A 288,358-nucleotide genomic window follows, 5' to 3' on the forward strand; every position below is an offset into this window, starting at 1 on the left:
CCCATGTAACTTTAGACCAGCATATCCTTCAGTGAGCGCGCTTTCCTGTAGGTTATTTGTGGTTGTACAGTTATAGAGGGGCCTATGACATGGTCATTCCTCAATAAGTGCCAAGGTTTTGGGATAGTTTCGCGCACTGCCCCTGCCTCCACATCAAATGTGGTAATCATACTAATGCTGTTACTGGAATTTCTTCTCTGTGGTCTTTTTACCAATACGGTTGGTCTTTCCTTGGCTGATGTTTTCTCTCTGGCAGTGACCAGAACTTTCTCAGGATAGCCCCTCGCCCTGAATCTGTTCATCAGTTCATCAGTGGCACTTACTGGAAGTACCTGGTGGGCTAGTTGGCCCCCAGGGGCCCTCAGGATTGAAAGGGAATTAATTCCTCAACTTTAAACGCGCCACTGGGTGTGTTTGCACACATGCCACCTCAGGCCCCACCTCCTCCCTTCACCACTGTGCAAACGCGCCCGTGGTGCATTTTAAGTTGAGGGGTAAAGTCCCCTTCAATCCTGAGGGCCCCTGGGGGCCAACTAGCCTACCAGGTACCTCCAGTAAGCGCCACAGAGTTACGTTGCAGAGAGGTGTAAAAAGGGACATGGCCTGAACCACCTCTCTACAACACAGCGCAGTGGCACTTACTAGAAGCTCCTGGTGGGCTAGTTGGCCCCCAGGGGCTCTCAGGATTGAAAGGGAATTAATTCCCCAACTTTAAACGCGCCACAGGATGTGTTTGCACACATGTCACCTCAGGCCCCGCCCCCTCCGTTCACCACTGTGCAAACGTGCCCCGGGGGGCATTTTAAGTTGGGAGATTAAGTTCCCTTGAATCCTGAGGTTCCCTGGGGCCCAACTAGCCCACGAGGTACCTCCAGTAAGCGCCACAGAGCTGGGTTGCAGAGAGGTGTAAAAAGGGCATGGCCTCTGAACACCTCTCTGCAACGCAGCTCACTGGCGCATACTGGAAGTACCTGGTGGGCTAAATGGCCCCCAGAGACCCTCAGTATTCAAGGGGAATTAATTCCCCATCTTACAATGTGCTAGGGGGCGGGTTTGCACAGTGGTGAAGGGAGAAGGTGAGGCCTGAGGTGACATGTGTGCAAACATGCCCTGTGGCACATTTTAAGTTGGGAAATGTATTCCTCTTCAATCCTGAGGGTCCCTTGGGGTCAACTAGCCCACCAGGTACCTCCAGTAAGCGCCACTGTGCTGCATTGCAGAGAGGTGGAGCAGGCCACGCCCCTTTTTACACCACTCTGCAACGCAGCTCTGTGGCACTTACTGGAGGTACGTGGTGGGCTAATTGGACCCCATAGACCCTCCAGATTGAAGAGGAATTAGTTGTTCAACTTAAAACATGCCACAGGGCGTGTTTGCACACATGTCACCTCAGGTCCTGCCCCCCCTTTGCCACTGTGCAAACGCGCCCCGTGGCACGTTTTAAGTTGGGGGATTAAGTCCCCTTGAATCCTGAGGGTCCCTTGGGTCCTACTAGCCCACCAGGTACCTCCAGTTAGCCCCACAGAGCTGCGTTGCAGAGAGGTGTAAAAAGGGGTGTGGTATGGACAACCTCTCTGCAACGCAGCCCTGTGGCACTTACTGGAGGTACCTGATGGGCGAGTTGGACCCCAGGGATGCCCAGTATTGAAGGGGAATTATTTACACAACTTAAAATGCACCACAGGGCACGTTTGCAGAGTGTTGCTGGGAGGGTTGGGACCTCCGGCACGATCGCAAGTTGTTTTTTAAAGATTTTTTGGGGAAGGGGGGCTGTGTGGCCCCCCTTATTTTTACTGTTTTTGGGCCCTGGGGACCCCATCCCCCAGGGCCTGACCCCCATTAAAAAAAATGTATATATATTAACGGGAAGGGGGCCACGTGAGCCCCTCTCCCCTGGCCAATTCGGGGCCCCGGGAATCCCATCCCACGGGGCCTTTGAGTACTTTTTTTTTATTATTATTTTTTGGGAGGGAGGGGGTGTGGCCCCCCTCCCAGGCCACTTCTGGCACGGGGAACCCATCCCCCGGGGCTGGGCCAGTGTTTAAAAAATATATCTATATATATTTGGAGGGGGGCTGCGTGGCCCCCCTCCTCAGGCCATTTATGGCCCGGGGACCACATCCCCCGGGATCGACATTTGCATATTTTTTTTTTATTTATTATTTGGGAGGGGGCTGCATGTCCCCCCTCCCTGGCCACTTCTGGCCCTGGGGACCCTATCCCCCCGGCCTGGCCTCTCAGGGAGCCCCAATGCCCTCACAGTCCCAGTCGGCTCCCCGCCTCCTGCGGGAGCTGAAATTGCTTTTCCACAGGGGAGCTGCTAAGATGCAGCTTCCCATGTGGAAAAGCAGTCTGATTTGAATTTTGGAAGAGAGTGCAGGTTTCCTACTCTTTCTTCCAAAATCCAAACCACAGTTTGCTATGACAGGCCGGGAGTCATGAGGCTCCCGCCCTGCCATAGCAAACTGCAAAGTCCTGGGGGTGGGCACCCCGGGACACTGCAGGAGCTGGCCCTGGTGAGTGGCAGTCTTCAGGGACATCACAGCTTCCAGTGGGGGGGCTGCACGGCTCCCTCCCAACATCTGACCAGCCCTGTGGAAGTGGTGGTCCCCGGGGGTCGAAGTTCCGTTACGGACCCTCATATTTAAATATTAGTGCCCTGGGGAGGTGGCGGTCCCCGGAGCATGTGGAGGGCTCGAGCCACTGCCCCACAGGTATATATATATTTTTTAAAAGAAGCACCACTTTTTCTTGAATTTCTCAGGAACTACTGAACGAATTTACACCATTTAACAAAAAGAGTTTTCGGGAGTATTTCGACTCTCAGTGGGTTCTCTCAGAAACGAACTACACATCCCAGCACGCATGAAGGAGAAAGCACTAAGCAACGCCCACTGGGGGCGGTTATAATATAAGCATGCCTAATTGAGAGCTTCCTGCAAAGCCATTTGATAAGCCGCCCATGAGGTAGAGGTTAATAGTTAGAAACGCGTTGGGCACCAGACTTTTAACCACATCCATGCGGCCACGATTTCCTGCCGTGCTGGGCCCTAATGAAAACGGGCGTGATCATGACGGAACGGTTCCGTCATCAGCACAGCCCGACCGATGCTCATGACGGAACCATTCCGTCATCAGCATCGAAAGGGTTAAAGAACCAGAATGATCCTGTTGGTTTGCCGAGTTACAAATTAACCGGATGGTTTTAAAACAGCTGTGTGTGCGTCCAGAAATGCTTTGGGATGTTTGGGGTTAAAATACTTTTATGGGCTGCTCTTTCCGCGCTTGACTGCACCATCCCATTTTAAGTTGGGAGATTAAGTTCCCTTGAATCCTGAGGGTCCCTGGGGCCCAACTAGCCCACGAGGTACCTCCAGTGAGCGCCACAGAGCTGGGTTGCAGAGAGGTGTAAAAAGGGCATGGCCTCTGAACACCTCTCTGCAACGCAGCTCACTGGCGCATACTGGAAGCACCTGGTGGGCTAAATGGCCCCCAGAGACCCTCAGTATTCAAGGGGAATTAATTCCCCATCTTACAATGTGCTAGGGGGCGGGTTTGCACAGTGGTGAAGGGAGAAGGTGAGGCCTGAGGTGACATGTGTGCAAACATGCCCTGTGGCACATTTTAAGTTGGGAAATGTATTCCTCTTCAATCCTGAGGGTCCCTTGGGGTCAACTAGCCCACCAGGTACCTCCAGTAAGCGCCACTGTGCTGCGTTGCAGAGAGATGGAGCAGGCCACGCCCCTTTTTACACCACTCTGCAACGCAGCTCTGTGGCACTTACTGGAGGTACGTGGTGGGCTAATTGGACCCCATAGACCCTCCAGATTGAAGAGGAATTAGTTGTTCAACTTAAAACATGCCACAGGGCGTGTTTGCACACATGTCACCTCAGGTCCTGCCCCCCCTTTGCCACTGTGCAAACGCGCCCCGTGGCACGTTTTAAGTTGGGGGATTAAGTCCCCTTGAATCCTGAGGGTCCCTTGGGTCCTACTAGCCCACCAGGTACCTCCAGTTAGCCCCACAGAGCTGCGTTGCAGAGAGGTGTAAAAAGGGGTGTGGTATGGACAACCTCTCTGCAACGCAGCCCTGTGGCACTTACTGGAGGTACCTGATGGGCGAGTTGGACCCCAGGGATGCCCAGTATTGAAGGGGAATTATTTACACAACTTAAAATGCACCACAGGGCACGTTTGCAGAGTGTTGCTGGGAGGGTTGGGACCTCCGGCACGATCGCAAGTTGTTTTTTAAAGATTTTTTGGGGAAGGGGGGCTGTGTGGCCCCCCTTATTTTTACTGTTTTAGGGCCCTGGGGACCCCATCCCCCAGGGCCTGACCCCCATTAAAAAAAATGTATATATATTAACGGGAAGGGGGCCACGTGAGCCCCTCTCCCGTGGCCAATTCGGGGCCCCGGGAATCCCATCCCACGGGGCCTTTGAGTACTTTTTTTTTTATTATTATTTTTTGGGAGGGAGGGTGTGTGGCCCCCCTCCCAGGCCACTTCTGGCACGGGGAACCCATCCCCCGGGGCATGGCCAGTGTTTAAAAAAATATATCTATATATATTTGGAGGGGGGCTGCGTGGCCCCCCTCCTCAGGCCATTTATGGCCCGAGGACCACATCCCCCGGGATCGACATTTGCATATTTATTTTTTTATTTATTATTTGGGAGGGGGCTGCATGTCCCCCCTCCCTGGCCACTTCTGGCCCTGGGGACCCCATCCCCCCGGCCTGGCCTCTCAGGGAGCCCCAATACCCCCACAGTCCCAGTCGGCTCCCTGCCTCCTGCGGGAGCTGAAATTGCTTTTCCACAGGGGAGCTGCTAAGATGCAGCTTCCCATGTGGAAAAGCAGTCTGATTTGAATTTTGGAAGTGAGTGCAGGTTTCCTACTCTTTCTTCCAAAATCCAAACCACAGTTTGCTATGACAGGCCGGGAGTCATGAGGCTCCCGCCCTGCCATAGCAAACTGCAGAGTCCTGGGGGTGAGCACCCCGGGACACTGCAGGAGCTGGCCCTGGTGAGTGGCAGTCTTCAGGGACATCACAGCTTCCAGTGGGGGGGCTGCGCGGCTCCCTCCCAACATCTGACCAGCCCTGTGGAAGTGGTGGTCCCCGGGGGTCGAAGTTCCGTTACGGACCCTCATATTTAAATATTAGTGCCCTGGGGAGGTGGCGATCCCCGGGGCATGTAGAGGGCTCGAGCCACTGCCCCACAGGTATATATATTTTTTTTAAAAGAAGCACCACTTTTTCTTGAATTTCTCAGGAACTACTGAACGAATTTACACCATTTAACAAAAAGAGTTTTCGGGAGTATTTCGACTCTCAGTGGGTTCTCTCAGAAACGGACTACACATCCCAGCACGCATGAAGGAGAAAGCACTAAGCAACGCCCACTGGGGGCGGTTATAATATAAGCATGCCTAATTGAGAGCTTCCTGCAAAGCCATTTGATAAGCCGCCCATGAGGTAGAGGTTAATAGCTAGAAACGCGTTGGGCACCAGACTTTTAACCACATCCATGCGGCCACGATTTCCTGCCGTGCTGGGCCCTAATGAAAACGGGCGTGATCATGACGGAACGGTTCCGTCATCAGCACAGCCCGACCGATGCTCATGACGGAACCATTCCGTCATCAGCATCGAAAGGGTTAAAGAACCGGAATGATCCTGTTGGTTTGCCGAGTTACAAATTAACCGGATGGTTTTAAAACAGCTGTGTGTGCGTCCAGAAATGCTTTGGGATGTTTGGGGTTAAAATACTTTTATGGGCTGCTCTTTCCGCGCTTGACTGCACCATCCCACAACCAAATGAGAGGCTGCATGCTGGGAACTATTCTGCACTCGATATGCAGCACAGCTCCTCTGGTAAAAAGGAACCAAAGTTTCATCTGGATTCCTATTCAGGAATTGAAAATAGATGCAAAGGATGCCTGCAGAACCCACTGAGGGTCGAAATACTCTAAAAAACGGACTACACATCCCAGCATACACAAAGGAGAAAGCACTAAGAAACTCCCACTGGGGGTGGTTATAATATAAGCATGCCTAATTGAGAGCTTTCTGCAAAGACATTCATTAAGCCGCCCATGAGGAAGAGGTTAATACCTCGAAACGCGTCGGGCACCAGACTTTTAAAGTTCCAGAATGATCCTGTTGGTTTGCCGGGTTAAAATTAAACCGGGATGGTTTTGCAACAGCTGTGTGTGCACCCAGAAATGCTTAGGGGCGTTTGGGGTTGAAATACTTTTACGCGGCTGCCCTTGCAGCACTGGACTGCACCATCCACCAACCAAAGGAGAGGCTGCATGGTGGGAATTATTCCGCACTCGATATGCAGCACAGCTGCTGTGGCATAAAGAAACCAAAGTTTCATCTGGATTTCTATTCAGGAATTGAAAATAGCTGCAAAGAATGCCTGCAGAACCCACTGAGGGTCGAAATACTCTCAAAAACGGACTACACATCCCAGCATGCACAAAGGAGAAAGCACTAAGCAACACCCACTGGGGGCTGTTATAATATAAGCATGCCTAATTGAGAGCTTTCTGCAAAGACATTCATTAAGCCACTCAAGAGGAAGAGGTTAATACCTCGAAATGTGTCGGGCACCAGACTTTTAAAGAACCGAAATGGTCCTGTTGGTTTGCCGAGTTACAAATAAACCGGATGGTTTTACAACAGCTGTGTGTGCGTCCAGAAATGCTTTGGTGTTGAAATTGGAGGTGGCTGGACATTTCCGTTCCGCCCACGGAATGTGTGAATATTTGCCCCTTTGCGGAAGGCGGAAAAATGGGGCAAATTTCCGCACACTCGGGGCGGAACGGAAATGTCCGCCCACCGCCCGCCCGCCTCCCGCCCGCAATGTTAAAAAGATTAAAGCTGAAATAAGAGTTAAAACCTTATCACGGGAACATCTCTTCCTGTCTATCGTGCCTTCTACTTTGAAACTGCGGTCTTCTCCAAAGGGAGTGAACCATATCCATTATCTCCCAGTGTTTTATGCTCTCCAGTGAGGTTAGATGAGAACTTTATGTCCATCTTTAGACTATACAGAGAATGGAATTCAAGAATCATCTAACCTCACTGGAGAGGCATAAAACACTGGGAGATAATAGATATGGTTCACTCCCTTTGGAGAAGACCGGCTACAAGCATTGGAAACAGTAATCCAACTCACGAAGGAGTTGGGAGAACCTAAAATTAAAATGATGAACCTAATATCTTAGATGGACAAAAATATCATCATACGCTTCATGGAGATGTATACCTGCTCACTATAGAGCAAGAGAAAAGGACATAACTTTCGAATAGGTTGTAAACAGACCAGGGAACTAAATAATTTTAAAATTAATTTTACACTTTTCACATGTAATCACAATGAGCACTTAACACAGAAAAAACATACATATGAAAGAATATGTATAAAACAGAAAACTCACATAAGTCACAAACCACAATTACCACAATGCACTTGTGTTAAAAATAAAGGAAGTGACTCTATGAAGAAAATAAAAGAAGTCTGTTTGTTGTAGCTCATAATCCCGTGATCAAGCCTCTTGAGGAGGTGAAACGCGTTGGGCGAAGACAAGCGTCTAAATAAAGTCGCTGATACTGGAAAACCACTCGAGTGTGTGCATTCTTATCATTTTCTAATCGTGGGATTGGTAGTGTTGACAATAAATTATCGGCGGGGCTCTGCCGAGAAATAATTGCACCACGCCTAAGGTGGAGCGCCAGCTTCAATTGAGCCAAAACTCCTGTTGAGATATATATATATATATATATATATATATATATATATATATATATATATATATATATATATATATATATATACACGTGAGCAAGGGAAAACTTGAGAGTGAAGATTGCCTATGAATACTGCTGAATAAAAAAGCTACCTTGAGACATATGGTGTTCATGGTTTACTGCCGCTGGATGGTGACAGTATTACGAGTTGATATATATATATATATTGTGATCAAGAGGAATTCTCCTCGAAACGCGTCGAGTGGAGCCAAAATAAAGAGCTCATAATTCTGCACAAGTTGGCCCGGACATTCCGTTTTTCTAAACCGATTCTTGGATGAAGATTGATATATATAAATATAAAAATCACTGCTCTCATTTGGCAGTAATCATCCAGCACTCCTTGGGGCAATTTTTCACTCGATTTTTATTTTATTTTCGTGACAGCATCTACACGTTTCGGCAGCATCACGCTGCCTTGTTCACAATGCAAAATCGTCATTTTCACCCATTCAAATATCTTTTCGCAAATAGTCAACATTGACAAAGGACAAACCTTCATTGGCACAACAGAGTTTGTCACATCACTACTACTGCGCCATCTTTAAGCATGTTACAACATAAACTACCCCTCAACATTTTGTTGTTCGTTTTCACAATTTCAACCATGCTAGTGCATAATCAAAGTTTCAATTCATATATCAAGCAGTAAAATGTATTACTTGCTTTTTACTTCAATTCTTGATTATACATTAGTATTTCAACATGTCATACGGCTGCCCACCTTAATGTACATAATTTTCCCACAATTTATGACAAACATTCCTCTGATAAAGTGCTAATGCTGAACTCCATCATTCACGTTTTACACTATTGAAAGTGCTAGTGCTTCAATAATTATACAGTACCATCATTCCAAAAAGTGCTAGCGCTTTTAGTATATAAAAAAGAGTTCCTTTTCCCTGCTATCTATATATCCTTCTACAGAACTAGACTAATTTTAAGTGCAAATGCTTCAATATATTTAAAAAATCATATACTTAATGATACACTATTGAACAATGAGTAGCAGTTACAATATGTTTTTCCTTTTTCCTCTCAACTCATGTGTGCACGTCAAGTACTCAAAGCATGGTAATGTATATTAATAAATATAAAGTTCTACATCTAAAGTGCTTAAAATCAAAGTGTCAATTTCCTTCATTCCTCTTCCTCTACTATACAAACATCAAAAGAAAGTGGTCCTTGAATGAGCAAACTCCACAGCTTTCTCTCAGTATAGGCAAGTATATAAATCTTCATCCACATTTAACCCAAGAGGTGCCATGCTATTGAACTCCAATATATAATATGTCTCCAATCTACAGAGTTCCTTCTCCCTATTCCCCCTTATCTTCTTTTTGGGATTTCAGCTATACAACTGTACTGCATGAATATAGGGTTGCATTGATGATGCATTTCAAAATGCCTAGCAATCGGATATGTCCTATCTTGGTTGATAATTGCTCTCCAATGTTGAAGAATTATTTTATACTCAGGTAAGTTGGTGCTCCCTATATAGATTTTTCCACAAGGACATTTCAACATATAGATCACAAAACTAGATCTACATGTTAAAAAACCTTTGACTACAATGGTTTTATTAACAGATGCCTTAAAATGTGCAAGATTGATTCCATGCTGACACACTTTACATTTAAAACACTTTCTACAACCCATTTTCTGTTGAAGCCATGTGGGAGCTCCCCCCTCGTCTCTTGATATTCACCCTAGACAATCGGACCTTTTAAGGTCTTGGACTTTCTATACATTATTTCAGGATGTTTCTTAACCTTAGGTCAGAGTACTGGATTAGCTTTAATAAGATGCCAATGTTTATTTAAAATAGACCTCACATCCTTATGTTTTGTATTAAAAGTTGTAATAAACCGATCAGTTTTCAGACACCCCCGTTGTTTCTTTTTTTGTTGGGTTCTGGATGGCTCAAACAGTCCCTTCTGTCTTTCCAAATTCCTGGCCTTCGTTTCGGCTCCACATATGATTGTTGGTGGATAGCCCCACTGAATAACAAGGCTGGTCATTTCATGTTCTACGCTATGGTATTCCTCTAAATTGCTGCAGGCTCTCAGTGCCCTGTAGAACTCAACAAAAGGTATACTGATGAGTGGTTCAGGGTCGGAGTTCCCCGCATGCAGAATAGTATTGCCCGTCGTTGTCTTCTGGAAGATAATTGTTTCTAGTTTCCCTTCCACCGGTTTTATTTTAATATACAGGAAATCTACTCAGGTTTTGCTGTGATGTCCCACAAATTTCAAATTAAGATTATTTGAGTTAAGGTCCCTGATGAATAATTCTATATCAGTTTCTGTACCCTGCCACAGTACAAAAACGTCATCTATGAACCTCACCCATAGTAGAACATTCTCAGACCAGTATTCCAGTGACGACCCACCAAGCACATATATATATTACTTTGAAACACTGGATATATATATATATATATATATATATATATATATATATATATATATATATATATATATATATATATATATATATATATATATATATATATATATATATATATATATATATATATATATATACCACGTGACTCCTCCTCGAATATCTCGGCGTCTCAGACCCAGCACAGCCTCGCACGCCAGCAAACAAAGGGAGACGGACCACGATGAATCAGCATCAGTAAGTTTATTCGATGCACAGAGAGCAGCTACGCATTTCTGGCAAGTTATGCCCTTGATCACGCTGCTATATATATATATACATATGTGTCTGTCTGTCAGTGTTACACAATTGCATTAATTAAAAGTATATTATTGTCAAATAAACTTATTTTATATATATATTTAACCTTTAACATTTAAATAAAATTGTAAAAATCATTTACATTAAGCAAAACTTGTATCACTTGTACTAAATATGAATTACAGATAAAATGTTAATGAGGGTGGAATTCTTTGTGTTAAATAATTAAGGTTTATCAAATAAACTAATATATTTACATTATTTAATAAAACACTGATTTTGAATAGTTAATGTGCTGTAACATGCGATTTTACTTGTTTTAGATCTGAAATAATTATTTTAGATTATTTTACTATTATATATTAGATTAAAATAGATTAAAATATTTGTAATATGTTTTAATAAGTGTAATATATGTGGAAAAGATACTAGTAGTAATTTTACACTCATAACTTCAGTCTTAGATGCCTGCACCACAAGAACTGAGGGGGTGGAGATATGCAAGTCTATACTTGGGAGTAAATCTACACTTGGAAATGGATCATGGCAAAAAAGTGTATACTTACAGCTGGTGTGGAAGTAAATAGACATGCATTTATACTTTTCAATATGCCACAGTGTCGGTAAAATGTCTCTTCCAAATTAAAGTGTGGGAGGAGACAACTCTGTCATGAGTTTGCTCCAGCGGTGCGCCGCTGTCTGTCTCTGAAGTGTGGAGTGGGTGTGTATCTTTTGCGCTCATGCCTTTGCTCTATGTTGAAATGTGGCGGGGGCTGAGGTGAGAGTGCGAAGTGAGAGCGGGTAAACGGAATCAGCAGTTGATGGCTGTTGGAGGAATTGCTGGTCCTCCTTACACTTTTACATACATATAAATGTTACTTTTTAGTGCTATGACTTCTCAGTGGCAATGAGTGGGCAGACTCAGGTAGACTGGCAGATCAGATATATCAATGTGTAGGCTTTTGGCGATTGCACATTTGACTTACAGTTGGTGTTTGCGGTGAGGAGTCCTGGGCAGAAGCACGGTGATGCGCACAACTTAAGAGATCAGCAAACTAATGTTTTGCCGAATGGACTGCCTGCATACACCCGGAAGTGCAGATTGATTAATAGGAGGACCGAAGTGTATATCATGCAGATGTGTGATGTAAGTGGTGATCGAGAAGCTCCATTTAGTGAAGTGGATGTAAATGTTAAGTCTGTCAAAATGATGGTGGACTCAGGAGCCAGGTATGCTTTAGTGTGAGAGGATTAAACACAATTGTATCACGATGAGAAAATAATACTGCCTGATGTAAGACTGGTAGCGTGTGGTGGAAGAAAAATTGAAGTAATTGGTTGCTTTGAAGCTGATGCAGTTTTACTCAGTCTGAGGTATATGTAGTCAAAAATGATGGATGCTTGCATGGTTTGCTACAGCAAACGGAGTTGGGGATTATTTTAGATCCCGATTATTCTGATCAAGTAATGAGTGTTAAAGCTAGTATAAGTGAAGACAAACTAGAAGTGTGAAAAATCAGGCATTCCAAAGTGTTTTGTAACAAGCTCAGTTTGTTCAAAACTTCAAACATAGGATAAAATTGTGCAAGGATGCCAAGCCATTTCTTCACAAGGTGTGTCCTGTACCATTATCTTTGAGGGAGGAGTTGATGATGAAACTGGAAAGGGTATGTGTCATAGGAATGATGGAGTCCATTGAGGCACCGTTCAATACTAATCTGTCAACAATCATAATGACTGATTGAGTAATTATGGTTTAGGCTCTGTGTTGATGCAAAGTGATAATGGCAGAAATGTGATTGTGGTCTATGCATCTCGAACATTAAAGCAGATTGAGCAGAATTATTCTGTTATAGAAAATGAGGCACTGGATTGTTATTGGGGCAGTTCACATTTCAGGTAGTATGCGTGAGGAAGCATGATTGCATTGAGAACAGATCACAAGTTATTGGTGGTTGTGTTTACAACAAAAGGGGCAGGAAGAGCTACTTCCTGCATTGCTCGATGGTTATAGAGGATATTAGAATACAACTTTGACGTGGTGTATGTGCCGGTATCAGACATTCCATGGCAGATTGCTTATCTCGTTTACCTCTGCCTTAAGAAAGTCTGCGTTAATGGTTAGAAGAGTATATGGTTGCTATTGTGGCCAAATTTGCAGCTTTGAGGATGTCCAATTAAAGTTGGTAATATGTAACTAGGACTAATCGAGTTTTGGAAAGAGTGATGCAGTATGTGAATAAGGGTGACTGACCACAAGGAATCTGGAGGATGAGTTTAAACCTTCAGAAGCTGTTATGGATGAGTTATATATTCATGATGGAATTTTAAGGCAAGGTGATACATTGATAATTCCTTCAAAACTTAAGGAATAGTTTTTGGCTTTGTCTCTTGATGGGCACATTGGGATGAGTATGGTCAAAAGAGGAATTTTGGTGACCATGGCTGGACCGAGGTGCGGAGGGCATGTGTGACCATGTGTGGGTTGTGCCTGGTGTGATAGGGCGCAAAGAGTGATGTTGCATCCTCCCCAAACTATTGACAAGGGTAAGGGGCCCTGGGAAAAGTTGCCTTGGATATTATGGGGCCTTTTGCTACGTTAGGCCCAGGAACTATGTTAGCATTGGTGGGCATTGATTTGTTTTCACGTTGATCAGAAATTGTGTTTTGTAATGGACAATAAATTAGGGTAGTCCATTCTTTGTAAATTCAATGTTGTATTTATTTAAATAGTATCCAGAAGAGAGTCCCACCAGGAGCAGTCTGTGCTCTGCTCAGCCCATTCAGCAACTGATCCAATCATACCAACATTCTAACATTCCACATTCTACACATCACACATCCTGGCTGAGCAGCATACTACATCTTCTCCCTTCTTTGTAATGAGAAGGGAGAACTAAAAGAGGTACAATAAGTTACAAGCAAAATTTAAAATGAAAATATCTTGAAGGGATGGAAAGATGAATACATTTTCAAACAAGTAATGAGATGATGATAAATATCAAAACATGTAAACGAGTAGATGCTAATTTTTAAACATGTAAATGAGCGAATGAGCATGAATTAAGAAATAATCCAACCCTTCTCCCCACTTTTACGGAGACAACAGATGTGATTAAGATGCAACTTGTAAAGGGAAGAGTGATGTAAAGATAAACAAGAAGAGAAATTAAATGTGTGCAACAATGGTGGTGCAACATGAAAAAATGAAGAATAGACATAATAATCACCATGAGGGCACTGGCCAGAACAGTGTGGAGGTAGCGAGCTGAAACGGAAATGAGAAAGAACAGTTAGTGCAGGAGAGAAAAAGAAAAGCACTTAAGATGTGAGAGGGAGGTGTGTCAAGTACACCTAGGTGGATTTTGGAAAAGTAAATCCACAAGACAGTAGTAATCACATCTACACAATCTAAAATGGCTGCACGCCGACGTAAGAGATGCCGGGTGGCTCTTGGCATCAGCGTGCTTTTAAGTATTCCACAAGTGGTTGAAAGGCTGACTCACGTCATAGAGGAAGATGATGACGGGAAGGCACGGGACACAGGTGAGGCTGCATGCGCTCGGTGTGAAGCTCGAGCGTAGTTTGAAATTGGTAGGGCGGTTTAACTGCCATGTAAAGAAGGCAAGTAAAGAAGGCATATTAAAATAAACAAATAAATAAATAAAATGAAATAAAATGTCACAGCTACGTGCCGGACCACGATGGGTGCAACAGTACACAAAAGGGCACTCTGGCAATCTCTGGGAAGAGGGTGGGCTCACCTGCGGTGCCGTTCATCTTGGAACTGTTCCCTACCTTTTAGTCCAATGCTAAAGTTGTGCACTTTTATGCTGTCAGCAATGTGGAAAATGTTCTTAGGCTGTTGACAATGCAGTATATGAAGCTTTACATTTTTTGAATTAAGGAGACAGGACGGCTGACACATCTTGAGTTCAGGGCGATCTGTGTCGCAGGAACTGGAATGAAGACAGGTGCTGGCATGCAGGCAGATGCAGTAGGCAGAGAATAGAAGGATCTGCAGATAGTAAATGGCACAAATGATGTTGAAGGCAACCGTGATAGGTCACTGATGGGGCTCATGGTGCCATAAGAGTTGAGCTGCTGCTTCTGAATTGTAGAATCTTGAGGTAGCTTGGAAGTTGACACGCAGGGCCTTTCCAAATCATCGCCAATGCAATGGACAATAAATGAGGGTAGTCCATTCTTTGTAAATTCAATGTTGTATTTAATTAAGTAGTATCCAGAAGAGAGCCCCACCAGGAGCAGTCTGTGCTCTGCTCAGCCCATTCAGCAACTGATCCAATCATACCAACATTCTAACATTGCACATTCTACACATCACACATCCTGGCTGAGCAGCATACTACATGTTTGTAAACAATGTTGAGGGCAAAAATATTATTGAGGTTTTTGAGAACGTTTTTGATACGGAAGGTGTTCCAATGGAAATTGTCACTGATAATGGGGTTCAAGTGGTGTCAAAGAAGATGTCTTTTTTGCAAAAACATAATTTACGTCACACAAGGATGACAGTATATCATCCTCAGGGAAATGCTGAGGTGGAGAGATGGAACAAGGTGTTGAAGGAAGGTTTACATTGAGCACTAGGTGAGGGTGGTGATTGGAGAAGGGTAGTGAAGGGACTGGTGTAGGCTTACAGAACTACACATAACAGTGTCACTTGTGAGACACTGTACAAATTAATGATCAGACAGGAGTTTTCTTTTACATTAAGACCAGGATGGATGCAGAAATTGAAGAGTGGAAAAGTTGAAAGTGGAGGACTGAGTGTGAAGTTCAAATCATCTGTTGTGCAGAGTTTGCAGGTAGGAGACTGGGTTAGGATCAAGTTAGGACATTTTGAGAGGATGGGGCTGTCACAGTTTTTGATCCTTTGCAAGTACAGTGAATTGGGAGATTTGCTGCTGAAATTTCCGACGGTCATGTGTGGAATTTGACAACAATTGTGAAATTTCATAATTGTCTCTCGAACCCTTGAAGTGTTAAAGGGTGAAACAAAAATGAACATGAGATGATTCTTGGAAAAGGAGCAGCCATGGAATCTTCTGGGCAATGCAATAGAATGCTTGCAAATGAAAGGATGATTAGGAGAGTGAAAAAAAGTCCAGCATAGAGGAAGGCTCATAATCAGTAAACTAAATTGATACAGTTATGGTCTTGTTGATTGACCAACATTTAGCTGGGGTATCCATTGTTCCAGGTATGTTTGGTCTTCTTTGCTTTTTTTCTTTTGATAAAGGGGACAGATATGTTGTATCCACGCTCTTGCCTCGTGCTCTATGTAGAATATGGTTGGTGATGAGGCGAGAACGCATTGTGAGAGTGGGGACATGGAGTCAGCAGTCGATGGCTGTTGTTGGAAAAGGTGCCATTCCTCCCTATTCTTTTACTTATAAATAAATCTTACTTTTTAGCACTACAACGTCTCAGGGTGTCTCCCAGATCACTGTGTGAGAAAGTAAGTTCTGATTAATCAGTGTGAGATGAATGAATAAACAAAGAGAGAGTACAGTGCAAGGGCCTCTTCCAGATTACTCTGTGGGAGGAGGAAAGCATGTCCCTGGCCTAACTGTACAGAAGAGGGGTCACTGATTTCGATGTTGAGGCAAAGTGATTGTCTCTGATTTCCCTGTGGAGATGAGAGGTTCGTCTTCGATTTCACTACAGGGGTGTCTCTCTGATTACACCCCACTACTAAGGGATCTGTCACTGATTTCACTACGGAAATGAGGGCTCATTGCTATGATTTCACAAGATGATGGGTCTCCATCTGAATTTACTGTAGGAGTCCATCTTGTCATTCGTTGCATTCTGTAGCACAAGGATCTGTCCTTGATCTCTCTCCAGATTGGGGAGCCTGCTTCTGGTTTCAAGATGGAGATAAGAGGATTGCTTCTGATGTCACTATGAATAAGAAGGGGCCTGCTTCTAATTTCATCACAAGGGTTTGTCCTTTCCCTGGTTATGCACATTAGCTGAGGGCGTGCCTTTGCTTTCACTATGGAAATATGTTGGGTCCCCCCGGAATGCATACTGAATGAGGGTGTCTGCTTTTGGTTTCAATATGGAGATTGTGGCTGCGTCTGCCTATGTACAAGAGGTGAGTCGTGGGTTACTAGAGGGCTCTATTCTTTAACTACTTACACTCAGCAGCTGCAGGTTCTGTCCTTGACTTCACTATGAAGATAAAGATTATGCCTCGGATTTCCCTGTGAAGATTTAAGGGGCCTTCTATGATTTGACTTCAGAGGTTGTCCCTGATTTTGCGAACTGAATAGTCCATTCCTGACTATGGATACGAGGGCAGTCTGTCTCTAATTACATCACATGAGTCTGTTCTGGCACTAATTACACTCTAAAGCTCCTGTTTGTCTCTGATTTCAGTATGGAGATGAGGAGTGTGCCCTTGCAAACATTAAGGAGACGAGGGTCTGACACTGACTTTATTATGGATGTAAAGGGTGTACTTCTGGTTTCACTATAGAGGTGAGGGTTTTAACTTAGATTTACCTATGTATACTAGTGGCACAGGAATCATGTTTGGAGTGGGGGTGCAGCAATCAATGTTGTAGCGCTGAATTTATAGGGATTAGTATAAATCCAAGCATCAAGCAGAGAACAAGTATAGCAAATGAGCCTCACCTGTTTGGCAAGAGAGTGGAAGGGTATGCTATATAGCTGGTGGTGCATTTTGGAGCACACTATTGCATATATAATACACTAGCAGCCCGCCCCAGCATTGCCTGGGGCAGAAGGGGGCTGGGGGCAGCATTTCAGGCTTGCATGCACTCCCGCCCCGGCCCCCGCCCGCCACAACATTGTCTGTGTCCCGGACAATGTTGTGGCAGGCGGGGGCCGGGGCGGGAGTGCACGCAAGCCTGAAATGCTGCCCCCAGAGCCTGAGCCTTACCTCAGCCGCATTTGTTCAGGGCCAACCTCCCGCACTGGCTCTCTCCCGCCCCGACATTTCCCGTGTCCCAGAGCCTTACCTGAGCCGCCGCTCCTCCCCGCGCTCTTCACTTCACCGCCGCCCCTCCTCGTCATGACACACCTGAGCTGCCGCTCCTCCCCACGCTCCTCACTTCACTGCCGCTCCTTCTCGTCATCACGTACGTTGCAGCCAACGCTACATCGCGGCCAGCGCAGCGTCGCGGCCGGCGCTACTTTCAGGGCACTACTTTTTTTTTTAAGTTATATTTTTTAATTTACGTTTTTTTTACATTTTCTATAGCCTATGTCCATCTGCACACCCTGAGGATTACAACAATGTATTGGGTGTGTGGATTGGTACTGTGGTTCCTGAGTTTACCTTGCCAAAAGTTTTGTGTTCTCTCTTTATAATAGTAGTATAGATAATCATGGTGTGGTAGAGCGCTGGTATTTACAGACAGGACATTGTCCATTGAAATGGTCACTAAAAACTTTATAACATACTAATTCATCAAGTGGGGTTCTTGTTAAAATCTCAATCAGATCCATAATTCTAAAAATATTATATTTTATATAAATACGTTTTAAAAATCGGGAGCGTGCATCAACGATACTGCTATTTGGACAGACAAATAGGACATGTACCAAATCTTGGATTCCTCCGTTATACAAATCACATTGGCCGGTTTTCATAAAGATTCTGCCCCAATGTTTTGTTACATCTTTTAATGGTAGTGTCCTCAACCTTAGCATCAGGATGCAATACCAAACCTTGTGTTCCAGTGTGAAACTCAAATATTTTGGGATCTCTTTATACTCCACCCTAGCTAAAGCGAGCGTGTAATACGATAACTGTTGACAATAAAGTTTATCCACTTTGTAGCTCAACCTCAGAGTAGATTTTTCAAAAAGAACTTCAAGAGTTCCAGGGACCCACTTTGTAAAAGGTTCTCAAAGCATTGAAAGTGCTCCAAAGAGATCTCTAAATTTCGTATAAAAGTGTACACTCTTCGACCGGCCTTAAAAGTTTCTTGACATAAAATTGCCCTTAATGTAGTATCAGGTGCATGTAGAATATTGTAAACCCATCTGACACTGTTTGCCATAGCTCTTGCGTATGCCCTCACTACCCCTAATTCCAATCGGCCTGAATGGGAGTGGCCTGGCTTTTAGTTGTTAGTATGCGCATGAGTTTTTCCTCCTTAAGATTCAAAACCCCCCAAATATTTATAGGAATACATTCTAGACCAACTGTTAGGATGGGGTAATCTTTGTCAATAAACTTCAAGGACAGCTAATAAATGTCACTTCCCAGCAGAGAAATACATTTTTTTTATAACACTAACTTGGGAGACTGTTTTTAGTTCAGTCTGCTGAAAGTGCGAAGCAGTACCAGTGGACTGAGAGAAAACTCTCCCTAAATAGATGTAAGTAGATGCTATTTCTACTATTCCTCCTAGTTTCCAGGTAAAAGGTATAGCTTTTTTTCCTACCCCTAAATGGTACTATTTTTGTTTTTGAAATATTTATTCTTAAAAAAATGTCTTTCAGTATATTTAAAAAGAGCCTCCATACTACGCTGTAGCCCATTTGGGGTTAAATCAAATGAAACCACGTCATCGGCATACATTAAAAAGCTGGATTTTTTTGTGTTGCTAATTGAGGTGGGAAATATTTACCTCCTGGAAACAGTCTGGTAAATGGCTAATGAATAGTGAAAAGAGGCGGGGGCAAGTAAACATCCTTGCTTGAGGCCGTTTTGCATAGAAATCTCTTGAGTTAAGCCCTGATCTCCTCCCATTTGTACCTTACACCATGTGTGCTTTTCCAACATGTGATATATTTTGAAATATTTGTACAGTTCACTTATAGCAATTTATATTTTCTTTGTGTTGAAAAAAATGACATTCTGCAGCCTTTTCTTTCACACCAGAAAGAGTGTCACCATTGACGTCAACTAACTGAAGTGCCACAGGTAGCAGAAGTGACATCACCCGACCTTTGACCTCCACTTTCAGTCACACACATACTTACACATGCACACACATTCAGACAAATACACTTGCTCACAAATAAACCCACTCTAACCTGCACGCACGCACACAACATATATTTAAAATCATGTTTTACTTACCTGAGCTGCCATGGAAGGGCAAATTCCAGCTTATTGTACTCCATTTTTATTACACTATTAGTGAATAATATATTTTATTTAATCACTATTAGTCTAATAAAATATTTCTGGAAAATAAAGAGAGTGGAGTCCCACCTGCCCCTGTGCACCTGGCACTGGATTTACCACCTCTGAAATCAGGGGTTCCAAAGGTAGTGCTAGGGGTAGCAAACGGCAAGCCAGGTGTCACAGCTATAACCCCTGACGACCCCTAAATGATGTCCATGGCTGTCACATAGTTTATTTTACAAAATCCTCACTCTACAGTCAGAGAAAGAAAATAATCACCAATATCCCTGTTAAGGGATTAACTAGCAATTTTTCAAAATACATAGTCTGACATTTGACCTCTGTCTCAGCATGCACTGCAAATGTGACACGATAAAAATTAAATTTACATGCATTTTTGAAACTCCGGCATAGCTATTTTGGATGTACAACACACCGCTATTTCCAGCGCCCGTTATCAATGGAGGGTACATTTCTGTTTGGCCGGCCCTGGGGTCGGTAGGGTGCTGTCACTGGTTATAGTTTGTAGCTGAGCAATCTGTTACTGTATTCACCAGGGAGATGCAGGGTGTGCTGCTGATTTCATCTGGGGGGGGGTCACTGATTTCATTGGGGACATGTGCGGTCATTCCCAGAATACATTTTGAAGACGAGGGGTCTCTGATAGGGTTGTGGATATGAGAAGATACATGTCTACTTTTACAACAGCCGGGTGTCCTCAGCGTCCGACTGATATAGAAAATAAAAGTGGCCCCATTAAGGAATTAGAAAGCTAAACCAGTGGTCAATGTTTGTAAATTGAGGAAGTTTTGAACTTGCAAAGTTTGCGTGTGCTTATGGAATACTGCATAAATGTAAGCTTGGTGTATGCAACGTTTCTGGTAAGTATCAGGAAAATCAGCAGTAAAAACCCGCCCAGCGACCCATAAAGCAGACCCACCAACAGGCAAAAAACGCCATCCACACACTGACCTGTCAGACAAGCTCTTCCGTCACTGCTGTCGTGATCCTGAGGTGAGGGGCGCTAGGCCCTCATGACGCAGCAAGCACACAATGAGGCAGACACCGACACAGTGGTAACAGATGGGTGAATGGGCCCCAGAGCACGAGCGCTCGGCCCCTTTATTGGCCAGTGTCACATGACCTGTGACGCCTGGTGGTGGGTGGGTGTTAGGTGTGCAGTTACAGAAAGAACTGAGACACTAGACCGTGTCTTACGTTACTACATCCCTCCCAACCTTAGTTAAGCAAATTACCCTAACTAGAGTTCAACCTGCGGGGAAAACATAACAGTTCAAACAAAACTTATGATTTACACGACGATTCCCACGTGGTGGTCTTTACTGCTGGTTCAGTTGATTGCTGGCAATGTCTTTTCTTTTGCCTTGGCAGACTTGCAGCTTGTAAGTGGGCTTTACAGTCTCTCTCGCTCTGTTTCACATCCTGTGAACGTGCAGAAGTATAACTATACATTGAGTCCCAAGTGTGTTACTTTTCGCTGGACCGTCCTGTTCAAAGTGCTTGGTTGAAACTGGTGTCTGTTCCTGACTGGACTTTCAGCTGCAGGTTATCCCTCTCACGGATACCCCTCTCTCGTGGGTGTCCCCTCTCACTGGACGACCCGGAGGCCTTTCTGCCAGGTTTCCACTGGACCGGTGTGCATGCCGCCTTGCCTCTTCAAACATGTTGAAGGTCGTCGCTACGGGTCATCTTCTCCGTGTCCGAGTTCCACCTGAAAGGGTGCTGTTGGCACTGGTTCAGTCGTGTGCGACCTTCGGTCTTCCAGGATCTTCAGCGTGAGCTTCAACAGTCCGTCTCTCGTGTGGGACCCGCTGCCACCGGTGTCCCTGAGGCCTCTGCCCCTGGATTTCCGCGGCCCTTTCGTCCGTTCCATCCCAGAGGTGGGTGTTGCCAACAGACTGGCGTGCTCTCTTCTGTCCTTCCATGGATGACTGTCGAGTTCGCATGTGGACGCTTCCTTCCAGTGGTGTTACTTGTAACTTGGTCGTGCGTGTGGACTGTTGTGCACCTCTCACGTTCTCCTCGGTGTTTCCCCTTTTGAGTGTCGTGGTGTCTTGGTTCACACTCCTCTTAATTATCGTCCATTCTCTTTGTCGTCCTGTCGTCGTGCTTCTGACCTCTTTTCCTTTTCTTCTCTTCGGTGGTGGCAAACGTGCCACTCAGACCTCTTCTCCTTTCTCCTTCTTTGGTGACGTCATGCCACTCAGACTTCTTCTCCTTTCTCCATTTTCTTCGCAACGCGGTCTGGTCACCTTGCTGTTACATCTTCCTAACCAGACTTCTCCAGGCAGCGTGCACTCCACCTGCTTCCATCCGGTCCTGTCCTGGTTCACGGACACTGTCTTCTCTCGTCAGTCTGTGACTGGACCGGGCGTTGCGATCTTCTCTCTCTCTTTAGATGTTACATGTTGAATTGTGGTTGTCGAAGTTCGTTAGTCGCTGATCGTGGACTGTGTCTTGGTGTTTGAACTTCTTGGACCTCTGGCCGGTCCACTCTGCCGATACTGGCAGGTTGCTTTCGGTCGTCCTGTCGGACTTTGCGCTACAACAGTTCCTGGGGGACCCGTTGTGGGTCAGCACTTGATGGGCGAGCATCCTGCGGATCGGCCCCTGGGAGGCGCCATGGATCTGTCGCGCGTCGGCACTTGATGGGCGATCATTCGCGAAGATTGTTCTGCGCGATGGCGCTGCATGCATTCTTCTTTCTGCTTGCGGTGGCTGTGCGTCGCCACGTGGCGCGTTGTTTGCGCACTTACTGTTCAGGGTTCTGGGACGCCTGTTGCAGGACGTTGGGTACTTGCTGCTTTGGCTGTCGTCAGGTACTTGATGCTTTGGACCGTTGGCGGGAGTAGTTGATGCTGCGATGAGCGCCTGTGGCCACCAGGCGTCGCTGCTCTCTCCGTCCTTTGATCGCGGCAGTCGTTTCCCCGGACGTTCTTCTGGTGCTTGGCAGTCGTTTCCTCCAGACGTCAGGGCTTGCATGCTTTGTGAGGCATTGGTGCCTTTTTCCCACGTCGCGTTGGAAGCGGCAGCCGCCGACTCCTTGCTGGTGTGAGTGGGTGTCATTTGCGCTGTTGCGCAGTTACTTGTTGCGTGAGGTTGGATGCTTGCTTGCTGCGGGAGTTTAGATGCTTTCCTTGGGGGCGCTACTCAGTCTGATGCCCCTTGATGCTGTTGACTGAGCTTGCGTTGTGCAATGCTTGTTTTGGTTCTTGTGGATGTAGGTGCGCTTTGACTTTGGCCACTGGGTGGCAGTGTTCACTGTGTCAGCAGCCTGCCTTGCTTGATACCTTCTTCGCTGATTGAGCACTCTATTGTCTGTGCTCTCTCGGTGCACAGGGGGGCTAGAGCTGCTGGTAGCAGGGAGCTGGGTGAGTCTCTTTTATTTTCATATCAGTCTTTGCTCACAGGGTGGGGCACATAGGAGTGCCCGTGCATGCAAGTAAGGCACTGTTATTCTGGATCATGTGGTCAATGCTCACATGCTTGCTGTGTGTGAGAGGTGAGGTGCTGCTCCGTGGCTGTGCACAGGGTAGTAGTCTTTAAAGTTTTCCTTTCTGCGTGGCACAGTTTATGGTTGGCGGCGCTGGCCGCTCACAGGCACTTTATTTTTTTTTTTTGTGTTTATGGGGCCCACGAGGTGGAGGCTCATCTGATCGGCGGCGGCGCTGGCCGCGTGTATGCGCTTCCTTCGTTCCACTCTCCGCCCGCTGCAGCCTCGGCAGTCCTCGCGGGGGGGGGGGGGGGTTGATGCTTCCTCAGGCTGGGAGCGCGTCGCTCCGGTCACACTTCCTTGGGCGGGGAGTGCTCGAGGCAGGCCGCGGGTAGGCTCCGCCGGCTCTGCCCCTTCAATGCTGACTAGGCTCCGGTCTCCCGCCGCAGCAGCTCCACATTCCACACGCTGCGCGGCGGAGACCTGTCACGGACATCGCAGGCCGCGGGTAGGCTCCGTTGGCTCTGCAGTTCTTATCCACTCGGGGGTGCCGTCGGCAGGCCGCGGGTGGGCTCCGCTGGCGCTGCAGAGTCTTTCTTCGGTGGGGATGTCACCGGCAGGCCGCGGGTGGGCTCCGCTTGGTCTTGATCACGTCGCGAGGGGGGTCGGGAGGCGGTTAGCTACTCCGCTCCCTCCCCCTCGTTGTTGACGGGTGTTGCGGGTCCGGCCGCGCTTCCTCACGCAGCCATTAGTCTCTGTGCCCCTCCGCTTCTAGGCACATACGCGGCGGGGGCGGGGGACGACTCGGGCAGGCCGCGGGTAGGCTCCGCTGGCGCTGCTTATTGATCACCACAGTTTATGGCGGGCACTTCGCCCGTGGGGCTCACCTTCGGCCGGCGGGCCAGATGCTCCATCGCGGTCGCGGCTGGTGGGCTCCGCTCGGCCCGTGTACCTCTCCGATGGGGGTTTTCAGCCTCGCGGCCGTCGCAGGTGGGCTCTGGGCGGTCCGCAGTTACTTGGTGGCGGTCGACGCGGGTAGGCTCCGGTCGGCTTGCTGTGGGGCGCCGACGTGCCTACCGGCTTCACGGCGCGTCGCGCCTCACCACAGGGGATGCTCTCTATTTATCCCACGCAGGGGGAGCAGCTTACGATGTGCTCATGAGGTGCGTGGTCGGCTCCCGGTCACCTCCTCGGTCTTGTCGGCCCGGGGCTTGGCTCACGCCCCGCGGGCCTCACGGAAGGCAGGCGCCGATCCTGTGGGAGGGGAAGGGGGGGGGGGCGCGACGTCGCCTCACAGCTCTCTCCTCTTCCCCCACGATGGTTTCAATTAGCTGTGGCACGCTGGGCACAGCTCCGCCTCGTCGCCATTGTCGTGATCCTGAGGTGAGGGGCGCTAGGCCCTCATGACGCAGCAAGCACACAATGAGGCAGACACCGACACAGTGGTAACAGATGGGTGAATGGGCCCCAGAGCACGAGCGCTCGGCCCCTTTATTGGCCAGTGTCACATGACCTGTGACGCCTGGTGGTGGGTGGGTGTTAGGTGTGCAGTTACAGAAAGAACTGAGACACTAGACCCTGTCTTACGTTACTACAACTGCCTGATGGGCAATCAGGCCGGCCCGACCCTGGGAGTCCTGTCACTCACAGCAGAAAATAAGTGCCTGTCTCTGATTTCATTAGAGAAAGAAGGACGTCTGTCTCTCCTCCCACTACAAGAGTCTCACCTGCAAATCAATGCACTCCACGAGTTTCTTTAGTGGGATGTGGGGTGTACCCCTGATTGCACTCTGGACTAGGGCCCTGACTACAAATTGCCGGGATTTCACGGGCTTTGCTGCTTGGACCGTCTGCCCCTGCGGAAACCCTGCCCCATTTCCCTGACGAGCTTCTGTGGAAGCAGCCGCAATGCATTAGTTTACTTCAGAGGCTTCTCTCCCTATTTGTGGCTAACGATGTTACGGCTGCTTCCCCACTCCGTGCCCGGCGCTCCCAGTCCCGTCCTTTACCTCGTTTTCCCAGTTCTAACCGGTTCCGACTATGACAGCTTAATTTGCTCTGATGGATGGGCCCATCAAACGGCTGATGAAATCCGCTCTCCTCCTGTTTTCTGGCAACGCACATGGTGCGCGGGAGCGAGGAGGGTTTGCACAGCTTCCGACGGGGCACCGCAACACTTTTGAAAGAGAAAAAAAGTTTAATAAAATCTAAGTGACTCCTTCCATTATCTGTCAGCTTGACTTATTCCTCGGGCCTTGGTCCGCGCAGCGGTGCTGAAACATTACTCGCTTCCTTGGAAGTTCCATCGTTCCCTCGTGGTGCAGAGCCATCACGACTTTGCAAGAATCGCACGACGGGGGCACCGTCCAAGAGGAAAGGACTCGGGGACTCTCAGCTGTTGACTCGGGGACGCAATAGGTTAATGCTAACCGGAACTCTAGATGGCACAGTTTACTGTTTATTTGGTATTTTTCAGACGTCCTATGGAGCTGGCAGGCTCCTTATAGTGCACCAAGTTATAAAGTAGAGAGGAGGGAAATGGAGTTTAATGAAAGTCAGGAGTGATGCATTTGCCATGTTTAAGTTTCCTTCAGTCACACGCTGCATTAAAGTTCCAGATCCGGAATTTTTGGTGGAAGGTATTAGTCGGGATTACAGCCTCAGAGGGCTGTGCCTGACGTGTGGAAACCCTTGTGCGCTTCTTCGATATCCTTGTAGGGGGTCGTTTGTCTCACAGTACGATCACATCTGTACATGTTAAGTGGAACAGATTTACGGGCTGCGTATTAGATTTCACCAACTGGAGGGGTATTACCGGCAGGGTGGGGGGGGGGGGGGGGGGCGAGCGTTGGTAGTAGGGCTAATTATTGAGAGGACTACTACTTCTAAAAAAATAAATCATAACTTTTCTTGCGATGCCTGTATTCAGAATACATGGCTATCGATGGGCCTGAAAAAACCCAAGCGTGTCTTCCCTAGGAAACGGCCCAGAGACAGATCATCGTAACACTTCACTGAGACTTTGTATGGCTGCGACATATTCACACATCGCCTTTGCATCCTGGTACTTGTCGTCAAGCATTTAGTGAAAGGTAAAGTAACACATAGATTAATCCGAAGTATACACAGGAGTCGAATAAACCACTGAGTACTGAGAGCCACTAGTCAGATGCTGCAATTCCAAAGTGCCACACTGTATCATTCAATCCTTCTAAATTAAGAACAAGCATTTACAATGCAATGGTTTTGCCTTTGTTAAAGTTAGAGCTATTGGCATTGCTCTTGACATTATTTTTATTTATGTTTTTTTTTAACATAAATAAATGGCATTGTCATTTACAATGCCACTAGCTTTATCTCTCGCAAATGACACACACAAACACACACACAGAGCCCACCCACACAGAGCCCCCCACACACACAGCCACACAGAGCCCCCTACACACACAGCCACACAAAGCCCCCCACACACACAGCCACACAAAGCTTCCTACACACACAGCCACACAAAGCTTCCCACACACACAGCCACACAGAGCCCTCCACACACACCCACACAGCACAAGCAGGCAACAGGGGCACACGGAGGCACAAGCAGGCAACAGGGGCACACGGAGGCACAAGCAGGCAACAGGGGCACACGGAGGCACAAGCAGGCAACAGGGGCACGCGGAGGCACAAGCAGGCAACAGGGGCACGCGGAGGCACAAGCAGGCAACAGGGGCACACGGAGGCACAAGCAGGCAACAGGGGCACACGGAGGCACAAGCAGGCAACAGGGGCACACGGAGGCACAAGGGGCACGCGGAGGCACAAGCAGGCAACAGGGGCACACGGAAGCACAAGCAGGCAACAGGGGCACACGGAGGCACAAGCAGGCAACAGGGGCACACGGAGGCACAAGCAGGCAACAGGGGCACGAAAACGGAGGCTCAAGCAGGCAACAGGGGCACACAGAGGCACAAGCAGGCAACAGGGGCACACAGAGGCACAAGCAGGCAACAGGGGCACACGAAATTCCAATGGCAGCAGAATATCGTTTTATGTAAAGAGTGTGTGCGAGGACTTGGCACGGGGAGTTGTTGCGGGAGCTGGTTATTAAAGAGCAGGACTGAAGATGTTCTAATGTAAATGAGGTGGGACAGACGGCCGGAGACACGGACAGCGGGAGGGGGGGGGGGGTGCGGAAAGGAACGGGAACACGGACATTATGGAGCTGGGGGGCCAGTGTCGAGTCTCGGCGTCGACAACATAATCTGTTAGGATAGTAAAGAGGCCATTGTGCAGGGGAGAGAGAATCATGAATCTTAACACTGCCCTTCTACTACTCAATATTCAGACGCCTGGTATGTGCAGGTGATATACACTACATGGTCATACAACTGTACTGTAGAAAATTAAATTCCAAGATAATCTGAAACAATGTAACCTATTGTTGATAGATCTACTGTCAAAAACTTGACCTCAGTTACTTGTGCATGATAACTGCAAAAATCTCCTGGAATCTTTGACAAAAGAACATGAGAGAGTATTTGTGTAGTGCCAAAAGGTGAGTGGTAGCCATGTGAAGATATCATGCTAACCAACTCACACACCAGCGTATCCTCTAGATAATTTGTTACCCCATGTCATCATCACCCAAGATTCGAAATGCAAGTCTTCAAAAGTAAATGCACAGCAAAAAGTGCATGGAAGACACACAAATTACTTCCATACATTTTGGAACTGTCTTGATCACAACCAATGACTTGAACTCACTCATGCAGCTATAACAGGAAAAGGAACTCAGCACATTCTACTAGCTTCTCTAATAAGCACAAAGGCAACTGACGCTGCTGTAAATTATTTTATGTACCCAAGTTAACACTGGCAAACCTATTTCTACCACACTGTAAGTGGAGCAGCCTTTTATAATGTAACAATACTGCTGCAGCCTTTATAATGGCTAACAACTTAGACAGCATTGCAAGTCCAAACAACAGCATTTTGTCTACAAAAATGTATCTTTGTACCAAAGGGTGAAAATGTTCTTTCATTTCTGTGTTTCTAACTACAGCCTTTCATTCCAATTTATTCTGCGAGGTTATTTTAAATTATGCAGATTTGTAAAGCGCGCTGTTACCCGGGAGGGTATCTTGTCACTGAGCAGGTGCGATTCTAACCACACCTAGGGCCTAGTGGCACTACTCAAAAAGTCAGATCTTCAGCTTCTTGCGGAATTCAAGAAATGAGGAGGAGGCTCTTAGGTGTATCTGCGGATCGTTCCATGCTTTTGGGGCGATGTAGGAGAAGGCTCAACCGCCGGATCTGGTTTTCTGTATGAGTGAATTTGTGCAAGTAGGGCGAGCAGAGGTTTCTGTAGGGTTTGTGAAAGCAGATGCGATTGGTGAGGTATGCTGGGCCAGTGTTATGTAGTGTCTTGAAAGTGTGGATGAGGAGGCCTAGCCTGTAGTAAGTCAGCTGTTTTACTAAGAGGTCTAAATCATCAAAATCTGGCCTTCCAGCAGACAGGCCCACAAATAAAGATATTTACGGCTCATGCAGGATTGTATCTGCTGAGTGTGCCCGTGGATTAGGACTAGGTGGTATTCTAATACAATTGTTTATTTTTTCGTTGGCAGTAACAAAAGTAAAATTGGAAACAAAAATGCACCCAACTTGCTTGTTCATAAAATTAATATCCTGTAGTGGGATTGAAGCAACCCAGGCAGCTTTTGGTGACCCCTCCTGTGTCTGTACTGCACACACAGCAGCATTGTCTGGAAGATTTTGGAGCAATGCTCCAATTTTGCATTATTCCCATTTATACTGAATGCACCAGTAATGGCCTGAGCTGAATGTTCTTTGGTGTGTAGTAATGGCAGGGGTTTGGACCAAGTCAAATTTGTCTACAAGACACAGTTTCTATAGCTAAAAAAGTCGCACTCTGAAGTGATATATGATCCATACTCCACCACCAAATAGGAAGGGGGATTTGTGAGGAGATCAATCACATTTTAAATTCCTATCTTTTTCTCTTACACCCCGAACGGACTGGGAAAAAACTGTGAAACAAATGTTTCATGTTAGGACGTTTATATGCCAATAACTTGAAATCGGGTATGGCTACCCATAATACAGTTTTTTAAGAAAGATATCTCCTTATTTTAGTAAAGTGTGTCAATTTTAACCAATTTGACAACTGCACATCTATATTGTATATCATGCTTATAGGTTAGCTGCTTTCATAACAAAGTTGAATGTAATGGCCAGTTGGATCTGCCCATGCAGTCCTTTCATTTCTTGTCTGCCCTATATTGGCAGAACCGTTGTATCATCTGGTTTTACAATGGTCTACTCACTTGCTGTTTGACCAGGGGAAAGCATCTAACATAAGAGCACGTTATAAAAAAAACAAGGTTAAATCGCTGCATGGGTGCTCTACTCATGTTCTGCATTAGGTGTTCACTGCATTCTTTTCTTTAAAAAAAAAAAGAAGAAGAGGTAAGAACTGCCTTATCAAGAAACTGAACTGAATTGATTTAAAACCAACTGAAGAGCAGAGACCAAGGTAGATAAATGGTGATAAAGTAGGACGGTAGTACTGCTTTTTTAACAGTAAAAATGATTGGGGCTATTACATTTGTTGCATATCACGTTTAGAGAGAGATGCGTGTCCATCTGGTAAGTGATTCACTAATCTAAACATTACAAACCCTCATTTGTAAATTAAAAATGTATTCAGTTGCAGCAAGACACTAATAGTCCTAATTTGAACGAAATGTATTCAGCTAATCATCTTGTTTAAGAAACATAATTCAAATACAAAACAATTACCAACTTGCGTATCGTGATATGACAAGGGATTTTTGGAGAAGGAACATGCTAACAAATTATAATTGCAGATCAGATATGTTTCGAAAACACACACCTATAGCTATTTATGTCCATTCCTTATTCCGAGCACTTGCACTTTTTCAGGTTAGTACGAACAGTACTACTCTTAAACTCGTGTGCTTTCCAATATGTAGTATTCTGTAACGTATGTGGCAAAATATAATTTATTTACGTGCACCATGCATAAATCATGCAGCCATGTGGACCAAGTAATTAACGTGTAAAGAAAGATAATGCATTGGCATTTGTATGTTTTATTTTAGTGAATGTCAAGTGTGTACGCTTGAGAGATGAAGCGTTACAACTGAGGCTACCGTTTGTAAACGGTAAAAGATTTCACCTGCATGACGAAATCCAACACTCCCCCTCCTGGACATGAAATTAGAGCCCGCCCTGCGGAAATAAAGGTCTGCTCGTGCCAAGCCCCCTCGGGAAGAGATTACTACTGTTTGCCGATCTTATCTAACTTTTTCCCCGTGAAATCACTGCAGGAATATTAAACTCTGCAGTGGAACGTCAACACGGCCCAGATAACGCGCGTCGCGTTAAAACACCTGTTACCACACATCTGAAAACGCAGAAAGAAAACGGCGAGTGCATTTATAGAAAAGCATAGCCAAATTCTGTACTACTAAACGTCCGTCATACACTGCCAGGATTACTAAAATTATTTTTCAAAGAGATGAATGTGTATGCAAGGCTCTGTGTGGAGATATGTTCATATTTTGCTAAGTATCTTCAGCAAATTTTATATAACTTCATATAATGATAAAGTGCGGCGGTTGCTGCAGACGCGAGCAGTTGCCTGTTAGTCCAAGTCGTCGACTTCCAGAATTCCAATGTATGCATGAAAATTGAAAAGTCGCCCTCCCCGGCGCGGCCCTGGCCCTTTTATATACCACCCAACAACTCGTCTGGCCGGATCCGGCGATTGCCAGGGACGCCGAGGCTGTGCCGAAAGCCTGTGGCTCTTTAGTTGTAGCAACGCTCGCCTCCCTCTGCCCTCACCACCCTCGAGTATTCTGTCATCCCCGCCCCTTAGCACACCAAGGACTGGGCCGAGGGGCTGCGGGCGCACGCCGGAGTCGGACGCGCCGGTGAGCCAACAATGGGCAGTAGTATCGTTTATAGACAGCAAGTGGGTAACGGCTGCGACGCCCGCTCTCCACCGGAGAGCCTCCCGGTGTGTGGGAGCGAAGAATCAAGGCACCCGCCTCTCACGGGACATGTTCACCTCACCGTCTTCACTGAATTGACTAAATGTCTCTGTCTGCGCCGTCTTTTAGCCTTCGGTGCTTCAGCCCAGAAAGGCGTTGAAAGGACCTTCCTGAGGGAAGAAACCGAGAAGGTCAGGAAGACGGGTGCCGGCTCAATGCCGGACCAGATTCGGGGGCGTTCTCGGCTTTTGGCTGACGTAGCGTGACGTCGCCAAAAGCCAAAAATTCTCGGGAACGCCCCCGAATCTGGTCCGAGATTGAAGGACGGAGCCCTCTCCCAATGGCTAGCCTCCATTTATGGAGCTAGCCAATGAGAGGAGAGGGCGTATTCCCGACCCCACACACACACATCAAAAGGTTTTTTGGCGCATGCGTACTGAAGTACGCATCGCCAGTCAATACCTAAAAAGGGCATCACAGATTAGGGCAACGTCAACTCCCACGATGTACACTGCAGAGGTTGGCGAGCCTTGCTAAGTTACAAAGCCAGATTCGAACCAGGTGCCTAGAATTGCTCCAACCTCATGTGCCATGAATTAAAGACAAACAATTAATAATTGATGTACCTTTCCACAAATCCATCCCATTTTGAGTATTTATTCCCCAGTTTTTATCTTTCCCCCAGTCCCTCACACATTTACACTTTAATTGTACACTTTTTGAATTTTAAGGCAACTTTATCATATTTTTACACAATGTTTGTGGCATGATTTACAGTTCAAGCATTTTCAGTGCTCGGCTCAATGCAAGGGCTCCTAGACCCATTCCAAACCCTTGGCTAGGCTGTGGCTCAGCTTTCCCTGGCTGTTTGTTGATTCTATCACTTCTAGTACACTGTCGCAGTGATACAAGGAAGTGTCAGCAAGTATGAGGAAATAGGATTTTTCCAGCCAGGTTCACTCCCACTTAGTGCCCTGATTTTGATTACTAGGCACTGGTGTAATGGTGCTGAAATACCCTGGACCCTGCTAATCAGGACTCTGTGTGTGCGCTCTTACCCTTAAAATAGTCATATTTAATTGGCTTATACCAAATTGGCATATCTAAATTACTTGTAAGTCCCTAATATATGGAATCAGGGGTACCCAGGGCCTGTAAAATAGAGTGTCCCTTCAGGGATTGGAGCACTTGTGCCACCCTGAGTGGGACAAGGTAAACCATGGCTCCCAATCTGCCACTGCACCCTGGAAGGGCAGTTTTGAACCTCTAACTCAACTTTGCTATTTAAGGCAGCCCAGGCAGGATGTTGTATATCAGATGGTTGAAGACGTACTTTTATATGTTTCAGTAGTAAAAAGCCCAAATTGTCTTTTTTCATGAGGAAGTAGTCTACTCGTAAGTACAGTTACAGGCTCACATCTCAGTCCAGCTAACTTCTGAATGGGACTACCAAAGTTGGTACTGTAAAATATCAATCAAAATGATTGCATTAAACCCAATTTAATGGTGGAATTGAATTTATTGTCACTGGTGAGCAAAGAGCAACTTTAGAAGTTGCCACTTTAGTTGGCCAAGGTATCCAGTGCCCGTTTAGGTTGCTAGTAAGGACTATCCTCACAGACAGCCTCATGCCCCAAGAAAGGTAACAATATAGGCCTTCTGCTGGAGTTGTCACCTTCTCCTGGCAGTAAGCCACACAGGATGTTGGCCCAAAAGGCGAGCTTCAAAGAAGAAGCTGCAGTTGATGAGCAAATTTTGAAGCACATGTGGGAGGAGCTGATATTTTGTTAGGGTACACAGGTTGGGAGAAGGGACATAGAGAGAAAGTCAGTTATCAAATCACTTTTTCTACAGGCATGTAGCCAACAGGTAGTCACACCCTAGTGATGGGCTACTGAGCTACAGAGATTGAGAGTGAGGCTCTGCCTTCTTGAGAGTGAGCAGAATAGGGAATTGGGATAGCAAGATGACTTACCCAAGATTTTCTTGAAAACATTTCTAAGTGCCCGATTAATTGACTTTGTCAATGCTTGTTCACAGTTAAGTAAACCGTGTTGATTTACTCTACCTTGTAAATTCAGTTTTTTCAGTCACCTTTGGTGGATCGTTTTTGTTTTGGTGTCTAAAAATACAGTCTATTTTTACAAATTGGGGTTGGATTTCTTGAGTATCTTGTGTATTTCTTCTTCAATTGTTTTAGTGCTGCTTAACTGCTTTACAGTTGTTTTTTTTGTGTAAGCCTGACTGCTCAGAGCCACAGCTACCCAGATTGTAGCTAAGGATTTGACAAACAAAACCTAGTGGTCCTAAAGAGGTTGGTAAGTGTATTACACAGTGAGGTCTCACAACCATACCATATAATACACCTCATTTCCTCACAGCAAGCAACACAATAAATAATGTCATTATGATTAAAGGCAAGCCAAATAAATATAGACATTAAATAAAATTAGGTTGGATCTGCCTTATTTTTAGTTTACTGTTTGATTGGATCATGACAAACACATGCCTACGTTTTAGAAGATCGATGGAGCCTCCCATTACACACGATGTTCAGGAGGCAGTTCCAAAAGAGTATGGGGACTTCTCATTGTTTTTTGGCAGAATGGGCTGATATCAGCAAATCCGAAATTTCTAAGGACAGAGATCTATTGATATAAGTTGATGTGAGTCAAATACAGTTCCTGACAGCTTGGACTGTTTTGCCAATTCTGATTAGTTAACTTTAGCAATCAGAATGGGAATCTACACTTAGACATTACTGACTCGCCGAGGGCAGCCCTTTAAGTAACTACCTTGCACTAATTTCTGTACACCATTGCCATCAGGGACTATTCAATTTCTGATGTCATGGAATGGACAATAATTTTGTGGGTGGCTGTGTTCTCTACAAGACAATAAGGACTCAGAGATTCAAAGAAAGGGGTTACCCGCAGGGGGTACCCCACAGAGCCATCAAAAGGGGGAATCCTGTCTCTTCAATAACACGCCAGTTCAGACAGGGAACCTTACTCCCAGCATGATATTCACCTTTGATAACAGTGCCAAACAGGTGAGAACACTCTTAACTAAGAAATGGGATATACTTTGCTGTGATCCCATCATTGGTCAAGAATTTGGCAGCAGGCCAAGCCTTACATTCTGCAGGCCAAGGTCTCTTGGGATACCTTTGGAATACATTTGTTTACAGTGAAATCACTTTGACCAGGGAAGTTACAGAACACAACCTACAGGGCTTCTTTCCATGTGGACAGTGGAAGGTTTATAGAAACAGTTGCATTAGAAAAGAGTACACCATTGCCAACGGTGGTACACACATTTTAAGCAAGTTCTAATCTGCAGTTCCCAACATGTCAATTATGTTCTGGACGGCCCATGCATGCTCCAGTACATTGGTAGTATGATTTTTACAGTAAAAAAAAGAGTACTGGAAAATCTTATGTCCATAGACCTTAAAATCCGGTGGCCAGACACTTTCAGTAGTACTGATGTGATCGCAATAAGATGATTTTTATGCTAATAAACAGATTACACCCAATTTCAGAGTGGGTAATCGCACACTCAGAATGAGAAAAAAAGAGTCTTGACTCATTACTGAGCTCGAAAACTTAAGTCCTGGAGGTCTGAATAAGGACTAGGAAATCAGGTCCTCATTTATGAAAAGTGTTGCATCACTTTGTTAAAACAGTGAATCAGCACTTATCAGTGCGCCCTCCTTGCGACACCATGGATGCACCGTGTTTACTGTATGGCTCTCTATGTCGCAAGGATTGACAGATACACCAGGAATCCTGATGTATTTGTCAGCGCAAAAATGCCACATTGCTGGAGTGTGCCTAGAAACAGACATAACTCCAGCAATGTAAAAGACACACTATTGATGGACGGAATGCAGAACAAATCAAAACATTCAACCCCCAGTCAAGAGATCTGGGTTAAATCCATCATTCCTTTGCTCACCATGCCAGCCCAGTTTAGACCTGATCATATGCAAATCAGTCTTGAACCTGTGCCACAGGGGAACAGTCCAGCCCAAACTGCCAAGCCTGGTCCTCCCTGGACCGGAAACAAGCATCCTAGGACCAGTTTTGGGGTTTCACCCCTCTTCAGCCAGGATAGCTTGATTGTAGTGGCACAGTGAGTTCAGGACCCATGTCTGGGCATACCTGTCGCACTTAGGGCGAGAAAGCAAAAGACACACAATTGATGGACGGAATGCAGAACAAATCAAAACATTCACCCCCAGTCAAGAGATCAGGGTTAAACCCATCATTCTTTTGCTCCCCATGTCACCCCAGTTTAGACCTGGCCATATGCAAATCAGTCTCGACCCTGTGCCTCATGGGAACAGTCCAGCCCGAACTGCCAAGCCAGGTCTTCCCTGGATTGGAAACAAGCATCCTAGGACCGGTTTCAGGGTTTCACCCCTCTTCAGCCAGGATAGCTTGATTCAAGCGGCACAGTGTGTGTCTTTTGATAACTCCAGCAATGTGTCTTTTCACATGGGACTGGCCCCATGTGAAAAGGTCTGCGTCACCCCGTATGCCTACTTCAAGCAGGTGTAAGGATTTGATGCAGTGATGCTGTAGAAGTGTCGCAGTGAAATGGCATTGATAATGTAGCGCAGCGCAGCGCACGGGTTTACAAAGTGATACATCTGTCTAGATGTATCACTATGTAACTATGGTGCAGAGTGGCGCATTTTGTACACCGCTACAGCGTCACAAAAAGGGACTCAACTGTGCCGTTCAGGCCGCATAAATAAGGCCATCAGTATACACCTACACAATGACTAATTTTGCTTTGGTCCTCTGCATGTTATTACTCGCCATGGTTTGCAATATATACATGTGACTTCTGCCTCTCTTTGTGCGGATGTATTTACATTCATTTAATCTGTTTCATCATGTGTGTGTTTTTAAAGGAGAAAAGGAAATGGTACTCCCGGACATGGCGACCAACAGCATTTATGGGTCCCCCTACCCTTTTCTTCATTACACATCATGTTGTTGCTACACTGCAGATATCTTTTTTAACCCCTTGCGCACTGCGATAATTCTCCAGCTGTGCACGAGAATTAATGAGCGGGCGGGGTTTGGACGGCCCCCAGGCCATCCTCCGCACATGCTCACCGTGAAGTGTGATGGCCAGGGGCCGTTCTAAGCAACGAAGGGGTTAAACTTTATTTGGTTTAGTTTATGTTTTGCACACTGGGTGCCATCAGTTGGTAGCATCATATTATATTAGTAGCTGCCCTTGCCTAGACCTGGGAATGCTTATTTACAGAGTATGCATGAAATGTATCATCACATGTAGACTATACTATGCACTGTTTTTACGATATTGCAAGGTTGTCTCTATTATGTTTGATGCTTTTGTACCCAACAATGCATTGAGAGTTGTTTTGACTACATACTTAGCCTACTTGGGCTTGATATATTCATACTGTGCACAAGTGACGTACACTGCATTGCACTTGAACATTTCATGTCCACTGCCCACTTTCTGCATGACTACTTGATCATTTGAGCATGCAGTATTGAGTTTTCTTTGTCCCTCTTTTGAGTAATTGACACATGCACCGTGTTATATGTGGACCTTATCATGCATTGTTTTTGTACTCTATTTTACTATATTGCAATGTCTTCACTATGTTCCGATATAGTGTGAGTTGAAATGATTACATTACCCACTTGGGCTTGACAGTCACTTTGTGCACAGTCACGAACAGAACATCACATTTTAATATCTTCTGTCCACTGCCCACTGGAGTATGTCCATCTGATCACTTGCGCACTTATTATTGTGATTGTCCACCTTTCCCTCTTTGGAGCTGTCGATCCTGCATGGGCACTGCTAAATCCTTGTCTGCATGTTCGATCAGTCAGATCCCAGACTGTGGCATTATCTGGCATGTAGCAGCTTATTTCATGAAGGGCATAGCTTACTGTACTCACACCTTGGATTCACCTAGACACAATAAGTCGTGATTTGTGTGACACTCTTTTCCACACTCCGGGACTCGTATACCCAGAAATCATCTCGTCGGCTGGCATATATCGGGAGACAGGCCTTTTGGGCACCAGCTCTATGAGCTAGCAGGGTAGTGAGGTGACAAAGCCATATTTATACACACAGCAGTTGCTAATGCGTTACCACTGGGATGCACTCACCGGTTCCTTTTCACCCATGACAGAGGTGGATTACTCAGGGTATTTTGTCATGGCTTACTCATCACACCGACATGCTGCTTTATTTCATTCTCACTTTACTTTATGGTTGCCACTTACACTTAGCTGTTTTTCATATTTTTTTTTATAATTCTTACTTGGCATTGTTTCTGCCCTAGAATGTTTGTACATTTGTTGTTCATATACATTTTGTATATGATTGCTCCTTTCCAAGATGGCATCTCTTTTTCACACACATTGGTCTACAGCAGGTTTAAGTTTGTTTTCCAAGTTTTAGCTACTTATACACCGAGTTTTGCTATACTCTGTGCATTTGAACAAAGTTATGCCAGTGGCCAAAAGGTCTCTTGTTGCAGTAAAGCCTAACCACGCAAACCTGAGTGAGCTCTTTTTATTCTTCCCTCGTCATTGAATATGCCAGATGCTCGACCGGCCTGTAACGCTCCACCCCTCATGGGCTATCGGTCCCGGATCCAGAACGATGTTCATATCCATCCATCCATCCATCCATCCATCCATCCATCCATCCATCCATCCATCCATCCATCCATCCATCCATCCATCCATCCATCCATCCATCCATCCATCCATCCATCCATCCATCCATCCATCCATCCATCCATCCATCCATCCATCTTTCTGTCTACCTATCTATCTATCTATGCAACCCCACGCGCAGCGATCTAATAAGTTTCATCAGGATGGCAACAGTGATACGGCTAGGATTGACCAGTAATTATCCGCATATATTTTCTGCAACCCGGGCAATGTTCAGCGATGCTGAATGATAGAATGCAGCGGAAATAGTTTTTCGAGGGACCGCATCAGACACGAGACCAGACTTTGAGAGGATGGTTCACCAAACTGGAAAGAGCCTATGAGAAAGAGATAAGAAAATGGTGGGAGGCCACCTCTTTACAGCATTACCCGGACATGCATAGGATACCAAGAGGACTCAGAATATATATAGTCTAACCGTATGAAAATCCGGACCTAAATCTACTCAAAGGCTGGGCAGAATTCACCACCGCCTCAGAAAGAGGTGGAAATACTAATTAAATACGCAAATAGTGACAGAACTAAGCTCCTGGAGGAAATCAGTAGTATTGAAGAAAATATATCAGCAGATACTGATAAGGAACACATCGAAAACCTGAGATCACGGATGAAGACCCTGCTAATTGCATATAAGAATGACATCAAACGAAGAAAACAAAACAAATTTGCAGGTGATCAGCGAGATTATGAAACAGGCAGTCCTGACTGTTGCCAAGAAATATGATGCCCCCGCTTGGCCCTGCAGGAAACCAGGGGCCTTATTTATGAAGGACTTGCGCCGCCGGTGCGTCACTTTTTCCCATGTTACAAGTGACGCACCGGGGGCGCAAGTCCTTCATAAATAAGGTCCCAGGAATTCAAAAACAACTACTACCAGGGACTCCTCGGAGTCAGAAGTGGATACAGATCTGTCCGAAACCATAACTTCAAGAAGAGAAGGAGGTGCAACTTCCAGCAAGGAGCAGAATTTCCCCCAGGAATACCAGCTAATCAAAGAATTGTGGAAGAAATTCTCTCAAAGAACACGTCCGCCAAAACCAGAAAGCAGCAAACCCGGTGGTGAGGCAAAAACAGGAAATCAATGGCAACAACAAGAAGTAAATACTAACCGTCTATCCATTGTCAATCTTTCAAACAGACTTCTTACTACTACTGAAACACAATTATTACAAAAAGTGCTTACGTTCTGTCCCACGACAGAATGGTTCTACGCACAGACCAGAATTGATCTTTACCAGCTCATTCGTTAACTAAAATTAAGAAAAATACACATGCAACATCCTAAACAGAGGAGGGAAGGGGACATTTCATCAGCAGCCCCCACCAACATCCACACTGGCCATGATCTTGAGACATTACAAATCCAGCATTAATTACAGGGCTCCTCAATAGAAGCAGAGGATGTTAGCAGGGACCCTATACCCCAGCTTCTGTAGCACATGGGCATCCAACAAAGGAAATGAAAGAACAAATTCAAACCGAGTTCTAAATTTATCCCGAAAACTCAATTTGATGCCATAGACTGTTTACATGAGACCCTGATACAGGACCTGGATAGATTGAGAACAGCCATCAACCCAGCAACAAGAAGGAAATACAATCTCTCCAAAGAACAATGGAATGCTGATAGAGCACTCAACTGTTGGTCATCAAGCCATCGGATAAGGTTGGAAACGTAGGGCCAGATTCACAAAACTAACTTAAGATAAAATTCTACACTTACTACCATTTTAGTATTCACAGAAGGCACTTACTCATTTTGGTATTCACAGAAGACACTTACTCATTTTGGTATTCACAGAAGTTAGGAGTCCTAACTATAGGACTCCTAAATGCCTTCTGTGAATACCGAAATTCTTAAAGTTAGTATTTTTCTCAGTTTAGGAGTAGTAAAGTTAGGACTCCTAACTTTGGGAATCCTAAATGTCTCTGTGAATACCGAAAGTCTTAAAGTTAGGATTTTTCTCAGTTTAGGAGTCCTAAAGTTAGGAGCCCTAACTTTACGACTTCTAAACTGAGAAAAATCCTAACTTTAAGACTTTCAGTATTCACAGAAGGCATTTAGGAATCCTGAAGTTAGGTCTCCTAACTTCTGTGAATACCGAAATGAGTAAGTGCCTTCTGTGAATACCAAAATGAGTGAGGGGCAGATGTATCAAGATACCCATTTGCGATTCTCAAATAGCGATTTTTTGAGAGTCGCTATTTGAGAATTGCCAAATGGTATGTATCTAGAAATTCGCTATTTTTTAGCGATTTCTGAAAATTGCTTAAATGCGATTAGCAAATTGCTAATCGCAATTAAGGAATAATTTCCCATTCATTTCTAAGTGCCTTCTGTGAATACCAAAATGGTAGTAAGTTTAAGATTTTGTCTTAAGTTAGCTCTGTGAATCGGGCCCGTAGTTGTTATGTCCAAAGATCTATATAAAGAGGAAGCACTGCACCTTTTGGGTGACACACAGCGCTATGCAAAAATCTGCAGGGACGATTACAATAAAAGCGTCAGGGCCTTCTATGAGTTGCTACAGGATTGGAGGATGAAAGTCATTTTGGAGGAAGATGAATATCAATTTATTAGGGTGGGCCACCCTGTTCTTCCTACAATTTACTGTCTGCCGAAAATACATAAGGATATGAAAAAAACACCTGCCCGCCCAATTGTGTCCTCCAAAGGTAGCCTTCTAGACAAAGCATCAATCTATGTGGACTCCTTTCTAATTGCCGTGGTGAAGGACCTTAGCTCCTTCATTCAAGACACCACAGACTTTGTATGTCTGATCCAGAATATCTGATGGGAAGAGGACCTCCTGTTGATTACATTGGACATTACGAGCCTCTACGCATGCATCATGCACTCTCAGGGTTCGATGGCATTAGAAATCATTCTTGAAAACTAGACCACTCAAATTTCACGAACATAATATGCTGTTATCACAAATTGTTTAATTTTGCCTTAATGACAACATTTTCCTATGTGCAGGTCAACTGTATTTACAGACGCAGGGTACTGCCATGAGCATGTGCTTCATCCCCAGCTAAGAGAACCTTTTTGTAGGCTCGTGGGAGAAGCATGTGGCATGGGCAGATGACAAAGAATTTTGGGTTGGACAAAGTAGCACTTTGAGTTAGATACATAGACAACTTTTTTATTGTCTGGAGAGGTACACAAACAGAAGCGTAAGAATAAAATCTTAAATGATAACGAGTCAAATCTGAAATAAACAAGCAACATCAGTAGAACAGTGGTTGCTTTTTTAGATCTTCTGGTGTTTGTAGCAGACGATAAACTATGCACAAAGTTATACAGGAAGCCAATGGCAGAGAACACAGTTTTACACTCACAGAGTCAACCCCCACACAGTTTAATAATGGCATCCCCTATGGGGAGCTATTGAGACTTAAGCGCAATTGTTCCCACCTAGAAGACTACCATGAGGCAGAGAGGGAGTCTTTGGCTAGATTCATTGAAAGGGGCTACCTGAGGACAGTACTACAGGGAGCTGCCGAGAAGGTACAATTAAAGGAGAGGCAGGAGTTGCTTATACGTAAGACGAAAAGAAGCATAGACAACAATGATGAAATGACAAAGGTTAGGTTGAGACTCATTATATATATATTCCAACGTAGAGTTTTAGCCCTCAGTGGAAGAAGCCACAAGAATGCTAAAATTTTGATCCATTTCTTTTAGGAGCAGCTGCAACAGGAGACGCAGGGAGAAGAGTCACCATCTGTTCGTGTACAGCCAGACCGGTTTCGGGAGTCTATCCCTTCTTCAATGGCTCCTGCTTGGCAATGATGATGCAGTATGCACTCATGATTATTAAAGCCTGCCTCCAAGGGCGTGGTCAGATGAAATGGCCTTGTGGGTCTTGTAGTGCATACACAATTTACCTTGTGTGAGTTCATCATTGTGGCAGTTAATAAAATGTACGATTAAAACCCATGTGGGCTGGTGAGCATGTGGCTCTGGGTGTCCTCTTGTCTGTGGTCTTATTATGTGTGCTTCTCTAAATGCATGGGGCATTTTCGGAGGAATATACTACGCGGCGGCCAGGCCGTGGGAGAAGCCACCGTCACCAGCTGAGACTGAACGTTACCTCAACTGCATGAAGCCGTAAGGACTGAACCTTCAGAACTGGAATCGGCACGATGTTCCAGATATGCACGTGAGCTGGCGCTTCAAGTTCATGGCTCACTCAGAGTTTTAAATGGACCTTAATCACAAGCACATACTTGAACTTACTTAACGGAAAATAACTTACCTGCACATAGAACTGCATGCCCCACAATGCCATGGGTGCAAAATCGACACAACCAAGAAAGAAAAGGCATGCTCAATAAAGATTGAAATAACAGTGTGCAGGTCTCAGGTGTGGTGACTTACTGCCCAGGAAGAAGGGTCTCCGGCCCTGAAACGCGTAGGCAAACTGGAAATTCACGCGCACTTGAAAAGCTAGCTGCATTAAATAGGCTGGAGGGCAGGACATCGTGTGTGCTTCTCTAAATGCATGGGGCATTTTTGGGAGGAATATATATATATATATATATATATACACACATTTTTAGGTTTCGCCTAGGCAGCGCATGCGCTGTCTCAAGGAAAGGTGCTGTATACAACTATAGTGGGGGAAGCCCTGCCCACTTTCAACCTAGCTTTGTCATTGGCCGCAATCGTAAATGCTGCATGCTGATTTGTTTATGGAAACTTAATCCCGCCTCATGACGACCATGTCGTCATTATTGTTCTTCCACAGCTATCGGCACCATTACCTTTAAAAAAGTTTAGTTTCCCTGCCTCCTCCTGTTCCATCCTGCAGTTCGTGACTTTTCAGGCCAGCAGCACCCCCCCCACCCCCTCCCGTCCAAGCCTTCTTTCACACCCGCACTTCTGTAGAAAATGCAATATGTCTCTCGTAAATAAGAGTCATATCGCATTTTCAGTGCTTGTTTGGTGCGTGATTGGTTGATGGCTTCGCATTCTTTGTTGCAATGGGTCAGAGTGAGCCTCTTTTCATATCCACCGGGACCAGACAGTTGGCCTCAAACTGATTTGCTGCAGTGCAAACAAGCACACGCTTTGTGCTCGCGGGCACAATATTTAAATGCTTTTAAAGTTACTTGGGTATTCGCAAAGGGAGTTAGTTGCCTGATTCTTAAATGGCCGCCGAACGGGACGTGCAGTACCACCTGCGCCGGAGCGGGTGCACACTGCAGCACAGCCAGCACTCCATGCTACTTCCACTGTTACAGCTCCCAGTCCCAGTTTATGTGCCTCCTGAGGGCGGGCGCCTCCAGGGCGCTGCAGCCGTTCTATTCCTGAAGCCGCCTCCCGATACTGGCCCATCCGACCCCCATGTCTTCTCGCCGTGGTCTCTGCACTGCAGAGGGACACAGAAGCGGCGGTGCTGGTTTTATATAACGTGAACTCTAAACTTAGATATCAGAGGGCTTTACATGAGTACCAGTTGCCCTACAGCAGGGCATATTAATTTTATTTTTAGGCACGGGGGGATTGTGATGTGCCCAGAATGACAGGAAGACCCTAATGCAACCAATATGGCGAAACCAATTGGCATGGCCAATGCTTGTATTTTTTACCAACAAATGGCGCGGCACTCCAGAGCAGAGTGCTTTATGGTTTTATTTCACCACAGCAATAATGAAACACAATGAAATAAGACCCTAGAAACGCAAATTGCCCTTTTGCAAATATATATAAAGTTTATTGAATTCAAGTTAGCACTACAGATCCTATAATGCATCATTGTAGCAGAAATGGGTATTTAAAGTGCATTTAAAGAAGGACTCACTAACTGTGAAAAAGGTCGTCCAGGCAGAAACTCGTAGGTTGAGTGGTTTGTAGTGAAACAAAACCATAAAGTACCCTGCACTGGAGTGTTGCATCATTTGTTCGTAAAAGAATTACTTTGGGGTCAGGAACCGACCCATATGCTGAGCACCTGCTGTTTAGCGCTCGGAACGGAAACAGGATCTCATTGTGGCAAAAACGTCTTGGGATTCGGAGCGCCCGTCATCACTGCACAGGAGAGGCTGTTTACATTGAACTCACCCCGGTAGAGCGCTGCGTGGCGGAGTCAGAAGACGCCGTCGAAACAGTAGTCTCCCGATAAGGTGAGCTGCATTGTGCTTGCGAAAAGTAGCAGTGAACCATAGCAGCTGTTGTTTGTTTAGGGACGCGTTCAGGACTGTATAAATATACATACTGACAGCTAAACAAACCGGCAAGAGCAGGAAAATTGGTGTAAGGGGGTCAATATATTCCCCAAACAGAACCAAGAGTGAAGCGGTGTCAGGGTTTAACCCCTCCCATGCTCATGACGAGCTGAGCTAGTCATGAGCATGGGAGGTGTGGGGAGAATTCCCCTGCTGTGCTGAGCGTTCCACGGGAGCCGGTGCTCCTGTGACGAGCTCAGCTCGTCATGAGCACAGGAGCGCCGTGCCTCATGACGAGCTGAGCTCGTCATGAGCATGGGGGCGCTGTGCGCGCCCCCCTCACCCCCCCCACCACAGCGGGGGAATAACCCCTGCAGCAAAGGGGTTAATGGTGACACAACAGCAAATACAACTGAGTTGATAAATGGAAGCACGCGCGGCGAAGCGCATTACTAAAGCAGCAACGATGTTTAAACTGAATGAACCAGATGATAATAGAATGGATCAGGTGGCGAATGTTCAAAGAGGCGCCAACATGTCATTGAAACAAGAGTTTAACCCATTTAGAGCGTCGAACGTTCAGCGACCAGTGCTGAACGTTCGAATAACGGGTGGGGCCGCGTCGGCCAACGGACGTGCGCAGCACTACCAAGGTAGTGCACGGGACGACCGTTGGCCGACGGCAGCGCTTAAGTGGTTAATAATATGGAGAAATTGTACAAAAAGGAAGTAAATAAAAGTTGGGAAATTATAGCACTGGACAATTACATTGCAGTCAAACGTGTACCGAGAGGCCTACGCATCTTCACAATGCCCGCACACCCGGATATCAAAGTTGAATTAATAAATGAATGGGTGGAAAATAATCTACCGTGCTCTTTAAATATGATGCGCATACTAATCAAGCATGCCAAAATAGACGTTATTGACATCACAAATAAACTGAACGCACTGGAGGAAAGCATCAAAAGCCAGACAAATAAGGAGGAAGTATCCAAATTGTGCAAGGAAATGGATTCAAGACTGGAAAAATATGAAAAGGAAATTCAGGAAAGGAAACAAAGAAAGTTCAAAAGATATGAACGGGACTACTCAGAGGGGAGAATACTAACATTTGCCAGAACTCGCCAGGATCCGACCCATATGCTGAGCACCCGCTGTTGAGCGCTCGGAACAGAAACAGGATCTCATTGTGGCAAAAGAAAAAAAATATATATATACATAGATAGATAGATCGATAGATAGATAGATAGATAGATAGATAGATAGATAGATAGATAGATAGATAGATAGATAGATAGATAGATAGATAGATAGATAGATAGATAGATAGATAGATAGATAGATAGATAGATAGATAGATAGATATGTACACAAACTCTCAGCTTCAAAGGAGTACAGCACTCAGATACTGTGAAACATGGTTTATTGCAAATGCAACAGCAGTGGTATCTACTCGTTTCGGCTGGAAAACAGCCTTGCTCACGATGCGTGGAGCTATTTGGTGTAAGGCTTTATAGTCATGTGAAAGTGATGTGAACAAAAACATTAAAAAATTCTATAACAGTCACAGTCAAGTGCAACTTGATATAGATTTGAAAGAAACGCTGCATTTCATTTATCCACATTTTGGAGGAGGTTGTAACAAAAACAATAATATTACTAACAGTTTGTTAATTGAATGTAGAGAGGTTGTGAAAGGAAAATTAAGCAAAATAAAATAGACACTCGAATTGCCACATAAGGGAACATAAAGGGCACACATTTAGTCCCAGTAGGCAAACTACCTTCACACAACCATGGCCAATACTCAAGCAATATTGTATAATACAATTACTACAACCTCCAACAATGTACCAATCTCAGTATGAATATACAAATTTCTAATCAAAATATTGCAAAAGAATAACAGGATAACAAATGCAAATACACAATTGTGCCCAAGTGGGCATTAGCACCGATATATTGGCTCTTTCATCATTCTATTAACAGTGGCTGCCAAATTCAACAATTCACAGATAAATGATCCGTAAAAAAGATATAGAAAATAACAAATTAATTGAAACTAAGATATTCAAAACAACTTCAAACAATTTGACAAAAGGGTAACACGCAGCTTCCAAAACACTTCTGTCACACATACATAATAATGAAGCAAAGTATGTTCCAGATCCTCTCTACTGAGTAAAACTTAAAACCTTCTAAATGAACATACAGTTTTTCATCACAATTATGTTGTCTGGGTTCTTTACTGTCAAACGCTAAGATAAACCTGCAGTCTAACACTTTCAAGTTTTTCTCTCTGTTGCCACCACTTACTTCCTTAGTAATCCCTTCAATTATGTTATATCTCAGCTCACTTTCATAACCTTTGTGTACTTCGTGAAAATGTCAAGATACCGGATATAAAGTGTCAAGATTGTATATGGCCCTAAGGTGTTGCAGGATTCTCTTGTGTACAGGTAAGGTGGTACTTCCCACACAGATCTTTGAAAAATGGCACTCCAAAATATGAACGACATGATCTCTTTTGCATGTGTAATGTCCCCTGATCTTTTTAATGTTGCAATATTTCAGTCTTATTTTCACAATTCCTACATTACGTACACCTACTGCATTTTACAAATCCATCCCTGGGTTTTAGCCAGGATTGTTTCTCAGTTCTGACATAACTTCTAACCAGTTTGTTCCTCATGGATCTTGCTATTTTGAGTGTAAAGAGCGGTCTTCTGGGTACCCCGCTACCAATTACGGGGTCACTTCTGAGTAAATGCAAATGTTTATTGAGTATCAATCTCACAGTCCCATGTCTTGAATGCTAGGTAGTAATGTACCCACACTTCCCATCACTAAGCTGTTTCGTTTTGGGGTTCTTGAATAGAATGGTCTCCCTTTTAGCCTTCTGGATCTTATTTCGGCAGCCTGAATAGTTCTACTGCTGTATCCTCTAGAGTCAAATCGCCTGTTTAGTTCCTCTTCAGTTATAGTGTGTTCCTCAACTGTACTGCAAATTATTTTCACCCTAAGGAGTCCACCATACGGAATACTTTCTTTGAGTGGGATTGGATGGAAACTGCTGGTATGTAGGGTGCAGTAGCCAGCACTTGGCTTTATAAACAGTGCAGAGATTAATTATCCCAGTCAACAGCCAGTTTCACATCTAAAAACTCTACCTTCCACTCACTGATCATGCTCATGACTATCAAATTCAACTCATTCACCTTGTTTTTAGACACAACTTTGTTTTCTGACATGGTATCCTCTTTCTATATGACAAACACATTTTCTATGTAATGAACCCAAATCATGATGTTGTTCATCCATTTTTCAAGAGGGGGGTTGTTGAGAATCGGCTCCTCCCACCAGCCCATATGCAAATTCACAATGATGAGGACGAAGAAGGTGCCTTCGCTTGCCCTTGCTGTGGTTTGAAGATCACATTGTTAAAGAAAAATATGGCCTTCTCAAGACAACATTTAATCATTCTTAAAATCATCATAGTACGTTTATAAAGTCTGATAGGCCTGGCTCTCAAGAAATTACCCACTGCCCTCAAACCATCCCCATGCTGTATACTCGTGTAGAAAGATGAAACACCCAATGTCATAAGTAAAATGTCTCTCTCTCAGCTTACATCAGAGATCCGTTTAAAAAAATCTGTGGTATGCTTGATGTAAGAGGGTACATTTAGGACAAAAGACCTTAAAAAGAAATTAATTTAACATGAGGTATTTTTAAATAGTCCTGCCAGTGGGTTTCTATGCATCTATAGATTGAAACGTTGTCGACTCTTTAGACAGTATGCATGTTAAACCCATGTGTTAAAGCCAGTGCATTACTGTTTACTTCCTACAAAAGCTTGCTCTCACTATTTGTATTGGCGATAAGTTCTTCTGTTTTACCTGAATTTTTTTTTGTTTATTTGTGAATGTTTTAATGTTTTGTTCTTGAAGGATATAGGACTGTGTCACACTCAATTACGCTCTGTTATATCACAAATACCCACTTTTGAAATTAATAAATCTAAATGTCTGGCTGGACATAGTTAATCAATATAGCACTGATTCTAGGCTATGTTAATTTCTTCTGACTTATGATTGTTTGAAGGACCAATTGTTTTGAATAAATAGTTGATACCCAGGGTCCTTCCTACCTTGCGGGTTCCCTTGTTCATAATAAGCAAACACAGTGGGTTTCTTGGGGACCAAATAGAAAAATGAAAGTTTGGGGTGTTCTGTTCTCATCAAACAATACTCTTCCCAACTAATCAACCCACGGCTCATCCAATCATCCAAATATTGAAAGACACCTAGTTCTACCTGCTTAAAAATAGAAAAGATCAACACTCAAATAAAAAAACATGCCATTTAATTGGCTATATGCGTCTTCTATATATATGTGCTTAAGTGATAGGATTACATTGCCCAGTTATTTAAATTCCTTCAGTGGAGAGTATGGGAAATTGATCAATGAGGTCATTGTTACTGATGGGCATTGTTTTGGATTTGAGTTTCAGTGAGGAACCATCCACCTCTGATACCCAAAGTTCTTGTTGGTCAAGTATAGAGTCAATGGGCTGTGGATTACAAGCCCCAGTACTTTCATTTTCCAATTCAAGTAATTGTGACATAAGATCCAAATCCTCAACAAGAAGATTACTTATTCTCAATTTAGCAGTTGGAGTAGTATATGGGTGTTGTTTAAAAACCCTTTATTAATTTAAGTTTTCTCGTGAATTTAAGCAGATCAATTTTCGATTGTAATTGCTTTTTTGACAGAAGGATAGACCTAAGGAGAGAGTCTTTATTTCTGTCTCGGTTAATATCATGTAAGTATTATTAATTACCATTTTATTGTCCATTGATATTTCCGGCTGTCCCTTGTAACTCTCCCACTGGTCTCTTCTGTTGCCCCTTTTAACTTGCCCTCATCTCCGTGGCTTCCATTTCCTTTTTGATTTCCCTTGCCCTTCAACATCCTGTCGTTGCTGCATCAGTCTAATTTAAAAAAATGCAACTCATCCTGTATTATCATATGCCCTTCTACTCTCAAGTTATCCTCATGATCTGTGTCCAAACTCAAATCTGTGCTCTGATCACTTAGTGTGCCCCCCTCTTTTGATCTATTATGTTTGGCTCATCTTTGCCTTCCCATATTATCACATCTTCTGGCAAATGTGTAAATCTGGCCTTTCTCCTAATCTTCTCTATCTCTGTTGAACTTGTAAGCATTTTCTGCATTGTTGCCTCTTCCATGTTGTTTAATCTACCCATCATGCTCTCGGTGGGTACTTGGAATATGATTTGAAGTTGCTGTGCTAATTTACAGCTTCGTGGCTATTTAAGGATTAGTGACTATAAGGATAGTTGTTTCACTGTGTAACTGTATAAGGGATATTCTTACATGCAATCTATGAGGCAGTGAAAAGTATTTTTCTCATGTCAGATTTTGCTCTACTATATTACTATGATAATAAACTGGAATTTCACCCTGCAGCACGGTAGTAGTAAATGTGAATAAATGCTCCATATAACGTGTATTGAACCGCATTTATGGACATTGTTATTGCCATTATATATCTATATCTCTATATATCTGTGTGTGTGTGTATATATATATTCTTTCAGATGGTGCCGATGTGTAGGCTATCAAATGCCCCCTGTATATTTCTTACAATAAATCAAGTTCCACCGCTCTCCAGGAATTCATAGTGGCACAGATTTATTTACACAGCACTACTATGTAAACAAATCTGTCACTGTGAATTCCTGGAGTGCGGTGGAGCGTCATTTATTGTAAGAGATATATTTACAGAGACACACACATTGTACTACAGTGCAAAGGTCGAATTCCATTAGTCAGTGCAACAGTAGAGTGCATTTGACAATTTGACATAAGAAAAACACAGTTTACTGTCTTATAGATTGTATGTTACAAGAATTTTACACAGGAATAAAACTCTCCTAATAGTTACACGACATCTTCAATTTGATTTTACTTTGCTCCACAAATTAACCACTTGAATCCTAGTGGCTGAATAATTACGAACAAGATTTGGAAATTAAAATGCAATGGTATAAACCATGTATGTGCAGGGTGCAGTATGACACATATTACAATTGTTGAGGAAGGGGAGGGGCATTGTGATCCACTGGAGATTTACATTTTGTAAATCTTGGTACTCCATGAAGTTGACCACTTAGTAATGGCACATTCCACTCTGTGCAAATATGTACACATACTGTCTACAACAACTCTGTAGTTCATAAGTGCACATTCTAGCAGGGCTGTCTCTCCTTCCCATCATTTATCAGCCACAATTTGAGTTATAAGTAGTAGGTCAATAAAGACAGTTATTATTTAAGAGTCAAGTTTTTGGAGCGTGCCATGAAACAGCTCATATTATCATCAGTGCTCTAAATACTTTCACTATTGTGATAATTACTGTTATTATGAGCATCATTCCAAGCATTAATGAATGAATGAATGAATGAATTCTTTATTTGTGTGGTTACTTAAAACCATTACAAAAATACAGTTTATATAAAGACAGTATAAAATCTAAATATTTTAAAAAGCAAGTGTATATACGACACAATATTAAGATTCTCTTTTGCTTTGTTAGGTAAAAAAGTCTAGTGATGACTAGTCTTTTGTATAAATCAGTCTATTTTGAGAAAGGGGCCGAACGGCAGTCCCAGCAGTGCCCTCCTAGCAGCCTAGGGCGAAATGACCATCAGTTTCAGCCGAGTGAGTTGGACAAATTTACCAAAGTTGGCCATGTGCTCCACTGTGTCCAGCGTGTAGAGGGGAAGGATTGCCTCATGTGCCGTGCGAGTGCCCAGTTGGAGGAGGATTGGTCTAAGGTAGAGTCTGCTGGCTAGACGCAGGGCCGGGCAACAGAGTACAATATGGCCCAAAGACTCACGTTTGTAGTTATAAAGGCAGCACTCCGTAATGGCTGACCTTACTTTCCTATTTGTATATAGATCTTTAAGAGGGAGGGGATATAGTCTTCCAGCTAGAATTCTGTTTAAGGCTTGTCTCCCCACAGCCTGCATAAGATGAAGTTTGAGGCTGGGCAGTGTGTGGGGGAGACTTTGGGTCTCATGAAAACCTCTTGCTACTAAGGATTCCATATCCAGAGTGCGAGACAGTAGTCGTACTTGCATTTTTATTGTTTTTTTAATAATGGAATATTTGATTATGCTTGGGTCCCAATTCTCTGTTGCAAGTTGCAGAAGATCTTTAGCAGAGGCGAGACAAGCGGACCAAGGATTGCCAGGTTGTTGAAAGATGCACTTTATGACAGCTTTCATTGAGTTCTCCTGCGCTGCAGTTGTTTGATAGAAGTATTTACTCAGAGCCGCCATCTCTTCCAGTTTGTGTTGGTTGAGGTTAAACTCTAGACGAATTAAGTGTTCCTGGTACAGGCTGGTAGGCGAAATAGCTTTTTATAGGCAGTTTAGTGTATTTTCTCTAGATCATTCCCAAATTTCCCTGGAAAGGCCTGTTGGGCATAATTGATGGATGGTAGTAGTTTCGTCCTCAGTACTCTTTGAATGGCAATTGTTGATGGGCTATCTAGGGTGGAGTGTAATTTACAGAGAGCATAGGTGACCCTTTTCCCTTTCTCCTGCAGTTTGTTGAGGGGAACCCGAGGGCGGCCCGTTTCGCTAAGCCATGCCCCTAGATAGTTATAATGTTGTACGTGGTCCAAGGTCAACGGACCCACCCTCCCCTTGGCCCCTTTTTTGGGGGGATAGTGGCCAAAAATCACTTTTTTAGATTTGGTTGGGTTGGCAACCAACTTGTTTTTGGCATTGTAGACAGCGAGGGCTGTGAGTGCTTTTTGTAATCCAATTTTGGTATGATCCAGAAGAACCAGATCATCAGCGTATTGCATCAGTTGGATCTTTGTGTGCCGATCCTGGGGGTAGCTAACGTGGCTCCGTGCAGGGTTTGACCCATGTCGGCTGTATACAGATTGAAAAGCATCGGGCCAGGACACAGCCCTGTTTTAACCCATGATCTGTGGAGATTTTCTCTGTGGTGTACTTGCTCGAGAGTTTGACTCTAATCCAGGTTTGTGAATACAGTGATCTCATTTCTTGTAGTAAAGACGAGCTGATGTTCCAATGTGCCAATTTCTGCCAAAGGATGGTACGATCTACCCCATCGAAGGCTGCTGAATAGTCAATAAAGCAGGCAAAAAGTGGCAGGGTTCAATGGGTCACCGCTTGTTGGGCTAGATATGACAGGGCAATGAGGTTATCCACAGTAGACCCCCCTGGTCTGAACCCAGTCTGAAAGAAGGGCAAAAGTCCTTCGTTGCCAGCCCAGTCTGCTAGTTCCGCTAGGAGAGTGCTTGCATAAGCCTTGCCCTCAATGTCCAACAGGGCAATCATGTGATAGTTCTTAGGGTCGGTGTTGGACTTGGCCCTTTTGGCAGGTTCACCCCGAAACCTTTTGCATTTTCCTAGCCTGTTTCTGTAACCTGGTGTTGGTGATTTTAGGCCTCTGCACACTTTTTCACTGTGGTCCAGTGTAAAGTGCGTGCGCTGTATGTGTGGTGAGCGTGTCCTTCCCTCCCATAGGAATTCATGGGGATATGTGTGTCCATGGTAGTTCCTGATATGTGGGGAGTGCAGGGGCGAGTTTGGTATGTGCAAACTCGTGATATTAACTGTTGCGCAATGGTGTGCACAGATTTAATGTGTCTAGTGTAGAAGTGCCACTTTTAGAAGTTGGCATTTCTGTGTGCAGTGAATGTGAATTGACTGTCTGGCTTGTGAGTGACAGGGGCTGGCTGGTGTGCTTGGCTCCAGGAGCCAGGATGGGTCTGCCCAGTGGTGGATGGGGAGATCTGCATGTTGATGGAAGGGAGGAGTTGCACCTGGGACCTGAATCAATCAATCAATCAATCAATGACACTTGTAAAGCGCGCTACATACCCGTAGGGTCTCAAGGCGCTCGGGGGGTGCCGCTACTGCTCGAACAGCCAGGTCTTCAGCTTCTTCCTGAAGGAGAGGTGGTCTTGGGTCAGGCGCAGGTCGGTCGGCAGGGAGTTCCAGGTCTTGGCAGCCAGGTAGGAGAAGGACCTTCCTCCTGTAGTCGCTCTTCGGATGCGGGGGACGGCGGCGAGGGCGTGGTTGGCTGATCGGAGGTGGCGTTTGGGAGCGTAGAAGTTGATTCGGCTGTTGAGGTAGCTCGGGCCTTGGTCGTGTAGGGCTTTGTGTGCGTGGGTGAGGAGGCGGAAGGTGATTCTTTTGTTGACGGGGAGCCAGTGAAGGTCTCTCAGATGTCCGGAGATGTGACTGGTTCGTGGGATGTCGAGGATGAGTCTGGCTGAGGCGTTCTGGATCCGCTGGAGTCTCTTCTGGAGCTTGGCGGTGGTACCGGCGTAGAGGGCATTGCCGTAGTCCAGTCGGCTGGTGACGAGGGCCTGGGTGACGATCTTCCTGGTCTCGGTGGGGATCCACCAGAAGATCTTCCGTAGCATGCGTAGGATGTTGAAGCGCGCCGAGGAGACGTTGTTGACTTGCCTGGTCATGGAGAGGGAGGAGTCCAGGATGAAGCCCAGGTTGCGTGCATGGTCTGTCGGTTTGGGTGCGGTGCCCAGGGCGGGAGGCCACCAGGAGTCGTCCCAGGCGGAGGGTGAGGGGCCCAGGATGAGGACCTCCGTCTTGTCCGAGTTCAGTTTCAGACGGCTGGTCGTCATCCACTCGGCTACCTCTTTCATCCCTTCGTGCAGGTTGGCTCTGGCGGCGGTGGGGTCGTTGGTCAGGGAGAGGATCAGCTGGGTGTCGTCGGCGTAGGAGATTATGCTGAGGTTGTGTTTGCGTACGATGGCCGCGAGGGGGCTCATGTAGACGCAGGGCTGTGCCTTCCCTACACAATGCTGGCTCCACCCCCTATCGTGCGTCTGATGTGCCTAGCCAGGCCAGTGAAAGGGAGAAAGGGGCTGAGCAGAACAAAGTGCTCAGGAGTTACCTGGAACCAGTTGTAGCTGATTCTCCCATTGCCTGCACCCTTTTAAACAAAGGAAATGTGTGTATAAAAGGGGGGCTGTGACCCCACGATTTTGTTCTTGTTTTGATACTTGAAACTACCAGGGATATGTTGCTGCTGGAGCCCAGGGGAAGGCTTGCCTCCCTGGGCCCTGCCCTGCCCCTGGATGCCTGGAGGATCTCTTGCTTGGGGTCCTCTTTTGCTTTCCTTGATGCCTCCAGGGCTGCTTGGACCATTTGCTCTCCAGTGTTGTTTTTGCCCAGGCTTGTTATAGCCTAAGCGCCTTGGGAGCGCCGTATTTTAAATGCCTCAGGAGGAATGCAGGGGCTTGGCAGCACGGCGCTGACTGAAGAGAAAAGGGAATCCCCGGCGAAGGATTCCCCTGAGATTGCCATTGTGTGCTGCTGGTGCCCACCCTGCATTATGGAGCTTGTGTCCTTGCATGATGTGCGGGTGCCCACCCATGAATTTGCCGCCGGGGCCCGAGCCTCGAGAGAACTTTCCCCCGGGCCGCTGCCTAATGCGACGCGGAAGTAGAGGAGGTGGGCGGGCCGATGACGCCGGCCGGAGCCTCGCGGGCTCCACTTCCGCTTCTCCACCCTGCCCCGCCGGCTCTGTTTCCCAATCCCGGTCCCAAGAAGGGAGACCGGGTGAAGATGCGCCCGTGTGTGCGTAGCTGGGCTACCAGGAGTGAGGGGGGCCCCGGAGGCAGAGTATCGCTGCTGTCCCCCGAGAGGAGATGGCACCGGCAGAGAGAAGAGCCCAGGTGAGTGGGGCTCACAGTGAATAGTCAGAGCGCCACTGTGTGTGCAGCGGGAACCTCCAACGTGGAGATGGTGGCCTAGAGGGCCCACACATGGGTCCCAATGTACGTGGCCATATCGGGGTGCATTGTCGGCACCTGGGCAGCCCCGCTTGTGAGAGGGCTGCCCCAACGACAGGGGGCATATTTGTTTAAGAAGCCTAGGTGGCTCCCCCGCCACCATTAGTTTTCAGAGCCAGAGGGCTCCAACGCTCCACAGTTTGGCCTCATTATTCCAGGGCCCGTGTTGGGTCAGAGTTGCCTTATTTGCTTTCAGGGTCAGATGACTCTACCTTTGTGGGCATGTTTATGGCTACAGCGCCAGTGCACCACATAGTGTTTGGGGGCAAGCTCTTCTCCTATCTTGGGCGCATCGTTATTTCAGGAGCCCGAGTACTCCCAGGGGCATACTTTATTTTCAGAGCCTAGGTGGCTCCAATGTGTTGCCAGTGATTTAAGAGAGCCCCAGAAGTGGCACAGTGGTGCCAGGCCTTCCCCAGCTGCGCAGCACTTAGTGCCTGCTGCAGCGTTTTAGGCCCCATGTGATGGTTTTCAGCTGCCCAGCAAGTAGTGGGCATCTGCAACGTTTAGGTTTGCGCAGAGAGCGCTCCCCTGACTGGCGCTGCCTTGGCAGCGCGTCCTGACATTCTGGACACAGGACATTTGAGCCCCTTTGGAGAAGGCCTGTTGGCAAGGGGGGACTGGTAGATGTATAGGGTGCAAGGCCCTAATGTGATTGATGTGCTCATGCAATGTGGTGCTAGGAAATGTAATGCATTTATTATGTTTTACGCACCCTGTTTTGATACCTCTACATATGGTTTATGAATATGAGGTTATTTTGCATTTCATGTGGTTACGTTAGTGAGATTATGTTTCACTTTGTGAGGTACGCCCCTTGTGAGTTATACTTAGGACTCAGGAGACTTCATAATGTGTTTATGCTGGTGAGGTTGGTGCAGAATGTAATTTGCGCCAGATGTGACTTTGTATAATGTAGTTTGTTACAGGTTGAGGTGGAGTACAGTGATTTCCAGTGGTTACAGGTTGTAGGTTTATGATCTATTTTACTTTTACCAATTTCTGCAAAGTGCTGATTCTGACAGTGGCCCACGTGGCCCGGTCATGTGTAAATAATCCCTTGTGAATATTGCCCGTGCCCGTTGGCACAGTGTATGATATGTGTTTCCTATACTAATGTGTTATGAGAAAACAAAGGCAATTTTCATATAACCTTGTGTGGAGTTCCTTTTGTAGTGTGCCTGGGATGTTGTTGCTGTGTGCATGCGCAAAAGCTTTACACATTGCCTCCGGGAGCTCGTGCCAAGCTGCCAAGGGGGTGAGCAGGGGTTATCTTTGGCGTGTAACTCCCTTGCCCTGACTAGAGTGGTGGTTTCTGCCTGGCTTTGGCGCAAACCTTAGCCAACCAGAAATCCCATTTCTAACAGTCAGTGTTAGGCCCTTTTTAGGTTTCGCCCTGGGCGTTGCAACTGCGTAGCAGTTGCTCCGCCCATGGTGAAACCTCTTGATCCTATATATCGACTTTAGTTCTGCCTCTGTCTCCCATTGGCTAGCTCCATAAATGGAGGCTAGCCATTGGGAGACAGAGGCTGTCAATCACGCTTTCTCGAGAAAACGCGATTCGGGGGCGTTTCTCTGTGTTTTTTTAAGTCCCGCCCCTTTGTCCTGGGCCGCGCTGTGATTGGCTGCCGGCCCGGGACCTGACTTGTTTTATCTGGCACCTCTTGTGACTTTTATATACTTTAAAAAAAAAATATTATGCATTTTGTCGTAACAACTATGAGGATAAAGATTGTAGGGGGCCGACAGGTAAATTCGGCTCTGGGGTGTTTAGCTCTAGTGTTACGTGCTTTTCTCTTTTGTGGCATGGCCGAATTCAACCTTCAGCCGGGAGCGGGGTGGGGTCCCGGGTCACAATCCTTCAATTCCGTTCGTGCCAACCCCTTGCTGACCATGAAAATGATACTGAAAGGAGATCGTGGTTCACAAAGGGGTCTGTGGGTGCTTTCATAATTGTTCCTGAAGCCACATGAGGTCTTGGAGATAACTGCCCGGGATATGGGTCGTCACAACGAGGCGCGTGCAGGCTTAGAGCAAACAGCCCCAGGCAGCCCTTTCTCGTTTTCCCAAACAATACATCACACTTGCTAGCTTGTGCCTGTCTCGTGCGTGAAAACGCAAGAACATCTGGGGATGGGCTGTGTTAGCTCATAGGTTTAAGCAAATTTGATTTATTTTATTTCGTAAAAAGAAAAAAAAATAAGGTTACGGGCCCAAAATTGTTCTAGAAGCCCGCCTCCCGGACTTACAGACGCCGGAATCACGAATGCCAAAGCTGCCTAGTCCTAATTATACACATTTCTTTCACCCCATTTATTTGTCATTTCATTGTCGTATTCTTTATTGTGAGTTTTTTTATCATCCTTGCCTTCTCTTTTTATTACTGTTTTCCTAGCGATCCCTTGTTCACCTCCCACCCCCCTTTAACTTTTCCCTCAATTGCACTGGGTTTAAACTCAGATAATGAAAAACAAATGTGTAACCACCGAGTGCCAGTGGCTGACATCTGCACCCACCCGTACAAATTAAGCACTGGCTAATGCTGCAGACACGCTCGCTGCCTTCATCGCAGGCGGGCATACTTACTTGGAAGAGGTAATCACTGGACGACACTCCTAAAAACGATTGCAAAGTAACGCGCTAACGAGAAGAATTGCCTTGTGATTGTTGCTCTCTACCACTCGTCGCCCCGTACATATGCAAATATCGCTTATTCCCCGATGCTCGTGGGACGAGCTCGGCCTCTGATCTCCAACCGTTGACCTGTCATTCGCGCCTTAGCAGCAGTTCCTGAGGTGAGAGGCTGTGAAATATCAAGGGAGACACTTCAACGCTGGCCGCAAAAGCTGCAGGTGTGTTGAAAGAAAAGGCAAAACAGAAGCAAGGAGGTGGTAAAGGCAGGTTTTTCTAAGGATGAATGGGCATCATATAGGCAGAGGGTACTTGTTTAGGCACTTCCGTTTAAAACCGGCTCGTCCCGTGAGCAAATGTCAAGCTCTTTTATAAATGTATGTTTAAATCAAAAGTCACTCCTTTTAGCAGGTAAACGCTGGTGTCGAAACGGTACAGTGGGCGTACACCAAGGGCCCTATAAGGCTGAGCCGAGCACCTGTTTTGTTTTTGCGTGTGAGGTGTCTAACAGTCGAAACATGAATATGAACTTTAGACATAACCCGTCGGGATAGGAGCGAGGCAAATCTTGTTCCCGGTTTCCAACTTGTTCTGTTTAAAATTCTTGCATTAACTCCGGGAAATTCCGAGTTACTATGGTACAGCTTTAGACACCTGGGATAAAAAAAACAGGTGCTCAGCCCACTCCCAAAAATGTGAGAGCATGTACGCCTGCTTGCATGATGATTCCCCAGGGCTGTAATCTATCAATAGTGCAGCAGGTGCAGTGGCACCGGGACACAAGGTTGTGAGGTGCAGTTGTCATCAATATTATGGATATTAGTGCCAAACTGCGGCCAAAGGGGCCCGTTTTCTAGGGTGACCACCTTCCTTACTCCAGGTCAATACGGACATTTTCCACTCCTGAAGTTTGTATGATACCCTAATGCATTCAGGGTGATAACGTTGTGTTTCCTGCATATAACGAATTAAATGGCAAGCCTGAAAGAAAGTATTTGTAGGTAAAACGTTCAGTATTAGAGATAGTATCCACAATAACCTAGAGAGAGTGTATCACCTTGCCATCCTACTTGCTTTCATTAGCTCAGTAACAGACATCTCAATTTTCCCATATCCGTGCGTGATTAGCTTATCCCAACCAGGCTGTTGCTTTGCATTCTGCAGTTTGTAGTCCTGATTCCAGAAAGGGCTAAAAAAAAATCCTGCAAGTCCCAGAATGCAAAGCAGAAACTCGGACTGGGTGCAGTAGTTTCACATGAACCAGGGGAATTTGAGAGCCCTGCATACCGGTACACATCATCCACACCTTTCCAACCAAACCCAATTAAGTTTTGTATACATTTCAGACACTTCTCGTACCTTCTAACGCCATTCCACATTTAGAGGCATCTTCTCATGATGCAGGAGAAGCACTCCTAGTCTGGACATCATATCTGACCCCAAAACAAATCCCATATGGAGCATACCACCACTGCCCTCAAACGAACAGGTTCCATGCTTAAATGTTGCATGCTGCTATTTGTAATCCAGCTCAACTCATGATAAAATCAGCACTACAAATCTCAGAATTCATAGAAAATTGAGGACTGACTGAGCTAAGCACATTTGGAACTGGGACACTCGAGAGCTGTGCGCACAGCATCTTTGCTACGCCACTGTATCATCACATATTGCAATTCTTAAGACCGCTTCTTGAAAGCACACTGACACTGAACAGTGAGCAGTGCAATGAGTTCATTTGCATTTTCTGAATGGTCTAAAATAAATGTATATATATCGTAAACCAGACGGAAGATAAAAAGGGCGGGATGGGGATGGGGGTGAGGGTAGAGACTGAGATTTCCACATAGCACAATAAAGCGCTCATGTCCGCTTAGGCTGTCTCTGTTTTAAGAGACTTTTTTAGAAATTACAGTGGGTATTTTCCAGTGTTTACTTAAAATTGTGAAAATAAGCTCTTATTGATTTTTATCCAAACAAATAGTACATAGGCCATGTTTTCAAGTGTATACCGAAAAGCTGTATTGGACTGCCATCTCATCATACCACTCTTGGATGTATACAGTCTCGTCAGGGCTCGAGTCGGGGTACCACGCGGGTGGATGGCGTCCCCGACTTATTTTACCGGGCGTACGCCGTCCCCCCTGCCAAACAGCTCGACTTCACTCTTTGGCCTCTCTGTGAAGAGGAGCTCGCTACCTTTAATGACGTCACTTCCGGTGATGGCGTCCCCCCACTTCTTTTTTTACGACTTGTATTCTGTTTCTACATTCAGTAATTAAAAAGCCTTGCTTGTGGGGGGCGGAGGGGAGGATATTAAGACACTAATTAAATGTTTGCTGTTTTGCGCTTTACTTTCTGTCCGGGCTGCCCCGGTTTGGCGGTATTGTTCGCGTTTTTCATACGTTCCCTTGTGCAGCTTCCCTTTGCTGGGCCTGAGGTGTAGTTAGCTGTCTGAGGGGCTCCAGCGCAGCCCATCTCTGTATGAACAGTCCTATTGTACCGCGCTTCATGGGGGAGTTATTAAATCCCAGGCCTGTCTTGTGAGAACACTTTTCTCCGGGGCCTCATTAAAACATGTATACAATTACTTCCAGCCAGTCGGATAATGTATCCCCGTCCTACCGCTTGCACCTTCCAACATTGATAAATTCTCTTTTAAATACATTTGTAGTGCTTCTAACTTAAGGTACACATGCACCATTGCCTTATACACTCAGAACTTCGAAAAGGGGGCTTTGTGGTGTAGGCAAATTTCTGGTATTGCCTGGTTCACCCTCATCTAGCCGAACATATCGAATAGCAGTACACGTGGGGTATTGTCCATGGCAAACTCATGGCTTCTCGAATAAGTAACATGGCGGTGCTGTGTGTGCAGCAGCAGGTGCCCTGTGAGTTCCTAGGGGTCGCATGCAGAAGGCTGTATTTCAACCTCTGCTTTCATGGAGCATACCAGTGCATTCTGGGGGCCCTAATCTTTGTTCTCTCCAGGTATCGCCCATTTGCGAGAGATTAAGCTATTGCCATTCTAAATGACAATGCTATTAATTTATCTGTTTTCAAAACCAACACATAAATAAAAAAAATGTCATTTACAATGCCAATAGCTCTAACTTTTACAAAGGCGAAACCGTTGCATTGTAAATGCTTGTTTAAATATTGGGTGCAGCAGTGATCCCCTCCAGGAATCTGGATTATCCCCCAAGAGCCTGCATTCAGCATATAACTGTATGAAATGTTCTGTCCAGAAGATTATGTCTTCTCTGAAGAGGGAGCCAGGCAGCCCATTGGGGCCATGTGCTCTGTTGTGTTGAATCTTCTTTAGAGTAGTGCGGACTAATCCTTTACTTGAGAAGGTTGAATCGTCGAGCAGTAGGGTAGGTTCAGAAATAAAGTTGCTGCTTTCCTCCCCTGGTGTTGGTGAGCTGGCTGGAGGAGCTATGTTGGAATCGTCTGAATACAAGGTTTTCACATTGGCTACCCAAGTGCCCGCATCAATTGGATTCTCTCTGTTAGTGGCCCGATGGGTAAGATTGTTTAAGTATTGCCAAAATTCTTGGGATTTAGTAGGTGCCAACAGCTCAAAGATCTTAAGCCATTTTGCCTCCGTACATTCACGTCTTATTTTCTAGACCAATTTTGAGTGGGTTTTTGCAGCTGATTTAAATTGTGTTTTAGCAGACTCTGATCCGGATTTCTGATAGGCTCTGCGTTTGGTATTTAGTTGTTTGGCACTTTCCTTGATCACTGGGACATATCCTATGGTGTGTACTGAGTCTGTGGGAGGTCTATGTGTGGTGCTTCCCCGAGCAATGAGCCTAATTCGTAGGCGAGAGAGTCCCATATGCCTATAATGTCCCCATTAATTGAGCTGGTTTGCCAGCCTGCCCACGTTATTTTCCAAGAATCAAATTTATTTATTGGCGTCGGCCCCCATTTGATTCTTTAAGGAGTTTATGCTGTTCTTCCCCTTTGGAGGCCCCAATGCAGCACAGAGCGTGGCAAATGTCTGCTGTGATGGTTAACTGGACGATCAGGGCGGCGTGGTCGCTTTCACTCCGTGGGTGCACACTATTGTTGGACATGAGTTTTTGTATTCTCTCACTTAATGAAATATAATCTATTGTGGCTTGATTATTATAAGTGGGTGCAAGAAAGGCCCCAGGGTTATGTTTTATGGATAGAGAGTGTGTTGTTGCCAAATTGTATGCCCGTATAAGGGCGTTGAAGATCCCAGTGCTCCCTGTGCTGTGGTTTTGGGGTGCAAGGTCTCCAAGTATAATGGGTTCCATAGATGCAAACTGTATCAGCAAGGTTTCTATCTGAGTTATCAGCTGGTTGAGCTTGTCATTAGGAGCAGGCCCGTGGTGGTTGTAGTAGACATTGATCAGAAGCATAGATCGTGGGCTGTCGACCGTGTTAAGGCCTTTAAGAGTACCAGCTAGAAACATGTCTGAAGGGTTCTTTTACCTCTGTGAAATTTACTTTCAGAGAGTCCCTAATGTATATGGAGATCCCCCCAGAGGGTCTCCTGAATATATTACCTTTGATGGCTGGTTTGGGGTATACTGCATAGCCTCTTATTGGTATAGGTGTAGTGGCCCATGTTTCTTGGGTACAGATAAGATTGGCACCTTCGAGGAATATGAATGCCAGTGGGCTCTGCAAAACCTTGGTGATCCCTGCGATGTTCCAGGTCATGATTTTTAATATTTGGATGTTATCTGAAGGGCACCTGTGCCAAACAGAGCTGTCTCCTAGGGGGTGCCGGGCCTCAGGAGTCACAGACTCCTTGTTAGCGGGGGACCTGGTGCTAGGGGCAGAGGTTTAGGGCCTGTGGGAGCCAGGACCAGTCTTTGTTAATGTTTCCCATGCTGTAACAGGAGCGTTTGCCCCCTTCTGCGTGTGTTGTTATTTTAATTGAGCGGTCACTGGTCAAATTTATTTTTGGTCCACCTTTAGTACCATGGAGAATAGACCCAGTGTATGTTGGTGGGTGATTTAAATCCTTTGTAAGCATCGTTTCCTCGTTGTTCAGTTCCTGATTTCCCAGCTGGTCCTTTGGATCCGTGCTTTTCAAGATCGCCGGGTATTTTGTCACGACCGGGGTCATGATTTTTATACCCCAGTTTTCCAGTTGCTTGTTTTTTCCTCTCAGGGTCTCGGCCATGGCCCGTTTGGCGAAGATTATCTCTGTTGCCATGTTTGTTTCGCTTGGCCCTGAGGCGAGGAAGGACACACTGTCAATGTCAGTTGTTTTATTTTTTATTTTTTCTAACCCCTAATTGTTTGCGCAGAGCCTCAGCAGATTACCTCTGTTAAGGATGTCCCATTTCCCATGCGAGGTATACTCAGGATATAGCAATACTTTTAGTTTTTCTTGATCCTTTATTTCATCGGTGGGTGACAGATTTTGGTGGGGAGTTTCCTCTGGCATGTCAGGGGCCTCTATGGAGTTGCACGTTTCTAGAGCCTGAATATCCAGGTCTTCCCTGGGCACATTTGAGCTTCCTATCATCCGCTGAGCATTACTCGAGAGTTTATGTTGGTGGTCGCTGGAGAAGGGTAGATCGCCAGTACATGTTTGAGTGGATTTCATCTCCCTATGATTGATGGATGTGGTTGTTAGATGGAGCTTTTTGTGGTCTGTTGCAGGAACACATTTATTAGTTTTGCATAGGTTGAGTTTTCTTTGATTAATGCTGTTCGTGCTTGCATAGTCCGCAATGGTCAATGAATGCTGCTTTAAGTTAGATTCCAGGTTTTTCTTTTGTACAAGGGTTGCTTCTGCTTGTGGCCCTTGAGTGTTGTTAAAATGCCACCTGGGTTCTTGATCAGTCATATCCAGGGGTTTAGATGGATGCGCCATAGAGTGTCCTATTGAGCTAAGAGAGATATGTTTGCAGTTGGTTGTCCTGTCTATTTGTATGCTTGTAGTTTTTTTTTTTCGGTCGTTTTTTGAGGAGAGGTGATAACCTCACATTGGTCTTCATGATAATCTTCATTCTCCTTGGTTTCCAGTCCGAGCCAATGTAAAATAGACCCTTCATTGTGGTTTTTATTTTATTTTTATTTGTTTAGCTTTTTCAATTTTTTCTTGTTTTTTTCTGGATAAATGTTGACTGTCTTAAGTTATGGACTTTGACTTGTTGATAGTTCCTGGAGCTTTATCTAAGTTTCAGCCGATTTTTATTTCTGGTACTTTTTCACTGTTTATTTGGTCACCTGCTGCCCCTCTGGTTTCACGTAAGACATCACTATTGTTGGCTTGAGGGTCCTTTTTACTTGAAGTCAGTTTTGTGTTCTGTTGGGACAGGAAGTATGGGATATTTGACCGCCTGTTGACTTCATTATTAAAGTCCTTAACTAAAGTGCTCATGATCTCTGGGAGATTTTCTAGATTCTAAAGTCTTGGGCTGCATCCACAGTCTTCTTGTTTGACCATTAAGGCCGTAGTAGCCTGGGCTCTGTGGATCAGTGAATTTAGGTTTTCCAGTTTAGAATCTAGTCCAGCAATCAGTCCTGCAACTGTTTGCAGTACGTTTATTTGAATATCCAATTTGTCTGCATGCATTATGGCAGCGTTTGCCATTGAAATCAAGGTATCATTGATCAATGCTAGATGGTTCTCTATTTTTTTTTCGGGCTGCAAACCAGTTTCCGCTCCCGTTTTCAGGGAACCTAAAGTCCAATGCTCATTTGCATGTGGGGAAGAGCTGGAGCTTGAAAGATTAGGGCACTGTGTGGGTGAGAGTTGGTGACTTGTCGTCTCATCAGGGGCAGGAGAAGAGTCAAGAGGCTCCGTTTGGAGCCTTAAAGAAGTTCTATAAACGCTTGTATTGTTTCTTGGTTCTGAGGGAGAACCCTTGATTGCTACTAAAATTGAGAAACCGAGTGGTGAGTTTGGTTGATTAAAAAGATCTCCACTATTGTCAGTGTGATTATTAGCGCTATGGTCTATTTGGGTAGTGGGGGAGTTTAAAGGTGATATGGGAGGTGTTCTCAAGGTTAACTGGTGATTTGGGCTGTAAAGCACAGGGTTGGGGTCGTTAGAACGTGCAGCCGTTAAGACTGCCTTTGTTGCTGCACATGTGTCTTTTTTAGCCCGTTTTTAGCCCTGTCGTAAGAGTTGACCCATGTGGATGTGATTTGGTCCAGTGCACTCAACGTATGTTAATTCTCTTCACGGTTCTCTTTGCCTTGGGTGCCGTAATGAGTGCCTTGATAAAAGCCCTGATAATCTAGCTGTTAATCTAGCGATCTGGTGGCAGTCTGTAAAGCTGTCAAACTGTCTGGATGTCCAATGATGGTTGCAATCACCTGCTGCGCTGAGGGTTCCCTAGTGGACCCTGGTGGGGCTCTAGTGGGTCCTCCCGCTTTCCCACTGGAGCCACGCCACACCGCTGCGCTCAGCCGCCTCCTGGATCAAAGCCCTGAGTCCCAGCCCACGGCTCCCGGCACCCTGTGCCCTGCTCCCTGCTCCCTATTTCCTACTCACGTCACCAAGCTCCGACTGGGGAGGGGGAGTGAGCAGGGATGTGCCAAGGGAAGCTGGGGGGCAGGTGATGCTCAAGCAAGTGCCTGGGAGAGAAGGGCGGCAACTGTAGAGGCTGGTAGGAGCGGGAGCGGGAGCGGTGATGGAAAACAACTGCGTTTTTGTCGTTGTCAGGCGCTCTCAGGCGTGGGCAGTTACAGCGTCCTCTTGGTCCTCGCGGTGCTCCTCCTCGCATCTCCTGTGTTGTGCTGCAGCTCCGTGCTGCAGACCGAGGGGAGACGGTGTATAGAGTGCAATGACATGATCTCCAGTCACACCCTGGATGGCCTCTGTGAAGCTTTGTTAGGTCCCCACTGTGTGGAAATCAGTGGGGGACGCGGGCTGGAGGCTGGGAGCTGTGAGCCGCGAGGGAGCCAGCGTTGTCCTCTCACTGGCTCAGTTATAGTGTAAAAAAACAAACAAAAACAATGCGGGGTCTGTCTTTATGTGGGGGCAGCTGAAGTTGTAAGAGTTATGAGGCGACGCTGCGGGGGCGGGTGTCGAGGGTCATCCTTGTCGCGAGTTACGTCTTTGTTTTTTTTCTGATTTCAACTGTTTTTATTGAGAATTTTTATAATACAAATACAGTACAGTGGTAATGCAAGGGGGGATACAGGTATAATCGTTGGTGCCTTTTGTGGTTACATTATGGATGCATCTGGGTAGGCTGGTCCTGGTGATGTGGAGTTCCTGTAATGCCCCCAAAAGGGAAAGAAGAAAGAGTGAGAAGAAAGAAGAGGGGGAGAGAGAGGGTAAGGGGGCGGAGGGGGGACATGCTCATATGTTGGTTATAACCCTCATGCCGTTGGCGTACGTTTGGGAGTCCGCGTTCTGTGCCTCTACGGAGGTTTGTGTAACTCCAGGTGCGCGTCTAGAGCGGCCCACATTTCGCTCCTCGTTGTGTGGTCGGGCGCGTGTTTGGCCGTGATATTGTTCGCTGCTCTGAGGAAGGTGACCCAGTTGACCCATCCCTTAAATGTCGCTCTAGCAGTGTTCTTCCAGTTCGTTAGAATGATTTTGACTGCTGCTGTGAGTAGGATGTCAACCAAATCCCTGTCTCCACTGCTTCCTAGGTCTGGGGCCATGAATGCGGTTGCTAGTCCTCCGAACCCAGGCTGTATGCTTCCTCCCACTACTGTGCTAATTAGGTCGCACACTTTTCTCCAGAATGTTTTAACTTTCGAGCAGTCGAATATGAGGTGTGTTAGGTCTCCCTTTGCTTTCTGGCAATTCCAGCACGTGTCGCTCTCTCTAATGCCAACCTATGCTAGGCACGCTGGTGTCCAGAACACCCTGTGCAGAAGCCAGTATTTTGTTTGGGCTAATTGCGGGGAGACCTTGTTCCTCGAGGCCAAGACCCAGAGGCGGCTCTTTTCCTCATTGCTGAAATGTCTGTTGTGTATCGTTTCCCAGAAACCAATTGTTTTGTTGTTTAGATTGGACGTGTTGGGGCGTAGGAATTTGTATAGGTGGGCTGCCTGGTGTCCGATCTTGTTGAGATTGTGCATGTATTGAATGATGGAAGGTGTCTCTTTGCTTAGATTTGCTTTGGTTACGGCTGTTCTTACTTTTAGGAAGTTGTAGAATTCTATATTGGGTAGGTTTTGTGTCAGTTTGAGTGTGTCGAAGGTTAATGGGGTGCTGTTTTTTTCTAGTTGTATGGGTGTCGTGATCCCACTCGTATACCAGATCATGTTGTCTAATATTCGCCCTTTGTATTGTATCTTTGTGTTGAACCATATTGATTCCCATTGTGTCCTTCTGATGCTTTGCTGCATTCTCTTATCCACCTTAGGTATGACTGTTTTGGTGTGTGTGATGATTACATTGTTCCCTGCAGGGTGTTTGTTAGCTGTAAGCATGGCAAAAGAGTCTAGAATTCCCAGAGTGTCTCTTTCTAGTTCTAGCCATACTGGAGTAAATTCTTGTGATGTGATGAGCCAAGCTATCCCCTGTTTTGCCAGGCATGCCGTTTGGAAGACTTTAAAGTTCGTGACATTTAGCTCTCCTAAACATTTGTGTAGTCTCAGTTTTTGCAAGCTGATCCTAGGTTTCTTTTCCTTCCATATGAACTTGTTTATCATGTTGTCTAGCTTCTTGTGGAAGTCATCCGTCATTGTTAGTGGCAGCATGCCTAATATGTAATTGATCATTGGTGTGACCATCATCTTTATCATCTCCACCCTGCCCCACCAGCTGATGTATTTAGGGGACCAGGAGTCTAATTTGGCCTTAACTTTCTTTAAGATGGCTTCCTCGTTGTGCGCCAGAGTCATCCTCAAGTCTCTACCGAAGAGGAGGCCCAGGTATTTTAAGGGTTTTGTTTGCCAAGCCAGTCCTGAGGTGCCCAGGACTGCTTTCGTCGTGTGGACGTTCATGGGTTTACACTCTGATTTTTCCTACTTAACTTATAGCCTGAGATCCGCGCGTACTCCTCTATGGTATCCTTTAATGCCGATATGGAGGTGGTTGGTTCCTTTGTTATGATCAGTACGTCATCCGCGTACGCTGCCAGTTTCACCATGTTCTCTCTGATTTGGATGCCTTTGATATCTGGATTGTTCCTTATCATGGCTAGCAGTGGTTCTAGTGTTAGCAGGAATAGGGCGGGAGAGAGCGGGCACCCCTGTCTTGTCCCTCTTTCTAGGGTAATTGGCTCTGACGAGCCACCATTTACTATGACTCGGGCCTTGGGCCTGTTGTACAGTGCCATGACCATATTTCTGTACTTGGTTCCTAGGCTGAACTTCCCCATGCATAGGTCCAGAAAGGGCCAAGAGACACTATCGAAGGCCTTTTCTGCTTCCAGCGCGATCATAATTGCCTGATCATCGCTGTTTGCGATGCAGGAGTCTAGTGTTGTCCTGAGACAGCCTATTCTTGAGGTATCCTACTTGCGAGTTGTGGATTAGGAGTGGCAAGAGCGCATTAAGCCTTGCCGCCAGAATTTTGGCGTAAATCTTACAGTCTACGTTTATTAACGAGATTGGGCGATAGTTTTGAGGGTATTGAGGGTCCTTGCCCTCCTTCGGTATAACTATGATGTTTTCCTCTGCCATAGAGTCTGTCATCCATCCTTCGCGGACGCAGTGAGTGAAGACTGCACCCAAGGTGGGTTTAAGTAGCTGTAGGAATTGTTTGTAGAAGGCTGCTGTGTAACCGTCAGGCCCTGGCGCTTTGTTTGCTTTGAGTGCTATTATGGCCATCTCTATTTCTGCTCCTGTTATGTCTGCGTCAAGCGATGTCCTCTGTTCTGCTGTGAGCGTTGGTAGGTTAAGTTTGTCCAGTAAACCCGCAGCCCCGTCCGCTATTAGCCCCCCGTCTGCCCTGTACAGCTCTTCATAGAATTCTTTAAACACCTTCAAAATACCCTTGTTAGTTGTTTGTGTTCTTTTAGTCTTGTCTGTTATTGCAGCAATCGCATGTTGTCTTTGTTTTGCTTTCAGGTAGGATGCTAACGCCTTCCCTGCCTTGTTGGGCGAGCATAGGTTTATGGATTTATGTTTATTGATCCATGTGAGTGCTCTTTCACTTAGTATCTTGTTAAGCTCGTACTTCCTTTTCGTCAGATCAGTCAGGGTGTTTTTATCTGCAATGTTGGCGCAGTGGCCTTTTTCGAGATTTTTGATCTGCTCCTCAAGTTCAGCTATTTTCTTGTTCCTGCCCTTGTTCATTCTGGCTTTGATGTTTATTAGTTTGCCTCGTATCGTGGCTTTTAGGGCTTCCCAGAGGGTGCCCGTGTCTACCTCTGTATTGTCATTGAATGCTAGCTATTATGTAATGGCTACTTCAATTTCTGCTATGTTTTCGGGGATTTGTAGGATGTCGCTGTTGAATGTCCATCTAAAGCTCGGCGTTTCATTGTGCCTGCCACTAACCGCCAGGGTGATGTGTGCATGGTCTGAGATTGTGATTGGGGCTATTTCCGTTTGTTCTATCAGGTGCGTGTGAGAGTCAGACATTAGGATATAGTCGATTCTGCTGTATGAGTTGTGTGGGTGAGGGTAGAAGGTGTTTTCCCTTGAGTCTGGGTGTTGCAACCTCCAAGGGTCACTGAGTTGAAGTTTGGCGCATAGGTTCTTTTGGATAATGGGATCTTGTGACTTATGGCTTGGTCTGCAGGGGTGCCTGTCTGTGGTCTGGTCTGGTACCTGGTTTAGGTCGCCTGCTAGCAACTGTAGGTCGCCCTGTGGGAGGGCGCTTAGTCTGGACTCTACATTGTCCCAAAATTCCTTGTCATCTGAGTTGGGCCCGTATATGTTGGCAACGTGTATCGTCTCATCTCCTCTCTTAAGGCTTGTCACCAGAAATCTGCCGTAATTGTCTGCGTAGCTCTTTTGTAGGGTTAGATTAGCTTTCTCGCTTATTATTGTGATGACCCCTCTTTTCTTATGTATGGCTGGTGAGCAAAGGACCTTCCCTATCCATCTCGCTTTAAGGCGTTGTGCGTCCTCCCCGGAGATTTTAGTCCCCTGGAGGACGTACACGTCCCCTTTAAGTTTCGCCAGGAAGTCTAGTGTCTTCCTCCGTTTGATTGGGTGATTGAGGCCCTTTACGTTAAGGGACACCACCTTGAGGTCTGAGCTCAGTAGGTTTTGTGTTTGCGTTGTCATGGCTGTGTGCTCCTCTCTCTATCTAGTTTGGTGTGTTCTGAAGGTTCTTTCTCTATCGTCTTAGCTTGACTGGTCTTAGTGTGTGACCACGCTTTGCTATATCGGCTTAGAGGTTTCATCTTGATCGCAAAGGCTGTGGTTCTGTCCCCTTGGTATGTGCTAGGTGTGGGTAGGAAAGTAAGTATAGAAAAGACATAGAAAGTGAAAAACGCATATGACTGTACTGGAAACACTCCCCGCCCCTCCCCACCCTCCCCTCCCTCCCCCCACCCTCCCCTCCCTCCCCCCACCCCCAATGACTGGTACTGTAGGCGCGTGACAGCAAAGGGCCCTCCCCCCTTCCGCCCCCGAGTTCAATACAGATTTAACCCTCCTATTTGTCAGACCAGGGCTGCCTCACAGTTATCGTGCTGTGTGTGCCCATATTGGCTTGGCATCCCAAGCAAGAAATAAAAGGATATCGGTGCTTCTTCTTTGGCAAGAGTCAATTGAGGTAGTGTGTTGCGCACGTGATATAGTTTGTATGATCTTGTTTGAGTTGCGGTTTGCGGTAGGTTGTTCCTGTTAAAGTCAGTGTTTTACATAATTCTGCTCCTCCTTCAGCATTGTCCGGTGGATCTCTTCTCTAGTTTGTCCCTTGGCCCTGTGATTCCATGTCCTCCGGGTCCGGGCCATGTAGGTACTTCCTTAGTTTGTTGGGGTCCTCGAAGATAAAAGTTCTGCGTCTGTTCGTAATCTTCATTCTTGCCGGTCCTGCGAAGCTGAAGGTGATATTATCTTTCCGGAGTTTGTCTCTCAGGGCTAGGAATCCCTTCCTGGTTTTCACTGTTAGTCTCGAGAAGTCTTGTGTTATGACGATCTTCTGTCCGCTCCATTTCAGGTTCTGTCCTTTCCTAGCAAAGGTGAAGATTGCTTCCGTGTGGTTCGCGCGGAGTGGCTTACATATGATTGGTCTTGGGCCTCTTCCCTGTGGTGGTTTGGTCAGTGGCACCCTGTAGGCCTTATCCACCTCGAAAGGTCTGTCGAACTTCAAACCAGTTAGCTTCGGCAGGAGGTCTTCAAGTAGGGCTGCGCATGAACCTTGAGCATCCTCTTCCCCTTCAGGTACGCCCAGGAGTCTTATGTTCCCCTTCCTGCTGCGATCATCCTGCTCCGCCAGCAGCTTCTGCAGATTGTTTGTTGTCCTGGCCACGTACCCCATGTCCTTGTGCGCTTTAATGGTGTTGTCTTCTAGGTCGCTAATTCTCTTTTCCGCTGCGTCTATTCTGCAGTTCGTTTTGCATTGGTCTGCTCTTATGGTGGCCAGCTCTAGTTGTATGTTGTCTATTGTCTTTTTTGTAGCTTTGGCTAGCTCATTTCCCTCGTTTATTTTCTTTAGGAGTGTGTCCAGTGTTATTTCGTTTTTGTGGTCTTTCAGCTTTATTGGCGATTCCAGTAGATCTTTCCTGACCTTTTTGTTGTCGTTGGCGTTTTTTTCGTCGCGTACCGCCGTGGTATTGAAACCCCTTCTGGCCTGGTATGTGTACAGCCTGTCGCCCTTCTGCTGCTTCGCCGGGTCACTTTTTGTGCCTCTTGCAACTGTTCCCCCGAGTGTGCGTGCAGTGTCCGAGCTGAATCTACTTGGCCATCGGACCGTTCTTGTCCTTGTCTTGGCCTTCGCCAGCTCAAACGTGCCTACTGCTGTCCCTCGCATTGCTGGCTTAGGGCGCATTGACCAAGGAAATTCAAGTTTGTGGCCGGAAGCTCTCTTGAGCTAATTCCAGTTGGCTCCGCTTATGAGCTTGGTTTTAGTGTTTCCACCTCGTTAGTCTGCTGTACAAGGAAATTCAAGTTTGGGGCCGGAAGCTCTCTTGAGCTAGTTCCAGTTGGCTCCGCTTATGAGCTTGGTTTTAGTGTTCCCACCTCGTTAGTTGTGCATGTGCTCATCTCTTGGGTGCGCCTTTCTGGTCCTCTGCTGGCACTGTGGCAATGTGCACACTCTTTCTGGCGCTTTTATGGCCAGGCCCTTTTTCTGTTACCGGGTGACGCCTGCCAGCCTGTTTAGCCTCCGGTGGGTCAGATGACTCTCTGCCTTCTTCCTGCCCCTCTGCGATTACAGGAGCACCGGCATTCCCCCACGTCGGCTTCTGTGTGCCGCTATGTTGTCTCTGGCGTTCCCTTAGGATGGCCACGGCCAGTATTCTTTTTGGTTTCGTTTGGTTGCGCCGTGTTGATTTCGCCTCTTGTGTCTGCCTTCTCTGACGACTGTGGTGTGTTAGCTGTCTCTCTCCATTCGCGCCCCCTGCTGTGCAGCTAGTTTGTTTTGCATTTGGGGCTTCTCTGATCACACTGTCCCACACATCAGCCTCTGTGCGCCGCCATGTTGTCTCTGGTGTTGCTGTAAAATGGCCGCCTCAGTGATGCTTTTGGTTTCGTTCTTTCGCTTTGCGCAGTCGCTGCTTTACTAGGTGCGATGCTTGTTGTTCTGTAGCGCTTCTTCGCTAAAGCGCTGCTTATGGCTTTGTGGGCGCTCGGTATTCGGGCTGGACCGTTCTGGCTTACCAGGTGCAGGCTGCCGGCTTATTTGGTCATCGGGGTTCTGCAGCTCCGCGTCTCGCGTCTCGCACGCCAGCTTCCGTGAATAGCTCTGAAGATGGCCACGCCCAATACAGCTTTCGGTTACGTTCGCCCTTCCTGTGCCACCTCAGAGTATGCCGTTCCCCGCGGTATTGTGTCCGCTTACCGGCTCGTCTGCTGTACCGCAAATCGGCGTAGCTCAGGTACAGTCTCACTTCCAGTCCTTCTACTGCCCGGCTGCTTCTGGTTTCCTTTTAAGTTGGGTTATTTCCTGGCCGGCTCAGTGTCCCGCCATCTTGTGCTCGTCCCTTCAGCTCCTCGCCTGCACCTTTCTGCTTCTTTCTTGCTTGTTTCTCCTTGTCTTTCTGGGGGGCTCCGGGCTCAGAGGTCACTGGTAGTGGTAGTGCTAGCTCTTTCTCCCTGTCCCCCCATCATCCGCTCTCGGCTCTCTCTACTCGCGCTTCGTTTCACTTGCTCGCCAGCAGCGGCAGCTTCTCCGGTGTTTGACCTCTCTTCCCCGGTTCTCTGGCTCTCCGACTCTGTGGCTCTGGCTCCGGCTCTCAATTTGGAGTCCGTTGGAGTCCGTCCTCTCTCTCTCCTAGAGTAGAACAGAATAGAATAGTATTGAACATTCTAAGCATTAGGTGTAGCATGTTAACATTAAGGGTGTGTGTAACTTGCATAGTTTAGTATAGCATGATCACGCGAAGTTAACTAAAAATTCTGCAGATTACGCTTGAATTAAGTAAGAAGAGTAATTCTGCATTTCATGTTATTTCGTAGCACAAAAATGCCCCCTTACATCCAAAATGGACACAAGTGTTCATTTTGTGCTAAGAAATAGCGCTAAACGAAACAGAGTACAAATAGAGTACAGGAACAGCCACTCACATTTGCTAAATGTGTTCTTAGGGCATGATGTTTCCTCATCTTTCTACCTACATTTAGCAATATTTGCTCAGTGCAAAAAGCACCTTCTCTTCCAAAATGAATGTGACTGTATTTTGCTAAGAAACAGCGCTAAATGCAGCAGACGATGACTGTGCTCTTGCTTTAGAATTGTATTTCATTATGTATATTATTAATAATACATTTAGGTTGATGCTAATGGTAATGATGATGATTAGTTTCATTACTGTTGCAAACACATTCACCCCTCAGCAACAGGCTACATGGTGGAATCCCAGAATGCGCATTTACTGGTGCATTTGCTCACCATCATCTCCCTGAGTTGTCTTTCTGTTGCCTGGGGCCTCCTTCTTGACAAAAGTAATTATAAACCTTAGGTGCGTGCTGATTGGAGAAGACAAGCCCTTTCATTTGCATATCTCAATTAATTTACACGGATCTGTTGCTCTGTATGTCGGAACCTTCCCAGGCGCCACAGGCCCACGGGAGACATACAGAGGCCATGTGACGCCTGCCGTGGAAGTACAATTATTTTCATAGGCAGTGAAGCTCCGCAAAGTCGCATTCATGTAATGGAGCAGGCATTGGAACACGGCGATTGCTGAAACCACTCAGTTTTTGGCACTCAAGTTAACAGATGCACAGGTAAAAATAAAAGGGATCTGCACAGGATCACACAATTCGGTCAAGGGAAATACCTGGAATTATAATTCAGGTCTTCCAATTCTACTGGAAACAAGGTATTCATGAGACCACTTGCCTTTCAATTCTGGAATATGCAGAAATAAACCAATGGCGAATATTTGAAATCATTCAATTAATTTTTTTTTAACTTTAATTGCTCGCGTAGGACAAAATCCATGTTCTATGCTTCATCCAACTTCAGAAGTTTCACCTGCAACAGTTGCTAATGTATTGTATCTTTCTGAAAATAATAGCGTGCAGTATTTTACTTCAGATCTCCTCTGTGGCAAAATCTGTTGTAAAAGGAATGAGTTTCCTTTTTTCGTAACTGCAATCGCCTAAATTTGAGAAAATGCTTGATAATTCAATGTTGTGTGATGCCGACTATCTGGGGAGTTTGATGGCAAAGTTTACATTAAAATATATATATATATATATATATATATATATATATATATATATATATATATATATATATATATATATATATATATATATAGTTAGGATTTTTTCTCTATGGGATTTTTGAAAATTCTATGTCTAATAACTTTGGCGTTTGTGGACGGAATTGGCTGAAATTTTCAGGAAAATGGAACATTTTGTTTCTGAGCAGCCCCTGACAATTTGGGGGGGTTTCATCAAGGGGGGGCCGAGAAAAAAGGGGGGTCCCAAAACGCGTTTTTCCCATGTTAATTTCCATAGGGCGGTTGGCCTCACTTTTAGCTCGAACGGCTGAATGGATTTGCACGAAACTTGGCAAAATTGTAGGGACTGTTAGCCCGATGTGCCTTTGCTAGGTCTCAATATATGTGCTCCAGTGGATTTTGAGTAATTTAGGTTCAAAAAAAGATATATATCTGGGCGGAGCCTAACCACACATCTGATCTGATTGGCTGTCAGCACTTCATCCAAGAAGTGTTGGCAGCCATCTTTGGACCAATATACATGATAGCACCTCATTAAAAAGCATTGTAGTTAATAGAGGGTTTTAGGACTTTAGTTACATTATAAATCATTTGTTGATGGTACCATACTCGTTTTAGGAATTGTGGTAGGTTCTAAGGTGATTTTACCATGTGAAAAAACCTTCTGCTGTGATATCATGAATATTGTTTGAAAGAAAACTAATATCTCATGATTTTCCCACAGTGGTTTGGAAGGGGATCTATAAGCTAAACTGAAAGCATATTTTCTGTAAATTCACATTATCTTTCTCAGTCATGTGAAAATGAAGTCTGACATTCTCAGTAAAACATGTACATCCAACAAGGACAGAGACTGTCGGTTGATTCCTTTGTGTTCTACTGCAGCCTCCTAGAGTGTTCTAAAGAACAACTAGAGCGCTAACAGTCCTACTTATTACAAAGGTATGGCACACCTGAAGCCATCTTGATTGGAATAAAGTGGTAACTCTTAAAACATTTAATTTAAAAAGAAACAACACGAGGGGGTATATTTTGCCATAGAAAGTATGATTAGTGCTGCAGAATGAAAAATTAGGGCACATTTTGAGTGACTTCTCAAATCCTTTTCTATTTCATTAAAACATTCTGACATGCAGTCTCCCAAAATGGCCACCAGAGACAAAAGAGCCCAAATGTAGCCCAAATATCACCCAGATGTAGCCCAAGTATAGCCCAATGACAGAATGTCCCAGAGTGTTCTAAAGAACAACTAGAGCGCTAACATTCCTACTTATTACAAAGGTATGGCACACCTGAAGCCATCTTGATTGGAATAAAGTGGTAACTCTTAAAACATTTAATTTAAAAAGAAACAACATGAGGGGGTATATTTTGCCATAGAAAGTATGATTAGTGCTGCAGAATGAAAAATTAGGGCACATTTTGAGTGACTTCTCAAATCCTTTTCTATTTCATTAAAACATTCTGACATGCAGTCCCCCAAAATGGCCACCAGAGACAAAAGAGCCCAAATGTAGCCCAAATATCACCCAGATGTAGCCCAAGTATAGCCCAATGACAGAATGTCCCAGAGTGTTCTAAAGAACAACTAGAGCGCTAACAGTCCTACTAATTACAAAGGTATAGCACACCTGGAGCCATCGTGATGGGAATAAAGTGGTAACTCTTAAAACATTTAATTTAAAAAGGAACAAAATGAGGGGGTATATTATGCAATAGAAGGTATTATTAGTGCTGCAGAAAGAAAAATTAGGGCACATTTTGAGTGACTTTTCAAATCCTCTTCTATTTCATTAAAAAATTCTGACATGCAGTCTCCCAAAATGGCCACCAGAGACAAAAGAGCCCAAATGTAGCCCAAATATCACCCAGATGTAGCCCAAGTATAGCCCAATGACAGAATGTCCCAGAGTGTTCTAAAGAACAACTAGAGCGCTAACAGTCCTACTTATTACAAAGGTATGGCACACCTGAAGCCATCTTGATTGGAATAAAGTGGTAACTCTTAAAACATTTAATTTAAAAAGGAACAAAATGAGGGGGTATATTTTGCCATATGAATTATGATTAGTGCTGCAGAATGAAAAATTAGGGCACATTTTGAGTGACTTCTCAAACCCTCTTCAATTTCATTAAAAAATTCTGACATACAGTCTCCCAAGATGGCCACCAGAGACAAAACAGCCTAAATGTAGCCCAAATATCACCCAGATGTACCCCAAGTATAGCCCAATGACAGAATGTCCCAGAGTGTTCTAAAGAGCAACTAGAGCGCTAACAGTCTTACTTGTGACAAAAGTATGGCACACCAGAAGCCATCTTGATTGGAATGAAGTGGTAAGTCTGAAAACACTCAATTTAAAAAGGAACAACATGAGGGGGTTAATTTTGCCATAGAAAGTATGATTAGTGCTTCAGAAAGAAAAATTAGGGATCATTTTGAGTGACTTCTCAAATCCTCTTCTATTTCATTAAAAAAATTCTGACATGCAGACTGAAACATGCACTTTGAATACCAGCAGCTGACATCCCTGGTGAGCAGTAGCTTTACTACAGTGATCTAATGTGCAACTAGAGTGCTAACATTCAGAATTTATGGCAAATGTGTGACACATCTGAATGCCTTCTTGATGGAACCAAAGTAAACAAGCATTGAAAATGCAATAGATCTCGCCCTCGTTTAAGTTAAAGCCATTCTGTTTGTAATGAGGTGGCTTTTTAGCTTTGCTTTTATTAGTGTTTTTTCAACTTTCATGTAAATAACATGCATCTGTATGCATATAAGTATATGTATGCATGCATTTATGTTTGTATTTATATAGATATACAGATGATATATGTTTATATATGTATGTATATATATATATTCACTGAAAAAACCATAGGCTATAGACCATATATAGTTAGGAATTAGCATTTACAAAACCTTGAAAATTCACTGAAAAAACCATAGGTTATAGACCATATATAGTTAGGAATTAGCATTTACAAAACCTTGAAAATTCACTGAAAAAACCATAGGTTATAGACCATATATAGTTAGGAATTCGCATTTACAAAACCTTATTTTACTCACACAAAACCATTGAAATTCCATATATAGTTAGTTGCACTAACTATATATCGCGCACCCGCAATCAACTGCTGATGATGTCACATATTACATCATTCATGACATGGTCAGTGACATCACTGATGACATCACTGATGACATCTCAAATGACATCACTGATGACATCTCAAATGACATAACTGATGACATCACTGATGACATCTCATTTGACATTACTGATCACATCACTGATGATATCATTCATGTGATAATACGATGAACCTCTTCAGACTCTAATATAACCTTAGATACAATCAGTGTAAACAGACACTCACAGACTGTCACTCATCCATGGAGTTACTCACACACCTAGTCAGTCATGCAAAGAATCAATCACACCTCCATTTCCTCAACTATACAGTTATACAAACTTTACTTATTCAAACATATACTAACACATATTTACTCTCTTATACAATCCCTGATACAAGTTCACAATGATCCATACAGCCACTCACACATTCACTGGCTCTTATGCACAGTTATTTATATATGTCAACTCTCACATGTACTGTGTTTTACATATGTACTTACTTTGACATGTAGCACTGAGATATCCATTCACTCACCAATACACTCATGCACACAGTCAACCGCCCATACAGCTGTTTCCACATGCACTTTTGAAACCATACATCTAGTGAATCAACTGCTCACACATCTATGCACAGAGTCATACACCTCCCAGCCACCCCCACACACACTCAGTCTCCCATACAAATACTTGGGCAACCAATCAATAACCCATATAGTTACTCATATAGCTACTTATCAACACATGCAACAGTTTACAGAACAACAGACATAATGATGCACAAATTAAGACAGTTTAGTCACTAGCCCATGCACTCAGTGAGACACATTTAATCACTCACTCATACAGTCAGTCATGCACCTACTAAATCCTTCATCCAGACACTTATACATCCACTCATTCTTCAATATGTAAGACATATTTTAACTTTACAGAAACATACAGTCACTGGATGTTGTCATCAGTGATGTCATCAGTGATGTCATTTGAGATGTCATCAGTGATGTCATCGGTGATGTCACTGACCATGTCATGAATGATGTAATATGTGACATCATCAGCAGTGGATTGCGGGTGCGCGATATATAGTTAGTGCAACTAACTATATATGGAATTTCAATGGTTTTGTGTGAGTAAAATAAGGTTTTGTAAATGCGAATTCCTAACTATATATGGTCTATAACCTATGGTTTTTTCAGTGAATTTTCAAGGTTTTGTAAATGCTAATTCCTAACTATATATGGTCTATAACCTATGGTTTTTTCAGTGAATATATATATATATATATATATATATATATATATGCAGTTGTAGTACAGCGGTGACATTTGGAATACCAGGGAGAGGGGTGTTTGATAACAATTTCATTGGACCTTATCAAAGGGACAGCAGACTACTAACCCACAATGGTGATGATTTTCAAGTGGTGATAAAGGTGAAATAATTGTGACAGTAACTGTTAGATTGTTATCGAGGGGCACACACAGGTTGATGTTAAGTGTCTTTAATGATGCTCAACGATCTTAGATTTGCGACTTTAAGGTGATGATGAAGCCTTTGACTTGTTTTCTGAAGCACAACTGTGTCAATCAATCAATCAATCAATCAATCAATCAATCAATCATTTGTAAAGCGCCCAACATACCCGTGAGGGTCTCAAGGTGCTGAGTGGGGCGCTACTGATCGAACAGCCAGGTCTTGAGTACCCTCCTGAAGGTCAGCAGGTCTTGGGTCTGTCGTAGGCTCTGTGGGAGGGTGTTCCATGTCTTGGCGGCGAGGTGGGAGAAGGATCTCCCAACGGTGGTTGTTCTTAGGTTGCGTGGGACGGTGGCGGGTGAGAAGTTGGCGAAGCATAGCTGGTGGTTGGGGATGTAGAAGGAGAGCCGTCTGTTGAGGTAGGCTGGGCCGGTCTTGTGGAGTGTCTTGTGTGCGTGGGTGAGGAGCTTAAAGGATATCCTCTTGTTGACGGGGAGCCAGTGCAGGTTTCTCAGGTCGGGGGTGATGTGGCCGTGGCGTGGTACATTGCGGGTCAGTTGTGCTGAGGCATTTTGGATGTGTTGTAGTCGTTTCATGAGCTTGGTCGGGGCTTCCACGTAGAGGGCGGTTCCGTAGTTGAGTCTGCTGCTGACGAGGGCCTGGGTGACTGTCTTTCTTGTATCTGTCGGGATCCATCTGTAGATCTTGCGGAGCATGCAGAGGGTGTTGAAGAAGGAGGAAGAGACAGCGTTGACTTGCTTGGTCATTGAGAGCGTTGAGTCGAGGATGATTCCCACATTGCGTGCGTGGTCAGTGGGTGTCGGGGCTGCCCCCAGTGTCGTCGGCCACCAGGAGGCGTTCCAGGCTGAAGGGTTGGAGCCGAGGATGAGGAGAGGATCAGCTGAGTGTCATCTGCGTGGGAGATTATGTTGAGGTCATGCTGTCGTGCAACGTGTGCAAGCGGGCCATGTAAATTTTGAACAGCGTCGGGCTGAGGGAGGATCCCTGGGGTACGCCGCAGATGATCTCGGAGGCTTTGGAACGGAATGGGGGGAGGCAGAGGAAGGAGGTGGTCCAATCCAGAGCCTTGTCTCGGATCCCTGCGGCATAGAGGTGTGCGTGTAGTGTGCTGTGGCAGACAGTGTCGAAGGTGGCAGATAGGTCTAAGAGGATGAGTGCTGCGGTCTCGCCGTTGTCCAGCAGGGTCCTGATGTCGTCGGTGGCGTCGATGAGGGCATTCTCGGTGCTGTGGTTGCTGCGAAACCCTGACCGGAAAGGGTCCAGGATTCTGTTTTCTTTTGAGGTATCAGGTTAGATGTCTGTTGACGGTTTTCTCAATGACCTTGGCCGGGAAGGGGAGCAGAGAGATGGGCCGGAGGTTCTTGAGGTCTCTTGGGTCTGCCTTAGGTTTTTTGAGTAGGGCGTTGATTTCGGTGTGTTTCCAGATCTCTGGGAAGGTCGCGGTCTTGAGGGAGAGATTGATGACATTGTGCAGGTGGGGTGCAATGGAGCTGCTTGCTCTGTTGAAGACGTGGTGCGGGAATGGGTCTGACGGAGAGCCGGAGTGGATTGTGCGCATGGTCTTGATGATGTCATCGATGCTCATGCTGGCCCAGGCTAGCAGGGGGTCGTGGTCAATGGTGTGCGGAGGGTATGTTGTGTTGCTGTCTTTTGGGGTTGTCTGGGTGTTGAAGCTGTCATGGATGTCTGCTATCTGGCGGTGGAAGAAGGTGGCGAGGGAGTTGCACAGGGCTTGCGATGGCGATATATCGTTGGTGTTGAAGCGGGGGTTTGGAGACTTCCTTCACGATGTTGAAGAGCTCCTTGCTATTGTGTGCATTGTTGTCGAGGCGGTCTTTGAAGGAGGTCCTCTTGGTCGCCCTGATGAGGTGGTGGTGGTTGCGGATGACGTCCTTGTGTGCTGCGTGGCTGTCCGGAGTTTGTTCACTGTGCCATTTCTTCTCTAGTTTCCTGGTAGGCTTGCTTGGAGGCTAGTAGTTCTGGGGTGAACCAGCTGGCCCTCTTGTCGGTGCCTCTGTAGGGGGGATTTCTTCAGCCAGGCGAGGGTGTTGGCGCAGTCCTCGATCTAGCGTCTGAGGCTGTGGGCAGCGTTGTTGGTGTTCGAGGGTTCGGTGGGTGGGCTGAGAGCGGGGTTTGCGTGTAGTTGGTCTTCGGTGATTTTGCTTCAGCAGCGGCGGGGGACATGTTGGGTGCGGTGGAGTGTGGTGGGTTTCTGGAAGGCAAAGTGGATGCAGCGGTGGTTGGTCCAGAGGAGTTCGGTGGTGTGGCTGATGGAGACGTGCAGGCTTGAGGAGAAGACGGGGTCGAGCTTGTGGCCGGCGGAGTGGGTGGGCGTTGTGACGAGTTGCTTATGTCCGAGGTTGGAGAGGTTATCGATCAGGGTTGTGGAGTTGTTGTCATTATTGTTCTCAAGGTGAAAGTTCAGGTCTCCGAGGAGGATGTAGTCGGTGGAGGTCAGGGTGTGCATGCTGATCAAGTTGACGATGGAGTCGCTGAACTGGGGGCAGGGTCCAGGGGGTTGGTAGACGAGGGTGCCTTTGAGGGTGGAGTTAGGGTCTGTGTGGATCTGGAAATGCATGTGTTTGGCTGTGCTGAGCGCATCGTCGGTGCTAGTTGAGACCCTGATGCTGTTCTTGTGGACAATGGCGATTCCTCCTCCGACTCCGTTGGTGCAGTCTCTGCGGGTGATCTTGTAGCCGTCTGGGATTGCTATGGCGATGTCGGGTGCGGAGGAGTCGTTAAACCAGGTCTCTGTCAGGAAGGTGATGTCCAGGATGGTATGTCGAGCAGGTCCTAGAGCTCGACTGCATGCTTGCATTTTCTCATTAACTAGAACTTGGATTAGAAGCAAACAGTCTCCAAATAGGTAGCTTGAAATGTATTTCACCTTAGAAAGGCCAGGTTTAATAGATTTGCTTTTGTGCTTCGTTGAAAGACAATACCATTCATTGTTGATTAATGACATTCTGAGCAGTATTTGTTGAAGGTGTATTGATATTTATATTAGGAAATGTATCTGTTTTTAGCTTTGCAAATCCTCCTTAAATGGTAAAATAGCTAGATAATTCCTCCGTACATTGCAAAAAAGCTACATAATGCCAGAGGAATGTGTACTTCGAATGTATTCATTATGGAGCCCTTATAATTTGCATGTATGTGTTGCATCATTTCCATTTTCTTGATACACATAATTTATTTAATATTGTCGCACACTATGGCATTCGTTGCTCCTTCATTGCTGTGGCCTTGCCAATAGCCAAAGGAGGCTTAACCATGTTTGATGGAAGAAATATTGGATTACTTCCGAATTTTCTTTGGTCCTAGAATTTAATTCTAATATCAACAAGGTGAGGTGTTTTGTTTATTCATTGAATCATATCAGCTATGGCACTGAGTTATTTTATAGGACACTCACTGTAACTAATTTCTGACTTTTCTTACACAGTTGAGTCTATAATTAGTGGGTCAACGTTTTATGTTTTCAGATTAAGTTTTGCGTTATGGTTGTTCCTTTTCACTGCAAGTGGAACTGAGAGAGTCAGTGGCACCAGAAGAGTTAATCACCCACCTCCCCTTCTAATCATGAACGCACAACGCTTGAATCAGCTGACAGTGTTGCCCTGGAGTTAGCCAAATACCATTGCTGAACATCTGACAGTTATTTGAACCACGTGAACCTTGCCCCAATTTGTTTTGTTTCAATTGAATTCGTTTGGAGTTAAGTGCGCACATCTATCTCTGCTCCCCAAAGAGTGCGTCTTCTCAACTTACTATTATTATTTGTAGTCAATCAACTACATCACAGAACCTGTTCCAGCACTGATTGCTTTTCAGACGTTCCAACTCCGAGGATTCTACTTGCTTTGTGATGTCACATGCAGCTCAAGGTACCGGCATAATTACTTTAGGTAGTGGCCATCTTGGCTTGGGACAGTGCACTGCACGTCACACACGGAGGTGCCCCGATCTGATTCTGTAACTGTCATCAGGGCAGCAGAGATTTTAAAAGCTTGTAGCTGAGGTCATTATTATATAAAATGCTTCACAATATAATTAAGCTACAGAGGTAATTTTCATCTTATTTGCAGAATTTAATAGAACAAGGAAAGCTACTTTAAAAAGGGCAATAATGTTTTCCCCTCATAACGTGATAGTGTTTATCACTAAGCCATGAAAGCTATGGAGTACCATTTTGACTTCTATATTCCATACACAATTACAATTTCTGTACAAAATAAATCTAAAATGATGGTCCTGTTGGCTTAGTGGACTATTGCTTCTACTATAGGGGCCTGTATTTGACCTCGTGGTCACAGGTTCAAATCCTGGAGGGTCCAACCTGCCTTTCATCTTTCTGAGGCTGATAAAATGAGTAACACTGATTTGGGTAACAATAAACATCTGTTATTCAGCGCAACGATGCCCACGGGTGAACGTGTGCTTTACACCGATATATGCATTTTATGTTAAATCTCAAGGTTCTACAACAACTATAATTTTCTTTACTTTTCTTCTGATTGCATTAAAGAAACAATCCTAATGATGGGAGGTAGTATGTCCCTATCCCCTGCATTTCTTCCCAAGATAGAGGACCGGTTATTGCCAAGGAAACAATGGAATCAATTCTTACACTTAAGTTGCAGCTATTGGTTGTGACGCGTTCTCTGCAGCCAGAAAGGAAAGAGTTCTCCTTCATAATTTAGGAGTTAATGACAGAAATATTTATGAGAGTTTGGATGTACTGCCAGTCAGGGATGCAGAAGGAAAACCAAGAGTTATTTTTCATGTGTCACTGTTGATGTTGGAGAGATACTTTGGCACCAGATTTAATGTAATTCTCGAGCACCATTAATTCTTTGCAAGAACTCATGGGGAAAAAAGAATGTGTAGAGAACTATGTGTCATGCCTCAGGACAATAGCAGGAATTTGTGAGTTTAGACCTCTTACAGACCTACTCATTAGGGATCAAATAGTACGGTGATGGTTCCATGGGTTCAGGAGATATTATGAGTGATAAATCCTGGTTGGAAGGATGCCATTTTATTTGTTAGGGGTAGGAAGAATACAATAAGCTTGGTGCGTTTAATGAATGAAAGTAAGATGGATATTGAGAATGTTCTTTCAGGGGTTAAAAATGAGAGCGTGTGGAACTCCATACATACAAAAAACGAGCACAGAATGAGATAATTTCTAAACAAAGTTTTTCGGAAAAAAATGAAGTGCTATTGGTGTGGCAGTTTTTGAAATTCATCAGATAGTCCTGGAGGCTATGGTAAAATTTCTGCATGCCGAAACTGCTGCAAGAAAGGTCACTATGCTGTGGTTTGCCGGAGTGAATTTATTTCAGAGATTGTACAGAAGATGATTCTTAGTGTGCAAGAGAGTACTAATTAGTATGCTAGAATCTGAAATGATATTGTGCTGTAAGAAGCTGGTGGTATTGGCAGACTCTGGTTCTCCATATATCAAGGTCAGAGCTCAAACTGGGAGACAAATTGGATTGTGACAACATTCAATTATCTAAATAAATACGAGAACACGCACAGCATTTTTTTCTGTGATATTCAATGTACTCAGTTTATAGTGTGCTCATGGGGTATCACTCTCTGATCGAACAGTGTAATGTCCAATCCCAATGTAGTGTTTCCTAGTAGAGTCAGTCTCCCTTAGTACTGCCTGATCCCCATTTTCCGGGCTTGATCTGTTTTTAATGTCGGGCGTAGTGTGCGTAGCGTAGCCACGTGAGGGCCACGGAGTTGAGAACAAACTCCTTGGAACTCCGCTCCGCTCCGCCACCCGCCTCCACCTCCCCTAAGTGGAGGCGGGAGCAGGCCAACTCCGCTCAGCAGAGATTTGCCTTCCCCGCGTTCTCTGCGGAACACGGAGGAAACAAAACTCTGCGTATTCCACGGGCGGTGTGGAGGTCTCCACCCGGGCTTATCTGTTGTACAATATTGAACATAAATGAAACGTAGAGTATTTTTCAGTGAATAGACAATATTTTAATTGTTGTCTGTCTTCTTTTAGGTTTAGTTCACGTCATTACTTGGTATTGGCAACAATATGTAGTTCCATTACATTGTTAATTACAATCCTCTTCTTTTATCTCCATCTCGATGCATTTCCGGCAGCGAGTCCTTCGTCAGGGGATAGTTCTAGAGAAATGAATATGGTCAAAAAATGAGAAAAACAACTTATCATACAATCCATGGTCATCCGACATCCACCAGTGTGGTGATTGATAATTCCTGGCTAACGTAGTGATATTGATGGAGCAAGGTTTCGTACATAAGAAACTTGCTCGGATTCAATCCTCTCGAATTACATGTAATAACATAACCAACATGTTTTATGGATACTAATAATTGCATTACACTACATTTTACATCATCTAGGGGAAGCTTTTCAATGTGCTTTACTAACAAGTAATCAGATTGGCTTAATATGGCTGCCGAAAACGCGGGAATCTTCTGCGCATGGGTCTACTGCATCTACGTAGTATGACGTCTTTTGCCTTGGTGGGAAATCTTTGCACCTGCACAGTAGTATTTAAAATGCCACTTGAACCTCACATGCTACGCATAAACTAAACCTCACATGTTTTTCTAAACTACTAATGCAATAGTTAAAATAAATGAAAGGGATTAGAGTAGGAATAAGTGGTATACAGTGAATTCATGCATTTTCATACTCTAACATGTTTTTCTTTAACTTTGTTATTAGTTAGTATTTGGGCCTGGAGGGTGACTGAAATCTCCATCTTGCCTGATTATGCGCAAGCACACTGGACTCTGTCAAACTCTGTGCTGTGACATTGAAACCCAGCCAAAGACACTTTAATCAGAGAAGCGCCTGGGAACACCCCTCTTGACCCGGAGAGGGGAAGCAGAAGACGTCAAATTTTGAATACATTGTAGATGAATTTATTATGAAATGTGGTTGGGAATGCAGCATGGGAAAGTGAAATTAAGGGGTGGGAATATTAAATAATGAACCAAAAGAAGTGCCCTTACATTAGTATGGTGGGATGACCTCTCCCCATCCCATTGTACAATCAGAAGTAGGGGATTCACGAAAATTGAATTATTGGGGGGTGGTACATACACTGAGAATAGTATAACTAAGGTAGGCTCAGTCAGTTAGTTGTCAGACTTGTCACCGACCTGTCACCAACCCATCACTGCAGCAGAAGACGGTGGATGCCACATAGGTCAGAGATGCTGCTCAAGCACTCTGACTCAAGAAGGAGAGATGGGAGAGTCGGAGAGATCGCTGAAGGAGAAGAATCTGTCCATCCAGAAGGGGGACAAATCGAGGAGAGTAGTAACAGAGAGGGGTGCAACACTGGAATTGCACTTAGAAGAGGTTACCTGTCCTGAACCTGTCCTGAACTGTTGGTTCCTGACTACTCTGGAGTCGGTTTCCCAGCTCCTTGGCCAGGGGTTGGTCCTCACACCATTCTGGGTAAATATAAATCTGTGTGGTATGTCTTTGTACTGTTTTCCTTTTCCACCCTTCCCAGGTACCAACGTCATGAGATTTTACTAAGTCTTTATGTTTTACTTTGATCATTCTCTCCTTAAAAGTTGGTGTTTGATATGTATTGGTATTTGACTCGCAAAATGTTTGCATAGATAACGTTTTTAAAGCTCTCTTGAGTCTCTGGTCATTCAAATTAATAAAGGTAAATGTCATTTCTACCTATTCTGCTACCAACCTGATCTATTGACCAGAGGAAATTGAGAAACTAAGGTGATAAGGTTTGGTAAGAAATGGCGTAAAGGTAAATTTATCACAAGGAAAATATAAGTCCTGATCACCAGCGGTGATTATCAGCTAATGTATGCGTGTTTTATGGGTCCAGGTGAGTATGGTAGTTATGAGTAACCCAAGCTGGTAATCTTGCTGCATCAATATGTTAACAGGCCATTCAACACATAAAGGCTAAAAACATAATGCAATGAAGTGAGCATGCTAATTTATCCATGTCTATAAAGTGAATTAGTACCAAAACATAACAAGTGACTAAATCAAACCATATTGTGACCCAAGAAGTCAAATCATGTAACAATTCACAGAGAATCAAAGCCTCAGATCGTATTCACACTAGTATCTTTAGGTTACCTTATAACCTATGCACCACAATGTCATCAAAATGTGAATAGTGACATCCACAGAGCAGCAGTCAAGCAGAGTGGCAGTCCTTGTAACACAGCAGTCTTAACTCCTGGCAGAGTCCTTCACGGGTCCAGTAGTGTTCTGTCTTGGTCGGGTCAGAGACCCAGTACTTATACCCAGTTGTGCCTTTGAAGTGGCGTTGATATCAAATCAGGCTCTTGAAGTGCACAGGTCGCCCTTTCTTCCCAGTCCTGGCTCCAGTCTATCAGTAGGGGGTAATCTGCCCTTTTTGTGGAAGACAGCACACTGCCTATTCAGCTCTCTCCTCTTGTCCGGGAAGAACTATCAGAATGTAGAAGAATGCAGAGGATTTCTCTGTCACACCCAACCTTCCTGTATTTGTGGCTGTCTAGAGGGATTGCACAAAGTGTTGCTGTCACCCGCCCCAGATGTGTATAGAGAAAAAAAAGGCCACTTTCAAAAAGTGGCATTTCTAAAACAATAATGTTAAATTCAACTTTACCATTAACAAGGATTTATCTTTACCATACAAAAGATAAAAAACATGACACAGCTACTCCTTTCTGACCCGGAATTGCCATTGAAAAGTGTATAAGAGAATTCCCAATGCTAACATATGAGAAATAGCAGACCTCACAGTAGAGAAAAATTAATGTAGCTCACTACCAGGACATGCAAAACATAAAAGTACATGTCCTACCTAACAGAACACCCTACCCTCAGGGCTACCTAGGGTCTACCTTAGGGGTTACTTATGTGTAATAAAAGTTGAGTTTAAGGCTAGTAGTTTTAAATGCCAAGTAAAAGTGGCAGTAAACTGCACACATAGGCAGCATGGCAACACAAAACAGGTTTGAAAGGCTACATGTGTCGGTGACACACGCAGTGCTGCAGGACCACTAGTAGCATTTAGGTTACAGGGTCTGCGCATATGGTATTCCACTTTACAAGGGACTTACAAGTAAACTAAATATGCCAAACAGGGGTAAACCAATTATACCATGTTTAGAGAAGAGAACACTTGCACTTTAGCACTGGCTAGTGGTAAAGTGCTCAGATCCCTAAAGCTAACAAAAAGAAGGTAAGAAAAAGGAGAGAAGGAAGGCAAAGGTTTTTTGGTGACCCTTCAAAGAGGGCCATTTTCCAACATTTCATGATCCCTAAAGTTAGTTAAAATGCAATGTAAGAAAAGAGAAGAAGAGGCCTTGGTAGTATTGCCTGGGTCACAGAACATTTTACGTTTTTTTGTGGGGTATACCGTTTCTTTTAAGATCAGACCATCAACCAATCATTCAACTCTTTTCTTCTTGGTAGGGTGACAATATAACCACATGGACTCAGAGGTGGTCAGAAGGACTCAGTGAAATTAGTTTTCAAAATAAACACCTTTTGGTTGCAACAATAAGACAGCGGATGGCTCGTTACATTTGACTTTTGGCTGTGGTAATGTCATGCACATCCTGGCTGCCTGACTCTCCTACAGCGGGCTATAAGGCTATATTATTTAGCACCATTGTTAGTAACAGTGGGGAGATTGTTAGATATGGTGGGGATAATAGTAAGATACAACTGCCCATTGTTGTGTTTAATGTTGCTTCCATTGAATTTAATCATGACCTTTAGGATCAGTGATAGGTTCTTCACCCCAGCACACATTCATCAATATACCTGCATTTACATATGGTCATGCAGATGCAGTTAGAGCAAGTGAAGTCACAAGTTTAGAGGAATCTGATATAGCTTAAGATAAGTAACAGAGGATATGGGTTGTCAAGAAAAGTGGTATGCTATGGAAGGGATAGACAGATAAAGACTATGTTGGAGATATGAGTGAAACCGCTGGTGATAGGAGTAGGGAAGACAAATCAGGTGGTTGCATGGAATAGTAAAAGCAGGATTAAGGTTGAAAGTGAAGGCGATGTTTGAGAGAAGGCTGATACTGGAATTGACACACTGAGAGGGAAACTCAAGCCATAGACGATGTGTGTTGTGCCATCACCATCACCAGCCATCAGACCTGTGGTAATCCAAGGAAAGGAGACGGTTAACGATAATGTAAGGTGTATTTATTTAGCTGGACCATCAGGCAGAGCAGCAACAGCACGGTTCACAGTTCAACCTTCTCTCTCAACCACCGGTGCAGAACATTCACACATTAAGGTTCTGCACCAAGAGAGTTCCAAATAAGAGCACGAGCTACTACATGGGTCTTTCCCAAAAAACATAAAGAAAAGAAGAAAACACATGGGAAAAAGAAAATCAGGTGAAGGAAGAGAAAGAAGAAATTATGCAAAGATCCGCAAAAATTACAACTTAAACTGATGACAGTAACAATATAATGAGGAAAGTTGAATTGAAGATTTATGGTGACAGCCTGTAAAGAAACAAGCACTGGCGTTGCCAATAGGTTTCGCATTTGGAAAGTTGGATTTATTTGTTTTGTAAATGACATTTTATATTGATATATTGTTATTGACAATGCCAATAACGATATATAAATATAAAATGTCATTTACAAAACCAATAGCTCCAACTTTCCAAATGCGAAACCTATTGGCAACGCCAGTGCTTGTTAGGAAAGAGAAGGCGTTTGTTGTTACCCCACAGCCCCACCCCCCAAAAAGTCAATTTATAGTCACATCCGTAACTCGGAGGCATCTCTGTGAAGGTGAAAATAGGGAGGGGCCCAGGGCTTCATCACAAGTGTTTATTAACATTGAAATAACATCTCTCCTTGGACGGTTATGGCCGATGCCTGATCCCTAACCAGTAAGAAGGTGCAATAACGTGCAAACAAACACACTGGCCTTGCCAAAGGAGGGGGAGATGTCACTTTACAAAGTCCAAAACATAAAGTGTTGAAACGTTGTCTTACGGGGGGGAGGGAGGGCGAGGGGGGCGGCGGGAGATACCGAGCTGTTTGAGCCGTGAAAAGCACGACTTCAGAGACCCGCTGCATAGTTTACATAAATCGATTCATAGAATGAGGTCGCTTTACGACAGGGTCTTGTACCTCAAAGTATGCCCTGGAGCAGGTATAAGGTACCCCAAGATTTACTGGTGCCTTCACTGTTTATTAGTAAGCGCCCCACTGAAATACCAAAACATCACGAGTAGTTAAAACTATGGAGAAATGGCTACATATACAGATTAAACGCGTACACACAATATATATTTACATGTACCGGTTAGCACATGAGTGCGTTTGTTGTGCTGTAGGCATCTTCTGGGCGCACACTGTGAGACGAGTAGGTAAGGCTCGGCCTCTTTGCTCAGTGGATTAATTCAACCTTTTTATTTGTCTGTGTTAGACCGTATGGACAAACATCTCGGCGGTTCTACTCAGTATGTTATCCTTCATAAGTCGATAAACTGAGTACCATTGAGTTGGGTAACACTAAACAAGACACTCGGCGCCACCGTAACAGTGGAGAAAGCTGCTTAACACGTTTTTGTTATGTGTGCTGCTGCTCGTGTTTTTTTTTTTTTTTAGCAAGCACGTGTGGTAACTTCTCTAGAACTCTCCATCCACGCACTGATCATGTATTCACAGTTGTGTTGGAGGCTTGCTCACTCCATAGAACCGCTGAGCTGGGCGCCGGGGAAGTAACCTTCTAACACACAGCGGGACTGTCCCAAACTGTGGCTATTTCAGGCACTATCGTTTCATCAAAAAGCGAAGCTGTCAAGAGTCTCCATGTGACTTTTGGGATTTCAGTGCGTTGTAAACGCTCATGTCAGCAGATGGAGACGTATTTGGCGCACTTTGCTTCTTTTTACAACATTCACTGAACAATCACAGTACGAGGTCATTTTGTAAGAAGAACACTTTTGTCTGGAAAACATGTAACATGTTTCTCTCCCCTGGCAGCACGGTGTCCCAGGGGCTTCAAAGGAAACAAGAAACAGGAAAAGAAAACAAGAAGTGGCAAAGACAACAAGCTGCGGGCGGGGGAGAGCTCCTGGCAAATGGCCGAAGGGAAGCCGAATGGGGGCGGGAGAGCCTGGTGGGGGGGGCGGGAATACGAGCGAGGGGAGGAGAAGTGTGGCAGGCAGATGCGCAGAGGGAAGCCGGATGGGGCGGGCGTTTCTGTGTTTTTGAATGAATGCTGTTTGCGGATTAGGGAGATGCGCATGCTTGTGTGGTCACGTGACCCGCGTTTGTGGTCACGTGACTCACATGCACTGTGAAGAAACCGCAGTGGTTTGACGAGTGGATCGAGCCCTTGAATTTTCGCCTATTACATTCGCAAGCGAATGATAATAGGCGAAACCTAAAAAACAAATGGCAATACTTTCTGTGTCCTAAATATCACTAGAATCTTTTTGGTCCTGGAACTGCGTCTCACATCATTTTGTTCAACATTAGAAGAACTAGAACCTCCATCAAAACAGGATGCATTAGATAAAGAAAGATCAACATTGGATTTAACTAAAAACACGTGTTCCACCATTGACCATTTCCAAGTTTGACAGAATCTCCTTTGACTTCAATCACATTGATAGGAGGAGAACATTTGGGTCCCCCTTTCCACACATGAACTGTTTTTTTTACATGCACACAATCACCAACAACCAATTCAAACTCCTTGGTCCTTTTCCTACTATCAAAATAAGATTTCTGTTTTTCCTGAGAAAAGTACACACACTTCATGACAGAAGCATCAGTCCAACTACTTCCCTTGACCCACTCATTCATCCCACACGGAGAAAATACTGTGGTTGCTCTGCGTCCACGCAACAACTCAAAAGGTGAGACACCTGTAGAAGAGTGCTGAGTTGTGCAATAAAACCAGAGCATCCTCCTGACAGGATTGACAACGGAGCATTTGTTGGTTAAAGCTCACTGTACACATTCCCCAAGAACTCTGTTCATTCGCTCCACAAGACCATTCGTCTGAGGATGGAAAAGCGAACTTTTGAGATGTTTGATTCCACTAGTGACAAGAAAATCTTCAGCTTCAGTAGCAATAAATTGAGGGCCATTATCGGTCACTAAGAATTCAGGGAAACCTTCCTTCAAAAATATGTCTTTGAGAAATTCAATAACAGCTAAAGAAGTTACTTCTCTAACAAACTTGACTTCCAGAACTGTCACACTCAGTCGAGATGCTTAAAATGTTTTTAACTTTGCAGCTCAAAAAGGAGAGAGCTGTAAGTCATTTTCTTTGTGTCATGAGCTTCAGAACTAAATCTGCCTTGTGAAAACCAGACTGCCTTCACTTAAAATGACTGTGGCACAGGACTCCCAGTGATGATGGCCAATCTGTAGTGATGCAAAAGCTCCAAATTGGCAGTAACCATGTTCTCAAGGTAACACATTCTATCCTCTATGTGATGCAAACAAACTCCACCACTGACTCTGCTACTGTGCTACATACTGTAGGTCCTCTTGTGGTCCACATACAGTGGGCCTACTTAAGCTCATGTTCATCAGGAGCTAACACTTGTGACTTCTGCTGCAGCTTCTGTTTGCTCGACGGCTCCTGAAAGAGCTTTTTGATTGTACCAAAAGCGTAATTTCTGAGAAAGTTGTGCAGCGCAGCAAGCCACCTTGTTGTACTGCACTGCATGACAGCTAAGGGGCAGAAATGTGCTGTATTTAAGGCAATACAGCGCCACCCTCGCCTTTTCCCTGCAGGCACCCTTGTATCATGGTGCAAGGGGGCCTGTGTTGCATACTGGAATGTTGTTCTGCAGGAAGGCGCACCGCCCCGCAGAACAACAAACCTGAGAGGCATATTCCTCTTTCAATGCATGCTGCAGAATGCCGCACACATAGAAAGAGGAAGAAATGAGGGTAAATAGAGATATTTCTCCTTGTTACGCATTCCCTGTAAGAGTGTAAGATTTTGGAACATTCCCAGGTTTACAAGTTCTTGTACATCTGGGAATGTGTCAAAAACCATGGGAGTTCAGTGAGAACACCCAAGCAATGCTGATGGATCGCCTTCCCAGGGCATGGTAATGCAATGCAACGATTTTCACTGTGCTGTTTTACTCCAGGTTTTTGGAGCCACGCAAAATGGCTTTTTGTAGCTTAAAAAATCTGACTTAGAGGTTTGTGTCATGCATGTACCACATAAATATGGCACCAAATGTTTTCCTCTATCATATGGGTGCACTTTGGGAGACACTTTGGTAGGCCATGTTGGGTGCTATTAAGAATCACATTTTTAGCAAGGTCAGTTCACAAAATGTAGCCTTCACATTCAGCACCACTCTATTTGCTATTTCATTGTGCTGCGTCTCATACATCGAAGGCACTTACAGTCCTATGAGCTCTATGGTGTATGGGAAGGGAGGGACAGTGGCGTAACAAAACCCACTGCAGGCCCTGCAGTGAGCTCCAGGGGACCACCTCAGCAAAAGTGGTAGGTGGTGGCAGGGGAGGAAGGGCCCCTCCATGTACTTTGCAGGGGGCATCTTCAAGTTTAGTTATGCCACTGGGGAGGGAAGGAGCACAGTAAGAGTCATCCTGATCAGGAGTAGACCATGACCCATGACCCCATGGCCAGACAGAAGGGGAGTGGAGGGTGCGAGCGAGTGAGAAGCACTACTACCACTGCATCGGTTTTGCTTTTGTTGGAGGGGGCCAGTATTGCAGCACTACTGCAAAACCAGCCACCTATAACAAAACCAGCCCTCACTGGTCCAAAACCAGCCCCTACCCTTCCGGCCCACCGGAAAAATGCCCGTGAATGCTACCGCCAATCCATCCCTGCACAACCTGCTAGAAAATGTCAAAGGTGCTGTGAAATGTAATGACTTCCAGTAAAAATGTGTAAATCGAAACAACTTCCCTGGACTTTTTTAATTAGTAAAGCCCGATTTGGTATTTGATAATCACATTGGATATATTAGTGATTAAATTAGTAATAACCCTGCTGTGCTGCTTACTTAAATGAAGCAACTCATTTTCAATAATATTCATCAAATAAGAGCATTTCAAGGTGTACCATGCATATGGAACTGCACTTTAAATTGTTAAGTATTATTATGTTTAATAAACACATTAGCTTTTAAAATTTCATTTTTATATGCACTTATGTTTTAATTTCCTGCAGCATTGTCAAGAAATAAATCCTGCCAGACAGCCTTGTGTGATCTGAAAATTATTGGCGTATTTGAACTATGTTCTTTCCTGGATTCATTCATAAATACAACTTTAAGGAAATTATTCCTAATACTCAATTTGGCACACTGTCAACTTTCAGTGCAGCAAAATATTATCGACAAACATAAAAAATACATACATCAAAACAAATTGTTCCACTTAAGCTTGTATCTCATAATGAATGCACCAAATTAAGAAAAAGCAGACACTTTAACAAAAAACATCAATATTCGGGAGCCAGCAGTGTACTTAATATGCTTTTATCATGGTCTTCTTCTAGAAGAGAATGTGAAAACATAATATGCTACATAGACTTGTGGAGCTGAATTCGCAGACAGCATCTCTTTATTTGAGAAAGAGCCCGGTTACGAGTTTGGTGGTGGTGGGAGCAGACCACCACACCGGTGGTCCACTCTTGCACCGCCAAACCCATGGTCGCACCGCCTGCCAGATTATGAGTTCCTCATGTCTGGCGGGATGTTTTTGGCAGTCCTACGGCAGTGGCTCTGAAAATGGGAACTGCAATTGGAATGCCCAAAAAAGGTTCCTGCAGGGTATGGGCTACAGGGGCCCCTTCTGTTTTTGGACCACAAACCTTTTCGTGGAGGAAAGGCTTTCATGACACCGCTGGCAGTCCTGAAACTCGTAATATGCTGGGCGGTGCCACAGTAGCACTTCCAGCACATTATTGAGGACTTTACCGCCGTACAGCGGCCAAGGAACGGCAGTTCTCTGGTGGCAGCGTTGGTGGTCAGACTGCCCAACTGATAATGGGGCAATCGGACCTCTGATGCGGCAATGGCTGGACCACCACCGCTGTGCCCTCTAGAGTCTGACAGGCCTCGTACTACCAGACTCTTAATTAGGCCCATAGTCAGTGACACCCAGGTTCCCTAGCCAGGGCATCCTTTCTGGTAGTAGCTACTGGCGGATCCGTTGCCCACCTCGCATCTTGATCTAAAGTGCCTTCCAAGCCAACTTGATACCATGTGCAGTGTTTCTAATGTAAACACTTAAATATGTCTATATTTAACAAAGAAACAAAGGACAGTCTTTCCTCCAGTAGAGTCAACTTCTGTTCCTGAACAGTTGCCCTTACTCCATGAATAATGCTGTCTTTCTGCTCAAATACTGGGTTTAACAGTGATTAATCCTATATCTTTACTTAACAATGACTGCAAATTATACACAAACATTCTGGCCAAAATACTGGATAAAGTAAAGGGAGAACTAATTAATATATCCCAAAGAGGATTTATGAAGAACAGACACATACACGACCTAGTCCATGATCTGGTGTGTGCCATGGATTTGGCCATATATAAAGATCTCCCCTTATCCATTATGTCAATTGACGCAGCAAATGCATATGATAGGTTGAGCTGGCCTTTTCTATATGCAGTCACAGTGCAAAATATACTAGGTAATGAGTTTCAAAACGCAATAAAAAAAGGTAGAGGTGCCCATCAAGGTTGACCCTTATTGCCCTTATAGTTTAATTTATATATTGAGCCACTGACAAGAAGAATTAGGGGTGAGCAGAAAATTATGCCATTCCAATATCAGAATTGGCTAAAGAAAGAGGCCCTCTATGCAGACGACCTGCTGATCTACACAAAATATCTTAAAGGGGCCTTCCCTATCATCTCAAACACTCTGAAAGACTTTGGGAATGGAGCTGGGTAATGAAGAAAAAACAGAGGTAATGTCCTGGAATATACCTGTAGATGCCATGCTGGAAAAAAGTGGAAAAAAAGAAATCCGGTATCTAGGAGTCCAAGTGGTTAGAAAATTGGAAGACATGGCCCAAGTAAACTGAAGAAGAATTATGAGGGAAACTAAGAGGCAACTAAAGCTATGGTCTCATTTCGCCTTATCTATCACAGGAAGAACTAACTTATTCAAAATGATGATCTTACCAAAGTTCACCTATATATATATATATATTATTGATTTTATTATTTAATACATAAATACAAGCATAAAAGAAGAGAGACACATAGTGAAGAAGGCTACAATGACATTGTCTTCAGGTGGGATAGTAAAATGAGGTAATAATGCTGAATGTGAAGTTTGATCACAAAGGACATTTTGTGTCTAAGAAAGAGATAGACAGTAAGGAGGGAGGGAGAGAGAGAGCAGGACAGAACCACATAGACACTCAGGGGTGAGAAAATATGTGAGATGAAGAAACAGTAGTTAAGTTGGGGGATACTTGGGGCAGGGGATCCTGTAAGCATTAGAGAAGAGGCATGAGTGCAGCAAGTGTACATTCTTATCGTAAAAGAGCAATACTGAGTGTGGGTGTGGTGAGTTAGTCAGTGACATCCTGACGTTTTCCAATGAATGTGCAGGGGGGTTGTGGAACCATGTTGTAACTTTTGTAGGTAAGAGCGGTATATATGCCATTTGTCTTTGGGCCATGAGGTAGGAGGTTGGAGCGAGGAGTATATCTCAGCTTGCATATATCGCAGTATGTCATAACGCAAAGCCATTCTTCTTTTGTAAGGCGCTGTCTGGTACCCCAGTGTATTGTGATTTCCCTTTTGGCCAACAGTAGTGCTATCGCTATAAATCTGCAGTAACTGAGGGGGATGTCCATGACAATTCCCAAGAAAGCCAGCTTTGGGGAGGGTGCAAGTAGCGAAGAAGACATATCAGACAACGTCTAGAATATTAAAGTCCAATACATAGATATAAGTCCATGTCATGTGTGCAAAATTAGCATTGGGGAGTTGGCATTTGGGGCACTGGGATTATTTAGAGGGGTCATACCTAGTCAGTTCTACCAGCGTAACATATCTGCGATTAACGAACTTGAAGTGCAACAGTTTATGCCTGAGGTTGGGTGAAACCCTTTTGATTTGTTCATGACTACAAGTCCATTCTTTATCGGATAGGGGTTGTCCTAAATCCTTCTTCCAGTGGTGTTTTACTCCCTGTCTTTTACCTTTTTGAGCGCCAGGCATCCATGATACAGCTTAGTAACTAGCTGTGAGCTGCCTTGGTCGGCTATTAAGCTTATGAGAGGTGTGAACTCATCCGGGGTAAGGGGAAAGGAGGAGACCGGCGATCAGAGAGCACCCAGCAGTCTTGTCAGGACAAATTGGTCCATGTGGGACATTCTTGTCTGTGCAGTCAAGCCGGCTAGGGTCAAGGAGCGTCCCCCAGAGAACAAATCTCTGATGGTGTGCAATTGTAGCTTACAAAATGTGCCTTTAACTACTTTCTCAGATGGTATTAGTGGGTTTACTAATGGGAGGTTGGGTGGGTATAGGGATCCTGAGCCTAGTAGTAGGCTTAGTTTGCGCCAGGCCCAGCAAGTGGTGGACAATGGCTGTATATTGCTAGGGTCTAGTCATATTCCTAAGGGGAATATAGCTCCGAGGGGGGTAGGGTCGGAGAGGTCATGCTTGGGTTTGCTGTATGATATGCGGGCATCTGGGTGGAACCAGTGGTGTGTGCAATGAGCCTGTGGGGCCTGATAGTACAAATGAAGGCTGGGGCTTGCAAACCCACCTCGTGTGTAGGGGATTGTAAGAGTGTCCCACGCTACCTGCAGTCTCTCTCCGGCCCAGACCAAGAGGATTTGCTTGCTGCATAATTGTGAGAATAATGCATTTGTTAGAGAAATAGTAAAACACACAAGATGATGGACGGAATGTTGCACAATGGCAAAACATTCACCCCAAGTCACAGATCTGGGTTTATCCATCGTTATTTTGCTCACCAAGCCACCCCAGTTCAGACATGGCATATGCAAATCAGTCTTGACACTGTGCCTCATGGGAACAGTCCAGCCCGAACTGCCAAGCCATGTCTTCCCTGGACCGGAATCAAGCATCCTAGGACTGGTTTCTGGCTATCAGCCGTCTTCAGCCAGGATAGTTTGACTCCAGTGGCTTAGTGAGCACGGGACCGACGTCTGGGCATAACCTTCCCACATAGGATGAACAGTAAAACACACAAGATGATGGACAGAATGTTGCACAATGACAAAACATTCACCCCCAGTCACAGATCTGGGTTTAATCCATCTTTATTTTGCTCACCAAGCCACCCCAGTTCAGACATGGCCATATGCAAATCAGTCTTGACCCTGTGCCTCATGGGAACAGTCCAGCCCGAACTGCCAAGCCACGTCTTCCCTGGACCGGAATCAAGCATCCTAGAACCGGTTTCTGGCTATCAGCCGTCTTCAGCAAGAATAGTTTGACTCCAGTGGCTTAGGGCCAAATGTAGGTCGCCAATTACCGGTCGGTAATGGCCGATTTCGGCCGTTACCGACCGGTAATTGGTTTTTGAGATGTAGGGGGCCCGAATTTTACTGAATCTGTAAATTTACCGATTCGGTAAATTTACAGATTCGGTAAAATACCGACTCGGTATATTTATCGAATCGGTAATTCCAGATGTAGGTGGCACTTAAAATAGTGCCACAGGCCCTTAAGAATTCGTTATTTACCATGAAATACTATCTCATGGTAAATAACGAATTCCAGTGTACATGCACATCTGTGCATGTACACCTGTGCCATGTGGCACACATACATGCCCTAAGGGCATGTATGTGTGTCACATTGCACACAAGCCAGAATCAGGGGTGCAACAGGGTGTAAAAGTGACACCCTGTTCCCCTTGTAAATTAAGTAATTTTACCAAATCAGTATTTACCGATTCGGTAATTGACATTGATTCCTATGGGCCTCAAGGGATCCGTTCACCCGGAGTCTAGCCATGGGGGATGAGTATAGGAGCGCAAGAAATGCAATACAAGTAGTGGGCATTCCAAGATTAAGGAGCGTGGCAAAGAGAAAAGGCCATTGTATGGAGTTGACAGGCTTTTCAGCATCTAGGAGAGCCACTGCCACTAGGGTAGTTGGGGATATCCGAAAAAACAGTCCTGAGGTGTAAAGCGGTCGATCTGTGTGAAATGAAACCGCATTGAACTGGAGAGAGAATTTGGTCCAACAGTAGCGATAATCTTTTGGCAAGCAACTTAGCAAGTATGTTATTAGCAAAATGTATCAAGGATAAAGGGTGGTATGAATCGCAGGAAGTGAGATCTTTGCCAGACTTCAGTAAAAGGGGGATAGCTGCCTCTCTTATTGAAGGCGGAAGGGCACCATTAGTGAGGGATTTGGCATAGACCTCTAGCAAATGTGGGATAAAAATGTATCTATACATTTTTTTAAAGGCCTCAGAGAGACCATGTAGGCCGGGAGCCTTTGACCCATCAAACAAGTCTATTGCTTGGCCGACTTCTTGAACAGTGAAAGGTTCACTGAGGAATTGTGCCTGCCCCTTGGTTACTGAGACCATTAACACCTCCTCCAAATAGGCGAGATGGTGTGTAAAATCAGTAGGGAGTTTAGTCGCATATAAGGACCGGTAGTACATTACTAACTCTGACAATGTGTTTGCAATATCAGTGGTGATGGAGTTGACGAGTCGCTGCAGTGATGTGATGTGCCCAGTTCCCCAAGGGGGTCGCACCATGCATGCAAGTGTCCTGCCAGGGCGCTCTCCCTTCCCAAATCGGCACGCCGCGTGGTATTTGCCCAGTCGTGTGGCATCCCTGTCGGCATATTCATTAAACTCTAATATAAATGCTTTGCGTTTATGAGGGGTGTCAGGTGAGGTGGGTGAGCTGTCTAGTTGTGTCAATTCGGTTTCAAGTCAGGTAAGGCTGTTGCGTATCGAGCATAAAACCCCAGCTTGCTTGGAGATACAGACACTGCCGATATACACCTTGAAGGAGTCCCATAACATTGCATATTGCGTCACAGAGCCAGAGTTTAGAGTGAAATATTCAAGGATTGCGTCGTGGCTCGGATTTAAAAAGTGTATCTAATAAGGCAGTGGCTGAGAAGGTCCATTTATGTTCCCACCCGGTAGAGTATGGATTACCATATGTAATAACACAGGTGCGTGGTCTGATAGAGTACAAGGCTCTGTTTCCATATAGCAGATCCATTGGCATTCTTGTGCATTTGCCAACCAGTAGTTTGTGTCCAAGTTGAGTGGGGTGCTGAAGGAAATGTGTAGTTTGCGCTTCTGGATAATGTGAACGCCATATGTCATGCAGGGCTAATGAGTGCAAGGGGTCTTGAAATGCTTGTCATGTCTGAGGTTTTGAGCTCTGTCCAGTGCTGGAGGAGTCACAATTAGGGTCTAGCCATAGATTCAGATCCTCCAAGTATCGGTGTGCCATAGTCATACCTGTCGAGCATTGTGTTGAGCGCTGAGAAGAATGTGGGGTCATCTGTGTTAGGTGCATAGACGATGAGGAATAGAGCTTTTTTCTAACCAGCAGCAACCAATCACTTAGATGTACTGCCTGTGTTCGTCAGCAACAATGAGCTGATGAGTGAAGGGGAGGCTATGATGCATAAAAATGCATACTCCGTGGGAGTACGCTCTGTAGCTGGTGAAGAAATGGTGGGAGCCCCATGTCGAAGCAAATGGGCGGGGAAGTTTGTGGGGGTCGGTGAGTGTCCGGTAAAAATGCTATCTTATTGTGATGTCTACAGAGGTAGGCTAATACAAGCTTGCATTTCCTGGTGTTGTTAAGGCCCAGCACATTCCAGGATTACAGCTTTGCCTCGACATTTGCTTCAGGAGTCAATGCCATAGATTTAAAAGGGTGAATGCATATATGATGTAGTTGTGGAGTGTGCTATATGCGGAGGGGAGGCGGAAAGCATAGGTAGGGGGAGATATCGGAAAGAGAGAGCAGAGTAAGGAAGAACATGTCCCAAGGAGTCCATCCCCCACCCACACCAGGGCTGAACTGCTTGGTGAATACACAGTACCCCAATTTAAAGAAATGACATCCCAAAATCAAACCGGTGCCCGATGCCCGCTTTGTAAAGTGTAACACTTGTAGAAGAGGAAAAATAACTTTTTGTAGAAGTATAAAATATCACAGTCATCACCTAGTTCCGATGTGGATTGTTATCAAACTTCAGCGTAATATAGTAGGAACAAGAAAAACATTTTATGCCTGAAGACTGCAAGTAGTAATTGACAGAGTGGCAGAATTGCAGCAGCAGGAGAAAAAACGAATTGGCCACTATTCCGAGGTGAAAGTTTCTGCAGTTGCTGCCAGTGGCCAGTCTAGGGGCAAGTGTCCGGAAGAATAAGTTGGATTCCGCAGTTATTGTCTTTTTGCAATTTACAGAAAGCCAGCACATCAGTATTAAAAAAGCTGGGCTTATCGCCCAGAGATACCTGCAATCCTGCAGGGTAAAGCATGGCATATTTCAGGTCCAATTTACGGAGCTGTACTAAGGCATCAGTGAACTTGCTGCGGGCCTCCTGGGCAGTGGCTGTGTGATCCGGGCAAAAATAGATCGTATAGCCTCGGTAATGCAGTGGGGCATTCTCCTGGGCCAGGCGAAGGGCTGTGTTGTAGTCCCTGTAGTTGAGCAGGCATGCCATTATGGGCTGTGAGGCGGCTCCCGGTTGTGAACTTGGGCCCAGGGATCTGTGTGCCCTTACTACGAAGAGGACCTTGAAGAAGCGTTGTGCCCCAAAGAGTTCAGTGAGCTGTGTCTCTGAGAATAGCTCGGGAGCCCAATATTTGTGGATTCTGCCAGGCCCAAAATTTGTAAATTATTCCTCTTGGATCTAATCTCTAAGTCCTCGTTCTTGATGGCTACAGCTTTCAGTAGCCGTTCAATTATTTACAACTGGCGAGTGGTGTCTTCGGCTTGGTCGTCATGGGTGGAGATGCGCTCCTCTGCTGCATCAAGCTGGGTGTTATGCCTGTTGAGGCATTCTCCCATCCTGTTGAGTCAAGAGGTGAACGAGTTGAATCTAGAATTGAAGGCACAGAACCCAGCACGCAGTTCGGCCATATTGGCATCTTTGCCATCTAGTGTGGTAGGCTGTGCTTCAGTTTCTGCCTCGCCTTCTGTATCAGGGTGCAGTCCTGGGCAGTTCAATGTGTCTGGCCTGCCCAAGTTCAGCTTGAGTTGCTTGGGGTCAATCTGATCCCTTAAGGCCGCAGAGGAGGTGGTAACAGTCAGTAAGTGTAGTGATACTGGGTAAAAGAAAACACACACCTGTACAGCTTTCCCTTACCAAATACTCCTGTGTGCATGTTCATTGGTGTACTAAGTTCAGAAACTGCCACACTACAACTACAACTCCCAGAAGGCAACGGGAGCCGGCGGTGACTAAAGCTGCAGTCAACACCTGACATCCTCCATTTAAGCACCTCCTCTACGAGAGGAGAGTGTTTGTCAATCACTTTGGTTTCCCTTCCGGAGTACGCGGACGCTTTCCTTCCCGCTGAATGTTTGACGAAGAAGCCGTTTTTTCCCTAGTTGTGCGCGGATGCTTTCCTTCCGGCTAATGGAGCCGATATTCAGCTACCATTGTTATGGCCGACAACGCGGACGCTTCCTTCCTGCTGAAATTCCAAAGAGCTGTGACTTTTGTGCGAAGCACAGACGCTCTCATTTGTCTCATTTGTCCCGTAGGAGAAGTCAGGAAAATCATCGCTGCCAATCTCCATTACCGAGCTTCCTGCAAGAGAGGCTAGAAGTAAGGGAGCAGGATTTGGTATATGTTGATGGCCTCTTCAGGTAGGGTGCGCACACTTAGTTTCATTGTGTGCTGAATTCAAGGCAGACACATTTCCTGATTGTTCTGTCTAAACCCTATTTGTCCTCAAGGATCTTATCGCAGGATCCCGATGTGGCTGTAAGGCAGAATTGTGTATTTCTAGACTGCGTCCTTTACCTTGATTCCTGCAAAGCTGTAAAATTAAACAGCTTATTTGTTCTGGATTCTTCAGTTTTCTTTCAGCAATCGAAACTGTTTGTGGCCTATTCGTTTTCACTGCTGAAATTGAACCAAATCATTGACTAGCACTGCTGGGCTCCTAGTAAGTGGTTTAGGGGTTTGTTTCTGGTACTGAGTATGTATGTGTTTTTGGCTGTTCTCTTTATACCGATCTCTCTCTTTTGTGTCTCTCTGTAGTTGCTCACGTGATACTGACACCTTGAACAGACCTAGGAAGCAAGCAATCCAGGCAGTGCACTTTATTATTTTGTCCCCTTCCCTTTTTCCCCGGGGTGCTGTTTTCCATAGTTGTGTCCATCACACTGTGGGGAGTTGCGTTCAGGGGAATTTAGAGGCTTCTCTACAGGCTGTCGTTCCCGCTGGCTGCTAAGAAGAGGTTAGTGGCTTGTATTTCTATGTCGGGCTACTGGCATTCCTGACAGATTGACAAGCCCAAGTTAGACGCCCAGCCTGGACAATGGACACCAACGTGGTCTGGACCTCGTTGCTGGAGAGCCTGACGGCGCTACAGCAGGAGGTTCAAACCTCTAGATTAGAGAATCAGGATCTCAAAAAAGAAATGAATACGTTACGCAGGGGGGTAGCAGGTATATCACGTAGGAACCCTGGGGCTGGTTCATACATTAGAGAAGCAACCCTTCCTCTTCCAGGGCAAGTAGTCCCTCCTCCCTCTTCCGCTACCACACCAGGCAGGGGGGTTCTTTGCAGCTACTCCAAGTCCCTCACCTACCACTTACCATATGCCTACCGTCCATGTGATCCAAATACTGGTATTCCATTGGCCTCCCACGAAGCTCGGGTCCTGCAATTAGACAACGCCGGACAGAGCGGGGCCTACTTTTTCCTGAGCTGGGTTCCAGGAGAGGTGAGGTACACTCCCTGTACTATTCAGATGTAAGAGACACCGTTTGGTACAGAGGAACACAATTTTGGACTATTTATGTATATCCTTTACAGATTGTCGTTACGTTCACTTTATGTATGCAGTAGCTAATGCTTAGAACTCTGGCCCTGAAGAAATCCATGGGATCTTCTCCCTACCGGCTGAAACATGTTGGCCTTGTAAACGCAGTTATATGTTTAGACTGCTTCCTCTGCATTGTTCTTGTTTGTTTGAGGGAAAGGACAAATTACATTAGAGTTTTTCGCCTATTGATCCTTTTACCCCTTGTTTTTAACTCACACATCTTTTGATTTTTGCACTGCACTCAATCCCATCTTTATCATTTGTTCATGGGTACCTTAGCGATTGATGGTGCGACCCAATTGAGTAAGGGCGATGGATGGGTCTCATTGATCAAGAGACATACCACCCCATTTTTGGATGACCAAATGAGAACATTTGATCTACATACCTATTTGATGGGAATCCAGCACATCTCTGTACGGGTCTTACCAACAATCTCTGTAGGTCCTTTGACAGGTTTGTCCTGGCACACATTCTGATATAGAGACTTATATAGCTCTATTAGCGCCTAACTCACTTATGTAGGAGTTTTGCAGCAGCTCGGAGTACTTGAAGCTCCGTTATAGACCCCCGGTTCTTTTGTTGTTAGGATTCCATTGGCACCACCTGAACGTTTCTATGGTGACCCTAAGAAATTTGAGACCTTTTTAAATCAATGCAGACTCCACTTCTTATGCAAACCTGCTGTTTTTTAGGATGAAGAAGCCAAAACCGCTTTTATGATGTCGTACATGGGAGGTAACGCTGCAAGCTGGACAGGGCTTGTGCCCAAAATCCCGAAAGAAACTCATCTCCGCCTAGACCAGTAGTCATGGGAACCAGGGAGATGTTGGAAAACGGAAGAGCTCGAGCCAGAAGGAGATCACTGGGTCGGGCGTAATAGATGTAACTTGATCTCTTCAATTATAGCTAATACCTTACAGAGGCAGAGCGGCTCTGATCTTATTGGACCTCTCTGCCGCCTTTGATATGGTACCCCATCAGCTTCTTCTCTCCGGCCTCTCTGCCATAGGCCTTTCAGGCGCAGTGTGGGCCTGGCTGGAATCTTTCTTGGCTAATCGTTCCCAACAGGTTTGGTTGCCTCCTTTTTCATCCTCGGCCAGGGAGGTTTTGACGGGAGTCCCTCAGGGTTCGACCGTGAGCCCTCTGCTCTTTAATATCTATATGACCCCATTGATATCCCTGGCCGAAGAGCTGGGTGCCAAAATCATGGCATATGCTGATGACACCCAGATTTTATTTACCTGGAATGGCCCTGCCTTGGGTACGGGGACAGCCCAGAGGTGCCTGGCTGATGTGTTTACCTGGCTTGCACAGGCCAAACTCAAGTGCAACGAGGGGAAATCTGAAATTCTGCTCTATGGCCAATTCCCCCCTCTCCTCACGGAAGCCCTGTGGCCCCCTGATTTCCCCTGTCCACTCTCGGAGGGAAGTCCGGCTAAGAATCTGGGTAGCTGGTTTGGGGAGGATCTCAGGTCTCGGAACATATAAAGAGACTTACGGGCTCCTGCTTTGGGACGCTAAAATCCCTGAGCAGATTCTTCCCTTTGCTTCCCCAACCGGCCAAGGAAATGGTTGCTCGGGCACTTATCCTCACCCGCTTGGATTACGCGAATGCGCTCTTTCTGGGGATCCCGGGTTTCCTGGTGAATAAACTGCAATTGATCCAGAACGCGGTGGCTAGACTCTTATTTAACATCTCTAAAAGATCTAGTATTAAATCACATTTGAGCGACCTTCATTTGGCTGCCCGTGGTCCAGCGGGTGCAATTTAAGGCCCTTACTTAAGCCCACCGAGCTTTGCACGGTGTAGGCCCCTCCTACATCAAGAAACGGGTGCATTTCTACACCCCCGCTGTGCTTTACGATCTGCTTCTCTTTGGTTGATGGCCACACCCCGTTTTCGCCGCTCTAGGATGGGGGGGTCAGTCGCTTTCTGTCAAAGTAGCCATTCTGTGGAACAGTCTTCCTGTCTCGCTACACCACATACAGGACTTCCGATGTTTTAGGAAACTTCTTAAAACCCATCTTTTCAAACAGGCCTTCTAGCCCTCTACATCTGCATGTCTGTAGCCCATTTCGCGCCAGGATACTCTCGAGTAGTGGTGCACGCAACAGATCCCCATATAACATAACATAACCTTACAACCCGTTGTGGCCCATCTGAACGTCAGTGTCTCCCTGTGGAATACTCCAGAAAATCTAAGATAAGTGGATGCCTTATTGGATTCCGGGGCCACGGGAAACTATATGGACCAAAGGTATGCTTTAACCATGCGTATTCCTTGGGAAAGGAAGAAGAAACCTGAATATGTGAAAGCTGTGGACGGATCAGCGCAGACTTCAGGACCAGTCACTACTCACACCCTTCCTCTTTTGATGCAGTTTGGGACGGAGCACTACGAGTATATCCAGTTTGATCTGATAGCCGCACCTCAGTTTCGTCTAATAGTTGGCATGCCTTGGTGGACCCTACATGACCCTGTGGTAGGTTGGGCTGCTCGCACTGTTGGCCTAAGTTCTGAATATTGCAAAGAGCATTGCAGTAAGGAAGGGGTCCAGTTGAGAAGTGAAGGAAACACACAGGCAGGTCTCTTGGCCCCTGCGTGTGCAACAGAAGGTATTGTTGTGCATCAACCTTGCCAGAAGAATACGAGTACCTCTCTTTTTTTATCCCGCAGAATGAATACACTGAGCTAAGGACCTGTATCGACTACCGTGCCATTAACAGCGTGACTGTCAAGAACCGGTACCCCCTTCCCTTGTTTCCTTAAGGGGACCAACTTAATGGGGCTCATTATTTCACAAAGCTAGATCTTAGAGGCGCCTATCATTTGGTCCGGGTGAAACACGGAGACGAATGGAAAATCGCTTTTCGGACAAAATTCTGACTTTTTGAGTGCAGGGTAATGCCTTTTGGGCTCTGCAACGCCCCGGCAGCCTTCCAATATTTCATGAACGAGGTTTTAGGAGGACTATTGTATACCTTCTGTATGGTTTATATAGACGATATTCTCATCTACTCAACAAGGACCAGATGTAGGTAATCTCAATTTACCTATTATTAAATACCGAATTTTACCGATTCGGTATTTAAGAATAGGTAAATGGGATGTAGATAATTTTTCGTAAAAAATTACCGAATGGATAAGATTTGGTAATTACCGAATCGGTATTTACCAATTCGGTAATTGCCATTTATTCCTATGGGCCTCAAGGCCCATAGGAATGAATGGCAATTACCGAATCGGTAAATACCGATTCGGTAAAAGGGGGAAAACATTGAAGGGGGGCAGGGTGTCACTTTGGCACCCTGTTGCACCCCTCAATTGGGTATGGGTGCACATGTGGTGCACATATATGCCCTAAGGGCATGTATGTCTGCCACATGGCACCATTGAAAGTGCACTGATTTGCATTTTCAGAGGTATTCCTTATTTACCACCAACTTATAGTTGGTGGTAAATACCGAATCCTAATATCTGAAAAGCACTCATTTGAGGGATCTCTACATTGCAAATTCGGAAATTTACCGATTCGTTATTTTAAGGAATCTGTAATTTACCGTTTCCTTAAAATACTGAATCGGTAAATTACAGAATTTGCAATTTAGGCCACCTACATCCCAAAATGCCCAAAACCGGTCGGTAACGGCCGAAATTCGGTAATTTCGGCCGTTACCGACCGGTATTGGGCCACCTACATCTGGCCCCTAGTCTCCAAGAACATGTGACCCATGTAAGAGAGGTCTTGGACAGGCTCCATCATCACTCCTTATATGCAAAGTTGGAAAAATGTCTATTCCACATCCAAAAGGTGGCCTTTTTGGGATACATTATCAACGCTCAGGGATTTCAAATGGAGACTGGAAAGGTTGAGGCAATCACTCAGTGGAAAACCCCTCATCATGTAAAATCTGTGCAAAGCTTTTTGGGGGATTGACAATTATTACAGGCGTTTTATAAAAGGCTTCTCCAAGATTATACATCCCATCTCCAGTTTGTTCAGGAAAAACTTTCCTTTTGTTTGGGGAGATGAAGCTGAAAGTTCCTTTCAGATTCTGAAAGAAAAATTTACCCAAGCTCCCATCCTGCGACATCCTGACACACATCTTCCTTTCATCTCAGAAACGGACGCCTCGCAATATGCCCTTGGAGGTGTATTGTGTCAGCGACATCCCACTACAGGAAAACTACATCCTGTTGCATATTTTTCTAAAAAACTCACCCCCAATGAAATAAATTATTCTATTTCAGACAAGGAACTACTAGCTATAAAAAGGGGTTGTGAAGAATGGAGACACTATCTTCTGGCAGCTCATCACACTATCCAGATCTATACCGACCACCGGAACTTGTTATTTTTGAAAAACGCCAAGGCTCTCACTCCACGTCAGTTGCGCTGGACCCTTTCCTTTTCTAATTATGATTTTGTGATTAATTTCGGTGCAGGTCCACAAAACGGTAAAGCAGATGCCCTCTCATGCAACATGGATATCAAAGAAGACCAGCTATCTGAGAACACAGAACCACCTTTTATACTTGCGGAAGGGGCTTTCCAGAATCAGACCATATCATTGCTCACCTCAAAGGATTTTCTAGAAGACATCAAAGTTACTTTGGCAGACATAGACGTCACAGCTTGGCTCCAAGAAGATCCTACACATAGAGTAGAGAACGACGATCTATTATATCACTATCATGCTCAGTGCGTGCCCAACTCAGATCTGCATTTACAAGTGCTAAAATGGGCACATGACTCGATGTTGGGAGGACATTTGGGGATGTACAAAACCATGGCGTGTATAGAGCGTTCCTTTTGGTGGCCATCTCTGAGGGAAGATACCAAAGAGTATATAAAGAACTGCTTTGTGTGTGCACAAGGAAAAGCCAGGCACTTGAAACTGACTGGTCTACTCCACCCAATACCCATTCCGCCCAAACCATGGCATACCGTGTTGATGGATTTCATCGTCTAGATGCCGCCTTGTCAAGGAATGACCGTTGTTTTAGTGGTAATGGATCACTTAACCAAGATGGGACACTTCATACCACTAGAAAGACTACCCACATCCACTGAATTGACCATCATTATCCTGCAACATGTGGTTAGAGTCCATGGAATGCCATGTGTTTTAATTACTGATTGAGGAACACAGTTCACCTCTCGTTTCTGGAAGGCGTCATGTAAGACCATGAACATTGAAGCCCGGCTCTCATCAAGCTATCACCCACAAACGGATGGCAAGACAGAACGTCTTAACCAAACAGTGGAGCAATACTTGCGATGTTTTACTCTGCAGAATACCACGGACTGAGTCACCTTGATCTGGATGGCAGAATTTGCGTATAACCACGCTGAGCATTCCACACGGGGATAATCCCCTTTCTACTATCTTTTAGGTCAATATCCTAATGTGCTTCCTTTTGAATGGCCTGTAGAATCTAACCTCCCAAGTGTACATGAACATCATGCTTATCTTAGGGCAGTATTACTCGATGACAAAAATGACCTAGCTTCAGCTCAGTCTCCACAAAAACACTTCACAGACAAATGACATACTAGAGAACCCGAATACCAGGTGGGGGACAAGGTGTGGCTTGCTACCAAAAACATACATTTGAAGGGTATAGACAAGTTAAAACCTAAATACATCGGTCCTTACAGTATAGAAGAAATTATCAACCATAAAGCCATGAAATTTACCTTACCCCAGTCATGGCACAGCAAACCTGTATTTCATGTGTCTTTGCTCCAGCCCTGCCCCTTGAGCGTAAGGCTGCCAGATCGACCTCCTCCCCTAACTATTGATGGTCAGGAAGAGTATGAAGTTCATGACCTTTTGGACTCCCGACTGGTTAGGGGACGAGTACAATATTTGGTGGAATGGAAGGGGTTCGGGTTGAGGATAGGACTTGGGAACCCGTACAGATCCTCCATTGTCCTGAGCTGTTAGAACAGTTTCATATCGCCCATACGGGGAAACCTGGGTGACCGCCGAGTCGGCAAGCCTTGAGAGGGGGTTCTGTAGCGATCCTGGGTAAAAGGAAACACACACCTGTACACCTTTCCCTCACCAAATACTCCTGTGTGCATGGGCATTGGTGTTCAAAGTTCAGAAACCGCCACACTACAACTCCCAGAAGGCAACGGGAACCGGCCATGATGAAAGCGGTAGTCAACACCTTACATCCTCCATTTAAGCACCTCCTCTATGAGAGAAGAGTGCTTATCAATCACTTTGGTTTCCCTTTCGGAGTACGCGGATGCTTTCCTTCCCGCTGAATGTTTAACGAAGAAGCCGTTTTTTCCCTGGTTGTGCGCGGATGCTTTCCTTCCTGCTAATGGAGCCGATATTCAGCTACCATTGTTCTGGCCAATAACGCGGACACTTCCTTCCCGCTGGAATTCCAAAGAGCCGTGACCTTTGTCGGAAGCACAGACGCTCTCATTTGCCTCTTTGGAGAAGACAGGAAAATCATCGCCGCCAATCTCCATTACCGAGATTCCTGCAAGAGAGACTAGAAGTAAGGGAGCAGGATTTGATATATGTTGATGTCCTCTTCATGTAGGATGCACACACTTAGTTTCATCGCGTGCTGAATTCAAGACAGACGCATTTCCTGATTGTTCTGTCTAAACCCAATTTGTCCTCGAGAATATTAACGCAGGAACCCGATGTGGCGGTAAGGCAGAATTGTGTATTTCTAGACTACGTCCTTTTCCTTGATTCCTGCAAAGCTGTGAATTTAAACAGCTTATTTACTTTGTTCTGGATTTCTTACAGTTTTCTTGCAGCAATCAAAACTGTTTGTGGCCTATTCGTTTTCACTGCTGAAATTGAACAAAACCATTGACTAGCACTGCTGGGCTCCTAGTAACTGGTTTAGGGTGTGTTTCTGGTACTGAGTATGTATGTGTTTTTGGCTGTTCTCTTTACACCAATCTCTCTCTTTTGTGTCTCTCTGTAGTTGCTCACATGAAGGAGTGATACTGACACCTAGACCAGACCTAAGAAGCAAGCAATCCAGGGAGTGCACTTTATTATTTTGTCCCCTTCCCTTTTCCCCCAGGGTGCTGTTTTCCATAGTTGTGTCCACCACACTGTGGGGAGTTGAGTTCTGGGGAATTGGGAGGCTTCTCTACAGGCTGTCGTTCCCGCTGGCTGCTAAGCAGAGGTTAGTGGCTTGTATTACTATCTCTGGCTACTGGCATTCCTGACAGTAAGTTACAGCAAGTACACAGTGGCATTGCTGTAGGAAGCAGGGGGATGCTGAAAAGGGGGACGCCAGCCCATTTTATCAATGAGGGAGAAAGCCCAGTTTTAGAACAGTTAAGAGAGCTCAGGTATGCTAATATGCGGGAGTGGGTCTCTTCCAATTTCTTGTGTCTCTTGTAGTGCAAGAGATCTGGGCCATAGAGAAGATTGAACAGCAAAGCTTCTCAGGGTATGCATCTTAGTGCTATACCCCCACCCCTGGGCTTGTCAAGTGTTGATGGCTGCAGCGCAATGAGTTTTGGTTAGGCCGCGGCCTCCATCTTGTCATTACTGGAACATATGAGATCTTGCAGAGTCGCAACGATATGGCCAAACCAATGGTTCCTATATGCCCCAGACATGCTGCGATGTTGTGTCAGGCCTCGCCGCTCCAACGGGAGCTTGGGGGGAATCTGGAGTAATAAAGCAAAGGGTAGCTCAGAGCAAGTGGAGGGTACAGCGAAGCACCACAGCTCTGGCCTCAGGCTCGCCCGTGACCTCTGTCGTCACTGGGCCTAGGAGGCAGGCTGGGTGGCCTCTCTACCCGGTGAGGTCCACCGGCGGCTTGGTGACATAGAGCTGGGACCTGCCACCCTCAGTGCTGTCATCGCCGTGTCGGGTGGTTGTTGGGCGACATTTCGGGAATGGATCGTGACGGGTACGTACAGTTTTTGTCAGGAGAAAAGCAATGGGCGCTGGAGCTTCAATGCTGTGCGGCCATCTTGGTCGCCGACTTGGCCACACACCCTGTTCACCTTTATATTCAATGTATTATGTCTACACTTCTAGACTAAGTGGTTCAAGAAAATACAAGGGGATTTGAGTAGTAGTTATATCGGGTAATAAATGCGTAAGTATTGCCTGGAAAAAGCTATGTACGAAAAAACTGGATGGTGGTTTAGCCTTTCTAGATTCCAGCTGTGCTGTTCGACCTTTCAATTGAAATATTTTAGAGTATTGCTAACGAAGAACTACCAACAGGTCCATTCCAGTGTTTCAACAAAAGATCTGGAAAAACAAAGAAACTACTTCCTCTTTAGATTTGGGCAATCCAAATATTTCAAATATATACGACTAAGAGTGCTAAGTGCAGAATGTAAGCTAAGGATCCAGGTCAGGAGAACCCTAGGAATGCCACACTACAGCCAAATGGACCCAATTTGGAAATACCCTGGAACCCCACCTTGCTTATTAGACTCTCTAGCAATCCCACTAATGGACGAGGGAATAGAGAAATGGGTAAGCTTACAGACAAGGATACTTCAATCTCTTGGGACTATCAGACAAAAAAAACAAATAATAAGCTGTCCAGGTTTTAATGCCTGCAATTAGTGAGCTGGGATCAAGACCAATTGAATGTGGGACTCACAACGATTGGGAGGAAGAAATCTGCAATAGTAATCAGCAAAAAAAAAGGTGGCCAAGTGGTATTGGATGTTGGTGCAAGGAGAAGATGGTCCTAATACATTGCCAGAAGCAAGGTGAAAAGAAGTCCTACCTGTAGTAGATTTAATATCTCTCTGGCAAGTTTCAATGGCTACACTTTAGTCTTTTGTTAGAAAAGCACCCCTAAGAAGAAATCATCTGTTTACTTTACATAGGGCTTACTTGTCCCCGTAAAAAGTATCCAAAATGGGAGAGAAGCAAATTAAGTGTTGCCCGAAATGTAATTAGGAGAAAGCAGATGATGTACACATGTTTTGGCTATGTCCAGGAATCCAAGCGTACTGGCAAGAAATGGGCAAGGTCTTGACAGTGGAAGAGAATAGAGGTAAGCCTAACTTTGATCATATTTGGGGTTCAGAGGGAGTCGGATTTAAAGGGAAGTAAAGGAATTTGCAAGAGAAATGACTACTTATTTTAATAATTCTAGTGCGTAGGGAAATCTGCTTTAACTAGATTTCTAGGACTCTGAACAATAAATTAATACAATTAATATAATTATCAATTAATCAATTTATAAAAATTAATTACCAATCAATACAAATTAATTACCAATTAATAATTAATTAACAATAAATTAATTAACAATACCAATAAATAAATAATTCCTTAATTATAATTAAATTACTTCCCACCCTATTCCTCTTTAAACCCACAACCCGCTTCAGAACTAAAACGCAAAATTAAATTAGAAATAATTAATAATTCCTAAAAATGTATATTTAACTTACTATAATTAAATTACTTCCCACCATATTTCCCTGTAAACCCACAACCCGCTACGGAATTTAAATACACAAACTTATATAACATAAAATGAATTACTTAAAAAAAATACATTACAAAAATAATACTTACTTTTAACACATATACTAATACTTAAAACACAAAAAAATCGATATTTTTAACAACTATATTATGACTGTCGATATTACTAACTTCGATATTATGAAAATTGATATTTCTTACCTGAATTTCGATATTCTGCGCCACTATATTTTTGAAATTCGATATTCTGTCTATTCTATATAAAAAACTCAATATCCTGTCCAATCGCTATTTTTTTTCCTCGATATTGTGACTGTTCACCGGCTTGCACTGCATAGCCTTTGATTGAATGCAGAAGAATCCGGGTGGCAGGGCATCAGCAGGATATGAAAGCTGAATATTGACCACAAAACATTGCATGAAGAATATGTCATGGTGAAAATATTGTGATTACTATTTTGTTTGTTTTGTAAGATTTATTGCAGAATTGGGTAGGTAATGTTTTGGAAATATACATTGTGTAAATGGAATTTTATGTTTTTATTATTTACCATAATTATAATTTTCAAATGATAATTATTTATTTCCTTATTTAATTAATGTTTACACTTTTAAACTATGGTAAACAATCTATTTGTTGTTTGAGTTCAGCTTTTTGAGTTTATTAGAGATTGGTGAGTAATGTTTTAAATAAAATATTTTTTTAAATATTAATATTTGGCTATTAAATTATGTATGCCCATTTCTAATAGACTATTAATTATTCCTATTTGTAAATCTTTTATTTTATTTTTATATATTTTCATTGTTGGGAGTCATTTTGAGTTCTTTGTCAGTAGGTGGGTAGTAGTGTTTTATATAAGTGGTTTGTGAATTCATATTAAATATTTGACCACTTGATTTTATTTGTAAATAATTGATTTATAGTTTAAAACACCTAATAAAATATATAAGCTGTAGAATTTTCAATTTATTTTTCAGAAATATATAAAAATTAGCTTTTGTTTGTTGAATTGTGTGGTCTCATTTTTAGAATGAATATTATTTTTATTTTATTTTCAGGAGTTGTGTTTATAAGTGAACATAATAGTTTTTAATAATCATAATTTAAATATTTATTAAATATGTATATTTAAAAAAATAAACAATTTAATTGATGACCATAGGTATTAATTTATATTTGTTAGTTTTCAGGACTCCTCAAAATGTTAATATTTTACACAATATTTGTGGTATTAGATCTTGAATAATAAAAGCCCCAACCCCAAAATATAAGCATTTACCCCAACATTTGTGTGAGTGGAGTAACAATAGTAAAAGCTGACCTTCCTGAAAAAGAGCTCTTTCTTCGCTGTTTATTGGAGTAGAGCTAAAAAAGTAATTCTGATCTGACCCAGATATATACTTTTCTCAATGTATGTGGGACTCGAGTTGAAATTACAAGTCTTCCTGACCAATTATAGGCACTGTCCCCAATATTGGTTGGAATGGAACTAGAAAAGTACATTTGTCCCTTCCCCATATATATATACACTTTTCCCCAATGTTTTGAGGATTAATATTAGATCAATAATTTTAACCCTCCCACCCCCAAACAGATGCACTTAGAGAAACTGGATTTTGAATAGTAAATCTACTCCTGCCTGTCCTCCAAATGTATGGACTTTCCCAGAGAATATATGGGACTAGATTTAGAATAGTAAATTTGTGGATCAAACGTACACAGACTCTTTAATTAATGTTGAGCTGGAGTTAGTATAGTGGATTTCCTCTGCCCCCCCGCCCAAAAAATAAATATGCACTTTCCCCAATGTTTGTGGGGTAGGGGTTAAAGTAGTAAATCTCACTCCCCAAATATATGCACTTCCCTCAGTGTTTGTGAGAGAGGAATTAGGATAGTAAATTTGACCTAAAAATATATCCTCTTTACTCAATGTTTGTGTCACTGGATTCAGAATAGGACATATGCTTCACCCAATTAAATGCAGTTTCTCCAGTGTTAGTGGGACTGCAATTAGCATAGTGAACCTGACTCCCTCTGTTACATGCACCTTCTTCAATTTATTTTAGGCTGAAGTTAGAACTCAAATCTGACCTTTACCATTGCAAATATAAACACTTTCTCCACTGCTTGTGCTATTTGGCCTAAAACAGTAAATGTGACACCTCAAGTAATGTGAGTGGTACTCAAGTTACGAATCCGATTGAAAGAATTATCACTCACTCTCCGCCTAGCCTGGCGATCTGGAAACACTGCCTGATCTAAGGAAGTAAAAAACCTCTGATTTACCATGGACTCCAAGCTATCAATGAATACCCAAGTGGGCACACTAGGAAGTTCCAGCTTCAGTAATATAAAAACTCTAGGATGCATCTTCCCCCACCTGGGATTTTGACACAAGACCCAGGCTACTGTCTCTCTTGTGATGTCTTAACTCAATTAGGCCAATAGCCTCTACCACGGGTAATTTTTGACAACTACAAAAAGACTACAACGGATGCAGAACCCTGCTGCCAGATGATTCCTACATACAAAGACACAAGGCCTCATGTCCCCTGCCTTGAAAGCCCTACATTGGTTATATTTTGCTAGAAGCGCCATAATCAACCTTTTGTATCACTCACAAAGCGATACATGGAACAGGGACGCTATTCTTCAGGAATATAATCATATACATTCCACAAAGCAATCTCCACTCTAGCTTGGCACCTTATCTCAAAATTCCTCTGTACAAGAAAAAAAAACATAGGTGGCACATCCTTTTCTGTTCAAGCAACCAACCTATGGATCTCCTCACCCCAAAACATAAGATCCACGGATAAATACCTTATCTTCTGAAGAGTTGGCTCTTCCCCACATAGCCACCATTCTCAAAGATGAATATACAGCATATCTCTGTGTATATAACCAGTTATTTGGATTGTATATGCATACCTAGATATGTGTATTCCTTTGTATAAAATTGTATTATAATTGTGTTTATAAATATGTAGATATTTGTTAGTTTTGCTTAACGAATGTACGTATTACATATGGTGATATTATTCTACATTTAACATGAAAAAGAATTCACCACTAACACTGTATGGGTTCCAGAGTGCTACTTGCCGAAAAAAACACTTCAACCCCCCATCAGGGGTAGCAAGCGCTATATAAATGCAAACCTTTTTCGACTTTTCGCTCTCTCCACTATCCTTCGCAATCCAGATAATCTGACTAGCATATCCACCACTCAAATTACTTTCATATTTTCTCTATACTAATTCACCACAATTACTTAATGGGTTCCGAGTTAGCGTGCTACAAACCGAAAAAGGGATTTAACAAGCCATCAAGGGTAGCAAACGCTATATAACTGCAAACCTTCTTCCCTTCTCCATTCCTCCACTATCCTTCTCAATCCAAATAACAAATATGAAACAGGCACACTCCTGACCTCTCAGCCGGGTCGCCCCTTCTCATTCTGGTACATGCAGTTCACACGATTCAGAACAAAGTTCGTAAGTATTACACCAAGGTTGGTGCAAGCAGGTGCTTGGTACAAGGTATCTCTAGACATGAGACATGGCTCGTGTTTCAGGATAGTATCCTTCATCAGTAAAGATCAGTTTGGGGTGGCTAAGAGGCTGCCAAACAATCCAGGCTTTGTTGCCTTTCGGGCGCGGAGGTGCTTCGCCTATAGCTCGTCAGCTACGGAGGCCCACGGGAGCCCCAAAAACAGGAAACAGGGAGGGAGCACACTCCTGACCTCTCAGCCGAGTCGCCCCTTCGCATTCTGGTACATGCAGTTCACACGATTCAGGACAAAGTTCGTAAGTATTACACCAAGGTTGGTGCAAGCAGGTCCTTGGTACAAGATATCTCTAGACACGAGACATGGCTCGTGTTTCAGGATAGTATCCTTCATCAGTAAAGATCAGTTTGGGGTGGCTAAGAGGGTGCCAAACAATCCAGGCTTTGTTGCCTCTCGGGCGCGGAGGTGCTTCGCCTATAGCTCGTCAGCTACGGAGGCCCACGGGAGCCCCAAAAACAGGAAACAGGGAGGGAGCACACTCCTGACCTCTCAGCCGAGTCGCCCCTTCGCATTCTGGTACATGCAGTTCATACGATTCATGACAAAGTTCGTAAGTATTACACCAAGGTTGGTGCAAGCAGGTACTTGGTACAAGGTATCTCTAGACACGAGACATGGCTCGTGTTTCAGGATAGTATCCTTCATCAGTAGAGATCAGTTTGGGTGGCTAAGAGGCTGCCAAACAATCCAGGCTTTGTTGCCTCTCGGGCGCGGAGGTGCTTCGCCTATAGCTCGTCAGCTACGGAGGCCCACGGGAGCCCCAAAAACAGGAAACAGGGAGGGAGCACACTCCTGACCTCTCAGCCGAGTCGCCCCTTCGCATTCTGGTACATGCAGTTCACACGATTCAGGACAAAGTTCGTAAGTATTACACCAAGGTTGGTGCAAGCAGGTCCTTGGTACTAGGTATCTCTAGACACGAGACATGGCTAGTGTTTCAGGATAGTATCCTTCATCAGTAGAGATCAGTTTGGGTGGCTAAGAGGCTGCCAAACAATCCAGGCTTGGTTGCCTCTCGGGCTCAGAGGTGCTTCGCCTATAGCTCATCAGCTACGGAGGCCCACGGGAGCCCCAAAAACAGGAAACAAGGAGGGAGCACACTCCTGACCTCTCAGCCGGGTCGCCCCTTCTCATTCTGGTACATGCAGTTCACACGATTCAGGACAAAGTTCGTAAGTATTACACCAAGGTTGGTGCAAGCAGGTGCTTGGTACAAGGTATCTCTAGACACGAGACATGGCTCGTGTTTCAGGATAGTATCCTTCATCAGTAGAGATCAGTTTGGGGTGGCTAAGAGGCTGCCAAACAATCCAGGCTTCGTTGTCTCTCGGGCGCGGAGGTGCTTTGCCTATAGCTCGTCAGCGAGGGAGGCCCACGGGCGCCCCAAAAATAAAAAACAGGGAGGGAGCACACTCCTGACCTCTCAGCCGGGTCGCCCCTTTGCATTCTGGTACATGCAGTTCACACGATTCAGGACAAAGTTCGTAAGTATTACACCAAGGTTGTTGCAAGCAGGTGCTTGGTACAAGATATCTCAAGACACGAGACATGGCTCGTGTTTCAGGACAGTATCCTTCATCAGTAGAGATCAGTTTGGGGTGGCTAAGTGGCTGCCAAACAATCCAGGCTTGGTTGCCTCTCGGGCGCGAAGGTGCTTTGCTTATAGCTCGTCAGCTACAGAGGCCCACGGGAGCCCCAAAAACAGGAAACAAGGAGGGAGCACACTCCTGACCTCTCAGCCGGGTCGCCCCTTTTCATTCTGGTACATGCAATTCACACGATTCAGAACAAAGTTCGTAAGTATTACACCAAGGTTGGTGCAAGCAGGTGCTTGGTACAAGGTATCTCTAGACACGAGACATGGCTTGTGTTTCAGGATAGTATCCTTCATCAGTAGAGATCAGTTTGGGGTGGCTAAGAGGCTGCCAAACAATCCAGGCTTTGTTGCCTCTCGGGCGCGGAGGTGATTCGCCTATAGCTCGTCAGCTACGGAAGCCCAAGGGAGCGCCAAAAACAGGAAATAGGGAGGGAGCACACTCCTGACCTCTCAGCCGGGTCGCCCCTTCGCATTCTGGTACATGCAGTTCACACGATTCAGGACAAAGTTCGAAAGTATTACACCAGGGTTGGTACAAGCTGGTCCTTGGTACAAGGTATCTCTAGACACGAGACACGGCTCGTGTTTCAGGATAGTATCCTTCATCAGTAGAGATCAGTTTGGGGTGGCTAAGAGGCTGCCAAACAATCCAGGCTTCAATGACTCTCGGGCGCGGAGGTGCTTCGCCTATAGCTCATCAGCTACGGAGGCCCACGGGAGCCCCAAAAACAGGAAATAGGGAGGGAGCACACTCCTGACCTCTCAGCCTGGTCGCCCCTTCGCATTCTGGTACATGCAGTTCACACGATTCAGGACAAAGCTTGTAAGTATTACACCAAGGTTGGTGCAAGCAGGTGCTTGGTACAAGGTATCTCTAGACACGAGACATAGCTCGTGTTTCAGGATAGTATCCTTCATCAGTAGAGATCAGTTTGAGGTGGCTAAGAGGCTGCCAAACAATCCAGGCTTCGTTGCCTCTCGGGCGCGAAGGTGCTTCGCCTATAGCTCATCAGCTACGGAGGCCCACGGGAGCCCCAAAAACAGGAAATAGGGAGGGAGCACACTCCTGACCTCTCAGCCGGGTCGCCCCTTCACATTCTGGTACATGCAGTTCACACGATTCAGGACAAAGTTCGTAAGTATTACACCAAGGTTGGTTCAAGAGGTGCTTGGTACAAGGTATCTCTAGACAAGAGACATGGCTCGTGTTTCAGGATAGTATCCTTCATCAGTAGAGATCAGTTTGGGAGGCTAAGAGGCTGCCAAACAATCCAGGCTTCGTTGCCTCTCGGGTGCGGAGGTGCTTCGCCTATAGCTCGTCAGCTACAGAGGCCCAAGGGAGCCCTAAAAACAGGAAACAAGGAGGGAGCACACTCCTGACCTCTCAGCCGGGTCGCCCCTTCTCATTCTGGTACATGCAGTTCACACGATTCAGGACAAAGTTTGTAAGTATTACACCAAGGTTGGTGCAAGCAGGTGCTTGGTACAAGGTATCTCTAGACACGAGACATAGCTCGTGTTTCAGGATAGTATCCTTCATCAGTAGAGATCAGTTTGGGGTGGCTAAGAGGCTGCCAAACAATCCAGGCTTCGTTGCCTCTCGGGTGCGAATTGCTTCGCCTATAGCTTGTCAGCTACGGAGGACCACGGGAGCCCCAAAAACAAAAAACAGGGAGGGAACAGACTCTTGACCTCTCAGCCGGGTCGCCCCTTCGCATTCTGGTACATGCAGTTCACACGATTCAGGACAAAGTTCGTAAGTATTACACCAAGGTTGGTGCAAGCAGGTGCTTGGTACAAGGTATCTCTAGACATGAGACATGGCTCGTGTTTCAGGATAGTATCCTTCATCAGTAGAGATCAGTTTGAGGTGGCTAAGAGGCTGCCAAACAATCCAGGCTTTGTTGCCTCTCGGGCGCAGAGGTGCCTCGCCTATAGCTTGTCAGCTACGGAGGCCCACGGGAGCGCCAAAAACAGGAAACAGGGAGGGAGCACACTCCCGACCTCTCAGCCTGGTCACCCCTTCGCATTCTGGTACATGCAGTTCACACGATTCAGGACAAAGTTCGAAAGTATTACACCAAGGTTGGTGCAAGCAGGTGCTTGGTACAAGATATCTCTTGACATGAGACATGGCTCGTGTTTCAGGATAGTATCCTTCATCAGTTGAGATCAGTTTGGGGTGGCTAAGAGGCAGCCAAACAATTCAGGCTTCATTGCCTCTCGGGCGCGGAGGTGCTTTGCCTATAGCTCGTCAGCTACGGAGGCCCACGGGAGCCCCAAAACCAGAAAACAGGGAGGGAGCACACCTCCTGACCTCTCAGCCGGGTTGCCCCTTTGCATTCTGGTACATGCAGTTCACACGATTCAGGACAAAGTTCGTAAGTATTATAACAAGGTTGGTGCAAGCAGGTGCTTGGTACAAGGTATCTCTAGACACCCCAAACTGAACTCTACTGATGAAGGATACTATCCTGAAACACGAGCCATGTCTCGTGTCTAGAGATACCTTGTACCAAGCACCTGCTTGCACCAACCTTCGTGTAATACTTATGAACTTTGTCCTGAATCATGTGAACTGCATGTACCAGAATGCGAAGGGGCGACCCGGCTGAGAAGTCAGGAGTGTGCTCCCTCCCCGTTTCCTGTTTTTGGGGCTCCCGTGAGCCTCCGTAGCTGACTAGCTATAGGCCAAGCACCTCCGCGCCAGAGAGGCAACGAAGACTGGATTGTTTGGCAGCCTCTTAGCTACCCCAAACTGATCTCTACTAAAGAAGGATACTATCCTGAAACACAAGCCATGTCTCGTGTCTAGAGATACCTTGTACCAAGCACCTGCTTGCACCAACCTTGGTGTAATACTTACGAACTTTGTCCTGAATCGTGTGAACTGCATGTATAAGAATACGAAGGGGCAACCCGGCTGAGAGGTCCGGAGTGTGCTCCCTCCCCGTTTCCTGTTTTTGGGGCTCCCGTGAGCCTCCGTAGCTGACGAGCTATATGCGAATCACCTCCGCGCCCGAGAGGCAACGAAGCCTGGATTGTTTGGCAGCCTCTAAGCCACCCCAAACTGATCTCTACTGATGAAGGACACTATCCTGAAACACGAGCCATGTCTTGTGTCTAGAGATACCTTGTACCAAGCACCTGCTTGCACCAACCTTGGTGTAATACTTACAAACTTTGTCCTGAATCGTGTGAACTGCATGTACCAGAATGCGAAGGGGCAACCCGTCTTAGAGGTCAGGAGTGTGCTCCCTCCCCATTTCCAAATAACAAACATATCCTCCACTCAAATTATTTTGATATTTTCACTATACTAATTCACCACTAATCCTTTATGGGTTGCAGATTTGCCGAAAAAGTACTTCAACTTCTCATCAAGGGTAGTAAGCGCTTAATAAATACAATTACAATTACAATGTATATAGGTCACTGCATACACACGTAATTTTTATCATGACTATACATCTACAATTGCCTCACTAATAAATAAGCACACTTATAATAACAAATAAATTAGCTTAAAGTACAGCAACACTTGAAAGTCTTAGTTTATTAAATTCAACTTAAATCTAGCTATATTACTGTACTATTACATATCTACCTTCCATGTACTTATGTATCTTTATATTTATTTCTTTACTCATAATTCAGCATCTCCAATGCACTACTCTATATCTCACCCTATACCTTTCTCAATATATCCTCTACCTCCACTCTCTGACTCATCTCAAACCTCAATTTACTACACTTTGCAATGCACTACCCTATTTCTCATCGTATACCTCTATCAATGTATCCTCTACCTCCTCTCTCTGACTCATCCAAAACTACGTTCTACTATTATGCTCCCCAAAATAACCCTTTCTAGAAACTTCCTTCTTTACTCCTCCTTGCATAATTTCAAACGTCTTTTATGATTTAAATCTACCAAACAAGCCTTTTTAAACTCTTCATACCTCTACTCATCCCAAACCTCCTCCCGCTGCTGTGATCTCCAAATATTGAGAAAAACAGGGGTCCCATACAAGTAGGATAAGTACAATAATTCAGTTTTCACAATTAACAATTGGGGTTTATAAGTGTGTATTCACAGAATATAAAAATGTATTTAAGCAATAATTTATGGCACAATTTATACAGGAGGTGAGTGAGCAAACCGTGACAAGGTACAAGGAAATCAGCCAATTTCCTTACCACAGGGAAGTGACTTAAAAGGGTGACTTTTATGTTTGTGGAAATATAAATGAAAAAAGTCACAATCAGTTAGCATCTCATACTCAATAGTGTAATACAAATTGTAGTATAGAGTTAGAGACATGTGTCGACGACATTTCGATCCCTGAGAGATAGTGGGATCTCATCAGGACAAGGCGATGGAACCAGTGCCTGGGAAGTTTGTCTGGGCAGATATAAATAAAAAGGGAAAGGGAAAGTGAGGGAGGAAGGGAGAATGGGTTAGGGATTAGTAAAAAGCAAGGATAATCATGTACATTTTGGTCACAACAGCAGAGTATAATTGAAAACAAATTGAAGTTAGGTAAAACAGACAATAAAATTAAATTAAAAAAAAATACAATGGTGCTGTGCATGCTGTGAAAGGAATTAAAGGGAAGGCGGAGGATGTGCTCGAGGGAGGGCTCCAGATGGAGGGTGGTAGGATGTGGGTAGGAAGGGGGGTTGGGTTTGTGGGTTTGGGTTTTATGGAATTAGGGAGTGGATGTGGTAGGGTGACTGAGGTGCCATGTGCAAATGGTAAAGGGTGTGCCCTGGCGGATATTAGAGGACTAATTAGACATAATGAGCGGAGGGGAAGGGTAATTATGTCCCCAGGGTTTGTATAACTCATGCAAGAACAACGTAAGCAGTGTGAAAGTAATGCCTGGACAGTAGAGTATTTAACGGTAAAGAGGGGGGTTGGGGCGGGGATGGGGGAGGGGCAACATTGATCTCACTGGTGGCACGAGCATGACATGCAAGTACAGGCCAGAAGGACTCACAAGGATCAAGTGGGAGACAAGGGTGTGGTCAACCAAGGGCTGGCAGTCAGCTAATCCGGGAGTTGATGATTGCGGCGGCAGAACCTCGTCCACAATGAGACAGAAGCTGGTATCCCGTCCGGGATTACCAGCCTATTACCACACTCTTGCAGGGGAAGACCTGTGAGGGAAAGCGGAGATGAATGAGCCGGTATGATTTCCAAATAAACACAAAAAAATCCCTCTTCTCTCCCTCTACTATTCTTTTCAATCCAACTAACAGACTCACAATTCCACCGCTCAAATTGATTTCATATTGCCCTATAGAAATTCATCACTATTCCTGTTTGGGTTCTGGAGTAGCGTAGAATGCAAACCCTTCCCTCTTTTATCTCGCCACCATCATTTTTCAATCCAAATGACAGACTAACAAGTCAAACCGCTCAAATTAATTTAATATTTCGCTATGCTACTTTTACACTAATCCTTTTTGAGTTTCAGAGTAGCATGCTACTCACCGAAAAGCATGTTGTTGCCTCGTCAGGAATAGTAAGCGCTATATAAATGTAATTAAAATTACAATTATAGCTAGGACTACATTACCATAGGAAAAACATTTTTAGTTTGCTTGTAACTCTGGCGTTGTTTGACAAATGACGACTGGACTCTGGAATCTACGGAGAATAGGTTGCCCACCACAATCGGAAAAAAACGACTGAGTCAGTTGCAATGCTATCACGCGTCTCATGACTCCAGAGCCTCCGACTGCCACAACAGCTCTTTCCTGGGCCCCGAACGAGGAGGACCCTAAAGCTGTTGGTGTATTTGGTCGGGGGTTGGAGTTGTGGGTTTGGGTTTTATGGAATTAGGGTGGGGATGTGGTAGGGTGACTGAGAGGTGCCAGGAGCAAATGGTAAAGGGTGTGCCCTGGTGGTTTCTAGAGCACTTATTAGACAACATGAGCAGAGGGGAAGGGTAAATATGTCCCCAGGGTTGGTATAGCTCATGCAAGAAGAACGCAAGCAGTGTGAAAGTAATGTCTGGACAGTGGAGGAGTTAAAGGTATAGAAGGGTTTGGGGCGGGAGTGGGAGGGAGGGGAAAAATTGATCTCACTGGTGGTGGAGCATGACATGCAAGTACAGGTCTGAAGGACTCACAAGGATCAAGTGGGAGACAAGGGTGAGGTCGACCAAGGGCTAGCAGCCAGCTAATCGGGGAGTTGCTGATTGCTGCGGCAGAACCTCGTCCACAATGAGACAGAAGCTGGTATCCCGTCTGGGATTACCAGCCCAGTACCACACTCTTGCAGGGTAAGACCTGTGAGGGGAAGAGGAGATGAATGAGCCGGTGTGTTCTCCAAATAAACACAAAAAATTCCCTCTTCTATCCCTCTACTATTCTTTTCGATCCAACTAACAGACTCACATGTCCACCACTCAAATTGATTTCATATTGCCCTATACAAATTCACCACTTTTCCTGTTTGGGTTCTGGAGTAGCGTGCTACTTGCCAAAAAGAGCTTTGACGCCTCATCAGGGGTGCCAAGTGCTATATGAATGCAAACCCTTCCCTCTTTTATCCCACCATTATCCTTTTTCAATCCAAATGACAGACTAGCAAGTCAAACCACTCAAATTAATTTAATATTTCCCTATACTACTTTTACAATAAATTTTTTTGAGTTTCAGACTAGCATGCTACTCACCGAAAAGCATTTTGATGCCTTGTCAGGAATAGTAAGCGCTATATAAATACAATTAAAATTACAATTATAGCTAGGACTACATTACCATAGGAAAAACATTTTTGTTTTGCTTGTAACTCTGGCGTTGTTTGACAAATGACGACTGGACTCTGGAATCTACGGAAGGGAGGTTGCCCACCACAATCGGAAAAAACAACTGAGTCAGTTGTGATGCTATCAAGCGTCTCGTGACTCCAGAGCCTACGGTTGCCACAACAGCTCTTTCCTGGGCCCCGAACGAGGAGGACCCTGAAGCTGTTGGTGTATTTGGTCAGGGCATGGTTTCCTATTCATACACCTAGATGTGAACCACTCTCTTATGAGTACTTAATATTTTCTTTAGGTCCTGATGAAATGCCACAATCTCTAAGACAATGCAGGGCATGAAACAGTTCAACAGCTATCCTCATTTAATGCTTGATGGGATTACTAGAATCACCACATACAAGCAGCTAGGTTTTTAATCATGACATGTAACCTGCCAATTAAAGTTAGTCCTGCTGGTTCCCATAGTTATTTTTAAGCTCACACTCTTCTCACAGACTGCTCACATTTGTATGCACACCACATGCACCACACATACCAGCGTAATTTACGGCCAGGAATATAGAATAAAAGAACTCCAGCAAAGAGACCCTTGCGGAGCTCGTTGGGCATTGCAGCGCCGGCCCAACGAGGAGCTGCCCTAAGATGAAGCATAACACTCTTCGGGGTGTGAGGGCCCTTGCTCCTTATAGGAGCTAATCCTCCTCTGCTCCCTTTTCTTTCCTTAGGAACAGCACACCCTACTCTCACAGTTGTTTGACAAATCTTCATAAAACTTTTTTTTAAAGTCGCATCCACCTCAGTTCATTCCTGGAAAGTTTTGGGGTGTTCAGTTCAGTCAATTGAGGGTGGTGGTGGTGGGGGGTGAGAAAGAGGGAGGGCCCCAAGACGCATGTTCCCCATTAATTTTTCCATGGGAAATTCAGACACAGCTACAGCCAAACAGCTGCACCGATTTACATCAAATTTAGCAGACAGCTAGTTCTAGGACAATAAAGCATGCTTGTTTGGCGTAAATCCATTCAGTATTTTTTGAGAAATTAAGGTACAAAATATACAGATCTTTAACACTTCAGAGAATGCACATCACAATAGTGATGTGGTGGCAGCCATCTTAGGACTCAGGACTTAGTCAAGAGTCCTTGAAAAAACATTAAAAAATTGCTGCAGTATGGATACCCTGCTCCCTATGCCTGGTGAAGGGGGCCTAGAGGGATTTCCCCTCTCCCATGCTAAAAGCATTAAAACAAATGTGCTGTAAATTAGTGGTGATCTACAAATCTCCCTCCCTGGGCCTTGTGAGGCCCCGGATAACCCTTACATTTTCAAAAGGAGAGGGGCCCATACCCTAGAGCTGCTACTTTAAAAAGAAGAGGGGCCCACTTCCTGAGCCTTAAAAGACCCCAGGGATTCCATTAGCGGTCCAGATCAATTTTTGTGTCCTGGGCAGCCCACTCCTGAGGAGACATTTTCCCTGTCCATATGAGCGTGTGCATGGAAAAAAACGTGAGCTCCCATGAGGTGGAGATACAAAATAGCTTCCCCCTGGTAGAAGAACAGTTTTTTCCAGCCTATGCTATTGAGGGAAGGGAAATAGAAATTGCACCAGGCCAGTGGTAACTGAGAAAAACACCTATGGCCAGGAAGGAGCAAAGGCAGCTCCTACTGCACACATGGCCCCTAACATTGTACCTTTTGGGTGCCCAAGGCAGGAAACACAGGAACCCACAATAGGCCCCAGCGGATGAGGCCTATTGGGGTCCCTGGGGCCTGTAAAGGCTTGGGAAGGGAGCAGCATGCCCCATCCCAGAAAAATCAATGCAGCTCCGGAGATGGGGTCCTGGGGCCTGTCAAGGCTGTCGGAGGAAGGCTGCTCACCCCTCCCATAAAAATTGATATGTATGGGTCTCTGGGGTCTGGAAAGGCCTGGAGAGTAGAGCCACATGCCACCTCCCCAATATTTAAAAGAAAGAATTGCTGGTTCCCTCTGGCACCCATGATGGGTATTGGCAGTTGAGCCGGCAAGGCTGCATGGCCACGTGGCTCCCCTCGTGTCCACCAACAAAAATAAAGATCTGGATGTCCTGGTGGGCACAAGACAACCAAAATAAAAACATAAGGACAATCATATTTGAATAATAAATGAGTGGCTGGAGCTGCTCAGGTATTATTCAGTGCTCCTTGAAGGAGCATCTTACAATGCCCTGAGAGGGCTCTTTAAACTTGGTTATGTGTGTCCCTAGAAGGGGCAGCCTCACCACCATTAATTTTTAATAATATGTGGCGCAACAGAGTGCAGCAACCCCCAACAACGTTAAAAAAAGAGAAAGCCCCTAGGGTCATTAAATCCCTGACCGAAGGAAAGCTAACCATATTTTTGTAATCACTGCTAGCTGGAGCTCTATGCTCTTCAGCCTGAGTGCAAGGTCCCCTTGTGGTGGGTTCTATGGCTGCACTGTGCAGCTTTAAAAAGGTTAAAAAAGATGGTGGTGTTTTTTATACAAACTTTCTTACATTTGTTTGTGACAATCACTTTTATTAAGCATTGCACTGTGTGAATTATTGAAATATACATTTTATTATAATTATTGGTCGTATTTACCATAGACAATACATGTCCTTAATATATGTTGATATCCTGCCAATAGACCCACATTTTATATTTTTGTGTTCTAATCCATTGAAAAAGTCAGTAGGTCTGCCTTACTTAAAATGACACTAAGGCCCTGCACTCAATCCCCCCGCCCATGGCTTGGGCACAGAGAGGGGGCTGGGTACCAGCGGGGGTTGGGGACCGGTCCTGGCCTGTGGTCAAACCCACGGTGGCACGGGTGGAGTTCACATGCAGTGTGGGGTGCCTGCCCATAAGGGTTTGAATGAAGGGTCTGGAGGCAGGCCTAGTCTTGTGGCTCACCCCACACTTGTTTAGCTGAAGGCCATGCGGGCTGTCAGTTTGGCAGTACCTATGGTTATAAAATATTAGTTTATGTTTAAAAAATAAAATCACTATAGTAAAGAAAGATTATCGTAACAATCGAGCTTTGTAGGGTAATAATATCTTACTTTTTTAAAACACATAGAAATTCATTGAAAAAACAAAGGATAATGGGAAGATAAAGTTAGGTGAAAATGTCAAATAAACCATATCATGGGGTGTGGCTGAGCCATGAATGGAGTAGGGTGCGTGGTCTCGGAACTCCGCTCCTCCGCGGCCTGTTAAAGCATCAACACCACACTAAATAGCAATTGATCGGCTTATCTGTGAGGGTGAGGTCCCGGAAACACTTTGGGAGCCCGCTGTAACCCAGGAAGCCCATTTGGGATCTCACTGATGGCACCCGATCCACTGAGATGGAGCGGAGCGACAGCCCCCTAAGCTGCCGCTATCTTGGGCCCTGCTGAAAGGCCTGGGAACACCGGACTGTCTACTCCCCATCTCAACTCCCTTGCTACAAGGGTTGCACTCCCTGGGGACTGGTACTCCATCGTGACAATAGAACAGAGGGGTTGGCCAACTAAAGGGAGAGCTTAGAAGCCTACCCGAGGAGGCCGGGAGGCGTATTTGTCCTCTGAACCTCGTCGGGCCTCTGGCCTGTGGAGGACCCACTTTTGCTGGCAGATCTGCTGGCGCTGACCCCGTGTGGCGAGCAATCTGTGTTCTGGATTTGGCGTTAGGGAGAGGCCGCCGGCGAGGCTCCGATGAGCACCCTGGTGGCGTGGGACTGAGCTTGTCTGGCGCTGGCTCTGCAGGGGCCTCCGGCACCGTCTCTGTCTCCGACTCAGATTCCAGACCAGGGCTCTCCATATTTGATGCAATAACTGGCATATTTCATCACAATGGAGGGGAATTGAGAGGCCTGCTGCTCACAGGTGGGGGAGATTGGCTGCGAGGATCGTGCATTGGGTGCCTTTTGCCCCTCTCCTTTACTAGTTGGTCCCTCACCATAATTCCTGCAGGGCCTGGCAGCTGGCCTCAAAACACTGATTATATCCTCCTAATCCTGACCTGGGAGACTCACTTACAGGGATCATCCAACAGCTTTATTCCCTCTCTCTTCTCCTCCTCTCTCGCCTGCCTATATCACAGTGCGAGCAATTTCTCTTTTGACTCCTCGAAACCTCTCCTTCTGATCACTGCACCAAGGAAAATCTGATCATCAGAATGCCATGCTCTAACGTGCGCATAGATCCCTCACCTTCCCCAGCCAAGGACTCCCTATGGCTGAAGTCCAACCTTCAGCCGCAGTCCACCTCTGACCCTTGGGGAGCTTCTGCACTTGCCGAAATGGCGTCAGCTCCGATAACACAGGCTTTTATGAACTCTTTGCTACAGGAAATTAAGGGTGAAATCAGATAGCTCAAAATCTTGCCTGTCACAGAAATTGGGGGCTGGGTGGACGACCTGGTATGCACAATGGATACAACCACAGAAAATCACAAGAGCCTTTGGCGTAGCATGGCTGAAACAGAGGACCAACATATTAATCTACAGTTGCAGCAAGAAGATTTAGAAAACAGAATCAGGCGTAATAACATTCACATCAGGGGGGGTCCCATGAGGAGCAGAGGGCCAAGATAATATGGCTTTTACAGCTGCTCTTCTGTATACAATCAGGGCTGATGGTGATGCCTCTTCTCTGGCTCTCGATAGAGCATATCGAGTTGCTGGCCCTAATGATTGCTCGGACTTCTTCCCAGCTATCGTCACTCGAGTTCACTTCCTTGTGGAAAAGAAGCCATTCTCCCGAAGATACATAGAGAAACAAATCTGAGGAACAAAGGCCACCCTTTCCAAGTTTTTCAGGACATTGCACCAGTCACTCTCCGTCCCCGCAATAAATTCAAACAGGTCACACATAGACTCTGCGATCTACAAATGAAATACCAATGGGGCCATTCTTTTGCTCTGATCTTCTCCTGGAAGGGCAAACGTCATACCCTCTGCTCCTTGAAAGATGGGACACAGCTACTTCAAATCCCAGCAGAACTTGGCGGCAATATTTCTTCCTCACTAAGGGGCCCTTGCAGGGAGGCAACATGGCCAGAGTGGTTCACAGTCCCCCCCCCCCCCTCGACACAGATCTCGAGCAAAGGAACAGACCTCCTCTCAAACAGAGAAGGACATCATTAAGAACCTCCAAGCCATGAATGCCTCTCAATCACCAGCCCACAATCGGGGACCTCGGAGTGAAGCAGATGAAACAATATCTCAACTCTCTCCTGAACTATCCATAAAATCCTTATAGAAACAAATCCATGTGGAACTTACTACAAACATTGTACTCTAACCAGCATCATTTTTATTTGAGCTATATATCCTTAACGCCTCCTTTGGCTCATCACTTCTTGAGGGGACCCTTGTTCTCCTCAGCATTCTAGATTTTACTATTGCCCCGACTCCGATGGGCACACAGACGCTTTGGTACCTGGCACACGCTCCCATGCCTTCAGCAAATTGCAGCTGGTCATAGAGGCTATTCACCTGATTCTATTGATGTTCACTACTCCTTTATTCTGGCAGATAAAAGATTGGCTGTAGACGGAGGCCCGTCTTACCTACACTTGCTCTCACTTTGCCACCACACACATAAAGTCTTTCGGAGGAGTGGCATCCTCGGAAAGGTTCATGTCTCGACGTTCTGGACATGGCAGGCCATGGCAGAGGACAGATTCACTTGCTCTGTCCTTGCGCAATTTAATAAGGTAAACTGCATGGCTGGTATTAGGTTCCTTTACCAACATTTCTTAACCTTTCTAATCTAGGCTTTGAAATATCCATTTACTTCTTTGTAGAGAATACTTCCTAGATCTCCGAGGTTGCAGCTGTTCCGCAAACTTCCTTTAGGGCCAATATTTATAGCGCCTTGCTGATTGGACTTATAGCCATTTAAGAAATCTGCACCTGTACAATTTCTTTTTAAAGGTAAAAGCGTCTCAATACCCTTACGTTTTCACGCTCCTTACATCAGCTTTTTAAATACTAATACCCCATATTCGTTTTGATACAGGTTCTTTTTTACAACCCCCGCCTGACTTTGGAAACGTTTGATTCTTTGGACACCTCTTCACCACGTGGAGGTGAGCAACATGCTTATTCATTCCCATGTTCACCCGAACACGTTTTTCAAACACACAGGTGTATTATCTTATAGGGATGCTTCTCAGGGCCAAACATCAACAAATATGATGTTTCATTTATGACCCGGTGAGATTTCACTGGCTACCCCCTCCTAACTATGAGCCCCCTCCTCTCATATAATTACTGACATCCGTTATCCTTCATTTCACAAGCTGTGTTCCTACTTTCCAGTCCTGAGGAAGACCAGATGTGATGTTTTTTTATGTACACATGTTGTTTGTAGGGTTGAAACATCAATGATACGAATAGGTGCTCCGTACCAATACACTACATAAGTATCGGCATGAATTGAGGATATTTTTGAACATATTAAAGAGTTCTAAACGGACACCCCATGAGTGATTTTTTGTTTCCTGTATATTGGTAATTGTTTGTTATGTTGTATTACTTTTCATGTGACCACATTTTTGTATGGCACTACTTTATGTTCACTACTATTATTTATCTTGCATAGCCCTGTGTCTATGATAAGTAGCACTTGTGTTTTTCTACAATATATAAATAGTTATATATGGAGGTACAAAAAAAGGTACAAAATTCTTTATTGCATGAATAATTAAAATCTTTCCAGTAGGAAAACTACATTCAAAAACAGTCTATGTTAAAAAAATACGCATGAATTACGATTAGACTGGATAAAAAAAGTCATTAAAATACATATGAAATGTCATTGCTGTGCAAGGTTTAATATATGATGAAAGAACCTGAACATTCCGAATTAAAAGTTGTTGAACAAAGTCGGTCTCCGCTCTCTATATCCTAAAGCACATAACAAATCTGCAGTAGCGGCACAAGTAGTTGCATATAAAACTTTAGATGGAACCTAACAATTAAAGGTTGTGCAGCTAATTCTACCTTTTGATTGTGCCCTACAATGATCCATTTGTCAATTAGTAGTTAAATTTAACCTGTTTTTTGCTATATTCATGAATCGGACCAGTCTACCTGCTGAGTGTCGTTTCCCTCAAAGCTGGCTTTTAGTGCTTGCCTACGTGTTTGTATCTGTCTTTGGTTCAAGAGTGGTTTTATTGAAAGTCTTCAGTCTTTGTCTAGAGCTTTACAGCTAGACAGTTTATGCAGGATGTCCTCTTTAAAATCACCACAGATTCTGCAGTTTATTTTTGTTTCTATACATTCCCAAGGTGGAAGGTGCTGATTTACTGGTAGGATTCCCATCCTAAATTTCAAATAGGATTCCTTCACTTTTCTTGAGAACCTTGTTTCCAAATAAGCTTGTGACAAAGACCTTGTGTAACTCTGAATAAGGAACAAGCCATGAGCCCTCTTAGTCAATGTGGCCTTGTCTTCCTCCAGAGATAGTAGCTTTACTGTTTTATTTACAAGCTTCTTAAAGGTTTTGTGAGGCCCATTAAGTTCTCAGAGGTCTTGCAGGGCAAGAGAACTTATTGCTGTTTGGAGGTAAATCATTGCAGGGCTGTCTTTATTCCTTTCCTGCTCTTTCCATAGATATGAATTCAGAGAGCCATGATCTTCTCCCTTTATTTTGTGCCAGCATTTGGTGTAGACACCCTTACGTGCTAATTGCTGTTTTTGGATGCCCAACTCTAGCCTTAGTTGTGCTGGCGATTTGTAATGTGGCAGGTTAAATATTATACGTATTATTTTGACACCACTTTGTCCAAGATTGTCTTATTTCTCACTCTCATACTTTCGGTGCCATAAGTGATAGATGGTAGCAGTTTTGCTCAAAGCACTTCCAATAGAGGAGTTTGACTCGGACCTGCAAACTTTTGCTTGAGGTTTTTTAGTGCCACTGCAGTGTGATCCCTCTTGTTTTGATCAATGCTTTTTTGTTGTCCGAACGATCCCCTTCTATCAAACATTATTCCCAAGTATTTATATTCTTTGACCACCTCTTTCTATTGACCTCACAGTTCCCATCGAAGATAGTGTTTTTTATCCTTTCCATTGAGTATCATCACTTTGGATTTTTGAAGTTTTATTGATCGCCCGTTCTTGTCTGAGAACCTGCTTGTGGTGCTGACAAGATGTTGCAAACCAACTGCGGTTCAACTTATCAGTATTAGATCGTCTGCGTACAATAAGTTCGACAATGTTAACCTTCCCAAGTTTGGGGCATGATGGTTACAGATGTTGAGCTCTGCTGAAAGGTCCAAAAGAAAGAGCTTGAACAGAGTCGGAGCAAAAAAGCATCCCTGCTTCACCTCCTTTGTGGTCCTTATTTTCCTTGATAGACAGTTACCTCATCCTAGTTTTATTTGTACCCATGTCTCAGAATGAAGTGAAATCAATTGGTTCAAGAGTTTTGGGTCTATGTCCCAGCCGCATAGTTTGACCCAAAGATCCCCCCTGTCTATGCTGTCCAAGGCCGACGTGCAGTCGATAAAACAGATAAATAGTGGCTTTTTAATTTTTATAGTACCGTCTATTAACAATGAAAGAGCAAGGATGTTTGTCACTATCCCCAAGCTTTTTTGGAAGCCGGACTGGTTGTTCAGAATAAAGCCTTTCATTGATGCCCATTCAGTGAGTTCTTCCAGCAAGAGACCCCCAAAGTATTTGGCGTCTATATCAATTAATGCTATAAGCCAGTAATTCTGTGCTTGATTTCTGCTGACTTTTTTTATAAATAGGGGAACTAATTGATCCCTTCCAGGAATCTGGAATTATTCCTACTCTAAACATTTTTTTGAAGAGGGCCCTTAGTTGCTCTGCCCAATAATTCGGGTCCTGCTTATATACAATTGGTGGTATTCGATATGGAGGAAAAAAAAATTCTGTGTCCGTGATGATTATTAATTTGTTTATTAATGTGTTTAATAATTTATGTGTCAAATGATTCATTGGCAGGTCCAAGGTAATCAGGACAAAATAACCTAGCTGTAAAGAAATTGTGTGTTTCCCTACAGAACCAGTTGTTATAGTATAGTGTTAATCCCCTAGGTTCTGCGGGATACTGGGGCACCCCGTTAGAGTTAGTGGTACTCAGAAATAGACTGAGAGCCATATTAAATGATGCATGCTCATTAACAAGTGTGGGTGTTTAAGAAAAGTCCAAGTGCGGAACACCAGCAAACACTGGCACAAATTAAGCACTATGAAGAAGCTGGAAAAGAAGAATTAGCCTGACCCTAAGCTCCAGAACTTTCAAGTTCAAGTTCAAGTTCAGTAATTTGTATAGCGCACTACTCACCCAGAGGGTCTCAAGGCGCTTGGGGGAGGGGGGTACTTTATTTATCAAGTATCCAAGTTTTTAGTTGCTTTCTGAAGGAGAGGTGGTTCTGAGTAAGGCGGAGGTGGGTGGGGAGAGAGTTCCAGGTTTTGGCCGCTAAGTAGGAGAAGGATCTTCCCCCCATGGTGGATCTATGGAAGCGCGGAATTGCGGCGAGGGCTTGATTGGACGGACGTAGTTGGAGGGTGGGGGTGTAAAAGGAAAGGCGTGTGTTGAGGCATTCGGGTCCTAGATCGTAGAGGGCTTTGTGTGTGTGGGTGAGGAGACGGAACGTTATTCTCTTGTTGATGGGGAGCCAGTGGAGGTCTTTCAGGTGGTCGGAAATGTGAGCTTGGCGGGGATGTCTAGTATGAGTCTGGCTGAGGGGTTTTGGATGTGTTGGAGTTTTTTCTGTAGTTTGGCTGTAGTTCCGGCATACAGGGTGTTTCCGTAATCCAGTCGGCTTGTGACTAGTGCGTGGGTGATCGTTTTTCTTGTTTCGGTGGGGATCCAACTGAAGTTTCTTTTGAGCATGCGTAGGATGTTGAAGCATGATGATGAGACGGCGTTCACTTGTCTGGTCATCGACAGGGAGGAGTCCAGGATGAAGCCCAGGTTACGTGTGTGGTCCGTAGGTGTAGGTGCAGTTCCGAGGGCCGGTGGCCACCATGAGTCGTCCCAGGCAGAGGGGGATGATCCTAAGATGAGGACTTCCGTTTTGTCCGAGTTCAGTTTTAGACGGCTGTTCTTCATCCACTCGGCTACTTCTTTCATCCCTTCGTGTAGGTTGGTCTTGGCGGTGTTTGGGTCTTTGGTGAGGGAGAGGATCAGCTGGGTGTCGTCTGCGTAGGAGATGATGTTGAGGTTGTGTTGGCGAGCGATGGATGCGAGGGGACTCATGTATACGTTGAAGAGGGTGGGACTGAGTGATGATCCTTGTGGTATGCCGCAGATGACTTCGGTGGCCTCTGATCTACAAGGGGGGAGGCGGACTCTCTGGGTTCTCCCGGTGAGGAAAGAGATGATCCAGTCCAGTGCTTTTCCTTGTATTCCGACATTGCTGAGGCGTTGTATAAGGGTGCTATGACAGACTGTGTCGAAGGCTGCGGAGAGGTCAAGTAGGATGAGGGCAACTGTTTCTCCGTTGTCCAGTAGTGTTCGAATGTCGTCTGTTGCTGCGATGAGGGCGGTTTCGGTGCTGTGTTTGGCTCGAAAGTCGTTCTGTGAGGGGTCGAGGGATTTGTTGGATTCGAGGAAGGCGGCGAGTTGACTCTTGACGGCTTTCTCAATGACTTTGGCAGGGAATGGGAGGAGCGAGATGGGGCAGTAGTTCTTAAGTTCGGTGGGGTCTGCTGTGGGTTTCTTCAAAGGGCGCTGAGTTCGGCATGTTGGATATGCAGAATAAAAGCTGGATATGCAGAATAAAAGAGGTACACCCATCACTACAAGTGCATTCACACAGAATCTCTCTCTTATGTGTACAACATTGTATACATTATACACAAAGTATTTCACATGGAGAGGAAGATATGACAATAAGGAAAACAAGTGCTCAGACATGTGATCTGTAACCTTGAGAATGTGTGTGGTGGTCTAATACGGTTTAAGGAAATCCCTCCAGCCATGCACACAATGGAAAGTAGGAGGGTGAGAGGGAGAGCATCAAACTCGTTAAGGGTATGTATTTAATCTGCACAAACCAGGCAATCCTTTATTCAAGCTGCTATATCTAAATAGATTTTCTTGACTTTGCTCATATGCAGACATTGGCTTCCTTTATCACAGGCCCCAAACCAGAGAACAACTACATAGGGTCTCTCAATATGCTTGCGAAAGAAATACTCTGACTCTATGTGGAGCTCTCAAGGTCTTGCCAATATGGGCCGCATGCTACACCATGTAGGGTGTGGGTTTGAACGGGTATTGTCTTTTTTTATCCTAGGTTGAAAGGTTTCCTTGTTGCATGTGACGACCACTGAGGTATGGTTACCATGTTAAAGGAAACAGCACTTAGCAGATAGTCGGTTGAAGAAGTATGGTAGAGGAGCATTGTGGAAGGAGGGACTTCACTCACTTGATATACGGCATAATTATTTGTCACTCTCACCTTTTATCCTTCTAAAACGACAAAAATCACAATTTTACTCCAATAATTTTTTACATACAAAAACACACACACCCCTTACCAGCCATCTCCATATTGCACAGAGAAAAGAGAAAGTACCCAGGTTATACATATCAAATTTTACCTGAGTGCCAGTTGGCACTTCTGGCTAATCTGTAGTTAGTTGCAACCTACCAACAAATTTAATTTTCCCTAGTAAGGGGTGAGTATCCACTCTTGACTGGGGAATTTGGCTGTATACCGTAGAGGCACAAGAGTCAAGCTCAGTCCAGGTCCCAGCAGGAAGGGCCAGTCACAGAAAACTCGTAGATCACCCCCAAAGGGGTTTGTTGCTCGAGACCACTGTGCAGGATAAAGCACAGGGCAAACCGAAGATGTAAAATGAGGCTGGAAGCACAGTTTACAAAGCTTTGGCACATTTTTGACACATAACCTAAACACAATGGGCCTTATTTATGAAGGCCTTGCGCCACTGGTGCGTCACTTTTAAAATGGGAAAAAGTGACGCACTGGTGGCGCAAGGCCTTCATAAATGAGGTAAGTCAAAATGAGATTCCCTTTGGGCGAATAAACAAAGAACAACTAGTTCTTACGGACCAAACAAATAAAATTACATCATATCAGGACACATGGACAAACAGGAAGCAATGTAAACAATATTAAAAACAAGTGAAAACACTCTAGTAAAAGTAAATCTAAACAATTTATTCGTATACACAATATTTGTTACAAAAAAGGAAAACATACAGGACGGAACTAATATACAATAAATCAATGAGACATTCCAATAAAAAAGGAGGTACAGGTTGAGGACTAAATTCACACAGTGATACAGAATTTTCCTCTATTTCTTGACCAAGTATTACTCCTTATGCATCGACGCGTTTCGGTGGTGAATGAGAAATTAGACCACCTTCATCAGGACAGTTGAGATAACAGTTTCCCAATAATTCTAAAATTTAAAACAGAACCATTCTTAGTTACAGATAATACTCATAGCAACATAGTACAGTTCTTCTTAAAAAATATAGTGTGTAAAGATTTCTACAGCCCTAACAAATTGTGTCAACACTGCTTCCATGTTAAACAAAACAAACATTACTCAAACAACATAACATAATAATCATACACATTGCCTCAATATGCTTGAATAAAGAGCACTGAGATCATAGACAATATTTTTTACATTGAACATTTCATTGATTGTCATTAATAGACAGTGACGTCTACAGCTTGTACCTTTTACTCTTAAGTCATCCTGGGACATTCTAGTGCCCCTCTAGTTCTCAATTCAAATGCACTAACTACTTAAGTCCATTTGGTGCATGTACTAGGTACAGCTAAATCCATTATAGACAAGAGAGGCGGATAACACGATACATTTGATATATCACCTACCTCAATAAAAACCATTAGGATTATAATAAGGGGTACACAGCCTTCTTTCCACTCAAAAAAGATATTCGTCCAGCGAGATATCTTCTCACTTTGATTGTTTAAAATATAGTCCTATACAAGAAAATGAGTGAAAGTTAGCAACTGCTTTTGTAGTAAAAGATATACACCACTCTTTTTCTAGGAAAACTGAGGAGTTAAAGATAGCTATTGGAAACTATTAATAACACGAGGCCTTTCAAAAGACTAGTCTCAGTGACTGTCTGAAACAGATATCGATCGCTCTATCATGCAGATGAATATAATTCTAACACACCTAAGACTTCTGCAATGTCTGGCCTACTGCGGACATAATATATAATTCAAGTATAGTAGACCCATACAGACTTTGTGACTGTATATGTACATATAAATGGAATCTCCCAAAGTATTCCAGACAGATGTATGCGACACTATGAGGCCACGGGTAAATTTTTGAAATCACATGCTTCCTGTACCTCAAGTAGAACTGGTATGTTGTTACTATACTGGTTGCCAATACGAATACAGGTAGAGATGCTAAGCGTGACCTTTTCATGAATTTTTCCACTATGGAGTTTCATCCAACGATATCTATCTTCAGTCAATAAAGATTGATAGATCCATGCCTTTGTATCGGCGTTTTTCTACGCACTACGAATGTTTACACTTAGCAGGAAGTGAGTATTTTATGCTCCCGAGCACAGTCCGTATAGTCCGTCCTCTAGATCTAAGACTCTTTGTCATGTGACCGAGACGTCACGTACAGAGTAGGAAGGGAGGATGCATTTAAACCGGTAATTGACGCGGTAATGTTGTTTGTTGCTGAGGACTCCAAGCTGCAGACACGCGGGACGCTTTACTCTTTGGCGCCAATAGGTATGGATATAAACTAATGCTCACTAACTAGAAAGCTTTTTTAATAATTCCGCTAAAAGTACGCGATCAGCTTTTTTAATTTTCGGCATATTTGCCCCCTAGGGAATGCACGCTTAAACTGCGGCGGGTTCCATTTACCGAAGAATCCTAGATATATCTCACCAAGTAAGTAATACCAAGGAGTGTCTTAGAAATCGACTATATATGACTATCTAATAAACTAATTGCATAGATGGTTAATATCTAACCGCTAGCTTTCTGCCCACAGACTTATATTGCCCGAAAAGGAAGTCTAGAACTATAAAATACACAGAGACTCCCCTTTGCCGGGATCACTAAATAATAAGTAAGTGAGATTCTATTCGACCCGGGTGGGATATAACTATGGAGTTAGTAGACAGATAGCAAATAATAAGACATGGCTTTTGCTTTCTGCTTTCTTTCTATGTCTCCGCAGCAAAATAATTTTAAATATACGAACAATTTATACCGCGTGTTAAGATCCACAACATTACATGCCTATGTAAGTACTATGAAGGAGTGTATTGGTATTAGCGTATGATTAGCTATACCAAGCAGAGTATATGCATGATTTATTTGCTTATAGATCTTTGTCCTAAATGGATGGCTTTGTAATCACATTATAGACCGGCAGGTCTGTTACTCTATTCTCCGCATGGGAAACTGAGTTTGAGCATTGGTTGAGATTTACGTCACGCTTAGCATCTCTACCTGTATTCGTATTAGCAACCAGTATAGTAACAACATACCAGTTCTACTTGAGGTACAGGAAGCATGTGATTTCAAAAATTTACCCGTGGCCTCATAGTGTCGCATACATCTGTCTGGAATACTTTGGGAGATTCCATTTATATGTACATATACAGTCACAAAGTCTGTATGGGTCTACTATACTTGAATTATATATTATGTCCGCAGTAGGCCAGACATTGCAGAAGTCTTAGGTGTGTTAGAATTATATTCATCTGCATGATAGAGCGATCGATATCTGTTTCAGACAGTCACTGAGACTAGTCTTTTGAAAGGCCTCGTGTTATAAATAGTTTCCAATAGCTATCTTTAACTCCTCAGTTTTCCTAGAAAAAGAGTGGTGTATATCTTTTACTACAAAAGCAGTTGCTAACTTTCGCTCATTTTCTTGTATAGGACTATATTTTAAACAATCAAAGTGAGAAGATATCTCGCTGGACGAATATCTTTTCTGAGTGGAAAGGAGGCTGAGTACCCCTTATTATAATCCTAATGGTTTTTATTGAGGTAGGTGATATATCAAATGTATCGTGTTATCCGCCTCTCTTGTCTATAATGGATTTAGCTGTACCTAGTACATGCACCAAATGGACTTAAGTAGTTAGTGCATTTGAATTGAGAACTAGAGGGGCACTAGAATGTCCCAGGATGACTTAAGAGTAAACGGTACAAGCTGTAGACGTCACTGTCTATTAATGACAATCAATGAAATGTTCAATGTAAAAAATATTGTCTATGATCTCAGTGCTCTTTATTCAAGCATATTGAGGCAATGTGTATAATTATTATGTTATGTTGTTTGAGTAATGTTTGTTTTGTTTAACATGGAAGCAGTGTTGACACAATTTGTTAGGGCTGTAGAAATCTTTACACACTATATTTTTTAAGAAGATCTGTACTATGTTGCTATGAGTATTATCTGTAACTAAGAATGGTTCTGTTTTAAATTTTAGAATTATTGGGAAACTGTTATCTCAACTGTCCTGATGAAGGTGGTCTAATTTCTCATTCACCACCGAAACGCGTCGATGCATAAGGAGTAATACCTGGTCAAGAAATAGAGGAAAATTCGGTATCACTGTGTGAATTTAGTCCTCAACCTGTACCTCCTTTTTTATTGGAATGTCTCATTGATTTATTGTATATTAGTTCCGTCCTGTATGTTTCCCATTTTTTAACAAATATAGTGTATACGAATACATTTTTTAGATTTACTTTTACTAGAGTGTTTTCACTTGTTTTTAATATTGTTTACATTGCTTCCTGTTTGTCCATGTGTCCTGATATGATGTAATTTTATTTGTTTGATCCGTAAGAACTAGTTGTTCTATGTTTATTCACCCAAAGGGAATCTCATTTTGACTTACTGTCGATTACGGAACCCTATCCCTTTGGCTTCGGGGTCCCTCTCTCTTTTATTAGAGCTTCATAAATGAGGCCCAATGTTTTTATTCAGTATTGACTGCGGTTGTTATGCAGCTTTGCCGCTGTACTGCTCATGTAAAAATCCATTGCATCACTGATTTAGTGACAGTTCGTTGCTTAACCTGCCTTTGGCGAGAGACTGTAGTCACATATGTCTGGAAACTGCTCTAATGAAAAGAAGATTAACCCTACTCATTTTCTATTGTTTACAGTTGAGATTATAATCTCAGCAAGGCCTTGGTACGCGAAAAATGCTTATTGTAGGAATTCCTTGCATGCGCAAATAAAACACTAATCAAAGGTAGACATCCTGGAACATTGAGCGTAAACAAAGCGAGGAGAAAAATAAGAGCTGCTTTCCTTCTGAAATAATCATGACTAATGGAACATAATTTAGAGGACATTGCCCATATCTCGAAAAGAAGCCCTCTTAAACTTTCATATCTAACATTCTTACACGACGAGTTAAAAGATTTTTGAAGCGCCGACTAAATGACCTGCTGCGGCCTCCAGGGCATTAGTAAAGAACAGCACGAAAATACATTTAAGTGTAAACTAGGTCTGGGCGAAATTCATTTTATTCCATGTGGAATTTACATGAAAGTCTGGTTTGAAATTTTAAGATTTCGTTTTAGTGCAAAATGTGTCCTCACTTCAATTTGGGAATATAGGATTCATTTTGCACTAAAACAAAGTGCACAATGGTGCATAACAAAAACAAAAGCCACTGTCATTATGTTTCTTCACATTGTACCCATACTATCGCAATAGGATTTCTAACTGAACAGCATCTTAACTACGTTTGATAACTTTATTGCGGTCATAGACCATAAAAGCACAGATAGAATATATACCTACACAAGATAAAATGCATAAATAATTAAAAATACATGGTTAAAAAGTTATTAAACAGTAAATTATCAAAAGAAAGGTAACAAACATCGCAATTAATCACAGTTTATCGCAATTCATTAGAGTGAGCCTTCTGCGCCACATACCATATAAAAACCGGGAGACCGCGAACACAATAAAAGGGGAGGTGTCATATCCTAAAATTCTAACAGCTTGTGCACATTACCTTAGACCAAGACTTCTGCATAACGGTGCCAACCAGCATCTCCGTATTATACTATAAGCTGGGCAAAGGAATAAAACGTGAACGATATCCTCTTTAATATTGTTACAAACTGGGCAAATTCCCTCTTCTCGTCCATCCCATTTACAAGTAAATGCCCCAATAGGTAGGCAACCATGTCTTAATTGTGTATAGAGTTTTCTTGCAAGGGGAGGCTGTATTAAGTCCAGAAACTCCTCCCTCTTAGACACGAGTTTTACCTGCAAGAAATTCTGTGGACAGTCTGCCCAAAGTTGTTGAGCTATGCAGCAGGCTTAGGTTGTAATATCTCAAGGAGGCCAGGAGCTCTATTCTCTTTACTTCAGGGCAGCTCACCTCCGGGGTCTCCCATAATTGGGGCATACCAATTTGATGTGCAAGGGCTTTGATATGGGCTAACCAGGGAATATTCTTGTTCTTCAACTGCCCCCAAACTGCAGTGAATTCAGCTCTATAATCCTCAAGCTCAGGTACTGTCCAAAGCCTTCTCCAATACAGGCAAGGCCGAGCAGCTAGCAGTTCTGAGATGCACTCTAAACCTAGATCTAGTCTCAGGGGTGTGAGTGGGGTGCTCTGGGGGAGGCCTACCAAATTCCTCATGTAAATGTAAATGTAAATGTAAATGTATTGACATTTATATAGCGCACTACTTACCCGTAGGGTCCCAAGGCGCTTCGACCGCTGCGAAACCCTTCCTGGCTTCCCTGAGAGATGGTCCCTTAATGGGTATCTCCAGGGTGAGACCAGGCATCCCCGGCGGTCTGGTGGGGCCGTAGGGCTGGGGCAACAGGCTTAAACAGGGTTGTTCTCTGGAACTTGCCAATGCCCCCTCCGATCTGCGATAACCTCAAAGCAGATTTGGATACCTGTGGGCCCCAACTGAAATCTTCAGTCAGGTATGTTTCTTCACATTGTACCCATAGTATCCCAATAGGATTTCTAACTGAACAACATCTTAATTACACACTATGGCCTTGTGGTGCAATCTCAGGTATTTTGCTTCACAACCATAATGCAAAATACTAGTAGTTATTCTGGCATAACTGACATTTCACTTAGGCTTAGTGCAAATATTTGTTTTGACTTTTTTATTTCATCTTCAGAATATGGCAACAAACCACAGTACATTTGTCCATTGCCAAAGGGAGTCACAGTACTTAACACACACATTTGTTTAGTTTGGCTGTCTTTGGGAAACTGGAGCCATAGAGACCAACATGCAGACCCCCCAACCTCCCCTGGGCAGTCAATGCGTCATCCGTGTGCCATCTGTGTCTAGAGAACCCTGTGTTCACAATAATCATTCCAGCTCCCTCACACCTTCTCCCACTTTGTGGACATCACTTAATCTGGTAAACTACTCTCTCCACCCGCTGACACCAGACCATATCCTTCTCCCAGTCGCAAACTGCTGGAGGTATGGAGGATTTCCATGTTTGTGCCATATTTCGTTTTGCCACACCAGCTCCCAATGCCAACCAGAACATTTGGTATTTGGGCAATGCGTATTCTCCAAGTATCTTAAGAAGGAGCTATTTGGCATCTGTTGGAACCTCCAGGCTTTGGACCCTGGACATAAAGCATGTTACCCCTTCCCAATATATCTGTGTAACTGGGTAGGCCCATAGAGTATGAATAAAAGTGCCCTCCATTCCACAACCTCTCAAGCAAAGGGAGGAGCTTCCCCTACCAATCCTATGAAGCAATGTTCTATAGTAATGGGATCTATGTAATATATGGAGCTGTACCAACCGAAACCCGGTGCATAATGGAATGACTCGAGGTCCATGTAGGACTGACTGCAAATATGAATTCTGAAAGAAAATGCCCTTTTAATGTGGTCACCCCCTACTTTATTCTACATGGTATTTCTGGTATCAAGACTATGAGTAGTGGACTCTGCCATCTCAGTGCCCGTGATCTGACCCCTAAAAAGTGTACAATTGGCTAATCCCTGATTTTCATATTTAACGTATCTGTATGTCCCTAGTATATGATAACTTGTGTGTCTAGGGCCTGTTAGTTAAACTGAACTAGTGGACTGCAGCACTTCACTTGTTGTGGATGTAAAGCATGACTCTAGAACTGCCACAGCAGCCCAGAATGTATACCTCTTAAAATCACCCGTCTAACAAGCCTAACCTTCCTTTTTAATACTGATAAGTCACCCCATAACGCAGACCCTAAATGCCCTATGGGTACTTGGAATGTAAAAAGTTGGACACATTCTTAAGTTTTACATGTCCTGGCAGTGAAACATCAACAAAGTTGTTTTTTACTGTAGCAAGGATCTGCCATAGATATTACAACACCTTATAATGCACACCTTCAGTTTGGGAATAGCTAGTACCATTGATCAAGGACTCAAATTCATAGGAATTTAAAATTAAATCTAATGGTCCAATTAGATTATAAATTACTATTTATAAAATGCCACTTTTAGAAAGTTTATCACCAAGCACAATTGCCCCTGACACCATTGATCACAAAAATCCTTTTTGACAGTAGTCCCTTTTATTGACTCTGTATTCGTTAAATTATTTCACTTTTCTTTACTGTTTTTTTATATCACATTTCCAATCGTCTTCTTTACTTTACACATAATTCATTTACAATATTTACAATATTTTTACTGTACATTCCTATACGTAAACTTTCATATTGTCGTGATATATATTTTTATTTACAACACATCACTCATTACTTTGTATGGTGTCCTACTGTTTTTCACATGTCAAGATATAACTCTTTCTTGATCTTAACCACATTAGTTGGTATTGGTCCTATCTCATATGCTCAAGGTAATATATCTTTCACTTTATCTTTTTACATTTTTGGCACAACATATAACTCTTTTGTATACCATGCGAGTATTCACAATGTTCAACTTTTAACAACAAATTTAATAAAGATATCGCCGACGCTTTTCGACCTTGTCGTGGTGGGACCTGCACGTTTATTTTATCAAGGTCTTCCTCAGGGCTGTGATTACACTGTCTGTAGGACAATCTTCCAATCTATGAAATTAACAATAAATACTTTTGTTATAATGATGGGCATTTATAATTCAGACAGTACCTTACACTAGTTTGCCAAGTTTGGCTTTTGGTTGTACATACCCGCCTGGATGTAATCGCTGGGTACTTTGTCTTTTCTCACCTGCGTGGTATAAAGTGTTTGTTTAGATTCTGGTGTGGGTGGTTATTCGGTATCGGTCATGGTTATAGACATTTGAGTACTTAAAATGCATTGCTACCTACCCTTGGTGTCTTTTGTCTGTTTATCTCGTGGGGATCTTATGGTAGACTCTTGTTGTTGTTTAGCGTCATTTTCCTTTTTTAGGGGAGGCTGTGGAGGAAACCATAGGTATTATTTAGGTTGTTAATATGTGTATTCTCCCTATACATCGAGAGTCTCTATTCGGTTTACTGGTATGCCGTTATGCGGGGCGTGGGTGTGTTGCTTTAAAATAATCTTGTATTTAGCAGCCGTTTGTGTGTTTCCACATGAATCAGTGCTCCAAGTGTGGCTCTTTGTTTACCGGGGTTCGGGCATTGCACACATTCTGAATTCATTTCTAATATTCTTGTGTTGGCCGCGTATGTGTTACTTCGAAGCCTGTTCGGAATGTACAGTAAAGATATTGTAAATATTGTAAATGAATTATGTGTAAAGTAAAGAAGACGATTGGAAATGTGATATAAAAAACAGTAAAGAAAAGTGAAATAATTTAACGAATACAGAGTCAATAAAAGGGACTACTGTCCAAAAGGATTTTTGTGATCAATGGTGTCAGGGGCAATTGTGCTTGGTGATAAACATAATTTGATTCAAGTCCCTGTTCTCCTAAAGGAATCATCCCCATTTATATAAACCACACTTTTAGAAAGTTAGCATTTTGCTACCTAAAGCCTCTAGTAGCCTTTTCATAGTTCCGAGGTCACCTGGCAGCCAGCTGGGAGGTGTGAATGGATCCCAGGAAAGAGAACAAAAGTGTCTTGGCTGGGAGTAGCTGGGGCCTCCTCCTGACAGGATAACATGGATGTGGGCCAACAAACTGCACAAGCTTCAAAGGGATATCTCCTGTCACAGGCAGATGTAACTCATAATTACTCCAGCCCTGTCATTGTCCAAGTAGCCAGAGTGGCATGAATCTCATTAAGGGGAAACATGCTCCTGAACTTGTCTGCTGGGGGAGTTCCTCATTTCCCTAGCCACATCTCAGGGTGTGCTCAGAACTCTGACCTGAGGAAGAAAGATTCAGCCATTTTGGACTTTTGCAGAGAAGGGTATTGTGGGTTGATCAGGGCAAACTCCAAGAAATGAGAATGGGTAGGGATTCCCCTCGAACTTTTTCCTTATTGGACAGACTGTTCCCCCAGCCACAAAATGGAACCCTTGGAAACCTTTTACAGCACACTGCTGTACCTGAGAAAGACCGAAGATGAGCTTCACCTGCTAAACTCATTGGACTTAAGAAAGAAGACTGCACCCACTGTAACCTGTTGCGGGTACCCCAAGGGATGGTCCTGCTCCCACTTGAACACAGGAAGGAAGCGTGGATTCAAAGAGCTAGTTGTATAGCCTCTTGTTGAGCTACAAGGATACAAAAGCTGCAAGACGCCCCCCTTCCTCAAGAGCCCAACTGGCCAGTTCCAATTCGATTTGAGCTGGACTCTGCTGGTGGTTTCCCCTGGAGTGAGACTTGACTCCCAAGTGGTGTCCCTAACCTCCCGGATAAGGGTCAGATTGCACTCCTCCTGCCTAACACTAAAAGCCACGACTTAGAAACATTTATTTTCAAGTATTTTTGCCATAAGAACCAAAGGCTAACACCTGACCACCATCAAGCTACAGCCACCAAGATCACACTGCTGGTCTGACTCAACTTGTTGATTTGCCCCAGTGAAAAGATCCTGACTTCCAAAAAAGTTTCTAAGCTCCAGGGTAGAAATCGAAAGAAGGTGCAAAAAGCATCAGACCGGCAAGGGATCTTCAGGGCCGGACTGACTACCGGGCAGTTTGGAATGCTGCTGAGCTGGGGGCTCATTTCAATGCGGTGGGGGCTGATTTCGTTCATGGAGACCAGCGTGTGCTTCGCAATAATTAAAGCAAAACGAATTTCGTTTAGCACATGCAGGTCTCCATAAATGAAATCAGCCCCTAGCTCAGCAGCATTCAAAACTGCCCGGTAGCCAGTCCGGCCCTGGGGATCTTCCTTGGGAGTGAATTACATATTTCTCCCACTAGAAGTTTTCCCACCAAAAGTCAAAGGCTTGACCAGGACTTCTCAAGACAGATGATTGGCCTTTTGAAACCCATCATAAACAGAGCCTGCTACCTTGTCTTGCTGCAGATTTTCGACTACCATTCCAGAGAGTAAGTCAGAAGTAACCTCTCCACCAGAGCAAACCTAGTCCCTGTATCAAATCTGCACTCCATTGCCAATGTCCCTGCATTTTAACTTTGACCTGTCTAGCATGACCAGATATCTGTAATTGGTGCTTTGCACTTTTTGGTGCTAGAAACAGTTAAAACTTTTAAAAAATTGATCTCCCACACCGTATATCAAATTTGTGTCATTTTGGTGTCTATTTGCTCATTACATTTTACTCTATTTTAATTAATTGGAGTGGGACTTTTATTGTATTTTTTTCTACTTTTTAATTGTTTGGTACTGATACATGCTTTACACATTTCTCCTATGTTAAGCTGTCTGTTCTGTGGCACTGCTACCAAGGGTTGAGCTCAGGTTTATATTGTTGAGATGTAAGTGGACAAACTAAGGAATAGCACCATTATTATTTGAAGAGAACTACCATCCACTTCAACTAATAATCCACTTTCTCACATCTGCTTATTGAGGATTCTTGAATGCAACATCCCTGATACAGCCAGCATCCATGTCTTATGGGTTCGATTTCAATCCGGGGCTCTGTTTCAGAAAACACACATATACTGCAACAGACATCAGAACTTGAGCATATATGGAGTAAACATCATACAAGTGATATTATCAATACTTCGGCCTTGGTGAACCCCTAACCAAAAGAGTTCAAAAAGAACAAAAAGTGAACAAATGTTCGTCTTTTTGTGAATGTTCACAAAATTCCATTTGTGGAATTCCATATTTGGAACAAAATAGGGCTTGATAGTATCTTGCATGATCTTTTTAAGTGTGAGCACACCTCTCATAAAACAACTAATGAAAGACACTGGCATTAACAATATCCCTACAAATCAGTCGCCTCTTGCTGTCTGAGAATTTTTTTACGAGGAGACTTTTTTCCTCTTACGAGTGGCACATGCGTGCTTGAGAAAAAGATAGGCAAGATTGCGGAATACGAAATCGACGTTTTCAAGTAATGTTGCGTGATGCATTAAAACATTTAATGAATTTGGTTGCCATACTTATCATTTCACCTAGAACTAATAAAATATCTTACCTGGGAGTGTTTTCAAGTATTTTTAAACAATGCATAACAGCATGTCCCGCATATGGTGGTTCCCATTTAAATACACTGAATCCTACTGCTTGGGAGGTGGTTCTTTCTTCGCCTGCCGAATGGTCCCAGACACAAACTACAGCATATCACTTCGAATCATCCCCAAAGTGAATTTTCCAATAAATCAAGACCCACATTCTCTATAAAACCTAGCCGCTTCACTTCCTCATTATGGAAAAACAAATGCTTTGTTGTCCCAATAATGGTCACTATTATTTTCAAGCAAGGGGAGGATGCGGCGTAACAGTAAAGCTGTCAACTATGCAACTGGAGAACCTGGTTCAAACCTCGGCATCCGCTCAAAATCCTCTGAGTCTGGGCAAATCACTTAATCTCCCTTACCTATAAAAAGATAAATAAATACATTTTAAAAATGATGTGCCCTTGTGCAATGTAACTGATGCCCTTGTGAAGCGCTCCTATATCTCTTCAGTCGAGCTCGCGCTGTATAAAACTGCTAAAAAGCACGCACGCCGTCCGAGAGCCCTGCCCAGGGTGCTGAAATGTAGAAAGCTATTTGCACGCCGGAGAAAAACATTCACTCTCCATGGTCCTGAATTCAATGGACGTCCAGTACACAGTGGCTGAGGCGTTTGAAGGCATTGAAGAGGGGAGACTGGAGAAGCGAAAGATATAAGAGGGAGTGCGTGCGTCCTTTGCTTTCGGGGGAAGGGATGAGCGGGGAATGTCACACAAAAATTATCAGACTTATAAAATTATGTCTACGCCCGTGTAGGGAAAATAAATCATGCTGGAGAGGCGGGAGATATTTGGAAGAGTGCATCTTCACAGCAGGACCGCAGCACCACTGAGTCCCTCTACCACGCGGCCAGTGCTGAAATCGAGCCACATTTCTGTGCCCTCGAGCCTCGCTCACAGCGCCCACCCCTGCAGTCCGACCGCCTCAAGGCAGCGTAAACTTTGTTTTCACCGAATTCACAATATCAGAGGACGCAGTTGTCAAAACAGTTCTCGTTGGTTTTGAGCGGATGGCGGTGTAAATGTCTGTGGGACTCAAAAACGCAAAATAAGAAAGCAGCAAGTAGAAAACAAAAAAACAGCAAGGGCAAGAAATAAGACATCAAAGGCGCTGCACTTCCCAGCACTGGCAGCTGAGAGTTTCAAATCACCGAAGTGGTGTCAGCAACTACCTCCTCCCAGCCAGGCCCCCAGCTATAATCACTCATTTTCTGCAAGAGCTGTTTTTTCTCTAATTTAATTGTGGCCTGAATAATATTGCCTCTGCTGCTCCACGCTCCTATATTCTTTCGATCAGGATAGGTTTCCTGGCAGTGAACGAACCTCAGAGTAGAAATACTTCAGGGAGCTCCGAGCATCTTAGACTGGGGATGATCTTCTCAACAATTGCACTTCCCTGACCGGTCTAAGCAACAGGGATTAAGCATCCCTCGATGCTGCCTTAACAGCGCTCTAAAGCAACAACGCTGCTTTGTCCCTTCTCTTCTCACCAAATCAGATGTTTTGACTGTGGTATTTCTATCCTGCTCATGGACGCCGGGTAGGCCTTGTAATTCGGACACTCTGGAATATCCCAGAATACTCAGTTCTATTTTTGCATCACGAGATTCCTTTCACTTATCTTCAGCGTTTTCTGGGAGGTTTTCTTGAATATACAGGTGTAACCTCTTGATTTTCCTCACCACAGACAGCACAAACACAGTGCAGCAGCCCACAGACACGTACTACTGGGCCAGAGGCAAGAAGTGATCCAGTGTTTTCATTTCCTCACAAAATATTCACCTTCAATGTTCAAGAAAAATGCGATAGAAAAGACAGTTCAATGCACTTCCGGGTTGGGTAATTTGAATGTATTGTTCTTGTCTGGAGATAGAGTATTCGACATCTTAATGCCGATCAGAACAAGTCATGTGAAGCCTCATTTCGATGGAGTGTCTGGCAAATTGTTGTTTGTTAATGGCGGCTCTTATATTATAGTTTGTTTCTTCCCGCCTGTTTTTCTAGATGGCTAGCTTTACCATTGACCTTGACTGTACGTGGACTTTTCGTGTCATAATTGCGGCATTTGGCACCACAGGTGCAGTAACATTTTAAACATGGTTTTGCCAGTTCCTGGATGATATACATTGATTGAGTCAGTCTTTCTTTGTTTCTTTCTACTGAGGCGATACAATGGATCTTATGTTGGTTGATTATTCAAATGCAAAACTTAGGGACGCCGTAAAATATTTAAAGGACATCATATATTTTGAACAGCTTCCAGTGTTCTATACAATTTTTTTTACCAAGTCTTGGAATATTTGATAATGTAGTTCAATTAATTTAGTGATGGATGTGGACGTAGTCTATCCTTTATGATGAACTCTTCTTGAACCTTAGTAATAACGTGTGTGGTAGGTGTGCCTTAAGCGAGAATGGATGCAGCCATGTTGTTACTGTAATTTACTTTAGCGTAAATGCTAATATATAATTGGAAATCGTTTGATTTGCGCTTCACATCCAGAAAGTATGCTACTTGCTCATCATTGCCCAGCCAATGCCCAAGGGTGCTGACGGCTGGAAGGAAACTTTGGGGGTGGACGAAATGTCATAATCCAAAAATGAAAGCACTTAGGGTCCCATTTGCACCACAACACCTTGCACCACTGACTCAAAATTGCACCTATCACAACCAACTAGGGAACAGTGCCATAGCGCACAATGGGCATCTGAGCAGGAGTGCCAGGCCCTGCTGTGAAGCTAAGAACACTTCCAAAGAGCATCTCCTCTCCTTGTTGGAGCTCAGGCACACAGCTCTGCTCTCTTCCAATGCTTCTCATGGACAAACAAGCACTGGCATATGAAGGAGGATTTGTTTGTGGCTCAGAAAGGAACCAGATGCTGTTTGGATTTGTTCTTAAGTTATATGTACAGAGGAAATTAGTGAGAGAAAGGAGCTATCCTTGACACACAAGAAATTAACCTGTAAGTGCGCATCTGAAAGGGATAATGTAGGAGCAATCCTAATCCCCCTTTTAATTATAACCTCCTTGATCATTTCTGTGTGTACGGTGTGATGGGGTAGGCGTGCTGTACTCAACCTCACTCCCTCCCCATCTTCAGAAAAAGTAGATTTGGCAAGTAAGCATGGCTAGATAGAAGATGGGGCAGTGACAGTGACAGCCATAGCCCCGCCCAGTGTCCTGATCCAGAAAATACTAGTGAGGGGATAAGGAATCCTGTGCAGTCCTTCCTGCTGGTGTGTGCTGTCAAACAAAACATCACACACATCAATGACCACTCCCAGACTTCAGTGATCAGACAAGAGGTCCCACAGGGATCTACACTGAGCCCCATGCTCTTTAACATTTATGTTCAACCCTTGGCAGGGATGGCAAAAAGTAGAGGGATGTCGTTGTTCTCCTATGTCGACGACACCCAATTAGTCATTGCCTTTTCCAAGAACTGCAAAAACAATCTTATTAAATTCAAGGAGGACTTGCTGGGAATCGCCAATTGGCTGACAACAAACTGCTTGCAGCTTAATGCCAGCAAGTCAGAAATGTTGCTGTTCGGAAGAAATAGTGAGATGTGGTCAGAACAATGGTGGCCAGACCAACTAAAACTAACACCGCTGCAAAAGGATGAGGTTAAGAACCTGGGCTTTTGGTTTGACAAAGGTCTTTCCTTCGACGCACAATCCAAAGTAGTCGCAGGGCCCTGCTTTGGGCTCCTGGGGGGATTAAAACCCATACTTGTTTTTTTCGAGCCCAAATTCCGGCAGATTATAGTGCAGGCTACTATCCTATTTAGATTGGATTATGCAATTCCCTTTATTTGGGTGCCAACAAATCCTGTATTCAGTGCCTTCAGAGAATACAAAATGCAGCAGCCCGCACTCTATTGGCGCTGCCAAAAACATGTTCTGTGTCTAGGTCCCTACCACAACTACACTGGCTACCAGTGGAGAAAATAATTCAGTTCAAGACCCTATGCATTGCCCACAAAATCTTAACTCAACAAGCCCCCCGGTTGTATCTGACCTGCTAACACCGTATGTCCCAAGGCGCTGCCTGTCGGGCAGCGGACCAAGTGCTGGCATGCACCCCCAGAGTTTTGAGAGCCAGAGCTGGAGGTCGTTCTTTTAAAGTTCTGGTGGCGAGACTCTGGAATTCCCTTCTGGCTGCTATTAGAGGGCTGGGAGATCACCTAGCTTTCCGGAAAGCCATGAAGACCTGGCTCTTCCCAGCGTAACTCTCATCCCTCTCCCGGGCTGTCACAACGTACGGGTAATGTGGAGGTAGTGCTGGGACGCCCCTTTGCTGGGGCAGCTATGCGCGGTACAAATCTGTTTAATACGAATAATAAATGAGGTCGCCTGGAAGTGAGCACCAGACCTCCATCTTTGGGACTATGCCGGTGCCCAAAAGAGATTTACACCAGCTAACTCCCTCCCAGCACCACCACAACCATCAGGAAGTTTCCCTTCATCATGGTGACTAAAAATGTTTTTAAAAGATGAGTGCCCAACGTCGGGGCAGAGCGGTGGGCCCAAATGAATGTTAATGTATATATACAAATCCTAGAGTTGTCATGGCCTATCGTCTGTGATGAACTACTTATAGAGTGTAGAATTTGCAGAGGCTTCTTGGTACTAAAGTAAAAAGGACAGGCTGTAAGAACAATCATTTACCAACTGCACAGATCAGGCTTTACAAGTTTTTTTAACTGGAGATTTGGCTTTGATCATAGGTAAATGGAAGGGCATTTCACATTTTTACTGAATGCTTGTTGTAACACCACTAATAATATGAAAATTATAATTTTCTTTCGAGGAAGTCAACTGAGCTGCCAGAGAACTAGAGAGATGTGAGTGATTCTGATAGGCTTTGTAAAAAGATGTGCTACTTTGCTCTGAATCAGCAGGAGATGATGTTGATAGGTATGATATATCAATAGGGCAGTCAAGGGGTTAGTTTATATGGTCATATTGTAGTGGTCCTAGACATAAAAGAGAAATGTAGATTCTTCTTGGGGATTTTTTTTTACCCAGGTAGTATTGTGATTAATTGCAGGGCAATAGCTCTTCACAAGTTGCTAATCATTATTGCTGGAGAATGTTTTTTTTATACACGGGCAATATGAATTGTGGCATGACAGTGATACTGCTGTAAATAAGTAGAGATGAATCACAAGATAATTCTGGTTGAGTTACAGGATAGGTTTATTAAGACACAGCAGAGCAGTATACCTCGTCAGCTGACCAGACCATCAACTGACAAGCGTGGAACCTTCAAGTTAAAAGTAGAATGCACATAGGTATACTGGGAGGCTTAAGAGGTGTGAACATAGAGAAAGGTCGAATGACCAAAGGTGGGAGGAGTATAAGTTTACTACAGATTCCTTCATATATAGTGAACATGGTTTATGGCAAAGCAATGCTACTTAACTTACATGGGCAGATCAATGAGGTGAACCAGAAGGGAGCAACGAGTTGCTTTATCAAGAGGTTTGCACCCCAACGGGATGGAGATCCACCACTCCCACCACCACCAAAATATTATTGCCCATCAGGGGCTGGCTATGTTTTTACAACAACCAGGCCTTGGCTGGCAGTCCAAATGAACTCTGACACACTTATATACATTTGGAGATACCCTTTCGTAGCATGCATGTCAACGTGGCAGTGTTCATGTATGTGATTACATTGCAGTGGTCCTTTACATAAAAAAATGCATATTTTACGTGTCATTTGTACTTTGATAAAATGGTATCATAGTTACTTGCATTGAAATCGTCCTTAGCATATGGTTTAGCCTGGATGCTCGCATGAGATTGGTCTTTACATGAGGGGCAGTATGAATTTGGACAAGACATTGGCTCTTTGGATACATTAAATCATATTTCCTGGCAAAGCAGTGCTATTTAAGTTACATGGGCACTCCAGAAACTTCCCTGGCAATGTTTCGTTTTTTAACAGGATATGTGAGCACTGCCATCAGGGCAGTACCTGAAACATAGTGGACATCTCTACTGTGCGAGCCCTGTGCCAATAAAATAAGCAATCTGCACCGTTGCTGGAGCCAGAGCCAGAAGCCCTGGCATGCTCTGCAGAGCAATGCACCGTGATCGGTCTCTCATCAACATTAACAGCCCTCGTTTTATGGAACCTCAGAAATCACACAACTGGCTTTTGGAGCGCTGGGCTGGTATCCTTGAAAAGCACCCTTGAAAGACCGGAATGTTCCGCATCACATTATTAGCAACAGCGACTGTGAATGGCCCTTCACTGCCACACATCGAGCTCAAAAATACGGGGTTAAGATTCTTCCTGAGAATGTAGTCAGTAGTACAGGCCCTATCAGGATCAGCATATCCCCTCCTCATCGCACTGAACCAATTAGCGAACCCACAAGTTGTTTTTCTCCTAAACACCCCCTGTGTTTTGGCTTGGCTAATTGGGATCACGAGTTCAGCAGTTTGTTTTTTGTTTTTTGTGAACTCACTGGGCAGTGCGATGAGGAGGAGATGTGCTTGTCTAAATGTTCAGGAACTGTATTTCGTATTTTCAGGTACAGATTATTATCACTGTGCTGGGGAAGACTTCACACTACGGGATTGAGTTTGGCTCACACTGGGCGCAATTACTTTTCATAACAGGAGCGTTTGGTTTAAAGTGGTTTGTTTAGTTTTATATCTTAAATAACGGTTGGGTTTTTATAAAGCACTGGTGTTTATGTATTAGGTTGCATACCAAATATACATAGATTTACAGTTGGTATAATGTGTCAAGACATTACAGTGTTTGCTTCATGTCCAATGTTGCAAAAAAGGTAATAGAGGTTTACATTTTATATTATAGCTACCCCTGGCGAAGGGCAGTCCAGCCCGAAATGCATTTGGTCAAAGAGAATATAGCTGCCCAGGATGAACAATGTATTCTCACGTGCTACAGAAAAAGGCTCGGATAGGCATATCTATAGCATTTGAAAACATTGAGAACCATGCAGCCTTTTCTGTGAATGAAGAAAATTACGAAAAACTCAAGAAAAAATATGAATCAAAAGGAATTAAAATGGATTAACTAACTAATGATGGAGTCTATTGAATATTGTCAGAATCGGCTGTGCGACTGGTTTGGAGCGCTGCATTGCTTCACAGGTTATGAAGTTAATCACTTGTGCCATAGGTGCAGGGCACTACACCAGTCTGCACGCACATATTTTTGCCTTTGAGCATTTTGTTAAAAAGGACTGTGGTATACAAAGGTGTGCATTCTGTCTCTTCATATGGATATGGAACCTTCAGATACCACACTATTTTAGCTGTGAGCATCTTATGGAACAAACCATCCTTCCAGCTGTATCTTAATTCTTAAAATTAGATTCAAAGTAAAAAAAATGTCTTTGCTGAAGAGGGCCACTGAGCAGCAGGTGTCACAGAGGGCGAAGTGTACGAGAAGTACATCAGACACTCACATTGTGTTTCTGCACTATTGGTGCAGCTTGGGCAGATTCCAATTCATATCAAACTGAGGCTGACATCAGACGGATTCTACTCCACCTTCATCGAAATGTCACAGTCAGACAGACCTAGTGTGGAAGTGATCCTAGCACAGCCCTAGAGGCCTATCAGCAGCACAGATCTGTTGGAATACCTACTCCTCGAAGGCTATTGTCTCCTGTTTAGGGAACACAGGATGGCTCTTAGGATCTGAACCCCCAGGTCTGCCAGACTGAACTGTTTGCTGCTTGATAACAACACAATGTATCAGTGGAAGTACTAGTTGCAAAGAGGGCTATATATGTAAGTGATGTAATGGCATCATGTGCAGTGTCTTCTGGGGGTGCTTTGTGACTTTTTTAACAGTAGACAGTTAAACAAGAAATGCTATATCCTGTTTCATCCACATCCTTAAAAGTGAAATACCAATATGGAAGCAAAGTAAGAGCTCCATGTGGTGGGTATATCAAGATACAAAATGTGTAAAAAGAAATAAAACTGCATACACCTATTATTATTTTCAATATTCTTCAGTAAAATCCTTATATTTCTTGATGGGCAATAGAGTTGTATTGGCACTAGTTATAGTTTTCGATCAGTTCAACAGGTGTTCCATGACTTCTTTCATAAAGTTGAAACAATCTTCCTTGCAAATTGTAATAATAAAATAGAGTGACATATAATCTGGGTTTCTAAGTTTGTGCAAGTTAGACTGTGTTTTGGGGTTATTGAGGGCCTGATTTATTCTTTTGTAGGTGGCCTGCTGTCTGTCTGGATGGTGCAGGACAATGTAGGACAATGTAGGAGTTTGTTTCTGAAAATTAAAAGCACTTATTACCCCACATCCTGAGAGTTTTCTTTAGGTTTTCCATGGCTCTGATTGGCAGAAAAAAAGATCTGCTTTATTTAGTAGGTTTTTCAATGGTGGGACAAGTGGGGGCACTACCGTCTGAAAAAGTGCAGATGGCTCAACGTAGAATAGAGTGGGTGGATTGAATGTTTTGGTGGACAGGGACCTTATTCAGATTTGTGGTGGAGGACCCTGTCTGCCAAACTCTAAATCAGGCCCTAGGCCTCCAAGTTTGGGTTGAAGTGCCTCAAGTTCCTGCAAGAATTGTGTCTATCAAAGAGCTAGCCTTGTATTTGCTAGACCATTGCACCTCAATCCAGTCTGCCTGGTGACTGTCATGTCCATGCTACCACTCAAAAGGATTAAGATAGTTTGTTCCATTTGCCAGAAAATGTGGCAGCCTGAAGAGCACATTCTGGCCGGCTACTCCCTACTAATTCTTCGGATCCCCGGAACCCAGACTCCCCTTAAAGCCTTTCCCATCCCACACCCCACCCCCCACCCCGAGAGAGACCCAGGGTGCAATTGAAGCTGTTAGCTGCCATACTCAGTTGGCTGCACAGTTGTGGTTGGCGGGGGTAGGGTTGGGTCAGTTCCGACCGGCCTCGATAGGCACTTTAGAATTGTTAAGAAATACATTTCCATAGGCATGGACGTAATGCCTCCAAGCCCTAGTTCCATCTTGCTGGTGAGCTACTACAATGAATGGCGGGTACCTCAGACAGGCATTGATAGCTTTGTGAATATCATTGATATACTTCCTTATGCCAATTGGGTCTTTTAGATGTGCTTTTCAATTACTATTGGGATTTTTTTGTTTTAAGTACGTTTATTTACACATAACGATGAGCTGAAACGTGTTACTTTTGGCATCGCTCTAATGTCTGGTCTGCACTTTGTCCTAGTTCATTGTATTCTTTCACACTTTACTGAATATTATTTTCACTGGTCATAGCACACTATATGAAGAATTCATTAAATGTACACTCATAAAGTTCTTTTAATGCCCAAAAAAGTTGTCATGGTCCTTTGGTATGACCACTATATTGTGCCACACAGATACCCCATATGATTTAGCTGTCACTGAAACATCTAGCAGCTCTGTTTGCTTTCAGTTAGCCCTAAAGGTATTTGTTGCTGTACAGTCTTTTAGGTCTGTCACAAGACATGTTATTAGCTTATGGAGGACTTTGACCCTGCCTACTGTTTACCATTTTTTTGGCTCATTGTCACCCTCATGTGCCTGCTTCCTATTTGATGGTTTGTGTGGGCTCTACTTTCCTGTCATGAATTTGTCCCTCCGCTGGAGCATTGATGCATTATTGTGTCCTTACGCTGCTGTTTTTTCTATAGTATTTTTCTCTATAGAATTAAGAATTCTACAAGAGTGCATTCGTTTTTCAGCTGTCTTCCTTGTGTGCTACTCTGCCCCCCATCTCTGTGCCACCGTGTGCTTCTGTGCTTGCCCACAGATCTCCTTGTTCCTCTGTTTCACCATGTGCTTAACTGCCCCAGCTGTGCTTCTGTCCCCCGTGCCATTTACCCTATCTCCTGTGTGCTTCTGTGCACCTCCCATATTGCTTTGTCTCACTGTGTGCTTCTCTGCGCCTCGAGGGGTTGATTTACAAGGTCTGGCGCATCTTTGCAAATCAGCAGTGATGCGCCAGAATACTTGTGACACACAAAACCACCACTGATGCGCCGCATATACAATACGACACGCTGTGACACACAGGTGGATAGATGTGTGTCGCATCCCTCGGCGTAAAGGTGGCGCATTGCTGAAGTCGCGTTGCAACGCGGATCCAGCAAGGCTCGGGCGCCCTATGCCTAACATGCTGTATCACTCCTTACACCTGCTTCAAGCAGGCGCAGGGTTTTGACGCAGCATGGATGTAAAAGTGACTCAGTGAAATCTTGTAGATTTCACTGCGTCACTTTTACGAGGCGTACCTGCGAGGGAACGCCCACCCTGCGCTGGAACGCCCACATGAAACCTGACGCAGGTTTCATATGGCGCAGGGCTTTACAACGTGACACATCTCCCTAGATGTGTCACGTTGTAAATACGGCGCAACATGGTGCATGGTTTACGCCACCGCTGCGTCACAGAAGTGGCTCAACAGCAGCGTAATGTGTCGCAAGGTGCTTGTAAATCTACCCCCCAGTGTTTTTTCTGTCCCTGTGTTGCTTCCCCTCCGTCCACGTATTTGACTTTTCCCCACCCTGCATTTTAAATTTTTGCTTCTTTGCACCACCCGGGCATTTTTCTTCTTGTTAGTTACTAATTAAACTGGGCTCAGTATCTACAACCTAAAAAAAACCAAAAGTGCATGCATTATTTTGTAGGCACGAGCGTGTGTGGTGCATGTTTACAAAATGCTTCAAATGTCCCCATCATTTTATTTTTACGTTTTTTTAGCCATTCTGCAGAGGATTGGAGATGCTATGCAGCTTGGCTAAAGCCTTTTGGCATAGCCAATATTTCCCAAAAGCGAGAACTACTGGCTTTGCCAATGTTACTTTTAGTGTACAATTCTCACGTACTTTGTTCCACTCCTTGCTCTCTGAGGTACATTTTGGTAAATCACACACCATTTCAGCAGTGGTGCGCGGGTGTGTGTTGTTGTGCTTGTGTTGTGTGTGTGGAGAGAGAGCCCTTCTATGGGAATACAGTCACGCTCCTCATTGAGGAAGGCGGAGTCACGTGATCATGTGCCTTTCTGCAGTGCCTCCTGGTAGAGGCAGTGCTATGGATACGAGCGATAGCAACAATTCACTCCCAGAAAGTCTTCCTGCTGTTTTGTCCCCCTCGGCGCGGCGTTCCCCTGAGTCCAAAGGTCCCAGCAGGGTAACCTCTGCTCCGTAACCAAGTCAAGGCGCTCCCTTAAGCAACCTCCCCAGCCCGCGCCGCTCGTCCCCGGCGACCTGCGCTCTCTCCTCTCCCGCTGGCGCGGGGCGAGCACGCGTCACCGCGGCTGATTGCCTCCAGCGCTTGCATATCATTACGAGGCCCTGGGAGAGCGCGTGGAAATTATAGCCGGGTTGCGACAAACACGGCTGGCTCTTTAAATAGCGCTGGCACCTACGGGGCCTGCCATCGCACGGCGGAGCTTCTTAAAGGTTTATCACACAGAGATAATTATTGATCTAGTGTGTGCAGCTGGTAAAAGCTTTAACCTTTAAATGAAACAGACACTGCTGGCTTCAATTAGTTTACACTTTCAAGCCTGCACTCTCACCTGAAGGCAGGGGAGATTTTCCCTCGCGCTGCCTCGGCGCCATTTCCCTTTATCACAATTTCTGGCCCAGGTTCCCTCCCTAGGATAACTTTTTGTTCGGTAATAATGGTACCGCTACTTCACATGTAACATTCTTATTGCATCATGTCTGACTTTCCTCTCTCCCTCGCCCCAGTCATGTAATTGAGAGTTGTGTACACATACTAGAGGCAGACACCTTGCTGCACACCTAAATTGTTATTTTTTTGTCTGTATAAACATCAGGTGACCAATTTGAACTAGGGAGGGCCGAATCACCCTATCATCCTCCGAGGTCGACACAATGCGCAGCGAAATTTGGGCAATGAAGCACTGTGCTTTTATTGTGCCTTCATAGGTTTGTCATGAAGCATCACAAATGTTCACAGCCTGCACTGGAGTGACCACTTCACTCCATGTCATCACAGACATAGCTACCAATCCTCGGCTTTCATTTGACAACCTAATGCATTCTGGGTGACGTAGTCTTGGCTTGATTCCATTGACCAAAGTAGACTAACCCAATTAAAACCAATAACCTGAAGGTAAACCCAGGACTGGAAACACTGTCTGCCATGCCATTAGTGAGGTTGCCACACTCCCATTCCTGGCGATTGCGGGTTATAAGAACAGAAACAGAATTTATATCTAACAACATTTGGGGACACTAAATGGAGATTTTGAAACAGAGAAAGAAATTAATTTACTTGCCTGTTGGCATAGAGCGAAAAGGGTGAGAAAAGGACACAGGGAGCTAGAGCTAAGTTACATTGAGGCCAGGCTATATGTAGAAGGAGTAGTAAGGAGACACCATTTGGGAAATGCAAGGAGGTGCAAGCACAGAGAAGCTTGATGAGTAGTGTCTAAGGACAGTGAAACTCACTCAAAGAAGAGAGAGAGAGAGTGGAATAGGAAAACCAGAGGATGGAGTGACTTAAGGCAAGTGACACAACGTGAAATGCACACGGAAGGGCATAGAAAAATAGAATAGAAATGCGGATTCCCAAGGATAGATACGCATTGGGATGTAGAGGTACTCAGAACAGGCTTCTAAGTAGACCATCCATAACATCTCAACATAATCTGTTTATCATGCCATTAGCCTAGTAACAGCCTCTTGTTTGCAATGATGGACGAGGCGTTGGCAAGGAGTGCAGACAACAAATGGTAAACTTGGCTCATGGTACCCACTTTACTTTCTGACCATAGAGAGCAGTACTACAGATAGCAAGAAACATCCCAGAGGAGTATCTGATACCCACTTCACACCCAAGCTACCGGGAACGCAGATGTTGGAAGAAAGCTGTCAGGCTCAAACATTGCAGTGCCTAGTACTGGGTGGAACATATCTCAAAGAGTTTTAATTGTGGCTCCCAATTAATCTTGGTTTCCTTGAATTTTAAATGCTTAATCCCTGCACTTAAGATGTTGATGGGGTGTGAGTTCCAGACATTTGAATTATCCTTTCATCCCAGAGAAGAGCCACCCCCCATTCAGTGCCCCTCAATATACCTTCTTTGTTTTGGGGATCCACAGCCCTTTTAACTGATTCCAGCTAACACCGGCGCAGGGAGTTTGCCTGGAAGTGTGAGCCGGGTAAACTAGAATAGCGATGATTGGAGCTCGAAAGAATGAGATTTAGTTTTGAACCTTGGAATAAGATGATGTAAAAAGGAATGGCCACTCCTCCAGATGCTCACCGCAGGCCAGTTCCCCAGAAGACCGACTCTCAGGGTCCTGGATTGGCTCTCGTGGGTCCTCCAGCTCATACTTCAATCTCCATCTCTCTCTCTGAGCGACCTGCATTGAAGCATCTCTTCACAGCACTCTCTGCACAGAACAAATAAGGATGGAGAAAGACACATACTGCATCCATAGCATAAATATATTTTGTCACAGAAATATACTCTTCAGTCAGAAGTCAATTTGCTTGAAGCCGCTCATCCATGCAACAGTAAGGTATGACATAATTATTCTTACCATTCGCACAGTTGCTTCAGTGAGACTGTAAGTACTCTAATCACAGCATTCTCGGAGGCATGCAGGCCAAAGACAACCCCCATGATTGACATTCGAGCATAATACAGCTGTGGTGATGAGACAGAAAATATATGTGTCCAACATATTAACTATAGTTTAATACCCCAAGAAACATGGCTACTCACAATCTTTGTATTCACTTAACCCTGGGCTTTCATTCTGCTTCTGGCACTGACACCCCCCTCACAGCGGATCTATCGCTGCAGCGGGTGAGGTGTTTGAACCTTCTTGCCGCCACTCGCCGTGACCAGCAAGCCACGCCCACTTGCGCAGGCCACGCCCCCTTTCGCCAGGCTCATATTTAAGAGCTGAATACAAGCGCCGATCAGAACACTTATTTCTCCTGAGGCACAACCGGGAGCAGCGTCCTGTGTGATTGTTTTAAAACCTGTTTACTTTTGTCATTTTAACTTTGTATTCACTCACCCCTGGGCTTTCATTCTGCTTCTGGCACTGACACCCCCCTCACAGCGGATCTATCGCTGCAGCGTGTGAGGTGTTTGAACCTTCTTGCCGCCACTCGCTGCGACCAGCAAGCCACGCCCACTTGTGCAGGCCACGCCCCCTTCCAACCCCCTTTTCTCTGGCATAAAATATGTGTCCCCACCGGAAGCGCAGCGGACGAGCGCAGCGGGCGCGACGTTTGCGCACCAAAGGTTTACCTAAGGCAAGCCCGTCTGCGCCCGTCCGCGACCGACTGGACCAAGGGCCACCCCCCCCTGCTCCATTGAGACACTACACGTCGGCCCAACTTCACGGTCTTCAAGGCCCCAGGCCGATCAATGATTCTGTGACTACTCACATTAACAGCCTGGGACTCACAGCCTCCATATCCTCACCCTTTCCCTCTTCCCCGTCCCTCTCCCCTTTGTTCCCTCCCGTCCCCTGTCCTGAGCACCCTGCTGCACCCACACTTGCTTCTCTTTCCATCTATTACCTTAACACGCGTTCTGCTGTTAAGCACTATCATGAGCTCTCTGTTCTTTTAGACCTACACAAACCTGATCTCTTATTCCTCACAGAGACCTGGTTTCGTGATAGCTCTCTCCCTTCCCTATTAGCGGCTCTTCCTGCCACCTATTACGCGCTCCGAGCCGACCGATCCACGGATAAAGTGGGCGGGGGCGTTGCTTTGATTGCTTGGAAAGAACTTCTCTTCCAGCCTCTCACTTTCCCCCCTATTGGCACTTCCGATTTCCTAGTAGTCCGCTCTCTTTCCCTCAAAGTCCCTCACACCTGCTTACTCGTGTATCGCCCCCCTCAACCTTCCCAAGCCTTCCTCCCTGGGTTTCAAGAGCTGGTGGCCACCCTAGCAATTAACAACTCCTCCATCATGGTGCTAGGCGATTTTAACTTTTGACCCTCTGACCCAGCAGAATGCGCTATTTCCAAAGAATTTTCTGATACCCTCCGTTCCCTCAATTTTAATTCCTATGTTCACTCCCCTACTCACACTCAGGGACACACCCTCGACCAGATCTGGTCTCTTAACTGCCCTATAATGTCTCTCTCTATCTCCCCCTGTCTCTGGTCCAATCACTTTTTGATTTCTTTTTCTTCACCCCTTGACTTAACCTCTAAGCCCCCACTTCCAAAAAATATCTGGGCACGCTCCTGGGGTCGGATTGACACATCCTTAGTGGTCTCCACACTCCTTCTCCTCTGCCCAGATCTACTTGGATCACCGCTTACAACCCAAGCTGATTCTATTAACTCATGGCTCCTGTTAGGTTGCGACTCGATCGCTCCTCTCCGGCGAGTCTCTTCCAAACGGCCCAACGACTCCAACCCCTGGTTCAGTGAGGAACTTAAGGCGCTGAAACTCTCAGTTCGCCATGCGGAACGTGCCTGGAGATGCCACTACTGTCCCAATCTCAAAACCTAGTACACCTCCCTCTTGTCTCAATACAAAAAAAACATCTTATCCACTAAAACTGAATATTTCTCTTCTAAAATCTTAGCCGCTGATAACCAGTCTAAAGAAATCTTTTCTATAGTCCACAATCTTGCCTATGCTGACAGAACCACCCTTAAACCCTCGCCGTCACAGTTCCTATGTGTTTCCCTGAATACTTATTTCTTGGATAAAATCGAAAAAATCAAAGCTAATATTCCTCCCCCTTCTTCTTCTTTCCACAATCCCCCCAGTCCTTCTGCAAAGACTCGTCTTGACTCATTCCCCCCCTTAACAGAAGAATCTCTTCTTTCCCTTCTACCCTTGGTCAAATCAGGTTCCCCTCTAGACCCTTGCCCTGCCCACATCCTCAGGCTCATTTTCACAACTTGTGTGCTACCTCCACTCTCCTTTCTTAACTCCTCCCTATCTCAGGGCGTTGTTCCTCCAATTCTAAAAACAGCCATTATTCTTCCCATCCTAAAAAAACCTGGTGCTGACCCCTCTGCTCCTGCCAACATTCGACCTATTTCCTTACTACCCTTTTTAGGGAAAGTACTGGAACGTCATGTGACCAGAGCCCTTACCTCCTTTGTGGAAGAAAACCAGGTTTTAGCCCCCCGTCAGGCCGTATTCCGGCCTGCTCACTCTACCGAGTCCGTGGCGCTATCCCTGCTTGACAACCTTAGAGAAGGCATGGACACCAACCTCCCCCAGGCCCTGGTCCTCCTCGACCTGTCCGCCGCCTTCGACACGGTAGACCACTCCATCTTACTCTCCCGTGTCGGGGCGGCCGGGGTCGGCGGAGTAGCCCTGGTCTGGCTGTCCTCCTTCCTAAGGGACCGCACCCAAGCAGTGCGGCTGGGCGAGTTCTCGGCTGAGCCCTGTAAGGTCCCATGCGGGGTTCCCCAGGGTTCCTCGCTTTCCCCACTACTTTTCAAACTCTATATTGCCTCTCTTATTTTTGCCCTTCAACAAATGGAGGTCTCCGTATTTAATTATGCGGATGACCTCCAGCTCATATTCAATCTTTCTTCATCCCCTGATCCTATATCTAATTTTCAAACCACTATGATCTTCATCCGGGACTGGATGAGCCACAACCACCTGAAGCTAAACCCGGATAAAACCGAACTGGTTTTGACAGGTGGTTGTGCCAGTCCCTGGTCCTCTCTTTTGTGGCCCTCTTCCTTGGGTTCCCCCCCTTCCCCCTCTCCCTCCGTCAAAGCGCTCGGTTTCAAGATCAATGATCAACACACTTTGCACTCCCAGGTGAGTTCTGTGGTGTCCTCTTCTTTCCTTTCTCTCCGCACCATTCGCAAGGTATCCCGCTTCTTCTCTTTCCCTGCCCTAAAACTCATTGTATTGGCTATGGTCGTCTCTAAATTAGACTACGGCAACTCTTTATACTGTGGTATGTCCCGCCTACAATGTTCGACGGCTTCAGCTGGTGCAGAACCAGGCCGCTCGACTAGTCTATAAGTTGGCCAAGTCACATCACGTCACCCTACTGCTGAAATCCCTGCATTGGCTCCCTATTCGTGAACGCTCATTGTTCAAAATGGGTTGCATTACCTTTCAGGCTCAGTCAGGCTCCGTCCCTGCCTTCATCTCCTCCGAGATAAAACTCTATACCCCGGCAAGGGAATTACGATCATCCTCCCAACACCTGTTAGCTGTCCCCCGGTTTCGTCGTAAAAAATGGGGAGGTTCCAAATTTTCCACCATCGCCCCCATTTTCTGGAATTCTCTTCCGTTTCATCTTAGGTCCCTCACCCAATATCCCATGTTTCGAAAAGCATTAAAAACTTTTCTTTCTTCACAAGCCCTCCCCCAATGAGTTTCTTTCTGTCTCCTGGCCCCCCTGCTAATTGAGGCTCAGTGAACCACAGCGCCATGAAACCGTCAGGTGTACGTGTGCTTTAGAAGTGATTTAAACTTAAACTTAATCAACTTCTCTTCTAAAGTTTGTGCCATGTGCAAGCTGATGGGCACTTATTTCTCAAATCTAACTTGACCTCTTTCGGGAAAAAAACATTCATTCTCACATAGAAAATTGTCATAATTCCGAATTTATTCACAATGAAAATATTCACTTTATTTTATCATTAACAATGGCCCAACAAACTCTCTATAAATATATATTTCCACATGAAGCTATCTTAGTAGCTGTAAAGGGACAGACATTTGTATGTGAACATAAACTCTCCCTGCCATTAACAGTAACTGCTCAACAGTTGTAAACAAATAATTGCTCAGAACTCTTTCAGAACTAGGACAGGTGAAGGAGAACCCTTTTCAGTGAAGTTGTGCAAAGTTAGGAATTTCGTATCAGCAATACCAGGTAAAACGGTAACACTTTACACAACTTTGATCAAATCAAAACCATTATAGAGGAGGCGAGAGTATCATGTGGCAGGAATTCATTTGACCACTGCTTCTATGAGAAGAGAGAAGAAGAGAGCAGAGAGGAGACACATCCGACCTCCGCTGCTCTCCCCCCTAAATCTTGACTTGTTCAGCTGCTCAAGACTGCTGCTGCTGTGGGTCTCGTAGAGTGATTGTGTATTCATCTCAGAACTTGGAGGGAAGTCAGGAGTAAAATAAATACAACCATAGAGACTTAAAGAAAATACCTTTCAACTCTGACTACTTTTGTCACATGCAATAGGAAAACCAGCGAGTGTATAAAAAGTCTATTTTCATGAACTTTTAACAACTCAAGATTTTGTTTTGCTAAAATCAATGCTTAATCGTTGTTACTAATTCCTGGGTGCAGTATTTCAATTAGAACCACATTCATTTAGTTCAAGGTTGGAGATTGCTATATGAGAAATGAAATTGATTAATTGGAAACTCATACAACGGGGATTTTCCACTCCTTGTGGATCAATAGTAGTTCTGCATGAGACATGGTGTATTAGCACTCTAACAATAAACAAGTCACTCTAGAGGCATAATCTATGGATATATATTGTAAAGACAATTGTATTTTTTTCTCTGTTAATAGGCGTCCTGGGTGAACCACTGTTCGGTTCGTCCAATACCAGACTATCACTGGTGTTACACCAGACAGAATTGAGTTCAGGAGCTATGAAACAGATACAACTTAGAAGGACAGAGTTACGCAACAGGCTGGTGTTGCATGTGCAGTTTCCTTATTGAAAATGCACCACAGTCATGAAGAGGGCAGTCGGTGTCAGATTATGCCCTTATCCAGTGTCTGTCAATGTCATTGTTTATGTCTTGGGTCTATTGGGGCGAATGCAACGGGAGCAATGCTTCTTTGAATGTAAAGTTATTGACACATTCCGCTGCATCAGCAGCATAGATTAGACACAACTCTCGTCCATGAAACATAGTTAGTTAAGCATTTTGAACCGCAACTATCCTGAAGATGTTCATTTAGATGTAAAACAGAATGGTAGCTGTTGGAGTATGGGTTATTGGTAGGAGTAAGTATGCACCTACCATTAGCAATAAGGCCAGCCATGCAATATATGGCCCAGACAAGGTCATAATACATTAGCCTCTGGTTCAACCCTTGGTAGCCGGCTCGAGTAGGCAGGTTTAACTGAGGAGACAGGTATTTATAGCATTCAAAAACACCAATACATTAAGTAAGACACGACATACAATTACAATCCCACAACAATTGATAAAAATAGGAAATATTACTATCCTTGAAAAGACACCAAAATGACAAAAAATCCAATGTAGGGAACCGAAGATATGAATTTTTCAAGATTACCCACTTTATAGTGCTTAAAAACTTATAGCACCAACTAGGGACATCTGGTCGTGCTTGACCAGGGCAAAGTCAAAGTTTGAGGCCGACCACGATGGAGCCCTTGTCAGATACACTAAGCAGGAGGACCTGGTAAAAAAAGAAAAAAACAATAAAAACGTTTCTGGAAGATTTTCTTTCGATGCTCTGGGGTCCCCTACAGCAGGCTAATTTCAATGCAAAGTAATCTGATTACTTTTTCACAAAGCCCTGGAAGTCTGGAACTCCAGAGCTTTCAGCTGGATGAACCTGAAATCCAGGCTGGGTTGCAGTTGAATTTAGTCGGCTTGAATCTCGACATCGGGCTCGTCCACTTATGGAGCGTTTTCCAAAAGTTCCTCAAAACTTCTTCAAACATCTGGAACTTCTTCCTGAAGTTTCTCTTGAGGGTTAAAAGTGTCCAAAATACAAATCCAGGGTCTAGAAGCTCAGAGGTGGTCCTTGTAAGTTTGAGACTACAGTTTCCACCATGCACCCAGAAAAATCCTTAAATGTCTACTGGAGGCACTCCAGGCTGGGGACCTCTTGAGGGAGATGATGTAGGGAAGCTCTCTTAACCTGTCGTTTTCAGGGATTACACTCCTTAATCCTTTTTCAAGCAAGGCAAAGGCCTCATGCCTGTAGTTCCAAGTGTGCAGCGGGAGCAGTCTTGCAGACTGCAATCCTTTGGTCTGCAGACCAGAGGTCCAGCAGGGCAGTCTTTCTTCTTGTAGTTTCAGGCAGCAAATCTGAGTTGCTATGCAGACTCACATATTTAATCAATGATCTAGGGTGACAAGCATGGGGGCACCCCTGTCCTATGAGGTGCTCGGTGCCACCCAAAAGCTTGACAGCTTCCTCTAAAGTGTTGCATATTCTTGTCCCACAAAGCACTGTACTTTCAAATTCAAGATGGATGATTCCTTTTCAGGAGAGTAGGACCTGGCTAAAGTAACCTGCTAGTGTGGCTCATTTCCATTAATACTCCCCTTCACCTCCTGCAAATTCCATTCCTGGGCCTGCCATCTGGCTTTGGGTGCAGGAAGAGAGGGTAATAATGACTGTCATCTCTTACTTTTCTGCTCTCTTAACAGCCCAGTTTGATTTACCTATCACCCAACCTGGCTTGCCTGGCTTGTTCTTTACAGCTACAGAGCCGTCCTCATCAAATACCCTCTACTCCATGCAGGTAATTTATAACCTCATCAATGCAGCATGGCAGAGCCTGTTAAGGCTGACCAATCAGGAAAGGATGCTTGAAGGCTAGATTTGGCTCACAGAAAATTAAGTTCTATAACTTCTTTTCTGCACTAGTTATGAAAAATTCAACAGTGGTAAGTTGTTGATTTATCATTGCCCGTCTTTGAATACATTTGAGCACCCTTCAGAGCAATATTTATAATTAAATACAAGATTCCAATGTTACCCTTTAAAGAGGAAAACACAATTGGCAGTGTTTCCCTCACCAGGGCATGCAAAACATCTTTTATAATGTCCCTACTTATAGTTGCATGGCACCCCACTGCTGAGGGACCAAGTGGAGACCTTAGGGGTGTTGTATATATATATAAAAATAAGGTAGATTACTACAATGGAAGTACTTTTAATTCTAAAGTCAAATTTGCACAAAATTGACTTTAAAGAAAGTCTGCAAAGCAGGGCTGCCTTTAAAAGTGATAGTAGCCAACACAGTATTGCACACGCCAGTGCAGGGAATCCACTGGGCCACTAAACACCCTTGCCCTATTATATAATAGACACTATAGGTAGTTTTAATCCTACTTGCCTTATTATATACTAGGGACTAACAGGGCCTGGACCTGATTAGAAGAGCCCAGGCCCACTCAGAATCCATTACCATCAGTATTATTTAAAAAAAATGGGGGTGAACAGGGCCAAAATGGATGACTTTGTCACAGTATAAATGCAAAGTAATTTGTAAAGATGTCTCTTAACATATGAATGACCTGAAACCAAGCAATGGACAATAGCAGACCCCACCAGAATCAAACAAACAGCTATGTCTTTTGAAGACCCCAGTTGAATTAAGCAATCAGCAATGTCCTTTGACACATTTATCCCCACATACAATTCTCCACTTGGTTACATAACACGACAAAGGTAGCCATTTTTTCAATAAAATCACATTTTACACAATACATTTATGCAAAACAAATGTGATGGACACTCTCCAGTCTGACTCACCTCAAATCAATGCAAAATGCAACCACTTAAATTAGTAATACAATCCTTGTCTAAGGTTAAGGAGAAGACAGAATTGTAAAGGATGCCCATATTCTAAAAGTGCTTTGGGATGAAAAGATAAGAGGAATGCCTTAGGCAAATGGACTTAACATAATGTAACATAACACAACAAAACCTGACACACCATGACACAATATAGCATACCAGCTTGTCTGAATTGTGAAGAACACTTGTTATTGCACCACTATTCCCACAATGACCAGTGTGTTATAGCCATCATGACATTGCAACTTTTGTGTCTAAAGCACACTTTTTTATGATTGCATGCTCTAGTATAAAAAGTCCCAGTGTAATCATGACAACATTCTTGCATTATGTAAAGTCTGCAAAGCAGGGCTGCCTTTAAAAGTGATAGTAGCCAACACAGTATTGCACACGCCAGTGCAGGGAATCCACTGGGCCACTAAACACCCTTGCCCTATTATATAATAGACACTATAGGTAGTTTTAATCCTACTTGCCTTATTATATACTAGGGACTAACAGGGCCTGGACCTGATTAGAAGAGCCCAGGCCCACTCAGAATCCATTACCATCAGTATTATTTAAAAAAAATGGGGGTGAACAGGGCCAAAAGGGATGACTTTGTCACAGTATAAATGCAAAGTAATTTGTAAAGATGTCTCTTAACATATGAATGACCTGAAACCAAGCAATGGACAATAGCAGACCCCACCAGAATCAAACAAACAGCTATGTCCTTTGAAGACCCCAGTTGAATTAAGCAATCAGCAATGTCCTTTGACACATTTATCCCCACATACAATTCTCCACTTGGTTACATAACACGACAAAGGTAGCCATTTTTTCAATAAAATCAAATTTTACACAATACATTTATGCAAAACAAATGTGATGGACACTCTCCAGTCTGACTCACCTCAAATCAATGCAAAATGCAACCACTTAAATTATTAATACAATCCTTGTCTAAGGTTAAGGAGAAGACAGAATTGTAAAGGATGCCCATATTCTAAAAGTGCTTTGGGATGAAAAGATAAGAGGAATGCCTTAGGCAAATGGACTTAACATAATGTAACATAACACAACAAAACCTGACACACCATGACACAATATAGCATACCAGCTTGTCTGAATTGTGAAGAACACTTGTTATTGCACCACTATTCCCACAATGACCAGTGTGTTATAGCCATCATGACATTGCAACTTTTGTGTCTAAAGCACACTTTTTTATGATTGCATGCTCTAGTATAAAAAGTCCCAGTGTAATCATGACAACATTCTTGCATTATGTAAAGTATAATAGCTATCATGTCTGTCACCCACTGCCTCGACTATGGCAATGCCCTCCAGTCCGGCACCACAAAGCAGCTACTAAACAGCCTCCAGACCATCCAGAACTCCGCAGCAAGGGTCTTCTTCAACCGCCCCAGAAGAACCAGAATCTCACCCTACATCAAATCACTTCACTGGCTCGCCATACACAAAAGATGCCACTTCAAGATCCCCACCCTCGCCTACAAAGCCTTCCACAACATCGGACCGAATACCTCAACCACTGCTTGACATTCCACCAGCATTCTAGAGGACTCCTCTCCACCCTCCGTGCCCTGGCTGTAACCCCCCACATCTGGCAAAGCAGCTAAGGAGGGTTGTTCCTTCTCCTACATAGCCACCAAGTCCTGGAACGACCTCCCCCTCCACCTGCGGACCTTCCCGTCCCTCTTGGAATTCAGAAGAAGTCTCAAGACCTGGTTCTTCGACCAAGAGTAGAACCTCAGCACCCAGAGACCCTCCGGAGTGACAAGGCGTGCTATATGACTTCTTGATTGATTGATCAATATTCCCCCAGCAAGAAAGCACATAGCCTTTAATATGACAATAGGAATTGTCCTCAGCCATGCTTCAATCCACATTTCCCCAGTATGTAAATCATCATTGTCTTCGTGCCAGTTATGTGCCAGTGTGTCAAGGTATGTGTTTCAACATTGCTTGAAGCAAGTATGTCCTGTGTGTACAGTACAATGGGCACCTTACCACTATACCCTAAATATGTAAGGCACAATTTATATAATTAATAAATAACTAAAATAAATAAATAAACAAATGCTACGCCCTCAGTGCCAAAAGCACAGTACCGTCATTCCAGTTCGATGCTGTACGAAAAGCAGCATTTCCTTTGTGTCAGAATGCCCACGACCTGTGAAGTGTTATTACCATTATTACACTGTGCCCCCGCAAAAAAACGTGTCATTCTCCATGCAATTCACTATTAACGCCATATCAAGATTCCCTCATCTTGTTACATGTTCTGGTCATCCTGCCAGCATGCCCCAGTGTATGACACATGAACGTCATCAAACCAGTATCCTCCACAAACGAAGATCTATCGCCAGCAGGGCCCCAGGCTTTAACCCCTTCGATGCTCATGACGAGCTCAGCTCGTCATGAGGCACAGTGGAGCTGTGCTGATGACGAGCTCAGCTCGTCATGAACAATGGGATTCATTAAATATCAGCACAGGAGGAAAATATCACTAGCAGCGATGGTGTTAAGGCATCGTTGGCTAGAAGCTTACCAGTGTCTTGTCTTCTGCTAGTATGCGATGCATCATATCCTTCGTGCCAGATGGACCCTGTATGGAAAAAAACAGCTTAGTGCTATCGTGCCAATGTGCGGGAAAAGGAGAGCATCCGCATCATCATGCCAGCATGGTTCAGTATGTAAAACACCACTGAAATGGTGCCAGTAGATCACGGTACGTAAACACACGAAGAGAGAAAAAATATGAACAGAATGAAGCTGCCTTTTTTTTTCAGGTAGCACATGGTTTGCAAAAGGAGCAGCACCAATCTTTTTTAAATTTTATTAAGAGCATGCATCTTAAAGAGGCATGAAAGTGCCTTGGACTAACCCTTGGCGGATTCTGACAACTCCTTTTTCTGAAGACCTCAGAAGCTTCTGAGGGTTGGAACACGGCAATGTGAGTTTGACAGGGTGGTAACACCTGGTTATACAAATCAGAAACAGGTGAGACAGGCAGGATGAGATCCCCAGAGCAGCTGAGGAGCATCACACACTAGTCTACCTCTTGCATATTATGTGTCCTAGAAATACACTTTTCTTGCGTAAAATAATCTTCTCCCACTCCAGCATAAAGAAAATAAATTTGTATCACAGTCGAGCTCAAAATCTTCTGTTGCATAGGTTAATCTATTTCATATTTCCAATGCCATGATTTAGGCTCTGAAAAACTGCCCCTGTTATCTTTAGAGGAGAAGTCATCAAACTTTTTTGCTCTAAACCCTTTAAACTAAATGTTTTTTTAAAACATGACCCCCCTCTGAAACTTTACGGTAAGAATTGAGGGACGTGGGGGCGTGGCTTTAACGCCCCACAAGATGGCGGCTTAACTGCGGAGCTCCGTCATCGAACTCCGATACCGGACAGATAATACCGGTTTTAGCGGGCAGTTCTTACCTCCGACGCCAACTATTCCTTTTTAAACATGAGGTGAGCTGCTTCTGCTGTTTTTCTTCTTTCACCAAGCCCATTTAAGCCCTAATTTCGGCGAGAATCGGCCCGTTTTTGTACACAGCTGCCATTTTGTTTTTCCTTCATTTGCGCCTTTGCCGTTTTTACACGGAATGGCTTCCACAACTGCTTTTTTCTTCAAAACCACTTTTTCAAAACAATTTCTCTTTCTTTCAAGTATATTTCCATACTCTGTTTTCAGTCTACAATCAGGATGACGTCCAGTTTATTGCCTCTTCAGCTTTCTCTCCTTGCTTCATGGTTCTGAAGAATCGCCATTTTACCTTCCGGGTGCAAATGGACTTTTGTGTTTCATAGCTTACTGCTTGCTGAATATTTCCACTTTTGAGGCCTCTTTTTCCTTCAGACTCCTCCTTCACTGATTTTCTCTTTACTTCTGGCATTGAGAGTTTGGTTTCGTTTCACTCATCATTTCACCTCACACATATGGGGAAATTGCGGAATCTCAAGCTTTCTGCTGTTGAATCTGCTACCTGTTCAGACTCTGACTCAACACTTCATGGCATGGAGGTACTTCCTTCTCAGAAGTCTGATTCTTCAACTGGTGCAGTTCTGAAAATGCAGTCTTCAAGTAAACTTCCAACAACTGCGTCAACAAAGTGTCTAAAGAAGGATCCTCCTTCCCCAGGTGCTTCTGCTTATTCGACTTCTGCCTCTATGGATTTAATTCTAGAGGAAATTTGTGCATTTAAACCATTCATGGAAACAACCACTAAGACTTTACAATTTCTACATGATAAATGGTCTTCATTGGAATCCTGTGTGCTTCTTGTGGAACAGTCACCAGAATCTCTTCAGACATCCTGTTCCCGGATATCTTCTTTGGAGGCGGATATTTCACTCCTTAAGAGGCAGGCGGAGGATTTTGAAAATCGGAATCGCAGGAATAACCTTAGACTTTATGGACTTGCAGAGCACATTGAAGGATCAAATCCCACCAATTTTTTTCAGTCCTTCCCAAAAATTTGGATTTACCTGCTTCTTCTAATTTCAATATTCAACGTGCGCACAGACTGGGCCCGAAAGTATCTAACAGACCCCGTGGTGTCATCATGCTGTTCCCCCAATATACTGACCTTCTCCAAGTGTTGTCAGCTGCCAAGTCTAAAAAACAGATTGTTTGGGAGGGTCACCGCCTGTTCCTTTCCCAGGATGTGGCTAAAGTAACAGCAGATCGCCGAAAAAAGTTTTTGGATATGCGTCCCCAGTTACGTTCTCTGAATGCCAGATTTGGTTTGCTTCATCCCTGCCTCTTCAAGGTTACCTACAAAGATAAGGCTACGACTTTTGATGATCCACAGGTTTTGCAGGAATTTCTTCGCCAGCAAGGAACCAACACCATGGATATTTCAAAAAATGTTTAATCTGCAGGTTATAATTTGTGCTTATTGAGTTGTTTCTCGTCCAATTTCACTCCTTATGTGCTTTCCTATATATTTTTATATACTCATTTCTGTATTGTTGCATAATATATATATTTCGCTCTCTGGTTAATCTCTCTCTTATTTCTCTACAGGTGTGCTCCCTTTCTTTTCCTATTCATCCTGATGTTTCCCATAAGTCATGTGAAGTGCCACATTTCATCGGATGTTCGATGATATTTGCTCTCGTTGTTGTTGTCGTCGTCTTCTGACGTCGTCACCCCCGTTTTTCGTCTTGTATCTGTAGGTATGTTTTTCAGTTGTCTACTTTTGACTTGTACTGTCTTCTGTTTTACTATTTTCTTCTCTTTCTTTTTCTTTTTCTTTTTCTCTTTCTCTTCCTCTCTCCTTTCTGCTTTCCTTGGCTACCTTTTTATCTTGTTATTTCTATCCTATGCTCAGCCTTGCATTTTCTTTTTCTCTACAATCATGCTCTTACTTTTTTATATCTAATTTTCTCTTGACAATCTTACTTTTTTGACCTAGTAAGCATAATATGTGCTCAGATTTCCTCTATATTTCAATTGCTGTGTTGTCACATGGAATGGTAAGGGTTTAAATAACCCAATTAAAAGGCAACGGGTATTATCCCATCTAGCCAGACTTAAAGCTGATGTGGCCCTTCTCCAGGAATCCCATCTTTCTGAGGCTGAGGCATCGAAACTCAAACGCTGCTGGGTGGGTCATGTATTCAATTTCCCGGCTGCGGGTAAGAAAAATGGAGTTGTGATCTTATGCCATAAAAAGTTGAATGTTTCTATTGTTTCTCAAGAATGCGATGTTGATGGTCGTTGGGTGCTTGTTAAGCTAAATAGGAATTGAGGGACGAGGGGGCGTGGCTTCAATGCCAAGAGCAATGGGCGCAAATCTGTGAGGCTCCGTCTTTCCCTGGGCTTCTGCCCCTAATTAATCCATATAAATATCAGAAAATCAGCGGGGACCAAGGTGCTTGTACATCGCTCCAATAAAGAGCAGAGACGGCAGTGATATAGCAAGAAAAGCAGGCACGGGCAGCGCGTAATAAGGGGTGTGGGCCAAAAAGAGTGTGAAACATCAGCCTCACTTATTGGGTGTGGCCGGCCGGAAGCAGCAGTGAGGCAGAGGAAGATTGGCAAGCCTCGCAGACCGTACAGCCCAGATTGGCACCTTGTGAAGAGCGAAGCAGAGTGCCGTCGGACCGGAGACCAAACTTGAATATCGATCAGGGTGAAAGGGCCAGCAACACAAAAACGAAGATAGGCACTTTCTGTCGCGGAGCCGCTAGGACAGAATGGCAGCCGACAACGGTGACAAGGTGGAAGTGCTATGTAACCCTTGGCGGTAAACTCCGCTCCGCTCGCACATTTTGCAGACTTTCCAACTCTTTGCGTTACGCGGAGTTTAGAAAAACTCTGCTTCGTGCATCGGAGCAGAGTTTTTTTACTCACTCGCGTTCACCAATGTCTAGTTGGTGAATAAGGAAAATCCACTTTCCGGTGAGATTTTTCCCCATTTGCGATCGCCAACATCAAGTTGGCGAGCGCGAGTGTGGAAAATAAACCCCCAGGCGAGATTTGAGAATGCTTGCGACCGCTCGCGTTGAGAAATTGCCCGTTCGCGTTGAGAAAATTGCCACTCGTGTAAAAATCTACTCAAGCGGAAGAAGAGGTAAGCTTGCGCTATGCATGGTGCTGTTCGCAATGATTGCACAGTGCGGACAAGCATCCGGAACTGTGCAATCACCATGACCAGCATTTTTGTACCGTACTCCGCCGCTTGCGGAGCTCCGCATTGTGCGACACAGTTTTTTTGCACTTCGTGTAGCTCAGTGTAGTGTAACTCCTCAAACTCTGCCCAGGGTTAGTGCTGAGACCATTGCCACAACCCCCTCCCATGGCGAGAACATAAGAATATTGAGCCATACACGGGCACTTCATCTCTGATTGCATGGCTGGATATTGTAGGTGCCCTGTGCGAATAATAAAGAGGAGACTCCATGAAGTTAAAATGGCGCAGAGTGGATGACGAACCGGGAGAGGCAGCTGAGTACAGAAAAAAGGGTTCAACAGCTGAGCTGGGTCAGCCGTGGATGAACTTATGTATATTAAACTCAAAACTGTGATAAAAGCCGAACAGTGGGGCGGTGGGACTGGATCCACCTGCCTACACAACGGAAGCAGCATTTTGAGCAGTGACAGGAAGCGGTGTCGGAGGGCCCCCAATTAAACCCAGATGCAATATCGAGAGGGAATAGAATTAATGGCTAAATCAACATCCAGAGCCCAGTGGGGACCTGGATAACAGAGTGCAATAATCCTGAAGAGGACCATGCTACTATACATCAAAACGAAAGCAAGACGCCAGTACTGGATAAGTGCAAAGACCTGAAGTGGAACATGGTGTCAGGTTAGAGTGGCCTCCTGGGCAGAATAATCCGAGCAACGAAGGAGTGGTGGAGAGCGTCTTGGCCAAGCAGCACATACAACCTAATCAAGCCTGAATAGGGCAACGGCTAAGTGGTCACAATGTCGGGTGGTAAAGGTGCAAGAGGAACCCTCCAGACCAAACTGGACAAATTTACAATGCAGGAATGAACTGACCCATATGCTACTGGTAAAGGGAGTGATGAAGTGGCGCGGGGATCAGAGAGTGAAGATCTATCCTTGAAATATATCATGGAGGCCATAGTTGGAATACGTACATCGTTGGAATCGAGAATGGACACGATAACAGCCGAAGTGACGCTGATGAGGGCAGACATGCAAAACATTAGTGAAAAATTGAGGAACGTGGAGGTGATCACAGCGGAACTCAGCGGGGACACCAGAAATTTGCAACGAGAAATAAAAGATTTACAGGCCATCAGCCAAAAAATGGAGAGGTTCCTAGACAAATATGAAGGGCAGTCCTGAAGAAATAATGTAAGGGTACTAGGGTCCCAGATGAGGAGGAGGGGCAAGCAGCTGATCTCTTTGTAGAAACACTTATATGTGACTACCTCAAGCCGAAGACATTGGCTACCTTCTTTACTGGTGAGAGCACAAATAGGGTCCCTGTAGGTAGATTCAAGCTGGGTGCCCCTCATAGGCCCATGTTGGCCAAACTATTAAACTTCAGGGACCAAGACAGTATACTACAGACTGCCCGCATGGCACCGTGGGTCAGGTACAAGAACAGTGAAATTGCCTTTTATCCTGACTTTGGGATAGCACTTCAGAGGAAAAGGAGGACTTTCTTAGCGATCAAGAGGAAGCTGCGAGAGTAAAGAATTAAATACTCCACGTTATTCCCATCAAAACTGAGGGTCGAAGCAGATGGGAAGCCATGGTTTTACGACATGCCAGAATCGGCAGCAGACTGGCTGGAGGGGTTGAGACCTGCGAAGGACCACAATTCTAAAACAGGGAAAGCTCGCTATGGAGCTGCCAAACCTTCACATCAAGGAGGTTGGCAGGATGCAACAATGACGGAGTTCGAGTAAGAAGGTGTATATGGTTGAGAAATGGATGCACTCTGATTCGCCATAGAACTGAGTGGAGTTAAGAACGATAAGTGACTGAACTTGCACTGGTCTAAATGTATGAGTGAACTTGATAAAATTGTATGAAGGGGTTAGAACTGGGGATCTGGCCTTCCCCACCCCGGCACAACTCTACTTTTAGTTAGTTTGTATAGGGCGACAGGCACTCTGCAAGGTTTGGGAAGTGGGCAGTTCGATGCCTAAAGTGCAGGGGAGCAGGGAGGAGGATATGGGGCTTATTTGTTATTGGTATGTTTGTTTGTCACTGATTCACGTAACAAGGTAAAGGGCACAGAAGGGACGGGGTTAGACACAGTACAACAAATGGGATCTATTGGGCAAAGAGAGGCCCTTTCCCATTTATTCCCCCTGTGGCTGTCCAGGAGATACAGTGTGCAAGCAGATATGAACTATTTGATTGAGAGTAGTGGACAGCCCTATAGGAACCGCGGATGAAAAGGGATTCCAGCTTCTATCATGGAATGTAAATAGGCTTTGGGACAAATTGAAGAGAGGAGTAGTACTACTGTGTATTAAAAGGCATGCCCCAGAGATAGTGCTGCTCCAGGAAACTCACCTAATTGGTAATGCATGCAAAGCCCTGGCTCGATGGGGTTACCAATTAGTGGCACACTCTGGCTTTACCTCTGGCTTGAGGGGAGTGGGTATATTGAAAAAGAGGACTTTCCCATGATGATTGATCAGTTATATACAGACTGTTTGGGGAGATATGCAACAGTGCCTGGGATCTGGGAGGGCAAAGTACTTAACGTAACGTTGGTGTACTTACCGCTTGGCCTACAAGAAGTGGAGTTGAGGGGACTTAGGGAAAGTGATTTTATGAATCCGCTCTTGGAAATTGGTGATGGGGGACTTTAATTCTGTATTATCAGGTAATCTATATTGTGTCCCATCCAGAGTTATAGGTTCATCGAAAGCAGTGCTTCCACATTTCCTAGATGCATTGGGACTAGCAGATGTCTGGAGGGTTCACCACCCGAATGAATTAAATTTCACTTTTTACTTGGGGGCTCATTATTGCCTTTCTCAAATCGATTATATCCTCACCCCGGCGTACCAGGTCCAATATAGTCAGCAGATCAGACACCTAGCAAGAGGTATCTCCGGTCATTCCCCCATTTGGGTGCAGGTTCGAATAGGGAAAGGCAGCAGTACTAGAGTAGCCATATCAATCCATGGCACCTTCGCAACCCGAGAATCAAACAGAAGATCACCCAGGAAAGTGATCACTAATTTAAAGAAAATGAAGGTTCGGTAGAATCAGCGTAGACCCTCTGGGTGGCCTTCAAGACGATTATATGGGAGCATCCAGTGTCTCAGATAGCAGGAGCAAAGAAGGAAAGAACAATGGACTACTCCGAATAGAGCAGGAAATATTAAAGTTAGAAAGTGAACCCACTAGACAAGGGGGGCGGGACAGTGCACATGTTCTCAAACCAAAACAAACAGAGTATAGAGATGAGGCGAGAGATATAGTGGAAACATTTGACTAACATAAGCTCGGGCGTATATATGATTTGGGAGATAAAGTAGGGACGTTGTTAGCCTGGCTTGATAAAAGAAAAATGGTAAACCAACTGGTTACGGAGTTGGTAATGGATTCCGGGAATAGTCTTAAGGAAGATACACAAGACATTGCTAATGAATTCGCTAGGTACTATGAACAGCTCTACATGTCTAATGTTAATAGGCAGGAAAGCGAGGCGAGAGACCTTTTGTCAGAAATGCGATTACCAACGTTAACAGATGATGACAAAGCTTCACTTGAAAGCAACCTATGCGAGGAGGAAATAGCTCAAGCCATTCGGAACCTTCAGACAGGGAAGGCAATGAGCACAAATGGTCTACCCATTGAGCTTTACAAATTAAGAACAGAAAGAATAGCCCCATACCTTAGGGCCATGTATGAGGAGAGTTTAGAGAAGGGATATCTCCCACAAGATCCGAGAATAGCCACGCTAGTGGTGATTCACAAAGAGGGAAAACCTAAGCATAAATGGTTAGCATATAGACCCATATCATTGCTGAATGCAGAGGGCAAAGTTCTGGCCAAACTATTGGCCACCAGGTTGGCCCGGGTGATTTCCGGGCGGGTCCACCTGGACCAGTACGGATTTATGCTGACCAGAAGCACATAATTGAACCTGCGACAACTACATGGGGTTATTGGAAGGGTGGACACTTTAACAGAAGATGTGGTGGTGGTGTCCTTAGACGCCACCATCGAGTTTGATTCCATAGAATGGCCGCACCTATTTGCAGTTTTGGATAAGCTTGGATTTAGCCCAAAATATATTAGCTTGGTGCGACTTCTGTACTCAGGTCCTCTTGCCCAAGTGGTAGTTAACAATAAAAACATCTGCTGTTGTCCATCTTCATAGAGGGACTCGACAGGGGTGTCCCTTATCCCCACTGTTATTTGCTTTAACATTGGAGCCCCTAGCTTGCTGGATGCTGAAGGACCCTATAATTCAAGGACTGCGATGGGCAGAGGGCTGGGGAGATCGCATTTCCCTATATGCCGATGATATCTTGTTATTCGTGGCTTTGCCAAAGAGATACCTACATACAGTGATTAATATATTTACTAATTTTGGTACCTATTCTGGGTATGCAATTAATTGGACAACATCAGTAATATTTGTATTGCATGGTGACCCACCTTCCCTTTCCAGAGATTACCAGGTGACAATAGCTGAGGGTGGGTTCAAGTATATAGGTCCGTACATCACTAAAGATCCTAATCTCTATTATACTTCCAATTTGCTAATACCGCTACAGCGACTAAGACTTGATGTGGAACATCAGAAGGCACTGCCCCTATCATTACTGAGTAGAGTGCCGCTCTTCAAGATGTTGTCATTACCGCGTTTCTTATACTTCCTCGATAACTCACTGGGTGTAGTCCCGGCGTCCTATTTTGTAGCCGAGAAAGTACAAAGAGAGCGCTGCTCTGGGGAAACAGCCTACCATGAATATCATTCCCGAAGTTGGTACAAAGCTGGTATGATGGGGAATTGGATTGCCGAATATAAAAAAATACTACTAGGCGGCACAATTAGCTTCCATTAACCACTGTATCTATCGACCTCTAAATGATCCAGGATATGTGATGCATATGTGGCTTTTGCCAGGGAGTAATTACACACGAGCACTGTACTCTAACCTCAATAAGCTAGCTCTGACAGTTCCTACACACCACTCAGTACAGGTGTGGCATATGCCACAGAGAAGCATAGGATGGGCAATGACCATAACCCTAGCCACCCCACTATGAGACTCGGCAAATCTAGGATCCCTTTGACGATCAAAAGGTTTCAATAAATGGGACACTATAGGGGTATCACAGGTGGGAGATCTCTGGTAAAAAAGGGTGACGTAGTGATGTTTGAGACATTGCAGTGAGACCACGAACTAGCGGAGACCGAGTGGTTCAGGTACCTGCATGTGAGGCATGCGTTAAAACGGTAATCCCGGGGGATGTGCCCTCCGGAGGCCTTGCCTCTGGAGGATAGACACCTGGATGGGTATATGCTATGCAAGGCAATTTCTCTGACTTATTCAAAACTAATTAACAACTCTCCTGATCCCCTTCCACAGCTCTATGAAAAGTAATAGAGAGATTTTATAGAATTGGAGGAAGAGGAGTGGTGGGAGACATTGGCATCACATACAGCCTGATTCATGAAGCTAAATTGCGCTCGCAATAGCTGCAAAAATGCTATTGCGGGCGCAATTTCCCTAATCGGTATTCACCACGAAAATAGCGAATTCGCTAACACAGAATTGCGAAATCGCTAAAAGATTCGCAGAATCCCGGCAGTAGACCAGTTGCGAATCGGAAATAGCGAGAAATCACGGATTCTGCGAAAAAAATAGCGAAATCGCAAATTCCTCGCAATCGGGATTCATGAAAAATCGTAATTAGCGAAAAACCCCAAAATTGCATTTTGCGAGGCGCTATTTAAGGACAACCCAAAGCAGGTGGTAACCATCAAACCCACAGTAAAAAAAAAATTGAAAAACCGTTGGCCAATCAGCAACTGGTGCTGGCCTGACCAAACACACTTAAGGAGAAGCAGCATCAGCATAAGGAGTGTCACAATGCCAGGAATGTACATGGTGGTCAGGCGGCAAAGGCTACAGCGAGCAGCACGGAGGAGACGCAGAATCCAGGCCAGGATATTCCGCCAGCGGGTCACCCTGCTGGGCCAAACCAGAGAGCAAATATACGCAAAGTACCGCCTGAATGGGGCAATGATCATCAAGCTAATTCAGGACCTTGACCCCCTGATGCAGCACCCAACAAGGCGGACCAATGCCGTGCCAACACATGTCCAGGTATTGTGTAGCCTGCACCTCCTGGCCTCCGGGAGCTTCCAGGGGATAGTTGCGGCTGCTGGGGGGATATCCCAGCCCACCATGTCCCGCTGCCTAGGGAGTTTCCTTGACGCAATGCTGACCCAACTACACCACCACATCAAATTTCCAACAAGCCAACAGGAATTGGATGAGACCAAGCTTCAACTCTACAATGTCGCCCATTTCCCACACGTGATAGGATGCATTGACTGTACCCACATCCACATCTGCCCACCAGCTGCAACGGAGTACATGTACCGCAATCGCAAGTCCTACCACTCCCTCAACATCCAGATGGTCTAAGACATACATCACGGACATAGTGGCACAGTACCCGGGGAGTACACATGACTCATTCATATTCCGGCACAGTGGCCTCCACACACGACTGGCCAGGGAAGACTTCGGGGAAGGACACCTACTTGGTAAGTACACTTTGCCCACAATGTCACACTGCGATGAAGTAGCTGCGCTGCACAGGCACTCACCCTCTGCTCCTCTCATTCAGGTGACAGTGGCTACGCCCTGCGTGAATACCTCCTCACCCCATACCTCAATCCTGCTACACCACAACAATGCCGTTACAACGTATCACACATACGCACAAGGAATTGCATTGAGAGGACTTTTGGGCTACTGAAGAGCAGATTTTGCATACTTCACAAGACAGGTGGGGCCATGTACTACAGTCCTGATGTGTGCTGCCGCATTGTGGCTGTGTGTGCAATACTACACAACATTGCTACCAAGCACCGGATACCTGTAGACATCTCTGGCAGTGAATCGGAAGGGGACAACCGGCCACCTGCACATGTGCGCCATGCACGCGGGGAGAACCCAGCTGAAGGCCACAGACGCCGCAACCACATCACAATGAACAGTTTCTAGTGCACCCTCTCCCCTCACCCAACAAATCACAACTGCATGCAAATTGAAATAGTGACAGAACGCCAATGTGTGATGCTATAATAAATATTATTGTTTGATTCACAATAATAGTGCAAGTTGCCATCCTTCCTATGCAATCAGTATTGCCCCATACTGCTGCATCGAATACACAGGGCAGGCTTATAGTGTTCAGCCTGTGCCTGTAAAAGTACATGTCAGTCAGGTGCGTCTCCGGCGCGAAGCACCCAAGCGCCTCTCCGGCTCATCCTCAGCCACCGCACGTGACCCTGCAGTGGGCCTGGTGCTACGTCTCAACACCCCTACCTGTGAGGCAGACTGGCTGCTCACACTTGAGGTGCCCTCGCTGGCATTGTCCCCACCGACATTGCCAGGTGAAGCGTGATGAAGTGCCATAACGGCAGTGGTGAGGTGCTCTAGTACCCTGGCCACATCCTCGCAGCATTGAATTAGCTGCTGCTGCTGCGCCAGGGACCGGCGCAATAGCTGCGACGTGGCATTCCCGATCACGTAGTTCGATCGTGTGTAAGCCGTCAGCCGCGTCAATAGCTGCCGGTGGCGGCGGCGGGCCGTGTTGCGCTGGGATATCAGAGCAGCTGTGTTGGCCTCCATGGCTGCCGTCATGCGGTCCATCCCCCCCCCACACCTGCAATGGCTGCTGTCATGCGGTCCATCCCCTCCCCCACACCTGCAATGGCTGCTGTCATGCGGTCCATCCTCTCCCCCACACCTGCCACATTGCGGCCAATGTTATACAGCTGCATCTGTATGGCCCCTTGCCGGCGTGCCTGCAGCTGGTGAATGCGTAGCATTCTACGCTCTATACTCATGCTGGGCAAGTGCACTTCCATCCCCCTCCTGGCGCTGGGTGCATTGTTCTGCAGGCGAGCCTTGCCACGCCTGCTCTGCTGGCTGGCCACAGTGGGTGGCTGCTGTGTCACTGCTGTCGCTGGACCAGATGTGGATGCGCCAGCTGCTGGTGGAGTTGAGCTAGGCGTAGATGGTTTGCCAGACGGTGGAGGCACAGATGTTGTGGGCCTGGCTGCAGGGGTTGGTGCTGCGCCAGACGGTGGAGCCACAGATGTCGTGGGCCTGGCTGCAGGAGTTGGTGCTGCGCCAGACGGTGGAGGCACAGATGTCGTGGGCCTGGCAGCAGGGGTTGGTGCTGCGCAAGATGGTGGAGGCACAGATGTCGTGGGCCTGGCTGCAGGGGTTGGTGCTGCGCCTGTTGGTGCAGGCTGTGTTGGTAACGGCACCTCCTCGACATCCAGTGCTTGCTCATCGATGAGCAGCCTGTCACTGTCGCTGCTGTCTGCGCCACCTGTGAGGGGAAGTGGACGTTCATTAGTTGCATGTATCTGCCACACGTGCAGTTGCTACATGCATACTGGATGACATTCCCTGACTGGCTATGGCATTGCGTACTTTGGAACCTGTCTGGCTGCATTGGGGTACTTGTACATTGTGGCCCCACTACATGTCCCACAATGCTTTAGGGCATTACCTAATGTGCACCAATGGCATGACTTTGGAACATTATGGGAGGCTATAGGGTCATGGCCATTCATAGGGTACAGGGTCGCAGTCGCATGCCACTTACCTTGGCTCTTTTGGGTGGGGCGGGATGAGTCCAATCTGGTGACTCCAATGCACGCCTCGGCCTCCAACGTGTCTTCGACGCGATCCTCCATGGGGGTGTTTGGAGGAACTGTAGGTCCTCCCCCTCCAGTGGCCAGGGACTCTCCCAGCCTCTCGGCAACCTCCTCCTTGGCACGACCTCGGAGGTCGTACCACCTCTTCTTTAGTTCTTCAAGTGACCTGTCGGCCACGCCCACGGAGTTCACTGTGGCCGCTATCCCGACCCAGATCCTGCGCTTCTCCTGCTCGGGCAGCCTCCTTGACTCTCTCCAAAACAGTTTGGAGTGGTTCTCCACCACCCCTTCGATGAGGTGCTCCAACTCCTGTTCGGAGAACTTCAGTTTTCTCTTGTGCCCGGTATTGCTGGGCCCAGGTACTGCCTCCTCAGCCATTGCATTGGAAGTGGTATTCCAAGTTTGCAGGTGTCCTTGCAGGAGCTGACTCTGTTGCTGCCTCGAGGTCTGCCTCACTGTGGTGAATGGGGGTGGGAACTGGCTGCTTCCTGGTTGTGATGTCATCACTGTGCTCGAAATGCGACTTCCCGTTTTCCCGATCTCGCAATTAGCGATATCGCTATTTGCGATATCGCAAATCCGACACGGATGTTGCGGAAAATAGCGATTATTCTGCGATTTTTGATAATCGCAAACGCTTTTTGCAGCCGCGTGCGAATCGCATTTTATTCTCGCAAAAATTCATGAATACCGATCTGCGATTTCTAAATTGCGATTCGCAGTTAATCGCAATTTGAGAATCGCAGATTCCGGTTTTCATGAATCCGGCTGTTAGAGAGGTAGCAATATCGTCAAAACGGAAACTTGTACATTTGAAAGTTTTGCACAGAATTTATCCTACAGGACCCACTTTAGACAAGCTGGGATACAGAGAGGACCATAATAGTAGAAGGCAATGTGGCCAGGAAGGTACGTTTATGCACATTATATGGGACTGTCCGATCATCGGTAGGTACTGGAGAGCTGTTGTCCGATGCATTGGGGAAGTACTGGGAGTACACCTGAAACCAGAGCCTAAATGGTGTCTACTGAATGCGTGGGAGCCAACAGAACTGGGAAATGAAGAGAGAAGGTGGGCGGATCAGGAGGGGAATGGTTGCTAAAAGAAACATTGCGCTGAAATGGGGATGGGGGCAAGGCATACCCACATTGACGGAATGGGGAAAAGATATGGATTGGTGTATGTTCCGTGAAAAACAGTTTCTGTGTCCAGGGGTGCCCAAAAAAATGGACGCAAATATGCGGTAAATGGAACTCTTATAAAGGAGATGTATGTATACCACCCAGAATACTGATGCAAACCTCCTCCAAAGAACTGGAGATATAAAAGACGAGAACAACTAATTATGTGTGGGGACTATCTACCACAAATGAGGCGACTGTGCCATATTGACTTTAAAGGAAATCTGTACTGTTTTGTGTTTGTATTCAATAAAAAGAAATTTTAAAAAGAATTGAGGGACGATCATGGCTGAGTGCAAGGTATTGTGCATAGGAGATGGTTTCCGAGATACTTTTTATATAGCCCATAATCCACACTGAATGTGAGCCTTATAGAAGAGTAAATGCATTAAACAGAAACAGAAATGTATCAACCCACTGATCCCCATAACTGGGGTGTTGTGAGCCCCTCCCACCTCTGGGCCAAAAAGCAACACCACTTACTGCACTAATGATGGCTGCAGCCCTAGGAAGAAGGTTGTTTCAGCTGTCTCATTCATCCCTTACCCTGCATGCCTGGCAATGATTCCAACTTTGAAACATGCCCCTTATCCCTTTCAGAAAAATATCTCTCATGTGTCGTCCGCATCTTTGTAGCAAGAGTGGTCTCCACTCTAAGTTCCCCAAGGAATATGACCCCTAATACCCCTTTGGCAATGTAAGACAGTCATAATTGTGATGCAGTGGGTCCCTGACACTCCTGAGCCCCTGTGCCAATGCATCGGCTTACAAAATGATAGCTACTTCCTTGAAAGCAGGCTGTATTCTCTGACCTTTGTTAAAATTGTGGGTCCCAGTCTTACCCCATGAACTTCTCTGAGGCACAAGTTATGGTTTCTCCTCTGCTTCAGGATTCCCCTACTGAGTGTCTCGTGGATGATTGCTGCTGTTGCTTGTCATCAGATTTGTTATTTGCTACTCTAACAATGTTTGATTGGCTAATCAATCCATCATTCAAACCAATCAGATTTGTAATGCGTGGCTAATCATCCTTGGGGGTATCCAGGCACTGAGAGTCCTGCTGCATTGTTAGGGCTCAGTTGAACAGCCAGGTCTTGAGTCCGATCCTTAATTTAAGTAGGGAGCATGAGCTATGAAAGTTAAAAGGTAGGTTGTTCCAGGACTTGGCTGCAAGGTAGGAGAAGGAGCATCTTCTGCAGTTGCTATGACAGATGTGAGGGGAATGGGCAAAGGAAAGGTAGGCGTTGCGCAGGTATCTGATGGGTTGGTGAAAGTTCAGGAGGTGGTTGATGCATGCTGGTCCTTGGTTGTGGAGGACTTTGTAGGTGTGTATCAGCATTTTAAAGTGGGAGCTCTTCTGAATAAGCAGCCAATGGCACATTCTAAGGAAGGTAGTGATGTGGGTACATTTGGGGAGGTCAAGGATGAGTCTGACTGCTGAATTCTGTGTAATCTGTAGTCTCTTCAGGAGGTTCGATTTAATCCCGTCATAGAGTGTGTTGCTGTAGTCCAGCCGGCTGATGACTAGAGCTTGAGTGACAGATCTTCTGCTGCTGAAGGGGAGCCATTTGAAGATCTTGCAGATCATGCAAAGAGTGAGGAAGCAGGTGGAGGAGACTGAGTTGATCAGGTTTTTCATTTTGATCTTGGTGACCAGTATGATGCCGAGGTTGTGGGCGTTGTCTGCCAGAGCGAGTGAGGATAACTGTTACAAATGGGTTTTCTGGATGGCTAGGGTATGCACCTAATCCAAGCAGAACCCACCACTCTAGTCAGGGCAAGTCAGTTACACAGCAACAATAACCTGTACTCGCTCTCCAGTAGCTTGGCACAGAGCAAGAAGGCTGATCATCGGAGGCAAGGTGTAACGTTTTTGTGCAACACACTCACACAGCAACTCAATGAATATACCACAAAAAGACTCTACACTGGAATGTATAAAAATATATTATATTTTACACAAAAACTAGACCAAAACGACATAAATTATAAATACCTTGCACACAATGCAATTACTCAGATAGTAGTCATTATCCTGATCAAGGCAAGACCAAAACAACATACCTCGTATGATTAGTGTATGTAATGAAAGTTAGATTAGGAAAAGCACATGAGTAACAATATATACTGTTGGAAAGTGGGTTACTGGTAGGGGCAAATGTAGGTCTACCACTGGCAATAAGGCCCCTAACACATGGTAGGACTCAGCATAGACCTTAGAAAATTATTCCTATGCTTAACCCTTGGTAGTTTGGCTGCGAGCAGGCATGCTTAACTTCAAAGACAGGTATGTAAAGCAATTAAAAACAACAATTCAGTAAATAATAAAGACACAAGACATAATAAAAATCCAATTTATGAAAATAGGAAATATTTTCATCTTTAAAATGACACCAACACAACAGAAATCCAATGTAGGGAACTGGAGATATCAATTTTCAAAGATTTAATAAAATATAGCACTTAGAAGATTATAGCACCATATTGTTATACCTGCTCGTGATAGACATGGCCAAAGTCAACGTTTCAGGCCAGGCGCGATGGAGCCCTGAGCAGCTACAGCTCACAGCAGGTCCCAGTATCAGTTTCTACCTTCACACTCAGAAACTTTTCTGGAGCTTTTCTTCCCGAGGGCTCTCAAATCTACCCGCCAGTCCGGATCAGGTGAGTGTTCGCCGGCTTGCCTTTCGACGAGCTCCCGGTCATCTTCCCTGGAGCGGACTTAGAAAATTTTCCTTTAATACTTCAGCGGGGCAACCCAGGAATCCAGGCCAGTACGCGATGGAAGGCAGGCGGCTTGGCTCTACCGGTTGCGCCTGGTCACCTTTTCTTCGAGCGCCCTTAGAAACTTTTCTGGAGCTTATTCTCATGGTGTCTCTCGATGCTCCTCTTGTAGCGGGATCCAGTGAGGGTTCGCTGGCTTCAGATTTCTCCTTGTCCCAGTCAATCTCTGGAAGTTGTAGCAATGGAGCTTTTAGCGGGACAAACCTGGTTGGCTTGGCCGGCTCGCAGTTGAAGTCTGACAAGTTTGAGGCGGTCCCTCTATGGAGCTTTTTTTTCAAAGTTCTCCAAACTTCTTGAATTTCTTCCTGAAGTTCCTCAAGGGGTCGCAAAGTGTCTCAAACTCACTCCAAGGGTCTGGAAGCTCCAAGATGGTCCTTGAAAGTTGAGGACTTCAGTTCCCACAATCCACTGGTACAAAACTCTTACACCACTGGTAGTTCTCCAAGGTGTAGATTTAGTTGGTGATGTTCCAGATGAGCTCTTTTAACCTGTAGCTTTCAGGGTGCCCACTCTTTAGTTCTTTTTCAGCAAGATAATCCACAGGGCTGTAGTTTCAGAGGTTAGGCCTTAGAAATCTTTGCACAGCAAAAAACTTCAACAGGGCACTTCTGGCTTCAGTAAGTTTCAAGCAGCATATCTTCAGGGCTCTGCCCCTCTCAGATACTTATTCCAAGTTCTCTGGGTCAAGCAGGAGGTCACTTCTGACAAGTGGGAGCAGGGTAGCTCCTCCAATATATGACCACATCCTGTAAAGTGTGGAAATATTTTGTCCCAGAGTGTATCACACCTTCCAAATCCATAATGACTGATTTTCCAGCAAGGAGGTAAGAGCTGGCTAAACACACCCCTCGGATGGCTAATTTACTTAGACTACCCCCCTACATACCTTCCTTAATCCTACCATCTGCCTAAGATGAGAAGTTCAGAGTTGTGAATGGCACTATTTTCTGCTCTCCTCTTTGAAGAACATAGTTTACGACTTCTCCCCCTGGCCTGGCATAACTATGGAGCAGCACACTGCCCTGCCAGCAGAGCTGGTTAACCCCAGTAGCTCTTTATCACATCTTCAAGGCAGCCTGACTAATCCACTTAACTCTAACTATTCAGGGTAGATCACTGGAAGGCTGAATTTGGACTTACAAATAAGAACATCTTATAACTTCTTGTTTGTACACTTTAGGAGAAATTCAACAATATGATATTGTTGGATTTATTAATACCATTCTAGCAAGTCTTTGAATGGCATTTCAGGCCCTCTCCTATCAAGAGTTATTAATCAATAACTTTCTACCATGTTAACCTATGTAACAGGGGATTTGCAATGGGAAAAATGACTTGAGCCATTTTTCCAACACCAGGACTTACAAAAACATATTTGATAAGTACTTGTCTTATATCTTAAAGAACCCCACCCCATGTGCAACTAGGGGAGACTTTAGGGGTTCTGAATCTGTAGAAATATTGCAGATTCTCCCTCCACAGTTCTCATCAAAGTAGAATTTGAGCAGCACTTTACCACGATGTGGGGAGTGAAATGTGACATTTCACTTAACCCAGGACATATAAAACTCATTTTATAAGGGTGTAACTTATACAAATCTTACCCCCCCACCCCCCGGGACACCTAGAGGACACCCGGGGGGTTCCTAATATGCCACAATATTGTAGATTCTACATTTGTAAGTGCCCCTAATTTTAAAGGCGAGTTTGGGCACAATTTACTATTTAAAAAGCAGTCCTGGCACCAAGGGCTGCTTTTAAACTGTTGTCAGGCTTCAGCAGTGCACACATGCAAGTGCAGAAATGGGCTGCTGCCTTTAAACTACCATGCCCTAGGGAAGTAGGGACTTCTAGGTAGTTTCAATACCCCTGCCCCATTATATACTAGGGGCCTATATTGTAGACCAAAAGTATGGCGAGCTAACCTTAACTTCAAATTAGTAAGTTAGTACCCAAGTTACCTAGGAAAGCCTAAATGAAAGAACTCTTACATGGAAACAACCCGCTACAGTGTAAAATAAAATGATCGAGACCACCAGCTCTGGATTGCCATCAAATGGACATTGTGATCAGTCTTATTCTATGGTCATCCAGTTCAAGATATGGTAAGTCCCTTGATCATCGAGACCTAATACTATTCATTCACTTATGGACTGGATCATATCCACAAACACTCTTGAACCACCATCGAACAAAAATATCATTGATCCCTAAAGTAATAGTGAAAAGCAGTGCAAAAAAATCATGTCAGTGAATGAATTAAAATAGAGTAATGTGTCCAGAAAGACATACAAGTTTAATTGAGATATGGGCACATCCCCTAATTAAAAACAGAACAGTGCAATTGACAGTGAAAACAAATAACTGCCAGAAAAAAGGGCCAACATGTTTAAGCCTATTGGGTCAATGATCCCACGGCTTTCGTCAGGGACTCTGTTCTCAAAATATTGCTACTGCTTCAAAACGTGAAATTGCAAAAAACGAGACCATGAAAACAATTCATTGGAGGTTGGAATAAATACAACCTTAAAAAGTGCTGATCCTCCATGTCAGTGGATGCAGAAGACATCTGCAACAGATATAAAGTGAAAATTGAATTAACAAAATACACTAAAAACATGTTCCCACCATGCACAGTTCCTTCAAAGAAAATTTTTGATTGAAAATGAATCCTTGTAAATTCTCACCCAGCTGAACAGGGGGACTGGACTTCACCTCACCTGGACCGTGCTCAGGTTATCGAGGCCCCGCTCTGTGAAAAAAGAAGGCAGACACATGGGGAAATGTAGAACTACTGTTAAGCAGTCTCTAATATTTCTATAAACCCACTGGCCACATGCTCATCTTAATGCACTCAGGGTTAAAATAGGGAATAATTGTCTAGTACCTTATTCCACACCACAGAAAACACAGCACCAATTTTATATGAAATGACTAGGTTAAAAGATGTACCTCAGTGCGAAATATACACCTCTAATTACTGTTGGAAATCAAAGAATAACCATACATTCCATTCACAGATTCCCAAAGCCAAAGCCCTCATAGATTTAGCTGTAAAGGCTCAGTTTTCTTGTAAAGCAATGTTTGCTCAGATGGCCACACAGCCTATTGTAACATCTCTGGCTGCTGCTTGTGTATCAAAACCTTGTCAAAAGCAAGTATTAATAATAGTTGTCTGATGCAAAGCTTCTCTCCCACAGTCTACAACCTAAATACAAGTTCTCCATGGAAAACAAGGGGCGTCGCACTCGTTAAATACCACACACCGAGAATATCGAGTATTTGGTTTCAAGTCTGAATAATGTATGCTGCCCAAATCCAAATGAATTCACAAAATACAGATATCTTACTTACGGCGCAAATCCTGTTCACAAAAGTCTAAACTCCTTGGTCTGTGTATTGAAGTTATGCCGCGCCCGCCCGAGATCGCATTGGACTACAAAGTGACATCATCACTATCACGTTTGTATTTCCAATGCGTCGCGTGTATTGCGATGACTCTAAAGTGAATGGAGCAACCCCTTAAAATGGATTGACAAGATAAAAACATCTTACTTAGTGCAAGTCCTTTTCATAAAAGTCAAAATTCCTTAGTTTGTGTGTTAAAGTTATGCTACGCCCACCCGGAAACGCATTGGACTACAGAGTGACATCATCACTATCACGTTTGTAGTTCCAATGCAGCGAGTATACTGGTGACTCTAAAGTGAATGGAGCAACAGCCTATATTGTTAGCAAGGCTTTATCTCATCACAAAAGTGAAAGAATTGTATATTAACCGTGTGATGGGCTATACATCCTATCTGTATTGACTCTGTACCCCTCGGGATGATAAGACTACAAAATGACATCATCATAGTGACACTGGTAGTTTGTTAATATTTTGAACTATATTCCTTGAGCAGTGTGTATTAGGATGTACTATTATATACTAAGAGATTGATCATCCCTCAACGTGGCAAATTAGAGTGCCCTAACATGAGTAATAATGTTCATCAATAACTAAGGTGCCCGGGGGCGTGGCTTGAGCGTCGATGGCGGTGGTCGCCTGAACGCTCGGCTCCGAGACAGAGCCCGCATTAATCCTGTTCATAGAGGGTCTCGGGCGCCCCAGCCCCCCCAAACCGAAGTGCGCCGACGGGGCTGACTCGGGGGCAGCCTCGGAGGACCCGAGAAACAGTTGGCAGAGAGAGAACGAGGGTCTGCAAGGAGAGCGGAGCTGAGCTCAAGAAGGCGCCCGCTCCGTCTCCGTAGACCCGGGACATACTGCGAACCTGGGAGGCCGCCGACTCCGGACCAGCCCTCCCCCCTGCCTCCCCCGCTGGAAGAACGGAGCTGTGGCCGAGTGCCCGATTGACCGGGGACTTTGCAGATCCTGTGGGGAGGCACCCGCCAAGACCGCTCCTGATCCGCCTGCACAGCAGGGGCCCTGAGAGACGGCGGGCGCGACGAGGGGTGCTGCGCTGCTGAGAGTGGTGCTGTTCGCCCAGGTGAAGCCCTGAGCCTGGTGTCAGACGTACCCGGTGCCCTCGTGGTGGAAAGCGAGCGGGCCCCCCCCCGGACTTGTGAGTGCACCGGGAGCAGCAGCTTGAAGCCTGGGCAGTCCGCCTGGTGATGGGCGAGATCGGGGGGTGCACCTGAAAACAGCGGTGATTGGGGAGCTTGGCTGACCCTGAAGTGACGCTGCCTCCCGGCGACGGCCTCTCCCCACCTTCTCCCCCCTCCTGGTTGGTCCCGGGGACAAGATTGCTGTAGCTCACCGGACAGTCGGGAAGTACGAGGCCCCCGCACCATTTCATTGGGGCCCGGCTGGCAGCCCACGGCGGCATGAACCCACGCAAATTCATTGGACGCAGTGTGCGGGGACCCCCCGACTAGACACCTCCTGGGCCCCCCACTGGAGAACACGGTAATTATGGGGAAGCCAAAGGGTCCTAAAGGTGGAGCTCAGGTCGCCTCAGACACGGAGGCCACTGACAAAGAAGACAGGCTGGATTCGGAGAAGCCGGGGGGCCTGCAGTTACAACAGCAATTTGATAGAATCCTAGAGGCGATCGCGGACACACGATCGGCCCTCCAGCAGGACATCGCTCAGGTGGCGACGAGTCTGGGCCTGCTCAGAGCGGATCACGGTAAGCTCTCGGACAGGGTTAAAGACGTGGAGAGCGCGATAGGAATCTTGGAACCCGCGCAAAAGACTCTGGCTGCTACCATGAAAGACGCTCTAACCCGCATTGGAGACCTGGAGAGACAGGCGGAGGACGCGGAAGGGCGCAATAGGAGAAATAACATCCGCGTAGTGGGCCTACCAGAGAAAATTGAAAATGGCGACATGGTGGCCTACCTAGAGGACTGGCTCCGGACTGTGGTGGCGCCTGAAGAGCTCTCCTCCTTTTACACCTTGGAGCGAGCACACAGGGTGCCGGCTAGACCGCCACAGCAGGGCCGCTCCCCACGTCCGGTAGTGGCGCGGCTGCTGCACAGCCAAGTGAACATTTTTCTGGACTATACCTACGAAACACAGCGGAAGCGTACCTCCTTCCTGGCGATCAAACGGAAATTGCGGAGCGAGGGCATTCAGTATTCCCTGTTGTTTCCGGCGAAACTTCGCATCATCCTGGACGGCACGACCAAATTCTTTGACAATCCGGAGGACGTCTGCAGCTGGCTTGAGTTATACAGAGCAGGCAAGGATGGCTTTGGATCTTCTTTCCAATCCACATCGGAGATGGGTCGTCAACGGAGATCAAAGAGGATCCGGAGTCGCCGTGGTAGATCGGGCAGGCCCTCGACGGTGGAGACGGCGACGGAGCGGCGAGGGGTGCTGGAGTTGGTCTCCAACATATCTGGCTCCCAAGGCGGACCAGCTGCGGAGGACTCGGAGCCCGGTGGTGGTGGGCGTCAGTCGGACACGGAGGACTCAGAAACTGACAGTGTGAACCTACCCGTGATAACCCCATATTCGGCGGAGGGCCTGCTAGATGGACAGGGATGACCCTGGGTGAGCTGATTCTGATTACGGGGGGGATGGTGGGAGCGAGGGGGTCCTTGGGGGGAGATGTTGGTTACCGGTACATGGAGTGGGTTGGGGTCGCACCTTCTTCCAGACCTAAACGATTGGGGGCTCGATCACGTCTCGGTAGTATTGAGGCGCGGAGACCCCCTATTGACGCTCGGCCCCCACTCAGCCCTTAAGGCATGACTGCGGTGGCTACCGTCAGGTTAGTTGGGGGGGAGGGGGTTTTCAAGGGTGAGGTTTGGATGGGGACTGGATGGTACTATTTGGGACCTGTTCTTGGGGGGTGGGATAGGAGTGTGGGGTTGGGGGGAGTTCTGTTGTTGTTGAAGGGGACAACTGCCATTGGTGTGGGTCTAATTGAGAGTTCAATCATGCTCGAGCATTACCGGGGGAAACTGAGTGTGACACTATGGCAACCTGAAATGCATTACCTGAAATATGCGGGGCCTGCACACCATGTCCAGACGGCATAGGGTCCATGCCTACCTGGTGCGCAGGGGGGTACAAATAGCGCTGCTATAGGAGACACACCTCACTAAGTCAGAAGGATTGGCGCTACAGCGTAGGTGGAGAGGACAAGTGTATTACACGTCGTATTCAGCTTATGCGAGGGCGCGTTGATTTGGGTGAGAGCCGGGGTGCCCTTACAGGTTACTAAAACTGTGGTAGATCCAGAGGGGCGGTTTGTGGCCATCACCGGCGACCTGGGGGGCAGAGCCTTGAACATTTGCTGCATTTACGCGCCTAACGTGGACCAACTCTCTTTCCTGACCGCACTGTCGGGCTCCTTGGCCCACTGTTTATCGGGACCCCTCTTAGTGGGGGGAGACTTTAATTCGGTGGTGGACGTCGATCTCGACCGATCCCATTCCCCCCCTTCCGGACTCCCCAGTTCGTCGAGTAGCCAAAGGTAGAAGGGAATGGTAGGCCCAGTGGGGACTGACAGACATTTGGCGAGCACAACACCCGCGTACCCGGGACTACTCTCACTTCTCTGGCATGCACGAGTTGCAAGTCCGGCTGGATGGGCTGTTGGGATCGGCGGAACTAGTATCCGCGGCCGTGAGATCTGAGTACCTGACAAGGACCATCTCCGACCACAATCCTCTGTTAGCAGACTTCCGGTGGTTTCCAGGTACCCCCAGTGTGCCCACTTGGAAGCTACGCCCCAAGATCTTGGAAGACCTGGTGTTTAAGACAGAACTGGAGGATAAAATCGCTGAGTACTTTGTAGAGAATGAGGGTACGGCTGGGTCGAGAGCCACGGAGTGGGATGCATTTAAAGTGGTGGTTCGGGGATACTGCATAACAAAGAAAGTGGGAATGCGTAGAGTTATTCTAGATGATCTGGCTAAGGCTGATCGGAAACTCCGCGAGATGGAGCTTCTTCACCCCGGCAACCCGGAACTGCAGGGGCAGGCCCTGGCAGTGAGAGAAGCGGTGGCCGTGGAAGTTGAACGGCTCCGCAGCTTCGAGTATAGGGCTTACTTGACCAGGTCGCTAGCAGAGGGGGACAAGTCGGGAACGCTCCTAGCCTGGCTGGCCAATCCCATGAGGCGAACCACCCCCACGATGACCATGCGCACTGCGGCGGGCACCGAGGTATGTACCCAGCCCGAGATCCTTGAGTGCAACCTGCGCTATTATGAGGAATTGTATCGTAGTAGACTGACGCTGGACACTACCCCGATCGACGAATATTTACAGTCACTGCCGATCCCCACTCTGGAGCCTGAACAGGCGAAAGATCTGGGGAGAGATGTGGAGCTAGGGGAAATCCGTAGCGCCATAAAAGGGATGGCGAGAAATAAAACTCCAGGCCTAGACGGACTTCCGGTGGAGTTTTACTCCACCTACGTGGACCTCCTGGCCCCCAGGTTGCTGGTGGTGTATAGGGAGGCGAAGCGCTTGGGGTGCCTCCCCGGGTCAATGTGCAAGGCCTTGGTGGTCCCCCTCCTCAAACCAGATAAGGAGGGCAGTGATCCGGCATCTTACCGACCGCTTTCGATGCTTACAGTTGACTACAAGATTTTGAGCAGCATACTAGCCTCGAGACTATTAGGCCACATGAGCTCCCTGGTCCATGTCGATCAGGCGGGATTCATCCCCAAGCGTAACACGACGATGAATATCCGTCGCTTGCTTCGGCTATTGGGGGAGACCCACGCTGAGGCCCCTTGCCCCTTGATCCTCTCGATCGACCTAGAAAAGGCTTTTGATAGCTTGGAGTGGACATACCTCCATAGAGTCCTGATACACTTTGGTCTGGGGGAGGGGTTTCTGCGGTGGACCGTGGTCCTGTACGCTTCGGCAATGGCCAGGGTGCGATCGGGCCCATTGATTTCCCAACAATACCCAGTGGAACGGGGCACTAGGCAGGGGTGCTCGTTGTCCCCCTGCTCTTTGCACTCACGGTGGAACCGCTAGCGCTGTCGATTCGGACTGGGGCCTACTTCCAGGGGTTGCGGACCTGGACAGGGCAGCAATTCATCTCCCTTTATGCCGACAACCTATTGCTATTTCTGGAGGATGCCGGAGAAGCCTTGACCGGGGCTGACACAGCACTCACGGCCTTTGGAGAGCTCTCGGGCCTGAAGGTGAACTGGGCGAAAACTTGCCTGTTCCCGGTCCGAAAGGGGGAGCCCCGACCTGATACCACCAGAGAGACCAGATGGGAGCCCAGCTGCCTCAAATACCTAGGGGTGTATGTGTATCATGACCATGCGGATATCCTGGACGGCAATATTGCCCGCTGTATCCGAGCACTGAGAGGTACTATGGGCTTTTTTGGCCACCCTGCCGCTATCAGTGGCTGGACGTATTGCACTGCTGAAAATGGTGGCACTCCCTCGGCTGTGTTGGATCTCTCCCCAACTCGACCCACACCACGGAAGCGAGGATGGCCCCAATCCTCTGCCCCTATTCGGAACGCAACACACCCTTAATATCACAGCGTGACCGCAGACCGAACAAAGGGAGAAGGTAGGAAAAAACAAAACAAAGAAAGAGAAACGCCCAGGCTCTTTCTATGTTACAGCTAGGCAGACCCGGTTCTGGCATGTATGGAAAGGTCTTCTAACCTGCAGCAAAACAAGAGAAGAAACACAGAAAAAGAACAGAACGTCAACTCAATATCCCAGTGTCCTCTCACCTGAATCCTTCTACTCACACCCTTATTCCTGCCCAACACAACCCCATTCCCCTCCTTACTTGTGTAACATAGCTGAATCCTCCAAAGGGAGACGTGTGTCCAACAGGTAAACAATCGACCAACTCCCTGTTGCCCAGCGTTATGTTTATAGAGGGGAAAAAGTCATGATTCTGACATAAAAAACCCCTGAAAAAGTGATTAACAGCAAACTCCGCTGTACTTGCAAAACGTATAACCTACTTGTGGCCACAAACTAAAGCGCGTTCTACATGTAACGCCAGAAGCAAAAAACGCTTCGTAAAACAGTCCATGTGTTTACATAACGATGTGCATCGGGTACTCAAAACCCGGAAATCGGCTTCGCCGTAGTTCCCTCTGCTCCAAGGAAACACTCGATCCCAACACAAACAAAAGTGAATGTCCCAATAAGTACTCGAGCTCCTATGATCAGAAGCACAGCTTACGACTCCGATGAAAAAACTACAAGCGGGAAGGCGTCCGACGCGTAACACATCCGGGCAGCAAAAACAAAGCCTCGTTCTGCGCTGCACTGCTTCCAGCAACTAACTTCTAACGCGGATGAACTCGCCAAAAGAGAGAAGTGCTAACTCCCCGCACTCGATCTGGAATGAAGAAACGCCAACCAGGTAAGAAACCAAGCACCGAGCACTGGTGCTGGCGTCCTATATGGAAAGGAGGGAAAAAGGGGCGGAGGCTACCAGGAAAGAGGAAACAGAAAGAGGACACCGGGGGAACCAGGCTAACAAAAGCAATGAAAGAAAGGAAAAACCGGCTAATCCCTAACAGTACCTCCCCTCAAAGGCCTCCCAACCGGACGGGGTTTAGTCGGGTGACGGAGATGGAACAGTCTGATTAAACGAGGAGCATGCACCCCTGTAGCTGGTTCCCAGGTACGTTCCTCAGGAGGGTACCCCTTCCAATCAATCAAGTACATCAACCTCCCCTGTCTCCTCCTCGCATCAAGGATAGCATTGACCTCGAATTCTTCCTCTCCCTCAACCATCACTGAAGGAGGAGGGGGCAAGGTCTGATCGGTGTCTTTATATGGTTTTAACAGTGAAGTATGAAACACCGGATGAATGCGATATTCATCAGGTAGCTCCAACCTCATAGCCACAGGATTGATCACTCGTGCTATAGGAAAAGGACCCACGAATCTTGGTTGCAGTTTCCTAGAGCCTTCCAGTCTCAAGTTTTTTGTTGACAACCAAACACGATCACCAACCACATAAGAGGGGGAAGGGACCCTGTGTTTGTCAGCCTGCCGTTTCATGTCCTCCTTTGCCTTTACCAGATGTTCCTGAGCTAAGCCCCAAATCCTGCCCAATGCTATTCCCAAGGAATCGACCGCAGGCACATGACCCGAGGGTTGAATAGGGATGGCCTTGGGATGGAACCCCATAGAACAGTAAAAGGGGGACATGCCAACAGCGGAATGAACGCTGTTGTTATATGCGAATTCCGCAAGGGGGAGGGCTAACACCCAATTACAAGTCAAAGAAGTCAATAAACACCGTAGATACTGTTCCATCGTTTGGTTGATCCTCTCAGTCTGACCATCGGACTGAGGATGATAAGCAGACGAAAGGCAGATTTTCATTTGCAGAGCCTCACATAACTCAGTCCAAAAATGTGACACAAACTGAGCACCCCTATCGGACACAATAGCTGATGGTAAACCATGCAATCGCACTATAGATGACACAAAGACTAACGCCATTTCCTTAGCGGTAGGCAGTTTAGATAAGGGGATAAAATGGCCCATTTTTGTAAAGGAATCAACCACAACAAGAATCACCGTACAACCTGACTCCAACGGCAGATCTGTGACAAAGTCCATGCTAATCGTATGCCATGGCGCAGGGGGTACAGGTAAAGGTTGTAACAGGCCAGACGGACTGGAGTGAGATGGCTTACTCACAGCGCATACAGGGCAGGACGCCACAAACTGTTGAACGTCATGTGTCAACGACTCCCACCAAAACCAACGTAAACAAAATTCTCTGGTTTTATTTATTCCGGGATGACCTACTAAAGCCGATGAATGACACCATTTCAACACTGTTTCCCTTAAGGCAGGAGGAATGAACAATTGTGTTTCGCGATACAACAATCCGTCTCTCATAGAAAAGAAAGGCTGGGATTCCCAAGGAGTCAGATCTAGTCCTCTCAACTTGTCTTTCACTGTAGTCAAAAAACCATCCAGAGAAATACTGCCCACAATCTTCTCTGGTGAAATGAAAGACCCCATGTCCTTGTCTGTCCCCCACTCATTCTGTTTCACATGTATTCTGGACAAGGCATCTGATTTCAATTGCTGTGCAGCCGGCCTGTAGGTAATTATGAAATCATATTCATTGAAGAATGAAACCCACCTCATCTGCCTAGGAGTCAAGGCACGAGCGGACCTGAAGAACTCAAGATTCTTGTGGTCCGTAAAGATGGTAATGGAATGACGAGCCCCCCACAAGTGATGTCTCCACTCCTCAAAGGATAACTTAATTGCCAACAATTCACGTTCAGCTACCGTATAGTTTCTTTCAGCAGGTAACAGTGTTTTTGAAAAGAATGCTATGGGATGCATAAACCCTGTTTCTACATCTCTCTGAGACAATACTCCCCCCACTGCACCCAACGAAGCATCCGCTTCAACAAAAAAAGGTAGCGCAGGGTCAGGATGGACAAGAACAGGGGCTGAGGTAAACCGTTCGATCAATTGATCTAATGACATTTGCGCCAAATAGGACCACACAAAAAGAACTCCCTTTCTCAACAAAACAGTCATGGGGGCAACAATCTCCGAGAAATGGGAGATAAACCGCCGATAGAAATTAGCGAATCCAAGCAACACCTGCACCTCCTTTACACATTTGGGCGATGGCCAAGAGGTTATGGCCTCGATCTTACGTGGATCCATTCGAATGCCCTCAGCTGATACAAGGAAACCCAAAAACTCTACTCTATCGGTATGGAAACTACATTTCTCCGGCCTCACAAATAACTGATGATCTTTCAAGGTCTGTAAGACTTGGCGAACGTGTGTTTCATGTTCAGCCTCGGTGTTGGAGAATATCAAAATATCATCTATATAGACGATCACGCTCAAATCCAAATATTCCCTTAGTACCTCGTTGATGAAGAACTGAAAGGCAGCCGGAGCATTACATAATCCGAAGGGCATAACACAATACTCATACAGACCGAACTTAGTCCGGAAGGCAGTTTTCCACTCATCGCCTTCACGGACTCGTATGAGATGATATGCCCCTCGGAGATCCAGTTTAGTAAAAACCGTTGCATGCCTCAGTTGATCGAGCAACACTGGTATCAAGGGAAGAGGATACTTGTTCTTAATAGTACCCTTATTGAGCGCCCTATAGTCTACACAGGCGCGGAGGCCGCCTTCATGTTTGGGAATGAAAAAGATAGCAGAGGAGGAGGGACGAATAAACCCCTTAGCCAACATCTCGTCTATGTACTCCTTCAAATGCTGTTCTTCTGGTCCAGATAAGGCATAAATGCGACAACAGGGCAGTGTAGCCCCGGGGGTCAAATCAATTCTACAATCGAACGAACAATGGGGAGGCAAGTCCCTCGCTCGTCCTTTGTCGAATACCTCGGCAAACTCTACATATGCCTCTGGTATCTTCTGCACGTCACACCTCAACCCGTCACCTACTGCACAAGTTAAAGGAGTAACCCAATCCGTGGCTACCTTATAACAACTTTGCAGACAATAGACTGAATCAAGAGTCACAGTTCTTCGAAACCAATCAATCCTGGGATTGTGCGATTGCAACCAAGGAACCCCCAACACAATACCAAAAGAAGGAGCATCAATTAAATCAAACCCGAGGTATTCAGAATGTCCGTTGTCACATATCATACACAAGGGTTCTGTCTGTTTAGTAATAGTACCAGATGACAACTCAGTTCCATCTATGGCCCTCACAGGTTCGGGTTGATCTTTCATGATCCAGGGCACTTTTAATCGTTCTGCTAACTTGATATCCATGAAATTACCCGTGGCACCAGAGTCCAATAATGCCGACACAGGAGCCCTATGGCTGTTAGATATAACCAAACATACAGTAATCATGAAATGTTTAGGGACTCTCTTGACTATACCAGAAATCTGATATGATGGATTAAGTTTATCTCCCACTACCAACTCCTCGGGTGGCTGCACACATGCTACCACTTTTTTAGATGAAATCGAAGATGGTTTTACAGAACAATCTCTGGCATAATGACCTCCTTGCCCACAATAAAGACACAAATTCTGAGATCGTCTTCTACTCTTCTCTTCTGCTGAGAGGGGACCCCTTACTCCACCTATTTCCATAGGTTCTGGAGTTGTTCGGCCCTCTCCTGTACTCTTAACTTCGCTTCTAGCAGGAACCACTCGGGATACCTGAAAGCGATTTTTCTCACCTCTCTTTTCTAGTAGTCTGTGATTCAACTTCACTACTAGATCGATGAATTCAACACAGTCCTCAGGAGGATTCACCACCTGTGAAACAATGTCTTTCAAGTCTTCTGACAACCCTTGATAGAACAAGGAGGTTCTCTTATCAGCTGGCCAATGAGTTTCGGACACTAAACGATTAAACGTGGACACATAGGTCAGTAAATCCTGTTTCCCCTGTCTCAATTTTAACAACTCAGCATCACTGGCTTGCATGAAGGCATGTTTTGCAAAAAGACAACGCATCTGTTCTTTAAATGCCCCATAGTTATACAAAACAGGGTCATCATTGTCCACCAAAGGCACCGCCCAAGAAGCCGCAGTACCAGCCAAATAAGAAATAACAAACGCCACTTTGGATGAGTCGTTTGGGAACGAAGCCGGACGACACATAAAGTGTAAATGACACTGATTCATAAACACACTGTATTTACTAGAATCTCCAGTAAACCTCTCTGGGACAGCCAACGGGACAGGGGTAGGGGTAGTAACGTTCACAGTCAAAGGGGGATTACTAGCACTCGTACTCCTGTCAAAATGAAAAGTGGCAGGCTGGACTAAAGAGGGTTTTCCCATTCCCCAGACTGGATCCTTAGCCTTTCCTGCACTCATTTCCTGTCTTAGCCCTTGATTCTCCTGTTGTAACTCCTGCACTTTAATCTGTAGAGCAATAACAGCCCCCATCAGTTCCTGCACTGTAGGGACCCTCTCCTCCAAGACATTCCCATCCTCATCCATTCTCGCTCGGGTGGTGTAAAGTTCATGGGCTTGGTTTTCTGTTGGATCTCTCCCCAACTCGACCCACACCACGGAAGCGAGGATGGCCCCAATCCTCTGCCCCTATTCGGAACGCAACACGCCCTTAATATCACAGCGTGACCGCAGACCGAACAAAGGGAGAAGGTAGGAAAAAACAAAACAAAGAAAGAGAAACGCCCAGGCTCTTTCTATGTTACAGCTAGGCAGACCCGGTTCTGGCATGTATGGAAAGGTCTTCTAACCTGCAGCAAAACAAGAGAAGAAACACAGAAAAAGAACAGAACGTCAACTCAATATCCCAGTGTCCTCTCAACTGAATCCTTCTCCTCACACCCTTATTCCTGCCCAACACAACCCCATTCCCCTCCTTACTTGTGCAACATAGCTGAATCCTCCAAAGGGAGACGTGTGTCCAACAGGTAAACAATCGACCAACTCCCTGTTGCCCAGCGTTATGTTTATAGAGGGGAAAAAGTCATGATTCTGACATAAAAAACCCCTGAAATAGTGATTAACAGCAAACTCCGCTGTACTTGCAAAACGTATAACCTACTTGTGGCCACAAACTAAAGCGCGTTCTACATGTAACGCCAGAAGCAAAAAACGCTTCGTAAAACAGTCCATGTGTTCACATAACGATGTGCATCGGGTACTCAAAACCCGGAAATCGGCTTCGCCGTAGTTCCCTCTGCTCCAAGGAAACACTCGATCCCAACACAAACAAAAGTGAATGTCCCAATAAGTACTCGAGCTCCTATGATCAGAAGCACAGCTTACGACTCCGATGAAAAAACTACAAGCGGGAAGGCGTCCGACGCGTAACACATCCGGGCAGCAAAAACGAAGCCTCGTTCTGCGCTGCACTGCTTCCAGCAACTAACTTCTAACGCGGATGAACTCGCCAAAAGAGAGAAGTGCTAACTCCCCGCACTCGATCTGGAATGAAGAAACGCCAACCAGGTAAGAAACCAAGCACCGAGCACTGGTGCTGGCGTCCTATATGTAAAGGAGGGAAAAAGGGGCGGAGGCTACCAGGAAAGAGGAAACAGAAAGAGGACACCGGGGGAACCAGGCTCACAAAAGCAATGAAAGAAAGGAAAAACCGGCTAATCCCTAACAGGCTGCTATATTACTTTAGGACGCTCCCGGTCTGGATCCCGCCGGCCACCTTCCGGACCTTGAACTCCATGCTGGTGACGTTCCTCTGGGGATCGGGCCGCCGGAGAGTGGCGCTCAAGACCCTGATGAGACCAAAATCGGCGGGGGGACTAGCGGTGCCTGACTTTGAGAAATACTACTTAGCTGCCCAATTGCAGACTTACACCCAGGAGGTGGTGCGGGATTTTCGAGGCCCGGAGGAGGGGAGGGGGCGCGGTATGCCCAGACACGTTATATCCTACATTGCACTGCGACAACGGTTGGCCTTGAGGGACCTCACGCATGAGGAACGCACCATACGGTCGTGCTGGAACCGAGTACATAGCCGGGCGGAGCTGAAGCGCCCATATGCTCCGGAGATCCCATTGGGGATGCTCACTGCCTTGCCACACGGTGGCGATTGGTCCCGGTTGAGGCATTGGGAAGATGCAGGGCTACAATTGGTGGGTGACCTCTATGAGGACGGAGTGTTGCTACCGTTTCAGGCGATTCTGGGTCGCTTTGACATTCCCCGTGGCGATTTCCTACTTCACGCGGCGGTTGTGAGGGCGATTCAGGCGTATTGGCAGAACGGTCTGGAGGAACCTCCGACGTCAGCGGCGTGCCAATTTGTCATGATGTCGTCAGGGATGGTCAAGGTGGTGACATGCTTATATTCCAGACTGATCAACGAGGGGCTACCTCCGCTGGATGTACTCAGGACTAGGGGGGCAGTTGACATAGGGAGACATACCGGAGACTACATGGGCCCAGCTGATGCGCCGTGCCTGGAAGGGCACCCGTCACACCCGATTTCAGTTGGTTCACTTTTATATACTACACCGGGCCTACTTGACCCCAGAGAAAATACAGAAATACTTAGCCTCGGACACGGCGGCTTGCCCCAGATGCCGGACGCCCGCGGCTAATCTCATACATATGTTGTGGTCTTGCCCTGCGCTATCCTCATACTGGTCGTTGATAGGAGACACCCTCAACGAGGTTACTGGGAGGGACCTGGTGTTTGATGCCGCAGTTGGAATCCTGCATTGGTTCCCTCACACTTCCAGAAACAAACTCTCCAGTAAATTTATCGACCTGGGGCTTATATTGGCAAAACGGGAGGTAACTAGGCATTGGAAAGCACAAGTTGGTCCAACGGGCACTAAATGGCGCAATGAACTTCTAAAATGGGCTACTGGGGAGAGCACCCTGAGGTACCAACTGGCGAGGCGACAGCAGAACGTGAAGGCGTTAGAGTCAGCACAGGAGTGGGAGACGTTGGTGCAGGCCCTGCGCGATTACAACACTTCCAGTGACTCAGATAGTGATGAGGGTGTACAACCTCCGACCCAATAACTTTGTTTCGTCACGTTTCTCCTCGATGATGAGATAGGTTTCCTACCGCAAGCTCTTGGTACACACACTAGCGCACCAATGGCGGGGTGGGTGGGAGGGTGGTAGATAGAGGCAGGGGGAAGCGGGGTAAACTTTACCCGCAATTGAAGTTGTTTTCATACTATTTGCGTGGCTCTTGGTCCTCTGGGGGGGTTGGATTAGATGGGAGGGGTTGAGTGTTTTTCAGTTGTATAGAAAAGCAGAAGAACATCTTACATTTATCCTGGTCGATACCAGGAGACTGCCGGACCCTTCCACATGGGATTACCGTAAGCGCCGCCCAGCCTCCGGGATGTGGGCTGAATGGCTGTGTAGACGGAGTACTTCCTATTGGGGTCTCTTTCATTTCATTGCTAATGTTATTGCATCCTGGTAGCATGTAACTTGAACTAATTCCTGCAATAAAAATATATTTAAAAAAAAAATCAATAACTAAGGTGCTCGTAGATGTGCTACCATCTCAAGTGAAAACACAATGGATTTGTCATGATGTCTCACTCTCAGTAACGGCTAATGGCTGCTGACCATGTGAGTGGGTACACTTCCCTCTCACATATTCCAATTCAAATCTAGCTATGGTGAATCGGTCCTGATCAAAACCAACGACCAGTGTTATTGCAATGACGTTGTTAATTAATTGCCAACATCCACCCTCATGTGTGACGATCTTGACTTATGGTTATAGTACCCTCAGCTCAAAGCCGATTTATAGACCATCTTAGGCTAGTGATGTAAATCATAGGCTGTATTGTTTGTTAACCAGCCAGATCTTGAGTTAGAGTGCTAGGTGCATTGCTATTCATCATCATTCTTGATTTTAGATCTATAAACTAGACCAGGGTATATCACCATTCAGCCCTGATGTGTTCGTATGAAGCTTGAAACTCCATTTATGTTCTTTAATGAACAGGGATCTGGAGACATTGCTGATATGTGATGGTATTAGTGGTTTCTCTAAAACTGTCCATTGAAATTCTTCTTCTCCGTGCTGCTTGTCTACAAAGTGTTTGGTCAGGCTCGCCATTGGTTAGGCAGATCCCAGGGTCAGTCAGAGTCAGTTACCACCAGTATCAGTCAGCAAAAAGTTGGAGGGTGCCCAGGGCACAGGATGACTTTGCAACATAGTCCCATAAAAACATAGGACCTAGTACACCTGCACTCCTGTTAAACTCTACGTGGTAGTCAGGCACCATTATATGTAAGTACGTAAAAAAAAGGGAGTTACCCCACTAACCAAGAGACAGGGTACAGAAAGTACAATCAACAAGAAGCTCTCTTGGACCTAATGTGATTACCATATATATTTTGTTCTCACTCAGAAATAAATTAACTCAACCAATCTACCAGGATCTCATATCTATCCAAACCATGATACCCAACAAAGAATCACAAGCACATCAGGGAATGACTCAATAGGTACATAAAACTGCAATTTTATTAAAACAATGAGTTCGAAAAGCATAAAAAATACAATAATGTAAGGTCACAATAAAAAATTACAAATACAGATCACAAGAGAGAGTAACATATGTGACAGACATACAAATCATCATAAAATGGTTATTTCATCAGAATCAGTCCGTTGTAACAAAATCTGGCAATGGGTATTGCAATTAGATATGGAAGGGTCAGTGAATATAACCAAGGCAAACACAAAGAAGCGTTGACGTGTTTATTTTCTAGTTCAAATAAATGTAACCTGATTAAAACACAAACATAAACAACAAATAAAAATCATATTTAGTTGTTTATACATAAGGATTAAGAATATATTACTAGAGTCAATTCACTACAAGTGTCAAATACTAGAGTCAATTACATTAATAAAATACAAGATGTATCCCCAAAATAGACTCTGAGCATGCATAATGTGGTTGTGTAATTGTCGATAAGGGTCCATAATTCAAACAATGCCCTCATATCCCTATACACTATACACTATTGTCACACACTAATTCCAACACTAACACTCATAGGCTAATACAAACATTTTAACCCGGTGACAGAAGGGGTATATAACCCCTTGCGTTTTATAGGGACATAGGGAACATCCTCCATTATTTTTGCCTTTATCTTTGGCACAACCATAGGATAAAAGAGCATCTGCATGCCCACTACTTCAATGTGGTTATCCAAAGCTTTCCTATGTAAGGCAAGTTCCTAACAGAGGTTCCACACCACACTCGGGGGCCTCTGTCGATGTTTTACGCCTATTTTCAACAGAAGAACAAGTCCCCCAAGGTACATCTAACAGAATAAGGGAGGAGGCACAAGCTCAAGGGTCATGCCGGGAGACCTCATTCAGTCCCCCGCATTCAGGATACAAAATGCAGCTACCCGCCAGCGCAAAGTGCAGCTGCCGAAATACAGCACAGATCCTCTCAGCCGAGGCGCTTACCAGGAGCTTTTCTGTGGAACCCGCTGACAAGAGCCCAGTCCTCAGGTTCAGGCAGGCAACCAAAATGCTCAACACACACTGCTCTGCAGAATGTGTGCATATATCCGACAGGTATAGAGATTTCTGAATGTCACACAGTGCTGGTACAAGTGAGTGGAAGGAACACACAACTGCAGAAACTGTGTACTGATGTTAATCCTTAGTGAAATAAATCAAGCAGGCCAAGACATGGAGTTGGCAGAGTCCAGCAGCAAGTGTTATGTGCAATCTTTTATGGCCCTGTGATCGTATAAAAACAGGGGGTGAGCCAACAAGCTCTTGGAGCACACTTGGGGCACAGAGAGATCAGTAGACAGGCAGGCCGGCCAGCACAAAGGTCCAGTGAAGAGTGGCAGTCACTCCAGCAGCCCATCAGGCAGCAGGCCAGCACAACCATGCAGGTAGCCCAAATGGCAGTTCCCCCTGGAAGTTCAGCCATCCTCTGGCAATGTGCAGATTGTAGAGCCAACAGTGTCTGGTTAAAAGGTCCAAGCAGTGTCTAAAAACAAGGGTCAGAGCCCCGATACTTTTGCTCGAAAATTTCTTTGGTGAAGGGGTGACTTCAAAGGAACAATTTGAAAATGTGCAACAATTCCTTTCAGCCGAGCCCCAGCTCCAGATGATCAGTAAGGGTTAACGCAGCCCTTTGTGTAAGGAGAAGACACAACCTATTCAAAATTAAATGTGAACCACCTCTCATTCTCCCAGCCCAGGAAGACTATCAGTAGGCAGATGACTGCAGATCCATCCATTCACACCCAGCATTTCATGTGTTGTGACTGTCTGGAAAGTATGCACCACGTGTAGCTGTCCCCCAGCCCAGATGTGTATTGGAGTCAGGCTGAAAACCACTAAGAGTAATAGGCACAGAGAAATGTCCACTTTCTAAAAGTATATATAACCATATACCCAGGCTGAAATTATTCACAAATGCTTTAAATTCTAGGAAAAGTAAATGAATGGTCTTGACCAGGGTATTTAATTCCAATTATTTGAATTTCATGCAATTTTTTAAATACACTTAAACATGTTGGTTAGACCAAATTCAGACAAACATATTATTGTATGCTACAAAACAATACATGGCTTTAACAAAACTTATACCATGATTACATAAACACACAAAAATAAATGTCATCACATGCACCCACTTACAGATCCACTCAGACACTATTACACCCACTCACAAACCTACTGAGACATTCATGCACACACTCACACACTCACTGTCAGAGGTTAGTGGTTACAGTTAGGAAATACAATTTAAAAAAAACAATAGAATTTCTCATAAAAATCCAAAGGTTAACGGGATGTTATAGTATGGAAATAACATTAAATAAACCTTAGAAAGTCACTGAAAAAAACAAAGGTTACAGGAATGTTATAGCTAGGAAATGGAATTTATAAAAATTAGACATTCACTAAAAAAACAAAGGTTAGAGGGAAAGTATAGTTAGGCTCACATTTCACTCACACAAAACCAGTGAAATTCAGCAGTTATAGTTAGCTGAGATAACTATATAATACTCTTCCTGCAATGCACTGCTTAAGACTCCACATATTACATCACTGTTGACATGGTCAGTAACATCACTGATGACACCTCAAATGACATCACTGAAGACATAATCCACAGAACCGCTCACACACCCACTCACACCCTATACAACCTCTCTTTCATACCTCACAAAACAGCATAATCACTCACATACCAATTTACAGATCCATACATGTACTCACACAACCACCCACTCATCCATACAGGCACTCATACACCAACTCACCTACTCATACAGCCACACACACAACCACTCACTCACCCACACAGCTATTCATACAACCAATCACCAACCTATACAGCTACTAACACACCCACTAATTCATCGATATAACCACTCACACACCCACTCACTTACCCATACAGCCTCTCAATACGGCCACTCACTTAACCATGCAAGCAATCTCACACACACTCACACACCCAATCTACCACTTACATACCCATTCACACATCCATGCAAACACTCACACATCCGCTCACCTAACTATACATCCATTCACACAGACACATACACCACAATACAGCTCCAGCTAATTTAACCAAACACCCACTCATTCACCCATACAACCCTTTGCACAGCGAAGCACTCATGCTTAAGACACTCTAGAGACAAGGGGACTTCATCCCCAACCAACAGTGCACCAGTAGGTGTGTTTGCAGAGTGGTGGAGAAAGGGAGTGTGGCCTCCAAAGTCCTCTCAGTAAATTGTGCTCTGTGGGAATTATTACAGGTAACAGGAAGGGGTTTTAGCCCCCAAGGACCATCTGGAGCCAAGGGGACTTCATACCCCAACCAGCAGTGGGCCAGGATGTGTGTTTGCGGAGTGATGGAGAATGGAGGTGTGGCCGCCGATGACCAGCCTCAACAATCCCCCTTTGCAGGTCTTACTGGAGGTAAAAGGAGGTGTACTTGGCCTGCAAGGACCCTCTGCTGCTAAGGGGACTCCATCCCCCAACCAGTTGGCACTAGGAGTCACTTTTGTAGAGTGGTGCAGAAAGGGGGCAGACCCTACGGCGACTTGCCGGTCCATTTTTGTCTGCGGGGCCCCGCTTCCCTGTTCTAATTTTTCTGGGATAGCCTCAAGACCCCCGCGGTCCCAACCAGCTCCCTGCCTTCTCCTCGAGCCGACATTGCTTTGCCACAGCGGGAGTTGCTAATATACAGCTCCCGCTCTTTCAAGGCAATTGCGCTTGTTTTCATCAAGCAATTTTCAATGCACTCGCTTGCTGAAAGTGAGCACAGTTGGATATGGCTTGCTTGGAGCAGTGAAGCTCCCATCAAGCCATAGAAAACAAATATGTCTCGGGGACAGGCACACCAGGACATTGCAGGAGCTGGCCCTGGGGGACCTGTCCCCGGGGTCATGTATGGCTCCAGGAGAGGGGCTGCATGGCCCGCCACTTCTTTGATTAAGGGCCTGGCATAGGGAGGTGACGGTCCATTTCATAAAAAGAAGTTTAACCCAGGAGAGATGGTGTCCCCGGGGCCCAGGGGGTCCATGAGGCCCTCATGTAAAAATTAAAAAGCCCCGGGGAGGTCGTGGTCCCGGGGCATGGGGTTCCATGAGGCCCCAATTACATTAGCCCGATGGGGAGGTGGCGATTCCCAATGCAGCGGGGGAGGCCATATGGTCCTCCCCTGCAAAACTTTTTATCAATATCCCCATGAAGGTGACAGTCCCCAGGACTGCGGGATGGCCGTATGGACCCTTGCATCACTTTACATATATTTGCCCCCCGGTAGGTGGCGTCACTGTGGCGTGGGAGATGCTGCATGGGCTTCCTCCACAATATTATAAAATACTGCCCCGGGATCTGGTCCACCAAAGGGCTTCTTATAAAAGACACGTCGAAGCCGGCATCTACTTTTTTAAACTATTTTGCTGTGGATCCGCTGGTCCATCAGCAAATTTGCAGAATAATAAAAAAAAAATACTTTTAACCTTTGGTCGGGTCCCTGTGGAACCCCCTCACCATTTCTGGGGGGTCAGGAAATTCCAACCCTGCCCCCTTTTCTTTATGTTTTACTTTTTTGTTGGACTCTGCTTCAAGTCGAGTCCCCAGATGGCTACCATCATTTCCTGGTTGAAGTGTTGGCATCCAATCAAGTTTCAAAAATATCCACGAGTCCACTGCAAAGACTCGCGCCCCCAGATATCTTTTTTTTTCAAATTTATATATCTCTGAAACTTCTGAATGTATTTAGACCAAATCACAGAAAGCACACTTTCCAAACCAATATCTAGCTTTCTGCCAATTTTTTTGTCATTCTGTTCAGCAGTTCGTGCTGTAGTCGTGTTCCAAAAATAATAAAATATCCATAGACATAACATGGGGAAACTGTGTTTTAGGACTTCCTTTTTTCTTGGCCCCCGCTTGACAGATCACCCTGAAACGCTCAACACAGCAGCTGAACCACAATGGGGAAGTATTTTGAAAATGTTTGTGATATATGCATATATATATATACATATATATTCACCGAAAAAAACATAGTTTTCAGGCACGTTATAGATAGAAATTAGCTTTTAAAAACCTTACAAATTCACTGAAATAACTACAGGTTTCAGGGACGTTATAGTTAGTTGGACATTTCACTTGTACAAAACCAGAGAAATTTAGCCTTTAAAGTTAGTTCAGCTAACTATTACTCGTGCCTCCGCAATGCAATACTGATGACGTCACATATTACATCATTCATGACATGGTCAGTGACATTCTCTGATGACATCACTGATGACATCATACAGTGACTGTGTGTTTAGATAAAGTTTAAATATGTTTTATATATATGCCAAGGTGTATTGAAGAATGAGTGGGTGTATAAGTGTCTGGATGGATGATTTCTTAGGTGTGTGACTGATTAAATATGTCTTACTGAATGCATGGGTTAGTGACTGATACAGAAAATTACACAGTTTAGTTTGTCAGTTGGTGTGTAAGCGGTTGCATGTTTTGGTGAGTAGCTAAATGAGGATCAATATGGGGTATTGATTGGTTGTCTGAGTATCTGTATGGGTGCCTGAGTGTCTGTGGGGGTGGGTGGGGGCCTGACTCTATGCATAGATGTGTGATTGGATGATTCACTGAGTGTATCAGTTCAAGAGTGCATCTGTGAAGGGCTGTATGGGGGTGAGTGTGTGTATGGGTGTGTTGTTGAGTGAATGGATGCCTCAGTGGTACATGTGTGAGTAACTGCATATGTGAAAGGCAGTATATGTGAGTGATGGAGTTCATAAATGACTATATATGAGAGTGAGTGATTGTGAGAGTGGCTGTATGAATCCATGTGTGCTTGTATTAGATATTGTATAAGAGTGTAAGTATGTGTTAGTATATGTTTGAATAAGCGAGGTAGTGTGTGTTTAACTGTATAGTTGAGTACATGGGATTGTTATTGATTCTTTGCATGACTGACTAGGTGTGTGAGTAACTCTATGGATGAGTGGTGGTGTGTGAGTGTCTGTATAGATATGTGAGTGCATATAATAATGCCGTATTCATGGTTGACTGAATGTATGAGTGATTATGAGTAAATGAGTAGATGTGTGTGTAGACCTAGGAATTAGTGAGTGGGTATATACTAACTGATATTGTTGTATCTATGGTTTCAAAATGGGAGTCTGTATTTTAGAGTGGGTGTATCAAAGGTTATATTAGGGTTTAAGGAAATGCATCAGATTATCATGTGGATGATGTCATCAGTGATGTTATCAGTGATGTAATTTGAGATGTCATCAGTGTGAAGGACTGGGCTATTCTAAGGCCCAGCGGTGCCAGGGGACAACACCTGAAACCTTCGTGGGTTACCTGTTCCGGCGTACAAATGACAGAGACACGGGACACTTCATTCGGCGTCAAAGATCGGAGTTTATTTACTGCAGGGAACACAGAAGTCACAAGAAGTACAACGTATGTAGGTTCTAGGAGACTGCTTCAAATTGCAACTGTGGATCGCTCCTTTTATACATATTTCTGTCATAGCACAACATGGCGAACAAAAGGTTACAACTCAGTTCCCACAGTAAACTTCAAAAGGGTTGCTTTCATGTATTCAGGGTCCCGGAACATAATTACAGTAGCATCGCCGGTTCCCAACTGTAAAAGTACGTTATCTCACCATTAAGCACATTCCATTCAGGCTGTAAACGAGTTTAAGGAAAGAGTCAGAAACAGGTGCAAGGGAAGACGAAGATAGTCAACAGGTTGAAAAGAGTGTAAGGGGGTGATATCGGAAACACGATTGCAGGATCAAAGGAGACATGCCTAATGAATGCACGGCTGAAACAATAGACAGGCACGGCAAGATGAGCCTCAAACGGGGCCATCTGCCCTTGCAGTGTCATCCCCCTCGTCATAAAGACACCCTCAAAGGAACACGTGTCTTCCGCAAGGGCTTGGGAATCCCAGGGTCACGAAGCGGACAGTGTCCGTTCGCTGGCTACTTGAGGGCAAGAGACAAATTGGCTGCTGTATCTAAAATGGAACCCGTGGGTTCAGATGAAGAAACCCACGAATAAGACGAACGGTTCAGACCAGCGTAGCGAAAAACGCGTACACCCACTAGACTCGTCATTTGTGGTTCATAGATACCAAACTCGTCCATATTCGAACGAGTCGAAAACACCACTTTAATTGTCACGGAACCTCAGACGCTCCTTTTGCCCTCATGTAGGCAAGCACTAGTCAATATCAGAATCGATCTCGATATTCATCAGACCATCCAGATGTTGCTGCAACATCATTCTATCCATCAATGCTTCCTTGGTAACAGATGGCCGTCTTATACACGTCGTAGCACAGAGGCCACATAAGGCAGGACCACACTGCACACAAAGACAACACGTGAACAGAAATGCTACAACAACCCCAATGATCATCAGAATTTTCCAACCCCACGTCGACATCAGGCCCCAAAACCATCCTAGTAGCGTCCAATCACCTACGTCCACGTGTATGGACTCGGAGATCTTATGCAACTTCGAGATGGCTTGATAGACAGTTGGAGCGTTATCAGGGATGAAAATGCAGCAACTCGAATGGATCACCTTACATACACCACCTCTATCTGCAAGAACAACGTCTAAAACCATACGGTTTTGCAACGTCATAATAAGCCTGTCCGCCTGAAGCTCTGCTGTCAGATTACCAAGAGCACTTGCAGTTATATTAGCAGTCGATTCCACCACACGGGTCAACTGTCTCAGGTTCCTACTATTGATCATAGGTCCCCAAAATGGCAAGAAACCCTTAAAGAAGTCTCCTGCTTCTTGACCGGCAGTGTCTTCTTCGCTAATAACACCTCTCACAACTCTAATCTTGTGATAGTCTGATGCGACTGTGAAAGTCGGTGGCAACAGATTTGCAATATAACAGGTGCCCGAGAAGTCACGGGGCAACCATGTATATGCGCGGTCGTAACATACAAAGTATGTACCCTTGGCAGTCAACAGAACAGGGGAAGAGGACGTTGGTAAAACATACGTTTCAGTGCAAGAACTCCTCCCAAGCTGAGCTTGTGGGCTTCGGCCAAGACCTTTCAAACAGAAATTACCGAGATGGGGTACGATCCAGATTGGAGACGAGCTTTTAAGCTGCCTATCACCCACTGACATGCTATACTCAGCCTCACTCAGATCTCTGTATGCTCGCACCTCTTCCTCTGGAATAAGCGATGCGTCAAAAATATCTCTATCTAAGTCGGCAATCGCTCTTGCCAAAGGCTTGTGATACGGGCCAGGACCATGATCTGCAGTGCGTGGCTCTCGATGGGGGTAGGAATCTAGTGCGCTATGAAACATAGTTTGGAATGCTCGAGCTGACCCCTGGGAACTGTAAGGAAGAACCAAATACGGAATTCCCCTATCCATGGTATGTGGCATTAACCCACACACCCAACAGTTGGTAGTATTCATCACCAACTGATGTTGATGAATAAGCTGAACAAAGGAGTTATTCATGAATTCCGCACGTCTAACCTGTTCGTGTTGGGGTAGAGGGTGAAAGGAATGTGGAGAAACAGTGGGAGTAGATTTTGGTTCAGAAGAAGATGTAGGTAGAGCAGAAGGCAATAACGACTGTATTCCGAAATATACTCCTCCCACCAATAACATGGAAACAGTCAAGAACAGCAGGAACACCTGAAACAGAAAGCATTTAGTTCGTACAACCCTTTGTAGTGTTGATCTTTGAGCTAGAGTCTTCTCCACTTCCGACAACTTTGAGAATTCCATCCTCTAAAAACCGTCCGCAACGTTCTTGACGCACTTCGTTCTGAGTAGCGATTATCAATTCCCAGGAGTTCCTAGGAATCGACAAAAGTACCGACCTAGAGTCAGGAACCTGCTAAACAGAAGGAAGTACCCGCACGGCCCTACGGTCAACCCGGATGTAAGGTTCTTTAATCAAGTATTCAAATGTAATACAAAATCTCCTAGCTGTGGAAAAACACACGTGGAAAAGAACTCAAAAATTAATAGAGGCTACAATTGTTCATAATGTTCAAAATGACAATAAGGGGTAATATGAATTTCAAAAAGGGGAAAAAAAGGCAAAAAGTGTTTTATTAGTCTTTGTTGTGAGAACGAAGAAAATATCTGCTTCTTCCAGGACGAGTCTGCTCTTCGAATAATTGTTCAGGTTGTGGAACAGAGTCCTGTCGATCAGATGATAGTTCAAGTCTTGAATTTTCCAATGACAAAGGTTCAACAAATGTATCTGACTGCAATGAAGTGTCTCCTACAGGTTGAGCATCACTGAACGGCACAAATTTTACTGGAGTTTCTGTTTCCGTTGCGGCGAATTCTGTCCTCACCCACGAGTCTGCTGGTAAAGGTATAGGCACCCTTTTGGTGTGGGTGGCATGCACCCAATTTTTCCGGCCTTCCAAACGAACTGCAGTTCTCGTGGCGAGGAGGACCTGGAAAGGGCCCACGAATCTCGGCTCCAAATTGCGCTTCCTGCCAAAATTACGGGTAACAACCCAGTCACCCGGTTGGAGCCGATGTCCAGGACCCTCTGTCTGTGCCGGCAGTGCTTCAAAGACCTGTTGATGAATTAACCTCAGTTTAGCAGTCAGATCATGAAGATAATCAATTGACATTGGGTATTCAAGACTATCGAAGGCCTTAGGCCTAGGGACCCCCCAAACATTCGCAGGACGGCCGAACACAATCTCATATGGGCTAAGCCCTACTCGAGAGTGTACAGTCGCCCTGGTCGACAAGAGAGCCAGAGGCAAGGCATCAGGCCATGACAGACCAGTCGTAGCTTGGATTTTAGCAAGTTTCAGTTTCAGAGTACCATTGTACCCTTCAACCAAACCTGCTGACTGGGGATGATTGGCACTGTGGAATTTTTGTCTAATTCCAAGGCCCTTACACACACTCTTCATCACACTCCCCACAAACTCACTTCCGTTATCTGACCATACAATCCGTGGCATTCCATACCGAGGAAAGTATTCCTTCAGTAGGACTTTCGCAGTGGACAGGGCAGTATTGTCTTTGAGAGGATAGGCTTCGACCCATCTGGAGAACGCGCAAACCACAACTAAAACGTACTTCAAGTTATTACATCTCTCCATATGGATGAAGTCCAGTTGGATAACCTCAAAGGGACATGTAGGAGGAGCAAAATGGCCAGGTGGTGTGGGGGTGCCTTTGCTGGGATTGTACATCATACATACCATACAATTCTTAACCACTCTCTCAGCACACTTAGCGATACCATCATTCTTCCATACAGGGGACAGTAACTTGCATATACCTTTCGCGCTAATATGTGACAAGCCGTGCGCCATAGTTACAACAGCTAACACATATGCATCCGGCAACATCCACTTCTGACTTTCCGACAAATCAATCCAACATCCGTGCGCGTCTAACTTTCCTGTGCTCTCTTTCCACTTAGTCTTTTCAGTTTCGGTGGCCTCATTCTGAATCGCTTTCACGCTCTCAACAGTGTCCTCACACATACCAGTCTCTGCCGGCCACCTCACTGAACTCGTAACATACATTCGGGTTGCAAGGTTTCTAGCTGTCTCTTTAGCAGTCTCATCCGCAAACGCGTTACCACGACCAACATCATCCGTCACCTTTCGGTGCGCACTACATTTAATAATCGCCACCTGCTTAGGCAAAGTAAGTGCATCCAAAAGATCGTTCACGAGCTGTCCGTGTTGGATCTTCGTGCCATGCGATGTCATAAAGCCTCTTTCTCTCCACAATCGACCAAAGCTATGTGCAACGCCAAATGCGTACTGGCTATCGGTAAACACATTCACTCGCTTTCCCTTCGACAAAACACACGCTCTCGTCAACGCAATCAACTCTGCCGCCTGCGCCGAATTCTGATTCAATCTCGCAGTTTCCACAACCGTACTCAACGACACTACAGCATACGCAGTAGTCACATCACCATTTGGCAACTTAAAACACGAACCATCAACATACAAGGTACCATCGGGATCTGCCAATGGAGTGTTTTTTAGGTCAACACGACCCTTCGTTTCTTCCTCAGTTTGCAAATAGCAATCATGTGGTGGTACATCATCTGATTCCATATTAGTTGGCAACAACGTCGCCGGGTTTAAGACATTACAGCGCTTTATTTGTATATGACTTGCCAAAAGCGTCAACTCGTAACCGGACAACCTTGCGCTCGTCAAGTGTTGAGTCTTTGTACGATTTAACCACATGACTGCTAAGGCAATTCCCCTCCTGTGCTGGAAAAGCTTGAAATGCTTTATTTCATGACGAGCTCAGCTCGTCATAAGCACACGACCAGTGTACTGCATGACGAGCTGAGCTCGTCATGAGCAGGGAAGGGGTTAAGAGAGTGTCAACTGCATGCGGAACCATTACCGTAAGCATATTATCCATGACCAATCCTGCAGATTGCCGAATGAACACCGCAGCCGCCGCTGTCGCTCTTAGACAACTCGGCAACGCTCTAGCTACTGGGTCCAAGGTCGAGGAAAAATATGCACATGGACGCTGCTTTCCACCAAATTGCTGCGTCAAAACACTCAACGCACAACCCTCTCTCTCGTGAACGTATAGTGTAAACGGCTTACTGTAGTCAGGAGTACCTAACACAGGAGCCGAACACAACGCATCACGCAATTCAGAAAAACTTTTCTGACACTCTTCAGTCCATGGCAAAGGAGTTGGAACGTCCTTGCACGTGAGGGCTACCAATGGCTTCGCTAGCAATGAAAAATTAGGAATCCATTGCCTGCAGTATGACATGATACCTAGGAAGGCACGCACATCTCTCTGAGTTGTTGGCACAGTCATTCGAGCGATCGCTGCAATTCTCTCTGAGGTCAACCTTCTTCCCTCCTTTGACAATAAGTGACCTAGATAGGTTACTTCTTGACAACAATATTGCAGTTTAGAAGGTGACACCTTGTGATGTAAGTCACAGAGATGCTGTAACAGCGATACCGTAGCAGTTTTGCAGATCTCTTTTGTGTCAGCAGCCACCAGCAAGTCATCAACATATTGGATCAAAGCCGCACCAGCCGGTAACACAAACGCATCGAGTTGACTCTTCAGGGCTTGGCTGTATATGGATGGGCTCTCACAGTAGCCCTGAGGAGCGCGTTTAAACCTAAAGCTGCGACCACCTAATGAGAAACCGAATAGATCTCTGCTTTCCTCAGCAATCGGAATGCTAAAGAAAGCATTCTTCAGATCGATCACTGAGAACCAAGAAGCAGAGGCTGGAATCAGAGTCAGTAAGGCCGTAATGTCAGGCACCACAGGAAATTGTGGAATCACAATTTTGTTCACCTCCCGTAAATCAATAACAAAAATATAAACAGGAGGCTTGGATGGATCAGTGCGTTTCAAGATAGGTAACACAGGACTATTACACACGTTTCCTCGAGTTTCCTCAATAACATCTTTCTTGATCAAATCATAAATGATCGCTAACAACGCTCGTTCACCATCAAGAGAAATACGATACTGGGGAATACGTGGCAACCGCACATTCGATTTCAGTTGGACAACATAAGGTGAGATGTCAAGCAGGCCCACGTCATTGGGACCTGTTGCCCACAAAGATGTAGGAAGAGAACTCAATTCCGGTGGGAGCTTATCAGTTGACAAGTACATAGGAGAGATCACTCTCTGACCCAAAGTAAGCTCCACTCCCGCAGGAGAACAGTACAAGGTCGCATATAACCGTTTCAGCAAATCCAGGCCCAAAAGATTCTCACCACAACCAGTAGTCAAAATCAAAGGAGCTTTCAGCGCACAAGGCCCAATTGTAAGGGGCAAAGGGCTAGAAACCGGATTGCTAACGGGGGCGCCAGAGAATCCAACAGAAACATTTGTTAAGCCAGACAAAGGTGCGCCAGGGAGTTTCGAATGCATGATGGAACTTTTCGCTGCACCAGTGTCCAACAGAAAAGGCTCAACTATGCCCGATGTGGCAACTGCGACGTAAGGCCCTCTCTGATCAACCGGAACTGATACTACTCCCTCTCTTTGTCTGTGGCTGTCCTAGTAGTTACCGTCATCAATATCATGCTCGACGTAACAGTCATCCACATGATACTGTGCAGATCTACCTGACGATGAACCACGCTGATCAAAGCAATTGTTTGAATCAGATGAATTATTAGAACGCTCATTCTGATTTTGAGTAACATCACGACCTCTACCTCGTGAAGCCTGTTGAGGACCACTACGACCTCCTCTAGCCGAACCACCACTATTTCTGTGCCGCAAAACCGGACAATCAAACTTCAAATGGCCCTCACCTCTACAGTATGCACATTGATTATATCCGAGCATAGATCTCGGCGTGGAAGAGTCATTACGCGCCTGCGACCTAAAAGATTGCGATTGCGATCTATTCTGCTGCTGAGAGGCATTTTGATTTGAGCGTGGAGGATACGCTTGCTGTAACAGAACTTTGGTCTTGAGATCCTTTGTTTTCTTATCCGCACGATCTATTTCCTCCTTCTCCCTATTTTCGTAATATTGAGCCGTGGCTAATATCTGAGCAGAGGTAGATACAGCCCACGAACTCTCAGAATTTTTCAATTTGTTGCTAAGGTCAGGCAACAAATTCGATACAAATTTATCAACGAACAACCGCTGACCTCCCTCGGTGCTCATATCCTGACCACTGTGATCGATGAATGCCTCCTCAAATCTCGTAAAGAAATCGGAGACACTCTCGTCCTTCTTTTGCTTGCACGCAGACAGTTTATCCCAATTAACTTTCATTGCTGGCATAAGTGTCTTCATTAGTGCAATGATTCTTTGAGGCAGTGCCGTAATCAACTGCTCAGGCTTAGCCCCACCAACCTGTAATGCGTCAGCCGCTACAAGTGCAGCCCAATCACCGCCTAACTCAGCTGCGTGATTCTCTTGACGTATTTTCGCCCAAACCGGTTGAGGTACTACATTGCCGAACAACATGTCGATGTCGGCAAGATTCATGATAGTAGCATCCACAAGTTGGGACAACTCTTTATAGTAACCTGCAGGATTTTTACGGGGGTCAGGCAAAGTTTGTTTCACCTGCAAAACGTCCGACCGCTTCCATGGGAGATGTATCCAAACTCTCTGGAAGTGTGGCAAAATAATAGGATTAGCCTGCGCATCACCTGGCATCCACACTGGAGGGACTTCTCGCATGGGATATTGACCAGGTGTTGCCATCCACTCCTCAGTGTCATCTTTAAACAATGCTCGAGGTATTACAGTAGGCCGAAAAGATAGAAGATGTTCTACAGCACGTCGAACATTACTACCCACAATCATACCACTCGAAAACTGATGCTGAAGTTCAGTCACTTCGGGCGGCACATTGTCTACCTCATCATTATCTATCGCTTCTCGTAAACATTTACACATTTCCTCAAACACAAATCTCTGTGTGGGCTCATTGAATTGAGAGAAGGTCTCAAAAATTATGCGTGGGGTGTTTTTAACGGGATACCTAATCCAATTTCGCGCCATTCTAATTAACGTATCACTCTCCCTACCACCAGGAATCTGACTTCGTCGTTGAGGGACATCAGAAACATCGGACCCAAGAATCGGTCCAAAAGGAGAGTAGAAATTAGCAACAGCATTAGGAATGCGACTTCGAACAGACGGAGAAGAGGAGAGAAGTACAGGGGCAACAACATGGGGACTAAACACAGGAGCAGCAGGAGCAGTAGGAGTAGCCACAAGAGCAGAAGTAGCGGGAACAGCAGACTGAGAAGGTATAGGCAGTGGAGCAGTAGGAACAGGAGCAGGTAAAGCAATAGGGACGACTTGAGGAACAAGGGGATTTGGAAGGACAGGACCAGCGACAGGCTGACCAGCAGCTGCCGGGACAACAGGTTGAGGAACAGGGTGTCGTAAATATTTAATTTACTATCATAATTTCTATGCAGGTAAGTACTTAATCAATAATAACTCAATCGGAAAGAAGGAGGCAGAGTCCGTGGTGTTAGAGTTCTTAGGGGTTTTATTCCTTAAAAAGGAATGGTCATGACTTGGCTATCATGTTCCCGCAACCACACAGGGTTCAGGAAGGGATAGAAGAGTGCGCACCACATTTTATTGACAGTACATAGCTTATATACTTAATACATTGTCATAGAAAAACGTATGGTAGGCGTAGCAGCTGAGAGAAGACAAGATAACAGCATCCACGTGTTAGCAATACGTAATCAGAAGGCGTGAACTAGGCGTGAATTGAGGTGTGTGCTAGAAACGTCACCAGATAGGTGTCACAGAAGGGGTGGCACTAACAGAAATGTTGCAATGTCAGCAGAAATCGGAAGCTTGGATGCGCGCGCAGCTGCATGACGTGTGATTGACGTGAAACGGGAGGGTGCAGGAAACTTGACATTTACACTGACGGAAAGAGACAGAAGTCTGGCATGTCAGATCAACTTGTACTTCTATCATATCTGATATCTGATGTTTGGGAACCATACTATCTGGAAGGAAAGGTCTCTGGGGCAGAAGCTATTCTATACTGACTGTGAGTGCGTGTATAAGCGCCTGAGTGTCTGCATGAGAAGCGTAGGGGCATGGGCCTTCCATGGGAGCATGGTAACAGAGGCTATGAATTACTTGCACGGAGACAGGTTGGCCCTTTGCTCTGCAGATGAGGGAGATGTTTACTGAAACTAGTAGGCAGGAATGTATTTTCGAGGAGCGGAACAGATAACTCGAAGGTTATAGTCAGTCTTGGCAGGCAGCAGGCTGAGCTGAGCACGGTGGGCCGCGCTAGAAGTAAGTCAGAGTTCACGGGTACAGAGGCAGCCTGGGCTGAGATTTTCAGAGTCAGAAGCCAGAAAAAATGGCTCGATGGCAGAAATTCAGGGCCTACTTTGCCAGAGCTGAAAAACGTGTAAGGTACACCACAAAAAGACGTTGGCATAGCATACTTAGGAACGGACTATTCAACCCATTCAGGGTGGGTCTGAAAGAGGACATGTTAACGTTGGACGCAAATGTATTTGCGTCTTCGTAGCTGGCACAGGAGGGAAATTACATGCACTTTAAGCTGGTACATGGAGTCGGTGGGGTACACGCTAGGGAACACAATCTTGACCATAAAATTTATATTTCCTCATTCCCTCCTTGTTCCCTACGGACCCTTCATGATATATCGATCCTCATGAATCGATCAGTTTGTTCTTGTAACATCATTTGCTCTTCTTTCTTTCTTTCACGTTTTGAGAGTAAACTGGAATGTTCAATGCATGATGTGGCACACAGTCCACAAATCGCTGGCCCACACTGTAGGCACAGGCAGCAACTGAATACTAGGACTAGGCCAATACCTAGGAAGGATAGGATCTTCCATCCCCAAGCTGTTAACGTTGTCCAGAACCAACCGGACCAAGTCCAGGTGCCTGGATTCTGATGTATCAGATTTGCAATTTTATGAAGACGTGTAATAGCTTGATATACAGATGGTGCGTTTTGGGGAATGAAAATACAGCAACTTGACCCGATGACCTTACAGGCTCCACCTCTATCTGCCAAGATGACGTCAATAACAAGACGATTCTGAAGAACAACAACCCGCATGGCGGACTGCTCTTCTGTTAAGTTACCTAAGGCGGAGGCAGTTTCATTCACTACTGCTTCAAGGGTTCTAGTTAATCTGCGTATTAGTTTACTATTTTGGACGGGACCTAAAAAGAAAAAGAATCCCTTATTAAAATCGGTGTATTGTTCCCATGCTGTTTCTGTATAGTCGACAAGTGAGATATCTCTTCTGAGTCTATTCTTTGCTAGATTTGTATTTCTGTGATAATCAGGAGGAGCTAGAAAAACAGGTGGCAGAAGGAATGCAATGTAACAGGTACCATCCCAATCTGGAGGTAAGCGTATGAATGCGGTATGACCACAAACAAAATAGGAATGACGGGTAGCTCTAAAAGAAGACTTGCCTTGATCACTGAATTCGACCACAATAGTACATTTACTATGGCCTAAGTGTACTGAACCTTTCTTGCTGACACATAATTCACCAGTGACTGGTAGTACTGACATAGCGGGCAGGACTGGAGCAGGTTCGGATTCAACAGTAAGGATCATAAGGTTAATTGTGTAATTACCTAATCCATAAACTTCGTTTTCTAGATCAGTTCCTATTCTAATGGGGAGTCCCTTCTTGTCAGGATAACAGGCATTAAGCAGAACTAAGTTCAAGTTTCCCCAAACCCAGCTCCCTTTGAAAACAGCAATATCAGGATCTACGGAATTTATTATTCTAAACCAGGCTCCGCAGGAACCGTTGTGAGTGAACGGGTACGGAAAGAGGGGCAGAGCTCCCTTGTATTTCTGGTAGGGAGGGAGTCGGCCACATATCCAGCAGTTTGTAGCATTGTTAGTCTGATGGGAATGATGTAACATACTAATGAATGTGTTGTTGCGCAGCGCAAGTCTGTAAGAAAGTTCATGTGGAGGTAGCTTACTAAAAGAATGTTCAGCAGAAACATTATAAGCAGATTGTTCACGCTTGAAAATAGGGTAATAGATGGGGAGCAATATGCTCGCAATGATTATCAGAACACTTAGAAAAAACATAATTAATAATGTCACCATACAGTGACTACGTAGTGATTTACAATATGTACGTTTCTTTAATTGTCTTTCTCTCTCTCTATCTCGATCTAGGGGATACATGTCAGAAACTATTTAACCGATTCACCTAGGGGAAGACTTAAACAATTAAACTGTCTGACTTGCTAGATCGGAGCTTAAGTTTGTACTCCTCTTGGGGAGTTTTCTCTCGTTCGGAAGTTTTAAAGTCACTAGTTTTGATACAGTCTTTGGTGGGGGTGGACGAGCCTGGATCTGGTTTCAGTTCATTATATTTTTTGATATGGCTCGTGTGGACCCACCCCTTTCTGCCTTCCAGTTTCACTGCGGTCCTTGTTGTAAGAAGGACGGTCTTTGGCTCCTTCCAGCGGGGCTCCAGCGGACTCTTTCTGTCGAAGTTCCGTACTAAAACTGTATCACCAGGACGGACATCATGCGGCTTTACATCAGTGTTGTCGGGGAAAGCTGCGGCAACCTGTGAACGACATGATTGGAGTGCAGACATCAAGGAGGCAAGGTAATCTGTCAACATATTACAATCTACATCAGTGATCTTCTTCGGAATGGGCGTCCCCCACATATTCGGTGGTCTACCAAAGACCACTTCGTACGGGGATAGTCCTGATCTCGAATGGGCAACCATCCTCATGTAGAACAGTGCCACGGGCAGGGCGACTATCCAGTCGACCCCTTTCTCTTTACATATTTTTGCAAGGCGTGTCTTTAATGTCTGGTTATGCCTCTCTACAAGGCCTGCGGCTTCGGGATGTCGGACACAATGGAATCTCCACTGGTATCCTAGCAATAGGGAAACCTGCTTCATTAATTCAGATGAGAATGGCTGACCGTTATCTGAGTACACGACACGAGGCAAGCCGTACCGTGGGAAGAATTCACGAACCAGCTGCCTGGCAGTGGTCGGAGCAGTATAATCCGGGACTGGGTATGCTTCGGTCCAACGGGACAGTGCACAAACAATTACGAGGACATATTTGAATCCTCGACAACGGTCCATCTGGATATAATCCATCTGGAGGACTTCAAAAGGGTGATCGGGAGGATGAAATCCACCTTGCTCTACAGGGACGCTTTTACCTGGATTGAACTGACAACAGATCATGCAAGTACGCACTTTCTGTTTTGCTGCTGCTCGTAAGTGTTTATTGCTCCAAAGATTTTGTAAACTGTCTAGCATTGCTTTTTCTCCTAGGTGTGCTGGACTATGTGCTGTATTAACCATGACTTGAACCATAGAATCAGGGAGAAACCATGTAGATTTTCCCTTCGTCATCCAACCTTGTTCTGTTTGAATCCCTCCTAGTTCAGTCCATTTCTTTATTTCATCTGGAGTAGCATGTGCCTGAATATCGATTACATCTAGTGTGGGATCCCTGACTGTCATACAATTTGTCGGTCCTATTGTCTTTGTCATGTCTGTTGTCTGAGTGTGAGTCAATGCTGTATGTTTTGCTGTCTGGTCTGCCAGGTCGTTACCCTGGGAAACAGAATCTGTAACTTTAGTATGTGCTTTACACTTCATGACGGATATGCCTGAAGGCAGATGTATTGCTTCTAACAGTGCTTGAATGAGGGGACCATGTTGAATCTTGGCACCATGAGAGGTCAGAAAACCTCGTTCTTGCCATAACATACCGAAGTCGTGTACAACTCCGAACGCATAACGGGAATCAGTGTATATGTTAACATTTCTGTTCTTGGCTAGAATACAGGCTCGGGTCAGAGCAATAAGCTCTGCTGCTTGAGCGGACAGTGTGTCAATACGATGTGTTTCTTTTACTTCGGTTTCAGTGGTCACTGCATACGCGGCCACTAATTCTCCTGTACTTGTTCTCATACATGAACCATCCACATAAAGTGTCAGGTCTGGATTTGTCAGTGGAACATCTGTTAAGTCTCGTCGGGGCTTTGTAACTGCATTAATGATTTCTATACAATCATGCGGGGCTGGATCTGTCATAATTGTAGGTAACAGTGTTGCGGGGTTCAGAATGCTGCAACGTCGGATTTCTATGTGAGGCTGGAATAGCGTCAATTCATAACCTGTCAGTCGTGCTATAGTCAAGTGTTGAGTCTGGGTTCTGTTTAAAAGAACCTCTACAGAATGTGGAACTTGTACTGTTAACTGATGCCCTAGGACAATTGAATCACTCTGTCTGATTGCTAATGCTGTTGCTGCTACAGACTTTAAGCACGCAGGGAGTGCCTGGGCTACTGAATCCAATGTACTTGAAAAATAAGCGCAAGGCTTATATGAACCTGCTTGATCTTGGGTGAGGACAGACAATGCTGTACCATCACGTTCTGTAACAAAAAGTGTAAACGGCTTGCTGTAACATGGTGTTGCTAAAACTGGTGCTTGACATAATGCTTTCTTTAGTTCCTCAAAGGCTTGTGTATGTTCCTGAGTCCAAGGGAGGACAGTCAGAGTCGCTGCCTCCTGTGTCGTTAACTGGATGAGTGGTTTAGCTAGAAATGCATATTGAGGAATCCATTGTCTGCAGTACGAGGTGAGGCCTATGAAGGCCCGCACTTCCTTTTGTGTCTGGGGTTGTGGCATATTTACAATTAACTGAATGCGATCGGGAGTGAGCTGTCTCCCCACTTTGGACAGCAAGTGACCCAAGTACACAACTTGCTGACCACAGAATTGTAGCTTCGAAGGAGACACCTTGTGTCCCCTGTCTGCCAGGAAATGTAAAACTGTAAGTGATGCTTGTTCACATTCGGGCTCACTTCGTGCGGTGATCAGCAGATCATCGACGTATTGCAGTAAAGCGGTGTTAACTGGCATTTGAATACAATCTAGTTGTCTTTTCAGTGCTTGACTATAGATGCTGGGGCTTTCTGTGAATCCTTGAGGTGCGCGGGAAAATTTGAAACTTCGTCCATTTAAACTGAATCCGAAGAGATATTGGCTCTCTGGATCAATAGGTACACTAAAGAAGGCGTTCTTGAGGTCAATTACAGTAAAGAACGTCGCTTCTGAATCAATAGCAGTCAATAGAGAAGAGATATCGGGGACCACAGGATATTGTGGTACAATACATTTATTCAGCTCTCGAAGATCAATCACCAGCCGATATACTGGCGGTGCATTGGGATCAGTACGTTTAAGAATTGGAATGATGGGTGAATTACAGATATTGGAGTCGGTCTCTACGACCACTCCTTGGGCAATGAGCTCTTCAATGATTTTCAGTAAAGCCACTACAGCATCGGGTGGTAACTTGTATTGTCTGATTCGTGGTAGAACTACTCCTGTCTTGAGTGTAACACGGTATGGTGTGATATGCATACAACCTACATCAGTTGGGCCTGTTGCCCACAAGTGATCTGGTACATTTTTCAATCTGACATCGAATTCTCGCAAAACATAATGACCCTTGAAATCCCGCAGAAAGAGTCTAACTCCCTCCGGGGAACAGCATATTATAGCTCCTAGAGCCTTCAATGTTTTAATTCCTAACAGATTTTCTGGACATGATTTCGTAAGTAACAAGTCTGTAACACGTGATAATGGACCCACAGCCAGGGGGACTGGTTCTGATACTTCATTTATAATGGGCTGTCCTGAAAAACCAAGGGAAACATTCTGTGAGCCTGAGAGGGGTGCCCCTGGGACTTCGTCATGACTGATTGTGGTGCGGCTTGCCCCTGTGTCAATTAAAAACTTTCTATCTTTTCCCAATACTTGACTGTGTACATAAGGACCTTCTTGATCTACAGGAATTTCAATAAGAGGCAAGCCAAATTCCCTCTCTAGGCTGTTTCATGTGTATCGCTGATAATCGGGGTAAGCAGATTGGGCATACTGGTACATTTGTTGGGAAACTTGCTGAGTCGCGGCAAGAGGCTGTGGCTGAGATACCGCTACTGTCTGTGCTGTATGGGATGAAGCATGCATAGGCTGTGTGTTCTGTGAGGTCTGTACATTCTGTGGAGTCTGTTGCTGAACCTGATCTTGTCTTGGTGGATGCGGTCTCTCTTTCGTTTTGCCTGTTGCTATATTGTGTTTCAGAACTGGGCATTCATGTACGTAGTGACCTGGCTGCTTGCAATAATTGCACGTCCCTTTAACAGGACCTGCGGTGTGATTTGTCTGATTCGTACCTTTCCTATTTCCGTCGGTATGTACCGACTGCGCTACTAACATTTTCATTTTTGTGTCTTTCATACGTTTCTGTTCCTGATCTTGTTCTTCTCTAATTCTATTCTGATGGTATTGTAACATTTGTAACATCTGTGATGGCGTATTTGCTTGCCATGTACTCTCAACCTTGTATACACGGTTTTTAACTGCTAACAGGGAATTCTCGACTAGCTTTGATACAAAAAGATGTGGGTACGATTCGCTACTTGGTTTAAGACCACTATTAATAATAAAACATTTCTCGAATCTTGAATAAAAATCACTAGTATCTTCGTCGGGTTTCTGTTTACATGCTGAGATGGCATCCCAGTCTTCTTTTCTAGTTGCTAGTAATCTTGGCAGAACCTGTACTATCAAACCTGGTAATGCTTTAGTTTTGTCCCCGAGGCCTACCCCTGGGACACGCTTGCTCTCTTCGTCTTCTATTTCTGCCCATACAATCTTTTTGTCTCCCACCTCCCATTCCTTTTCCTTGAGTTTCTCGTATATGCCCGTAGGCAGCAGTACCTTTAACATTTTCATGATATCTTCATATGTGTAATCCCCCATCAGTAACATGTCTTTAAGCTCTCTGTGGAAACCTGCAGGGTCTTTATCATGGCTCGGTACTAGTTTCTTCATTTCTAACAGTTCTAACTTAGTCAGTGGCGTGTGTACATACACGCGTTTCAAGAGATGATCCGCACCCATAACTGGGTGTACTTCTCGTAAGGGGTTCTGACTTTCAATGCCACTCAGGCATTCCATACGATACATTTTTCTTTCTGGAGGTGGAGCGGGAACATATTCAGAGCTTACAAAAGTGTCATATCTATGTCGTTGTTCTAGAATTATTTGTATTAACTTGGTACTTAGACCTCTCCATCTATCCATGAGTAGTGCTTCTAGAGTTTCGTGTAAGGGACCTGGATCGGAATGTTTATTTCTGTATTTCGTGAGGAGGTGCTGCATCATGTATACACCTGCTAATTTCTGCTCGTCTGGGGAGAGGTTCAGGAATGTCTGTGCTACGGTGTCATCATTATACATATCCGGATTTTCAGCCCATAATATGGCTGACCGGGCTAATTCCTGTTCATCCATTGAATTTAGTATGTGGTACCCCACTCGGTCTCGGAGTCTTTTATCAGTCTCCTGGAACTGGTGTTCAGAAGAATTCGGGTTGGTTAAGGCAGAGAGAAAAACTTTCTTGCTTTCCGGACGGATACCTTTCCTAAGGTAAGCTCCCTTACCTACATACGCTATAGTATCTGTAGTCTTCTCTGATTCTTCAAGTTCTTCCTCCTCCTCGGAGGAGGCCCTTTCTTTCTCTTTTTCATGCATTTCTATCACTGCTTTTCTTATTTTCTTGTACATACTGGCTATGCAAGCCCCCTTATCATGTTTTCCTTCAGATATATTTTGACCCCACTTGTTTAGTGCATCTAACTCGCTCTGATCTGTCCCAGGCCTATCTCTTTCTCTTATTAGGCAATTTATGAAAAAACGTAGTATCTGTGCTTGAATGTCAACTTTCTGACGCTCCATGGCATCCTTAACACTGTCAGGGTCTTTACCAGTCTGAATGAACTGATATATTCTATCTAGGCGCTCCTTCATCCCTGCAAATAACAGCAGGAAATCCGTAGCAGATCTTAACCGTAGTGAGGCCATCATCATTCTGTCGTTTTTGCCGGGTACTGGATCATATCTGCAAACTGAAAGTTTTTCTTTGAGTATGTCAAGACGGGGTGACTTGAACGTGAGAGGACTCTGCATATCCCTAAGGTTTACTCTGTGTGTCAATGGTGGGGTGTGAAGACCCCCTGTCGCACCTCCTGAAGCGGAAGCTTGGGCATTATCTCTCTGAGGAGTCTGTATCTGAACTTGAATTTGTCCATTGGTAGCGTCAGGTAGACGTGGTTTCGGTAGATCTATTTTAACTGCGGGAAGTGGTGGAGGTGGAGGAATCTGTTGTGGTACTGGCGGAATATGATCTTAGGGCGGGTTACCACCCCCATCCCTGTCGTTAGGCAGGGTGCGGACAGGCAGATTGGTGTAAGCGGGTGCTACATCCTCTAGATAAGAATTCAGGAATATGTCTTTAGTGGTCCTGTGATTTACTTTAGTTGGCACTAATGGTGGCGGCAGATTTTTCGGAATTTCTGAAATGGCCTCAGGCGAACCCTCGGCCGCGAGATACATACCGTTTACGAGGTTATTTCGTGCACGGTCTACTTGCTCTGTTTTTACTCGGATCCCTTCAGTAACTAATTCGTTTTCTTGGGCTTTATCTGATTCTCTAAGTCTGTCTTCTCTACGTAGTGCTTTTTCAGCACGCTTATGTGATTCCTTACGCCAAAACTCTATGGCGTCTTTCTGAGATTGTCTGGCTTTCTTTTTCCATAGTGCTTCCTCTACCTTCATGATGCACTCAGCATCCCATGTTCCAGTAACTGGCCATCTGTGTCTCTCGTCTAGATGTTTTGTATAATCGGCCCATAAATCTAGATACAATATGGCATCTAAGCCATGCTTGTGGTACATGAAATTACCTGGAGTGTCCCTAGGGGGAATAGGGATTTCTTCCTCCAGTATCCCTTTCCTAGTTCCTATCTGCTTTAACTTGTTGAAAAACGGCATCTTGTTTCTACTTAGTACTGAAAGCTCGATTTTACCTACTTAATACTGAATACAGCTATTTATACAAGAACGCACAATAATGCACATTAAAAAACAGTCACACTCATACCACGACATTAATCACATGGAAAACATTTAAAACATATATCACTACCCCTTTATACTGATGTACTGCTAAACAGCACAGATACACTGTCTAAAAACAGTGCAGAAACTTGAAATAACGGATGTACTGCTAAACAGCACAGATACACTGTCTAAAATCAGTGCAGACCGGACTTGTGTACCCAAACCCGTCTTGATACGACCCAGCAATGGCACTCACCGGGAAGCACGGAAATCAGAAGGCCTCGGAAAACTCGACTGGACTGGACTCGGCTCGACTTCGGAAAACTTCGGAAAACTTCGGGAAACTTCGGAAAACTGGTGGGCCTCTTGACACCTCGGACCTTGCTTCTTTCGGCTAGGCTCTGGTCGGGATCCTCCGCACTCCTCACCGCCTCGTCTGGGTACTGATCGCAGTCTTCATCACCTCCGTGGGCCAGAGGGAGATGCAGGAAATCCTGCCGGTACGCGTAGTTTCCGTCTAGCTGATGGCAGGGTACAGAGCTTGCAATGCACCAACCGGCGCGTGAGGTGGGGGAGGGGTCCCTATTCGGGCGCCAAAATGTCGTAAATATTTAATTTACTATCATAATTTCTATGCAGGTAAGTACTTAATCAATAATAACTCAATCGGAAAGAAGGAGGCAGAGTCCGTGGTGTTAGAGTTCTTAGGGGTTTTATTCCTTAAAAAGGAATGGTCATGACTTGGCTATCATGTTCCCGCAACCACACAGGGTTCAGGAAGGGATAGAAGAGTGCGCACCACATTTTATTGACAGTACATAGCTTATATACTTAATACATTGTCATAGAAAAACGTATGGTAGGCGTAGCAGCTGAGAGAAGACAAGATAACAGCATCCACGTGTTAGCAATACGTAATCAGAAGGCGTGAACTAGGCGTGAATTGAGGTGTGTGCTAGAAACGTCACCAGATAGGTGTCACAGAAGGGGTGGCACTAACAGAAATGTTGCAATGTCAGCAGAAATCGGAAGCTTGGATGCGCGCGCAGCTGCATGACGTGTGATTGACGTGAAACGGGAGGGTGCAGGAAACTTGACATTTACACTGACGGAAAGAGACAGAAGTCTGGCATGTCAGATCAACTTGTACTTCTATCATATCTGATATCTGATGTTTGGGAACCATACTATCTGGAAGGAAAGGTCTCTGGGGCAGAAGCTATTCTATACTGACTGTGAGTGCGTGTATAAGCGCCTGAGTGTCTGCATGAGAAGCGTAGGGGCATGGGCCTTCCATGGGAGCATGGTAACAGAGGCTATGAATTACTTGCACGGAGACAGGTTGGCCCTTTGCTCTGCAGATGAGGGAGATGTTTACTGAAACTAGTAGGCAGGAATGTATTTTCGAGGAGCGGAACAGATAACTCGAAGGTTATAGTCAGTCTTGGCAGGCAGCAGGCTGAGCTGAGCACGGTGGGCCGCGCTAGAAGTAAGTCAGAGTTCACGGGTACAGAGGCAGCCTGGGCTGAGATTTTCAGAGTCAGAAGCCAGAAAAAATGGCTCGATGGCAGAAATTCAGGGCCTACTTTGCCAGAGCTGAAAAACGTGTAAGGTACACCACAAAAAGACGTTGGCATAGCATACTTAGGAACGGACTATTCAACCCATTCAGGGTGGGTCTGAAAGAGGACATGTTAACGTTGGACGCAAATGTATTTGCGTCTTCGTAGCTGGCACAGGAGGGAAATTACATGCACTTTAAGCTGGTACATGGAGTCGGTGGGGTACACGCTAGGGAACACAATCTTGACCATAACATTTATATTTCCTCAAGGGGGAACCACAGGAGCTGTAGTATCCTGTGCGTATGGAGGTGGTGACTTCAGTAGGTAGGACAACAAAGGGTCCTCTACTACTTCCTCTCCCTTCTTATCAGTACTTGACGGTAAAACGGGAAAACACTTATCCACCGCCATACGTTGCAATCTATCAAAAACTTCCTTTTCCTTCTCTTCTTTGTCTCGCTGAAACCGCTCTGCATTTCTCATCGTCGTAACGATACCTTCCCTCTTATTTCGTTTAAGCTGTTTGATTTCTTTCTGCTTGGCCTCTTTACACCATAACCGAAAGGAATCAAACATGGCCGGCCTAGATTTCTTTTTGAACAATTTTGCTTCAAGATTATCCAAAATTGCTGTTTCGAAACTACCATGAGGTGGCCAACTAAGGACACCATCATCTTTAGTGTAGCGGACCCAGCAATCATTATATGTGATAGGACCCACTCCATGGCGACTATATAGCTCATAGACCGGAGTTCCAACTGGAGGTATCGGACACGAGTCCTCCAATCGGGAATCCGCACCGCAACCTTTAAAGCAACTAAACAAAGTACTACGGCCAGGCATCGTGCACACTAACCGAGTTTCACAAACTTCAAGGGTTATCGATTTACGATATCCTCGCAAAAATGCAAGACCCTTGGTTTTTGGCAATTGCAATCGTCAAATAAAACCCAACAACTAAGAACCAAATACTAAGAACCACAAATGCAATGGAACCATGCAAACAACCAAGTTTCAACAACAACCAAGGACTCTGGGAGCGACCCACAAATACTTAACCGAAAGAGCAATGGCGTCACCAGGAAGGCCCGTCAATCGTCTCGCTGTACAAAGGACTACGCCAGGCGCCAAAACAGGTCGACAGTCAGGGCATCAGTCCGTCGCAGCCAAAGTCTTCGGGCCACTTGTTTCGACAACAGGATCTTTGAAGCGGGGTGCACCTTCCCTCGGAGATTTCACACGAAGTTCCTCACGATCGTCGGGCTTTGGACCGGTACCGCTGATGTCGCCCCACATTGGGCGCCAACTGAAGGACTGGGCTATTCTAAGGCCCAGCGGTGCCAGGGGACAACACCTGAAACCTTCGTAGGTTACCTGTTCCGGCGTACAAATGACAGAGACACGGGACACTTCCTTCGGCATCAAAGATCGGAGTTTATTTACTGCAGGGAACACAGAAGTCACAAGAAGTACAACGTATGTAGGTTCTAGGAGACTGCTTCAAATTGCAACTGTGGATCGCTCCTTTTATACATATTTCTGTCATAGCACAACATGGCGAACAAAAGGTTACAACTCAGTTCCCACAGTAAACTTCAAAAGGGTTGCTTTCATGTATTCAGGGTCCCGGAACATAATTACAGTAGCATCGGCGGTTCCCAACTGTAAAAGTACGTTATCTCACCATTAAGCACATTCCATTCAGGCTGTAAACGAGTTTAAGGAAAGAGTCAGAAACAGGTGCAAGGGAAGACGAAGATAGTCAACAGGTTGAAAAGAGTGTAAGGGGGTGATATCGGAAACACGATTGCAGGATCAAAGGAGACATGCCTAATGAATGCACGGCTGAAACAATAGACCGGCACGGCAAGATGAGCCTCAAACGGGGCCATCTGCCCTTGCAGTGTCATCCCCCTCGTCATAAAGACACCCTCAAAGGAACACGTGTCTTCCACAAGGGCTTGGGAATCCCAGGGTCACGAAGCGGACAGTGTCCGTTCGCTGGCTACTTGAGGGCAAGAGACAAAATGGCTGCTGTATCTAAAATGGAACCCGTGGGTTCAGATGAAGAAACCCACGAATAAGACGAACGGTTCAGGCCAGCGTAGCGAAAAACGCGTACACCCACTAGACTCGTCATTTGCGGTTCATAGATACCAAACTCGTCCATATTCGAACGAGTCGAAAACACCACTTTAATTGTCACGGAACCTCAAGTGAAGTCACTGACCATGTCATGAATGATGTAATATGTGACATCATCAGCAGTGCATTGCGCAGGCGCAAGTTAGAGTTAGCTGTACTAACGGTAAAGGACGAATTTCTCTGGTTTTGTACAAGTGAAATATCCAACTAAATATAACGTGCCTGAAACCTGTGTTTCTTTCAGTGAATTTCTAAGTTTTTTTAAATGCTAATTTCTACCTATAACGTGCCTGAAACCTATGTTTTTTTCAGTGAATTTCAATGTTTTTTTAAATGATAATTTCGAACAATAATATTAATTAAACCTATGGTTGTTCCAATAATTTTCAAACTTTTTTTAGAGATATTTTGTAAATATAATATCATAAAAATACTTTTTGAAATATTTTAATTAAAATAATTTATTGTCTTGTGTTTTGTTAAATTTAAATATATTCATTTTTTTAAAGAAAAAAGTGGAGTCGCGTACCCATCGTGTAGCTATCTCGGTAGGTGCGCGGATTCGAGACGCCATATTACCAAAGTCGTGAACGATGCGCATTGGGCTAGCAATGGGTGCGCTGTGCCTGCCGCTGCGTAATGTCATATACGTATAGGATTGCGTTGTGTGCACATTTTGTATGCAACAGGGTGCGCATTGCCTGGCCCTGCGTTATGTCATATACGTATGGGATTGTATCATGTGGGCATTTGGTATGCGACGGCTGCGTGGGTCCCCACCCTATGTATCATTATGTACCTGTGCGGTCGTGCTGGGTACGTGACTCCCTCAAAAAAAGTTTTATGCTTAAAACTATTTGTATATTAGTTGAATATGTATATTAGACCAAGAGATTATGTAAATTAATATAAAAAATGATCTATTTCTACTAACAATAAAGTTATTTTACTCTTAAATATTCTTTCGCGAAAGCGCATCGGGTGCATGCTGGGTGCGTGCTGGGTGCGCACTTCCCATGTGACTTTAAAAGAAAGCATTTAATTGGTTCATAAGGTTTTTCATTCTAGAAGTTGAAGGACCACACTAATTTGTCTCATTCTTTGTACATCATCCCAGGAGACACACCTGCTGTGTTTTTTTAGCTCCTTTATATATTTTTCGGGTGTTTTCCTTTTGGAATACAAATGGCTTCTTCTACTCCTGTGGTGGATGTTCCATCTGAAGAAGAGGAATTGGATGTGGCTTTAAAGAAAAAGAAAGAATCCATTGTGTGGAATTTTTCTCTATTCCACCTGAAGTAAAAAAAGTTAATGCACGAAAGGTGAGTTGTACTCTTTGTCCAAGAATACTGTCGAGGGGGTGTGACAAGAAATGCTCTTGCAGAACATCTAGTATGATGAAGCAGCTTCAGACAATTCATCCTCGACCACTGGCACGGGACAACTATGACGTGCCCATGAACAGATGTAGCAGGATGATCAGGGAGCTGGTCCAAGCACGTCAGGAGCGTCAAGCTCCTCATATCAAGGTCCGGACATTCGTCCTGAATTTGCCAATCTGCAGCAAGTTTGTATAAAGTGCAAGACTGTGCTTTGCTGCGGGGAGCAATTCGAAGATGCTGTGGTTTCTGCAGCAAGAAATCACCACTGTTATTTATTTATTTTTTAATCGTTGCAATGATTGTTTAATCGCCAAAGTTCAAACTTAGTTCTGTTGTTTTTCCTGTTTTTAAAAAAAAACACCCAAAAAATGTACAAAATGGTTCAGAAAACACAAAAAAAATTACAACTTCAGAACTACCTTATCTGGTTAGAAAAAGAGAAATAACTACACGCTGATGTGTGGGTGATTGTATGAGTTTATGTTGACTAATGTTGATTGATTCAAACAGTACATGGGTAGTGCATGGGTGATTGTATGACTGCACGAGTAGTGCCTATTTAACTGGATGATCAGAGTACTGCAAGGAGAATGCATGATGAATTTGCAAGTGTGTGTGTCTTGACCGAGTGATTGGATAAGTACATAGTACTGGCTGGGTGATTGTAAAGAGAGTGCATGGTGAATTTATAGGTGCTTGGGTATTGGCGGACTGATTGAATAAGTACATGGTGCTGATGCGGGATTGGAGGAGTGTGTGGGGAGTGACAAGGGGATTGCTAGAGTGCATGGGTACTATCTGGGTAATTGGAGGAGTGAATCTGTAGTGTGTACATGGTTAGAGGTCTGCATGGGTAGTGCATGGAGGATTGTAGCATTGCACAATTTAGTGCCTGAGACATTGCATGAGTACATGGGTAGTGATTGGATGATTAGAGTACTGTAAAGAGAGTGCACAGTGAATGTATAACTGCTTGGGTATTGGTAGAGTGATTGGATGAGTACATTTTGCTTGTATGGATGATTGAAGGAGTGTGTCTGGAGTGACAGGGGGATTGCTGGACTGCATGGGTGCTACCTGGGTAATTAGAGGAGTGAATCAGTAGTATGTAGATGGTTAGAGGTCTGCATGGGTAGTGCATTGAGGATTGTAGCAGTGCATGAGTTAGTACCTGAGTCATTGCATGAGTACCTGGGTAGTGACTGGATCATTTGAGTACTGCAAAGCGAGTGCATGGTGAATGTACAGGTGCTTGGATATTGGCGGATTGATTTGAAAAGTACATGGTGCTGAATGAGGGATTGGAGGAGTCCATGGGAAGTCATAGGGGATTACTGATGTGCATGGGTACTACCTGGGTAATTGGAGAAGTAAATCAGTAGTGTGTAGGTGGTTAGGGGTCTGCATATGTAGTGCTTGGGGGATTATAGCAGTGCATATATTAGTGCATGGATCATTGCATGGGTACATGGATAGTGACTGCATGATTAGAGTACTGGAAAGAGAGTGCATGGTGAATTTATATGTGCTTGGGTATTGGTGTAGCGATTGAATAAGTACATGGTGCTGGATGAGGGATTGACGGAGTGCATGGAGAGTGACAGGGGGATTGTTTTAGTGCATGAGTACTACCTGGGTAATTAGAAGAGTGAATCAGTAGTGTGTAGGTGGTTAGAGATCTGCATATATAGTGCATATATTGTCCCTGAGACTTCAGCAGGAGGCAAGCTCTTTTCCAAGCCCTTGGAGATCCTTCAGAAGTCAAAAGCAAAGTACACAAAGTTCCTTTCTCCTTCCTTTAGCAGTAAGGCAACCACTGCAAGCCAATCCCCCAAGCAGCACTTCAGCTTAGGAATAGTCTCTTCTCAGTTTCTTCAGGTTCCTCTCCTCAGTAAAGGTTTCTTCTTGTAGTCCAAAAGTGATCTAATTTCTTGGGAGCAGGATCCCAATATTTATACCCCAAAATCCTTTGTTCTCTGGAGGGAGAGGGGCCTGTGCCTAGTCCAAACCAGTTCCTGAGCACTTTGTTTACCAGACCTCTTATTTCCTTTCACAGTGCAGGGCAGAAACATCAGACACCCCACAGGAAGTGGAGCCAGAATTGTGGAAGGCAAGTACAGTCCTGGAGCACTTTGTTGGCAGGACTCCTTCTCTTCTTTCAGTTTGCAGGACAGAGACAGCAGCCGCTCCCCAGGGGGTGGAGCCAGCATTGTGGAAGGCAGGCCCAGCCCTATTCAGAGTGCAGGTGCACTCCTCCCTCCCATCTAGATGATGATCTGAGTCACTTGGTGACTCAGCCTGTTTCCCGGAATTCCCCAGCCCTGTCACTCACAGAAACCAGATATAGGAATATTCATCCTAGCAGAGGCAGGTTTGAATGGTTAGACAAGCAAAGACCTGCTTTCTAAAAGTGGTATTTGCGAACACAGAATTTTAAAATAAACTTCACTAAAAGATGTATTTTATTATTCTGAGTTCAGGCATACTAAAGTCGAATTTCTACCATGTTCTCTGAGCCTGTTAGGATTATAAAATATAACAATTTTAACAGCCCATTCTGGCCTATGGAGAACAGGTAGCCTTGCAATAGTGAAAAAAGAAAATGGCTGTAATTCACTATTAGGACATGCCACACACACCAGGGCTTGTCCTACCTTATACTTACAATGCACCCTGCCCTTGGGCCTACCATAGGGGTGACTGATATGAAGAAAAGGGAAGGTTTAGGGACTGGGAAGTGGGTGCACTTGCCCAGTCAGCATGACAGTACCAGACTGCACGCAGGCTCTGCAATGGCAGACCTTAGACACATTTTACAAGGCTGCTTTTGTGGGTGGCACAACCAGTGCTGCAGGCCCACCAGCAGTATTTGGATTACACACCCTGGCACACTCAGTGCATTAGACTAGGTTCTGACAAATAAACCAAAGTAGCCAAACATGGAATCACTAATCAATACATCAATTTACAATAGGGAGCACTTGCACTGTGGCACTGAATAGCAGTGGCACAGTGCCCAAAGCATCTAACATCAGCAAAAATACATGAGGCAACAGCAAAAAATGGAACGGAGACCCAAGACAATGGTGCCAGGTCTAACACGCAGCCAGCACCCTTCTCACAACTCACATGCCCAACTGTGTCTGCAGCTAGGTTTCTGGCAGGCATGGTATGGACTCCAGGGTCAGTATGGCGGCTCCTTCCGCGCTGCCTTTTAATATCTAATGAGACTGGCACTCCCCCCCCAGCAAAGTACTGCTGCACGCTCATGGTTTGAAAAGGGTCCCAAGATGCCTTACCCTAACATGACCTCCAGTGATGTCTCTGTTTTTCCCCCTCCTGATCTTCTTCCTGACATAACCTCTACCAGGACTATGCCTGACCTCCATGGCCCCCCCACAAACTAAGCTGACTACCCCTGAGTCCTGAGTGCACTTTAGCTCTATCTCTACTGCGGAGTCAGAGCACCATGCCCGACACCCGGTGGAGCTGCTCTGCTCAGCTAAAGAGGAGATTGGCCTTGGTTCACCCCCTAACCGTCACCTACCCAGCCGGACCTTGGACACAGTTTCTCACCGTCTCCCTGTCTCACACACACCCCTTCCTCTTTGTTCTTCTGCAATTTTCCTTTTATCCTCTCTTTCTATCCCTCTGCCCGACGACCGTTGGAGCTACTTGGCGAGCTTTAGGGGAGACTGGCAGTCGATTACCTCCTCGTGCCATTGCCTAGCCAGTCGGTTTCTGGACTGTCTCTCCCCCCCCCCGTCTCTCATTCTTGCTTCCCCCGGTCTTGTCCCCTTTCACTCCTACTCTTTCCAAATTCTATCCTTTGCCCTCACCTGCCCTTGCCCTTTGTCCTCACCCTGTTAGTTTTTTGGGGAACTTCTTTCCTCGCCACTTGAGAATGAACTATTCTGTTTGATGCCTGATGGAGCTACCTGGTTTAGCTATAGGGGAGATGGGCCGTGGATTCCCTCCTTGGTCGTCACCTACCCAGTCGGTCTTTAGACAGACTTCCTTTCGTCCCTCCTTGCTGTCTCTTCCTTTATCCTCTCTTTCTCACCTCCCCTGCCCCTACACTACTTTTCTCTATCCTTTCTCTCTTCTCCTAATGTATTGCTTATTTTTTGATGTAATGTGTAATTGTTGATATTTTTCTGTTACATTGTTGATTCTCATGTAAAGTGCTCTGATACCTTCGGGTCTATCCAGCGCTATATAAAACTCTTTAAATAAAATAAAATAAAATAAATAAGTATGTGTTAGTGCCTAAGTCATTGCATGCATACATTGGTAGTGACTGGATGATTAGAGTACTGCAAAGAGAGTGCATGGTGAATGTGGAAGTGCTTGGGTATTGGCGGAGTGATTACATAAGGACATGGAACTGGCTGGGTGATTGCAGGAGTGCAAAAATGATCTTAATTTTTTTTTGCTGGGTGTCACGCACCCATTGTCTTCACACTAGTGGGCCACGCTGAGAGCTGCGCACTCATCACTTTTACACTAGGGTCCGCGCTGAGAGCCGTGCACCCTTCGCATTCACACTAGGGGCCGTTCTGAGAATGCGCACCTTTCATGTTCACACTAAGGGCCGCGATGAGAGCTGCGCACCCTTCGTATTCACACTAGGGGGTTGCGCTGAGAGCCGTGCTAGGGTCGCAACTCCAAATTTTTCTTTTCTTTTTTTAAAACGTTCACTTTTGTTAATTTACATTCACCTTGGGGACCCCGTCCCCCGAGGCATGGTCACATCTCCTTATTTACATTTAAAAAAACGTTGCTTTCTGAACCAAGCGCTACCTTTTTGCCAAATTTGGTGTAATTCCATTCAGCAGTTCAGGCTGTAGCCTTGGCTAAAGTTTCCTAAGGAAATTAACATGGAGAAAACACTTTTTGGGACCCCTCTTTTTTCTCAGCCCATCTTGACGAATCACCCCCAAACTTTCAGGATAGGAACTGACCTGGTTAGACCTTTTTCTTGAGAATTTCGCGAAGATTCGTTAAACGACGCCAAAGATATGGGCAAATCAAAAAAAGCTTTTCCTATGGAGACTAGGTTCTAACTATAACTACCTACTGGCAACCGTGAGTAGGTAATATTTATATATAACATTAGGGCATGAGAATGAAATAAGTCAATTGATAATAAGGAGCCATAAAAGATCGGGCAACTGGGCACCTTGATTTTTATCAAGGTTAAGGCACCATAAAAACCATATGCACCTTTAGACATAACAAACAGGTATTTATCCCAATATTTTAAATATCTTGTGGCGTCTTGTGTATTGTCATGTATATATTATATATATTATAGTTTTTGTATTATACATTGATATTTATATATTTATTTAACTATATCTATTTGTATATATTTATATATTTAGACAGTGAAAGGTGACCCAATAGTACCTATGACTGAAATGTGGCAGTGTGCCTATCAATTGCACATACAACAAAGCCCCATGTGTGTCTTTCTATACCAATATTCAATATTGAAATGTGCACGTCAAGAGCAGTATGAAATGTAATCTTTAGAGTATTTATTTATTGTTGGGTCTATTAGATCAAGCAAGTGACCCCAAGTGATATCTATGTGGATGTTTGTTTTTTAAACAGCACTGAGCACTTTAAATATATATAATCACGTGGTACACATTCACCCAACGAAAGTTAACGAAAAAGAGAAAAAAAGTGTAACCTTAAAAACGGAAGGCCAATGGTGGATGCGTCGTGTGATCAAGTCCCCTTGAAGGGATGAAGCGCGTTATGGCTGCCGTTGGTTTGTGAAGTCTTTGAATAAGCAAAGCGGTATCTGAAAAGAATCCTGTGGTCCGTGCTCTTTCCGTTCGGCTGCCAGTGAAGGTATGACTGTGAAGAGTGCTTTGGGATATATTGAGTGAACAAGGACACAGCCCCGTGTCCGAAACGCGTCTTGAGGCATGTACCGTTCCAGCACATAAAAATAATTATATTGGAAATATGGCACCAGCATATTTTGTGTCCGTGTTCCTGATTGTGCGAGTAGGCACCAGGAAAAAGTGGAGTGGATATATATATATATATATATATATATATATATATATATATATATATATATTCAAAAGTTCCAAAGTAACAGTGCTCTCAGTCAGCAAATCCACACAACACCTCGCAAAACTCCAAGGGTGTTTATTTAAACCAACAACATGTTTCGGCTGCGGACAGCCTTGATCACGTTAGTTTCAAAGTGCACAGTTTCCGGTAAATAATGCCAAATTTCATCGCCATAGAAACAGGACTTGGTAGCGAAAAATGAAAAAGTAAAATTATACATTCATTGGAAAGATGTATACATAAATCACATAATATGCTATATCAGGCATTATTAAATACACATTTCGAACGATTTAAATTAATTCTTTAACATCGTGCGCATTCGGTTGAACATACAAAATTGCGTGTGTGCCCGTTATGCTAAATTCTTCTGTTAAATGCACAGGAAAAAAAAAAAATCTGTTTGTAATGCTCCTATCCAAGCGTACACCCCACAATAATTATTATGACCGCGACATCCGCCGCCATAGTTGTAGTTTGAATATATCTCGAAACTACATGTAGCTATGACAACCAGGTGTCAAGGAATACGGCCCTGCAACAGGAGATGCGTGAGGTATACTGGAAAGAAATGTGACAGCACCCACAAAGTCCGTGCAAATCCGCATATGCGTGCTCACCACAGTTCACAGCTGTTCGAGGCATGCGACGCCCTGATTGAAGTAATTGGGTTTACGCGTTGTATAACTAGCCACGCATTGAAAATTAGCATCAAGGTTGGAATCATAGCCCGGTTCGAGCAAGTACATTATAAGGCAGGAATACCACACTGCGAAAATGTTAGCCACCGCTAACTAAGTGCAGAACAAAATACTTCTGCATGTGGCCCTGTGTACAAATGAATAGGAACAGATGGTGTGAATGCAGGAAATGCGTGTTGCTCTCGGGTCACGGATAAAACCACTGGAGCTGTGGCTGCAAGGGTGGGCCAATGTAAACCAATATACATCAAGGTACTGCAGTGCACAAATAACGTGCAAGAAGGTATCTGGGTCTATGTCTGTGAAATACAGGGGGGTGACAGGGCAAGGAACCAAGATAGTGTGGAGAGGTATAACAGTCAAATGCCACAAAAAAAGTTCTAGGAACATTAGCAAAGTACCAAGTTCAAAACTGTAGCCCCCAAATTATGGGGCCTACCTTGACGGAAACTGTCTAGATGTCTATTGAAGAACAGAAATAAAGTGCTCCCAAAGTGAATGTCCAAAGTGTGGCAGGACGTGAGAAAAGTTAATAGTAGTCGAATTCTTTGTGGAACCACATCTGTGAAAGAAAAGACATAAATGCCAAAATTCAGTACCAAACGAATGAAAATCTCACTAAAAACATCTAAATAAATAAATAAACAGTGCATATTGTCGAAGGAAGAAGCATAATATTATAGATTACTTAAGAGAGAAGCTGACACAGTATGCAATGATTATACTTTAAGGTGAACTGCAAGCTCCTCGTCCTGGTTAAGGCCCCCCGGTATCTTGGTCTGGAATTCTATGATACATTTGGACTCCTTTTGTCTTAATTTCAGGGTCCTGTCTCCCCCCCGGGGACTTCTCTCAATCTGTTCCAATATATGGAAACTCATTTCAGCTGGATTGGAAAAATGTGTTTCAGCAAAATGCCTTGCCACAGGGTATTTTTCGTTCTTGTTGGCTATGGCACGGTAGTGTTCCAGCACACGATGTTTTGCTTGTTTGGTGCTGCTGCCGATATACCATAGCCCACAGGGGCAGACAATGACATATATGACAAAATCTGTACTGCAGGTCAGAAATTGAGTCATCTTTCTAGTTATTCCATTGTATGTGACAGATTTTTTGTGAGTACTGTGCCTGCAGGCCTTGCAGTGGCCACATGGGAAAAAACCCAATAGACCTAGATTTTGGGTTTTAGGATACACAGTAATGTCACTTTTCACCAACATATCACGTAGAGACTTGCCTTTTCTGTACGTGATAAGAGGCGCATTGGATAGATCCTTGCCGATCACACTGTCAGCAGTAAGGATGTTCCAGTTTTGGGATACTATTTTGCGGATCTGCTTAGACTCCGTATTAAAAGTGAGAATAAGACGTGTTTGATCCTCCTCAGTACCAGTTTCTGTTTCATTGTCTCTGTCTTGTAATGTGTCTGCTCTCAGAATACTGTCAGCACGTGCTTTGGCTTTTTTGATGACCCATGCAGGATAACCTCTATCTTTAAATCTTGCCATCATTTCACGGCTGGTCTGTTCATAACCCTGGTCAGTACTGCAATTTCTTTTCGCCCTGAGCAGTTCACCAAAAGGAATGCTCCATTTGAGCATTTCCGGGTGGCTGCTCAGGGCATGCAGCACACTGTTGCCTGCAGTAGATTTTCTGAAAAGGCAAGTCTGTAATTTGCCTTGAACTACCTCTACTTTGACATCCAAGTATTCTGCACTACTATTGCTGATGTTACTCGTGAGTACTATATTGAGATCATTGATGTTAAGTTTGTTGACAAACTCAATGGCCATTTCGGGGGAACCACTCCAAATAACAAAGAGATCGTCGATGTATCTCCACCATGTATCCACAAACGGCCAAAAGGATCTAAGGTTGGGATCTGAGTTGATGCTTTGCTCCCAGTTGCCCAAAAAAAGGTTCACAAAACTGGGAGCAAAGCAAGAACCCATCGCCGTCCCAGTGGTTTGTCTGAATAGGACACCATCAAAAACAAAGTAATTATTACACAGGCAATACGACATCATGTCCACTAGCATTTTGCTGTGTTCTCTAAAATGCAGGGGACGCTCGGCTAGAAAACTAGCGCAGGCATGTAGGCCTTGTTCGTGGTCAATGATCGTGTACAGAGATTGTACATCCATAGTTATTAGAAGATAGTTTTCTTTCCACTGGACTGATGACAATTTTTTCAAAAAGTCTTTAGTATCCTTGACATAACTGGGGAGTTTTTGTACCCAGTCCCTGAGAAAAAAGTCCACATATTTAGAGACGTGTTCAGAGACACAACCCCTTGAGGATACAATGGGTCTCCCCGGTGGATTGATTGTGTCCTTGTGGAGCTTGGGAAGAAGATATAGGACCGGTAGTATGGGGTGGTCATTTTTTAGGTACCCATATTCTTCCCATTCGAGGATGCCTTGGTCTTTCCATTCAACAAGTTTTTCCCATAAGATCAATATGCTTTTATTATAGAGATCATAGGAGGTAGTGGTATAGTATTTCACATCACCCAGTTGTCTCAGTGCTTCTTTGGTGTACATTTCGCGATCCATGATAACAATGTTTCCTCCCTTGTCCGCTGGACGGATGACAATAGTCTTGTCCTCCATCAGGGAGGTCAGAGCTTTCCTTTCTTGTGCATTGAGGTTCTGTTCCCTCATTGCTCCTCTACCTTTTTTACTTCTGTGGATGCAAATTTGTTTATTCACACAGTCATGAAAGGTGTCAAGGTTATCGTGCGGCATGCTGGGGATAAATGTGGATTTGGGTTTAAAACCCGATAGTGTACTGGCATCAGTCACAAATGCAGCCTCATTAAGCATCTGTGTGAGAGAGCCCAAGTCCGTTTGATCATCATCGGCTGGTTGACCCTGATCTAAACTGATGATGTTAATTATGCTGTCCACATCACTAATCAAGAAGTTGCCTTCTCTGATGGTAGAACTATGCCCTCGTTTGTCATGATTGTGATTTAATCTTTTTAACTTATGCCATTTTTTTAATTTCAGTTTACGTATAAACTTAAAAATGTCAATGCGAGTAGTGCAAAAATCAAATGGCATAGAGGGACAAAATGACAGACCCAGGCTCAAAGTCGATTTCTCTAGATATGACATTTTTCTTTTAGATAAATTAATCACTGTTTTATTTACCAGTTCTTCGTTGTTCATTGGCCTCTCTTGGAGCGTGTGACGATATTTCTTGCGTCGCCCGTTGCTTTGTCTTTGTTCCCACCTCTGGAAAAGCCTCTTCCCCCGGTTGTTCCTCTTCCGCCTCTTCCTCTCGCTCGTCCTCTGCCCCTCGGTGTGTGTGCGAAACGCGTCTTGAGGCATGTACCGTTCCAGCACATAAAAATAATTATATTGGAAATATGGCACCAGCATATTTTGTGTCCGCGTTCCTGATTGTGCGAGTAGGCACCAGGAAAAAGTGGAGTGGATATATATATATATATATATATATATATATATATATATATATATATATATATATATATATATATATATATATATATATATATATATATATCGACAGTAACTCCCTAAACCACCTCCAATCCAGCAGGACCGGCGAAGCAGGAGACAGACCACAGCTTTCAGATAAGTTTTTTTATTTTTCCAGTATTTCCCTTAACCAACCAACCATGATGCGTTTCGGGCTTTGCAGCCCTTGTTCACATGCAAGGCATTAGTGATTTCTACAGTGCTTTTAAAGTGCTAAAGTGCCCCGCCTGTAGCCCTCCTCCCTAAAAGGTCATGTGACCACCGTAAACAGGGAAAACAGACTATCTCAGTGAATGTTCAAAACAAAGCAGGTGTTTCTGTAAGCATAACATATCCGGCATAAATGCGCAATTGTAACGACCGGTTTCTCGAACCAGATGGGATTAGCTCCTGAGAGCCCCTCCAACCCAGTCGGAACGTAATCACCTCCCTCCTTAGAACGTATTTACAATAGGTATATGTATATGTATGTACATCTCGTACCTAAGGATGGGGAAAATGGCAATACACATGCATAGGTTTTCTACAATATCCCATTCATACCAACTAGTCTCACAGCCACTTAGGCCCAGACTAATCTACCCTGGGGCAGTTCTGATTATGCACCATTACACACTGATCACCCTCAGTGCTCACTTGACACGCAATCCGGCGTGCCATACACACTGAGCTGCAGCCCCAGTGCTCTCTTTTTATCCGGTCCACAATCCGGCGGACCTACACACTGGTCTCCCTCCCAGTGCTCGCTTACTTACAACCCGATCCGCAATCCGGCGGATCTACACACCAGTCTCCCACCTGGTGTTCTCATTAACGTCGCTTACCAACGACGATCACTCTCCTATGAATACCTTTGGAAGGAATCTCTCATTGGCTACTCGGGATGATACTACAATAACACGAATTAGCACAGCTTTCCAAATTGAATCATGTACCTTCTGCTCTCAGCATCAAATGGTCCCTCTCTCCCTCATTATTCAGTCACCTCTTACCTGACCGGGATTTACATCCATTCATGAGAACGATGTCTGACTAGAAGACCAGGTTACCCTGATTGAACAAGAATACAAGGCACATGTCGGTTCACTAAGAACTGGGGTATTTTATTACAATAATTATAAACACAGCACTATACTATAACATATATCCTGCAAAGAAAAGTGAAAGGTTAGAATGTGCACACTATAAGTAATGGTCAGACGTCACCTTATGGACACGAAGTCGGGGTTCAACAGTCATCTAGGTTCCCTTCTCGTCTGTGCCTTGGCTCGTCTCGGAATCACACCTCAGCAGTCACGAGTACACCTCTGCACCGCTATGCTCTGTCTCCTCTGCTTCCCTCCAAGTCACTGGAACCTTCCTCTTTATTATCTGCTGTCTCTCTCTGTCTCTGATCGCTCTGCGCTACTTCTCCTTCTCCTTCAATCTTTCTCAGAGAGTATCAGCTTCATGATCTTTCTCGGACTTCAAAATGGCGACTGTCTGCCTGGAAATAATTAATGGCATTGATGCTAACGGCTAGCTGCCGCCTACAGACTGATTGACTCACTGCCTAACACTTTCGCTAATATGGAAGCTTGTCCTTTCATGGAAAGTTACGGCCAGTAACCTGCCGCCCACCAAATTCTTGTACCTCCCCGTACCAAGGACACGTTCCCAGCTGGCCAGCCTGATGTTGTGTCTTCAGAGTGGAGAAAAATACAGTCTTTCGATAAGGGCCAGCCTGAGCCGGTTCTCTCCAAGCGAACAACACTTCGAAACTAAAACATTACACTTGGCCTAGAAGCATCTCAAGCTGCCAGGGCAGAAAGCAAGATGGAGTCTCTCCCGTTTGAGGCCTACAAGGCCCGAAATAAGCATCACTCCATAGAAGGTATACTAACACTCTTGCAAAAGGACGGATTATCACTAATACTAATGAATCTATCCCCTAGCTTAAGTTTATAAGCCCTGATCTAAGGAAAAGGGTACGAAAATGCACTACTGTGCCTTATGAATAGGCCCTGTTTATAGTTCTAATCCCTGCACTAGGAGGGTAATAGGCTGGAGTCACCTTCAATCATTCTCCCTCAAAGGAGGGCCGAAAAAGTCAGTCAGAACACTTCACCCTTGACTCCAGTCTATTAACCATTCTCTATATAGAACTAACATCTGTGGAAGAATAATAGGAAACAAAACTAACTGATCTATTCCTCTTGCCAAATCTACAATATTGGAGTAGAGAAGGAATGCACTGAATAAAGCAGCAAATAGCTACTAAAATACAAATAGAAATCATAATACCCCCTAATATCTGTCATAGGGAATGTAAGTCAGGTAACCAATTGAAGAGCCAGTCAAACCAGCCCATATCAATATGTTTTCTAACTTCTGCAGTCAAGTCATGGAGTTTGTCAATATGGGCTTGGATCGATTTGGTGTGGTCAGACAAATTAAAGCAGCAAAGACCCTCAAAGTCAGAACAGTCGTGTCCATGCTTTAACAGGAGATAGTCGATAGCTGCGCGGTTCTGCAGAATTGCTCTGCGTTCACCCTGGGCATCTAATAACATGTCAGATAAAATGGTAGAGGTTTGGTTAATCGATTTTACCATCCAACAGGCCATTTTTCCAATGAACTTTGCGTTGTAAACAGCTAACGCTGGGACACCAATAATTGAGATAGCTAAACTAAGGTATTCAGATTTGGAATAGAGATGTAGGGAAGAATCACAGTCCTCATGTAACATCATAGAATCACGGACTACACGGGAATAGATATTGGGATGTGAGGAAAACATTAATAAACTCAGTCTGGTGATGGCACACGGGCCTCCGGAAATATTTGCAGGAATATAGGGCCAAGAGGAGTTGCCGCAGGAGAAGAGCCAACCAGAAGGTAACAACATTGTACGGTAATGGCTAGGAGCAACTACTATACTTTTACAGGTCATGTTATTTTTAACAGAAACACATGATTTTGGGAGTCTTCGTAAGCACAGCAATCGTTCATGAGCCGAAAAAGAAGTGGCGGCTCTCAGTTTTAACTTTACACATTCAGTAATTGCCTTAGGATCACAAGTCAAGAAAAAGCACAAATCACCCTGCGTGATATTATACGTAGTGATCTGAGAATGAATTGGGGGAATGGACTCTGAGAGAATAGTACATAAGGGACAAAATTAATGGGCTGCGAAATCGCCCAGAATAACATTGGGTTGGGCATTTAATATATTGAAAATATGTTTTAAAGTCTCCAGTGAGGCAGGGACAGCAACCAAACAGGTCGCTAAAATGTCAGTTACTGAACGCATAGGTGTCAGGCAAAAATGCGGAGAATTAGTAACTCGTTTGGCTAGGGTTGTCCAAAAGTTAGATGATGAATCCCACGCAGCGAAGGAACGCGGTACTCGGGTTCTCGAATCAACCAAAGTCTGTGGGTTCTCTCCTCTCCCGACGCAGCAGACCAAAAGGAGTCCAACGCCGGCACATCCTGCAGCAGCAGTCCAGAGAATGATCTGAAAGAAAATCAAATACAGGCATTATTCATTCTCGTAAATAACATTTGTCAGCCGGGACAGTTTCCCAGCTATCTTTCCCTGGTCTCATCACCAAAATGGTGTTGTCAAGACCGGTTGCAATAATTTCAGCTTGTTCAGGGGGATGTTTAAGCGATTGCACTCATATTCTTGCTCCAGGATTGTCAGAGGAACCAAATCCTTTTTGGCTTCGCACAGTTAGTAAAGTTGGGGCAGTGCCTTTCTGAATCTCACCACTGAAACCAGGCATAATTAGCAATTGAGCAACTCGGTCAGTCTTTTGAATCGATAAATCAACCTCAATGCTATTCAGCAGGAGGACCTTAATCTCTCCCTGATAATCACTGTCAATCACTCCTCCGAGTACTTGAACACCTTTTAAGGCAAGGCCTGATCTAGGGGCGATCAAACCAAAACTTCCAGCTGGTATACAGACACCAACGCCGGTCTCGACAATGATTCGGTCTTTACTCTTAAGTACAGTGTCATTCATGGCATGCAGGTCCAAGCCTGCGGAACCTGGGGTTGCTCTGCATGGAGCCAAAGCTACGGGGGAAATTTCCCAGTACATTACAGTATTTCCAATGGTGTTGGGTTTCGCATCAACATTTGGGGGAAACAAACGCATCAAAGGAGATTCAGCATGTAACAAAGGACGATTATTCAGAATTGACAATGCTTGAAATAAATAATCCCGCCAGTTTTTATATTTGTCGTCAGTTAACTTTCGCAACTGTTCTTTAAGCAAACCATTCATCCTTTCAATCAGACCTGATGCCTGTGGATAATAAGGAATATGAAACACCCATTCTATATTGTTTTCCGCACAAAATTCCTGTACCAATCTTCCACGAAAGTGGGATGCATTATCAGATTGAATTTGAAATGGAATACCATAATATAATATGATTAATTCCAATGTTTTAATGGTGTTTACTTGGGTAGCTTGTTTGCAGAGAAAGGCCACCAAAAGGCCACTGTAAGTGTCGACAATTGTACAAACATATTGACATTTCTTGCTCATAGGGAGCGGGCCAATATAATCAATCTGCCAAATTTGAGCGGGCAATTTTCCTCGATGTAAATGACCTTTAACAATTTGTGGTACTTTTCGTTGTCTGGAATGTTGACAGATGGGACAATGCAGAATGGCATCTTTAATGTAATTTAAAGGAATATAAATTCCTCGATCGGCGGCCCACCTGCTAGTGGCTCTCTCTCCAAAATGTCCTGCTTTCTGGTGGGCCCATTTTGCCAATCCTGCCAAATCAGAATCTTGCATGTCCACCACTGCCTCAGCAATTTTAGATTTCTCATCTGCAATGTTATGAAAGAATTTGTCAAGGGAATCTATCGGGGTATGAGCATCCACATGAAAGATTGTCACAGTACTCTGCGGGAGCATTTCCCAAATTTCTTGCCATAATTCTTTTCCCTACAATTCTTTTGAATGCAATTCCCAATTATGAGAATGCCAAGTTGGTAACCATACCGCCAGTCCATTAGCTGTGGACCAGGAATCAGTGAAAATATGACATGTGCCAGGTAGTTCCTGTTTCAAAACTTGGTAAACTGCATATAATTCAGCATATTGACTACTCTTTTCTTCACCAGTTGTACTCAGCAATTTCTGTGTGATAGGATTATAGGACACTGCCTTCCAATGCCGTTTATCACCAATGAACCTCGCTGAACCATCCGTAAACCACACATGTTTTCTGTCCTCCGCGGACAAATCATCAAATGGCTTACCCCACTTGACAGGAGATTCCTGTACTACAGGCACGGAGCAGTCACACCCAGTCTCATTCGATGGCGCCTGCGCCACTTGCTCATGTAATGCTGCCACACCCTTAGGACCCACACGTGCCCTGTCCTGAATGTACCATTTCCATTTAATCACACTCGCCTCTAGAGCATGTCCAATTCGGTGAGTTTTCGGCGAACTCAAAACCCACTGCATGATAGGAATTTCAGGTCTCAAAATCACATCATGACCTAAAGTCAATTGCTCGGTATCCACCAGAGCCCAATAACACGCAAGCAACTGTTTCTCAAAAGGTGTATAACGCTCACCAGCCTCAGGTAACTTTTTAGTCCAAAACCCTAACGGTACTTTTTGTCTGCCTTGCTTTTGCCACAGACTCCAATTTGCATACAGACCTTGTACGGACACATTCAAATCCACATCACCCTCGCCCACAGGCCACAGATCCAAGGTGTACTGAATCGCTTCTTTTGCCAAATTGAATGCATTCTGTTGTGGTTCACCCCATTCAAACGCATGCTTTTTGCGAGTGACTCGATATAAAGGAGCCAATATCTGACTCAAATGGGGAATATGTTGACGCCAAAAACCAAACAAGCCAATGAAGCTCTGAGCTTCTTTTCTATTCCTCGGAACTGCAAAATCTAAAAATTTTCGTTTAACCTGCGGGATCACCTCTCTGTGACCTTCATGTCAATTGATACCTAAAAACTTAACATTTTGCGATGGACCTTGTAACTTATCAGGATTAATTTCCCAACCTTTTTCACGTAAGCAATCAAGGATTTGATCTAATTGAGTCTGAACTTGATCTTGTGTTTCACCTTGAATTAAAATGTCATCAATATAATGGCACACTTGAATTTGCGGGTGTACAGTTACTTCGGACAAATGCTCTGCCACCAGCCGGTGACAGATCGTAGGACTATGTACATAACCTTGAGGAAGACTCCTAAACGTCATTTGACGCCCATTCCATGTAAAACTGAATTGTTCCTGACACTCGGGGGCAATCCGAATGGAAAAGAAAGCATTAGCAATATCAATGGACGCATACCATGTACCTGGATGCTTTTGGATTCTTTCAATTAAAGTAACAATGTCTGGTACTGCAACAGTCAAGGGGGTGTGTGTTTATTCAGTTCTCGATAATCAACGGTCATGCGCCAAGAATTATCGCTCTTGCGCACCGGCCAAACGGGATTATTCCAAGCAGAAGTAACCGGAGTTATAACTCCTGCGTCAACCAAATCCTGAATTGTGGCACTGATCTCTTCATGGCCACCTGGAATACGATATTGTTTCTGAGAAACCACTTTTGTAGCTTGGGGAATTTTTATGGGGGGCATTCGTAAACGGCCAACCCGTACGGGTCTGGACGATATGTAGTGTTTAGTTCCAAATTGATAACAACCGTCATCCAAATGCAAAGTCATTCCTTTTAAAATATCAATTCCAATTATATACTCCAAGAGTGGTACAACTAACACAGAATATTCTCTTCGGGGAATTCTACCTATTCTCATTTCCAGTGTAGTTTGCACTGCGGGAGTCTCCTTTCCACCTAAACCAGTAATTGTGAAAAATTGGCCTTTGAATTTCTTTGATTTACCATGAATTAGAGTGGCCTCCGCTCCTGTATCTACCAATGCTCGGGCCCTTTGGATATTACGATGTTTCCCAAAAATGTCAATATCTACATAGGGTCTATTGTCTTTGTGAGCCCACCTGCGTACTGGAGCTTGACCTATTTCCTAGTCAGTTTTACTGCGTTCTGTCAACCAAGACAAATCAGGGTAAATGCTCTCATGTTTCTTGGGTATCAAAATATCCTGTTCATATCCATCTCCATTACGAAATGGATTTTTGTCATTTTCATAGTACTGTGAAATACGATCAGAAAGCCTGTGACGATCCTCCCTTCTCCTCAACTCGGGGGACTGATCCCTTTCATCTCTATATTTGTTGTAGACACGATCATCTCTCCCCCTTTCTTTTTCCCCCTCTCTCCCCCTTACTTTTTCACGACGAGGGGAATCATCACGCTCATAGCGCCGTCCTTCACGGCGATCAGAATCCACACGACGCCTGTCGTCACCACTATCATCAGAACAACCACAATCACAATCATTCTTACGCACACGACGGGCACCCTCCTTTCGATCTAAACCACGCTTACGAAACATGTCCCATAAGCGATTATTAGGTTCACCATCAATGTCTTCCCTTTTCACACCATCAGCCAACAGTGCAAGAAACATGTCACGTCTAGAGAATTTATAATCTCCAGCAGTACGACCCACCGGTCGAGATTGTCTCTCAGGTTTAAACCAGTCACCCAACTCACCAAGCTGATGGACAGATTCAAGCACCATAGACAAAGGATTGCCAGTTTGATTAATTAACAAAGTCATCATAACCTGCTTATAAGCAACAGGGGTAGAACGGATAATGCGATTCTGCACAGAAGATGTCAATAAGCCATCCAACAACCTGTCAGCAGTACTGAGAAAAATCGCAGTCTTCATCACCTCCTCTTTCAAGCGCTGCGACGCATCGCGCAAAGTATACCACGGCTTGTCATTGACAGGCCAATCAGACTCAGTAGGGTATTTATGGTTACAGCCATCAGTCGCGAGCTGGAGTAGACTAATTTGGCCAGCACCATTAAAATTCCGAAAATGATATTGCACAGTAGAATCAGAACTCAAACAGCAAAAATGCAAACAATCACCTGCATCTAGCATGATACCTGCAGCACCTAATTCATAAAGGCGCACCATCCACGTAAGCAAAACCTCACCAGGCCGTTGTCGAAATCGTTGCAAAATGTCACTAACTTCCTGTTGAGTAAAATCTTCAATACTATCCAAATGAACACCATTCGGATTACCAGGAGCCTGTTGTAATTTGCGTCGAAAAACCGGGTGTGCAGAAACCTCCGGACGAGCCTCCGAAGAAGCCCGATCCATAGATTTAGAAGAACAATCAGGAGAAGGTACGTCACCAGAACGGGAAGAGCGACCACGGTCGCAAGAACCATCGTCTTTGTCACAAGAAGCAGATTTACAATCGCGTCCAGAGCGAGAAGACTCGCGCTTGTCACTCTCCTCAGCCGAGGAGCCAGAATCATTTCAATCCCAGATATTACCATCCCACTCGTCAGGGTTCCAATCCAGTCCGGCTTTCGCCACGACCAGACGCACTTTCCGTTTACAAACACGACCACGACGGTTTCTATATTTGTATTTAGCAATTCGAACAGTAGCCCTTTCGGCTATAGTCTGATAAGTCTCAAGTTTGTCGGCAAGCAATTTATTTTGACATCGCAAAAGAGTATGCGCATTCTGCACTTCAACAAACTTTTCCTCCATATCCACAAATCGCTTCTGCAATTTTACAAATTTCTCATGAAGCATTCTGTATGCAGTCAAAACAATCCAACCTCTGCGTCCTAAAATAGGAAGCTCCTCACCCTTCACTACTGGTGCCTTTTGCAAGCAAGAAACCACATCAGCAGGCTCCGCCAGCTCCAAACAAGAAGTCCAATTCTCACTCAGACCAGTAGAATCGGCCCACTCACGGGCCAAGGCCTCATAAGGCGTTGATTCCCAGCCGGGAATTTCAACAGGCAATTTGAAAGTAGATTTCGATTTACGCGAAAACATTTTGATAAACAAAAAATATATACACAATTATCAACAAAGAAAATACGTACGAGCCGAGCGCAAACTAACAAGATGAAAACGATACAGCGCACACAGGCTTCGTAAACAGTTTGTGACGCCAGATGTAACGACCAGATTCTCAAACCAGATGGGATTAGCTCCTGAGAGCCCCTCCAACCCAGTCGGAACGTAATCACCTCCCTCCTTAGAACGTATTTACAATAGGTATATGTATATGTATGTACATCTCGTACCTAAGGATGGGGAAAATAGCAATGCACATGCATAGGTTTTCTACAATATCCCATTCATACCAACTAGTCTCACGGCCACTTAGGCCCAGACTAATCTACCCTGGGGCAGTTCTGATTATGCACCATTACACACTGATCACCCTCACTGCTCACTCGACACGCAATCTGGCGTGCCATACACACTGAGCTGCAGCCCCAGTGCTCTCTTTTTATCCGGTCCACAATCCGGCGGACCTACACACTGGTCTCCCTCCCAGTGCTCGCTTACTTACAACCCGATCCACAATCCGGCGGATCTACACACCAGTCTCCCACCTGGTGTTCTCAATAACGTCGCTTACCAACGACGATCACTCTCCTATGAATACCTTTGGAAGGAATCGCTTTCCAAATTGAATCATGTACCTTCTGCTCTCAGCATCAAATGGTCCCTCTCTCCCTCATTATTCAGTCACCTCTTACCTGACCGGGATTTACATCCGTTCATGAGAACGATGTCTGACTAGAAGACCAGGTTACCCTGATTGAACAAGAATACAAGGCACATGTCGGTTCACTAGGAACTGGGGTATTTTATTACAATAATTATAAACACAGCACTATACTATAACACATATCCTGCAAAGAAAAGTGAAAGGTTAGAATGTGCACACTATAAGTAATGGTCAGACGTCACCTTATGGACACGAAGTCGGGGTTCAACAGTCATCTAGGTTCCCTTCTCGTCTGTGCCTTGGCTCGTCTCGGAATCACACCTCAGCAGTCACGAGTACACGTCTGCACCGATATGCTCTGTCTCCTCTGCTTCCCTCCAAGTCACTGGAACCTTCCTCTTTATTATCTGCTGTCTCTCTCTGTCTCTGATCGCTCTGCGCTACTTCTCCTTCTCCTTCAATCTTTCTCAGAGAGTATCAGCTTCATAATCTTTCTCGGACTTCAAAATGGCGACTGTCTGCCTGGAAATAATTAATGGCATTGATGCTAACGGCTAGCTGCCGCCTACAGACTGACTGACTCACTGCCTAACACTTTCGCTAATATGGAAGCTTGTCCTTTCATGGAAAGTTATGGCCAGTAACCTGCCGCCCACCAAATTCTTGTACCTCCCCGTACCAAGGACACGTTCCCAGCTGGCCAGCCTGATGTTGTGTCTTCAGAGTGGAGAAAAATACAGTCTTTCGATAAGGGTCAGCCTGAGCCGGTTCTCTCCAAGCGAACAACACTTCGAAACTAAAACATTACACTTGGCCTAGAAGCATCTCAAGCTGCTAGGGCAGAAAGCAAGATGGAGTCTCTCACGTTTGAGGCCTACAAGGCCCGAAATAAGCATCACTCCATAGAAGGTATACTAACACTCTTGCAAAAGGACGGATTATCACTAATACTAATGAATCTATCCCCTAGCTTAAGTTTATAAGCCCTGATCTAAGGAAAAGGGTACGAAAATGCACTACTGTGCCTTATGAATAGGCCCTGTTTATAGTTCTAATCCCTGCACTAGGAGGGTAATAGGCTGGAGTCACCTTCAATCATTCTCCCTCAAAGGAGGGCCGAAAAAGTCGGTCAGAACAGCAATGTATACATAAATATAAATATTTATACACAACAGTCAAATCTCTGAATAAATTCCCAAAAATTAATATCATAACTGGTTAAATCCAGTAAATCGTGTAAACATTGAATGTTTTGACCATATCAAACATATCATCAAGAGATAGCGTAAATCATTGTACTAACAAGTATGGACATCATGTCAGAATAAAGTTGAATCATGTCAACAGATATAGGGCCTAACGGAACTATACTAAATAACAACCCAAAAAAAAGCTAGGACAGCCATGCCTAGTGTGCAAAGAGGCTAGAGATAAAGTGCAAGCTGTATATTCAAGAAGACAATGAAATACATGTTATAAAATATCAAGGAATGCACTATGAAAAAACAATCATTACCCATCATAAAATCAGGGACTATTTTTCATTCTAAAAATGCATTTCTAAAAACATTGATTTCATAATGTTATTATCCTAAAAGAACATAACAGACAGTGTATATAAAAGTTAAATAGTGATAAAATGTGATAAAAATAGAGGGAAGGATGAAAAAACCAAGATAGAAAAATGACACAGAAATATGAAATCAATTCATATTAATATACATGATAAAGTGCATTTAGTCATAGGTATTGATTAACCCCGATAGATAACAGGGAACCTGACTATCTATCAATTCATAAAGACCATGAGAGAGAATAACTGACAATTATATCATGTTGTAATGAGCAACAGGGAACCTGACTACTCATTAAAAGTTGAGCAGTAAGCCTAAAAGAGATTGACCTCAGATTATACCGTAAGGCTGGTACCAGAAGAGGGGCATGATAATTCATATTATGTACAATTAAAGAGTTCTTAATATTTTACAAGAAATTGTAAAAATCTTCAGTATTGTTAAGGCCATTCGGCCATTTACTGTCGAACTCTAAGATAAAACGTGTTTCGAGTTGTCGCAATAACAACTCTCTGTTGCCTCCTCTGCGTAAGGGCAATACTGATCCTATCACAAAGTATTTAAGACAGTTAAGATCTTTATTATGTTTTGCAGCAAAATGACGTGCTACAGGATAGGAAGGATCAGTGTGCAATATTGCCCTTAGGTGTTGCAAGATTCTGACGTGCACCTGGGCTTTAGTACTACCGATATAATGTAGTCCACAGGTGCACGTCAGAACATAGACTGCAAAATCCGTTTTACAGTCATAGCAGCCTTTAATTGGAATCTCACTGGGACAAAAAGGTGTACGATAGTGTGTTTTATTTTCACCAAATTTACAGGCCCTGCAGTGAGTGCATTTCCGAAATCCAGGTTTGGCCTTTAACCAAATATCCTTTTGTTTTAGTTCAGGACTGCCAACATCAAGAGAAATGCCCATATTCCTGGCCCTACGATATGTTATCACAGGTTTGGTAGGTAAAGTAGGACTCAAAATATTATCAGTTAGAATAATGGGCCAATTTTTTTAAATAATTCTTTTGATGGCATGTTCATCACTGCTGTAAGCCGTGATAAACCTGGGACAAGTATTGATGGTCATATCGGAAACAGTAGACAACTCAACAGTGTCAGGATCAGGTGTCTCTAATAAACTCTCTCTGCTTCTTAACCTTGCTTTAGCCAAAGCTTGGTTAAAAATCTGATTAGAGTAACCACGTTCTAGGAACCTAATTCTGAGATCATTTACACATTTGTTGAAATCAGATGTAGAGCTACAAATACGTTTGACTCTTAAAATTTCACCCAGAGGGATACTGTAAATGGTGTGCTTGGGGTGGAGACTCGAGGCATGTAAAAGGGTGTTACCAGAAGTAGGTTTACGATGTAACGTGGAAGTGAGTTGGTTACCTTCCACATAAACCTGTACATCTTGGAATTCTATCTGGCGGGCACTGATATGTGAGGTAAAATGGAGGTTAAGCGAGTTCACATTGATTTCATTTATAAACAGCTGCGCTTCCTCCTCACTTCCCTGCCACAGAATAAAAATATCATCAATATATCTTAGATATTTGACGATTTTTTCTCTCACCCATATTGCATGTGTGATGCCTAGGACCTGTTCCTCCCACCAGCCCACGTGCAAGCACGCGTAGCTGGGGGAGAAACAGGAACCCATGGCCACGCCACGTAATTGTCTCCATATTTCCTTCCCAAAAGCAAAGTAGTTATTGTTCAGACACCAATGCATGAGTTCTAAAATGACTTTGTTATGTTCATAAAAGTCGGCAGAACGGGTATCCAAAAAATGTTTCGTAGCCCTTAATCCCTCTGTGTGTCCAATACTTGTATATAAGGATTCTACATCCAATGTGATGAGCAACATGTCCTCTTGCCATTCCAAGTCCTTAATCTTTACCAAGAAATCGCCAGTGTCGCGCACATAGCTTGGCAGTTTTTTAACCAATTCTTGCAAAAAATAGTTGATATAGCGACTTACATTCTCTCCGGCACTATTGATCGCCGAAATGATTGGTCTTCCGGGAGTGGGCGAGATGTTTTTATGTATTTTTTGGGATTAGGTAGAAGACAGGGAGGACCGGGAATTCTTTATACATGAATTTATATTCCTCACCTGAGATCAATCCCTCTCGCCGATACTTACTCAACAATTTTTCCAACAAAGTCTTTGCATTAAGATATTCTTTCTTATTAGCTTTGCTGTAACAAGATGTGATGTTGAGTTGGCGCAAAGCTTCTGCCACATAGTCACTTTTCTCCCAAATCACAAGGTTACCACCTTTATCAGCTGTTTTTACAACTATGTTTGGGTTAGCGGTGAGTTTCTTCATAAGTGCTATGTAGTTTGCTTGTTGTTGGTTATACTTAGTTTCATTCGTTTTGCAAGATTTGATATGTAATTTCTTGATTTCATTGGTTATACATTCATGGAATGTGTCAATGGCATCTTTTACCATTAAAGGTACAAATTTAGACTTGTTCTTGAAAGGCGTGATGCCAGCACCCTTTTGAATGATATTAATTTTTGCCAAATCTCGTTTGGGTGTTGCTCTCAGTTTCAGAAATTAGACTTTGGGAATTAGTGGCTTGGCAAAGGTCATTAAGAGTTAGATAAGTAGAAACATCAGCAGCTCTTACCTCCGGCACCCCATCCGGGGTGTTGGAATCGTCTGGGGCCAAGATTTCAATAGACGTTTTCATGTTTTGAGTAGCAAAATGTTTGCGTAACTTCATTTTTCGTATGTAGCGATAGACATCAATGCGGGTCGCCGCATATTCGAAGGATTGGGCTGGACAAAAGTTGAGCCCCAAAGACAGAAGTTGTTCTTCCGCTTTCTCCAGAACCACACTGGAGAGGTTAATTACTGCATTCTTGTTGCTCACTTCCTTCGTTGCCATGGTCCTTTGGTTTTCTTTTTTTGCGCTTTGTTTTCTTGCTTGTTTCCTTCGTTCTCGTCTTTTTTGTTTTTGGTTTTACAATTTGCCCTTGACTATCCAGCCGAGCGCGCAATGTTCTCAGTCTTTCTGCCACTAAAAAATCAAGTCCCTCAGCCAAATCCAGAATAGGTGCTGCTTGCTGGTCTCTACCTGAATCATCACTGGAAACATTAGATGTGGAAGGTGTGTTGCTACTAGTATCCTCATTAAGCAACACCTCGTCGTGTTCAGGATCATTGCGTGAAGTAGTGGGAGTAGCTTGCTGTTTTATATTCCCACTATATTGCTGTCGTTTTGCTGCACTATATTTCCGGGCAAAGGTAAAAATGTGTCCGTGTGCATAATCTGCTTGGTCGCGAGCAAATTTGCTGACCTTTCTTGCCTTTATCTTGTCTTCATGTTTTTTCAGGCGGTCATTCATAGCCAATTCCAGATTTTTTAGAACCGTTTCTGACTCCTTGCATTTGCTAATCTCCTCATTGATCTTGTCAATATTCAAAAGTATTTCGGCTCTGTCGATGGCAGCATATTTTATTAAAATGTGAACTAAGTTCATTGAAGCTGCCAGATTGCTTTGCCCCCATTCTTTAAGCATCATGGGATTGGGGCGGTCGAAACTAGGAGCCAGCATATTGCGGAGTCCTCTTGGAACACGACCAGCATCTGCATATTTGGTCAATGAATAGTGCTCCCACCATTTAGTGATTTCCAATCGTTTTCCTTTTTCCAAATTTTTGTACAAAGTCTTAATGTCACCTTCGCCACTCTTATCCGTCCCAGCCGGGACCTTTCGTGTGGTTTCACTCGTTACGGTGATGTTATCAAATAATTGCGCCGCCTCCTCTTCCCTTGCACGGAAAGCCTCTGCAGACATGTTGGTTGGATTTGGGAAATTGCAAGCTGAACTGGAAAGCACTGTGCTCGCCGCTCGTAGAGGTTACTGCGGCTGCATATCCAAAAGTATATATATATATATATACATATATTAACCACGAAAGTCGCAGGTCTCTCTGCCACTTTTGTGGCGGCAGGATTCGAGTGAGGTCGCGACCCTCACAGTATTCAGCACGATTATTACTCCTCCAGTAAACAACTTCTGCGACTGCATAAGTGGCGTCGCAGCAACTCTGTGATGACAACTCCTTAGTTTTTATGAAAAAAATAGATGGGATTTATGACAAAATTATCAGCTCCAACCAATCCGACGGGGAAGATAAAACCCCTCCACGGACTGTGGAAGAACAATCTCATCCCACCCACTCCCTCGCCATATTTCCTCCCATCTCTGTAGAAGAGGTGATATCACTAATCACTCAGATTAAGAGTGGGTGTCCAACGGACACCATCCCTGCACGTATCATGCCAATGCTTGCTAACGATCTAGTTCCCATTAGGGTGAAAAAGGGCATTGGTTAGGCCATTAAGAAAAAACACCGCAAGCCCCTGGACAGAACTGTCTAACCTTAGGCCAATCTCCCTGCTCCCTTTTCTAGGCAAACTCATTGAGAAGTTTGTCAATCGACATCTGTCCAATTATATTGATTTGGCAGGAGGGCTGGACTACTCTCAGTCAGGGTTCAGGCCAAGACACAGTACCGAGACCACCCTGATGTCAGTCGCAGACGATCTACATATGTTCCAGGACAGAGGCCACTCTGTGATCCTCATACTATTGGACCTGTCTGCAGCATTTGACACCGTGTCACATATTATCTTGACTACCCGGCTAGCTAACATCGGCCTGGAACATAAGGCATTGGCATGGTTGAAGAGCTTCTTATCAAACCGCACCCAAAGTGTGGCCATGGGTGCATACTGCTCAGAGGATGTGGAGATCTCCAAAGGGGTGCCACAGGGCTCCTGTTTGAGCCCCACACTTTTTAACATCTATGTGGCACCCCTGGCCAACATCATGAGAACCTATGGTTTCATCCCGGTATCATACGCGGATGATACCCAACTCCTCTTTCCTTTTAAATCTCTTACCACCAGGGAATGAAAGTGGTGGCACATTGGATGTCGTCTAACTACTTGCAATGCAACGTTGGAAAGACTGAAGTCATGCTGTTCGGTGAAGCCAAACTCCTGTGGACTCCGGACTGGTGGCCACTAGATCTTGGCCCAGTCCCTGAGCCCAAACAGGTAGTAAAAAACCTGGGAGTGCGATTAGATCAGGAGCTCTCATTGAAACAACATGGCAACCACGTGGTGGGTTCCTGCTTCCACATCATTGGCCTGCTACGGAAAGTGTTCCCATTGCTTCCTGACTCTACTAGAAGGACTCTGGTACAGACACTGGTCCTGAGCCGATTAGATTACTGTAATGGCCTGCTACTGTCTGCAAATGAAGGAGTAATGGCAAGACTCCAGGTGGTTCAGAACACCGCTGCCCGCCTAGTATTGAATGCCCCTCCTTGAACCCCCTCTAAACCCCTGCTGGCGAAATTACATTGGCTATCAGTCAAACAGAGGGCCAAATTCAAAAGATGCTGCATAATACACAAAAGCCTAAATGGACTTGGGCCAGCATACTTGACCAATAAATTCATCCCCTATGTCCCTACCCGCTCCCTTAGGTCAAGTGAGCAAGGCCTGCTCTGTGTCCCCAGGGCTAAGAAAGCCAGACATGGGACCAGAGCTTTATCTGTGGCAGGACCCTCCTTATGGAACAGCCTCCCCAAGTCTCTCAGACAATGCAGAGAGCACTTCCCTTTCAGAAAGCAACTTAAAAGTTTCCTATTTCAAAGTTAGAATGCTTCTTAGCTGGTTGCCCCCCTATTTATGCTGTGGCTGTCAAAGGCGCGGAGATACTCCTCCGGGAGTTGAGTCTAGCGTGGTACAAACTCGCAAATAAATAAAAATAAATAAACAATCAACTCGAGCCCAATTCCATAAAGCGTGTAATTTATTCAAAACATGAAACAAGCACTCGACGCGTTTGGGTGCAGCCGCACCTTGGTCACGGTTAGATATATATACATGAATGCATGCATGCATGCATGCATGCAGAGGGAGAGAGGGAGAGGGAGAGAGTGAGAGAGATAGCAAGATTTCAACCAGAGTTGATATTTATTTCATGGCGGGTAAGCGAGGAGGTAGAAACTGACTAACGCATCGTTGAAGCAGTCGTCTGTCAAGGCTGTGTTAGATGAGGGAGAAATAGGGACGGCATTACATCTGGCAGAATGCAACGGCTTCGGACGAAAATGTATCCAGAAAGTTCAGATCACGGAATTTAAGTCCATGTGGTTTCCAGACAAATATCCCCTGTAGAAGGGACTCAGAGTCCCGAATGCATTGGGCATGAAAGACACCACTTGCTCTTCACATGTTTATGTAACACAATGTATATAAAAGAGGATTATGTGCATATGTTATAATTAACACAATACATATTCATGAATGTGAAGGAATTACACAACTATGAATAATGGAAAAATTGTAAAGAAATAATTAAAAGTAATGAAATGAGAATTTAGTAAGGTGGGGGGGCGTGGCTTGGACGCCGATCGGGATGGCGGCGTGAGCTCGCAGCTCCGCGCGGAATCCCGTTAATTCTCCTGTTTTCAGGACCCTAGGCGACCCGAAGACGACGTTCCTGCCCTCTGAAGTGTGAGGGGACAGCTGGGCACAATTGGAGGGTCGCTGGGGGACTGCTGGCCCCGAGAAGATCGAGAGAAGAGGCGGCCGAGGTGTTGCCGAGGGTGCAAAGAAAATGGCGGCGAGGAGGTCGGACGGCTCCGAACTTCAGCCCTGAGCCAAGTTGTCGCCGAGTGGCAAGAGCTCCTGCACTCGGCTGCCCGAGGCACTAGGATCAGCGGTGCTGTGTCCTGAGGCCAGGGGACGCTGACCTGATTCGCCCAGGAGCTTGGGGACCTTCGTAGGCCGCCGCCCTAAGACTCATCCTTCCCCCCTCAGGCGTCGGAGGGGGGTGACGGAACGGAGCTCGTCTACCTGGCCATTGCTCCTGAGAACGTCGGTGGGGACATTGCACTGCCCGGTGCCCGGAGACTGGCACGGACCCACGGGCGTCCACGCAAGACTGGACCTGTGACACAGCACCTTGGCATGGCGGCGATCGGAGGGCCGGTGCCCGGGAGTCGCGAGGGGGACTCGGCGACATCTACTCGGCTGAGCGAGAGTCCCTCCCCGGAGCTTGACCAAGAACAGCGGCTGAACCGGCGTTTGGATGCCATACTTGATGCGATCACCTCCACTAAGGAAGCATTGCACCATGACATTGCCCAAGTGGCCACGGGCCTGGGGCTGCTACGCGCGGATCACGCGAAGCTGGCGGATAGGGTCAAGGACCATGACCAACTGTTGCTGGACCTGAAGCCATCGGTGGTGACCGCGGAGCACAGGATCACGGACATTTTGGCCCGACTGGACTCACTGGAGCGGAGGGCGGAGGATGCCGAAGGCCGCAATAGACGGAACAACGTGCGGGTCGTAGGCCTGCCGGAACGAATTGAGGGGGAGGATGCGGTGGCCTATATGGAGAACTGGTTCCGCACTGTGGTGGCGCCGGAGGGGCTTACTCCTTTTTTCACCCTGGAGCGAGCTCACCGGGTGCCTGCTCGCCCGCCGGGGCTTGGCCGCCCCCCCCGACCGATGGTGGTGCGGCTCCTCCACTACAAGGACCGGGATCTCCTCATCCAGCGGGCCAGGATGTCGGGCCCGTACGAGGTGGAGAACAGTAAGGTCACGATCTTCCCGGACTACACTCAAGCGGTCCAGAAGAACAGGGCATCGTTCCTTGCGGTGAAGAAGGAGCTCAGGGAAGAAGGCATCCAGTACTCCTTGCTCTACCCGGCTAAGCTGCGGATCATAATGGATGGCTCTACACACTTTTTTCAGACTCCGGATGAAGTTTGGCAATGGCTGGAGTCATATAGAGCGGGGACGGACAGATCGCATAAAAGTAGGCGAGACCAACCCAAGCAGCCCCGGGTGAGGCAGTCACAACGCATCAGATCCCGCAACAGGCGCCAGCGGGAGAAACGGGAAGCTCAAATGGCGGCGGAGAAGAGGGATGCGCTCGCAGCGACGGCGGCCATTACAGGGTCGCAACAGAACAGTGAACGGGCAGAAACGGACTCGGGAGGGGAAGGCAGCAGGACGGGAGAGGAACTTTCAGAGGCGGAAAGCTCGAAGGGGCCGATAGTGACCCCACAGACATCGGATGGTATTTTCTGCGGCTGAGATATACTTGGGACTAGATCGAGACTTCATGGTAGGGTGGTATCCTGTTGCTGGAGGGCGGGTTGCCGGGAGGGGGAGCTGAGTGCTTCGGAGGGGATGAAGGCGCGGGGCGCGGGCTCCGCTTGCTGGGGTCGGCGGTGACTCACCCCCCTTGGGCCCTTAAGGCCGACTGTGGTGGAGACCACAGGGTAAGAGTGCGAGAAGTTGGTTCAAGGTTTGGATGGGGGCGGCCATTGGGTTCGTGTGCTCTGGCCTGGGGAGTGGGGTTTGGGGAGTTTTTCAGTTTTGGGATTGTTCGGGGGGGGGCAACTGCATTGGGGGGGCTATGACCCTTCGTTATTTGAATCGGACTGTGCGAAGTTGGAATGGGGACATTACCTAATTTGAAGTGCCTGACGTGGAATGTCCGGGGGCTGCGGACTATGGTGAAACGGCACAAAGTACATGCATATCTAGTACGCAGGGGGGTTCAGATTGCTATGCTCCAAGAGACTCATCTCACCAAAAAAGAGTGCGCTGCCTTGCAGAAAAGATGGCGGGGCCAGGTGTTTGGCACCACTTACTCAGCGTATGCCAGGGGGGTGTTGATCTGGGTGAGGGCGGGGATACCCTTTCAAGTGCTGAATCAAGTAGTGGATCCGGATGGCCGGTTTGTGGCGGTGGAGGGGAGGTTATATGGACGGGATGTGGTTTTCTGCTGTGTCTATGCACCGAACACTGACCAAGCTCGATACTTTGATAGCCTCTCGGGGTCCTTGGCCTCTTTCCTAGCGGGTCCGATAGTGTTAGGGGGGGATTTCAACTCGATCACGGATGTAGCTCTGGATAGGTCCCATCCCCCCCTGGTGGACTCCCCGGTGCGCAGGCTGGCCGCGCACAGGAAGGACTGGCAGGAACGATGGGGGTTGCTGGATGTCTGGAGGGAGCGGCACAGGGGAGCCAGGGACTATTCCTTTTATTCTGCTCTCCATGATCTGCATGTCAGGATCGACTCGGTGCTCTGCGGAGGATCCCTAGCCCCATTGATTTCCCATGTGGAGTACCTGGCTAGGACTATCTCCGATCATAACCCCCTATTAGTACACACTCAGTGGCAGAGAGAGCGCTCAGTGATTCCTACATGGCGGCTTCGGCCGGAGACGCTTGAGGATTCTGTGTTCAGCGACGCGGTACGGCAGGGCATTGATAGCTATTTCGGAGTGAATGAGGGCACGGCTACGAGTAGGTCCACTGAATGGGATGCAATGAAAGTGGTGGTGAGAGGGGTGTGCTTGGGTAGGTTCTCGAATGCTCGCACGACTGTATTGAACGACCTAATGAAAGCGGAAGAAACTTTGAGGGACTTGGAGCGCCGCAGGCCGGCTAGACCAGATTTACAGGCCCAGTTATTGGAAGCGAAGGAAGTGGTTGCCACCGAGATGGAACGTTTAAGGTGCTATGACTATAGGCAGTATATCCTCAGGGCACACGCAGAAAGGGACAAGGTGGGTACCCTCCTGGCCAGACTAGCTAACCCGGAACTTAGGGGCTGCCCGATCCTCAGCATTAATAATGCGCAGGGAGATATGGTGTACTCCCAGGCTGCGGTATTGGAACGTTTTAGGGGGTATTATGAGGAGTTATACCAGAGTCAGTTGAGAGTGGGGGTTCAGGACATCGCGGAATACCTGGGGGAGAGGCAGCTTCCGGTCCTGGACGAGGAGGACGCGAAGGAGCTGGGTAGCCCGATCACGCTCACGGAAATACGGGTGGCCATCAAACATATGGCCCGCAACAAGACGCCCGGGGTGGACGGACTGCCGATTGAATTTTATCAACAGTATGTGGACAGCTTGGCTCCCAGGCTGCTGGTGGTATATACGGAAGCTTTCGAGGCGGGGGCATTGCCTGGGTCCATGCGGGAGGCCTTGATTGTACCGCTCCTAAAGCCTGGCCGGGATGCCGTGGATGTGAGGTCTTATCGCCCGCTATCCATGCTGACGGTAGATTATAAGATCTTGAGCCGAATCCTAGCCACCAGGCTGGCCCCACACATGACGGGCCTGGTACACAAAGACCAGGCCGGGTTTATACCCACGAGGAGCACGGCGCTGAATATCCGCCGCCTGGTGGGAATAATGGACACCATCTTGGACGGGGAGGGAACTCCGGCGGTCCTGTCTGTGGACATCGAGAAGGCCTTTGATAGTTTGGAATGGTCTTTCCTGGATGGAGTGTTAGAGAGGTTTGGTATGGGCGAGGGGTTCCGAAGGTGGACGAGGGTCTTATATACCTCGGCAACGGCGAGAGTGCGTTTGGGCGGCCTGGTGTCTGCGGCATACCCGGTGGGCAGGGGCACACGACAGGGATGTTCTCTCTCCCCCCTATTGTTTGCTCTGGCGATGGAACCCTTGGCGGCCCATGCAAGGTCAGGTGACAGGTACAAGGGGATAGTCAGCGGCGGGCAGTGGCATTATATATCGCTATATGCGGATGACTTGCTCCTGTACCTGGCTGACACCTCGGGGGCGTTGGTCGGAGCGATGGATCTGTTGTCTGAGTTCGGCCGGCTGTCGGGCCTTAAGGTCAATTGGGCGAAAACTTGTGTGTTCCCGCTGCGAGCGGGCTCGCCAGTCCCTGGCAGCGATTTGGGGGTGGTATGGGAGCCCTCTTGCATCACCTATTTGGGTGTTCGCATCTACCACGCGACTGCGGACCTATTGGAGGGCAACATTGGTCGCTGTGTCCGGGCACTGCGGGGCAGCTTGTCTTTCTGGTCGACCCTCCCGCTGACGGTTCTGGGTAGGATTGCACTGTTGAAAATGGTGGCGCTCCCCCGCTTCCTCTATTATTTCCGAACGCTGCCTGTCTGGATTCCCCAGGGGGTATTTAGAGACCTGCGGTCAATGATAATTGGCTTCCTGTGGGGCCATGGCCGCCGTAGAGTGGCCCTGAGCACGCTACTTCGCCCCAAGCTAGAAGGGGGCATGGCTGTGCCCGACTTCGAGCTGTATTATCTGGCGGCACAGTTGCAGGTCCTTACACAGAACGTAGCTAGGGTGTTTCGGGGTCCAGAGGAGGACCGGGATCGGGGGATACAACGCCACGTGCTGTCCTACATCATCATGCAACAGAGGCTCGAGTTACGGGCCCTCACCATGGAAGAGCGGACGCTCCGGCTGTGCTGGCAGAGGAGCCTTCGGAGAGCGAGGGCATCGCGGCCTTATGCACCGGAGATTCCGATCGGAATGCTGACGGCTTTGCCGCACGGGGGAGATTGGTCCCCGTTGCTGGACTGGGAAGAGGCGGGACTGCAGGTAGTGGGCGACTTGTACATAGACGGGGCTTTGGCGCCGTTCGAAGTGCTCCGGGACCAGTTCGGGCTATCTGATGGGGGTTTCCTATTACACGCGGCAGTGGTGGCTGCCATGCAGAAGCACTGGAAAGGGGGGCTCATGGAACCCACAACGACTATGGCGTGTCAATATGTGGTGATGGCGGCTGGTACGTTCAAAGCTGTGACGTGCCTCCATAATAGGATGCTGAATGAGGGACTGGAACCACTCCAAGGGCTCAAGGCTAAATGGGAGGTGAGCGTAGGCCGACCCATACCGGATACGGCGTGGGGCCACATCCTGCGGCGCACGTGGAAGGGCACGAGAAATGCGCGCTTTCAGCAGGTACATTTTTATGTGCTTCATAGGGCTTACTTAACTCCTGAGAAATTACAGCGGTACTTTCAGGTGCCGGATGCCCGATGCCCACGGTGTTCGTCTCTGGGAGCGGACATGGACCATTTGTTTTGGGGGTGTTCACACCTGGGGACCTACTGGGCCGAGGTAGGGGAACTCCTGAATGAAGTGACTGACAGGGAGGTGGAATTCGATATGGCGGCGTGCCTGCTGCTCTGGTTCCCGCATACTAAACACACCAAAGTGACAAGCAAATTCATAGACCTGGGTCTGATATTGGCGCAGAGGGAAATATCGTGGCATTGGAAGTCCAGGGGGGGACCCTCACTGCGTAGATGGAAGAATGAACTGCTGCGTTGGTCTGACTGCGAGAGTGTGCTCCGGATGAAGCAGGCTGTCAAGATGGGGAATGAGAAGGCATTGGATGCGGCGCGTGCATGGGAGTTAGTGGTACAGGCTTTGCGTGATTCTTTGGTAGAGGATGAGGATGGTGAGAACTAAGCCGATGGACACCGCGGGGCGAACACAGAAGTATTATACCACGCGCTGTAGTGGATCCATCCAATTCGACAGGACGAGGCACACACCTTAGCAGTTGCCAGGGGAGGGGGGGCTTTGGGGGGGCTGGTTAACGGGAGTTTGGGGGGGGGTCGGAAGCCATTAGATGGTTGCTCGTTAGGGCACCTTGGATCTACTAGGACGGTGGGTACTGTGTGGAGTGTGGAATGGCTGGGGAGAGCGGCCAGGTGAGACAACCCATAGCACCTAGGGCAGGTCCCGACAAGGGCGGTACCACTGATTATCACTGGGATGGCTGACGGGAGTGTTGTTGTGGGTGGGGGGGTAAAAGCAGATACGCAAAACGATATTTCAACCATGGTCCCTATGGGACGTGCACCGTGATGTTTTCCTATTGAACGAAGTAATATGCCGCCCGGCCTCCGGGATGCGGGCTGAATGGCTGTGTACGACTGGGATTTCTTATTGGACGGGGGGATATCACGAGTGAACTGGCTGATTAATTGTATCCTGTGGTTTATAACTCTGCAATAAAAATATATTTAAAAAAAAAAAATGAGAATTTAGTAAGGTGATTAATTTGGTTGATATACCTACATGTACAGTGCACACCACTTTCAAGTTTAATCACTTAAGAGTAGCAATCTATCAGGGGCACTCAGAAAGGCTGGAGGTCTGGGCCAGAGCACACTTTGCTCATGCCTTAAAATGTCTCTGTTCCAAGCCCTTGAGTAAGAGTTTGACTTCAGAGAATGGTGGGCCTTTGACCCAACGTGCATCCCACTGAAGCTGGGTGTCTAAATAGTATTTTTTTAAATTGGGGGCGGCTGGGCCACACTCAGTCATTGAACACTGCATGTTATATCAGGCTACTTTGGGTCTTTGGTTAATCCAGACTATGGGGCCGATTAGGATGGAGGATTTTCCGCCTCCTCCGGGCCGGCGGAAGCCACCTCCGGCCCGGAGGAGGCGGAAAATCCTCTGCGGACTCACCAAAGACCCACCGCCGCATTACGATGGCTGGTGGGTCTTGGTTTCTGTCCGCTGCTTTTCCGCCGCGGTCGGATTACAACCGCGGTGGAAAAGCTCTCATTTGGCTGGCAGTGTCTATCAGACACCGCCGGCCAAATTAGGAAGCATTTGAAAACATGCTTTTCCGCGGCGTTTTTTCCGCCGTGGAAAAGCATGTGTACTTTTGATTTTGGGGGCCCGTTGCGGGCCCCCAGGGTGTTGGCGGGTGGGGGGTGCACATGGGGGGTACCTATGGTACCCCCCAGCATTTACATGCACAATGCGGCAGGCACCGCGCGGTGCCTGCCGCTTTGTGCATGTAAATGTTACACATGCACTTTTAACATTGCGGCCGGTGCTGCTTGAAGCAGCACCCGCCGCAATGTTAAATATCCAGGATGTGACCGCCAGGGTGGCGGTCACATCCTAATCGCACATGAGGGAACGCCGCAGCCCATGCGGACGTTCCCTCATACTCTGGGGTCGCGGACGGACTCAAGTCCGTCCGCGATCCTAATCGACCCCTAAATGTTAAGGGCTATGTCTGCGTCTCAAAAGTAGCAGGTATACCAGGATTATTGCAAGTAAATAAACACATCTTAGCACTTATACCATCTTAGCAATCACAACCGGTTCCATTACAAATGAGAACAATTTCCTCCAGAATGCCACCTATGCCCAGGCACTCCAGAGAATCATCGTAAATTTACCATTAATTAAATCAACATTTTTGTGGTAAATACTGGCCCCTAGGTATTTGAAAGTGTGAGGTTACCATCTCACCTGTAAGTGTTGCACTCAAGCAATATTAAGTTTGGAAGCGACATTCGATAAAGGCAGGAATGTATTCAGGCATTGTATAACTCTGATGCCTCAACGAAATCCTATAGGACCTGCAGCACTCTTCCCCGATGGACTACGATATTATAAAAGTAAAGTAGTACATAGTCAGCTCACAGGGAGACGAAGTGTCACACCCCTCCTATTCCCATGCAGAAAGGGGGAAGCATCCATCTTTATGTTACAGCCAGGGTTACCACAGCAATAGAGAATATGATTATGTAAAGAGGGCATCCTTGGTGCATGGGTCTCATTATTTTGGTTGCTGGGAGATTTTTTCCCCACTTCTGATCTGACTATCGGTTTATAGTAAAGCAATCTAATCTGTTTCAGTGTTTGAGGTCTGAATCCAATTTTCTGTAGCACTACACATAAATGACCTCAATGTAGTGAATTGAAAGCCTTCTCCATGTTGATTGATGCAACACCTGGAGATACCTGGGTGACTGTATAGGCATTCTTCACGTTCAAGAACCTTCTTATATTTAGGGCTGTATTCCTTTGTGGAAAGAACCTAGATTGATCTGGATGCACCAGAGCCTTTAGAATTGGCATTGACCTATTTTCCCACATTTAGACAAGTATCTTGAAATCTGTATTTAGTAGTATTGAGAGGGGCAGTATGACTTCATCTCTAGTGGACTGAGCTGTTGCTTAAGAAAAGGCACTAGGACTTCCTCTGACTTTGGCTTCCTATTACATGTTCATTTTGTAGCTAATTACTTAGTGTTTGTGCTATACAGGTCAGCGGAAACCCCATCATAACCTGGGGTTTTACCAGGTGCTAAATGCTTGTTTGTCAGTTGTATTTCCTTCAGTCTGATGGTTTCATCAAGTATGGCTCCTAGTATTGCAATTAGTGTGTTAAAGAGGATGTGCTTTAAGTAAGCAGATGTCTCTTGCAGTAGGACAGGGACACATGCTGCATATCAAGTGCTGTAGTAGCCATGCATCATTACATTTAGTGTTATTTGTGTATGAACTGTCCATCACTTTTGAGCGTCAAAATAGTTTAATGTGGTGTTTCGCTTTTGAGTAGCCATGCTAGTAACTTGCCTATTGTATCTGCCTCACTATGTTGTCTAGTTATGAATTATTTATAGTCATGTAGATAGATAGATAAATTCCTTTATTCGGCAAAATACAAAACACCATAAAAGTTCAGTTAAAATGCTAATGATACAAACAATCTTATCAGCTATACAGGAAGAAAAGATTTAAAAAAGGGTACAGCAATCTTCATTACAATTCATTAAAATGCAATAGTCCCCTATCTAACCCCCACTCATTTCCACAGATCCTCTTGTCACTCTTAATTTCAGTGCTAACCTTAAAAAACTTGTAATGGCAAGCAGGGTGAAGGGGTCTTGTGCCATTTGCAGATGTAGGAGGGCAACCTTGGCATGCCTGAATTTTATTTTTTTCAACCAGCTTATTAAATACAGGTGCCTGGGCAATAAATAAAAAGGACAAAGCAATACAAAATGAAGGGTATCCTGCGGAGACTGATGATCGCAGCCGCAGGGACCCATTGGCTCTCTAGAATTAATAAAACCTGCTGGTTCGGCTAAGAAATAATGTAAAATGTTGTGCCTATAACGTGTTATTAAAAATTATAGTCATGTAAGTAGAGGTGTTCTTTTATGTCATTACATGTCTTTCAGGTTTGAACCATGTGAGATCGCTTCTGTTTCCATCTGAGTTCTGCTTTTGCTAATAGTTGAATCTTTTCCTCTAGTTTGAGAGCACCTCTATTCAACGTGATTTTCACCATATAGAACATCTCCAGAGACATACCCCCGAGACACACTTTAAATACGTTCCATTTGACCCTGAAGTCACTAACTGTGCTGTCGTTGTCCTGGAAGTATTATTTGATGCATGCCCTGATGGCTTCACAATAAGGGGTGTCGAGAAGGGACTTAAGTTGTAAACTTCAAGTAGGGATATATGCTCTCTCTCTGCTCCAGTGTAGGTGTGCTAATACTGAGCTATCATCAAATGATGAGCAGCTAAGGTGTTCAACATACTGTATTGCATCTGAGTGATCTGTTTGAAGGATCCTGTCTAGCCAGCTTTGGATGCAAATCATGTGTATGTGAGTAATGTACGTATTCCTGTTTAGCTGGATGCAGCTTCCTCCAATTGTCTGTGAAACTCTAGTTTCTGAGCTATGCTCAAAAGCACACTGTGCTCTTTGTTGCCTGACTGTGTACCAACAGAAAGTGTAAGGTGTCCAATATTGAGTTTTTTATACAGTTATAATCACCACACCAGATTGTTGAAGTATGAGTTAGTTGAGATAGCTGGTATGATAGGTTATTAAGATAATGCAACCGCAAAACCAAGGGACATACATTGGATTTTGACCGTGCTCTACTATTCAGAGATTAAGCCACAATTATGTATCTATCCCTTGGGTCTTTTTAAATATTGTAAGCCTTGTTGGGAAATTCTGAATTGATCTATATTAGAGTGTCACTTGCATGTGATGAATATTTAATATAAAATGTGTGTCCCCTATATTTTTGGCCATTTTGGTACCTTCAAAATCAATGAAATATGTCGATTGAAGTCAAGCAAAGTAAATATTGTGACATCCCACCTTTGTGTATCCCCGGAGTTGTTTGATTAAGTTCCCCCCTCACTATGTTCAAGTCATAATTGGATATCAGGATACAGTAGCCCAAGTATCAAGTGTGATCGGGAAGTGGTGAGTTCCAGATCCAAAATGCAGTCATACCAACCCTACATTGCTCTTGCAGGTTATTATAATATGTATAGGTACCATCACAGTTCTCTTGTATAGTGCAAGCCAGTTTAAACTTCAAAATAAACAACACCCCCCCTCCCTGGGCTCCACACTGAACGGTCCTTCCCAACCATTGTAAGAACATCTTAACCCTTAAGGAATATGGTTGAACCTATGATATAGTGGAATAAAACTAAGGGAGTGGCTGTGAAGGAAAAGGAGAGATTGTTCTCGCTCCCTGGTTTGTCCCTGTTGTGAGCTCAACAGTTACAGGGTGATCATATATGTGGCATCTACGTTTCAAACATTATGTAATTCCGACCTCATGCATTTAATAAATGTCTCAGAAGAAGACTTGGAATGGCCTTTAACATCCCTGGAAGATGGCCATCAAGAGACAGGGGGTGCCAGCAGTAGCAGCACTCGCTTTGACAGCAGATCTGTGAGAAGAGAAATTAGTTACAGCAGAGGAAGCAGCAGAGAGGGGTGTAATCTTGGGGTCTGAGTGGTGTCTTCCTCTTCGTTGGTGGTTCTGCTTGATGACCTTGATGGGTTTGTTATGGAGTCCTTAAGTTTTTATTTATCATTTATTATGCTATTCCTCCATGTTTGATCCTCTCCAGGTCTTCCTTGTGTTCCGCCATCTCATGTTCGGATGGCGTTTTGTTTGCTGTCTGAGTCTTTTGAAGTCTCTGTTTCCTCATAGGTTTTTGAAGTTTGGGATGCAGTATTTGCCGATTTATATTTTCAGTGGTCCATTTATTAACCCATTTTCTTACTTCTGAGGGGTATGTGATGAAATAGGCTTCGCTGTCATCAATCACTTTTAGCTTGTTGAGAAACATTAGCATAAACTTTAAGATCCGTAAATGCAAGGTTTGCTTTGCTGCTGAACCACATCCATATAGTCCAAGAATAGGACAATGTTGCAGTCATGTTGCATACACGTTGAAGTATGCAGTCCTCATCCCCATAATTGAGAATGCAAGCCAAACCAGGTCCTGACAGACCTCTAGGGCCAGCTGTTTAGAGGTACCCTATGCTTTTGCTACACAGAGAACATGTTTGACTGATAGCCATAAGCAACTTAAGCCTGGAATCAGTCCTCAAGAAGGAGCTCCATGGAAGGACCCTCTATTTTTCCAGAAAACCTATGATTCTTATGTTGTTTCTTCTAGAGTGAACCTTTTAGATCTCTGCTCAACTCTCTCTCGAGACCTGCAGTGGTGGAAGTCATCTTAAAAGTAAAAGTTTCCCATCCTTCAGAGCGTTCTGTGATAGTCAAATATGTTCTTTAGTTGCTGTAGTCAAAATCTTTTGCCAGGAGATTTTAGAACACTTTCATCAAGACATGTCAAGGATCTTGTTCTCAGAGAAATATTCTGAATAAACATTAGAGTCCAAGAAATTAGACTTTGATATGCACTTTAATGTTAGTCATTCATTGAAAGATTATAGACTCTATACACCACAGACATTCTTTATAGGATTACAAACTCTATTGCATCTATTCACAGAAGGACATAGTAAACCTTCTCTATAGTACATACTTTGTTTATATCACTTCCAATCTATACTTTATTAAGGTATTGCCTGAGGTGAGGAATTGAATGTATAATGTAGAGAGTAAAAGCACAAAACTAATTAGTACACATCATGTTATAACTGATTACCTATGAATATGGAGTGTCATTCAGATTACAGACTTGATTTATTACTTGCTGAAGGAAGTTAAAGATATATGAAGATGTATTTCAGTTCAGGTTATTCCATACATTATTTGCCAAAGTTATTTATATTTTTGAGTACTAGGAAGTCATAGACTTGTTAGAAATCACAAGTAGTAATTTATACAAAGATTATTGCAAGGTAGATCTGAAGTCATAGTACAAACACTGGACTGTAAAATCACTGCCTAAATACTAAAAAAATATTTTTTGTTGTACATGTCATCATCTTTGGAGTGTAGGTTGAGTAAATGTATAAGAACAGGCAAGGTAAAGATACCAGTGTCTCTGTTTTTCTGTCTCTCTGTCTCTTATCCCATTCCCTTTTCCACAGACATACTGCTGACCGACATCAGAAGTCTATGCACAATCGCCAGTGGGTTCAGGGAAATGTGGCGACAAGCATTGCTCTTGTTGTATCTAGATTTCCACGATAGTATAAGGATGACATTAATCTCTGCTGTTAATGATTTATCAAATTCAGTAAGCTCTTTCTGACTGTACCACATAAAGTTCAGGAAGAAAAAAAATCTAAGATACTTCTAATGTCTATCTTATTATTTCCAATAGATATTACTTCTGTTTATATGTCTATATAATACTGTGCCAACACTGCAGCAATATCTTCAGTTATGTGATATATTACACCTTGTTCTCCTCAGATAACCTCCATTTAGTTGAACATATATGCCAACATATGGCCTGAGGTCTTTTCCTTTTTAAAAAAAAAAAGTTTTTATTAACAAACTGATGGAGAAGACAAATCATTGTACATATAATAAGAAAATCATTATTTACAAAATATATGTAGCACGCTCCCTAACAGGAGCTAGTTCCGTTTTCCACTTGGAACGCAGTAAAAGGTAATTCAATTCATACATACATAAGACAAGAAAAAAGTAATATATAAGTATGTGAGAGCAGAAAGAAAAAATAATAATTTTTAGTCCAACAAAATAAATTTCTATTCATGATTAGGCGCAGGACCATCTATAAAGTTTCCCCAAATTTTCTCAAATTTTTGTAGTGAGCGAGCACCTCTAAGTTTAGCTAATCCTAACTCCATAGAATGAATTTCATTAATTAATGACCACCATGTTAACCTGTTGCTTACGTGGACTCCATCACAACTGAAACTTTTTTTAAAATGTTTTACCCCCAGACTCAGTTACGATCTTGATTTTTCACACTGCGCCAAATTGACTCTGTATAAAAGCTTCGCTGAAACAATTGCACCTAAGCAAGTGCAACAATACATAAACTTTAATCTTTCGCATGGCGCTAGGAGAACAATCATCCTGTTACGGCTTGGCATCTTACCAGTGCTAACCATAACATCAAGATGGCACCTAAATGGATCTTCATTATGTAACCTCTGCTACGGAGGGGAGCAGGATGTAGAACATCTTTTATTCACATGCCCTAACCCAAAAGTAGTGGCAGCTAGGACAAAACATCTGTATCCTATATACATTAACTGCCGGATCACTACCGTAAAGGACTTGATCAAAGTATGTAAATTTCCCCCCAATGAATTAGTTTGTTATAACTTTTATAAATTTTTTAAACCTTTTTTAGCTTTGTATTAATATGAAATTCTAAAAGTATTTGTAACTGAATTTTACCGTACAAAATTTGTGGTCCTCAGTAGAGTACCAAAACAAATAAAATAAAACTTGAAACTTGAAACTTGACCACCATTCCCAAATATTGGGAGGTTTAGGACATATCCAAGCTCTAGCCAACACAAGTTTAGCGCAGGATATGAGAATCGTTATCAAAGCGGATTGGGGATGAGAAGCAGGGTGTATGTCAAGTAGTACAAACGATACAGTAAGAATGGGTAAAATAATGTTTTTGATTTCCAAAATTTTGAGTATGTCCCCCAAAAATCCTTTAGGGTTGGGCAAGAAAACAACATGTGTCCCAAATCTGCTGCATAGACAAAGCATTTGGGGCATTTAGTACGATCCCCTTGGATGTTATTGCGGGACCACTTGGATATCTTTTCCGGTGTGTAGTACAACATACATGTTGTGCGAAACTGTTATAATCTTAGGCTAGATGACTGTACAGCATTGTTAATATTAGCTAAAGAGCATGTAATTTGCTTAGAGGTTATATTTAAGCCGGTCTTATTACTCCATTTTTCAGCTAATTTTGTACAATCATCAATTTTAACAGCGCAAAAGCATTTGTAAGCTTCACTTATCACTGATTTATTTTTAGTAGAATATAAACAGTTCCAAATGTCACAATCTAAAATACTATGTAGTTGTTTCTTTCTTATTAAGAAATCATGTATTTGTACATATTTAAATCTCATTGTTTCCGATAAAGTTATAGAGAGTTTGGTGATTGTGAAAATCTAGAAACCCTTGTGCACCGTATAGGTCTCCCAGAGTGTTGATACCATAAGCGGACCATCTAAGAGCCATTCCGTCGTTGAAAATTCCCAGAAGACCTGGATTGCCCCATAGTGGCAATTTCGGATGGTAAAAGGAGGTTTTGCAATAAGCCATAATGTTAACCCATATCCTAACGATATCTTTGGCGGTCTTAAATTTCACCCTCTTGAAGTAATTAGGGTCATTGGCTCACAATAAAAACAAATTTGATTCAGATTTTAACATAAAGGAATGAAAGAAAAAGGCATCTTCGTTATGAAACAAAGATCGGAGGCGCCTGATGAATGAAGACCAAAAATATAACTTAAAATCAGGAAAATTTAAGCCGCCCTTGTCTGTACTATTTTTAAGGAGCTTCAATGATCTTCTGGCTTTTTTATACCCCCATATAAAGCTGCTGAATATTCCGTCTAGCTGTTTAAAAAAGGAATTATTTAGTACTAATGGAATGGAGCGGAAGAGATAAAGGAATTTGGGTAGTATCTTCATTTTGATGAGGTTAATTCTGCTGATTAAGTTCAGAGGTAATCTATGCCATTTTTTTAGCAGGACGGTAGTGGATTTGATTAATTTGTTATAACTAAGAATATTTATTTCTCGTATTTTGGATGTGATTTTGACACCTAAGTATGTGGCGGTCTTGCATATCTCAGGAACGTTGACCACTGGTGTATAATTGGCTATAATTTGTGTTTTGTTTATGTTTAGTCTATACCCTGATACTTTGCCAACTTTTCGAGCCTCAATGTTAATCCCATGTAATGCTTTGATTATGTCAGAAGAGTAGATAGCAATATCGTCGGCGTATGCTGTAATTTTCAATAACTGTTCATTGGTTTTGAAAGGAATAATTTCGGATTGTGTCTGAAGAGAGTGTAGTAATGGTTCGAGTGAAAGGGCAAAAATAGTAAAGGTGATAGGGGGCAGCCTTGGCGAGTACCCCTAGATATCACAAAGTCTGTAGAGATCTGTCCCCCATAACTGATACAAGCTAAAGGGTTGTCATATAGTGCCTGTATCCCCTTCAGAAAATAACCATTAAACCCCATTTTAGTCATGACGTGCCAAAGATAGTCCCACCCCACTCGGTCAAAAGCCTTCTCAGCATCCAACAGTATCATACCGAGTGGGGTGGTCTCTATCTCAGCCACGTCAAACGCGGTTATAGCCGTATTGACATGAATGGTAGTGTCTCTACCGGCAATAGACCCGTGTTGTTGCAGATTGACTATTTTGGGCATAAGAGGAGCCAGCCTAGAGGCTAGGATTTTATCAAATATTTTTGCATCTGTGCTGATCAAAGATATGGGTCTATATGACCCCCTCTCTTCTTTTGGTTTACCCTTTTTAAGAAAAAATATAATTTTGGCTTTGTTCCATGATTTGAGAGCCTTTCCTGTCACCCCAATAGATTGTATAACCTGTAATAGTATGGGTCTTAGTTCCTTCAAACAGATTTTATAAATCTCTAGGGGAATGGTGTCTTCCCCTGCGACTTTTCCTGCTGGTAGGACAGCAATGGCTTGACATAGTTCTTGCTCTGTAATTTTTTCAGACAAAAGGTCTGTTTCTAAGATATCGAGTGTAATTAGAGGAAGATCATCTAGATATTTCTGTATTGTAATTTAGTTCGGGAAAGATTCTGGAGTATATAAAGTCCTATAAAATTCCGCAAATTGTTCCAAAATATCATGAGGCTGATCTTATAATTTATTGTCGGAGCCCCGAATGTTAGTACTCAAAGTACAAGCTCTGTCTTCAGCCACTTTATGCGCCAGGATTTTACCTATTTTATCCCCGCCCTCATATTGTTCGATCTTATATTTATGTATATTAGTACTGTTTTTTTTTAATAAACTTTGCTTTAGTTTCCGATTTTAATTGACTTAGCTTAAGACCTATTTCTATTACCGTTGGCAAATTTAGCCGTAGTGCTGTGGACAGCTGTACTTCCTGAGCAACGATACTAGAGATCAGAGATTTATTAAGTTTACGTCGCTCAGAATTTTGTCTGAACACGTATTCTTGCGTAAAACCCCGAATGCTTGCCTTGCAGGCATCCCAGACCATGTTACATGTGGCAGAGTTCTGATTGATTTCTATAAAGTCAATAAGATGAGTTTTTAGCTGTGAAATATAGACAGGATCTTATATTAAATGTCTGGGAAAAGAGAATGATCTAGGGCAGGTGTGTGTGTTTGTTGTATCAAATGCTAGCATAATGGGGTTATGGTCAGAGGTTATTCGGGGGCATACCTCCATTGTACTGGTATTAAGAAGGTTAGGACTAGCAAAAGCCACGTCTAACCGGGAGCAGAGTTTGTGAGGTGCCGAGTAATATGTGTTGCCGGGAAAATTTGAATATATATATCTCCACGCGTCTTTGATATTATGAGTGCGGCTTAGATCTAAAATTGAGGCTCTGGTTTTCTGCATCCGATGATATCTCCCAGGTCTAGTAGTATCTAATTGATAATCCATAATGTAGTTGAAGTCCCCCATTATAATAAGCTCACCATCCCAATCTAAAAGTTTTATGTTCAAATCGTCAAAGACCTTGGGTTCGTCCAGATTTGAGCCATACACCACACAGACAACATATTTATGATTTTCAATCCTTAATTGGGCTATTGCCCATCTACCGTCTTTATCATGATTAGCTTGCAAGGTTTCTACTTTGAATCATTTATCTTTAAGGATTGCTATCCCTCTAATTGAAGCCCCAAAAGTAGAACAGCTGACAATATCATAGCCTAGTTGGCAGAGTAGTTTTCTATCCTTGCCGGCAATGTGCGTTTCAGAAAGCAGCATAAGATGGGGGTTATATAATCTCAGCTCTTCTGTGACCAGGCGTCGCTTATTTTTACTATTTAGCCCAGCAACATTCCAGGCAAGGCACTTTATTTTATGCATTTAAAAGCAAAACAACCAACATAATAAGAAACCAAGTGGAAGTTCTTTTTTGTTCTTGAACCGCACAAAAATGAAAGTTTACTTGTATTTTAATCTTTTGTAATGTGTCTTCCCCTCAGGTTGCTAACAGCTTTTTCAATTTTTTCACCCCTCCAACCCCACCCCCCTGCGGAGAGCCGAAGGCTCCCTCCCTCCACCCTCCTGTCACCTACCCACAGCGGGAAGGGACTACCCCTCAGTTTCTGCTGCCGTTGAACAGGCAGCTTCTGCATCAGACTACCTGGAGAGCCCCACCACCACCCCCTCCGATAAATTCTAAATCTCCTGAGACTTAGTTTCCATAACCTTAACTATTGTATCAACATAGTCGAGATGTTTTATTTTCCCTAGCTAGTTATCTAAGTGTCTAAGGTCTAACTTTTGCTTAATCCTGATAGATATTGCTCGGCTTCTTTGGGATCATTGAAAAAATGAGTGGGCCCGTCTTTAATGATTTTATGGGCCGGGATGCCCGCCACCCCTCTCAACACCAATTCCCCATGGGAGTAGACAGACACAGATTTGAACTTTTGGAAGGTGGGGGGGCCTCACGACTCCCCCGGCAGTATTTATTAAAATATGAAACAAAATTTAAAACTTTATATTAAAACATTTCATGGATCATGTACAAATTCAACTTTTATTACATCTTGATGAAGACAGGTTTTCCAGGCTAACCTTAACAAATCTCTAATACAAAGGTTTCCTAGCCGAGTCTAGCATCCTGATAAATACATTACATTTTTGAATTTGTACAACCTAACATTAAGGGCCAACGGCAAGGCCTTAACCGGTGTCAGATCCCTATCACCAAGTTCCCGCCCTCACGGTGTGAGTGGCGCATGGCGGCCTCCCCCCGGGCGCTCCCATCCATAATGGGTGGCGCCCCCCCTAGGGACCTTGAAATCACTGCTCACCGATCATGACCTTACCGCCCAACCAAGTATAAATACGACAATTGTTTTACCTACTAAGGAAATAAAAAACTATGCCTAAATGTGCAACAGTTTGATAATTTACTGACTTCACTTTGCTACAAAGGGAGAAAGGTCCTAAAGCAAAACACAGACTATATTGAATCCATTCCATTACATCTCTACAAAGGAAAAAATGTCCTATAAGCAAGTGTTCAATTACATGCATACCTCGTCATACATTCACGATGCAAGAAATGACTGTCATACATTTTTATTACATCGAATAACACCAACGATATTTCTTTTATTTCACAACTCTGCAACAAGGGGCTGGTGGGTGGGTCAAAAAAGTGCAGCTTGTTCCCTTGAGGGCTCAGGAGCGACGAGTGGTGCAGCCTTCAGAGCACAGGAACAAGAGGAAGCTTCGTTGGATTCCTGCACTATTTATCCAGCTGCGGGAGGGCGGGCCCTGCCTCCAGCACGCCCTTGAGTGCACGGACTTCCGGGCAGGTGTTTAGGACAACCCCTCTTGAGCGGGAGGAGCGTGTTCCGGCCACGCCGCTTCGGGCATACCAGCCGGGACACGCCCCCCGCCCACAATGGTTTCCCGGGGGATCGGGGCACCCATCCATACGTTCGGGGGGACCGAGTGGTCTCCCCTTTCCATATGGGCCGGGATGGCCGCCACCCCTCTCAACACCAATTCCCCATGGGAGGAGACAGACACAGATTTGAACTTTTGGAAGGCGGGGGGGCCTCACGACCCCCCGGCCGTATTTATTAAAATATGAAACAAAATTTAAAACTTTAAATTAAAACGTTTCATGGATCATGTACAAATTCAACTTTTATTACATCTTGATGAAGACAGGTTTTCCAGGCTAACCTTAACAAATCTCTAATACAAAGGTTTCCTAGCTGAGTCTAGCATCCTCATAAATACATTACATTTTTTAATTTGTACAACCTAACATTAAGGGCCAACGGCAAGGTCTTAACCGGTGTCAGATCCCTATCACCAACTTCCCGCCCTCACGGTGTGAGTGGCGCATGCGCAAAGGACTTTACCCTTGCAGCCAACTGTAACTTCCCTTGTCGTGGGAGCCCCCTTTCACTCGACGCCATCTTAAGGTCGTCTGAGCTCGTGTGCGAGGTATCCGTAAGAAGGAAAGCGTGGACTCCCCCCTTCCGCACACTCTCTTCCGCCGGAGCGGATATCCGGCCCCCAGGAAATTCGTGGGAGGGGCATATAGCCGACTCCCCCTGGGAGGGGCCTATGGCCGTCTCCCCCTGGGCGACCCATCCGTAGTGGGTGCCGCCCCCCTGTGGGAGGGGCCAATGGCCGCCTACCCCCGGGCGCTCCCATCCATAATGGGTGGCGCCCCCCCTAGGGACCTTGAAATCACTGCTCACCGATCATGACCTTACCGCCACAGGCCAGAAAGTTGACCGACTATCTGGCCCCCCAAACCTCCTACAGGTCATGTCTCCTTAAACCCACTAGCCAAGCTACGAAGTATCCTATCAGTAAGTCATTCCCAGCCCTGGACAGATGCACCCCATCATGCAAATAACAATGATCGCCCCTGATACATCCATGCGAAATGCTTTGGAGATGAGCTGAGCGAAACAGTTTGTCTATTTTGTTGTTGACCCTCTTTACCGAGTGGTTCAATGCTGTCATAGACAAACCCCCCCGCCATATTCTCCTGGGAATCATGTGGGACCAGGCTATCGTACACCCCGGGAGCCTTTTTGCTAACCAGCTAACTACAGATAGTATGTGCTCAACTAACACCCGTCTTCCCAGTCTCACCAAGTCATTGCCCCCCACGTGCACTATGACTACAGATGGCGGTGACCTGTGCCTCCCTAAGAGTTCCTCCACAAAGTTTTGCAATCAGTCAATACAGTGGCCGCCTTTCCCATGGAAGGTCACTCTGAACCCATATTCCTCAAATGTGTGGATCGCATCACCTGCTTTGAATATGTCCCCGGCACGCCTCACGTATGAGTGGCCCACGACCCAGACCACTTGATCTCCAGTCGATGATCCCTTCCCGGCGGTCATCTGATGCTGGGCCGGTCCCAATTTCCGCCCCGCGTCACAGGCTCGCGAAACTGTAATTCAAACAAAAGACAACAAGCGTGAGTGCATTTTCATCAGTCTTTTACAACATGTGCAGTCGCACATATCTCTTAAAACAATCCGAGGACCAGCGGCCTAATTGTTTCACCTCGTCCGCCTGCAGCCCCCGAGCCATAGCTTCCGTAGCGGCCCCTATTCTAAATGAATGGGTTCCAAAATCACACGGGTTCAAGCCCGCTGCGGCAATCGTAATTGCCAGCACCCTCTGAAACTGAAATCTTGTCAAAGGGGTGCCGTCCATTTGTCTCAGCAGGGCCCCCCCCACGTTGTCAACCTCTGTTTCAGGTAGGCCTCCACATGCCTCACTGGACAACCGGGGTTCCCCCGAGTGCGCTGCAATACCACACTATTCCCCATGGCCTCCTGGTCCGTCTTTGACCTGGCTATCGAGATCAGCAGAGAATCCCCCCTTATTTGGACGTGATCCCTGCGTAGACCCCCTTCAACATCTTTCCTATTCCTTGCCACAAGTTCACTCACCCGCAGGGCCCCATAGAATGCCAATGCGAATGCTGCTCGGAATAGTATTACCTCGCTGGGCGAGGAGCATGTCTCCTCCAGTTTCGCCAGTAAGGTGGTCAATTTATCAAACCCAATCGGGTGCCTGTTATCCTGTCTGCGACCCTCCAGGCGCCGCCAGCCCCGGAGGGCTTTCCTGACTAAGAAGGAGTCCGTCGGGTCCCTTAACCCATGAAGCTGTGCCATAAATGATATGACGGCCTTGTACCTATTAGCGGTTGCCGCCGACCGGCCTTCCTTCTGAAGTGCCACAAAAAACTGGAGCAAGGTCTCCTCCCGCCCCCATCTATGCTCCCCTACTGGCCCCAGAAAGGCGCAGTACGAACGGAAAGCCCCTTCATAAGCTCTCCTCGTCCTGGGCGCTAAGCTGGCTGCCAGAAGGTTTTGTAGTCCGGGGTACCGATCTGCCATAGCGCTTCGTGGAAAGGTGCCGCCACTAGCTCAGCTGTGGGTAGATACTCCCTGAAAGCCTGCATTTTTGAACGAGAGAGTGCATCAGCTGCATTATTCAGTACACCCGGCACATGTTTTGCCCTGAACTGTACGTTCAATCTCCTGCATCGCAATACAATCTCTTTCAACAGTCGTAAGATCCATTTGCAGCGTGCCGCCTGCTGATTAATGCACTCGACCACTGTCATGTTGTCTGACCAAAACACAACTGAGCGGTCCCTAAAGTCTTCTGGCCATGCCACTAAAGCCACCCAGATGGGGAATAATTCCAAGAAACCAATATTACCTGTTAGGCCGCTTGTTTGCCACCCCGCCGGCCATGTTTGTGCCGACCACCGGTTACCAAAGATTGCGCCAAACCCCACGCTCCCCGCCGAGTCGGTCCATAAGCCTAGTTCCACCGACGAGGCTGGGGGTTTGCTCCATACCACTCGACCGTTGAAGTCCGCCAGGAATGCCAGCCAAATGAACATGTCCTGTCGAACCTCTGACGACAGTCTAGTCCGGTGGTGTCCTTCCTTAAGGCCCACCATGGATTGCGCTATGGATCGAGAGAAAGGGCGAGCCATCGGTATCACTCTCAATGCAAAGTTCAGCTGACCCACTGTCTTTTGTAACTGGTGCAGGGTCACTCTCGCCGTTTGGAGACACTGTAACAGGGAAGCCCTAAACTTGGCAACCTTCTCCGGCGGCAAACGGAAACACCCCTCTTCCGAGTCTAGTTCTATACCCAGAAACTCGATTGAGGTAGCCGGCCCTACCGTCTTACCCGGTGCCAACGGGACTCCGAAACCCCGCATGAGCACGCAGAAGTCCTGCAATGCCCGCGCGCAGTCCCGAGTGCCCGGTGGGCCAAGAAAGAGGAAATCAACCAGATAATGCATCACATGTTTGTGCCTTGTGGCCTTTATGAACACCCACTCCAAAAA

The sequence above is a fragment of the Lissotriton vulgaris genome, chromosome 7 (assembly GCF_964263255.1).
Source record: "Lissotriton vulgaris chromosome 7, aLisVul1.2, whole genome shotgun sequence".
Taxonomy (NCBI): domain Eukaryota; kingdom Metazoa; phylum Chordata; class Amphibia; order Caudata; family Salamandridae; genus Lissotriton; species Lissotriton vulgaris.